Source organism: Homo sapiens, chromosome 3 (genome assembly GCF_000001405.40).
Source record: "Homo sapiens chromosome 3, GRCh38.p14 Primary Assembly".
Classification (NCBI taxonomy): Eukaryota; Metazoa; Chordata; class Mammalia; order Primates; family Hominidae; genus Homo; species Homo sapiens.
In genome coordinates this window covers 178,149,248-178,403,675 of record NC_000003.12, presented here as the reverse complement: position 1 = coordinate 178,403,675, position 254,428 = coordinate 178,149,248, and the positions used below count along the sequence as shown (strand labels likewise).

At 36.0% G+C, this 254,428-nt stretch overlaps 1 long non-coding RNA gene across 3 annotated transcripts, besides 6 other annotated features; it reads left to right on the top strand.

Moving 5' to 3' along the window:
• Positions 1-18,382: 18,382 nt before the first annotated feature.
• LOC105374235 (uncharacterized) lies at positions 18,383-239,978 on the top strand. Of its 3 annotated transcripts, NR_188692.1 has the most exons (11): positions 18,383-18,469; positions 31,857-31,925; positions 177,488-177,581; positions 177,987-178,078; positions 179,375-179,441; positions 196,823-197,097; positions 201,432-201,620; positions 201,785-201,917; positions 203,718-203,863; positions 208,199-208,297; positions 239,561-239,978. It is a non-coding gene; the product is annotated as an uncharacterized LOC105374235 (long non-coding RNA). The 3 variants fall into 3 exon arrangements; NR_188690.1 differs by lacking the exons at positions 177,488-177,581; positions 177,987-178,078; positions 179,375-179,441; ... (4 more) ...; positions 208,199-208,297; positions 239,561-239,978 and adding exons at positions 57,498-57,550; positions 103,983-104,132; positions 110,710-111,637; NR_188691.1 differs by lacking the exons at positions 177,488-177,581; positions 177,987-178,078; positions 179,375-179,441; ... (4 more) ...; positions 208,199-208,297; positions 239,561-239,978 and adding an exon at positions 68,254-71,910.
• Positions 59,500-59,999: an enhancer, noted in NCBI's record as "H3K27ac hESC enhancer chr3:178061465-178061964 (GRCh37/hg19 assembly coordinates)". NCBI's record gives its function as "activates a minimal SCP1, AML or CMV promoter by ChIP-STARR-seq in primed H9 embryonic stem cells {active_cell/tissue: H9 hESC(primed)}" and the evidence as "EXISTENCE:reporter gene assay evidence [ECO:0000049][PMID:30033119]".
• Positions 83,509-83,709: a silencer, noted in NCBI's record as "peak4945 fragment used in MPRA reporter construct". NCBI's record gives its function as "represses an SCP1 promoter by STARR-seq MPRAs in K562 erythroleukemia cells {active_cell/tissue: K562}" and the evidence as "EXISTENCE:reporter gene assay evidence [ECO:0000049][PMID:32103011]".
• Positions 192,268-192,468: a silencer, noted in NCBI's record as "peak4943 fragment used in MPRA reporter construct". NCBI's record gives its function as "represses an SCP1 promoter by STARR-seq MPRAs in K562 erythroleukemia cells {active_cell/tissue: K562}" and the evidence as "EXISTENCE:reporter gene assay evidence [ECO:0000049][PMID:32103011]".
• Positions 195,812-196,468: an enhancer, noted in NCBI's record as "NANOG-H3K27ac hESC enhancer chr3:177924996-177925652 (GRCh37/hg19 assembly coordinates)". NCBI's record gives its function as "activates a minimal SCP1, AML or CMV promoter by ChIP-STARR-seq in naive H9 embryonic stem cells {active_cell/tissue: H9 hESC(naive)}" and the evidence as "EXISTENCE:reporter gene assay evidence [ECO:0000049][PMID:30033119]".
• Positions 201,161-201,455: a silencer, noted in NCBI's record as "tiled region #14541; HepG2 Repressive non-DNase unmatched - State 24:Quies". NCBI's record gives its function as "represses a minimal TATA promoter and a strong SV40 promoter by Sharpr-MPRA in HepG2 cells {active_cell/tissue: HepG2}" and the evidence as "EXISTENCE:reporter gene assay evidence [ECO:0000049][PMID:27701403]".
• Positions 221,120-221,621: an enhancer, noted in NCBI's record as "H3K4me1 hESC enhancer chr3:177899843-177900344 (GRCh37/hg19 assembly coordinates)". NCBI's record gives its function as "activates a minimal SCP1, AML or CMV promoter by ChIP-STARR-seq in naive H9 embryonic stem cells {active_cell/tissue: H9 hESC(naive)}" and the evidence as "EXISTENCE:reporter gene assay evidence [ECO:0000049][PMID:30033119]".
• Positions 239,979-254,428: the final 14,450 nt, after the last annotated feature.

Here is a 254,428-nt window from a genome sequence, read left to right as displayed (position 1 = left end):
GGTGAACATCCCAGTTACCCTAACTTGATTATATGAATGTATCCAATTAGCACATGTATCCCCAAAAATGCACATCTGATATGTATCAGTGAAAAAAATTCAAGTAGAGAGTGGCAAGGACTATTTGCCAGATTATTTAATTTTAAAGACATTTAGCCAATTTTGATACCAAAAATAACAATTTTTCAAGTGGTGAGATCCCAAAGATTACCTAGAATTCAAATGTATATGAGAAGCAAAGTGACATAAAATGACAGACTCACATGAAAGCACTAATAAAGATGAATATAAGAAGACTCTATAGAAGTAAAGGCTTCTTTTTTATCAGAGGATTTAGCACAAAAATCCAAGGTTGAAAGTTTTGGCTATAAGAATAGATATTAGAAGTTTGAAAAGTCATGAACTTATTGATGTTCTGAAAAATTTGTGTAATTATTATTTTTTATTTTAAAAAAGAAAAAAACCAAGAGATCTTTACAAAGTACATTAGCATATGTAATGTATAGAAGAAAGATTCCTGAACTGGAGGGCTGATATGACCAGGGTTACAGTCTGTTACTCACTAGTTGCTGTTTATCTTTGAGCAGGTGATATGATGCCCTATGAAATGAGAAGGAAAGGGGTATTACTGTATTACTGTCTTGCCTTCAAATTTGCTCCCTACCTCTGCCACCTCATCATTCCAGAGCAGATGTAGAATGTCAGTAAGGGTAATTTTCCCAAACATGAGTCAATGTGCATGCTTAAAACATTAGTACTATTTATAATACTAATATAACAATTAATACAATATTATATTAGTACAATTATGCTAACAACAATTATTCATAAGTTAACCACTCAAAAAATTTTTAAAGTAAATCATACATTGATTGAAAGGCTTATATTGTATAGATGAAATTCTTCCAAAATGTATCTGTAGATTTTAATCTCAATCAAGGTCCTAGCAAGTAAATTATTTTTCCACTTGGGATACCAAGAACTCAAAAGACTTTTACCCCTAGCCTAACAATGAGAAAAAGCCAGATAATCTACAAAATCACAGCTTTTATTATAGCCATCAGAGAGTCCTGAGGTCACAAGACAATGAAGGAAACTGAATTCTGAGTAGTAACAGATCCCTTGATATAGGGAGGGCTGACACAAACCTTTTCAACTTTTACAGAGGATGGGAAGAATAAACAGCTTTCATAGAAGCATGTCAGAAAAAAAGTTAGCTAAGAATGTAAATGCTTTTTAAAGGCCAAGAGTGGGATAAGATTTCAGTTTAGATAAACGGAGAGCCCCAAACACAAGGAGCATTTGCCCTAACTCACAAATTGTTCTCCATGGGCCTCTACTAGGTGCTCACAGAGAGACTGGGTGCAAGGCAAGAGGCTGGAAAGCCCCGACCCTTGGCCTATAGTGGGGTAGATGTGCAGGAGCTAACTAAATGCCACTGCGTGACAGGCAAAAACACTGTCCACTTCTGCAGATCCTTCTTCCATAGGGAACAAAGGGCTTCAGAGACTGGGAGAGGACAGAAAACACTTTTACCATAAGGAATGCTGAAGAAAGAGCAGAAAAACCTCTTGGGTCAAGAATCATGCACCAGTACAAAGCAGAGATATGTTATCACTTGTGGAGGACCAGAAGACCATCTCTTGCCTGACAATTGACACAGATTTTAAAAAGAGTTTGGGTGCTATGGGAAGGAGAAGGAGAAGGGGAAGGAATGCTAAAAAAATACCTCATTCACAAGACCCATATGAAGAAGTCTTGCCTTACTTAGCCTGAGGTTGAACCAGGGGAACAAGAATCCTCCTCACCCCCACCATGCAGCTAACACTAAGTAACCAGCAGAAGCAAACCGCTGATGGAAAAGGGTTTAAAGAGACTCCTTCTGTGATTCAGACATTCAGGAACTGCTGAAATGGAGGGATAGAAAAAGAATAATAGAGCCCCTCCAGCAGCCCCATCCTCTGTACAGAAGATGGCAGCCCAATGCTGAAGGTGTTTGACGACTGGGTCACTGAGGATAATGACAGCAACAAAAAAAGCCAAACCCAACTCAATTATTGACTAGATTGAGTCAAACTCTCCCTGTACTAACAACCTGAGAGAACTCATTTCTAGGAATAAATACTATTTGCCTCAGACTCTACCGCTATTTGATATGTTATGTTTAGCATCTGATCAAAAGTTATGTGACTCACAAAAAGAAAACGAAAAGACCCTTTGTAAAAAAGATAAAGTAATTTGCAGAACTAGACACAGAGAGAATCTAGCTATTAGAACAATTAGATAGGAGTTTAAGATTACCATAATTAACAGGTTAAAATATCTAATAAAAAGGGTGGACAATATATATGAGTGAATGGAGACTTTCAACAGAGAGATAAAAATTAGTTTAAATGGCAAAATATTAGAAGTTAAGAAAAATGGGCTATCAGAGGTGAAGATTTCCTTTAACAGGTTGATCAGAAGACTAGACACATTTGAGGAAAGAGTGAGCTTGGAAGTAGGCTAATATAAATTACCCAAAATAAAACACAAAGAGAAAAACAATGCTAAAACAAAACAAAACAAAAAAACAAAGAAGCCAACATAACACCCCAGGGATGTGGGTCAATATCAATTGGTCTAAAATATTAACTAATTGGAATCTCAGAAGGAGAAAAGATATAGAAATAAGCAGAATAAATATTTGTATAAATAATGGCTGAGGATTTTTCAAAATTAATGAAAAACAGATCTATGTTGTTCAAAACAGATCATTCAACAAATAACAGATCCATGAAGCTCAGAGTACCCCACAAAGAATGTTTACGGTGTAAACATATCTGTATACGTCATAGATAAACTGCTGAAAATCAAAGATAAGAAGAGATCAGTGTAGGCAGCTGAAGAAACGTGAACATTTTAAACATGCTGTCTCTACATATGAACACACAGTGTCTCAGTCCATTCAGGCTCCTATAATAAAATATTAGAACCTAGGTAGTTTAAAATCATAATAAATTTATATCTCACAGTAGTGGGTAGTGGAGTAGTGGAGACTGGGACATTCAAGATCAAGCCATCAGCAGATTCAGCATCTGGTGAAGGCCCACTCTCTGGTTTATAGATAGCACACTCTAGGTGTGTTCTCACATGGCAGAAGGTGCTAGCTAGCTCTCTGGGGTCTCTGTTATAAGACCCACAGTGTTAGTCTGTTTTTCACTGTTATAAAGGAATACCTGAGACTTGCTAATTTGTAAAGAAAAGAGGTTTATTTGGCTCACGATTCTGCAGATGGTACAAGCATGGTACTCGCATCTGCTTGGCTTCTGGTAAGGCCTCAGCAAGTTTTTACTCATGGAGGAAGGTGAAGGGGAGCAGGTGTGTCACATGGTGAGAGAGAGAGAGAAGAAGAGAGAGGGGCGGAGGTGCCAACTCCTTTGAACAACCATCTCTTGTGTGTGAATTAATAGAGCAAAAACTCACTCTTTACCAAGGGAAGGGCACCAAGCCATTCATGAGAGATCTACCCCCATGACCCATACACTTCCCACTAGCCCCACCTCTTACATTGGGGATCATGTTTCAGCATGAGATTTGGAGAGGACAAACATCCAAATGATATCAGGCACTAATTCTAATTATGTGGGTTCTACCCTTATGACTTGATCACCTCCCAAAGGCCCTTCTACTAATTCCATCAACTTGGAGATTAGGATTTCAATGTATGAATTTGGGAGGGAAAAGTATTAAGTCTATTGGAGCATAGGTCAGTAAGAAGTAAAAAGATAGATTATATTCTATCTTTATAGATTATAAAGTGTTCAACAGATCAACAGAGTGACTTAGTTAACGTTACTAAAATTCTTCAGTTAACTTACAGTTTTGTTTTTGTTTTTGTTTTTACTAAATCTCTTCTTATCTTTATAGATTAGAATATAGATTATATTCTAATCACTAATTACAAGAATACTGGAGTGGCTGTATTAATGGAAGACATAATAGACTTCAAAATTAAGGATATTACCACGGATAAAAAGGGATATTACATAATAAGTAAATTAATTCATCAAGAAGACATAACAATCTTAAATGTTTATGTACCCAATTACAAATCTTCATATATATATGTATATATCTATTCCAATGTACAATATGCATATATGTGTGAGTATATGTATATATAAATATATATGTATCCCAATGAAATGCTCAAAAGAGAAATTGGTAAATCTACAAAGATAGTTAAAGATCAACATTGCTCTGTCTAATTAATAGAAAAAGTAGACAAAAATCAGTAAGGCTGTATAATACCTGAACGACACGATTAACCACTTGACTAAAATGACATTCAGAGAACAATTATTTTAATAACAGCAAAATACACATCTTGAAGGTACACATAAAATATCTACTGAGATATTTTATATTCTTGGCTGTCAGATAAAGCACACCAAATTTCTTGAATGGACTTATGCTAGAAAAATATACAGTGAATCTTCATATATTTGGAAATTAAACCACATATTTCTAAACAACTATTGTATCAAAAAGGAATTTAAAAGGGTCATTAGAAAACAATTTTAATTTAATGAAAATCAGAATATATTATACTTTATGTTATGCAGCTAAAGCAGTGCTTGAAGGAAAATTTATAGCATAAAATGCTTACACTTGAAAAGAAGAAAGATTTAATGTGATTTATCTTAGTGTGCTAAGGTTCCACTTTAAGACAATAGCAAAATAAAGGCAAACTAAATCCAAAGCAAGCAAAAAAAGAGGATATAATGAAGTTAGGAGTTAAACTAAAAGTAATTTTAAAAATAGGGAAAATCAATAAAGTCAAATGCTCTTTCTTGGGAAAGATCAAATTGATAGACTTCTAGACACAGATGATAAATAGCAAAGAAATGTTATGACTAGATCATACAGACCTTGAAGATATTAATAAGGAAATATTATGAGTATCTTTATTGTAATAAATTTGATGGCATGGATTAAATGGATCAATTTATAGAAAGACACAATCTACCAAAGCTAATTCAAGAGAAGGCAGATAAATAGCCTTCTATCTGGCAAAGATAATCTTTGCACAAGAGCACTCCAAAGAAAGATGGCTTCTCTGATTAATTTTACTAGAAATTTACATGCTACAACAATTCTTCCAGATAATATAAGAAGGAGGAATAGAATACTTCCAATTCAATTTAGGAGGCAAATATTATCCAAATACCAAAATATAGACAAAGACATTACAAGAAAAGAAAACTATAGGTCAAGATTTCTTACAAACATAGATGCAAAAATCCTTAAAAATAACATGACAAAATGGAATCCAGGAATAAATAATGATAATGCATCATAACCAAGTAGGATTTATCTGAGAAATGCAAGGTTGGTTCAACATTGAAAAATCAATATATAAATTCATTCAAACAGACATAAAATCTACCAGGTTAGTCTTTAGAAATTGATAAACTGATTCTAAAATTTATTTTGAAATTGGAAATGTCAAGAATAGTCCAATCGTGAACCCAATTCTCAAAGAAAAAGAAAACCAAAGACTAACAATGCCAGATGGCAAAATTACAGTAAATAAGACAATGTAATATTGGCACCAGGACAAACCAATAGAACTGAAGTGCAGTTCCAGGAACAGGCCAAGACACATGTAGTCACTTAATTTATTACACATTTTGCAATGTAGCACTGTGGGAGGAAGGTTGGTCTTTTCAACAAGTACTTGGTTAACTGAATATACAGATGAGAAAAATAAGTCTTGATCTCTACCATAAAATATAAACAAAAATAAATTCAGATAGTAGTCTGAAATTTGAAAGTTAAAATAGTAAGTTTTTTTAAAAAACTGAAAATTACATGTGCTTAAAATGGGCATTTACTTTAAAATATACAAAACTTACTGACTTTAAAGAAGAAAAACCAAATTGAGCTAGTAGATTAAGAACTCCTGTTCGTGAGAATACTTCATTAAGAGAATAAAAATATATGTTACAGAGTGGGAGAAGATTTTTTGTAACACAGATGTCTAACAAAGGATTTTTACCCAGAATATATTAAGAACATCTTCCAATTAATAAAAGAGGTCATGGGCGGGGAGGTCAGCAACACAATTGGGAAATGATTTAAATGGGCACTTTATAACATAGGATACCAATTGGCCTGTAAACATATGAAGAGATCCTCAACTTCATTAAGAATCAGCAAAATTCAAATTCAAAACTGCAATATGATCTCACTACCCTCTGGGGAAAATGTAAAAGACAGAAAATACCAACTGTTAGTGAGGATGTGAAGCAACTGAAAATGTAAATTGGTATAACCACTCCGAAAAAATAGTTGGCAGTATCTAACAAATCTGAATATATATATTTATATTTATACATTATATGACCCAGCAATTGGACTCCTGCCATATTCCTAACAGAAGTGCATACATTTGCTCATCAAAAGACATATACAAAATAAGCTTTGTAGAAGTCTTATTCATAATAGTGAAAAGTACCCAAATATCCAACCATAATAGAAGGATAATTAAATATTGGTATGTAGCAATACAATAGAGCAGTGAGAATTTTAAAAACTCTAACTATATGCAATTACATCGATGGTTCTTAAAATATAATGCTGAACCAAAAAAGCAGAGATAGAAGAATACATAGTTTATGATTCCATTTATATAAATTTTAAAATGGGATAAAATATGTTTTGCAACACTAAGATTCTAGATGGTCACTGCTTTTGAGGGCAGATGGTAGGAGGTGGTCACAGATGAGCTTCTGGAGTGTTGGTGATTTTTAAATTTCTTGATCTGGAAGCTGGTCAAATGCGTATGTTTACTTCATGACAACACATTAAGCTGTATACCTGGAATTTTTGTACTTACTATATTTATGTTTTATTCCAATATTTTAAAAATTTACATACAATATGCGCTATTAAATTTGGAGACCACAGACAATATTCATGAAAAATGAGATTAAAAAGAAACACATCTCTATGTGGGCAGATAATAGTAAAACTTCTCAAACAAGGTGAAAAAAATATTCTGCCATCAGCCAAGATGAGGAAACTGTGACTGGATTTACCCTTCTGCCTAAAACAGCTAAAATCCCAGAAAAAATCTCTGAAACAGAAATTTTTTAGACATTGGACCTTAGGCCGCATGGGACAGTTATACCTGGGAGAGGAAAAGCAAATAAAGTGAACATTATGATTGCACCAGGTAACTGTCTAGAGAGTTTCCATGCTGCAGCATGAAGAGAAGATACCAGGCAAAGCCTGGAAGTCCCTGAGTTGAGGAGACAGAGTTGGGTGTCCTCAGAAACCACGATATAAAGTATATAAAGAATATCCAAAATAAATGTCCAAAGATAAAAATTACAATGTTTAATATAAAAAATACATTGGATGAGATTAATAGCATATTAGACAATGCAGAAGAAAGATTAATGATTCATGTGTAAATAGAAACTATAATAAACAGTATTAAAAGATTGAAAAAATATGAGTATTACATTAGTGAGATAGGGGACAACTTTAATTGGCCAAATATCCATCTAATTGGAGTTCCCAAAACAGAAGAGAGAAAAAATAGTGTAAAAATACTGATAGCCCAGTCCATGCTCTAGAATAATTGAATCAGAATACCTGTGGGTGGCATCTGGAGATCAAGAGTTGGACAGGAATGGTATATGCGTGCTGAGAACAGGATAAATCAATGGCCTAGCCTGGTGAAAGTGGCTTTCCAAACCAGGATATATGTTATTGACCAAAATGGAAGTGGAATCTGACATAGTGGGTTTTTGGAAGGAGCAGAACCTGTGACATGAAGGAGAAAGCCAAAGCTACGGGAATTTACATAAGGGCGGTCTTTTGTGAGACTTGGCAAGGAGACAGCAAAACATTGATCTGATTGGTGGTTAAGAAGGTGATTATTTCAGAGAACCTGTAATAAGATCATAGGATCCTATTATAAGATAATTTCTGCTCCTCACTGCTCTGAGTTGATAGATTTTCAGGACCCAGTCTTGCCATTTCCAAGTAATGTAATTATATTTTGTGAGCAAGAGATATGATCCTCAAAAGATATCTTGGTGGCTGGAGCAACATCCCAAATGGAATCAGCTGAAAATTTCCAAGATTCAAGATTGCACAAAATTAATATTAACCCACTCTTAAAAGAATGTGTATTTCAAGAGGGGAAGTGAGGGAGAAAAGACACACACAGTGAGGGAGAAAAGACATATACAGATTAGCTTTTAGTTTCAGACTCTGCTATTATTTTATCTCTAATCTTGTCTCCCAAAAATGGATTGTAAATATTTTGTAAATACCATGAAATTAGGAATATATCTTATCCTTAAGTTTTTACCACTAGCATAGCATTAGGTGTTTAATTAATATTTGTTTAGTAATTTGATAGGCAAAAATGTATTCGTTGTGTATGTCAAACCGATGAATTGAATGCTCCCTGAGATTTTGTTACAGCTCTTAATCTATGGGAGTTGTTATCTTGGGCTAGCTAATGGCAACTCTGCTTTATAAACACATACACGTTTTGATGTAAACTTTTAATTGAAATATATCTACAAAAAGCACAGAGATCAATAGTGTATGGCAGAATAAACTTTTACAAAGTGAACAAACTTATGTGATCAGCACCAGGATTAAAAACAGAACATCACCTGGATCCCAGAAGGTCTCTTCTGTCTCCTTACATTTGGTAACTTTCTAAGAGTAACCACTATCTTGAATTGTGACACCATAGATTAATTTTGCAATCTTTTGAGCCTGGCTTCTTTTGCTGTATATTTGTGACTTATATCTGTATTTTTGTGTATAGTTACAGTTCATTCTCACTGCTAAATAGTACTTATTGTCTAAATATGCCACTATTTATTTATTCAGTCTACTGTTGTTAGATATTTGAGTAGCTTCCTATATGGGGATATTATAAATAGTGCTGCTATGAAAATTCTTGGACATGTCTTTTGGGGAATATGCTTATGCATTTTGTTAAGTTTGTATCTAAAAGTAGAATAGCTGGGTCAAAGATATGCACAGCTTAGCTTTAGTAGATACTGCCAAGCATTTCTTCAATTTATACTCCCACCAGCAATATATAAGAGTTCCAGCTGCTCTACATTGTTACCAACATTTGGAATTGTTAATTTTTTTTAATTTAAGCTTTTTTTGGTGTGTAGTAGTACTGCTTTGTGATTTAAATTCTCATTTTTCTGATTCTTAATGAAACTGAGCTCCTTTCCTTATAACTATTGGAAAATGCAAATTGATACGTGCTTTTGTGAAACACTTGGTAATATCTTTTGCCCATTGGTTTTCTTTCAATTAAATATATCATGTGTTATTGATTTGTAGAAGTTCTTTGCATATTATAGCTATAAATCGTTGTCGGATATATGTGTTGCAAATCATTTCTCCAGCTTTGTGGGTTGCCTTTTTACTTGTTTAATGCTATCTCCATATGAGACTGTATAAGCTTTATTTAGTCTTTTAGAAGCTTTCTGTTTAGATTTTAATTTCCTGCCTGCTACTGTTCCAGAATTTGGTAACTGTCATGAGAGGAAAGCTAGCAATATGATTTAGACTCCCCATGTCTCTGCCAAAAGCTTAGTTCTGTTTTCTCTGTCCTTTTGTAGCATTCTTGTCTGAGTACATAATTCAGATTCTCATTGTATTAGTCAGGGCTCTCCAGAGAAACAGTATTCATGGTATAAATAAACAAGTTGTATGTATATATGCAATATATATGTATTACATATATAGATAATTCAGTTAAATATGTATATTTCAGTGTTGCAATTTAGTCTGAGTCTGAAGATTTGAGAACCAATGAAGCTGATTCCAAAGGCAGGAGAAGAGGGCTAGGAAAGCCTCTGGTATAAGTCCTGGAGTTTGAAAACCCGTGAACCAAAAGCTTCAGTGTTGTGGAGCAGAAGATGGATATACCAGCTCAAGAAGAAAGAGAAATAATTTACCCTTCTTTCATGTTTTTCTTCTATTCAGGCCATCAATGGATTGCATGATGCTGCCCACATTGGTGAGGATGGATATTCTTTGCTCAGTCTACTGATTCAAATGTGAATCTCTTCCAGAAACACCCTCACAGACACACCAAGAAATAATGTTTTACCAGGTATCTGGATATCATTTAATCTACACATATAACATTCATCCTTTGGCCCATGCACAAAATTGCCAAAAGCCACAAGGGTAAATATAACTACAGAATTCTGTGTATTTCTGCTATGCTCTTCCCTCTCTGGAGTTATGGTTTTTCCATTTCTCTTTTCTGTTGTAGCAGTGTGAAGACTTCAAACAGATGATTACCATATGTTATGTGGCTTTTTTTCTTTTTATTCTCAGGGGCAGCATTGGCCTGCCGAAATCTACTTCTTCCCATTTTTAAGCAAAAATCTACCACAGCATATTTTGGATTGATGTACACTGATATCAGCTATCATATATCAATCAATGAAGAAATACCAGTGGAGAAGTATTTTATGTAAAATAAACCACAAGTATTGCTAATCTGAGTACTGACACATTTTTTACTAACCCTGGGCATCAGCAGATCTGAAGAGTAGGATCTCTTGATAATTAAGGGACATCTCAGTTTTACTTGCTTTTGGGGATTGAACCCTGATTAGCAGTATTGGAAAATTAAAGTGGAGTTGATTATCCAAATAAAGTGAAAGAAGTGAAACAGAACGTATTTAAGGATGTTTAAACACATTAGTAATAATTGTCTTGTGCATGACTAGTTTTTTTTGCCAATTTGAGTAATGTTAACTGAATCATTGGTTTGATCTTTCTCAGAAAACCATGAAAAGAAACTGAAAAATTAGTTGGCAAATCACACACACACACACAACGTGATTTGTTTTGAAATGAATTCCTAACCTAGATTACCAGCCTAATTCCTGTTTTTGTGCCAAGGGTGGAACTTGAGCATATGACATCTTAGCTATGTATGGCTGGCTAAGGCAAAAACACTGACTTAGGTTGGCAAATCCCATGGCTGTTGCTACAGCAACAACATGAACAATCTGAGTTCCTTCATGTACATTGTCTCTCTTACTGGTATTTTAACTGAGGCCACTTAATTGAGCCTTAGCAGTGTTTGTATACACAGCAATTACTTTTTAAAAATCTAAATAGCTGTTTCAAAGTGAAGCAGAAACATTAATAATTCTTGGACCCCTCCAGGGGATACTTCTGGACTTTAAATTTAGAGCTTAGAGAGTTCCTGAGAATGATTCAAAATATGTTTGTTTCCTTTTAAAAAAAATTCCATATCCAAGCAACATTCAGTAAGGGTTGGCACAAATAATGTGACACTTGAATAACAGCAGTTAAATATCTAAGTCAAAGATGTTTGCTATAATTCTAATTTTAAAGATAACATTTATTGACTTTTTCTAGTTATAAAGATAACACTTTTCTGTACATAACTTAAAATTCTTATCATTTCATCCTAAAAAGAGTTAACAGTTTGTGTAAAACTTTATTTTTTATAGAAAATATATATGTTTAAGTTGGATTCATATAACATATGATCATATATTTGTTTATATATGTTTAAATTATATATGCTTAGACTTATGTGATATACAATTTTATAATCTGATTGTTAAATTTAACTGTATGACAAACTTATCTTGTCATCATATTTTCTGTAAAATGTTATTTTAACAGGTGCATAATGTAGCAAAATATGTATACACTGACATATTAATAGACATGTAAGTTCTTTGGAACTTTTCACTGTGTTATGTGGACATTGTTGTATATAAAATTTTAATACACATCTGATTATTTTATTAGAATAACTGTTTAAAATGAAAATATGGGCAAATATTTTACAACTTTAAAGCCCTTGTATCATAATATCAAATTACCCTTCAGAATGATGGTAAAGGTATGAGAGCATCCATTTCACTGAATATTTGCCAGTACTGAGAATTGTGCATTTAATTATCTTTCCCAGCTTTATAGGTGAAAGAAATGCTATTTTATGTTCTTTTTAGTATTACTTACCATTTTGCATTACTGGCAAGTTGGACATTAAAAAATGTTTATTGGTCATTCGTGTATGTTTTTCTTTAGTATATTTATTGCCACCTCATGTACTTTACTTTCCGTTATACTGGGTGGTTTACATTTTTCTAACTATTAGTGAGACCTCTTTCAACATAAAGGTTGTTAGCCCTTTGTCTGCCATACGTGTTTCAAAAATTTTCTATTTATAATTTGTCTATTAATTTTCTGACACAACAAAAATTTTACTATGTACATAGTCAAATCCATCATACTTTTTCTCCCTGGTTTTTAATTTTGATTTTATGCCTAAAAAGGTCTTACAGCTTCAAGTTCAGTTAGATGTTTACCTATATCTATCTATACATCTATGTCTTAAATTAGCATTTTTATTCATACACTGTGCAGACTGATGGAGTACATGTGATATTTTGATACAAGCATACAACATATAATGATCAAATCAGGGTAATTGAGATATCCATCACCTTAAACATTTATCATTTATTTGTGTTGGGAACATTCCAAATCTTCTAGCTATTTTGAAATGTATAATAAATTATTGTTAAGTGTAGTCATCCTACTGTGCTAATGAACACCAGAACTTATTTCTTCTATCTAACTGTATTTTTATACCCATTAACTAACCTGTCTACACTCCCTACCCCCGACACATACACACTTTCAAGCCTCTGGTAACCACCATTCTACTTTCTACCTCCAAGAGATCAGCTCTTTTTAGCTCCCGCATATGAGTAAGAACAAGTGATACTTGTCTTACTGTGCCTGGCTTATTTCACTTAACATAATGTCCTCCAGTTTCATGCATGTTGCTGCAAATGACAGGATTTCAGGCTTTTTTCAATAGCTGATATTCCATTGTGTATATGTACCATATTTTCTTCATCCACTCGTCCATTGATAGACACATCGATTCCATATCTTGGCTATTGTGAATAAGACTGCAATAAACATGGGGTATTTACTTTTGCTTCTTTTATGGTTTCATTTTCTTACACTTAACCCTTCAATTCATTTAGAATATATTTGGAATGTGATACTAATCTAATTTAACCTTTTCCAAATATCTCATTTACTATATAGATTTTATTATATACCAGATAGTTATATACATTAGGTCCTTTTGCTGTGCGTTCTGTTTGTGGTCTGTCATGTAGAAATATTGAAGTCTTTTACTATTTTAGAGTATACTTGGACATTTAGACAGTGGGATAGACAAACTTTCCCTTTATGATTATTCTCTTTATAAAAATGTCTTGAATATTTTCACCTGTTTGTTCTTCCATGTTAAATCTAAAAATAATTTTATAAGGTACAGAAGTTATATAGCTTGTCAAAAGGATGAGTAAGCTTTTGGTGCACTCTTACATATTTAACGGACTTTGAGAAATATTGATAAGTAAATAACAAATGTGAAAACTATGTATAGTAAACTACCTTTGGTGTTAAAAATGAATAAAATTGCTTGACTATGCAAAGGATTTCATTGGAAGGATACATAACAAACAGTGGTTTTGAGTTAGAGGATAGCAGTGGTGGAAGATTTACATGTAACCAAATATTCTTTGGCATTTTTGAATTTTGTAATGTTCATGTTAAATATGACAAATTAAACATTTTCAAAGATAAAATAAAAACCCTGAATGAAGATATAAAACTACCTCGATGTTTACAGATTGAAAGTCGTGAGGATAAAGCACTTGCTCCAAATCATACACGGCTAGTAAATGGTCAGCCAGGACCCCCTCAACTACCCAGGATTTCTTCTTCCAGGCTTCATTGAAGGAGGGAAGAAAACAAAGGATTCACAAGCAAATTTAGCCCAGGAAGCACATTCTTTACTGCTTGTTAGTGTTTGGCTTAAGTCACCTTGAGCATAAGATTTTTAGTCTGAATATCATTCAGTTTCTGAATGTAGCTTGTAACTTTCAAAAATAGTTGAGGATAGGAAACTAGTTTGGGGAGATAAGTTGTGAAAAGTCCAGTGTAAAGAAGGTAAATAGCTGAGAAACTAGAGAGACTCAATAAAACCTATATAATATTTGGTAAAAATAAAAAAGTATATATGTAATGACCAGAGCTATTGTTATGAGATAATGTTTATGTACTAGTTAATGCTGACACATAAGAATGTCACATTCCTGCACAAACAGGTGACCACATTCCAGCTGGGCACCATGTAGGTAGAGTGACAACAAAGGACTTTAAAACGTTTTCTGTATTAATTGCAGAGGAGAGAATGGAGTCCACTGTGCAGAACACTGAGAAGCCAAGTGTCTCACTCAGAGTAGAGACATAGGGCTAATAATTTACCAATAACATCTGGAAGGAAAGCAATGCTTTTCATGGCAATAGACTTCATTACTTTGAAATATATTTGTTGGTTTTTGAAGTTAGATAGAACTGAGTTATACCTCAGCCCAAAACTTACTAGCTGTGTGCAAAGGGACTTGTTCTTTGATAATGTAGAGGCAAAGCAACATTGATTAGCCTTAATTTTTTTCATCTGTCAAATATATATTGTAATACCACGAACATTCATTTATTAATTCAACGAGCTACACAGTAGACAGTGTTCCAGGCATGGGTGGTTCCATAGTGTATAAGAAAAAAATGTCCCTGCATTCATGAAACTTATCTTCTACTAGGGGATAACTAAGTGAAATAAACACAATGCTGTGTTTACTAGAACACTTAGTACGGTAAACCCTGAATGAATGATATTACTTATATTATAGTCATAAGAGTATATATATATATATATATATATATGCTAACATTATTTATTATTTTCATTATTTCAATGAGTAGCTAAACAAAGTTCTAGTCTGAGTTTTAAAGGTCTTGGCACAAACTCTAACGGAGCAATAGCAACATAGCACCCACCAAAGGGGAACCAGACAAAAGCGGAACTCAGTCCTTTAACTCCATTGGCAAAGGAGTTCCCTCAGTCCTTAGCAAAGAGGTATTCAGTCTCAGAAGCAACCTAACAGTCTTTCTTAGTTGTGTCCTATATGTTGTAAGCCACATCTGATTCTCATTATAGTGCAGGTTTCAGTTCTTTACAGTAAAACCTTCTACCATTTTTACAAAATATTGAGTCCCAGTCCCTTTTAATATGGTTCTGTATGGATACCTAGATCAGGAGAACACAAGTCTGTGTACTGAGTGGAAAATGAAAGGACCATTCTTTGTTAATGAGGGTACATATTTCCCCTGTAGTTAGAAAATTTCAATTTGATGGGCTTAAGAAAATGTGCCTCTTTCAAAAGAAATTATGACCTTCCTCTGACCTTTATTATTCATTTAACATTTATTGAGCAAGTCTTTCATATCGCTCAGAAAAGAATAAGGAAATGGTGAGGCAGTAGATGGAGTCTATTCTGAATCTCAAAAGCCTTTTGATTTCATCCCTCAAGGGTTTGTGAGGAGACATTGATAGTCCAGCGGTGAAGTACAAAGCACAGGACTTTATCACAGAAGATTAAATCACTGAAAACTATGCTGGGAATCTACTGAGTTCTCTTTTTGAATGAGAAAAATGGTATTTTTAAGGGCAAAGTAGAGAAGGGTAAATTTGCTTGTATTAATTATACAATTAGGACATCAATATTAAATAGTCCAAGTGCACTTAAGATAATAGTGGCGTTCACAGAAATGAAGTGACGAGATTTCAGAAGTTTGGATTACCAGGCCACAAAAGCAATAGCAACCCCCTTTCTTTTCTTTTTTAGCAAAAAGCTTTTGACCATTCATTTCCATTTAAGAGACTCAAACATATGGCATTACCCATTGCTCGGCAGGCATTTTCTTAATTGGAAAACACGTGTGCCTTTCTTTCGGATTCGTCAGGATACTCTGGAGAAAATGTTTTACCATCCGTGGATGTTCACTTCTCTTTCTCTTCATCTGCATCAGAAATTCTGTGTTAACAAACCCAGTTTCATTTGTGAAAGAGCAATTATGATTCTTAGCTTGGTTAAATATTTGTGCCAAAGGTGAGAAAGGGAAAACTTCCTAGAATTCAAAAAGAATGCTTTTCAAGTTTTCACCATATCCATTTCAAAGGAAAATTGTATGAAAAAGGTAATTGAGAGACTCTCATATTTATAAATGGTTCCTTGGAAATAAACAGGTCTTTTCAAAGAGGCGGAAATGGCCTTCCACTCCCTCTCTTGCCATCTAGAAATGGATTCAAAAGGAGATTCTTTATCGCAGCCAAGTGTTTAGGGGTTTAAGGGAGAGACACTACTCAGAAAGGTTTCTGGCTGTCCAACAGCCCTTTTCTTTAGTCTCCCAGCAGACTCTGGGGGAGGATGTGAGTAGGATGATCCAGCTGGGACATCTTGGATGGCAGTAACCTAGTATGTACTTGAACACTTCTCCCTAACCTCATTACCATTGCACTCCAGGAGGATTGCATACTAGGGAGCAGATGCTGTAACTCTTCTCTTCTAATGTGACCACAGGAAAGTTTGCTTTGAAGGGACTTTTTGAAGTACAAAGTATGAAGGTGAAAGATTAAAGGTCTTATAACACAAAGAAGATCTATCACATCTCCTGCCACCCCAGAACTGACAATATTTGCTCAAGTTCAGTGTTTTTGTGATCGATGTGTGGGTCATTTTTATTTCCAGTGGCTGTCAGCCTAAGACTACAGGACTTGCCAGTCCTAGTAATGCAAATTTGCATTGTATCTCCATTTTAAGGGGCCCAAAACACATTGCCGTATTTCTCTGCCTGTTTTCTTATCCTCTCATTAGATAATGCATGTCTATTTGTTGCAACACAATTCTAGGCAATGGTGGATAGAAAGTAATTACAGTAGTCTGAAGAGATTGCTTAAAGAGACTGGCCATAGTGAAACCAGTGTCTAAGGTTTCCATCTGCCTGTCTAGCCATCTCTGAAGGCTTTGGGCAGTGTGACAGAACATAGAATTTGGGGCCAGCCTACCTAGGTTTGAGTCTTAACTCTACCTGCTAGGGACTGTGTGGCTTTAAGCCAATATTTTTATGTCTCTGTGTTTCTGTTTCTTTTTCTGTGGAAACGGTGAAGAATAATAGCTACTTCTTAGAAGAGTTGGGAGGGTTAAATGAGCTCATACATGAACAGCACTTAAAACAGTACCTGACACGTAGTAAGTGGTATGACAGAGTTTGCTATCGGCCGGGCATAGTGGCTCACGCCTGTAATCTCAGCACTTTGGGAGGCCGAGGCAGGCGGGGATCACAAGGTCAAGAGATGGAGACCATCCTGGCAAACATGGGGAAACCCCGTCTCTACTAAAAATACAAAAATTAAACGGGCATGGTGGGGTCGCCTGTAGTCTCAGCTACTCCGGAGGCTGAGGCAGGAGAATCACTTGAACAAGGGAGGCGGAGCTTGCAGTGAGCCGAGATCGCGCCACTGCACTCCAGCCTGGGCAGCAGCGCGAGACTCCATCTCAAAAATAAATAAATAAATAAATAAATAAATAAATAAATAAATAAATAAATAAATAAATAAATAAAAGAGTTTCCAAGAGTTTCCTATCACTATTACTAGTTCAGGTTTTGTTTGTTTTTTACAGCCTGACCTTCAAATGTTTTATGCACTCCTTGAGGTTGTGTGCAAAATTTAGTGTGGCTGCTCAAATATAAAATTTCCTGGCCGAGTATTCATACTGTTTATCGAAGTCATCTATGAATTTTAAAAGTTTGGGAACTACTGTGCCAGGCTCTGCAGGTCTCCTAACACGAATAGATAGCTTCTATCATTAGTAAAACTCAGTGAACCATTATGAGTTTTGATTCCTACAAACACGAATTAGATCTTCAAGTAAAATAGTCCTTAAGAATTTATTTATAACATACATGAAAGCTATAGGTGAGATATGTTCATTTTGTTTTCTACAGCTTTCTTTGAATCATTTTTTAAAAATACACAATTATCAACAGCAGCTACCTAGTGAGATCAATGGGCCAAATTAATCAAAGAGAGCGTACCACACTGAGCATCACAAAGATTTGAGAATTTCCCCCAGCTTTTGAGCTGGCCTGCATTAATGCAGTGACCCACTAGATGTCAATGTTTCCATGAGAATGAATAAAGACATTCTGTTGTTATCCTTGAAACAGGATTAATTGATTGCTATAAAAAGTTAGATGAAATAAAATGTTCTCCTTGCTCTTCAAACTAAGATAAGCTAATAACTTTGGACACAATTTCACTCCTCTGCATTCACCAAATGTCCAATTACATATCCTCCCTGCCTGGACCTTCAGAACAATATAAAACTGAATGAAGGCTATGAAAGAAGTCACAGGAGGATTTTTGCAGAGCTTCCATCCAGTTCAGAAACAAAGCAATTCAATACATGTCTTCAAGATTTCTAAAGGCAATGACTTAGTAAGTAATGTTCTTCCCATATCATCCTCTATGTCCTTTTATTCTGCTTTATTTGATACATTTTTAAAAATGTCTGTGTGAAAACAATGTTTTAGCTATCTTTGTTCAAGTAGGCTTGCTTAATTGGGACAAAGAAGATCCTATTTGAATCATAAGTCAGCCAGGAATACTTTCGTGTTTTCAGATGTTCTGTTTTCACCATTTATCTGAGCACACATTTTAGATTATGTGCCTCAGCCGTCAGATACAGACAATCAGGAGAGCCACAAAGAGCCATCTAAAGAGGGAAGAAAACACAATAGATGGGATATGGGAAAAAATATATAACTAGAACATCTAAATGAGTGAGGAGGATGCTGAAAGCATTAATGCAGGGAAAATACCAGCACACGGGCTCCTTTATCTCCCTGCTCTTGTGGTTTCATTTAGTACATGTCCCTTTTCCTCCTGAGAGCAGAGAGCAAAGCAAATGAGACTTTATAGGATTCCATTGCATGTGCACTGAAACTTCTCCAACGTCAAATATTGCTTTCCTGGGGATATAAAGTCTACTGTGTGTAGTAAAGAACCAAACCTAGGATGTTCATCAAATATATGCTTGAGGTAAAACACAGAGATTGATTAGGGTGGAAATGTTTTTCTAATAAAACAGTAGGAAAAATGTGTTCCAAGAATTCAGTCATCTCTGGTTATTTTCAGCGCTGAAAGCAGATGGCCTCAGAGGCTGAGCTGGACACTGGTTCAGAAATGTAACACAAGGTTAACACTAACATATGCTGTCGTTCATGGGCTACCAGAGTTCCAAGAAATATACGAATTTATCCCAGTAAGACCCTTCTCTGAAATATTTTCTCCGTGCATTTTCTAAAAGTTAATGTAAGCAAGGCTTAAATGGGCTCAGGAAAAGGGGACATTTTATTTCCTTTGGACCCACTGGGAAACTTCCACAGTATCCAGTCTCTTTTCTCTGTCTTTTACAGTTTTCTCTGACATGTTGAAAGTAGAAGTGGTTATTTGTCAATGACAGTTTATTATTTTTATTCAGACAATATTTCAGTTTAATAGTCTAAGCATTTAAAATGTAATTCTTCATTTTAAAAGCAATATAGACAAATTATTAATCTAAATCTAGGATGCTAGACTTAAAAATATCCATCTAATTAATGTTATGGTGAGGTTTAGGGGTAGCAGTTTCTAGTAAGACTAACCATTTCCAAATATTTTCCCTTGCAGCCTGTCACTGATATCTGAAATGAACCAATAAGAGACTCATAAAAGAAATAGCTTTGCCATTAACAGAGAAGTCCATTTATCAAATTACTATCATTAATGTCTTAGTATGAACTCATTTATTTTCCTCTTTCTATGGAAAAGATGACCAAAACAGGGAAGTACATAGGGTTCTTCTTAGAGAAGGTGGTTTTGGTAGATTGCTCAGGATAGCGAAAGTCCTAAGAAACGCTGGATTTCTGGGGCTGTGAGAGAAATAGAAGCATCCAAAAATTAAGATGTATATCTAAAGATTTAGTAATAAAATACCAGGAGAATGTTTTTCTATACTTTTTCCAATTTTGCATTGGGAAGACCCTAAGAACAGGGTATTAGTTCCTGTAAACAATATAGCCAGTCCAGAGAAGTGCCATTTTTTTTCTAGTGCGAAATATAGAATAATAAGGAAGGAGTTATGGATTGAGTTATTGCTATGATAGTACATTGAGTTTAGGAAATTGCCTGACCTCCCGACTACTATGCTAGGGGCACTAGGGAAGATCAGCTGCCTCTCTCCCTCTTTCTCTCAATTGTGCATCCCACGCATAGGAACAGGATATCGTAATTTTAGAGGCAGATGAATGGTTTTCAAGAATCATTTTACCATTTGCATGCTCTGTTAACCTTGAGAATTTTCCTTAGCATTTCTAAACTTCAATTTTCTTCTTTCTAAAATGGAAAAAAAAAACCCACTATAATCTGTCCAAACAAATCATAGAGTGGTTTTAAGTTGACAACAACTATGTGCAAATGGGCTTTGTGAACTGTGAGGGGCTTTGCACAATCTCCTGAGTATATTATTTATATAAATAGTGTAATTATATTATTTCATGTTCTTTTAGGTCATGAAATCTGATGTAATTACAAGCAAAAAATACATCTGGTATTTACTAGGTTAGAAAGCATGAAAATGTGTGTAACAAGATTAGAAAAAGGTTACTTCTCCAAGAAAGGAAAAAACAAAAGAAAGAAATGCTGTGGGATTGTATTGGACTCCTGACAATGGCACCAACTTCACAATGTGATATTAATAGATTTTGAAGGATGGGGTGAGAGTGCCGAAGATATGACAGTATCCTTCTGGTGTTTTCTTTGGAGATGAAAGAGATAAGGCAATTTTTTAAATGTATATCCTAGATGCTTATTTAGCTCATGACCCTTTCAAAACATTTGCAATCACACATTTTGATGATTTTTCTGATGTGACTAAATCTTATGAGTTATTTTTATTAAGATCTTGCAAGGTTGCCAGACAACTAATTGTGGTGGAAAACAGCCAAGGAGCAGGGTCAAAGTGGTGCACAATGTGGACTGTTTCTCCAGCCTATTAGTTATCTGCATTCCTAATCATTCCAGAAACCTCTTTTAAATCTGAACAAATATTTGTCTGCATACTCTTCTCTTTTTTTTCAATTTTTGTGTCTGTGTCATGTGTGCATTTATAACTTACTTATCTCACTAGATTGCCATCTCCTCCCAGGCATAGTCTGTGTCTTGTCTTATCTTGAAGAGTACTGGTAGGATCTAATATAAGTTTAGGCACACAGGTCTTCCTCTAACATGGATCCTTTTGGTTGCAGGAAAAGGAGTTTGGGTTGTAGATAGGACTAACCTCCTCACTAGATGTACACATTTTACAATTATCTTTACAAAATTTGCTCCTTATCTTCTCATGATGACCTCAAAGAAGAAAAGAAACTTAGCTTATTCCTTCACATGGATTCGTGCATCAAACACTATTGAGTGCATATTGCATGCCAGGTTCTGTGTTAGCAACTGGAATGACCAAATAAATGTGACAAGAATTCTGTCTTAGAGGAACAGTTGAATAAGAATAAGGATTTCAGAGAAAGAGAAGCTCAGAGAAGGAGAATTCCAGCTGAATAAAGTCATGGGAAGGGACACCCCAGCTGCTGGGCTTTAAGATTAATATGTATTTGTGCCTCATTTGTTTTTTCTATCCTGGCTGTCTTTTATTTTTTTATTAATTAATTTCTTTTGTAATTTGCAAACATTGTATATATTTGTAATGTACAGCATAATGTTTTGATACATCTGGTGGTTGTGATTCAGAGTGGGCTCTGGTTAGCACACAAATTACATCATTAGTTCCATATTAGTCTATTTTAGATAGATAGAAATAAATCAAAGGGAAGAAGATGACTTGGAATTTGTGTGAAGCAAATGAGACACATACATATAGAGAAGGTCAAGACATGGGATGACTAATCTCACCAGATAGGAATCTCTCTTTGTGAATAAATACACTAATATATGTAGAAACACACACATTATAGTATCGTTTAAAAGAGGAAAATATGGAAAACCACATAAGTATCAGATATATTAGAAACCACAGAAATATCTTCTTATCATTTCTTCATTTCTTAGGGCTATTTTGGGGGGGATACTTTTTTCTCAGCTTCTATTCATTTTTAAGAGCTATTTTTTGTATTAATACATCATATATGTTGTAAATAGTTTCAGAGTTTATGTTTGCATTTAATTATTTCCTTTGCTGTTATATGTGATATCCTAATTTTTAATTAGTTGTACTTATGAGTCTCGTACTTTTGGTTTCTGCTTTTGGTATCATGCTTAGAAAGACTTTCTCCACCACGATGCCATATAAAGTGTTTATTTTCTCCTACTGTCAGTATGGTTTAATTTCTTTATATGTAATTATTTAATCTTGATAAAACTTATAACGATAAAAGGTAATAATTTAACATTCTACCCTCCCCAAGTAGTTAGGCAATTTTCCCTTTGCCACTTGTTGGAAGTATCTCTTTTATGACAAGCTTCTCTTTTAGACATGTCTGGTTTTGCACTAGTCCAACAATATTTAAATCTAGTTCTGTACTACATTAATTCTGATAGATATTATCCCCTCCTCATTACCCACTTTTATGTATTCCTGCTGTACTTTTTATTTATCCAATACCAGGAAGAAAATAAAATGTCAAAAAAAAAGACAATAAAAAGGCTTTAGTGATAAAGAACCAGAGCATCTCTTGTAAGAAAGAGAAGCAAGAGTATGAAAGACTTTGTTGGATGGTTTCAAAGAGGATGAAGGTTATCTAATAGAGGCATCCAATTCTGATTCAACTTTATTAGTCTCTAGACTCTGTTGACCCAGTTAATCCTGTAACAACTGCTACTTCAACAGATTTGGAAAGCAATTTAATAGCCTACAGATAGCTGCCGTATAATACCCAGAACTAAAATAACTACTGACTGACCAGACATTCCATTAAAATAGGTAACATTCATACAAGTAATTCATACTTGGGCAGAAAGTAGTCAAACCATGACTTTCATGACCAACCGGTGGTAATGAGATATTCCTGTCTAAAACAGCAATGTACTTCTAGTGACCACACTGTACCCAATATGTAAGTAGGCTCAGGCCTGCCCTTGGGGATGCACTATTCTTCTTCTTTTCTCAGAGTAAAACTTTGTGGCACAACTATTACAAACGGACTTAAAAAAAGAAATCAGAGATACAGCAGCATAAGGAACTGAAGAAATTTATTACCCCACCCTAATCCCCAAGGGTGGAAGTATTTGTTGCTTGTTATAGGTCTACTTTTTAATAATCTTATTACTAAAATTATTTTCAAGGCAAATAACATAGCATAATTTTAAAGTTATAAAATGCTAATCTTATTACTTTTTCATATAAAGGGAACCAGTGAGATTGAGTCTTCCAACACCACTGGTCTTACTATCTCAGATTAATAGATTTAAATTTAACTTCATTCAAGAGCCAAAAGCCCCATTAGGATATTCTAACGAGTTGATTATTCAACCTCTACTTGGATATATCCACGGTCTGAAAGCCTTTGTAAGCTGGCCCATTTTGCTCCTTAATTTTATTAGGTCAAAATGTCTCTCCCTATAACTTCTATGGTTTTGTCCCCTGGTGCCCCACGGAACACATCTACCCAGTCTTTGTTAAGTCAGCACTTTAAACATTTAAAGAGAGCAAGCTTCCAAAGATCTAAAAAGATCTCCAAGCTGACCATTCTCATTGATCTCTGGGAGCTTGCTGCCCCTCAAATGATGCTATTCTCTGGATTTTTTTGGTTCCTTTGGTTTCTGGGTTTATCAGAATCTGGAGCTCCAAACCCAATGAATCATTTTTTAAAATCTGCTGTATTTCTCTTTGCATTCCCAGTGTCAAATAGAGTTCAACATGTACATAGTAGGTTCTTATTAAATATTTGAGAACATAAACGAATTAATGAGATACTTTTGATTGCTTTCATGACGATTTTAACAATTATACAAACTCGGATCTGTGTTCTGACCAGAACGAAATTCTTCCACACATATAGCTGCATTCCTTGAAGTGTGTGAGAAAAAAAATCATACGTGGGCAGGTTAAATAAATTTTGGCTTACAATTTGCTTAAGGAACTTCAAGAGTTATACCAGTTGTATTTTATTGTTATTTTGTTGCAGTTCTAGGATCCAAAGCAGAAATTTGGTGTGTGGCAGCTCTACGTATCTCACAAAGGAAGATTTCATGTGGAAAGTTCCTGCAATGTCCCAGTGCACAGACACCGGTCTTTTCTAATGTGCTGGTTCAAAAGTAGTGTGCCCTTTTTTTTTTTTTTTTTTTTTTGAAACAGTCTCCCTCTGTTGCCCAGGCTGGAGTGCAGTGGCGCGATCTCGGCTCACTGCAAGCTCCGCCTCCCGGGTTCACGCCATTCTCCTGCCTCAGCCTCCAGAGTAGCTGGGACTACAGGCGCCCACCACCACGCCCGGCTAATTTTGTTTTTGTATTTTTAGTAGAGACGGGGTTTCACCGTGTTAGCCAGGATGGTCTCGAACTCTTGACCTCAGGTGATCCGCCCATCTCGGCCTCCCAAAGTGCTGGGATTACAGGCGTGAGCCACCGCGCCCGGCCGCGTGCCTCTTCGTTTAATGACCTGGCAGCTTGTTTCTCAGCTGCAGATTTCTTTTGTTAGTGTTTCTGCCATTGCCAGAGGCATTTCTGTTGAACCTGGCATCTGTTAGTAAACTTTCTCCAAAACAAAGCTAATTTAGGTTTTGTAGTATATGAAGCCCTTCTAGCTCTTTCCACTTTTGATTTTATTTCATCCCTAAATTGCCATCGTATTGAGGTCATTTTTAACTATTTTTTTCCCAATGATTTATTTTTCCTAGTGTATTTTTTTTTTCTCTTGGAATTTGACCTAGGGCATGTGTGCATGAGTTTTACTCGGGACACTTTCTATTAATACCCCATAACTTTTCCAATTGTGTTCTGCCCTCTTCCCATCCTCCCACTTCAACTTCTTGGTCTAAGTTGAATATGAACTTTCCTTTGCCTGTCTCTGAGATTTGGATCTCTACCTTACACTCTCTCATCACTACCATAGTAGTATATTGTGAGCTATTCTGAGTGGGATGGAAGCCCTTTCTAGGAAGTGAAAAAGAATTATCCTCAATACATAGGAACATCTCAGAAACAAGTGAGTGTCCTCAAAATTTCCATACAAAAAAATGTAGGTGTGATTATCTGGTTGAAAGAATGGAAGGAAGAGTGTGGGTATGAGGGGTTGTGTTGAAACTGTTCGTATATAAAGCAAACTTTCTACTAAGCATATATCTTTATTGAAGGGAGGAGGTGATAAAGATTATTGTGGCAATGAAAGCCACCTTCATTAACTCTTCGATCCGGCACTCCTGTGCTTTCGTTCCGGATATTAAGTGACCTGACAGAGATCCCTCCTGAGTGCTTGGCATCTCCTTTCCATTTCGATTTGTTCTGCAGAAACTCCCTTGTTTTATGACAAGATTGGGATGACACAGGTAGCTCAACAGTGGGAGTGAGAACTCGGCAAGGAACAAGAGTCATGCCTACTTCCCCAATTCCTGCAGTCCAGCTTCCTTCTTTCTTCTTCTTTCTGGGATACTCCTGACATGTAGCAGGGTAAAAAGGAAGTCACATTAATTTAAGAGTTATCGGATAATGGATAAAAAAAATTAGAAAGAATGAATAAAACCTAGTATTTGCTAGCACAAAAGGGGGACTGTAGTCAAAAATAATTTAAGTGTTCATTTTGAAATAACTAAGAGTATGATTGAATCATTTGTAACACAAAGGATAAATGCTTGAGGTGATGAATACCCTATTTACCCTGATGTGATTATTACACACTGCATGCTTGTATCAAAATATCTCTTGTATCCCATAAATATATACAACTACTATGTTTCTGCAAAAATTAGAAAAAAATTAAAAAGGAAAAAAAACGAATTGACACTTATGTTGGGATTCTGGGTATGGCATCTAGGAGTATGAGGTCTGAGACAAGTAACTGAACATCTTTGAGACTCAGATATTTTTATCTGGGAAACAGGAATAATAAAATTACCTTTTAATTTAATTGGTTAATGGGAGGGTTGAAACAGATACTGTATGTTGAAGTTATGTTTGTATTAGAAAATGTTGAACAAATGCTATTCATCCTCCATCCCTAAGGAAACAATGAAAATGATGTAACAATATAAGAAATATAAAGAGCGTTATCTTCTTTCTAGTTGAATTTAATTCATTTCCATTCAATATGTTCTTAAATTGGGTTGCCATAGCTAATGGAAACCTGGTGAATGGAGAGGGAAATCTAGGATTATTGATGGTAGTTCTTTTGCATTAACTTGGTGTACAGGTACATAGGACTGTACTTGTACTGTGGTCATAATTTAATACAAATATTTCATAACAATACAAATATCAGTTTGTAAGAAAACTGTTTTTAGAAAGTAAATCTGTGATATGATAGAGTTTTGTGTGATGTGTCTGTATTTAAGCACATGTACCCATTCAAGCAGCAATCATCTCTTCCTTTTTACCAAAATAGGGTGTGTGTTTCCTTGTTCTTCTCTATGTGAAAGACTTCTGACCGACTACTTCACAGGCATGCAGGCACGTAATGATACATGAGTACACACAGTGGTGCAAAAGGCTGTGTTTAGGCATGCAAATACTCTTAAAAAAGTGCAGAACATTAGCAACATGACCTTTCCTTACATCTGAATATCTAATTTTGAGACCTAGCTCCACTATTAATGTGCTGTATGCCCTGATAAATCACCACCCTGAGTTTGCTTTCTCAGCTGTAAAATAAGAGATTTTAATTCTTAAAATTTCCAACTTGTAGGGTTTGGGACAGATTTCACATAATATACATGAAAGAAATTTGTGGATTTGTAAATAAAAGTGCTATTCATATGCCAGTTATTATTAATTCAGATGGGAGCGTGAGTTCCTTGAGTGATGAGCCAGCCTTGCTCTCCCAGTGGCAGAGGCCATGTGGACATGAACAAGGACTCCTAGGTGGATGCACTATCGCTACTTGTTCTAGCAGCGGGAGTGGGAACAGCTTCTACCCATTGAGATTCCCCCTTCCATTTACTTTGAGATTTATATAGTAAAAGTAATGGGGAGAGAAGGAAGAATATCAGAAATGAGAAGCTTCCTTCCAAAGCTCACTAGGTCTCACATTAGTATTTTATCACACAGAGTGAAATAAGAAAAAAAAAAAAGTCAGTGTGTTAATTTTAACACATCTTAATTCAATCCTGATACACTTTTTTGTTGTCAGCTGAAATCTTTTAGGATTGCATTGTCCCCTAGAAAAGAGATAGTCACATACAAGTATATGAAAAGTGAGTCATCAGGTAAATGTGGAAAAACATCGTTCTAATGTCGTGTTATTTCTCTTTACGTGAACCTGATTACTCCATTCAATGGAAGAACCACCTCCAACCTTGTCAGATGAGACTTCGCTAATTTTTGTGCAAGAGTAAAAGTAAGCTTGAACTCAAAATGATGAGGATAATCTTAATCATAGATGATATTTACTAGAGTATGTGTGGGGGACAGAGTAATTTTACACACGCATTCAGTGACTTCAAAATGAACATGACTTTGGATGAATTTACTTTCTTCTCAAGTATAGTTTTATTTGATTGAGAAAGATATGCATTTATGAGATTTGAGGAGGATTTGCATTATTTTTATGTGTATGAATCTGGGTATGTTATTTTTGCTCAAATATATGAAAGAACACTGAGTTCTCATTATGACTATGTATGGGAAACCATGGCACTTGCACACAATCAGGGATGCCAGTTTGGCTCATTGATCTGTAAGATCCAGGTCCAGGTCAAAGATGTGATGAGGGCAACAGATGTTTGTGAGGAGTCTTCTTACATGAGGAGATGGACAAAGTCGTAGTTCTATTGGGAAAGGAGAAGTCATACACCAAGCGCTCCAGGGACAAGATACCAACCTTGTTGCTGAGAGCATTTTTGCCAGTCCTGCCAAGGGCCCCTAGTCTGTTGTTTTTACAGAACTGTCTGTGTATTGGTGATGTGTACTCAGGAGCATCATATAGTTCAGCTATATGATGGTCAGATCTAGAAGAGGGGCTATAATGTCGCCAGCATTAGGGCCCCTGTGGAGAATATATGTACCAAATGGGAAAGAATGGCACAAAAGGAGGATTTGTTCCTCCTTTCATGTCATTCTTTTTCATTTTGTATGCAGTTTCTGAGAGTCCACACTGTAACAATGAATCTCATGACGAAAGATGTTCTGGGGCTATACAGTGTAAGCACTGTGGGAAGATAGGTGCTGGCTCTCTGTAATATGCAGCACCAGGATTTGCACAACCTCACATTGTCATCACTATTGTACAGTAAACGGATAAATCCTCAAATTAGGATTTTATTAGAGTATAAATATGCCCTGGGAGGAAATCATAGCCTCGTGGAATGCTTGGGGTGAGTGCTGCTCATATCACACTGTCTATGGAATCAGAAAAGTTACCTTAACTGCCCCAAAGTGGCAATCTTTTGAATATACAAAATGAGGTGAATTTAAATTACCATACCACCCAATCCATCTAAATTAGAATCTGAAATTGGTAATGCGTCTCCCTTAAGCTTCTAATTAATTTCCATAATGTAGTTTACTCATAACACATTCTAAACAGCCAGGTATAATCTGTCTCATCCAATTTCCTTGGGGTTTTAAACATTCTATGTAAAAATATGAAATACTTATCGGTTTCCCTGGGCTTACCTTTCAATTTTCCTACTATTTATGTATTCAGAAAGTTTGATGAAGTCAGGTATAAGAGTGACACAAGACAGAGTTAAATCCAATTTCTCTCTATTCCACACAAACTGGTAGATATGGCAGCACCCAGCTAAGTGGATAGGAATTCTAGGTGATGTTCTTTTCATTAAGCAGTTATGGCTCGCTAGCATGTCTTGTCTTTTAAGGTGTATGTATTAGGCTATTCTTGCATTGCTATAAAGAAATAAAGGGATACCTGAGACTGGGTAAATTATAAAGAAAAGCATTTTAATTGGCTCAAGCCTCTGCAGGCTGTGAAAGCATGGAGCCAGCATCGGCTTGGCTTCTGAGGCAGGCCTCAGAGAGCTTTTACTCACTGTGGAAGGCAAGTAGGAACAGGCATGTCACATGGTGAGAGCAGGAGAAAGAGAGAGAACACAGGAAAGTATTACACTCTTTTAAACAACCAGATCCTGCAAGAACTCACTCATTATTGTGAGGACAACATCAAGCCATGAGAGATCTGCCTCCATGACCCCAAAACACCTCCCACGGGCCCCACCTCCAACACTGGGTACCACATTTCAACATGAAGTTTGGGGGGACAAATATCCAAACCATATCAGTGGGGTTAGAAACACATACTGATGTCTTTAAACTAGATCCTGAAGTAAGTGTTTCACCCAACCCACATGCTTGTTAGTGTGAACTCTAGTTCCATGGACTGTAGCCATAATTGTTTGGCACGTGATCATCTAGTAGAGCATGTGAATCAGAAGGATATGAAGAAAGCATGGACCATAACAGCCTCACCATCTTTGGCTGAATATTCACTGTGTGTAAGGCACTGTCCTAGCCATAGCATATCTTAGTACCATTCACAACAACTCCAAGAGGCAGGTAGTTCAGTTATTTTTATTTTATGTATGAGAACTATGAGGCTAGTTTGTTTAAATAATTTTCCCAAGGACAAGTTGCAAGATGGATAGAGAGCACAAATAATCTGATTGTATACCCATGTCCTTGGCCATCATCTGTTTTTCAGTTGTTTTTTAGTTTGTTTTAGCTTTTGTTTTTGTTTTTTGCCTCCAGCCTTTAGACATTTCATTGTTTGATCTGTTTGTCTAATAATCTGGCTACACCTCTGTCTGTCTCATCTAGACTCTTAGAGAAAAGAAACCTAGCTATTAGTAAACTGGTCATCCACGATTTCCTGGTGCAAAGAGTCTACTCAAGCATTAATCAAAAGCCGGGTAAAACAAAGCTAAACAGAACAAAAATATCAGACTGAAGTCTTATCCTTGAACCATTGATCAAAGAAGACACATTTTGTGCTTTCGTATATTTTCTTTTATCCTGAAGTTTCTTCTTCCAGGAGAAGCTTCCTGAAGAGATGTACAGATATGCAATTTAGAAAGAAGAGTAAAACATACAGTTTTCTAGGAAGAGAGCATATTTTTAGGAAAGGCTTCTCAGTTTGATATATGAAAGTCAGTTTGGATCTTGATGAATTATGCTCAACATAATTTGCAATTAAGATACTTGAAAATAATCAACTTAAATAAATCTTGTATATGAAGCAATATAATATAGTGATCAAAATCATGGAGTCTAGCAGCCCGAATTCAAATCCCAGATATGCCACTATTTGTGTGGCCTTGAGCAATTCATTTAAACTGTATAAGACCTTGTTTCCTCCTGTATAAAATGAAAATCATCATATTTCTACTTCAAAAGGCATTGAGGAATTAAACCACATGTTTAAAGTTCGTAGCAGAGTTCCCATGTAATAATGAACAATCAATAAATAATGGCCATTATTATATGGAACTTTAAGATATCTGGGGTAATGATAAATCATAGGGTCATAATTATATAGGTATTAATTATAGCCATGAGTTTGGGTTATTTCTTTAGGGCTTATCATATAGTAAAAGAAACAGAGTGGTAAGGGTAAACCAGTTGGGGTGGGAAGATGAGAAGTAAACAGCCCATGAGGAAGATAAGAGGTGACTGGAGAAAGGAAAACTAGAAGCTTAGGAAAGAGAGACTTTACAGAAAAAGGAGATTAACAGCACCAAAGGAAGTCCAGCAGTCTAGTAAGATGAGAAAAAAAAATAGTCCATTGATTTTTGGCAGTTATGTATGTTATGATAACTTGAAAACTGTGGGTAGAAATGATATTCTGAGTGTGGATGACAAGTGAAGTTATGACACTTGAGAAGGAGGAGGGTTGGCAGCTAAAGGGGCCAAAGGAAAGGTTTTGTTATTGTTGTTGTTGTTACTGTTAGTTTTGTTTTTCAGGTGGGAAAAATGCATGTGCTGAATGGCAAAGGGCCAGTACTAGTAAGAGACTGGTTTGAAGGAGAAAGTGGGTTGCAAGCCCTTGAGGAGATTGATGGGCTGCGATACAGAGCTCAGTTTCATTCACATACTTGTTTCTTGTTATTCTACAAGCGCAAGAATTTACTTCTTATCAGACACCAAAACCTGTGCTGGAGACATTGTGGCAAACCAGACATATGTTACTCTTATTGTCATGGAGCTTCTACTTTATATTCTGGATTTTATTCTAAGTCCAATGAGAAGAATTTACTGAAGAGTTTTAAGCAGGGAAATCGTATGGTTGTTATACAGCATTACTGCAGTAATAGCTAGTGCTACATAGAAATAAAGTAATATGTTAAAATGCAACATGGGAGCATTCAGAAACACATAAAAATGGACTGAGGTGGAACTCATGGTTTAGCAGGGAAAACCCGGCACCTTTGTCCTAGCTCTTTCCTCAGCCTGGGTCCCCCTTTCCCTCAATATTTGTAAGGCTAGATCCTTTTTGTAATTTATTTCAGGTTAAACTTCACTCCCTCAGAAAAGCCTTTCCTAACCTTGAGTCTAAAGTAGCTTGCAAGTTGCTCTCTACTACACGCTTTAATTCTTTAGATATAACTGATACAATCTTATGATTTTTATTTAAATATTTATTATGTATTTATTTTTATCATCTCTCTTTTTCTGTTAGATTCTAAGTTCCATGAAAGCAGGCATTGTGTGAATTTCTCCTGCATCTGGAACTGGCCTAGCACACCAAGTAAGTGCTTGATAAATGAATATTATGAATAAACACATAAAAGCATAATATGATGTAGCTGCAGAAACAGAGGCAAGCACCAAACTCTACGACAATACAGAGTAAGAAAAAGCACAGAGACTAAGTGTCATTTATGTATCAACAGAGAAGTATACCAGGGAACATTCTATCTCAGAGAAACTAGACTTGTGATCAATTAATAGCTTGTCAAACTGCCAGTAAATAATGAATAATGAAGGTGGGATTTGAGCTCAAATTGAAGTAGGTTCAGATTCCATACACTTTACACTCTTCCACATTGCCTTTCCTTTCCTTTCTCCCATGGACAGGGTAGTTTTTATTAGCTTCCTACAGACAAAAGATACAACCCCCCTAGCTTAAATCAGGAAGAATTAGATATCCTGAACAGACCAATAACAAGCAGCAAGATTGAAATAGTAATTTAAAAATTATCAACAAAAAAAAGTCCAGGACTAGACAGATTCACAGCAGAATTCTAACAGACATTCAAAGAAGAATTGGTACCAATCATATTGACACTATTTCACCAGATAGAGAAAGGGGGAACCCTCCCTAAATCATTCTATGAAACCAGTATTGCCCTAATACCAAAACCAGGAAAGGACATAACCAGAAAAGAAAACTACAGACCAATATCCCTGATGAACATAGATGCTAAAATCCTTAACAAAATACTAGCTAACTGAATCCAATAACACTTCAAAAAGATAATCCACCACGATCAAGTGGGTTTCATACCACAGATGCAGGTATGGTTTAAGATACGCAAGTCAATAAATGTGATACACCACATAAAAAGAATTAAAAACAAAAACTTACATGATCATCTCAATTGATGCAGAAAAAGCATTTGACAAAATCCAGCATTGCTTTATGATTAAAACTCATAGCAAAATTGGCATAAAAGGGACATACCTCAATGTAATAAAGGCCATCTATGAAAAACCCATAGCCAACGTAATACTGAAGGGGGAAAAGTTGAAAGCATTCCCTCAGACAACTGGAGCAAGACAACGATGCCCACTCTCACCACTCCTCTTCAGCATAGTACTGGGAGTCCTAGCCAGAGCAATTGGACAAGAGAAAGAAATAAAGGGGGTCTAGATCCGTAAAGAGGAAGTCAAACTGTTGCTGTTTGCTGATGATACGACTGTTTACTTAGAAAACCCTAAACTCCTCCAGAAAGCTCCTAGAACTGATAAAAGGATTCAGCGAAGTTTCTGGATAAAAAATTAAGGTACACAAATTAGTAGCTCTTTTATACACCAACAGTGACCAGCTGAGAATCAAATCAAGAACTCAACCTCTTTTACAACAGCTGCAAAAAAATAAAATAAAATAAAATACTTAGGAATATACCTAACCAAGGAGGTGAAAGACATCTACAAGGAAAACTACAAAACACTGCTGAAAGAAATCATAGACGACACAAACAAATGGAAACACATCCTATGTTCATGGATGAGTAGAATCAATATTGTGAAAATGACCATACTGCCAAAAGCAATCTACAAATTCAACACAATTCCCATTAAAATACCAATGTCATTCTTCACAGAATTAGAGAAAAACATTCTAAAATTCACATGGGACCAAAAAAGAGCCCACATAGCCAAAGCAAGACTAAGCAAAAAGAACACATCTGGAGGCATCACATTACCTGATTTCAAAATGCACTATAAAGCCATAGTCACCAAAGCAGCATGGTATGGGTATAAAAATAGCTACATAGACAAGGGAACAGAATAAAGAACCCAGAGGTAAACTCAAATACTTACAGCCAACTAATCTTTGACAAAACGAACAAAAACATAAAAAGTATATGTTGGAACTTAATCCTCAATGCAACAGTGTTGGGAGATGGACCCGAATAAGAAGTGATTAGTTCATAAGGGCTCTGCCCTCATAAAAGGATTAGTGCTTCTATTGCAGGAGTGGGTTTGTTATCATGGGAGAGGGCTTATCTATAAAAGGATGAGTTTGGCCCTCTTTTTGCTTGTGTGCTCTCTCTCTCTCCCTCTTTCTCTCTCTCTCACACACACACCCCTTCTGTTTGCCCTTCTACCGTGGGATAAAAGAGAAAAAAAGCCCTCTCCAGACACCAGTGCCTTGATCTTGGAGTTCCCAACTTCCAGAAATGTGAGCTAATAAATTTCTGTTTATTATAAATTACTCACTATGTGGTATTCCACTGTAGCAAGACAAAACACAAAAATGCTAAATGTTACACTTTCCACCTTCCAAGCCTCCTTTTGTTATTCCCAACCCCTCATCAATGGATTTTATATTTTGAAAGATTTCGTTCAAGTTGCATTTATTTAGTATAATTTCCTCACTTTTTTAAAAAAAGTGTGTGTACATGCCAATAAGAGCCCATCCTCAGTCTGAGATAAACAGTGGTATGTGTGACTTGAACTATAGCAGAGCATTGGCCTCTGAAGGTTTAAACACTCATGGAGGTACATGACACAGTGACAGTCATTTCACCCAGATTTGTATTTGCTTTGAATGTAATGGAGTTGATGAATGAGCTGGTAGGGAGCCTGGGTGTCTGCCCAGTTCTCATCTCCAGGCAGCAATGTTGAACTATACTCTTCACTAACCATTTGATGACTCTTATAAAGGGATTAAAAACTTTATTTTTTCACACATTCATTGTATTTGAGGTTAGCATTATTATCCTGAGTATGCTGTGGCAATATGATTTATAGGTTTTTGGGTGCGTGTGTACGTATGAGAACTTATGTTAATAGCTATAGTCTGGAGCTAAAAAAATAAGGATATGTAGGGGTGCCGTTCATTTTTAGATATAATATATATCACTTCAGGAGATATTATATACTATGATGTATCCATGAAGTGAAGTTTCTGGGATCACCTTGGGATTATCAAAGGTGTGATATAACTTTAGCCAAAGCAAAGAAAGTTGCCATTTTAGTTAGCCTATACAGTCTCATTATGTGCAAATACAAATTATAGCTAATTAAATTTCTGAAATATTTAAAGTAACTTCAGATTTCTATTAATATCTTTGGGAACCCTTAGGTAGCAAAGAATTTCAGGTTGGAAACAACTGCCCTCATAGGGATCTAATTAATGTTTTTTGAGTTAATGAAATGATAACGTTTTGTCTCTGAAAAGTTCAACCACTTCCTCATTTAGTACAAATTTGAGAGTTCAGTAGAAACACAGTAAACGAGAAAAATATAAATTTTGGCATGATAAAATGAAATATGGGCACATGAAGATGTACTATTTATATGAGAGAAACGAAGAAAGAAAAAAGAAAGAAAGAAAGAAAGAAGGAAGGAAAGAGAAAGAAAGAAAGAAAGAAAGAAGGAAAGGGAGGAAGGGAGGAAAAAGGAAGGAAGGGAGGGAGGGAGGAAGGGAGGGAGGGAGGAAGGGAGGGAGGGAGGAAGGGAGGGAGGGAGGAAGGGAGTTATCTGGAGGTTGAAAATCTGTTAGTACAATAAGGTCTGTCTTCAGGGAAAATTTTGAAATTGCCATAGTGTAACTACAAAGGAAGACTAAGAAAGCTAAGACCATAATTTCTTATGAAAATTCCAACCTGAATAAAGGAAACCATTGCTAATTCATATCTGCAAGTCACCTTATCTAATTCCCATTTTTGGTAGGTACTTGCAACGCATAAGATGCCTGCCAAAAATGCTGGCTGAGAGGAAACAATATTCATGCCAGTGTTGAAATACCTTGCCAGATTTCAGAGGTAATTTTAGGTCACCAGTCCCATGCCAAATACCTTCCCATTTTAGAAAGACTACTAATATATTAGGATGGGGAACATCAGAGAAGGGATTTACTAAGACTCCATCTCTATTAAAGCTCTTCCAATAGACATTACTTCAAAGTTAGATTTCTTTCTGTGTTTCTCCAAAAGGCTGCAATAAAAATCTGACTGCTAATGACAACTCATTTAGCAGGATGACAGTTGCTTGATGCTCACAGGGAATGAAGCAAGCATTGCCAGATGTGTGCCATACCCTCTTTTAACAGCCTCATTGCAGAGTATCTTCACTATAATGACCATTAGAATAAACCATATTCTATTAATGAAGAAAAATCTTACACTATCAATTAATAGCCTTTAAAAAATGTGAGAGAGCAGAAGGAAACTCTGAGAAATAGTAGAATGCTTTATTCTTTGTACTAGATGAATTGATTGCTACAGCATTTAAATCTATGGGGTAACAACGCAGTAGGGTTTTTGGACCACAGATATATCAACATAAATCCTTATTTACATTCATTTAAGAATTCATAGCACCATTTGTTATGAGGAATATGGCTTTTTTAGGCTGCCCCTCTGTGTGCAAGCACACTCTCACACACAATAGCATTTGTATGATTTAAAATGTAGATAGCAGTAAGTCTGGATTCTGAATAGTTTTATGTAAAATTTAATAAAAATGCAAGAAAGGATTCTTTTTTATTATACTTTAAGTTCTAGGATACATGTGCAGAACGTGCAGGTTTGTTACATAGGCATACATGTTGCCATGGTGGTTTGCTGCACTCATCAACCCGACATCTACATTAGGTATTTCTTCTAACGCTATCCCTTCACTAGTCCCCAGCCCCCGACAGACCTGGGTTTGTGATGTTTCCCTCCCTGTACCCATATGTTGTCATTGTTCAACTCCCACTTATGAATGAGAACATGTGATGTTTGGTTTTCTGATCCTGTGTTATTTTGCTGAGAATGAGGGTTTCCAGGTTCATCCATGTCCCTGCAAAGGACATGGACTCATTCTTTTTTATGGCTGTGTAGTATTCCGTGGTGTGTATGTGCCACATTTTCTTTATCCAGTCTAACGTTAATGGGCATTTGGGTTGGTTCCAAGTCTTTGTTATTATGAATGGTGCTGCAGTAAACATATGTGTGCATGTGTCTTTACAGTAGAATGATTTATAATCCTTTGGGTATATACCCAATAATAGGTTTGCTGGGTCAAATGGTATTTCTAGTTCTAGATCCTTGAGGAATTGCCACACTGTCTTCCACAATGGTTGAACTAATTTATACTCTGACCAACAGTGTAAAAGTGTTAATATTTCTCCACATCCTCCCCAGCATCTGTTGTTTCCTGACTTTTTAATGATCACCATTCTAACCGGGGTAAGATGGTATCTCATTGTGGTTTTGATTTGCATTTCTCTAATGACTAGTGATGATTAGCTTTTTTTTTTCATGTTTGTTGGCCGCATAAATCTCTTCCTTTAAAAAGTGTCTGTTCATATCCTTTGCCCAGTTTTTGATGGAGTTTTTTTTTTCTTGTAAATTCGTTTAAGCTCCTTGTAGATTCTGGATATTAGCCCTTTGTCAGATGGATAGATTGCAAAAATTTTCTCCCATTCTGTAAGTTGCCTGTTCACTCTGATGACGGTTTCTTTTGCTGTGCAGAAGCTCTTTAGATTAATTAGTTCCCATTTGTCAATTTTGGCTTTTGTTGTAATTGCTTTTGGCATTTTAGTCATGAAGTCTTTGCCCATAACTATGTCCTGAATGGTATTGCCTATGTTTCCTTCTAGGGTTTTTTTATGGTTTTAGATCTTATGTTTAAATCTTTACTTGATAATGAGTTGATTTTTGTATAAGGTGTAAGTAAGGAGTCTAGTTTCAGTTTTCTGCATATGGCTAGCCAGTTTTCCCAACACCATTTATTAAATTGGGAATCCTTTCCCCATTTCTTGTTTTGTCAGGTTTTTCAAAGATCAGATGGTTGTAGACGTGTGGTGTTATTTCTGAGAACTCTGTTTTGTTCCATTGGTCTACTATGTGTCTGTTTTAGTACCAGTATCATGCTGTTTTGATTACTGTAGCCTTGTAGCATAGTTTGAAGTCAGGTAGTGTGATGCCTCCAGCTTTGTTCTTTTTGCGTAGGATTGTCTTTTTTGGTTCCATATGAAGTTTAAAGTAGTTTTTTTCTATTTCTGTAAAGAAAGTCAATGGTAGCTTGATGGGAATAGCATTGAATCTATAAATTACTTTGGGTAGTATGGCCATTTTCACAATATTGATTCTTCCTATCCATAAGCATGGATAGGAAGAAATGAGTTTTCCATTTGTTTGTGTCCTCTCTTATTTCCTTGAGCAGTGTTTTGTAGTTCTCCCTGAAGAGGTCCTTCACATCCCTTGAAAGTTGTGTTCCTAGGTATTTTATTTTCTTTGTAGCAATTGTGAATTGGAATTTGCTCATGATTTGGTTTTCTGTTTGTCTATTATTGGTGTATAGGAAAGCTTGTGAATTTTGCACATTGATTTTGGATCCTGAGACGTTGCTGAAATTGCTTATCAGTTTAAGGAGTTTTTGAGCTGAGACGATGGGGTTCTCTAAATATACAATCATGTCATCTGCAAACAGAGATAATTCGACTTCCTCTCTTCCTATCTGAATACCCTTTATTTCTTTCTCTTGCCTGATTGCCCTGGCCAGAACTTCCAATACTATGTTAAATAGGAGTGGTGAAAGAGGGCATCCCTGTCTTGTGCTGGTTTTCAAAGGGAATGCTTCCAGGTTTTGTCTATTCAGTATGATATTGGCTGTAGGTTTGTCATAAATAGCTCTTATTATTTTGAGATAATACCATCAATACCTACTTTATTGAGTGTTTTTAGCATGAAGGGATGTTGAATTCTATGGAAGGCCTTTTCTGCATCTATTGAGGTAATCATGTGTTTTTTGTCCTTGGTTCTGTTTATGTGGTGGATTACATTTGTTAATTTGTGTATGTTGAAACAGACTTGCATCCCAGAGATGAAGCCGACTGAATCGTGGTGGATAAGCTTTTTGATGTGCTGCTGGATTTGGGTTGCCAGTATTTTATGGAGGATTTTCTCATCGATGTTCATCAGGGATATTGGCCTGAAATTTTCTTTTTTTGTTGTGTCTTTGCCAGGTTTTGGTATCAGGATGATACTAGCCTCTTAAAATGAATTAGGGAGGAGTCCCGTTTTTCTATTGTTTGGAATAATTTCAGAAGGAATGGAACCAACTCCTCTTTGTAACTCTGGTAGAATTCGGCTGTGAATCTGCCTGGTCTTGGGCTTTTTTCAGTTGGTAAGCTATTAATTTCTGCCACAATTTCAGAACTGGCTATTGATCTATTTGGGGATTTGACCTCTTCCTGGTTTAGTCTTATGAGGGTGTATGTGTCCAGGAATTTATCCATTTCTTCTAGATTTTCTAGTTTTTTTGCTTAGAGGTGTTTATAGCATTCTCTAATGGTAGTCTGTATTTCTCTGGGATCAGTGTTTATATCCCCTTTATCATTTTTTATTGTGTCTATTAGATTCTTCTCTCTTTTCTTCTTTATTAGTCTGGCTAGTGGTCTATCTATTTTGTTAATCTTTTCAAAAAACCAGCTCCTGAATGCATTGATTCTTTGAAGTGTTTTTCATGTCTCTATCTCCTTCAGTTCTGCTCTGATATTAGTTATTTCTGGCCTTCTGCTAGCTTTTGAATTTATTTGCTCTTGGCTTCTCTATCTCTTTCTATTGTGATGTTATGGTGTTGATTTTAGATCTTTCCTGCTTTCTGATGTGGGCATTTAGTGCTATAAATTTTCCACTAAACTCTGCTTTAGCTGTGCCCCATAGATTCTGGTATGTTGTGTCTTTGTTCTCACTCGTTTCAAAAAATTTATTTATTTCTGCCTTAATTTTGTTATTTATGCAGTAGTCATTCAGGAGCAGGTTGTTCAGTTTCCACGTAGTTGTGCAGTTTTGAGTGAGTTTCTCAATCCTGAGTTCTAATTTGATTGCACTGTGGTCTGACAGACTCTTTGTTATGACTTCCATTCTTCTGCATTTGCTGAGGATTGTTTTACATCCAATAATGATGTTGATTTTAGAATGAATGCTATGTGGTTCTGAGAAGAATGTATATTATGTTGATTTAGTGTGGAGAGGTCTGTAGATGTCTATGAGGTCTGCTTGGTCCAGAGCTGAGTTCAAGTCCTGAATATCCTTGTTAATTTTCTGTCTCATTGATCTGACTAATATTGACTGTGGGGTGTTAAAGTCTCCCAGTATTAATATGTGGGAGTTTAAGTCTCTTAATAGGTCTCTAAAAAACTGCTTTATGAATCTGGTTGCTCCTGTATTGAGTGTGTATATATTTAGGATAGTTAGCTCTTCTTGTTGCATTGATCCCTTTACCATTATTTAATGTCCTTCTTCGTCTTTTTTTCTTTGTTGGTTTAAAGTCTGTTTTATCAGAGACTAAGATTGCAACCCTTGCTCTTTTTTTTTTTTTTTTTTTTTTTTTTGCTTTTGATTTGCTTGGTAAATCTTCCTCCACCCCTTTATTTGGAGCCTATATGTGTCTTTGCATGTGAGATGGGTCTCCTGAATATAGCACACCGATGGGTCTTGACTCTTTATCCAATTTGCCAGTCTGTGCCTTTTAATTGGGGAATTTAGTCCATTTACACTTAAGGTTAATATTGTTATGTGTGAATTTGATCCTTTCATTATGATTCTAGCTAGTTACTTTGTCCATTAGTTGATGCAGTTTCTTCATAGTGTTGATGGCCTTTACATTTTGGTTTGTTTTTGCAGTGGCTGGTACCGGTTTTTCCTTTCCATATTTAGTGCTTCCTTCAGGAGCTCTTGTAAGGCAGGTCTGGTGGTGACAAAATCCCTCAACATTTGCTTGTCTGTAAAGGATTTTATTTCTCCTTCACTTATGAAGCTTAGTTTGGCTGCATATGAAATTCTGGGTTGAAGATTCTTTTCTTAAGAATGTTGAATATTGGCCCCCACTCTCTTCTGGCTTGTAGGGTTTCTGCAGAGAGATCTGCTGTTAGTCTGATGGGTTTCCCTTTGTCAGTAACACAACCTTTCTCTCTGGCTTCCCTTAATATTTTTTCCCTCATTTCAATCTTGGTGAATCTGACCATTGTGTGCCTTGGGGTTGCTCTTCTCATGGAGTATCTTTGTGATGTTCTCTGTATTTCCTGAATTTGAATGTTGGTCTGTCTTGCTAGGTTGGGGAAGTTCTCCTGGATTATATCCTGAATAGTGTTTTCCAACTTGATTCCATTCTCTCTGTCACTTTCAGGTACACCAATCAAATGTAGGTTTGGTCTTTTCACATAGTCCCATATTTCTTGGAGGCTTTGTTCATTCCTTTTCATTCTTTTTTTCTCTAATCTTGTCTTCATGCTTTATTTCATTAAGTTGATCTTCAACCTCTGATATCCTTTCTTCTGCTTGATCAGTTCAGCTACTGATACTTGTGTATGCTTCATAAAATTCTCATGTTGTGTTTTTCAGCTCCATCGTGTAATTTATGTTCTTTTCTAAACTGGTTATTCTAGTTAGCAATTTCTCTAACCTTTTTTCAATATTCTTGGCTTCCTTGCATTGGGTTACAACATGCTCCTTTAGCTCAGAGAAGTTTCTTATTACCCACCTTCTGAAGCCTACTTCTGTCAATTCATCAAACTCATTCTCTGTCCACTTTTGTTTCCTTGCTGGTGAGAAGTTGTGATCCTTTGGAGGAGAAGAGTCATGCTGGTTTTTGGAATTTTCACCCTTTTTGAGCTGGTTTTTCCTCATCTTCATGGATTTATCTACCTTTTGTCTTTGCTGTTGGCGACCTTCAGATGGAGTTTTTGCATGGTCGTCCTTTTTGTTGATGTTGATGCTAATGCTTTCTCCTTTTTAGTTTTCCTTTTAACAGTCAGGCCTCTCTTCTGCAGGTCTGCTGAAATTTGCTGGAGGTACACTCCAGACCCTGTTTGCCTGAGTATCACCAGCAGAGGCTGCTGAACAGCAAAGATTGCTGCCTGCTCCTTCCTCTGGAAGCTTTGTCCCAGAGGGGCACCCACCAGATGCCAGCTGGAGCTCTCCTGTATGAGGTGTCTGTCGATCCCTGCTGGGAGGTGTCTCACAGTCAGGAGGCACGGGGGTCAGAGACCCACTTGAGGAGGCAGTCTGTCCCTTAGCAGAGCTCGAACACTATGCTGGGAGATCTGCTGCTCTGTTCAGAGCCAGCAGGCAGGAACATTTAAGTCTGCTGAAGCTGCACCCACAGCTGCCCCTTTCCTCAGGTGCTCTGTCTGAGGGAGATGGGAGTTTTATCTATAAATAACCTGGCTGGGGCTGCTGCCTTTCTTTCAGAGATGGCCTTCCCAGAGAGGAGGACTCTAGAGAGGCAGTCTAGCTACAGAGGCTTTGTGGTGCTGCAGTGGGCTCTGCCCAATCCAAACTTCCTGGCAGCTTTCTTTGCACCCTGAGGGGAAACAACCTACTCAAGCCTCAGTAATGGCAGACACCCATCCCCCCACCAAGGTCGAGCATCCCACATCGACTTCAGACTGATGTGCTGGCAGCGAGAATTTCAAGCCTGTGGATCTTAGCTTGCTGGGCTCCATGGGGGTGGGATCCACTGAGCAAGACCTCTTGGCTCCCTGACTTCAGTCCCCTTTCCAGGGAGTGAAGGGTTCTGTCTTGCTGGCATTCCAGGTGCCACTGGGGTCCAAAAAAACTCCTGCACTAGCTTAGTGTCTGCCCAAATGGCCACCCAGTTTTGTGCTTGAAACCCAGGGCCCATGTGGTGTAGGCACCCAACGGAATCGTCTGGTCTGTGGGTTGCAAAGACCATGGGAAAAGCATAGTATCTGGGCCAGATAGCCATGTCCCTTATGGCAGGGTCCCTCAAGGCTTCCCTTGACTAGGGGAGGGAGTTCCCTGATCCCTTGTGCTTCCCAGGTGAGGCAATGCCCCACCATGCTTCTGCTTGCCCTCCATGGGCTGAACCCACTGTCTAACCAGTCCCAGTGAGATGAACCAGGTACTTTAGTTGGAAATGCAGAAATCACCCACCTTCTGCATTGATCTTACTGAGAGCTGCAGACTGCAGCTGTTCCTATTCGGCCATCTTGCCCAGGAATCCAAAAATGGATTCTATAATATCATTTTGGCTACCACATTTGATTTTTTTTATGAGACTTTGGATACTAGTTTGATTTGCTATTTTTTTTTTAAACTCATCAAAACAGGACTGGAGATGAAAGGATAGCGATTTCTGACATTTCTGCTGCTCAGCTTGTTACAGTGATTGTGCTCTGTAAACAGAGCTCCATTTTGTTTAGCTGCTTGTGTGATAACTATTACAAGCCTTTTACAAAATCTTAAAAGAAATATTTTCATTCAAATTTTATATTTTAGGGAATAGTAAATTGTTTAGGAATTTACATTTTGGAGGAACAAAATTGCTTCTTTTTTTTCTAAGACCTAGGATTCCTTTTTGTAGCAATGCACAGTTGGCTACATGAGCATAAACAAATGTGAAACCACGTACTGAGAGACCCTACATTAAGAAAGCAAAATAAATTCAATACATAGACAGGAAATATCATTCTATGTCATTCTCTGAATGAAAGGATAATATGTTTCCTTGTGCCAGAATTGACGTTTGTTTTTTTTTTAAAGAAAAGCCTAGACAGCTTCTTTCAGTTCTTAATAACTTCTCTTGCTCTGAGCCCTTATTTATAAGCCTGAGAAAGTTATGTGTTTTTCTGCCTTACACTGCCTCATTCTTATTTACTCTAGGCCAAGATGCTTTTAGAAAATGTTTAAAACCAATGATTTGATATGACCCCTTACTAACACTATAACATCCTCCAAAAAAACCTCTTCCTGCTTTTTATGTCCTGGTGGGAGATATTTTCTGGGCTTATTTTGAGGACAGATTCATTCCTTGATTAAGAATGAAAACCTGGAGGGAACAAAGTCAATAAAGTGTGGCTACAGTATCTTTTAAATAAAGATAACTTTCCCTGAGTCTGCTGGCAGGAAGTAATCTGACTCCTTCTTTGAGCTTAAGCCTGTTCATCATTTTATCTCTTGTTTTCATAACACTTCTTTTTTTTTTTTTTTTTGAGACGGAGTTTCGCTCTTGTTGCCCAGGCTGGAGTGCAATGGCGTGATCTCGGCTCGCTGCAACCTCCGCCTCCCAGGTTCAAGCACTTCTCCTGCCTCAGCCTCCTGAGTAGCTGGGTTTACAGGCATGCACCACCACGCCCAGCTAATTTTGTATTTTTAGTAGAGACAGGGTTTCTCCATGTTGAGGCTGGTCTCTAACTCCTGACCTCAGGTGATCCACCCACCTTGGCCTCCCAAAATGCTGGGATTACAGGCGTGAGCCACTGCGCCCGGTCAACACTTCTTTTAAGAAAAAGTTTTATTTTGTTTTCTATTGACATATAATAATTGTATATATTTAGGGGATACAATGTGATGTTTTAATACAAGTATATATACATTGTGGAATAATCAAATCAGGATAATTAACATATTCATTACCACAAATATTGATCATTGCTTTGTGGTGAGAACATTTAAAATTCTTTTAGCTATTTTGAAATATACAATACATTACTATTAACTGCACTTACCATGCTGTCCAATAGGTCACCAGAACTTATTCCTCCCTGCCTAGCTGAAACTTTGTACCCTTTGATTATTAACATCTATTTTCCTACTCAACATCCACTCCCCTGACCCTAGCATGAAAACAGTTATGCGGTGATATATTATTGTGATTTCAATTTGCATTTCTCTGATTAGACTTGTTGAGCATTTTGTTATATATCTGTTGGACATTTTCATGTCTTCTTTTGAGAAATGTCTTTTCAAGTACTTTGCACATTTTTTAATATGGTTATTATTTTCTTGTTGCTGAGTACTCTGAGTTCTTTGTACATTTTGGATATCAGCCCTTAATCCAATGTATGACTTACAAATATTTCTCTCAGTCTGTGGATTATCCCTTTACTCTGTTAATTGTTTGCTTTGGTACGCAGAAGTTTTTAAATTTGATGCAATCCTACTAGTTTATTTTTGCTTTTGTTGCCTGTGTTTTGGGGAACATCACCAAGAAATTGCAGCCCAGACCAATGTCATAGAGCTTTTCCCCTATGTTTTCTCCTAGTAGTTTAACTATTTCAGTGCTTATGTTTAAGTGATTTTGAGTCTATTTTTTTTTTAAGCAGTGAGATAAGGGTCTGTATTTATTCTTCTGTTATGTGGATATTCAGTGGAATTTTTTTTCTGGGCTCTCTGTTGCATTCCATTGATCCATGTGTCTGTTTTTATGCCAGTGCCATGCTTTTTGGTTACTACAGCTTTGTAATATATTTTGAAATCCAGTAGTCTGATGACTCCAACTTTCTTCTTTTAGCTTAAGATGGCTTTGCTATTCAGGAATTTTTTGGTTCCATATGAGTTTTAGGATTGTTTTTTCTATTTCTGTGAAGAATGACATTAAAATTTTGACAGGGATTGCATTGGATGTATACACTGCTTATGGCAGTATGACTATTTTAACAATATTAATTCTTTCAATCTATGAACATAGAATATCTTTCCATTTATTTGTATCTTTTTCAATTTCTTTTATCAATGTTTTATAGTTTTCTGTATATGAATTTTCCACCTCTTTAAAATACTTACTCCTAAGTATTTTATTCTTGATGCTATTGTAAATGTATTGTAAATGAGATTGTTTTCTTAATTTCTTTTTCAGACAGTCTGTTTGTATAGAAAAGCTACTTATTTTTATAGGTTGATTTCATATCCTGCAACTTTACCAAATTCCTTTATCAGTTCTCTCAGTTTTTTTGTAGAATCATTAGAATTTTCTCTATATAAGATCATGTCATCAACAAACAGAGACAATTTCATTTCTTCCTATGTAGACGTAATTTATTTTCTTGGCCAATTGCTCTGATTAGGACTTCTAATACTATATTGAATAGAAGCGGTGGAAGTGGGTGTTTGTTTCTTATTCATGATCTCAGAGAAGAAATCTTCAACTTTTCAACATTGAGTGTGATGTTAGATGTGGATTTGTCATATATAGCCTTTATTGTGTTGAGAGGAATTTTTCTATACCTAATTTATTGAGAGTTTTTATAATAAAATGTTGAATTTTGTCAAATTATTCTTTCTGCATCTATTGAGATGATCTTGTGGTTTTTTGCATCTATCTTCATCAAGGATATCGGCTTGTAGTTTTTATTTTTATTTTTTGTATTCTTTTCTGAGTTAAGTGTCAGGGTAATAATGATTTGCAAAATAAGTTTGGAAGTACTTTCTCTTCTGCAATGTTTTGGAAGAGGTTAAGAAGGATTAGTACTTGTTCTTTAAATATTTGTTACAATTCAGTCATGAAGCCATCTGGTCTTGGGCTTTTCTTTGATGAAAGAGTTTTTATTACAGATTCAATATTCTTACTGCTATTGATCTGTTCAGATTTTGGATTTCTTCATAAATAAGTCTTAATAGGTTATATATTTCTAGGAGTTTGTCCACTTATAGATTGTCTGATTTTTGGCATATAGTTGTTCATAGTAGTTGCTTATTACCCTTTGTATTTTTTTATCAGTTGTAATGTCTTCTTTTTCATTTGTGATTTTATCTACTTGAGTCTTGCTTCTTTTTTTGTCTAGCTGTTTGTCAAGTTTGTTTAGCTTTTCAAGAAACAACTTTTGATTTCATTGATGTTATATATTGTTTTTCTAGTCTCTTACTTCAGTTCTTTCTGCTCCCAACGTCGTTATTTCCTTTCTTCTGATATCTTTGGGTTTAGTTTTTTCTTCTTTATCTGGTTTCTTAAGGTGTAACATGAAGTTGTTTATTTGATTTTTTTTTGGATGTAGGTGTTATTGCTGTAAACTTTCCCCTTAAGTCTGCTTTTGCTATATACCATAAGTTTTAATATGCTGTATGTTCATATTTGTTTGTCTCAACCTGTTTTTAAATTTTCCTTTTAATTTATTCTTTTATCCCATAATTGTTCAGAAGCATATTATTTAATTTCTAATATTTGATAATCTTCCATGATTCTTTCTGTTATTGATTTCTAGTTTCATACTATTATGGTTGGCAAAGATAGTTGATATGATTTTGACCTTCTTAAATTTATGGCCTAACATGTAATCTATCCTATGAAAGGTTCTAAGTACACTTGAGAAGAATGTGTATTCTGTTGCTGTTGAGAGCAATGTTTTGTATATATCTCTCTGATCCATTTGGTCTAAAATGTAGTTCAAGTTCAATATTTTCTTCTGACTAATGTGGGGTATTAAATGTGGGGTATTAAAATTCCATATAATTATTGTGTTGTATCCTGCCTCTCTTCAGATCTTTTAGTGTTGGCATTGTATATTTAGGTGCTCTGATGTTGGGTGCATATATATTTACAATTCTCATATTCTCTTGATGAAATGATCCATTTATCACTATATAATGACATTCTTTGTGTTATTTTTACGTTTTTGGCCTAAAGTCTATTTTGTCTGAAATAAATATAGTTACCTCTCCTCTCTTTTGGTCTGCATTTGCATGAAATATCTTTTTTCATCTATTCACTTTCAGTCTATGAGTGTCATTTAAGGTAATGTGAGTTTCTTGTTGGCAGCATACAGTTGAGTCTTCTATGGTGGTGTTTGCTTTTTCTCAGGAATCCTTCACAAAGCTCCAGACTAGATTAAGTTTTTTGTTATTATTGTTACACTCTTATAGGATCACATTTTTCTTTTCTGTAGAACACTTATATTTTTCTTACCTCTGTATCTATTTGTGTTATTATTTAACTCTGAGCTCTATGAGACTAGGAATTGCTTGTTTTCCTTCACCACAATCTTGGGCACATAGCATGGTTCCTGGTACTTAAGTACATAATAAAATGTTGTTGAAGGAATGTATAAATAAATTGGCAAAAGACTTTGCACACAAAAAAATTTCAGTCAGTAATTTCAGATATAGTCACAGAAAATAAAACAACTTTACTTTTAGTATGTTAGAATTAAAAGCATTGATTTTGCTCACAGAAGAAGGCTCTTTGGTGCTTCATTATATATTTAAAAAGAAAGTGTAAAGGACACCACTTCTTCAAATAATTATAATAAGGCCATTTCTTAATTGTGAAATGAAAAAGACTCATAATTATGTTGGTTGACTCTACTTATTATATAAGTACTTAACCAGGTTTTCAATTTACATTGGATGGTAAACACTGACAAGGAAACGTCTGCATAATGGAAAGTACTTTGACACCTGACCAGCTTTGCCAGGATTCAATTTCATTAAATTATTGTCAATGTACACATCAAGTGTGTGAGGTGGAGTTGAAGGGGTTCCCTTGTGAAGAAATGTGGGAATTATATCTCAAGGCATATAAGGTGACTTAGCTCTCAAAGGTGTTCTTTTTTAGGGCAAGTAACAAAAGTGATTTTCACTGTTATCCTAGAATCATTCTTAATGAAGTTATCATTTGTTTCTTCCCTGAATACATCATGTTCTGACACTCGCTTATGCTCCTACCACACTGAATTTCTTATCATACTCTGAATTCAGGCCCTGTTATACTTCTCCCTTTGTCTTTGCACATATTCATCCCCCATCATACTTTTCCCTGTTTTCCTAGCTGAAACAAGATGTGAATTTGGTCCTTGAACAGTCAATGCACTTGCATTTCATTAGTGCTACATGACAGATTTTTTACATTCTTTTTGGTGGGTACGCTTCTTTATCCCTCAATTCTATCTTTGTCGTTATTGACATTGGACAACTCTCTGGCCTTTTTGTTTTGTTTTGTTTTGTTTTTGAAAGCATAGTCTTTTTCTAAGCCCCGTTATACGTCCTTGTTTTTATGTCTCAATGGCCCTTTCCCTCTGAAGCTAACCATTCTTGTCATAATCTTCGTACTGATCCCATATTCCCCTCTGAAGGACATTATGCTCATACTTATCTTCCTCTGTTTAGAAGCACCAATTTTTATTTTGCTTTTTCTTGCTCTCAATGTTTATATATTAAAAATCTAATTCTTTTCATCTAAATAAATACAGACTTTTCACAGATTTTATTGTACTTTGTAGCGTTGATATACTTTGTATCATTCTTTTTTAGCAACACAAATCCATTTTGACCACCCATTCCTCTTGCTTCTGCCTCTACCATTGAATTAAGCCCAGTATTTACAATGTTGTTATGATGTTCTTACAGTCAGATTTAAAAGCTTCTCCTTAGTCCTCTTACTTTTTGACATCTCAGTGCTATTCTGATTCTGTTGGCAATTTCAACTGCTTTCCAAACTTTTCCTTCCTCTTACTCTCACTGATATAGATGATTCCAATTTCTCTTTTTGGTTCATCTCTTTGTGGTTTATCTTCCCTCCATCACCAGGTCTCCTTTCTTCTTCCGTCTCTCAACCGTGAGAAATATCCAAACTTTATTTCTTGACCCTCTATTCTCAAACTTTATTTTGTAGAAGCTGCTATCCTCTATTTCTGTCTTAAATCTTCATCTATAAATCAATTGTTCCCAAATCCTAATCCTTTGCCAAATCTTTCCATCAGGCTACAGCCTTTTAGTTCAAACTACCTACAAGAAAACTTTTCTTGAAATTTCCTAAAAAGTACAAATTTAGTGTGACTATAGCCAAACTTCTCATTTTTATCCTTAAAAATGTCCCTTTTGTCCTCATCCTCCTTTTAAGTTGGGCCACTAGTACTCCTCAAAGTTCAAATGCTTGTAATTCATGACAAAGCCCAGTATATTTTCTTATAGGTTTCCCTGTCTGTTTTTATTGCCTTCTTCAATTTTCCTTCCCACAGGAAGACTTCACAACTCTTGTGTGAATATAGTTGCCTCCTAGCTATATTTTTTCTTTTATATCTTCCAGTTTTCCAAAACTATATCTTACCTTTCTCTCATTTTTTAAAAAATATTACCTTTCTCTAACTGTGCTTGCATTTAGTAACCCTATTATACAATTGGGCCCTTCTATTATAAATAGGCTATTCAGAAATCAGTTTACTAAATCAAAATAACAGTATCAGTAATCATACTCTACTGCCTCCTACAACTGACAGTATTTTTACTGCCTTTTAAAACTTGCTATATGTAAGAAAGTTAATAATGTTTATTACACATCTCAGAAAAATAAGCACAAACATAGCTAGCAGGCAGGCCATTATGTAAACAGAGGGATGAAAATGTTAATATACAACTGAATAGATGTCTGTTGGTGATGGACACAATCTCCCTGGCACTTAGCTTTGTTCCTCTCTATGGAAGTTTATGGGGAGAGGGTTTGTGAAAAAAGCTTTGATACTGTCTTATTCTCTTATGGTATTGTATGGTTTAGCATTCATGTGGTTTCCTAGTATTTTATAAATTGTATTCTTTTAATTGCCTCCATATGAATAGAAGCTATGATGCCTGTCATCTTGGCTAGCATATCTAGTTTCACTGTAAGAGTAAAGCCAAAAAAAAAAAAAAGAGTAAAGCCAAAACCAAAACAAAACAACTATAATTTATTGACTAAATTTTATTAGAGGCATTTTATATACTAATTTTATATTAAAATTTAGACTAATATAGGCAATTTGAAGGTAGAAATTTAAGGCAAGTAAAGTGATAATTTGGTAAGGGTATTCTACATCATTAGATAATTAGAAACATGTACTTAGTTTTTTTTTCTCTTTTAAATTTGAAGCCTTTGGCAAGAATTCAAGTTATACAGTTTTTTTTATGAAGCCCAAGTAGTCTTCAGTCTAAATGATCTTAGATCTAAATGTGTTTACACGTGATTTTTAAAACTTAATGACTATATAATCAACTAAAAATTTAGCAAATTCTGAAAAAATTTTATACAACCCATCTGTTAATATTTAAATATTCTCTTTTAATCTTTTTAAAAATGTGTATGTGTTTTGCATGCCAGTAATCATAGTGTTTATGCTTTTTTCCTGTGGAATTTAAAAGACAACACTTTATCACAACTATTTCCCCTGCATATGCTGCATAGCTTCCATGCTTCTGTGATTTTTTTTTTAACAACAGGGTCTAAGGAGGGAGCAGGGTAAAGTCTAATGACGCACAGCCAAAGAATTTCCTTGCCTTGATAATAGGCCAGCTGCCCATTAACTTAACCAGCTTCTAGCTCACTGTCACACACTATCGTACGACATTTGTTCTAAAATTGTCAATCTACAGGGAATAATTAAGGCTTATTGCCTTGAGATTTAAAAAAATAAAATTGGCTTTATATGAGAGATTCTTCCTAATGTAATGCAGACAGAATAAAACAGGAGTAATGTTTCAATCTGTGAAATAAATTCTCAATTTGAACATCCTCATGCTGAGAAGGAAACATCCAACTATTTCAGTGTATAGAGATGCAAGAAATTTGATATTTTTCCCTTGACATTTCTGTCATATTCAGCCATCATCCTGGGCTGTCAGCACCTGCCCCATGACTTAAAAATCCTGTTTGATCTGTGTTCATCAATTACTGCATCAGCAGCTGTACCTCTCAGTTAGTTTGAATGAACTTAAGAAGAAATGGGCCAGGGTTAACTAAACACTTGGTTCTCTTTTTAGTGTGTGATACCCTATACTTTCCCCTTGTATTGAAAAAAATATTATTTGTTTTTCTCTATTTATTTGCTTCCCTTCTCAATGTCCTGTACTTTCCATGTGTTTCAAATTATATTTTGGTTGTTATTTGAGGGTTATTTTTATAGAACGTTAGTTTTGTTTTTATTATTCCTTATTATTTCACATTTTTAAAAAATATTTTTAGTGACTGCATCTGTATTTAATGTTAATTGAAATATGTTTACCCTCATCCATTCGTTCATCAATTTACCACTTATTTATTCATTAATTGTAGCCCTCTTTTATGGCAGGAAAAAAGTTTGATTACTTTTATTGAGTTGATTCACTTACTTTGGTTTTAAGAAAGGACCAATTTAGTCAAATTACGATTTGTGATTGGCTGATTTTTCCGAAGCGTTCATGTATGAAATCAGAATCTGTTTATTTCGTTGAAATGGAGTTCTGTAGCATATCTTGTTGATAATATAAAATGCATTTTCTAATAATTACTTTTTATTTTTAATATCTTCATTTTAAGAGCTCACAATTTTTGTTTTCTAAACTGTGTATTAAGATTAAATTGACATTGTTTCTACTTAGAAAAAAGTATTTTTTACAGGTTAGTTGTCATAATGTTTTACTGTACTTACTGGTGCTAATAATTTGTGTATAAATGTGTTTTAAAATTTGGGCTTATTTGTCTTTTGCTTATGCAAGGGTACAAAATCTCATTTTCTTCTTCCTTTTTTTTTCAGGCCTTGCTTTCATTAATCTTTTTTTCTGACCTGTATGTAAAGACAAACAATTATTTCATTTTCTCATCCTCTTCAATCCTTTTTGCAAAATTCTTCCTTTTTAAAATATTATTCTCTAGATAGTCTTTAAATATAAACTTACACAATTATTTTGGTCTAATAATGACTGACCCATTCCCTAGCTCTTTACAGCCATTTTATTACATTTTAAATCCAGAGTATACTGTATTGAGGCCAAGTAAACATTGTTGTGATAGCACAATTTTCTCTTCTCTGGCTCACTGTGGCTGTACTCCTGATAACGTTTTCATGTTGTGTTTTGCAGGGGAAAATGTATTTCTTCACAAGAAAATTTTAAGTTTAGTGCCAGCCATTCTTTGCCACTCTTATTAGAGACATTTGCCGTTTGCCTAGTAAACATTTGTTGAAAATGCTTCCATGAATAATTATCTCTTCCTACACTATTTAAACTCAAAGTTATTCATGTACATCTAATCAACTGAGAATAAAATCCCATTTCTTAGAATTTGTTTGGATTTCTTCACAGCAATGAGTAATCATTGCTAAAGGAAGATTTACTGGGGCAAAAAGCATGATCAGTCCAGTTTCATCAGATTTATATTTTATGTCTGAGGCATTCCATTCCTTGGGATAACGGTTTCCCAGCCTACCCACTCAAAATGCATTTATAATTTAACTTATATATGCCTAATACTTGCACACATTTTCTTTAAATTACATTAATTTTGGTATTGTATGAATTGACTTCCACTTTTGTTTCTATAATAATCGAGTTTGATTTATCATAGCTTGCCATGCAGCCACTGACCAGAAAACATTTACATTATAAATCAGAGATCAATAGTCATGACAAATTTCCTTCTATTATATTAATTTACACTTTCACAGTTTATAGAAACACCTATTTTCCCATTTTCTTGCCAGTACAGAGCTTCTTATCTGTTCTTGTTGCAGCAGCCTGAAGTTAGTTAGGGATCTGTCCACGTTTTCTCCCTTGGTCTCTCTGTATCTCTATTATATAGTTAATATTTAAATACTTTCTTGCCTTCAAAAAATTCAAACAATATACATGTATGTTAGTAAAATTCAAATTTCTCCTTCACTCTTTTTCAAGGGCTACTACTCTCAACAGTTTATAGTGAGTGTTTTGTAAATTTATTTTAAAACATGTTTTGTTGATATGTACCTGTGTATTTTTTTACATTCACATATTAAATTATATGCATTGTACTGTCTTTTTTCTTTGCTTAAAAATATTGTAATGACATGTCTATTTTTAATAATTGCATACATGTTATTATGTTCCCTTTTAGCCAACCTTTAGTTTGTTTCCATTTTTTCTGTATTATAACATTTAAATGAATGCTCATAATTGGTAATTCTGGGGCAGAAAAATAAAAATGTATCTAACTTTATTGGATATTGTAAAATTTATAAACACTTTCTTACTAATAGTGTAGGTCACTTTTTCTATGTCCTTAATTATTTTTAGCTGATTTATCTACAAATTTCAGAAAGAGAATCTGAAAATCTAATTTATTTTTTACTTGTGGACTTGTCTATTTCTCCATAATGTTAATTTTGCTTCATACATTTCAAGAATATATCTTCAATGGTACACATCTATGATTACTATATATTCCTTGTGGGCTTTTTATTATAATTTTATGCTATTCTGTATTTTTAATAATTTTTCTTAAATCTATTTTGTCTAATATTAGTATTATTTTACCAGTCTTTTGTTTTCCTTTGGTTAGTTTTCAGTTAGAGTACTTTACTGTATTAGCTAGTGTTCTCCAGAAAGACAGAACCAATAGGATGTATATAGATATTTAAGAGGAGATTTATTATGATAATTGGCTCATGTGATTATTGAGGCCAAGAAATCTCACAGCATGCCACCTGCAAGCTGGAGATGAAAAAAGGCCAGTGGTATAATTCAGTCTCAGTCCCAGTGAGAGGTGAGGCCAGCTGGGCTTCTGGGTCCAGTGGGGACTTGGATAACTTTTCTGTCTAGCTAGAGGATTGTAAATGCACCAATCAGCACTCTGTAAAAATGCACCAATCAGCACTCTGTGTCTAGCTAAAGGATTTTAAATGCACCAATCAGCACTCGGTAAAAACGCACCAATCAGCACTCTGTGTCTAGCTAAAGGTTTGTAAATGCATCAATCAACACTCTGTAAAATGGACCAATCAGCACCCTGTAAAATGGACCAATCGGCAGGATGTGGGTGGGGCCAAATAAGGGAATAAAAACTGGCCACCCAAGCTAGTAGCAGCAACCCGCTTGGGTCCCCTTCCACTCTGTGGAAGCTTTGTTCCTTCACTCTTCACAATAAATCTTGCTGCTGCTCAGTCTTTGGGTACACACTACCTTTATGAGCTGTAACACTCACCACGAGGGTCTGCGGCTTCATTCCTGAAGTCAGCGAGACAACGAACCCACTGAGAGGAACAAACAACTCCGGATGTGACACCTTTAAGAGCTGTAACACTCACTGTAAAGGCCTGTGGCTTCACTCCTGAAGTCAGCAAGACCACGAACCCACCAGAAGGAAGAAACTCTGATCATCTGAAGGAACAGACTCCAGACACACCATCTTTAAGAACTGTAACACTCACCACGAGGGTCCGCGGCTTCATTCTTGAAGTCAGCGAGACCAAGAACCCACTGGAAGGAACCAATTCTGGACACACCAAGGCCAGAGAAGCAGTAGAACTGATGGTATAAATTCTAAAGTCTGAAGGGTGGAGATCCAGGAACTATGATGTCTAAGGCTGAGAGAAGACGGCTTGAGAAGAGCTCCCAGCTCAAAAAGAGAGTGAAAGAATTTCCTCTGCCTCTGCATTGTTGTTCTACTTGGGCCCTCAATGGATTGGATGATACCCACTTACATTGGTGAGGGTGCATCTTTTTTACTCAGTTTACTGACTCAAATGCAAATCTCTTCCAAAAATACTCTCACAGACACACTCAGAAATAACATTATACCAGATATCTGGGTGTCCTCAGCCCTGTCAAGTTGACACATAAATTTCACCCTCACATCTTTCTTCTTTATCAATCTCATGTGTGTATAACTAGATTAATAATAACTTTAGTTTCTAGTGGAGTCATAATTGACAGTACTTTTCATTTTATTTACATAATTTTATTTTTTAATAATTATTTATGTATATATGTGTTACTGTCTTAAGTGTGTACAAGTTACACTGTACACTTTTTAGGGTTAGATTGATCATTTATTATCAAATCATCTTTTTGATAATTTTCAACACTTTTGACTGGCTTCTTGTTATCGCTGATGAGTTCATCACTGATTCTTACCTAAGAATGTGACCGACAAAGAGCTCACTTCAGGAGTAGAAGTGCTGGTTTTGCCATTTTATTTTTATTTTCTTGTGCTCTATTATTTGTAGCCCCTTGTTTTCTTGCATAAATATTTGAAAATCATGTGACCACTTTTGTGAGGATTAGCAGAAATGCATAATTTTGGCAATCCACTTGACATGATAAATCAAAATATGAAAGAACAAATGAGTAATCTGTCAACATTTTGGGGTTGAGGAAATCTTATTCTTCCCCTGGGATATTTTATCTATTATATATGATTAATAGGCATTTGACATGCAAAAATGATGATGCCAGTGTCCATTTGTATATTACATATTAGTAAAGCATAATTTAAAATTTTGTTTTAAATACAAATTACTTTTCTTTGGTTTATTTTATTCTCCCTGTTACAATGAATTAGCTAATGTAGTGATTCTCAAAGTATGACCTATGGACATCTGGAGGCCTCTGAGAACCTTTTTGGAGGTCTATGAAATCAAAATTATTTTCATAATAATACTAAAAATTATTTATATTTTTTGCTGTGTTGACATTTGCACAGATAATGCATATACCATCATAGGGAAAACTGCTAGATATATAGCATGAATCAAGGCAATGTGGAAAAAAAAAACGATACTGGTAGACATTGTATTCTTTGTTGCCAAGCACATACAGAAAAAAAAAAAGCAAGTTTTACTTACAAATGTATTGGAAGAAGCATTAAAATTATGAATTTTTATTAAATCTTGATCTTTGGTTACATGTCTTTTTAATATTATGTGTAAGTAGGAAGTATGCATAAAGCATTTCTGCTACATTGAAAGGGTAGTTGTATGGCTGTGGCATTGTTGAGAGCTGAACTGGCCCCTTTTTTTCATGAAATGTTATTTTTTTTCTTGAAGGAAACTGGTTATTCAGACTAGGGAATTTGGCAGACATTTTCTCAAAAAAGGGTGAAGTGAGCTTGTCACTTCAAGGAACAAAACTGACAGTATTTGTGGCCAATGATAAAATTTGAGCTTTTCAGTTAAAATCAGAAGTTTGAAAATGTGTATCCACCACTATAAACTTGACAGCTTCTCAATACTTAAAGACAGGGCCAGCTACATCATTTGCAGGGCTCGGTGCAAAATGAAAATGTGGAGCTCCTTGTTCAAAAAGCAGGAAAAAGGTGCCACTAAAGTACTAAAATATAAAGCTTTTTTTTCCATTCCATGGTCTGTCTCTTGACTTGCCGTGGTGTTTCACGTTTGCTATTTAATGTTGCTCTAAGCAAAAAAAAAAAAAAAAATTAAATTTTTATATTATTAGCATGAACTTTACTGTTTAAATTGCAAAATGACAGTTTTATATGCAAATATAAAAACATTTTGTTTATATGCAGAATCACAAATTTGAACAGTCTGTATTTCATAGTTCATACATGAACTTTTTTTATTCTCACCCAAAGAGTGGAAATCATGCACAACCTTAATTAGCTGTTTTTATTTCATTTCTTGACACTTGCACATTCTGTCAACACTATCTTTAGCTTACTTATGAGTAAGGAAGGACTGAAAAAAAAAGGAACTATAAGTTGCCCTGTTTTTCCTTTTCTTACTCTCATCATTGTTGGCTATTATAGGAAAGGAACACCAGTAAGAAAGAATATGACAGAGTTACCTGTCGATCCATCTTTCTCAGAATGTACTGCATTCTTTCTACATTGGAAACAAGTTCTGGTTTGATTGAAAAGTGTGGCCTCTGAAGATTGTTGGTACCCTCATTTAGTTAGAAGCTTAATAAGGTAACTGTGATAGTTTGAATGTTTGTCCCCTCCAAAACCCACATTGAAATTTAATTGTCATTGTAACCGTATGAAGAGGTAGGACCTATAAGAGGTGATTAGATCATGAATAGACCATGCCATTATCACAGGATTGTGTTCCTTATCATGAAAGTGGATTTACTCCCTATTGCTCTCTCTCTTGCCCCCTTTTGCTCTTCTGCCTTCCACCATGGGGTGGACTTACCAATAGGGCCTTCACTAGATACTGGCCTTTTGACTTTGGACTTTCCAGCCTACAGACTGGTAAGCTAATAAATTTCTGTTCTTTATTGATTACCCAGTGCGTGGTGTTCTGTTACAGCAACACAAAACAGATTAATACACTTACCTTGTACTTACTGTGAATCTCGCTAAATTCCCAAAAATCGTGGGTTCACTAGAACTTTGTGATTGTGGGGTGTTATGAACACCAAATGCAATAATACACTGTAAATTTATATAATGCATTTGGAAAGCAAGCTGTCGATACTATAAAAAGACATTTAAAAATCTGCTCTTAATTCAGGAGTCTTAATTTCTTGGAAATGTAGCATAAAGAAATATTGAAACAAAAGTAGAAAGCTATATGTACAAAATTGTTTTTTACTGTATTAATTATCCAATATTAGTGGAAACTAGAATGAATCACTGTCCAATGAAGTAATTAAATATTATACAATCATGAAAATAGCAAAAAGCATATGTAAAATCATGGTAGCATGTTAAGTAAGTCAAAATCTTAATAAAAATTAACACACACTGGGATTAGAGCTGTGTAAAATTATGAATGCTTTTGGATAAATATCATTGGGGAACACATGAAAAATAGAAAAGTTATTCCAGGTAATAGGATCATATTAAATTTGTTTCCATTTTGCTGAACATTCTCTAATATTGACTTTTTGTGGTAAAACAAACACATAAACCAAAAATTCAAGAGGCTTTCTGAAATAATTATAGTCAAATGTATGGCATTTGGAATTGAGACTCAGGTTGGAGACCTGGCTCTCTTATTTATATTTTTATTTTTATGTGATTTATATTTATATTTATCATTTATATTTATGTGATTGTAGATCAGTAACTTAATTTTGTGAACCTTAAATTCATCATCAGTTAAATAAAGATTTCCACTAGCTTTTTAGAGTCATGAGATTAAGATGATGTATGTGAAAGTGTGTCTTTATTTAACTTTTAAGTTAAGGGGTATGTGTGTGTTTGTTATACAGGTAAACTTGTGTCATGGGAGTTTGTTATACAGGTTATTTCATCACCCAGGTATTAAGTCTAGTATCCATTAGTTATTTTTTTCTGATCCTCTCCTTCCTCCTCTCAATGGTAGTTTAATAGGAACAGCATTGAATCTATAAATTGCTTTGGGCAGTAGGACCATTTTAATGATACTGATTCTTCCTACCCATGAACATGAAATTTCTTTGTAGGTGAGCTGACCTTTCTCTCTAGCTGCCTTTAACATTTGACTAACCTTAGAGAAGCGGTAGGGGCAGAAGCCAGCTGATGTTTCTTTCATTTTAACTCTGATAATTATGTGTCTTGGGATGATCTTCTTGTGAAGTAACTTACTGGAGTTCTCTGTATTTCCTGAAGTTGAATATTGGCCTCTCTAGCTAGGCTGGGGAAGTTCTCATGGATGATATCCTGAAATATGTTTTCCAAGTTGGCATTCTCCCCCATCTCTTTCAGGGACACCAATGAGTTGAAGATTTGGTCTCTTTACATAATCTCATATTTCTTGGAGGTTTTGTTGGTTCCTTTTCATCCTTTTTTATTTATTTTTGTCAGGCTGTCTTATTTCAGAAAGCCAGTATTCAAGCTCTGGGATTCTTTTCTCTGCTTGTTCTATTCTGCTATTAATACTTGTGATTACATTATGAAACTTTTGTACTGTTTTTCAGCTCTGCTGGGTCTGTTATATTCTTTTCTATACTGGTTATTTTGTCTGTCAGTTCCTGCATTGTTTTATCGTAATTTTTACTTTCCTTGCATTAGGTTTCAACATACTCCTGTAGCTCAATGACCTTTTTTCTTATTCATATTCTGATTTCTATTACTGTCATTTCAGCCATCTCAGCTCAGTTCAAAACCCTTGCTGGAGAGGTGATGCAGTCATTTGGAGGAAAGAAGGCACTCCAGCATTTTGAGTTTTCAGAGTTATCTTGCTGATTCTTTTTTATCTTTGAGAGCTTATCTACCTTCAATCTTGGAGGTTGTTGACCTTCAAATGGGTTTTATTTCTTTTATCCTGTTTGGTGACCTTGAGGGTTTGATTGTAGTAGAAGGTGGATTCAGCCATCTGGCTTTCTTTCTGAGAGACTTTAGGTGGTCATTCCTTAGCTCCCAACTCCTGGACTGTGTGCTCTAAATCTGGGGGACTTGGGCCTTGAGTTTGTTCTTTGGATCTGGATCCTTGAGGTTTGGAATTCATTGCACTGAGGGAGCTGAGGTGCAGCAGCTATGGTAGAGTGCTAGTGGGTGCCAGAGTGCCTGCCTCCCTGCAGGCATGTACCACAGTGGTGGAGGCAATGCAGCTGGGTTGGCAGGGGCCCATGCTGGAGACTGCACATGGTTGTGCTGTAGGTGGTGTTGGCTTCGGGGTGAGGTGCTGGCAAGTTCAGGTCTGGGTGCTTTCTCTGTACCCCACAAGCAGGAGTGATTGCTCAGGGTGGAGGAGGATCTGCTGTTCTCTGTGCAATGTTATTACAAGGAAGGTGGTGAGCCTTGCTGGCTCTGTGCCCACCAAGGCTTTGTCTACAATGGCAGGGCAGTAAGGGAAGGGCGGGCAGACTGAACTCCTTTGCCTGGGTGGGGTAAGGAAAGCAAACCTGCCTATGCAGACAGGTGCCAGCAAAGCAATGTAGGGAGTTACCACGGTCACAGGGGAAACTGCAGTACGGGGAGGGAGCAGGTTGGCTGATGTACCACCATAGGGGCCGCCTCTCTGGAGTTCTCCACTGGTCATGGTCAACCAGCACAGAAGCTATTGTTCAGGCCCCAAGGGTACCCAAGACTGCCCTGCAAGCAGCCATGGCCAGGCTGGGGTCTCAGGAGAGGACAGCAGACCAAAGGATGTTTAGATTTGACCAGCCCCATCTGATGGGCAAGACCACCCTGCAGAGATCAGGTCCAACAGCTCCCCGAGGGCTGAAGTCTCAGTGGGAGCAACTTGGGCCTAAGAAGATGACTGTCCCTGGACATGCTCTGCTGCAGATGTTCTCACACCAAACCCTCTGATTTCCCCATCAGCTGGCTTCTGCCCCTACCGCTTCTCTAAGGTTTCTTAATTTTTCAAATTCTCTAAGCAGGTCTCTCTGCCAACTCATGTGTCAGTGGTAGTCAAGGGGTCTCCTCATGCTGGGGTTCCAGAGGCCTGTGGCAAGAGTGGGTTGCTCCTTACCAATTCAACTCACCCATTCCCCTAGTGCTGTTATGGTCCAAAAATGAGTTCTGGTGCACAGTAGCCTTGTGCAGAGTTTCCAGCTTTCTCCCCCTTCAGTCTAGCTTCTGGGTCTTCCCTCTGTCCATTCTCAATACCGTCCCTCTGAAGATCTGTTAAAAGCACGCCAACTGTCTCAGGCCCTGTGTGGGAGCTGTTCCACGTGGCTGTGTCCTCCCCCTTTGAAAGTGTTTCTTAAAGTTCCTGAAGCATTGGTATTCAGTATATTTTAGTTTATTCTAAAAGTAGGGAGACTTTATTTTTCATTTTAGTGTTTTTAAAATGCTAATAAACTTTGCCAAAAGGCTTAACATGCTGGATGAGAGAAGGTTATACACTTTGGGAATTTTACTTGATAACTGCACTTACTGCTTTCCACAGTTCTGACTGCATATGCTTGAATGATTTTAAGTAGTAAATCCATTTTTACCTTCAAAGGCCATTTATTGTCTGGTAGGACAATGAAATAGATTCAAATGCAGGTGTATATCTAGTTTAGGCAAAATATTTTGCTTTATCAAAAAGTAACAATCTTCAATAAACTTCTGTAAGAGGTCTTTCGATTTCAAATTCTTGAAATATTTTGCATTGTACAAATAGTTGCAAATGAATTCTTTAGTGCTGTTTGCAAGATTCTGTGGAAATGTCTGCAGTCAACATTTTGGTGTAGTGGAAATAACATGAGAAAGGAATCTGAGACAATTGTGTTCTTGCAAATTCAGCATCGTATCTTTCCTTTCATCTGTAAAATTAGGGGTTGCATTACCAATTATTTAAGCTTTCTTAACTTTTCAAATTCTGTGATCTCATGACTCCATTTCTTTCTATCCATCTATCATCTATCATCATCATCTATCTTTCTATCTAATGGCTATCATACATTTCTTCACATAGATCAGGAACTTAATAAGAGGTGTTTTTTGTTGTTGTTATTCGTTTTTTTGTTTTTGGATGGAGTTTCACTCTTTTCCTCCAGGCTGGAGTGCAATGGCGTGATCTCAGCTCACTGCAACCTCTCCCCCTGGGTTCACGTGATTCTCCTGCTTCAGCCTTCTGAGTAGCTGGGATTACAGGCAGGAACCACCACGCCTGGCTAATTTTTTGTGTTTTTAGTAGAGATGGCGTTTCACCTTGTTGGCCAGGCTGGTCTTGAACTACTGACCTCAAGTGACCCACCTGCCTTGGCCTCCCAAAGGGCTAGGATTACATGTGTGAGCAACCGCACCGGGCCTAAGAGGTAGTTTTTACATCCCTTATCAGTCAACAGTGTGTTCACATATACTGCTGTGGACCTGAAGTAAACCCTGTTAAAAAGGCCACATAGTTCCCTTAATATGCTTGTCTTGTGGGCTAAATTTCTTCATTCTATATCCAATAAAAGAAAAAGTTATCTATCTCATTATTGTAGAAAAACCTATGATATGATAGCATAACCAAAACCAGCCTTTCCTGGGAGAGGTAGGGCTGATAATTTCTGAGCATTTATTATATTCCAAGCTCTTTTTAAAAACACTTTACATACATCATTATATCTAAAACCCAAAGTAATATTCTAGGCAAATACCATTTAATATATAAGGAACCTGATACCTGGAGAACATACAGAACTCTCCCCATGGTCACACAGTTAAATAGCAAAACTAGAACGTAAGCCCATATCCACCTGTGTCCAAAGCCTGAGCCCTTATGCAATATGTTGCACTGCTTTATAAGAGGAGTCTGCTAAGGAATGTCTCCCCAAATGCCTCTCTTGTTTATAATCATACATTTATAGTTATTCATAGGTGGTCTTTTTACAAGTAGAAGTAAAAATATCTGTTTTAGGTTTCAGGACTTCCAGTTAGCCAAGGTCAGAGAATAAAAACAGAGAGACAGGAAGCTTTATGACAATTTTTCAAAAGGCACCAGAAATTGGAACAGCTATACTAAAATGAAAAATTGGAGCAAAGGAGGATGAGGGGGAACAAGACAACAAAGATGTGATTGAGAAAGTATGTATATTGAATTATTAGTATGGGGCAGAAAAAAGATGTTTTCACTAATGATGACTGATAGTTGGCAAAGATTTTTGAAACAAGATAACCCATTCTCCACAAGTCAAGTGACAGGACCAAGTCCAAATTTTAACAAAAATGTTGTTATGATAGAGTGCACTAGTATGAACGTCACAGGCATAGTTCTGTCTATTGATGTTTCCTGTGACAAAAGCAAGATATTACTGAAGTTGCACGTTCATCACTTTCTAAACCAGATGTCAGAGATCTTAAAACACCCCAAAAGGAAAAGTCCCATCTTTTGTATTGTGAAAGAGATAAAACACACAGCAGGAAATGTAATTCTCTTGAAGATTCTTCCCAAAGGATTTGACAGAGCATAGCATTTCTTATTTGGCTTTAAATAAATATCTGTCACAGAAATTTTAGCTTTTAGGTTCAATTTAAACCATAATTCCTCGTGTTAAATACATGTAAGGACAAAAGAGATTGGAATACAGTGCACTGCCATGAACCTGAAGCTTGACGGCAGAGCAGATTTCAATCAGCAGTCTGCAAGTAAGCCAACGACACTTCTGTGATACAACTCAATAAGGTATAAGGTGGTGAAGGTTGGGCCGTGGCCATGAACTTGGTTCAGGTGAACTGCATTTGGGAAGTCATAAACTATTCATTTAACTCCATTCATCTTCTTTGGTTCTCAACATTGGATTTTTATTTCCTGACCCCATGGACAGATATCCAGGTTTCTTATCATCATATCTGGAGAGATTAGTACTTTCTATTTCCTTACTTATACACAATTGAGACTTGACCGTAATTTTGTTTTAAACATCTTGGTTTAGCCATACCCTCTTTTTCCTATGTGTTACCTTGTCACTTGAAATTTTATTAATTATTTAATATTGGTAGAAAAGAAATGAGATGTATACTAGTTATCTCTTTCTTGTGTAACACATTACTCCAAAACTTAGTGGCTTGAAGCAACAAACATTTGTTTTTCTCACAGACTATAACCACCTGGGGTGGTTTAGCTGAATGGTTCTGTCTCAGGGTCACTGACAAGGTTGTAATCGAGGTACTGGCCAGGTCTGGAGTCATCTCAAGCTCAGCTGCAGGGGAATCTGCTTCCAAGCCCTCTCATTTTACTGTTGGTAGGTTGCAAATCCACACAACATGGCAACCGCTTTCTTTGGAGTGAGCAATACAATAGAGCAAAATAAAATAGGGTTTAAGGGTGAAAAGGTTAAATTAAACATTTACTATCAAATCAAAATGACACATTTTTGTTATATAATATAATTTTAAATCTCATGCCCATTGTCTGTGGTCATAGGTCAGGAGTGTCAGAATTATAAACTTTTTTGAGTCGTGTGAAAAATTAGTCATTGTAAAGTACCCTCAGGTAAAAGAGTAAAATAATGATAGTTGTAAAATATATAGAAATTTAACAACAAAACATAATAAACAGGATATAACATAATGAATTATATTAGAAATGAACAACATAACAGTGTAACCATGACATAGCTGTGGCCTTAAACACATTTTTTTAAAATGAAAGCCAGTAGAAATATGTGACCTGAGCATTTAAGATAGAAAGTCAGAAAAAAAGGTCAAACTTATGGAAAAACAGAATAATAATATTTATAAAAGAAATTAGTAAAATAGAACTAAGCAATGAATATTTGCTGGTTATATTAAATAAATACAACAGCCATTTTTCTAAATGAAAGGAAAAACTAATAACCCAAACTGCTAGCAAATATAATGATTTGTGCAGAATGATATTTATTGTGAAAGAGGGATACAGTAGGGTAAGTCATGATATGTCTAAATAAAGAATACTCTGTAGTGTGTATAAATAATGCTTTGAAAAAAATCCTTTCTTATAAAAACAGTAAATTATGCTAATTTAAAAATTTTGATAAAGTGCATAGATTTGATTATTTTGACTATCGCAGGTGGTATTTGATTATTTCCCTAACTTGCTGTAATTACCCCATCAAATAATATTATTATAGTTAAATAATAGTTGTCTTCTTATAGTATAAATTTTTAAAAAAATGTTTAACTTTACATTTCTGCTTCCTATAATGGCAGATTGGGTAACTTGGTCCAACTATCCCCTAGAAGTCAATTGAAAATCTTGTCGATATATAAAAAATTTTGCTTGAAAGTAATAGGGAGATAGCATAATAGTGAGGAATTATCAGTCTGGGATGTGTGGAAAGGTTGAAAATCAGAGGAATTTGAGTTATATTTCACCTGGGAGTAAGTAAAAAAATCTATGAGGGAGCTGAAAGAATAAAAGGATGGATGGCTCATTTGATAGCCTCAAGGCTAGAGTAAAAACCTCTGGGTACAAGGCACACCAGTAAAAGTCCTGATGCATCTTCCTTACACTGAGATGGAACTCTAAAAAGCCTCACTAGAGAGTAACTGTGATACAGAAGAAGATGGCTTCTGCAGGGACTGCAGTTCAGCTTTGTGGGCATCTCAGCTTTGAGTAATCCCAGATGGCTAGGTACTCTGAATATAAAAATTTAAATACTTTCGGGAAAAACAAAATGTTTCTATTACTCAAACTATCTACAAAGTTTTGAAAATACTAGCACACATGACATAAGTATGGAAACAATAAACATTACAGACTACTAGAGGATGGAGGGAGAGGGGCTGGGTTACAAAAAATACCCATTGAGTACTATACTTAGTACCAGGATGACAGGATCCATACTCCAAATCTCAGCATCAGGCAATATTCCCATGTAACAAATATGTACATGTACCCCTGTATCTAAAATTAAGGCTGACATTTTAAAAATGAAAATACAATATTTAAAACATGAAATCAAAATGCTAGTTATATAAGTTGTAAAAATAACATGACTGGAAAGTAATATCAATAATGATAATAACAGAAACAGAACCACTGGGGGAAGTTGTCAATTCCAGGTTTTAAAATAAGTATGCTCACTAAATTAAGAAGTTAAGGGCAGGAATAAAATAATTTAAGCTTGAAACTGGGAAGAACCACATTGAAATTCTGTAATTGAGAAACTTAAACACCAAAGTGAAAAACTCAAATAGTGGAATTAACGGCAGACAAGAGAGAATTTGTGAACTAGATTACAGATTAGAAATAAATTTCGAATACCAAAACAAATTATATATAAGTCTAGAAAATATAAAGAGAAAAAAAGAGAGACAGTGTATAGGTCTGCTTATATATAATCTAATCCCAAAATAAAAAGGAAGAGAGGATAGGACAGAAATGATATTAGAGAATGTAATGATAAATAATTTGTTTTTAATTGAGGAAAAGCATCAAGCTTAGAAGCCTACAAATCCTACAAATCCCAAGTAGAAACATTTAAAAGAAAGTCACATGCAGGCTTATGATCATAGCAGTATTGAAGCTAAATTTGAAGAAAAAATATTAATATAGATTATATGAATAAATTATTTTCAGGGAACAACAATTAGAATGAAAGCCAAATTTTCAACAGAAATAATAAAGACAGGAAGGAAAATAAATGGTATTGTCAAAATGGGGAAATGAAATAATTGCAAACCTGTAACTATAATTTATTGAAAATATTCTTGAAGAGTGAGAGTAAAATAAAGACACTTTCTGACAAACAAAATGAGAAAATTTTTCAGTGTACCATCACTGAAGAAAATGCTAATAATTTTTTTTCAGGCAGAAGAAAATAAGCTAAGATAGAGCTCAGAAATATAGAAAGAAGTGTAGTGAATCAAGAAAAGTACATAGAAAAGTAAAGGTGAACTAATATTGAAAGTATAAAACAATAAGAAAGATGTATTGTGGAGCTGAATTAATATTGAAAGCATAACACAATAAGAATGATGTAATGTGGAGTTTAAAACATCAAGATAATTAAAATGTAAGACTTAGCAGCGTATGCTTTTGGAAGTGGATAACTGGAGTTAAATGATTCTCAGGCCCTTCCTTCAAGAGGAAGGGAAACAAAGAAATTAATGAGAATTTGGCCTTCTGGCTTGGAAGAGTGGGTGCCTAAAAGGCCAATTTCTTCTATAAATAACAGCTATAAAATTTGAAAAACAAATCTGCAACAATAGAATCTAACAGAGGACTCTAGGGGTTGAACAGTGGTGGTAGATTTGGGATTGGAGTAGAAACTTGTAGCAAGTGACTGGCATAAAATGAGTTCCCTGGATTTTGTGACTTTTCTCTGACAGTGGCCATAGGCATTGCCTTGAAAGCAAAAACAAATGCAAATCTGTGATAGAGAACCCGGTCCTTCTGGCCATCAAGGGAGATCAAACAGCCAAGGCTACCAGAGAATAAAGGAAGGTACTCAGAAAGCTGAGGCACAGAGAAGGTGAACCCCAAGTCTCCTGGTTTAACTCAGCCTGTCACTGGCTGACTCTTGAACCTGTTGTTTATGACACAAACTGAAAATTGTGTACATCTAAAAATTTAAGAATTGATCTGATATCTGAGCTACCACCCACCACAGGCATGAGAATTGACAATATGATTCTAAGTGAATTGCCTGCTGAAACAAAACAATACTCCTTAAAACAATATAATACAATAGAGTCTATACAACATAACATTCACAACTTCCGGGAGACAATCTAAAATTACTCATATGTGTGTGTGAGAAAAATGTGGCTTTATTGCAAAGAAAAAGGCAAACAACAGATGACAAATTAGAGATAACCCAGATGTTAAAATTACATAAAGCATAGTGGAGAGTGTGTGGATAAATGAACTCACTATTTTGCAAGGTTTCTAAATATTAATACTCTAAGTAGACTGAGAAAAATAGGGTGCACATAGAAATCCCTAGAGCAACCGCTTAAAAAGAAAAAATGCAAATAGACATAGTTAAAAAGCTAAATTCTAAAACACTACAAATAAAAGAAGACAAGAATGGGGAAAGAGGGAGAAATGTTATACACAGTGAACAAATAATAAAATGGTAGACCTAAATTTAACCTAATCAATAATGCCATTAAATATTGATTAAAAACACTCTGATTAAAAGGCAGAGATTATTAGAAATAAAGGAAGATGAAACTATTCTATCACAAAGAGAAGCACATTAATATAAAGAAACAAGTTAAAAGTAATTGATAGAAAAAGATATATCATGCAATAAGAAAATGTGAGTATAAGAAGACTAGTGAAACTATATTAATATCAGATAAAATAGACTTGAAGACAAAGTATTACTAACATAAGCATTAATAATATAAAGAACATTATTTTATAATGTTAATAGGCTAATCGATTTGGAACATATGATAATCATGAATATGTATACACCTAATAACAAACCTTAAAACATATAAAGCAAAAACAGGATTAAAGGAAGAAATAAATAATTGGACAATCATTTTAAAATCTCTCCCTTAGAAACTAATATACATATATATATATATATATATACGTATATATATATATATATATATATATATATATATATATATATATAGTTGTTGTTGTTTGTTTGTTTTGTCAGTAGAACCATGGAGAATTGCCAAGATTGCTGACTAGATGTGGCCAGGAGAAATATCTCCCACTGAGAGACTGGGACATTGGAAAGACTATAACACACCTCTGAGTAGATCTTCTGATGGAAGACATTAAGAGTGGATGCAGAGAGGATGCAGATGCTGGGCTGAAGAGAGAGGAAGCTGGAAACCCTGCATAGTGTGGCTGAGCCTCAGGACTTGTACCTGGCCCTCAGAGACTCCTGGGGGAAGGGTGAGTTTACAGGTGAGGAGTGGCCTGCTCTCACCATGGACCCATTCTGGTAGGTCCCTCAACCTCTATGGGCATCTGAGATGGTAGGAAAAGCTGCTCAGAGAGGTCATATGGGCAGGACTCCAGCCTATGCAGAGCCCAGAGTGGTGGGAGAACAGCTGCAGTGAAGCACATCCAGGGACGGCCATCCTCCAAGGCTCACTGTGCTTCTCCAGGATACTTTAGCCTCAATATGACTGTTAGAGCTAGACAAAGCAGGGCAGTCTTGCTCGTGGGATGCGGCCTGATGCCTGATCTGATGCTCTGTTACCTGCTGGCCTCTCTTGGGGAGCCAGTCTGGTCGTGCTTGCTTGAAGTGCAGCCTTGGATACCCAACAGGGGTGCTTCTAGGAACCCTCATCATAGCTCCTTCAATGGCAGACTTAGCTCCTTCAATGGCAGACTGTGCCTGATTATCAGAGAACTCCAGCAGACCAGGCCCCACTTACATGAACCAGCCCACGCACAGCTTCACCCTATCACAGCCCTCCCGTAATGCTTTACTGACATGCATTTGCTCATGGCCATTCTCCATCGCTGTGCTTGTATGAGTCCACCTTGTTGCTTCCCCCTGCCATTAACATGCAGGTTCACTCCTGTGCCAGCACTAATGTGTGCACAGATGCTGGCAACACTGTTCTCCCCCCAACCCCTGCTACCACCGCCACCAATGCTGCCGGTGTGAATGCATACATGGACACCAGCAACTCCATCTCTGCTAGTGTACTGCCCTTGCTGTGCTGTCATCACTGGCATAAACATGTGCAGGAACACCACCTCCCTGCTCCCACAGTTGCTCTGTGCAAGCCAACATGTGTGCACCTTGCCACATTGCTGTGGCTGCTGGTATGCATGAGCCAGCATGGATCCCACTGCCACTACTCCAGTGACATGCTTTGACCAGCACCCCTCCCCATCAGAGTGTGGTGGCCAGTGGACAAGAACACCTCAGTCTCTCCAGTGCAGCAGCTTCCTAACCTTGAGGGGCCAGAGAACAAGGCTGGGGGCCCAGTACCAGCCTCCCAGAGTTAAAACATGCAGCCCAGCAGTGTAGAGCTGAGCCTTGGCTTTCTAAAATCTTCCAGAAATAAATGAAGCCAGTTGACTGAACCCATCATATGCCACAATCTAACTCCCAGGGCATCAAAGAAGATAAAAGCCAAAATCCCCATCCAAAGGACAGTAATATCAAAGATGAGAAAGAACCAGTGCAAAAAACTCTGGCAATTCAAAAAGCCAGAGTGTCTTTTTACCTCCAAACGATCACTCCATTTCCTCAGTGGTGGTTCTTAACTAGGCTGAAAAGACAGAAATGACAGATATAGACTTCAGAATATGGATAGGAAAGATGATCAAGATTTGGGAGAAGATTGAAACCCAATCCTAGGAAGCTAAGGAATACAATAATGCAATACAGGAGCTGAAAGATGAAATGGCCATTTTAAGAAAGAACCAAACTGATGTGATAGAGTGACAGAGCTGAAAAACTCACTTTGAGAATTTCACAATACAATTGCAAGTATTAACAGCAGAGTAGACCATGCTGACGAAGGACTCTCAGATCTTGAAGACCAGTTCTCCAAAGTTAACTTGGTCAGACAAAAATAAAGAAAAAAGGATATAAAAAGAATAAACAAAACCTCCAAGAAACATGAGATTATGTAAAGAGATCAAATTTCTGATGCATTGGCATCCTTGAAAATGAGGGAGAGAAAGCACGCAACTTAGAAAACATATTTCAAGATATTGTCAATGAAAAATTCCCCAACCTCGCTAGAGAGTCCAATATTCAAATCCAGGAAATGAAGAGAACGCCTGCAAGATATTATACAAGATGATCATTCCTAAGACACAGAGTCACCTGATTCTCTGAGGTTGAAATGAAAGAAAAAATGTTAAAGGCAGCTAAAGAGAAGGGACAGGTTGCTTACAAAGGCAACCCCATCAAGCTAACAGCAGACCTTTCAGCAGAAATCCTACAAGCCAGAAGAGACTGGGGGCTTAGATTCAGTATTTTTAAAGAAAATAAAATCCAAATAAGAATTTTGTATTCAGCCAAACTAAGCTTCATAAGCAAAGGAGAAATAAGATCCTTTTCAGATAAGCAAATACTGAAAGAATTACCATCAGATATGCCTTACATGAGGTTGTGAAGGGAGTACAAAACATGGAAAGGAAAGATCATTATCAGCAACCACAAAAACACACTTAAGTACATAGACCATTGATACTATAAAGCAACTACACATCAAGTATGTATAATACCAGCTAAAAACATGATGACAGGATTAAATCTGCACTATCAATATTAACCTTAAATGGCAATGGGCTAAATGCATCAATTAAAAGGCACAACATCGCAAGCTGGATAAAGAAGCAAAATTCATTTGTGTGCTGTCTTCAAGAGATCCATCTCACATGAAACAACATGGATAGGCTCAAAATAAAGAGATAGAGAAAATCAACCAAGCAAACGAGAAACACACAACCATAAAAAAGAATGTATTCATGTCCTTTGTGGTGACATGGTTGGTGCTGGAGGTCATAATCCTGAGCAAACTAATCAGGACAGAAAACCAAATACTGCATGTTGTCACTTATAAGTGGAAGCTAAACACTGAATACACATGGACACAAAGAAGAAAATAACAGACCCTGAGGCCTACTTGAGAATGGGAGGAGAGTGAGGATTGAAAAACTATCTATTGAGCACTATGCTTATTACCTTGGTGAAAAAATAATCTGTGCAGCAAATCCCTGTAACATGCAATTTACCTATAATAAGCCTGTGCATGTACCTCTGAACCTAAAATGAAAGTTACAAAAAGAAAAAAAAAGAAACTATACAAAATATATTTGTAGGAAAAATGAGTAAAGTGAATTCAGTGTTAAACTCTTTGATGATTATTATTAAAATTATGTAAATCTATGTAATTTAAGTAGACATTTTGCCAAATGTGGTTTCAGTGAAGACTTTTAATATCATGGTATTTTTGTTTTCATCTTACGGGATCTTTTTGAGTAATAAAAATAATATTTTCAAACAACTACAAAAATATATTAGTAAACATTATAGGATCTAAACAACACTATTTGCCATCTTGATCTAGTTGGCATTTGTAGAACAAGAATCCAACAACTCCAGAATATACTTTTCCACCCTAAATACACATAGTACATTCACCAAAATAGACCAGGAACTTCAGTCAGGAATGAGATAGATGTCATGACTTGATGTTTAAGAAGAATCTATCACCACCAAAGCAATCACTTTGCAAATTGATAAAACCTATATTTACATTTTGAAATATTTCCTAATTTATTAAATTGTTGTAAGAAAAGTGAATTAAATATACTTAAAGTGCCACAGCAAGACCTGTAATCATAGCTGTCTTTTTTTTTTAATTTTCACATACAACCTCATTGTTTAATTAGCAAAAATATCAAATTCTAAATTTGGAAAATAATATAGAATCCATTTTAGGAGCATTTTGAAATGGCACTGTGTCTGTGATCATATGGAAGCTTATGTACTTGACATCTGAGAAACACATAATTCTATTTCAAACTTTCTCCTGTTCTCAGCACTTTTAGCCTTGAATGATATGCTCTTGGCAATTTTTATTTTGTGATCACAAAACTTACTGCTTTCACTTCATGTTTCAAAGTATGATTTGGAGGGAAAATTAACCCTGTTCAAAACTAATCCTTTCCACAGTCACTGCCACTATCCCTTTAACATTTCCTAAAGGTCATTGTTGAGATTTCATTATCATGTTGCTGATTTTTCTGCCCTTTTTTTTTCTTTTTTTCCACTATCAGGGGAAGAGAACATTCTGCAAAAGGTTTGCTGGTCTCCCTGTTCCCTTACAGTCCCAAAAGAAGAAAACTGATTCCTTAAGCTTCAGAATCTCTAGGCTAGCTCCAGATTCTTATTTAGATACAAACACTCATGGCTTTCAGAGACCCAAAGAATCTTAGAAGGAAAGCACTGAGGGATTACAAAATATTTTTGAAGGCTACAGTCTCTATTTTGAAAATAAGAATGAAAAAGGTATCATCACCACCTCTGAAAACTGTACCCGCCCCCCAGTCAATGTGCAGTGTTTTAGTACATCCAGTTTCTGATGGGGACAAAACCCATATGCATATTAAAACAGAGGCTCAAATTCAGTGTCAAAAGCCTTAAATGATTAGCCCAAGTATTAAGAAATGCATAAAAGAAGGCCCTGACATTTATTAGGCACAAAAAATGCTTTCCCTTACACTTATAGTTCGGCAAGATGATATTAGAAACTTTGTTTTAAATATATATTCAATAGCCTTCTTTTTAAGAAGGATAAACTAGGTCCAAAGATGTGAAGCAGCTTGCCCAAATATACACAAAAAATCAATCTGACCAGTTTTTGTTACACCCATAGTCATCAGTTGCAGACTTCTCAAATATTTTTGGACCAATTTTGTTTGGGTTTACTTTCCTAAAAATCTTCACCTTGTTGTTGATCTTTAAAGGTTTGCAGTTGTTGTTCTTATTAAAATCATTTAAACCTTAGCCTAGGGATCTGTATTCTCCCGGAGAACTATGACAACAGAGGCAGGATTTGACTTAAAGCAATTAAAGCAGGCCAGAGCTGCATCCCTTCAGTAGGTAAATGTTGATAACTTCAATGTAAGGCAGCAATGTGGACACTGCTTGTTTCAGGCACTCAGAGGCTTTCAGCTTAATCCACAGCAGTGAGCAAAAGGATTGCTCCATTTAATTGGTTCTGTAGACTGCATTATTTAAGGAATAGCAAATATTGTTTGGAGTCTGTTTGAAGGGAAACAGAAAAACAACTGCTGCAAAATGGGAATACAACAATTTCTTATCGACTTCTCTGAAATATTGAGAGATTAATGAGTCTGGGCCCATAACATAGTTATATTCCTAAGAAAAGTTGATATATATGCCAAAACCTTTTCCAGTTTAGTTTACTGCTGTTACTACTGGAAACAGCATAAGACTTAAAGCCAAAGCTCTAACCCTGAGTCCTGGTTTTGCCTGTAATTACTTATGAGACTTTGGGAAAGTTATTTCACCTCTGTGGGTTTTTCTTTCTACATCTTTGAAGTGAATATTGTTATACTGACCTCACAGGGTAATTTGGAGAGTTAAATGCATAAAAACACATAATATTGCATTGTAAGCCATAAAAATGTGTACAAGTGGTTGTCTTATACTCATATATCATTAAACATTTAACGTCATAGCCATGCAGCAATATGCCAGTAGTTCCCAAAGTATGCTCTACAGATAACTTGTGCCATATATATTCTCTGAAAAATGAGTTTTGGATCTTTTTGGCTCCAAGGTACTCTTTGCTACAGTCCTAATGTGTTGTCCAAAATTCATGTGTTGGAAACTTAATTTCCAAAGCAACAATGTTGGAAGGTGGGGTCCTTCAGAAAGTGTTTAGGTCATGAGGATTCTTCTCTTATGAACTGATTAATGCCTTTATTAAAAGGGGTTGTGCGAGTGGCATCTCTCTCCTCTGCCCTTCTGCCATGTGAGGACACAGTGTTTATCCTCTCTTGCTTTTCCACCACCTGCCACACAAGGACTCAGCAAGAGGGCTCTCACCAGATACAGACTCTGTGGTCTTGAACTTTCCAGCCTCCAGAACTGTGAGAATTTCTATTGTTTATAAATTACCCAGTCTGTGGTGCTTTATTATAGCATCACAAATGAAAGAAGATAGTCATTGAGCCCTGCTAGACGCTCTTCTCAATTAATAATAAAATATGGCTCATAATTTTCTGTTTTAAGAGGCTCGTAATAATACAAAAGGCATTATTTAATCCTTTGTATTCGGGTTCAATTTCAACAGTATAAGTGTAGTCTTTTTCAAGACAGGTCATTCCCATCCCCCTTTATTTTTTTGCATTTTTCTCTTGAGCCTCAGCCTGTACCATGGCACCTCTTTTCAAGGTATATAGATACAGTACAAGGAATAATAATAAAGATGAAATAATTTGGTATTTCCTAGTCTCAGAAGAAGAAGTAAAAAGAGCAACTAAAGCTGCAGTCTATTTTTTCTCCAAAGTTGTTCATGAGACTTTTCTAACTTCCCTTATTTTCTCAAGTCACTTCATCTAAGGTCTTTACATCATAAGTCTGAAAGTTATTTATTTTTGTGGTAAAGATCTTTTTTCTCTTTTTAGAAATGTATGCCTGCTTCTGAAACTAACCTGGCAACATTTCAGAGGTGAAGGACAGAGCTCAAAAGCCGGGAAAGATAGTTTTCATTTTTATATTGAAAACTCAGTACTCCAACCTGAACTTACTGTGGACAACCATATGTTTACTGGTTCTAAATTTGAACTACATGTCTCTGCTTCTTTGTTCAATGTCATATCCAACATGCCACAAACTTGGACAACTCCAACTGGGACATACTCCAATCCTAGAGTCATAGGCTCTTAGAGATAGAAGTCCTTTTGTCTTATTACATTATCTACCAAGAAAGATGCTGCATATTTTCAATGCCTTTTAATGTCTTTCCTCTGAGATCCCCTGAAGTTTTAAAGAAAGCACCTATTTTGAGCGATGACTAAAAAGCTGAGAAAGTGGACTCAAAATTTGACATTAAATTCAGCTAATATATAGACCCACACTGGGTAGGCCTTAAGTTGATTCCTTAATTCACATATTTATTTACTTCATTAAACATTCATTCATTTTTTAAAGCACCATTTTGTGCAAGGCCCATAGGCGAGTTGGCTTTCACCTAGGTCCAGAATAGCCTATTTGCTGCACACTTGGTTCCCTTAGGCCCATCCTGCTCTTAGGGACAAATCAGGCACAGTACTCTCTCTACAGAGGTCTTCTCTGAATTCTTCTCAGCACAATGTTCCCGAAATGCTCAATCAGAGCTGACATGCAAGAAGCAAAAATGACCACCTCTGACCTAGTCAGTAATGGCAATAATATCTGAACAGCTATTGAGCCGCTGTGCTAGGCATTTCATGTAGTTTAGTTCAATTAATCTTCACAATAATCCTAACAATGTAGGTACTATTATCATATCTTTCTGGCAAATAAGGAAATTGAGCTCAGCAGAGTTAAATAGCTGGACTACAGTCACACTGCTAGTTAATGGTATAGCTGAGATTGAGCCCACGCAGTTTGAATCTAGAGACAGTACACTGGGAGGTAGTGCTGAGAAAGTTTTTTAGATCCAAGAGTATCAACAGAAATACCTACTAGTTCATATACAGGTGGCGCTGGTGAAAATGCAGTTGGCTTAAAAATCTTGAGTTCCACTTTCAACTCTGACATTCAAAACTGCGTGTTTCTTAAAAATTACAGTGGTAATGAATTACCTCTATCATGAGTTTTAAGAAACTCTTGAGTGATATGAAATAAATCAGATAGTACATAAAAGAGAGTTATTATAGTGAATAATATGTAATGGAAACTCAATACACATGAAGTTGCTCTCTTTTTTTCCTAAAGTCATAGGGGATGAATGGAGGTTTCTTATCTTTCTCTTCCTTCTAACTCTTAGTTTAGTAAACAAACTTTTTCTCCTTCTGGACATTTTTTTGGGAATAGAGTTTTTGCTCCTTGTTGGGATAATGGGAAAGAGGCTACATTGTAGAAGATGGCAATAAGATTTGTCATCTTTGTAGGAAAATCCACAATCACTACGATGGATTTTTTCCTATTTTGTGTAAAAGACTTGATACTTGTAAAATATATATTCTTCTGGAGTGAGTAGAAGCTGATGTTTTTGTCTGCCATTTACATTTTACTGTAAATTGAAACTTCTGTGAGATTATCTTTTGGAGGTCAAGATTAGAATGCATTGTTTATTATTAAGAACTTAGGTGGTATTAATATGAAAGAAAAGGATAGAAAGTATAAATGGAGAGTCAAAATAAACACATCACCCACTTCTGGTCATGCCTGATATGGTCCTGCATCCATAGCTGCCTAATCTGAAGATGCAAATAAATGATTCCAAAATATACATGTATGTATGATAGACAACAACCTCGGTGCATGGATATGAATGGCATGGCATTTTATGGTTGGAGAGACAGAAAGAGGACGCTCAGTCTAGGGTTCTATTTAAGTGAAATATACTTCAAAATTACGCCTCATTTTGAGTCTGACATCATTTTCAAAGGTTAGCTGCCTACTGCCAAGCTTCTGGAACAGCCTTGGGGTATACCTATGGGAAATGACTTAATACTGGTAATCATTCCTTTATCTCATCAAGACCAATTTATAACCCAGTGGTTTAGGAGTTCTTCTAAAGGCTAGTTTCAAACCCAGTAAATATGAAAGTTGTTTATGAAAGAAAAACTTCCTACCATACAAACCATCATTAATCATAAGCCTTGCCCAAGTAGTGAAGAGGTGAAGTCAATGAGGAATACTCAGTGCTGAAGGAAGGGTGGGAAATAGGGCTTAAAATGAGACAACATGAGTTCAGATGCCAGTTTTGCTATTTCACATCAGTGTGAAGCCTATATTATTTAACTCCCCTGAACATTTATTTGTTTAAAAAAAAGGGATATCTATGCTTTTTTTCCTGGATGGTTGAGAAACCTAAATTAGAAGAGTATGTGAACGTGCTTGGTATACTAAGATGACATGTTCTGACCCTGTCAGCTAAATATACTTGGAATTTTCTGCTCTATTCCAGAGGCATCTGGTATAGAAGTACTCTATCAGACACTTCTATAATCTCTTTATGACCTGGTGGCTTTCTAGGAAAGGGGTCTTTATCTGGCAGCTGAATTCAGAAAGCTTGTGACTGGTGCTAGTACCTTAAAGTGATGTTTTCACAGAGCACCATGAAGCTCAAGTTCCATGTCTGGTGTCCCTTTTCCTTGTGATTAGGACCACCACTCATGGTCAGTGAGAAACTTGGTGGTTCTTCTATCACTTATCTTCCTAGTAGGAGAAGCTATATTATGCAATGAAGATGCTGAACTGGAATTCAGGAAATTCAAGTTGCAAATTATAGACAGCCTTCTGGATCTTTAATTGTTTACTAATAAGCTGTGGAATAGGGAGGAATGGTGGCAAAAAAATGTTCTCCTATCTAATTTGTCACTCCCTGACTCTCTTTCTTATTCAATCTTGATGCCTTTTGACCTTCATAACTCCCCACCTTTCTACCTTTCTTGATATGTCTAAAAAAAAATTGGACAATTTTTCTTCTGTGTTTTATTTAAGACCTTGACTTCCTTTAGAGAAAGATCATGATGTAAATGTGAAATAGAATGTTATGCCTTCTCAGCCCATCTTGTTCCAAAAATATTATACTGTGGCTAAGACTATATAGTCTCTTCACATTTTTTCCCGTGATGCCGTATATGAAAATACAATTATTTATTTTAATTATGTATTCAAGTAAAAGAATGCTCCTCTAAATGAGTACTCCCCTAATGAGAATGAATGGAGTTTTAAAAACAAATCTTTTCCATGCCAGTTATCATGCTGTTTTCCTTTGTTGGTGATATTCAACATTTTCTACTCTAGAGGCCAGTATAACGTTAAAAATGAAAATCTTTTTTCTTCCATGATAAGATCTTAAAAACAAAGTCCTTAAAACAAATCTCACATAAAACAGAAAAAAAGAAATCTCTAACCACAGAAAAGTACTTGTAAAATGAAGATAATCCAAAACAGAAAGTCCAGGGAGAATTAAACAATGATTGAGGTTGGTAGATGAATTAGGGGCACAAAATATTTCTTCAAAGTTATCTAATCTGGGGAACAACAATATATAACCAGTAGAATGTTGGAAATAATACAAGAAAAATGCAAAACAAAAGAAAGCCATCATGAAGTATCAGATAGAGTGGGAACAAATATTTATATGCAGATTCTAGAAGTGCTTCTATCATGCTTAAATGACAGTGATAGGAAAATAAAGAAAGGAAATACCTGTCTCTACATTTGGGGTATCTACACTTTATAAAAAATCACTGGTCTATTAAAATCCATATTCAACCCCTACCTTTTCATGCTTAGCTAATTACCTTGCCTCTTTCATCTAGAAAACCAAGGTCATAGCTATAATATCCTCCAAATCTTTCTTACATGTAACTCCACAAGCTAGTTTATATCTGCCATCAAATTCATTGCCTTCCTCTCAGTACCAGAAGAAAGGATGCCTCACTTTTTGTTTAAATCCAAACCCTGACCATGTCTGAGGCCACATCTCCTCTCACTCCTGCCAAGATTTGCTCCATTAGATATTCTGCTTCTTCAACTAATATCTTTCATTTTCCCCCACTCTCACCTCCCCACCCCTGTTCATTCTCCTCAGCCAATCCACCCTCACCTCCCCACCCGTTCATTCTCCTCAGCCAATAAACATGTTTGAACATTTCTTACCCCAAAAAGGGAAAAGAAACAAACAAACAAACAAATACTGTGTTTGCGTCTTGATTAAGCAACTGTTCGATCTCTCTGCTCTGTTCCTCCAAATCTCTGACAAGAACAGTCTATAATTTCTTCTAATTCACTCTTCAGTTTATTTCAGTCTAATGTTTGGCCTTACCACTCCTCTGAACCTTGCCTTGCTGAGTCACCGATAACCTTCTAAATGACCAATCCATGGATATTTTTAAATCCTTGATTTATAGGACTTTTCGTTGCACTTGCCACGGCAATTAAATCATTTATCTTGAACTTCCTAATCCCCTTTCTTTGGTGTCATTTTATTCTCCTTCTGTCTATACACTGGTAGTCTTCTTGGACTACTGTTCATCACCTGACACTTTATTTATGATAACCCACATATTGATCTTATATTTGAAAGTCTTCAGTAGCTCCCCATCACCATCAGATAAAACCAAACTCCTTAGCATGGGACAGCAGGCATTCCATAAACTGGCACCTTGCCTAAAGCAATACTTGAGCATAAAATTATAAATGTTTGTAAAACTAATATATTTTATATATATATAGCAGTAAATAAAAAGAGTTCTAAGATTTTAATGTTTGCAACTAATCTGAGTCTTTATGTTTCCGTGTGCTTATTCAAGTTTGGACCAGGCATCACAGTTTTTTTCTTGGAGAAATTAAGACTCTGAATGTTTGATTGGTATAATGTCATAAAATATAGCTATAGTGAATCAGTCTAGTCTACTCTCTTAATATAAGAAATGCTGTATTTTTGGCAGGGCGTGGTGGCTCACACCTGTAATCCCAGCACTTTGGGAAGCCAAGGCAGGCAGATCACGAGATCAGGGGTTCGAGACCAGCCTGACCAACATAATGAAACCCCATCTCTACTAAAAGTACAAAAATTAGCCGGGCGTGGTGGTGGGTGCCTGTAATCGCAGCTACTCAGGAGGCTGAGGCAGGACAATCGCTTGAACCTGGGAGTGGAGGTTGCAGTGAGCAGAGATCACCCACTGCACTCCAGCTTGGGTGACAGAGCGAGACTCCGTCTCAAAAAAAAAAAAAAAAAAAGCTATATTTTTGTCTATGGGTCTTTTGGGAGGTACTTACCTCCTATAACAACATATGACTAAGTTTTGGGTGTGGAATCTCTTTTTTGTCATTATCATGATAGTCCAAGTATTTTCTTGAAAAATAAAAGACTAACAATGTTGCATTTATTGAGCCTTACATTTGGTTGAGCCTTGAAATGGTTATTTACATTGTTTCTTTTGTGTATTGTTTGTTATCTGTCACAACTACTCAACTCTGCCCTTGTGCAAAAGCAGGTATTGACAATATATAAAAAATGAGAGTAGCTGTGTTCTAAAAAACTTTATTTATGAACACCGAAATTTGAATTTTATATAATTTCAATATGTTGCAAAATTTATTCCTCTTTTGAATTCTTTAACTGTATAGAAAAAGAATTCATAATTCATAGGCTTGCAGGTTGTACACAAGTAGGCAGTAACCAGGTGGATATTGAGTCAGTGGCCTGGAATCAAATCTGGACTCTAACATATGCTAGGACTTTGATAAAACAATTCACCTTTCTGAGTTTTTCCTGGACTTTAAAATGGAACTGATAATATCCACTACACAGTGTTTGGTGAGGATTTAAAGATAATACGTGAGGATATGCCAACACAATATATTTCCAATAATAGAAAAATCCATATCTGAGTTATTTTTGTCTTACCTAAAATTATGGTAATATCTAGTGGAGAGAATAAATATTCACGCTCCTCTAGTGTATATAGCAATAGAATAGGCCTTTTAAATATAATTAAACCCATTATGTTTTCTTTAACATCCACTGGGTTTTGCTCTTCTGAGTGTCCCTCAACATTCACACATAGTTATTTCACATTTCTAAGGTTTTTTATTCTGTAATATTCTCCTGTTTCTTCAGAAAATAGTTTACTGGGTGATGTGTGGGATGTGAAACACAGGTTACTGAGAAGCTTTATAACTTCATTTTTGGTTTAGAGCAGTGGAATGGTCAACCGTAATATTTTCTCTACTTTGAAAGGTTTTTTCTTATATTTAAAAAAGTAATTGTAATTTTTACCACTTTTTGAAATGTTTTCTGATAGTGTTAAGCCTTAAAAATAAATTTCTAGAAGTACCTTGAGCAAACACTTCATTTAAAAACAATGGAACAGCAACACCTGACCCCTGAGTCTCTTCTGAGCTTCTGTGAAACTTGTTGGGCACTACTTATTAGGAACAAACGATTACATTCACTTCTGCATTTCTGTAAAACTTATTGAGCACTCACTAGGTGGGCTTTGCTCCACCTTAACTTTGTTTCCCTTGTTTCTTACTCTCTTCCCTATCCTCCTTCCTCTAGATCATAATTGTCTAACTTATACTTATGTCCTTAAAGCAATAATTGCAGATAGACAAACTCCTAGCTCAAAGATACAACATTTCACAAAGCTTTCTTTCTTCAAACTGCAGACACCCTAGTGACTCTGTCTAGAAATGGTTGTCATTTGCACTGCTGTGTTTTCAGTCACTTCAGAGAAACTAAAATATTCGAAATGGAGAGAGAAAAATGCAATAAAAAATTGAGGCTCAATGGCTTTTGTATTTACACCTCATCCTCAACCCTGAGCGTCAGACTCTCATATCCAGCTGCCAATAAACTTTTCCACCTGGATGTTCAAATATTCGATTGTTGTGTATCTTGCTATGTGAAAGGCCCAGTATTTATGACAAGCATTCTAAACTCCAGTCACTCACACACTATTTGTTTGTAGAACCTCCCTAGCACTTTCTTCACTGTCTGCCCCCTGCTCCACTATCCTTTTCTGCCTGGGTAGCACATACACATTTCTGCAAAGCCTCCCCTGACTTCAGCCCTCTAAAGCTCCAAGTATAAATTTGATGTCCTATTCAGTGTTTTACCACATTGTATGGCAGGCAAGCATTGGTTAACTAGGCCAGTGCCCCTACTGCACTGTGAACCTGGAGGGCCAGACTGTGTGTTTTATTTCCAAACCCCTAAATCCAAGCATAGATAAGACCCAAAGCTAGATACTTATTATTCCTAACCTCGATATTTTTTCTGAGTCCATATAAATGACACATCCAGATAGGCAATTGCATTACTGTGTAAATGATCCCTTCATCATTGATAAGACAGAGACCCAGTTCAAATGTACTTTCTAATTGCTTGATTTGGGCAAACCACTCATTTTCTCTGTGTTTCTGTTGATTCTTCTAAATGAAAATAATAGCACTTACTTTGGCTTAAAGGTGGATATATTTATCTAAACAATAGATTACATGCAAATGCAAGATGTTTTCATTATCATCTGCTAATGTTTTTTCTTTTTTTTTCTTTTTCTTCTAAGAAAAAAGAATGGGAGAGGGAGTTGTGTCGTGAAAGACACACACAGGTTCTTTTAGAGCTGGAAGAGAAATTGAAGTTAAATCTGCCAATCTCTAAAGTTTACAGATGGGAAAAGTGAGATCCAGCACAACACAGGCTTGCTGGAGTCATGTGGACCATGGGTAGCAAAGCCAGAAGTGCTTTCTGGCCAGTTCCCAGCCAACTGTGATAGCTGGTTGCTTCTCCTAGCAAGATTAGCAATGAATCCTAGGCAAATAAATGTTTAAAAAGTACCATTGATTCTATACCTGCCAACCAATTTCCAGGGCTGGCAATCTGGCCTCTAGGGGAAGGGACAGTCCTGTGGGGGAATATTACAACTGGGAAGCTTCCTGACATGGAGGCACCATTAACATTCAGATTGTTTTCACAGAGGGTAGGCTGTGTTTGGTCTGCCAAGGGGAGAAGGAGGAAGCAACAAAATTCTGATTTCTCCTATTTCCTACTATTCTTTGTGTCATGTTTACAGTGCAGGGGGTGGATAGGACAGACTGGCATCTCTCCTGATGCCACCTCCCTCCATGGAGCCCCCCGCCAAGGCTCACTAGCAGTCCTGTGAGATGAAGATTTTATGCTGGTATCCTGGCCGGCTTCCATCTGGCCAAAGGTATTTTATCTAAATATTTCCAAGGCGCCTATCTCTGCAGTATTGAAGTGCTCAATTAGATATGGCCTAAGTCTCTGAAGCATATCAGTGTGCACTGCTGAACAGCTGCTGCATTCCAACAGAGGGTGAAGTCATCTCTATATATAGAGCATGGCAAGCTGTTTGGAACTGAGGCAGATTTAAGCAGGCAAATGCACACCTGAGTTATAAGTCAGTCACCTGCCCAGAGTGACAGAAGGGTCTGGAAAAATCTCTACTTCCTTAAGTGGTGACTAGCAAGAAGACCACAGGGTTACTTTTTCAGCTATATTTTTTTTTCTGTAGTTTACAGACTCTCTTTTTTTTTTCTATCAACTCCACAATAGAGAAAATCATGATCTACAAAACTGGCTTTATTTTCTGCCATGATTTTCTCTTAACAATCTGTGATTTGTTTATTGATAAGAAGTTTGACATATATTAGCTGGTATCCAGGGGAGTATTGTCATCCTTTAAATAGCACTGTAGGAATTAAGGCATTGTGTACTTCTTCATTTAATATCTATCTTCCCTATTGGATTGTAAGCTGCTAGCTCTTGGCACAACAGAGTGAAATAAATATATAAGTTATGACCATTTATAATCTTCTTGGAGTGTGATTCTCTGGTTCCAACTAAAAGACTATAATTATTGCTCCTTCCAAAGTAATCTGGAAATCTACTAAATCCTTGGGCTAGTTCTGAGAGATATATTGCTATTAATATGGTGACTGATACGTGTCATTGGAAGGGTCCTGGAAGGTCATCTAGATCTCTACCTCATTTGAATAAACATAAGTTGCTTTGGTTTGGGGACAGGGAGACAGGGACAGGACAAATAGCTAATTGTGCAAAAATGCTTGGAAATGACTCAACCACTTAATACCTGTGTTAATCTGGGAAAATCGCAGAAGCACAATGGGCTTAAGTTCTGTCATCTAAAAATAAAATAAAATAAATAAATGGAAAAGAAAAACCTCATCCGAATTCCAATTCCCACCCAGGGCTACAGGGAGGATCTCCTTCAGAAATGTGTCTGAAAATGCTATGCAAATTATATCGCACTCAGACATGAGAAGCATATTCTTATTTTTATTACTGTGTCTTATCTGTCAGAAAAGGTCAGATGGTCACATGAGCATTCCAATTCTGGTCAGCTAGAGGCAACAGCTCCATTTCAGCCATTTCTTCTTGAGCAACTGTAATGGAGCAGCTGTAATGGTGTATCAAGCAAACAGGCAGGTGAGAGAGAGATTCCTGGGAAAGTTCAGTTTCTGGCTTCTGGTATTGCAAATCACCTGAGCAGAGAATCACTGAGACTTCCTCTCATCCCTCTTCACTCTGTCCCTTAGCAGGTAGCGACTGTATCTCATTTCATGATGTCAGAAGCCACCAAAGGTCAAAAAGCACCTAAATGAGGAACACCAGACTAGAACATTCCATTTATGACCAATGCCTTGCTTATCCCACAGCTCTGTTATCAGTTATTGAAGCTACAGCATCTCTGTGGGGATGGGGAGATAAATTACTTCCTGGGGTTATACTCTGTCTTGGCTGTCAGGACTCAGATTCCTATATGATGAATTTATAAACTGAACTTTGACTTCTGTGAAGCAGGCAAGATGCAAATCCTTGCTAGTGCTGATCTGTGGGACATGCCTAGTTTTTCATTGATTGGTTATTAAATCGAGCCAGGATGATGTAAGCACATGCTACAAGAAATGTGAATCAAGGAGCCCAAAGCAAAGAAGACCTCTTGGGATGAACAACTTCCTTAAATCGGTTATAAAATTCTGCCATGGGTCATGAAACTCTATTCTGTGTAGAGAATAACCCAAATAGGTGAATGCATTGCTAGGGCTAATACTTCTTTTTTAAGTTCCCTGAAGGCATAGATGACAGCATGTAAGTCTTCGTTGTCCCTTAATTTTTCTCGTTCCCACCTCTGTCAGTATTCAGCTTGTGTAGGTTTTTCCAAGTCACCTAAATTGCCAGTCTGACAGCTAGCTACTCACAGGCAAGAGGGGGAGGAATTGAGCTGATTACCTATTAACTTCAGCCTGAATTAAATATTTCCATATTGCTTTAAAATTCAGAGTTCTTTCTTATGCATCCCCCCTGGGTTTCCGTGCTCTATATATAAAAAGGCAATGTGACAAATTCCTTTGCCAAGGCTTGGATGTTGGGAACTCAGAGTTTTTATTTAATCATGGTGCTGAGTTCCTGTCTGGCCTTGTATATGCTATTTTACATTTCAAATATTCCATCTGTAAAGACTGAATGATAATTCTTACCGATCTCGCAGGGAGTTTGGAGATGATGGATTATTTAGTGTTGTAAAGAGCTTTTGGACACACTGAGTGCTAAATAACTTGTATTATTAGACCCTCTCTACATTGAAGCTGAAACATTGGCCACCTGACCTGTTTTGGCATCAGATCTCCTGAGGTTCTCTTTCCACAGCACTCACAGAGTGATGATTCTCTGTATGTGTAGTAATAAAAGGAGTCTGGGCCATTAACTTGGGTTGTTGAAATACTGCAGTTCTTTATTTCTTGTCCTATTTTATTTTATGAGAACACAATTCTAAACCATCATATTTGTAGAGATTCCATTATATAATAAACATGCCTCAAAAGAACTATTTTATTATGAAATGTGCTAGGTTTTTTCTATGACAACTGGTGGTTGGGGTAGAGGATTGCTGGTCAATGCTAAGTTTTGAAAGCAAACTAATTATCTTTGAGGTTTACTACTTCTGTGATGCCGACTGAATCTCTGACATTTGGGGAATTCTTCCTCTATTTGCATATATTTTGTATAGATTATTTTGTTTGTTGGCCAAACATATGTTGAATTTCTATAATGATTCACGTCCTAGGTTAGGACATAAATATAAAATCTATATCACTCATGTTGTCTCTATCACAAAGGACTTTATAATATTAGGATAAACATTTAGTGATAAGTGAAATACAAGATGAGATATAAGCAGGGTATTGTATGAATGTAAATAAGGTAATTATTGCCTTGAGGAGTCAGAAAAGATTTCTTAGACATTGGAGGCATTTAAATTGAGACTTTAAAGAGGCCATTTGCCAAGTAAAGAAAAAAGGATGAGAAATGGAACATTTTCTTTGCATAGCGTGTAGCACGTGTACTGAACGTTTTGGCTTTACTACACTATTTACTGACAGGAAATGAAAGTGGCGCATAGATTTACCTATTGAGACCCACTTAGACATTCTATAAGAGGCCCTTTTAGCTTTATTGATCACAAATTAATATCTCTTGCAGGAAGGGCTTCTCTTTTGGAAGTACTCTGCAACACAAGTCTACTCGGCTTTTCAAATGAGTGGAGAAAAAAGATAGTGGCTCTTGAGGGCCCATTCCCCTTAATAATCTAGAATTGCTCTGGATCAATCATGCTTGCCCCCTGTACTTCCAAATGCTGGCTGGAATCATGAGAAACCTCTTCATGTTGAATTGCTGCTCCTCAGCAGGGCCACATTTCCTTCAACAGAAAGGAGAAAATGTGAGCTTGCTGAGGAGCTGCCATTCACTATGAGGGTATTCAATTTTGTGTATTACTGCAAGTTGTATGGAGCCATAGAGGGCTTGGAGAGTATCTATGATCAGCTTTTTGGGATGAAAGACATGAGACAGCTATCAAGATACCATTACATTATGTAATTCTCTTTGGGATTCATTAGTCTCCAAGGCCTAGATATTGGAGAGGCTGTTTGGGTAGCCTTCTGGTACTTGCAGAGGGTTGTAACATTATAAATATAAATTAGAGCTTCATTTCATTCAGCTTATTTTGATTCTACATACTATGTCAGTTACTATGCTAGGGATTTTCACATATTATCTCATTTCTGTGTATTTATAATAGCTCAGTATGGTTAGGTATTATACTGATCTTATAATCTTATAAATTTTTAAAGACCACATATTATATATCTTTTTCTCCTTATTGTTGGTATTGAGGATGGAGACTTTTCAAAGTGGTGTTATCCGTCTACTTGGAAATTGGAGTTGGTGTTCTGCTCTGTAAAATCCTCGAATCCTTTCCTTTTCTGGCATTCTAGATGACTTTAACATGTACCATAGAATCAATTTTCTTTTGTTGCTGTTTTTGGATACTTCTTCACTTTATGACTGTAAGCTAAATATATATCAGTACGTTCACTTCATCTTCTATTCCCTGTAATATCTAATGAGGCACATAGGAAGTATGCTGTTTCAAAGTTATCAGTATGATTTTGACAGAACATTTTGGGAATTATGTATTAGGTTGTCAGATAGGCTCAAATGAGTGTGAGGCTGAGTTGTGCAAAACCAATTAAATGTACTAGTTTCTATCTTGCATAGCAAATTACCACCAACTTAAAGACTTAAAACAACATAGATATATTATCTCTCAGTTTCCATGGGCCAGGAATCACACATGGCTTAATTGGGTCTTCTGTTTGGGGTCTCACAAGGCTATAGGCAATGTGTCAGCCAGGCTTTGCTCCTTTCAGAAGTTTGGGGTCCTCTTCCTAGCTCATGTGGTTGTTGGCAGGATTCAGTTCCTTGTGGGTGTAGTACTGAAGTTCGCCTTTCCTAGCTGGTGGTCAGCTGGAAGCCACTCTCAACTTCTAAGTCTGCCCACAGTTTCCCACCACATGAGCCTCTCACAGGCTCTTCCACAACACCTCAGCTTACTTCTTCCAAGCCAGGAAGAGGATCCCTCCAGTCTACTAAGATGGAGTTGTATATATTGTAACACAACTATGGGAGTGACTGTCCTTTCACCTTTGTCGTATTTCATCAAGTAGATGAGAGTCACAGATTTTTCCTGCACTTTGGGGAGGGATTATATAACAGCATGCATATTGGGGGTTATTTAGGTTATATCTGCCACTTTTTTTTTTTTTTGAGATGGAGTCTCGCTCTGTCGCCCAGGCTGGAGGGCAGTGGTGCGATCTTGGCTCACTGCAAGCTCTGCCTCCTGGGTTCACGCCACTTTCCTGCCTCAGCCCCCCGAGTAGCTGGGACTCAGCCACCCGCCACCATGCCTGGCTAATTTTTTTTGTATTTTTAGTAGAGACGGGGTTTCACCGTGTTAGCCAGGATGGTCTTGATCTCCTGACCTCGTGATCCACCAGCCTCGGCCTCCCAAATTGCTGGGATTACAGGCATGAGCCACTGCACCCAGTCATGTCTGCCACTTTAAGAGTTAGATCTAGAAGAATGCTTATATCCACCTAATGAGCAAATGCCCCTAACTCCCATTCACCTGGGCTTGATATAACCTAATAAAACAAAGTAACAGTTGCACTAATGGTTATACACATATAGGTGTCAGAAGAGATAAGAAGAATAAGAAGAATAGTCATGTTTAAGTAGATTATTCAAAAGGAGTTTGTGGGGCCTGGACCTAAGATTCAGAGTCATCAAGTGAGGGTAGGAAAATTCCTTATTAATAAAGATATAGAAGCATCATTTTAATCTGAAAATAATATACATTGTAGCTTTTCATAGAAATGAAAAGCCCTGAAGGGTAAGCTATGAATGAAGGAGCTTGGATCTATTAGAAAAAAAATAAAAGAGAATGACAAATAGAGATTCAGAAGAACATTTTAGATTAGGAGAAAATATAGTCCTGGGTCACAGACAAAGATGGATTAAGTGGAAGAAAATCTTTGAAGTCAAGTCATCTGGAGAAACCTGTTCAGAGAGCAGACACTTACCCAGACAGGGCAAAGCCAAGTAGAGGGCGGTTTCACAAGCGGAACCCAAAATGCTACCAGTGACATTCGGATCAGTTGGCTTTAAGAGAAGCATCTCTAACCAACAAATAAAGAATAAATTTTGCTTTGCTAGAGACTACAATTGCTGAAAATAATAGCCCTTGAATAAGCAATAGTGGAAAATAAAAAGGGAAGTTAACATGATTGTAAAACCTAGACCTCTGGGTACATAGAACAGATAATTTGCATACAGCTTATTTTCCAAGTTTTCCTGAATTGTTATAAGATGACCTGTACACATTAAAGAACTAATTGGCCACATTTTTCATGAAGGACCACTGAGGAGTGAGCAACAGGATCCTGTCCAAAGATTTTTGAAGGGGTGGTCTCTTGTCACCTTTCTAGTGGGAAAGGGAGAAAGCCAGCTAGAGAACCCATTTGATGACTTCTCTTGGAAGGTTTTCCCATGACTTTCTAGAACCACAGAAAAGCAGCTAACTTTATGTGTCATGTCAGAAGGGACAATATCTTCCCATGATTTATTTATTTAGTTTGGCTTATGTGTCCTCTCCGTTTGTTACGATAGCACCTGTGCTTGCATGCATGATGGCTTTGATCACACTGGATTTTTGCCTTGTCTGACTCTTTCTCTCCCCTGAGAGCTTCCTGGGGGCAAAAAACACATTATTTTGTCTCTAGCTCTAGCATTTACCACATATTTGATTCACAACAAATGTTTTCTAAATAGTTTAATGGTGTTAGCACATCAGAATTCTATAAATCCAGATCTTTTAAGTTGTGTTGTTTCTATCAGAATACTCAATACAAAGAACCTACTGCTCTGACCAGAAAGAGCATTATAAACATGATTACAGACATAGAATCCCAGAACTCACATAAATTCACATCTATAGTTAGACATGAGGTTAACAAAAATTGCAAAAACATTGCCAGAAAATTCTAAACAATTCATGGAGAACTCATTAGTCTATTCAACAGACTACTGAGTTCAACAGACACCCTACTGAATGCCAGAGATTTCTGATGCATAAAACAAGACTTCTGTCCAGGATATGCTGTCAATCTAGAAGGAGAGACAAATATGCTTAACAGATAATTTCAGAACAGTGAATAAAATGTTCATAGAGATTTGCACAAAAGGTTTTTTTGAACATAGAGGGAAGAACAACCAACTCAGTCTGGAGTCGGAAGGGGTGGTAGGTAAGGCTTCACAGCGTTGGTGATAAACACCATTACTTAACAAAGAAAAGTGTTTCACGTGAAAATGAGAATGTGCAAGAGAAAATGCATGTGAAAATGAGAACATGCAAGAAGCATAAAGGATTATAGAGTGGCAACAGGCATTAGGAGACTAGAGGGTCCATATGGAAAGAAGGGTAGGACAGGAAAGTGGCAAGGAATAGGTGGTGAGGTTGTTTTGTGCCATTCTAAGGAGTTTGGGCTGGGTAAAGAAGAAAAAGTCTTTATGACAGACAGTCTGAGAAAGAACAAAACCTTTTAAACAGAAGTACAGTACAGCTGCTGCTCCCTGACTGCTTTAAAAGTCCGAATTTATACTCCTTAGATAACAAAGCAAAGCTTTTTCTACTCTTTGTCTAGAACCTGTTGTTGCTAATATGAATAATAGAGCTAGAGGTTGGATTCGCTCTCTGAATAATTATGAAAATAATCATTTTTCTGTCTCCCTCTGGTCTTGTACCCCGAGAAAGGAGGAACAAATGTAGAAAAGCCCCCAACTTCTCTACCACTCTTTTGCCATACATTTAGAACCCAGAAGTTCTTTCCCTTTACTGTTCTGTCTATTGATAAATACTGAGTTTCAATACTCATATGCTAGACCCCTTACTTGGATTATCTCACTTAATTCTCGTATCTCTCAGTAAAATGGATTCTATAATTTGGGTCTCATTTAAAACTTCAGGGCATGTGAAATCCAAGGAAGTCAAATAAGTCACAGGAGGACAGCCCAAGGCACAGGGGCCAAAAGCCAAAACATGAGAGACAAAGGAGCTTCAGGTATAGAAAGCAATGTTTCAGGATTCAGGGCTTGTGGAAAGGAGGCACACTCCAGGATCCAGTGGAGAGCAAAGGGAAAGGGCTCTGGAGGAGTGCCTGGAATATTCACAGTTGCATCTGACTTGTTTTGCTTTTATTTTATTTATTTATTTTTGAGATAAGTTCTCACTCTGTTGTCCAGGCTGGAGGCCAGTGTTGCCATCTCGGCTGGCTCACTACAACCTCTGCTACTTGGGGCCAGGTGATCCTCCCACCTCAGACTACCGAATATCTAGGACCACAGGGATGCACCATCACACCTGGCTAATTTTTTGGTAGTTTTTGTAGAGATGGGGTTTTATCACATTGCACGGGCTGTTCTCAAACTCCTGGACTCAAGCAATCTATCTGCCTTGGCCTCCCAAAGTGCTGGGATTACAGGCGTGGACTTGTTTGGCTTTTATGCCTCACCTGATGCACAGGACAGGGACAGAATGAGGAATAAAAAGAATAGAATGGATACATTTAAATAACCGGCAAACATTAGTGTATTAGTCAGGATTCTCTAGTGGGACAGAAATAATAGGAAATATGTATATATGAAAGGGAGTTTATTAGGGAGAATTGACTCACACAATCGCAAGGTAAAGTCCTACAGTAAGCCGTCTACAAGTCGAGGAGCAAGGAAGCCAGTGGTGGATCAGTCTGAGTCCCAAAACCTCAAAAGTAGGGAAGTTGACAGTGCAGCCTTCAGTCTGTGGCCAAAGGCCTGAGAGGCCCTGGCAAACCACTGGTGTAAGCCCAAGAGTCCAAAAGCTGAAGAACTTGGAGTCTGATGTTCAAGGGCAGGAAGCATCCAACATGGGAGAAAGACAAAGGCCGGAAGACTCAGCAAGTCTGCCCATTCTACTTACTTCTGCCTGCTTTATTCTAGCCTTACTGGCAGCTGATTAGATGGCACCCACCTAGACTGAGGGTGAGTCTGCCTCTCCCAGTCCGCTGACTCAAATGTTAATCTCCTTTGACAACACCCTCACAGACCCACCCAGGAACAATACTTTGCATCCTTCAATCCAATCAAGTTGACACTCAATATTAACCATCACAATTAGGTTTTAATTTTTTCACTGGTATGTAATGTTCATTTTTAGAAAGGGAAATTTAAGCCAGAGGTATAAAGGCCTAATTATTAAATTATATGGAACTATGAGCAAAACTTTCCGAAAGTTTGAAGAGGCTGGAGTAAGGTAGAGCATATTCTGAGAGTCACTGACATGACCGACATAGACAAATGTCTTTGTATATAACAGGGGTCCACAAGCTAAGCCAGTGGACCAAATTCAACCCATGACATGATTTTTAGGGCCCCCTCATTAAAAATAATTTTTAGATTTTTAAAGGGTTGTAAAACACACACACACATACACACACACACACACACACACACACACAACCCCCCCATAATATGAGACAGAGGCTGTATGTCACCTACAAAGCTGAAAATACCTATGAGTTGGCACTTTATAGAAAAAGTGTTCCACCCCCCTGGTCTGTATAATAGTCTCTTGTAGAGGTCACATGGCTGACCCCCACTCATCCAGCCTGACTTGATATAAGCCTTCCCATTCCAGGGCTTCTTTCTGCTCTCACTTGCTCTACAGTATTGTTCCACAGCCCATAAAGCAAATCAGCAGACTCCATTTCAACTCTTAATGGATTGTGACATGAAAACCACTAGTGCAAATGAGGCCCTTTCTGGGAGTCCCTGCAGAATTAAACAGCCTGTGGAGACCAAACCACCATCCTTTTGTGTTGTGAGGTGGCACTTCACCAAGACCTTTAGAAGTTTTAATTGCTGATGCCTTTTCCTAGAGATAAACAGTAACTGGTGCTGTCAATCTGTCACTTTCAAGAGTACTAAAATCATGAAGAATTCATAGGAAGCTGCTGTAAATGTCATCCATTTTCAAAGAAAGCTTTTAAATCAATTTTTCAAAATAATGTATATACATCAAAACTCATGGGATTTACATAATATTCTTTTTCATTGATCAAGAAACTATTATCGATGCTTACATTACTTCTGTTTTGAAATGCTAGTTAATAATGATACATATCAATAGTTTAGAAATCAAAAGTGATTTAGAAACTCAAGTCTCTCATTTTATGCTTACAATGATAATAATAACAACAGTATTTCCACCTTATATTTCTATGAAAATTTATAGTTTTTTCAAGCATTTCAAAAATATATTTCATTGAATTCACATAATGATAATCAACATAATGACCCTATCAGCTGTGAATGGCAGCAGCTGGTCCTAAATCTTTTTCTTCAGTAGAGCAAATTGTACTTACATTAAGTAAAAAATCCAAGGTCATCAAGCCAGAATATGGCAGAAGGAAAATATAAAATTTTTGTACTTCTGACCTGTGGTATTTCTACCATACCAACATAATACTTGCCTAATATGAAAAAACTTCATGTTTAAAAATCATCATTTATAATTATGATTATGAATGCATAAGAACTATAATACAATTTCAAAAATGTTTTAAGTGATAGCCATTACTACTCCACAAATTTGAGCAAATTCCATAGGCCTGAAAGATTAAAAGTAGATTCTCAATATGTTCCAGGTAGATCTATCCCAATTATTTGTCTCTGGTAAATATTTTTCATTCTTCCACTACAGTCTTTCAAAAGATAGAAAAACAACCCTTTCATTACTTCCCTGGCTGGGCTCCTTCTGGGCTAGTCATCTTCCTCACAATCACCTAAGGCTGTGATCCTAGCTTAAGAGATTCCTTTCCAATAAACTTCAAAAATCGTTTTTATATCCTGTCAAATTCCTTTGGAATTTGTTTTTGAGTTGACTGCTCTGTTCTGTGTTTAATGGAAAAAGCAAATGTAGCATAAATTATCAATTCGAAAGTTAAAATGGAAATTATTCTGTTACTATTTTAAAGGCTACCCACAGTTGATTAAAAATAAAATTATTTTCAACAAAATATTTTAGTAATCAATTGATATTAACAAAATATACACTTGAAAGATGAAAAAAAGCTGTGCCTTAATGTATCTAAACTTAGTAGGGAAAATGTTAAAGGAAAGGTTAACATACTGGTTGCAAAATAAAACATCCCATTTTCAACTGTACATTAAAAACGAAAGGAAAAAGAGCAGCGTGGGAACATATGAAAAGAAAGAAAAACGTGTAGGTGAGGCATTTTATGTAGTACCAATTTTTAGACAGAAGAATATTCATAGCACTGGTCTCCACATCCTTGGGATATGATCAATAGGTGAGTTTAAGGAAAATAAGATAAAAAACTCAATTCTTCTTCAAGTAAATTATCTTTGCTGTGTTTCATGAACCATTTTTTTAAGTAAATGTTACTTTTCTGAACACAAAACAATTCTTAATGTATAAAACTTGGAAAACAGAAAAACATAAGAAAAAATAATTACTATCATATTAATTACCTTAATATTTTGTTATTTTTTTCTTGTCTTTTGGTTAAAAAATTATATATATATGTTTATATATATTTTACTCAGAATACATACTAGATTGACAGAACTACTTATAAACTTTTTCTAGCCAAATGGCAAACACTTGATCCAAACTAAAGTGAGACTAGACTCAGTAGGTGGGACTAGACTCCGGACCAGACTATAGACTCCCCAGAACTGGGAAGAGACCCTGAAAGCATGGCTCCATAAGACATGTCTACCAGCACCATGATAGTTTACCATTGCCATTGCAATGCCCAAAAGTTACCGCCCATTTTCTAGCTAATCCTGAAAAGCCTGCTCCTTAAGCAGGAGCAGTCACAGTGCTCTAACCCTGCCATTGCCTCAATAAAGCTGTTTTCTTTTACCACCAGCCAGTTCTTGAATTCCTTCCAGGATGAAGTCAAGAACTTGCCTGTATCAAAAGCAATCCAATTTTCTCTTGACACTTCGAAAAAAAAAAAAAGAATAAGTCATGTGATGGTAAACAGATGAAGCTGACAGTTAGCTCCTACTTGTTGGATCCTCAAAACTGTCTTTTGAGTCTGATTCATCAGCTGCCCTTCTATGTTTCCTCCTTCTCCTCCCTAGGCATGATATCTTTTGGTTTAATCTAGGCAACATTTTTTTTCTGTTGCTTATATAAAATATTCAAAATGTAATATGAGGCCGGGCACGATGGCTCACGCCAGTAATCCTAGCACTTTGGGAGACCAAGGGGGGTGGATCACTTGAGGTCAGGAATTCAAAACTAGCCTGGCCAACATAGTGAAACCCCACCTCTACTAAAAATACAAAAAAAAAAAAAAAAAAAGAGCTGAGTGTGGTGGCAGGTGCCTGCAATCCCAGCTACTCGGGAGGCTGAGGCAGGAAAATCACTTGAACCCGGGAGGCAGAGGTTGCAGTGAGCCGAGATTGCACCACTGCACTCCAGCCTGGGTGACAGAGTGAGATTCCATCTATTAAAAAAAAAAAAAAAAAAGGTAATATGAATACTACATTTTTGGTTGATTTAGACTCATGCATTCATCTAAATTTAGAATTCTTACTATATGAACACTTTGTGTGTTTCTTCTTTTTATTTACATAATGAAAATGTTTATAATCACTTTCTACATACCTCAAAAGGGGTTAGTTACATTCAGTGTAAAAAATGCTTTGAATCCTTTGGAGAAATGTCTTATTATGACTTTATCTGACCAATTGCTATAGGAATTGCTTCTTCAATTTAGTATTCTTGACCTAGCATACAAATTTAAAATATATTGTAGTCATATTAAGATATGACTCAGAAACTTGTTTTCCTATTTCCTGTGTTTTTGTTTCTGTCTCCAATGTTAAGAAAAGAATACTACAATTAAGTATCTACTCAAAGGCACATGTCATTGAGGTATTTGTCGAGATTGTGGTCAGTGGACATTATACAACATTCATCTTGAATTCAGCCATTTTATATATCAGCACAGTTACCATATTTAATTTGCCAAATAACTAGTAGAGGTAAAAAAAAAAAAACCCAATCACAAAGTAAATTACAGGATAAATTTTCAATGAATTTTCACATTGGTGTTTTTAGATAATGACTGTAATCTGATATGAAACAGAAAGGGAATCCATAAAAATCTAAAGAAAAACTTACAGAAATCAAGATTAAATGAAAGACAATCCCAAGTGAGAATATACATACAGACATGCATCCACATTACTTACTTGATAGAAAATGGAGATGGATTTAGGATGAGGCAGCATCATTTGGTGGTATGATTTAGACTCAAAGTTGTAAGACTACAGCAAGTTAAGTCCCTTGTATCTGAGTTTATATTTTGCTTTGGGCCCTGGGGCTTAGGCAGTTCTATTGCCAGGAACACTCCTGTTGGTTTAAATCTCAATTCACCTCCCCTTTCATTCTTATTCTTGTACTGCAGTTCTAGTAACTGGAGTTTTTGTCTCCTAGCTCATTATCTGAGGCCTTGTTCTATACCTTCCAGATGTTCATTCTACTAGATGTACATAAAGGCCTCTGTCCCAAATGTGAGCACTGCCCTTCCTCATCCAGATGGCTGAATTTCTGCTGCATGCTTATCACAATAGAAGCACTCTGCCCGCCCACCCAAATGGTCTTCTAAGAACAGTGTTGCCAGCCTAGTGTCCATTGATTCTTCACATATCAGGAATCTTGCAATTTTATCTTGAGTTCTTTGTTGTTTAATTTTGCATGTCAACTTTCAGGCTGAACTTTGTCTAATAACAATTATAAACAATTACAATTAAGTGCCACATAATGACGTTTTGGTCAATGACATACCACATGTACAACAGTGATACTGTAAGATCATAATACCGTGCTTTTAGTGTACCTTTTCTGTGCTTAAATATGGTTAGAAAAACAAATATCATGTTAAAATTACTTATGGTATTCAGCATAGTAACATACTGTACATGTTTATAGCCTAGGAGCATTTGTGTCATATAACATAGGTGTGTCATAGGCTATACCATCTGAGTTTGTGTAAATACACTTTGTGATATTTGTGCAATGACAAAATTGCCTAATGATACATTTCTCAAAGCACACTTTTGTTGTTACATGACACATGACTATATATATATACATATATATATATACACACAAGTCAATATTTAGGACAGATTCAGTGTCTTCTTCCTAGTTTGATTTGGAGTTGCCTCCACCCCCTCTATCCAGCAGTTATGAATAAGTTACATAGCTCATTGAAATGTGATATGGCTAAAAGAAGGGGAGAGAAGGGGGTAGAGGGAGGAGGAGAGTTTTTATCCTCTGGTTTTAATTATGACCATGAAAAGAAATGACTTAACTACTCAGTATAGAATATTATGACTGCCTCTTCATTCATGGCAATACAGTAATTTCAGCTTCTTTGCAGATAGCAACGTAGATAGACAGCAGATAGGTAGACAGATAGATGCATACATACATATAAACATATGTCTTATATAAATACATAGAAAAATGGGTTGTTTTTTTAGATAGATGGATGGCTAGATAGATGATATGTAGATGATAACTAGCTATACAGAAAGGTATAATCAAAGATGTTGATATCTCTGACTTCCTATCAGTTCTGTTAATTTCCTGTTCTTCACTGTTGTGTCAGAAGATATCTTTGCAACGATTCTTAAACTATTTAGTAATCATCCTAGTATCCACAAAGGTCAAAAGCAACGAACGACATGATTAGATTTTTCTTGAGTTATAGGTTCAATTCTGTTTTTATGTACGTACTATACACAGATATGCATTCGAAATGGTTAAAGAATCATTTGAAAGTGAAACGTTTGAAAATATTTTGAACTTTCTATGAAATAGAAAGTTGGTAGCATGGTGAAGCCCATGGAGAACTAGACTTTGAGTGAAGATATTTGAATTTTTCCAGCATTACTACTAACTAGCATTATGACTACACTTGACTAAATGAATTTTCTCATTTATAAAAGAGTTGTCCTTAAAATGTTACCTCAGGGCCGGGCGTGGTGGCTCACGCCTGTAATCGCAGCACTTTGGGAGGCCAAGGCGGGCAGATCACCTGAGGTCGGGAGTTCAAGACCAGCCTGACCAACATGGAGAAAGCCCGTCTCTACTAAAAATACAAATTGGCTGGGCCTGGTGGCGCATGCCTGTAATCCCAGCTACTTGGGAGGCTGAGGCAGGTGAATCGCTTGAAGCCGGGAGGCAGAGGTTGTAGTGAGCCAAGATGACACCATTGCACTACAGCCTGGGCAATGAGAGCAAAACTTGGTCTCAAGAAAAAATAAAGTTACATCAATTTTGACATTCCGTGTTTTCTATAAATTGGTTAATATTCTAAAGTTCCATTATAAGACCTCATAAATGAAATAACCTGAATAATATCACTCTTTCATGGTATATTTTAAAATATATTTCATTTTATACACATTATTTGTATTTTGTGTTAATTGTACTCTACTTTCCCTGAACATAATCTTGGTGTGGAGCTGGGGTTGTCCATTATGCAAAAAAGAAATTTTAAATTTAGATTTGACTTTTTAAAATATGCTATCAATTAGAACCACACAATGCTACATAATGATATTTCCAACAGATGTTATGTAAAATATAGTACTATAACTACTGAATATTCAAGCACATATAGTGCAAATCTTGCAAAATTCTTAGTGACACTTTGAAAAAAATTAGAATGTTTATAAGAAGCAATACAAATTAACATGAATTCTTTGTTCCAACCACTACAGAAAGAAATATAAGACTCTGACTGTTTTTATAGTATGTGTATAAACTGTATAATAAGCTGATGTCTTTAAGGTAAACAGAAAAGTGTATGATGTCAGTAGCATCTGTACTTCAATTTTTTTTTCGAACACTAGTAATTAAATTTCACTACTCCATCCACATTCTCTTAGGCACTCTTTCTTATGACAGAGTTATGACCACAGATTGCATGCTTGGGACAAGGAAAAACATCATCATTTAGGAATGCAATCAAATTCATGACTTTCTAAGTGCATCATGTTCTAACCAACACAGTTAAGTAGGTAAAGGAAAACTCAGGATAGAATACACCCTTGACAGTCACCATGGTACACCCTGAGACTGTGGCAAATCCCTAAATTTGTAAACATTATTATTATTAAATATATTTTCTTGCACAAAAGGCAGTAAAGTAAAACAAAAAATAAAATAAATATTCTTTATTTTGTCCTCTCTTTAAACTGTGGAATTCCTATTTATTCTTCATATCTCACCTTTTCCATGGAGAAATTTCTGGCCAATGCTTAGTTTAGATATCAAAGTTTTATAAAAATCATCTAATCTTAGAATTATCGTCATAGCTTGTTACTAATTTCTTGCTTAATAGCTGTTCCATAGCTGCAGGCTTCTTGAATTCATGGATCAAGTCAGCACCATTTTAGCACTCCTCACAGAATTGATTATTAGGTATTTCTTTTGGATGAACAAATGAATAACTCACAATATGCATGTGATTTATGAAAATAGTGGTAAGTAATAAAAATAAAATTAAGTTGATATGCAGCTTCTGGGCAGTAGCTAGGTCCACTCACTAGTAACCAACTTACATCTGAGCATCAGTCTTAGTAGACACAGTATTTTTCATAGTTGTGACCAAAAATTGTATAAATTTGTACAAATCATGTTCCTTGTTGAGGGCCTGTGAATACTTAAAACTGTGACCGTCCTATGCCTATGTCCACAGCCTATTATACGAAAGCAAAATTTTGCCATTTACTAGTTTTGTGGTCATAAGCAAGTTGTTCTGCATCCAGAGACCACAGTTTCTTCATCTGCAAAATGAATATTATAATTCTTTCTATGTTTAAAAACCCATGTGTTATTCTCAAAAATTGAATAAATTAATTTGTATAAAAATGTCTTGAGGAGCACTCTACAACTGTATGGTGTTTGCATAAACTGTGATTAGAGCATGATGCCATAGTTATTTCAAAGAGAGTTGTAGCTGCGATGTTGTCTGCTTGAGGAAAGATAAACAAGCATCTGTTATTTCATAGCTATTTCATTCCAGTTTTCAGCAGACTACTAATGATTGCAATCAATGAATCTATAAAGAGGCTTGTGCCACAGAACACGTGATACAGGTTTACCTGGCTGAGAGCCATTCTAAGAAGCAGAATTCGTCACAGGCTTGCAGATCCAAAGGTTTTGAAGGAAGGAAAACCTCCTTAGAAATACAATACTATTGTTCATATTAAAGATTGAGATAGCTCCCATGGCAACAGTTTTTTACTACATACAATCCTTTTTAAAAAATATTTGAACGTTTATGCAATAAATTCAAATGCAAAAACCAATTAACTGTATATCCCATAATCAAATAATTTTTCAAGCGAGTGACCCAAATTTCAAGAGGCTTTGAAAGCACTACCAAAGTGAAATGGAACAAGTGAAGTATTTGATGTCAGCAGAGGAAACATTTTCATTGTTTTTTCAGGCACAAATAGAGTTGCATAATATTATGTAACTTACTAAATATATCCAGGTTATACTAATCATGCTTTTTAAGTCACCAGGATGACTATAGCTTAGTATGTATCAAGCATAGGAGATTTAGTTTGAGAAAGACATCAAGGAGCGTTGGTTCCCATAGGTATTAGAGGTAGAGGTCTCTTTAAATGCCTTTAAAAACTAGCTGTGGTTTCTTAGGTAAACTAATTAAACCCTTGGGGTTTTGTGTTGTTTTGAGAAAAAAATGCCAGGTATGGAGTCTGCACTGTGTTCATCCCACAGCAGAAGCTCTTGTTATTTGTGTGTCCTCTGGGTCAGGAATCATCTTTACATATACCACATGTCCTGTTCTCATGTATCCACTTGCTGGTTAGACAAAGGCATCTACCAATAAACCAAACACATGAGCAATGTAGCTTATTATTATCATAATAATCTATCACTAAAAGATTATGTCTTTAATTATAATATTGTTCCTATGGAGTATGACACAGTGATGGCTGAGGTGCTAATTCAACTGAATGCCAAGGCACAAGAGGCCAGGTAGTGCATATGACTTCAGGAACCCTGGAAATGTTCCTCATCCATGGACAATCCTGGATGCTTTTGCTTATCATTTTTGTTAGCATTTAAAACTAAACTGATATATCCAAGTATCTTTTCTTCCTCTTGAGAATGCAAATACCCTGGGAGGATGCCCCCTACAGAATGGTTTCAGTACAAATCAAGAATCTTAGAGCTGGGCACGGTGGCTTACACCTGTACTCCCAACACTTTTGGAGACCAAGGTGGGAGGATCGCTTGAGTACAGGAGTTTAAGACCAGCCTGGGTCTCATGTCTACACTGTGTGTGTGTGTGTGTGTGTGTGTGTGAATGTGTGTGTGTGTGTGTGTGTGTGTATGTATGTGTGTATATACATATTTTTTTTTAATTAGCCTGGTGTTATGGCACATACCTATAGCCCCAGCTACTCACATCACTGCACTCTAGCCGATAGAGGGAAACCTCATTTCAAAAAAATAAAATAAAATAAAATAAAATAAAACCTTATAGCAGGATTTGATAGGAATGTGAGAAGAAGGGCTGTGTGCTGTAGGTATATGGCCATATGGTAGTGCATGAATAAACAATTAGCCGGGCGTGGTGGCACGCACCTGTAATCCCAGCTACTCAGGAGGCTGAGGGAGGAGAATTGCTTGAACCCAGGAGGTGGAGGTTACACTGAGCCAAAACTGCGCCACCGCACTCCAGCCTGGGTGACAGAGCGAGACTCCATTTCAAAAAAAAAAAAGAAGATTAGAATTCTTTTGGAAAGTTTATTTTTGACAGCAGCTGTTAAGCCCTCTGTAAGAACTGTTTTCACGTCAAAATTACTAGGTAAATAAAGTTCTGTTTATCTTTAATCTTTGGTTTCCAAGGGTAATTTCTTTTGTAACTACTTTGAAGAAATGTTAGCTGATAATAGTAGACATCAGTTCATTAAAGTGAGTGATGTCATGGAGAGAAAACTTTTAATGAACATCATCTACTAATGTATTGATTTTTGTCAGGCATTATCTTGTTACCAGAATTTAGCGAGCCATACATACTTTTTGTTGTTGTTGAGATGGAGTATCGCTCTGTCGCCCAGGCTGGAGTGCAGTGGTGTGATCTTGGCTCACTGCAACCTCCACCTCCCAGCTTCAAGTGATTCTCCTGCCTCTGCCTCCTGAGTAGCTGGAACTACAGGCATGTGCCACCACGCCCAGCTAATTTTTATATTTTTAGTAGAGATGCGGTTTCACCTTGTTGACAAGGCTGGTCTTGAACTCCTGACCTCAGGTGATCTGCCTGCCTTGGCCTCCCAAAATGCTGGGATTACAGGCATGAGCTACTGCGCATGGCCCACATTTTTTTTAAGTGAATTTATTTTGGTATTTGATAGTAAGTCACTTACACTTAAGCAGCTGTCACCTTCCTATGTAAATATACTGAGACAGTTCCTTCCCGTTGTTGTTGGAAAATAGTTTGTAATTTATACTGATGAGAAGTCATTAACTAGGTTTTTTAAATGGTGTGATGTACGAAACATTTTCTTAAACGGAAAGATCAGTGTTCATTGTTATAAAAGCCTAAAAATAAAATTGTCAGAAAGCAAGATAGCAAAATTAGCCTATGGTTGATATTCATGACTTGGAAAGAGCAAGTCAATGATACAGCAGAAGCTGGTGCCGATTTCTTCCTTTATCTTACAGCTGCCTAACAAAACAAGAAAACGCACAACTAAAGTAGTTCAAACTTAGCAAATTATACCATTCAAATAGAATAGAAAGATACATATTGAGGCGTGAAGCAACCAGGTAAAAATTGCCAAAATTATATATACATATTGCAACTACTTTTAATATACCTTAGTTGACATATATATAAAATTCCATTTTGGGGGTCTTTAATAACTTTTGTTTCTTCTAAGTTTTTATTTATTCACTTATTCATTCATTCATTGATTCACCCATTCATAATGAAACATTCATTGAGCTACAAGCTGCATGGGGTAATGAACATAATAAAACATATGATCCATATCCTCAAGAAATCCATAGATTGTGAGAGGAAACAGACATACTAGGTAGATAAGAAAATACAAGGTGATTAGTGATAGCGAAAAAGTACAAACAAAAATTGGTTCATAGCAGAAGGAGTACTCTGCCTTGGGCTAGATAGTAGCTTTAAGGAAGGCTTTGTTGTGGAAATGACATCTGAGCTTCTGGAATGGCTTACACTGCGGTCTTCTGACCTCGAAGTGGGAGTTGGGCATTTCTACTTGCTCCTTGGTTCTTATTATTTGCCTCTAGTTTGAACTGGACAACTGTTACTACCACAGGGGGAAAAATCTGTAAGAACTTAATACCTCTCATACCCTCACTTCATATTGGGGAGGTGGAAGGTGAAGTTTCGATTGGTGAAGGTTTTGCCTGAGATTACACAGCCGTCAAGTAGTAGAATCAGGGCCACATTTGCTAAGATTTCTTGTCTGTCACTCCAAAGCTCTTTGCCCTTTTCCATGCCATTTTCAACTTTTCCCTTCGGTTTTCTGAAAAGCAGCTTTGGTAAACAATCTGGAAATAAGAAATAGCTCTTTGATAGTTTTTTGTTTGTTGTTTGTTTGTTTTTAACCATTGAACAATTTCAAATCTTGCAGAACAATTGGGTTTTTTTCCCTTACCTTCACTGCTTCTAAATTAGGAAAGTGTACATTCACTCGTTTTTTTTTAACTGTATGAATTTTTATGCAAAGAAGGTAAGGCTAAGAGAGCAGATGTAATTTGTTCAATGCCACACAGTAGTCAATGAAATGTGTGTCCAAGCTGGGAAGGTCTTTCTCTAAGATCTGCACCTTTCAACTTTACACTCCTGCCTATTCAGATAGAGATGAATTACATGGTTTCTGCTATTAAGATTTTATAATGTAGTAGAAAGACACAAATAAGCAAATGTAATACAACAAAAAGAGATAAAATCTCCCATCATAATCCATTGAGAGAGAGAGAGGAAGAATTTCTCTAAGATTTCAGAGAAGGAATGTAAATTTGGAATGGATTTGAGGAGAACATGTTATTTGCACTGACATTTTAGGAATTTATGTGATTAATATGTGTAGATGGCATGAGAATGGTAAAGGAGATTCTAAAATACTCTAAACACAGTGATTGCATCCACAGAGGTCTTCGATTATGACATGTGTGAAATGAGAAGCTCATTTTGAATGACACATTGGTATATATAAATGATGTGTGGAAAATGTAGTAGAAGAAACAATGGAACAAAGTTATGGACAGTAGAAACAATGGGACAATTTATTGAATGTGCAGGTAAGAATTTGGGCATTTTGTCACATGCTGTGGAGAGGCCGATAGCTATTTAGCCTAAGGAGTGGAGTGATCCAAATTGAGCTTGATTTTTTTTTTGTCTCTGAAATAAAAGTAGTCATTTTACCTAAAATCCCCTTTTTTAAAGATAGAAATGCCAAAAACTATTTTCTAGGATCTACTTTTTTAATATTTTGATTCATCCAATCAATATGCATTTTAAAACATTTTTCCTGTTTAATTTTACTTTTCTTTTGAGACAGGGTCTCACTCTGTCACCCAGGCTGGAGTGCAGTGGCCCAATCACAACCAACTGCGGCCTCGACCTCCCTGGCTCAAGTGATCCTCACAGCTTAGCCTCCTGAGTAAATGTGGCCACAAATGTGTGTCACCACACCCAGCTAATATTTCATTTTTGTGTAAAGATGAAATCTTGCTATGTTGCCCAGGCTGCCCTGTCTAATTTTAAATTTAAGTTTCAAGCTATTATTCTCAGAAGGACTCAGGTTGTGTTTATAGCACAGAAGGAGTCAGTGAGTCAGCAACTATGTTACCAAGTGAACTAAGAATTGTAATTTGGTCAACATTATTTCACCTGAAGTTAACTTATTTTTTTAATGATCAAGAAAATAAGAATCACGTTATTCATTTAATAAATTGTAATCTTATTATCTAATTTTATGAGGCAGGCAGAATGAAAAAAAGTATGTGGTTCTTTGTGGATGAAAATAAATAAGAAGAAGCATTTATTGAGTGCCTTCTATAATATGGTCTTGTGAGATAAACCTCACCTATGCTGAAACTGGTGTTCTTGATAATCCTATAAAGTGGTATTATTGTTGTTGTTGCAAACAAGGAAATGGAGATCCAGGAGGTTAACTGATTCACCCAATTCTCATTGTCAGTGAGTGGCAGAACTGGGACTAACATCCCCATGAATCTGGTTTCAAAGGTAATGCTCTAGTCACTTCTTCACCTGACCTCATAGTTATTATTTGAAGTACTATCACCTTGTATCTTCCGTGTAATACATAAAGCCATCTTCATAAACACAGGCTATTTTATAAAAGACTGAATTCTGTCTAACAACCAAATTTTTACCACTTTTTACATGTTTAAATTCCATGTAAAAGAATCATCTTAGTGTATAGCCATAGTCAGATTTTATTTTGACTGTTGTCACTGTGAATTTCTAATAAAACAGAAGGCAGAAGTAACTACAAGTTTATAATCTTTGAGAGATGTCAGTATATATTTTAAAACCACTTAACTTGATGTTACAAGAAACTTCAGATTGAGTTTGAAAATATATATATTGTTATGCCCTGTGGCATTTTCTGACCTGTCATAATGCCACTCAGTTTCAAAATCGCTATTCATAGATGTTGAGAATATTCTTGCTGAATAAAGAGGCCATTTTGGAAATGTGTGGAGGTTAATATTATGCACATGAAACTGCTCAGCTTTCTCACACCCTGTCAGATCCGAGCAATTATTCTACCATCTCGCTGCCTGTCCCCGCCCCCACACCATTTCCTTAAATTGCTATGGAAATTAAATCGTGAAAGACACTCTTCTTGCAAAGATGCCTCCTTCAGAATCCTCTCCGCTTTGCCCTAGCTAATTTGGAATAGAAAATCATCCCACATTTCCGTGGAACTTAGAAAGGCCAGGGGCCAGACCTAAAAGGCATAATTTGCCTGACATCTGTGTTCCAGAATCATGTTGCATCAAAACAATTCGTGATGCTCAAGTGAAAGTAAGCATCCTGTCTATTCACTAAAGCATTTAACAAGCGAATGTCAGTCACTTTCTATTCTCTCATCCATAGAATCACATCCCATAAGGACGATCATACTTGTAAAGTGCCCAATTCACATTACATTATTTCATGATCACATTGATATAGTGAATATATTTTCTATCATTTTGCTCATTTTTTTCCTCCAGTGGGTGTTATGTGTAGCACAACTGAGGATACCAGAGATTATTCTTAAAGTCTTGATTTATAGAGACTAGATGTCTAATTAACAGAGGCAACAAGCTTACTGAGAACTTGCAGGATCTACCCCTTTGCCAGTCCTACTCAGCTTCAGAATCCAGGTTGCTAGTCAGGCCTGTTCTGTGGCTATTGTAGGCAGCCAACAATGACTTAATCCAAAGTGTTGAAATGGCCATTGGAAGCCAAACATCTGGGTAGACTACTTTTCATCACTAATTTTATAGAGAAGACATTGTTTCTAAAGTTTTGGAAACTCTCAAATCTGCTCCTTTTACAGTAACTGGCAGTACATTCGAGTTTCTAAATACTAAAATGATCTTGAAGCTTCAGATACAGCCTCCATATAACATACCTCTGTCTCAAACAACCAGCTCCCATATGTAAGGCAAAGCAAAGCAACTGTAATCTGAATATTAGAAAGATGTCTCTGAATGTAGAGAAATTGGGGCCATCAGACTCTACAGCTATGTAGGATAAAGAGCTGTATCAGTGAGATATTCAGTGTTCCTTCCATAGCAGAGGAATTTAGTAGTAGTGTAGCAGAAGGACCCACTTAGGAAAGGAACTAAATTTGGGCAATGAAAAATGAGAGTATAGGATGAGGCAAATTTTCCCAATTGTCTCTCAAAACCAGTAACTGTTGAACATTTAGCAGGTGCAACACTTTCCTTTTTTTTTTTTTTTTTTTTTTTTAGTTGGAGTCTCACTCTTGTCACCCAAGCTGGAGTGCAAAAGTGGCATGATCTCGACTCACTGAAACCTCCACCTCCCAGATTCACGCGATTCTCCTGCCTCAGCCTCCCAAATAGCTGGGATTACTGGCACATGCCACCACGCCTGGCTAATTTTTTTGTAGTTTTAGTAGAGACAGGGTTTCACCAGGTTGGCCAGGCTGGTCTCGAACTCCTGACCTCAGGTCATCTGCCCGCCTCGGCCTCCCAAAGTGGGAGGGATTACAGGCATGAGCCACAGTGCCCGGCCTTGCAGGTGCAACACTTCTATCCAAAATCTTTGTTCCTTTGGGAAGGTGGTGGAGTTAGATGCTCTCTGAGGCCCAAGGTAAAAGTTTCTAGTTTCAGTTGTGACTAAAAAATAATGCTGGCTTCCATAAATACAGTGTAAAGAAAAGTAAGGTTAGATAATGGTCCTTTACCTCTTGCAGCTTAGATCGCCAGTAACCATTTGATCCTGGTAGTTTGGAAATGACCCCCATCAAATTATTAAATTTTGGCCTTGGAAAATTAGAGCTTAGTTTAATTAAGGGTTCTTTTTATTCCAGTTCAGCTGGATTCTCCATAGTCTTAATTATATTCATTATTATTTATTTTTGTATTTACTTTCTCTGTGTTCTTAGGCAAAACACACCAAACTTCAGTGCCTTTCAACATTTGCACTTAAGTCCACCGAATGCAATGATCTAATAAGAAAGATAAGCCAGGCCGGGTGCAGTGGGTCACGCTTATAATCCCAGCATTTTGGGAGGCCGAGGCAGGTGGATCATGAGGTCAGGAGTTTGAGACCAGCCTGGCCAACATAGTGAAATACCATCTCTACTAAAAATACAAAAAATTAGCTGGATGTGATGGCAGGGACCTGTAATGCCAGCTACTCGGAGGCTGAGGCAGGAGAATCACTTGAACCTGGGAAGCGGAGGTTGCAGTGAGCTGAGATGGTGCCATTGCACTCCAGTCTGGGAGACAGTGAGAGACTCCTCAAAAAAGAAAAAAAAAAAAAAAAAGGAAAAATAAGCCAAATTGTGATAATTTATAGTTCACTCTCCTTTAAGTCTCTGTCCTATAGCAGTCTCCTATCCCTATTCAGAGAACTTTCATAATTGCATCTGTCAGGCGTTCAATAATAGTATGAAAATAAATGCTCATTTTCTTTCTGGAAGACTAACACATGCTTTTATTCTATAGTTGGCAAATGTTCAGTAGTGGAGTTTTCAGAAACCCCTGCAAAGACTTTTCCCATCAAACACCCACTGTTGGGTAACTGATGTGAGTCCTGAGCAGCCAAAACTTTGGGCTAATGAGCACTCCAGGGTTTGTCATGCTGGTGTTCATCCAGCAAGATGGTTACAGAGACTCATGATTTATGATTTCATAGCCTGGTCCCTTAAACTGAAATTGGAAACAAATGTGCATAGATTTTACCACTGTTTTTGATAATTGCACAATGAGCAAGAGACTTGTGGGAGGTTTTGTTCTCTCTGACATAGTGTTTTTTGATGATACTTCATGGGAATTGTGTTAGAAAAAAACCAGATAACAAGGTTTATATATACTTTCTTATAACTAGAACAAAGCCTTCTTTTAGTAGACCTGAAAAGACTATAACTACACTAGAATCATGGACATAATAAAGATAGTTGTTATGTGGAATCTTAGTAATGGAACCAGTGTTACACTACACATTTATTAGTAGATATTAATGTCAATTTTACAAGTATTGTCTCATAATCTCTTTGATTACCATGACTTTTTCTTACTATGATGAATATCCAAATTGAGATGTATTACCCTATTATTTTTCTTAATTTCTATGATTTTTTGATTTTGATTTGGGTATATTTGTTACCAAAAAATTCTAAAATTAGTATTTTATTTCATATTTGAGGGTGTAAGGTAGGAAAAAAGGCTGATATCTGCAGTCCATTTCAGCTTTATGAATAATTCGTTTTGTATATTTAGGAAAATTATTTCAACTCTCTGAGCCTCAGTTTCCTTAGCTGTAAAATAAGAAGTTTATAACATAAGAGCTCTAAAAGTTTTCTGAATGGCTACAATTCATGATTCTATGTTGAAGGATAGTTGTTTCACTCTACGGTATTTTATGCATGACATGATGAAAACTCAGTAGCTTTAAAGTAATTATAAGCCTTCTTCCAGTGGGTAAAACGCTTACAAATACATAAAACAGAAGACACATGATAAACAAGAAGAGAAAGTGACATGCAAAGCTATTTCTGTCCTTTCTGAGTAAACATATTTTTGTAATAAAGTCAGGGATAAATTCTAAATATAATGAAAATTACTTCCTTGCATTAATTCATATATATTATAAATGGAGCCTTTTTATAATTATAAAAATTATTATAATTTTTACAATTATATAAAAAGTATTATAATTATATAAATTATAAAAATTTATATATTTTAAATGTAAATATAAAAATTATTATAATTATATAAATTATAAAAAATATTAAAAAATTATATTTATTAATTTTTAAACAAATATTTCTCATTTCAATATTATGATGTAGTAAAAGCATATTGGATCTGCTTTTCCCAAATTTGTTGCCTGTGATAGGGAGTGCTGGGAAGGGAAGAGCGTGGTCCCTTTAAATGATATGGAAGTGGGGAAGGGAAGTGCTAGGTAGAGGAGGGTGTGGTCCCTGGCTAGGACTCTACTCCTAGGGACCTAGGTTAGGACAAGCACTTCTGCCATGGCGCCCAAATGTAGGCATTTTCCAAGACCACCCTGGCCTGCCATGCCCCAGTGCTGGGCCTATAAGAACCCCCGAGACCCTAGCAGGCAGGCAGAAACTGTTGGATGGCAGAGGAACACATCAACGGAAGAAGACCAAGTGGCTGGACATCAGGAGGACGTTGAGGGGTTCACACCGGCAGAAGAGCACACTGACAGGCACCGGAACGCCGGCAGGCCATTGACTAGCAGAAGGACGTGGAGTGTGGCTGGGACAGTGGGAGGACAGCCTGGGCCACCTATCGACCCAACTCCAGGGGTAAACCACTTCCCTTCTGGCTCCCCCATCTGCTGAGAGCTACTTCTACTCAATAAGACCTTGCACTCCTTCTTCAAGCCCAGATGTGATCCGGCTCTTCCAGTACACCAAGGCAAGAACCCGGGATACAGAAAGCCCTCTGTCCTTGCAACAAGGTAGAGGGTCTAATTGAGCCGGTTAATACAAGCCGCCTATAGACGGCAAACTAAAAGAGCAAAACTACAGAGCACCCTGTAACACATGTCCACTGGGGCTTCAGGAGCTGTAAACATTCACCCCTAGACACTGCTGTGGAGTCGGAGCCCTACAGCCTGCCGGTCTGTATGCCCCCCTAGACGTTTGAGTAGCAGGGCACTGAAGAAGTGAGTCACACCCCCATTGCACGCCCTGCGAGGTGGACAAGGGAACTTTTCTTTTTTCACTTGGAGACCTGTGTGAACTCCACTAAATCACGTAAACACAGTTTTCTTTTATAAAATCAGCAACTTTGCACTTAATTATCTCTAAGGTTTCCTATACTTCTGGAAAGTTTATATTATGACTTACGATGATGAATGGAGTAAATTTGTAGTCTGGATTTTGAAGCCGGGCAGACCTGGGTTAAAATCCTAGTTTTGTTGTTTTGTTGTTGTTCTAAGCTGTGCAAACTTGGTTAGAATATTGAAGTAACAAAGGTCACCATTGGCCCTTTGTTTTATAGTTAGTAAAGCATCAGTAGTTTAACAAAATAAAAGTCATCACTCAACAGTCGAGTGCAGGTATTCCTGGTAAGAAGGCTGCATATTGTCTGTGTATGAGTAGAGGACTTTACTTCTTTTACCTTGTAGATTTACCGTCCAAGCACCGTGGAATCCTCTTCCTTCAAACCTAGGGAAAGACATACAGCAGAGAAGCCTTGTTTTCGTCATTAAAATTTTGCCCTGAAGGTAGTCTGCATCACTTTTGTTCACATTTTTCTCCCGAGAATCAATATATGGTTATTCTTCAATGCAAGGAGGGTTACAAAATATAGCCCGTGTCTCACCAATGGCCTAGAGCCATTCCAGAAAGAAAAACATTTTGTGGACAACTAGTAGAGCCTGCCATAGAAGGCATTCAATGTATTTTCATAATCCACTTTTCCCTTCTCCTGATTAGAGTACTCTCTTTCAAATCTTAGCAGAGGAATGAGAAGAAACGTGAAAAGAACTCTAACAGGTAGAATCGCTTCATTCTCAGATATCATATTCTGAATGGCATATATCAGATCTTGGTACCTGGTACCTGGTTATATATTAATATTTCATAAATGTTTGAAAAATACTGTGGACCAGAAGTACTTAGGGATAATGCAAATCATAACCTTTCTCTTTGAAAATGTTTCTAACATATCATCTATTTCCTTGTTACAACAAAAGAATTTCTTGATTTGTCATAATTTCACAAATCATTCCACATTTCTCATCCTTATACTTTTTTGTAAAGTTTGCTTCTCATCCATGTGCTCTTGGAAGTAAATTGACAAATAATGTTTCAATCTTGTATGAATAAACTCAGAGGCATTGTATATGACTATTTTCAGATGTTTCTAAGCCAAAGCTGTGTTGCTGCTTTGATTTTCTTTTTTTTTTTCTTTTGGTATGTCACAAGAACATAATACGCTTCAAAGATTTTATCACATTTCTTGTGGATTACTGCATACAAATAAAACAGCCTTTAGCCTTCAGCTTTGTGCTGTTTTCAAGGAAATAAAATACGCTTTGTTATTCCCTGGAAGTTGTGCTTTACTTTCTGATTATTATCCACATTGTAGTTGTCTGTGGTATCTATTAGCAAAAATCCAGATGGCTGAAATATAATTGATAAAAACCCACCTGAAATTTTTACCTCCGAGTCGTTTTACTCTGAAATATGTATCTAAATATTAGGAAGAGTCAACTCCCAGCTTATATCTGCTTTCAGTTGGAACATACCATGCTGTTTTTCCTACTGTGGGACTGTCATTCTTTTCTGTATTCATACTGCCACTGGCAAACTGATCCTCTAAAAACAGACGAGAAGGGGGAGGGAGATGCTTCCATGCTGACTTCTCCACTGCTAGAACTGCCAGCAGGAACATGTTTGATTCAATTAAATTAAACAAGCATTTATTGAACACAGTCACCGGGCTAAATACTAGCAAAAAAATAAAGAATAATACAACACGGCCTTGTCTGTAAGGAGTTCATTCTAGGTGAGGTGACAAACAAGAACAATTACAATCTTCTGTTAGAAGAGCTATAATATGAGTGCTATGGAAGATTACCATCTAATACAAAAATGTGAAATAAAACCCCAACATTATTGGCACAGTGAGAATATTACTACACCCCCAGCAGCATGGCAAGGCCAAAAGTAATACATGTCAGAAGGATTTGGAGGAAGAAGACCTCTCATACATTTTTGATGGAAAGGTAAAATGGTACATGTATTTTGGAAAAAGGTATGTCTGTTTCTTTTCATATACAACTACTATCACTCCCGGTAATTCTGCTTCAAAGTATTTACTCAAGATACGTGAAAAAACATATTCCTAAAAAGACTTGTACAAGAGTGTTCAAAGCCGCTTTGGGTACACTAGAAGTCTCTCATTCGAGAATGGCTAAACAATGAATTACTACTCAGCAATAAAGAGCAATGTGCTATTGCTACACCCAGCAATATGAATGTCCCCTGAAAACATTTTGACGAGTGAAGAAAGCCTTGTACAAATGAATCCATACTGCACTAATCCATTTATATAAACTTCTAGAACAGGCAAATATGATCTACATGGAAAAACATCAGAATGCTGGGTGACTCTGGGTGTGTGGAGGTGGGATTGGCTGGGAATAGATATGAAGAAATTACCTGGAGTGGTGGGAAGGTTCTAATCTTGATAGGAATTTGGGTTATGTAAACATGCACATTTGTTGAAACTCAGTTAATGTACATGTGAAATTTGCATTTCATTGTATATAAATTTGACCTAAAAAATTCTTTTGAATGATACAACACAGCCTTGTCTGTAAGGAGTTCATTCTAGGTGAGGTGACAAACGTAAACTAATAATTGTAATCTGTCAAAAGGGCTGTAATACGGTGACATGGAAAATCACCTTCTAATACTAAAATGTAAAACAAAACCCAACACTATTAGCACAATGAGATATTACTACACACCCCACAGATATTGCTACACAGCCAAATAAATATTAAACTTCTATTAATGAAATTCATAACAAAGTTTTTAGTGGAAAGCAATTTACATCAGAATGCATCAAAAATAAGTGGATTAATGGAAGGGTTGAGTAGTAAATAGACATATGATAGATCAAATAGAGTTAAATCTTCATGGTAGAATATAGTGGTGCATATATAGGTGTTCACTGAAACATTTTTTCAACTTCACTATATGTTTAAGCATTTTCATAATAAAATAGTTGTCATAAAAAGAGTAGAGCAGAAATAATTCCATTTTCCACCTATGCCAGTGAGTCTCTCATAAGAACTAGTTCCATCCTTTTTATTTTTTCCCTCTTCAATCCTTTTCTCTATTGTTTTTGTTTCCCTCAATATACAAACTTGTTTATCTTTCCAGCATCTAAAAAAATTATCCCTAAATCTGGTATCTATTCAAACTACTTTTTGTTTCTTCTTAGCAAAATTTTTGTTGGAGTGAAAAAGTATCTAAATTTGCCCTTGTGCTAGCTTCCCTTTCTCACCCCCAGGCAGTTTGGAGTTCATTTTTATTATTCATTTAAGCTGCTCTCTCCGTGGTTTCTAATAACCACCTAATTGCCAAATCCAATGTTCCTTTCTCAGTCCTCATCTGTTGCGTTTGAGGTCACAGCAACAGGCCGAGGCAGCTGGTTTGGCTCAGAACATTATTATGGTTATAAAATGACATAACCCACGGTATTCTGCTTCCTGTGACAGACAAATAAATCGACAACTGAAAACTGTGCATGGAAGTTACATTTTAGTATCTCCTAAACACATTTTTTCCTGTGTCTCTTCTCCGAATATTTGCCACTGCTGACCATCTGCTGGTTGAAAACCACTCTTCTTCCAGTTTCTATGATTTAGATTTCAGTTGCTATTCTTCCTTCTCTGTTTCTCCATTTGCTGAGCACTATCAAGCTTTTATTAGATAGCCCTGTCCTTCTTTGTTTAATTTCCACTTTTAAGTGAGTATGTTTCATTATTTTAATGGCATCTACAAGTATTTTTAAAATACTGTAAGATGTTAAGAATTGAGGCTCCAGACAAAGCAGGTGTGGGTGGTGGGGGTGAGTCTATCCACCAGCAGCCCTAGCCTACAGGTTGGGAAATATTTTAGGTTACTTTTGGACTAAAGATAATTCTGCTCACTACATTGAAGGATGATTTTTAAACATTCTGTAAGCAATAGGTTACATTTTTAAAGTTTGATATGGGACCTCAATATAAAAAAGATACAGACTAAAGCCAAACTGCTCTGGTGGTGAAGGGGTGGGAGACGGTGAGAGGATCCATGTTTGCCTTTGACTTTCCATAGATCTTCACTGTTGCCAAGATAGGCTCTGGGGGTTTTCTTCAGCACTCGGGCACAATGCTCCTTAAAATTTGTGTGCATATTAATAACCCAAGAATTGCATAAAGATTCTGATTCAGTAAGTCTGGGGCAAGGTCTGGGAGTCTGTACTTCTAGCAAGCTCCCAGCTGATGCCTGTGCTGTGGGCCCACAGACCACACCTAAAGAGCAAGGCCCCAGATTTTCTCTTTACCAAGTTTGAAGGTAAGTTTTAAACTTACTACATTCTAGAGAACATTGCAATTGTTTCATCCTTTAGGAGATCATTATTTGTTTCTTCAGAGATTAAGAAAGATGTTTTATTCTTTGTAATGCATACTTATTCCTCTACAGTGTTTTCAATTTTGAATATTCCACTTGGAATTATACATTGGCCAGGTAGAATGATCAAGAAGATTGGATCTTAAATATTCTTTCAGGAATCAAAGTTAGTAGACTTGGAGATGACAGGCATAAGAACAAAAATGAAATCAAAATTCTTCAAGACAACTCAAACTGTATTTGGAACTGGTCACCTACAGTCTCAGTCACATCAAGGCACCATGAATAGACAGTTAGTGCCTCCACCTAGTTGCAGATATTTCTTCCCTGTGTTACCATAGAAACCAAGAAAATCTGTTTAGTAGAGAGCAACTCTTGCAAGTAGACTCCACAAGCCAGGGGTAGGGCAAGTGTCACCAGAGTAGTGAAATCAGTAGAGCTGATAGATTTTGTATATGTGTTACAGAGTGATATGGTTTGGCTCTGTGTTCCTACCCAAATCTCATCTTGAATTGTACTCCTATAATTCCCATGTGTTGTAGGAAGGACCAAGTGGGAGATAATTAAATCATGGGGATGGTTTCCGCCATCCTGTTTTCGTGGTAGTGAATAAGTTTCACGAGATCTGTTGGTTTGATAAGGGGAAACCCATTTCACTTGGCTGTCATTCTCTCTCTCGTTGGCTGCTGCCATCCATGTAAGATGTGACTGGCTCCTCCTTGCCTTCTACTGTGATTGTGAGGCCTCCCAGCCACGTGGAACTGTAAGTCCAAGAAAACTTTCTTTTGTAAATTGCCCAGTCTTGGGTGTGTCTTTATTAGCAGTGTGAAAATGGACTAATACACAGAACAAGGGCTTTTTCACTTCCTAATCCTAATAGGATTGTTCTCCAACTTGAAAACATCCTTTCTCTTCTTTTTATATGAACTTTTCTCTTTTATCTGCATCTCCATTTAAAATTCTACATATAATAGATGACTCCCATATCTGTATCTTCCACTTTGGTCTTTCTGAAGTCTTTGTTTCTGTTCCAAAAGTTATTTATTTATTTCTCTTATTTATTCATGAAATATAAATACATAGACTTAAGGAGAGAGAAAATATAAACCAATTCTTAGAGTTTCTTTGGGGAAATGGAAAACCCAGTAATTATAAATCGGTGTATAATTGCCAGTCCTTAGTTTTCTAGCCTCTTGAAGTCTCCCACTTTCTTTCAATCTCTAGATAAAATGGCTTTGGCCCTTATTCCACACACTGTAGGATGTTCAGTGATGTTCCTGCCTCCCATTTTTGAGCAATTCCATGGCTGTTTCTTACGCCTGAATAGCACTTACTCCAAATTCTTTCTTAGTGTTAAATTCTCTATCCTATAACATCATCTTCCCTCCTGCAGCTGCTGTGTTGTCTCCACACATCTTTGTCCTAAGGATGGTTACTGCCCCTTTTATTTCATATCCTGAAGCCCTACAAACACAAGATCTAGCTAGTAATAGACATTTTTACACAAGAGTTAGGGATAATGGAGGGTAACTAGAGAGCCAGAAGTGGACACAGTGAGACACTGGTGCTTTGCAGACATTTCTCATTGATGTCTTTCTCCATAGGTCATAGTCTGCTAGCCCACGGTCAGGGACCTCCTCTGGCCCATGGTACTTTCTTTCCCTTTCTAGCAGTCAGCCCACAACCACCACTTCTCTCATCATAGTACAAGAAGAGAAATGGAGCTCCTTTTCCTGTTTTCCCTTTCCTGACCTTGCACCAGGGATCTGAATGACTAAAACTGCAAACTTTTTTCTCTGCTATCACACATCAACAATCAACATAAAAGACTTCTGTGACTGGATGTATGAGGATTTTCCCCTGCTAACAAGCAAGCAATTAATTCTGCAGTAGATACCAGTTGGGTGTCCTCCAATTCAATTCTGACACTATCTACTTTGAGACAACATTGGATCCCGCAGGTTGAGGGCTCAGTCCCACCAGACTGCCCATCACAAGCTGCAGGTTGTTTTACCTGTGCTTCTTACCAATGGGCCATAAATATGGGATCTCACAACCCTCTTCATACGTTTCATTAATTTGACAGAGCAGCTCACAAAACTCAAAGAAACACTTACTTACATTTGCCAGTTCGTTGTAAAAGATGTCACAAAGAATACAGTTAAAGAGATGCATATGGTGAGGTATGGGAAGGGACGTGGAGGTTCAATGCCCTCCAGGGGTGCACCACCCTCCAGGAACCTCCACATGTTCAGCTGTATGGAACCTCTCTAAACTCTGTCCTCTTGGGCCTTTTATGGGGATTTCTCTGGACAGGCATGATTGAGAATTGTGATTGGACAAAGGGCATATGATCTAACGTAACAGTCTGAGTGGGGAAACCAAGCAAGGCCTGTCTATTCAGGTTCTTCTTGGCCTTTCCGTGCAGCATTCCTTCCTTCAGGGTACGGAATGGGACGCCTCCTGAAATGAGGCTCTTACGATGCCACAGTCAGACAAGGTAGGTCACAGCCAGCTCCAAGATGGAAAGGCAGAGAAGATTAATGTTCTGCCTTTGGGAGAAAAGTAGCAGGTGAAAGGAAGGCATAAGAAGGTCAGAGAGAGAGATTGTCTTTTCTGAGGCCTACGTCTGAGGCTAAAGGGACCCAATATTATAACAGAAGAGTGTGACAAGGGCCATGGGAGTTATGAGCCAGGAATTGTGGACAAAAACCAATATTTACATTATAATATCACAGGGGCATCTCTTTCACAATCAATAAAGTTCTATCAAGGTGTCTGCATTAAAAAAAAAAAGAGAGGACATTTTTCCCTAATAAGAATTTCTTTTTAAGGCAATCACCTCAAACTTAATATAATTTTTTTCCAACCCCACAAAATGTGTGAAAAACATTTTGAAAACAACAGTAAAAATGAAAGTTCAATAGCTACCCATGGCGGAAGTAAATCTCAGAAACATTATATTCAGTATTAAAGGAAAGTTAGAGAAAAAGATGATTTCTTTTTCTGAAAACTAAAAATTAATTTAAAAGCATATTTTATAGTCAGACATACAGATGTGCTCAAATTATTTTAACGTTTATTTTGAAAAAAATACCTTTGAGTTGCAAAACAGGACAGTGTCCTCTCTAGGGGTGGGGAGAGGTAGTAGGACGAATTGGGGCTGGAGGCTGCAGGTTAACTTCAATGCTAATGGTGATCTTCCAGTTCAGTACTTGGGTAGGAGTAATAACGTTTTATTTGTATGCTTCATAAATGCTATATGTAGTATATAGATTCTTTGCAAAGTGATATGTTGAGGTTTTCACAGGGTTCTCTGATCCCACCGATATTAAATTCAGATTTTTAACAGAGAATTAGAGGAAGCTCCAAGAGAGGATGATTTCTGAGATACTAGTAAAAGGCAAAAGCCAATTCTATCCACCTGGAACTCAAACTCATATTTCATTCTACTTCAATCCAATCAAACTTCTCCTATCTCTCAAAAGCTGTCTCCCCAAAGTATCAATAAAGTAACCATTCTAATAAGACAAAGCTGTTAACTGCTTGCTGTGGTAAGAGAGAGCATTACTCCAACAATCTTAGTGACATCTTAGAGAGTGGAAGAATGACTTTGGGATATTTATTGAGATTTTGAAGTTTCCTGCAAGACTGGTCTTTCAATGTGGAATTGGGGTATGGGGAAGGCATGATTGCATAAAGATCATGATTAGTAGTGTAGAACTGGTAAACACAGAAAGAGGAAGATTTTGATATAAGGATTCACAGAATCTCAGAGTGTAAACTGTTGTTTGATACTTTTGATTGAAGATTTTAAGTTCCTGCAAAAAGCAATAAAGTAATTTATAACATTTATTTTCCTGGAAAGGGCTTCCTGAAATATTAAGGTTTTGTTGGTGAGGACAGTGGAATACCAAAGTCATGTCAGTATAGATAGTAGGATGTGTAGATGCTTTCAATTCTATTGTTTCTTCTATGTTATTCAAAGACCTCATTAGTTATCCAGTGAGGAGAAAGAGATTAAACTTAGAATCAGAAATTTTACATCTGCTTCCTCCTTCTACCTTTGGCAACTTGGATGATTCACTGAACCTCCTTAAATTTCTATTTTGATACTTTCCTAACGAGGGTGGGGGATGGATTATGTTTCCCCTTTAAGGATTAGCTCTGGAATTACAAGGGGGAAGAGAATTAGCATTACATTGTAGGTTCACCCTAGATCCCATCCACCCACCACCTCTAAACCACTCAGAAATTTAGCTCTGAATGCAGACACCACTTCCAACATGGTGTAACATAGGTAAGTTTCACATTACAATGTTCAAAACTTTTAAAAGAATGACAAAAATTATGAAAGAAAAAAATTCAGTCTACTTGAAACAAATTTTGGAGCAAAATTAATCCAGAAATTGATCTTAGATTTAAATTTCACCTGGAATTTGGCATTTCTGCCAATAAACTCTGCTTATTCAATATTATAATTGACTGAAATTCTGTGTATCTCTCTTCTTGATTGTGTGTGTGTGTGTGTGTGTGTGTGTGTGTGTGTAGATGGCTTCAGCATTCAGAATGAGCTAATTCTGCTTCAGTCACGCTTGATGGGAACTGGTGATTCAACTGTTGCAAAACTTTGAAAGCATTCATTAATTCAGGCTTAATTAATGCAGAATGACAATTAAAACTTTTATGGAGTATATGTCATTAACATGAATACCATGCATTTATTATACTACAGAATATTGAGATGAATACAAATGAATTCCAGTGACCAAAAAGCTTAGAAAGTTACCCCGGTTGGATAGCTGTAGATATGTGCAATGTACCTCATGTTGCTGAATGAGATTTGAAACTACATTTTATAATCTATGATGAAAATGCAGAGAAAACATTTTTATTAATGGAATGATAGATTTTGTTACAAAATCAGCCTCTGGAAAAAAGACATAGATAATTTCTTTAACTTCTTGCTCAATAATTTATATGCCCTAAAAATGTTAGAATTCTAGATTCCTGATATTAAAAATTGTCTGTAATTTCAAGGATATTTAGTGTTTCTTGAACTCAAATATATCCTCTTTTGAGAACTCAAACCTACATTAGGTGAATGACTGAAATATGCCTGTTCATTTCAAAATTACATAGCTTCATCAAATCCTAGGCTTATATACCAGGTTCTAGCATTCAGCAGAGCCAGAAGTTTGCCATGGCAACTGCTGCATCCTTTTTTAATATATAAAGCAGCAGACTAACAAGAAAGAGCCATTCTCAGATGCTCTTCCAATTCATATAGAGCTAGGTTTCTGTTGTCGTTTATTTCTAATGTATAATTTCAATAGTGTCCAAAAACTTTGTTTTTGTTTGAAATTTGTAATCATTATACTGATATTATGAACTTGATTAAGAATGTTGTACACAATTTTCACAATTTTTTATTGTGGCAAAATACATAACATAAATTTATCAATTTAACCATTTTTTAATGTCAGTTCGGTGGCATTAAATACACTCATATTGTTGTGCAGCCATCACCATCACCATCGTCTATCTCCACAACACTTTTTTTTTTTTTTTTTTTGAGACAGAGTCTCACACTATTGCCTGGGCTGGAGTGCAATGGCATAATCTTAGCTCACTGAAACCTCCGCCTCCCAGTTTCAGGCGATTCTCCTGCCTCAGCCTCCTGAGTAGCTGGGATTACAGGCGCCCGCCACCACGCCTGGCTTATTTTTTGTATTTTTTAGTAGAGACGGGGTTTCACTATGTTGGCCGGGCTGGTCTTGAATTCCTGACCCTGTGATCCACCCACCTCAGCCTCTCAAAGTGCTGGGATTATAGGCGTGAGCCACAGCGCCCAGCCCACAACACTTTTCATCTGGTAAAACTGAAACTCTATACCCAGTAAACAATAACTCTCCATTCTTCCCTCTCCCTAGCCCTTGACAACAATCCTTCTACTTCTGTCTGTACGATTTTGATTACTCTAAGTACTTCATATAACTTCATATAAGTAGAATCATACAGTATTTGCCTCTTTGTAGCTGACTTATTTCACTTAGCACATTGTTGTCAAGGTTCATCCATGTTGTAACGTGTCAATATTTTCTTCCTTTTTAAAGCTTAGTAATATTCCATCGTGAGTATATACCACATTTGGTTTATCCATTCACATGTTTATGGACACTTGTGTTGCTTCCACATTTTAGTTATTGTGAATAATGCTGCTAGGAACATAGATGTACATATATCTCTTGGAGACTGAATTCAATTATTTTGGGCATATACCCAGAAGTGGAATTGCTGCATCACATGGTAATTCTATTTTTAATTGTTTGAGGAATAACCATATTGTTTTCCACAGCAGTGTTACCATTTTGTATTTCTACCAACAGTGCACAAGAGTTTCAATTTATTTGCACTGTCACCAACACTTGTTACTTTCTGCTCTTTTGATAGTAGTCATTCCAATGGGTGTGTGGGGTGGTATCTCATTGTAGTTTTGATTTCCATTTCCCTAGTGATTAGGAATGATGAGCATCTTCTCACGTGCTTCTTGCCCATTTGTATATCTTCTTTGGAGAAATGTCTGTTCTGAAATATCTGAACAAGTCCTTTCTTCATTTTTTAATCTGGATGTTCATTTTTCTGTGGTGAGTTTAAAAGTTATTTAGCTATTCTGGATATTAATCCCATATTAAATATATGATTTACAATTTTTCCCCATTTTCTAGTTTACCTTTCTACTCTGATACTTCCCTTTCATGCCCAAAATTTTAAAGGTTTTCTCAAAGTCTAATTTTTTATTATGTTGAGGTTCTTCCTTCTATACCTAACTTATGGATAGTTTTTATTATAAAAGAATTTTAAGTTTTGTTAAATGCTTTCTCTGCATCTATTGAAATAATCATATAATTTTATGCTACATTTGGTTAATGTAATGCATTAAAATAATTAACATTCTGTTGATGTATGCCACATTTATCCATTTGTGTATGTCTAGACATATTTGTAATTCAAGCATAAATCTCACTGGATTATGATGTAAGAGAATTTTGGTGTGCTGTTGAGTTTGTTTTGCCTCAAAATTTTGTTGAGGATTTTTGCCTATGTATACATCAGTAATACTGGCCTTTAATTTTCTTTTCTTATAGCATCCTCTTCTGGCCTTGGTGTCAGGATAATGCTGGCAATGCAACATATGTTTAGAAGTGCCCTCTCCTCTTCAGTTTCTTAGAACAGTTTGAAAAGCGTTGATATTAATTCTTCTTTAAATATTTGCTAGAATTGGGAAACTCATAAATATGTGCAAATACAACACATATGTGCAGGGATGTATTGTTTAATTTGTACATATTTATGAGTTTTCCAATTTTTATCCATTATTGATTTCTTCTTTTACACTATTGTAGTCAGAAAACATACTTGATATGATTTCAATTGTCTTAAATTTATTAAGATGCATTTTGTGTCCTAACATATTATCTATCCCAGAGAATGTTCCACATGCACATAAAAATAATATGTGTTCTGCTGCAGTTGGATGGAATGTTCTTTACACATCTGTTAGGTCCAGTTAATCTATCATATTGTTCAAGTCTTCTGTTTTCTAATAATTTTCTTTCTAAATGATCTATTCATTGTTTGAAGTGGGGTATTGAAATCCTCTACTATTAGGGTATTGCTGTCTATTTCTCCTTTAATTTCTGTTAATGTTTGCTTTATTTATTTAGATGCATTGATGATGAATGCATACATATGTATATATTTATATCCTCTTGAAGTATTGACCTCTTTTATTATATAATGATTTATTTTCTCTTATGACAGTTTTTTACTTAATTTCTATTTTGTCTGTTATAAATATAAGCACTTCGATTCTCTTTTGGTTATCATTTATATAGAATGTCTTTTCATCTTTTCACTTGTGTCCTCAAAACTAAAGTGTATCTCCTATAGGGAGTATATAGCTGGACATCAGTTGCTGTTGCTATTTTTTAATCCATTCAGTTACTCTGCCTTTTGATTGGATAATTTGATCCATTTATGTTTAAAGTAATTATTATAGATTAGGATTTATTATTGCCATTTCATCCTTTTGCTATTGTTTTATAAAGACTTTGTGTCTTCCTTTGCTCTGTGTGTGTGTGTGTGTGTGTGTGTGTGTGTGTGTGTGTGTGATTTGAGGATTTTGTTTGTAGTGGTATGTTTTGATTCTTTATCTTTTACATATTGACTACAGGTTTTTTTCTTTGTGGTTACTATGAGGCTTACATAAATATCTTACAGTTATAGCAGTCAATTTTAAGCTAATAACAACTTAACTTTGACCAAATACAAGAACTCTACATCTTAACTTCTCTCCTCGATTTCAGGTCATTGACGTCACAATTTACATCTCTTTATATTTCATATCTGTTAAAAAGTATCATAGATATGATTTTTTAATACTTTTATATTTTAACTTTTATATTAAATTGATTTATATACCACCACTATAATATTAGAATTTGGAATATTCTAATTTTAGAATTTGGAATATTTGACTATATTTCAAATTTGACTATATTCTTATTTTTACTGGTAATTTTTTACTTTCATATGTTTTCATGTGGTTAGTAAGCATCATTTTATTTTAACTTTAATTTCCTTTAACATTTCTTGTAAGTCAGGCCTAGTGATGTTGAACTCCCTCAACCTTTGTTTGCCTGTGAAGGTCTTTCTCTTTCCTTCATTTCTGAAGAATAACTTCATTAAGTATAATATTCTTGGTTGACACTGTTTTCTTTAGTACTTTAAATGTAGTATCCTAGTTTTTACTGGCTTGCAAGGTTTCTGCTTAGAAATCCACTGATAGTATTGTTAAGTTTCCCTTTTAAGTGATAAGGCACTCTTTTCTTGCTGCTTCTAATATTCTCTCTGTCTTTTTAGAATTTGATTACATGTCTCAGTTAAAATCTCTTTATTTTTAGTCTATCCTGGGTTCATCAGGTTTCTCTCCAGATGTTCATTTTCGTCTCCTGATCTGTAATGGTTTCTGTCATTATTTCTTTAAGTAAGCTTTTAGCCCCCTCCTTAGCACCCTCTCAGAAGAATCTGAAATATCCGCTGAAATATCAGCTTCTTCTGAGATTTCCATGATGTGAATATTGGTTTGCTTGATGGTGTCCCATTACAGGTTTTCTCTATTTTTTTTCATTTGTGTTTCTTCTTGTTCCTCTGATTGGGTAATCCCAAACGACCTGTCTTAGAGCTCACTGATTCTTTCTTCTGCTTTCTCAAGTCTGCTGATGAAACTCTGTTTATAATTTTTTAGCTCAGTCATTGTGTTCTTCAGCTCCATAATTTTTGTTAGGGTCTTTCATGTGGTTTCTATCTCTTTGTTGAACTTCTAATTTTGTGCATGTATTGTTTTCCTGTTTCCATTTAGTTGTGTATCTTTGTTCATTTTTAGCTCACTGAGCTTCTTTAAGATAATATTGTTAATTCCTTGTCAGGAAGTTTGTAGAACTCCACTTTCTTGAGGTTGATTACTGGTGTTTTATTTTGTTTCTTTGGTGGTATTATGTTTCCCTGATTATTCCTAGTATTTATGGTCTTGCATTGGTGACTACGTATTTGAAAAAATAGGTACCTCTTCCAGTCTTTACAGACTGGCTTGGGCAGGGAAAGCCCTACTCCAGTAAGCTCATTCAGAGATTCTGGGCAGACTAACTTGCAGAGTCTATAGGTGGTTTTGTTGCTACATTCCTTGGGAAGACTGGCCTGGTACCTGGATCAGCAGACAACTGGGCCTGGTACCTGTGTCCACAGGGGCTGGCATAATTCCTGGGATCCAGAGGGTATGTCTGGAGCCTGGGCCCACTAGGGTAGACCTGACATCTAATTGACATGAGTTAACCTAGCACCAGGGTCCATGAAGGATATCATGTCATTGAGGTGGGCCATGGGCCTGAGTCTACAGGGCTGGATCTGGAACCAGGTGCTGTGAGGGCTGTCCTGGTGTCTGAGTGGGCTTGAAGTCTGTGTCCACAGAAGCACGCATAGATACTGGAGCCAGACTTCAGCTTCGTGCTGGATTTACTGGAACAGTTCTGGTGCTGGGGTCTGCAGCAAAGTTAAGTGCTCATTTCTCCTTTCCCCATGCAAGGGTGTCTCTCATTATACTGCAGTGTGTGGGCTTGGGGAAGGAATAATACAGATGATATAAAACTATTCTTTCTACCCCCTTCAATGTGTCTTTTCGTAGTTCTGTGCTCCACCTAGGTGCCATAATTTCTCATTTGGGTACCTTAGCTCTTGTAAAGACACTTTGGAGCATAGCTGGTTGTTCAAATTGATGTTTCTGTGAGGAATAAAATACTGAAAGCTCTTATTATTCCATCTTATGATGTCACTTATTTAATCTGTAAACTTTTTGAAGATAGCCCTGAGTTTTATATTTTTATATCCCATATAAACGGCAATAGATCTCACATATAGTGCTTCTGTAGTGATGTCTGTAGAAAGAGCTAATAAAAAACCTTACTCCTCATGCATGATATTAGATGGAAAGACTTGAAATTTATTAATCTTTTTTTCTTTTACATTCAGTTAAATTCTATAAAAGTTTGTGTTGGCAACATACTATGTTAGGGAGAGCCAAGACAAATGGGATGGTAATATTTGAGAAGATTGACATTTAAAAAATAAAACAAAATACACCAGAGGAAAATACACATGTGGAGGCAAGTAGAGTAAAACAGTTAGCAAATTGGTAGGATTCTAAAACTAAATGCATTAAAAGAACTAGAGATCTATAAATTGGGTATGTGAGCAAGTGTGGGTAAAGTATAGAGTTGTATCACTGTTTTTGCGGGTATAGGCTAGGAATGTCCTTTTTTGCTTGCTTGTTTGTTATTTTGTTTAGATGGAGTCTCACTCTGTCTCCCACGCTGGAGTGCCTCTGAATGCTGTTTTAGCCATGGTTCTGGAGAGGGTAGCGACAGGAGCTGTCTAGGTGGGATCCAGAGGAAAGTACGAATGAGCAGAAGGTAAGGGAACATTATATTTCCTTCCAGGTTGTTGAGACTAGGCCTCCAGAGAAGCACAGTCTAATAATAAATCATTTGTAATTCTCCTGAGTATTACTTTACTGAGTCATTCATTAACCTCAGATTTAACAGTATGGAGATAAGGAGTCATACTGTATCACAGAAGTTGGCAAACTATGACCTGCCTGCCAAACATTGCCTGTAGTAAATACATAAGTAAAATTTTGTTAAAATACAGTCACACCTATTAGTTCACATCTTGTCCCTGCTGCTTTTTTAATACTACAACAGTGGAGTTGAGTGGGAGTGAGCAAGATTGTGTGGCCTGTGAAGCCTGTAATAGCTATCTGGTGTTTTACAGAAAAAGGTTGCTGGCCCCTATTCTAGTCTTACATATTTCTCTTTTTTTCAACAATGTAGATAAAATTCTGCAATCCCATAAAAGTGATGAAATAATACTCAATTTCTAGTTCATATACTGTCTGATGTGCTACTGTCTGCCAGATTGTTGACAAATAGTAAATAGTTCATGAAAACTCTGTATTACATAAAAGCAGCCACCAAAAACACATCCTGTGCTATTTCATGTTGCCATTACAAGGTGTTTAGATAAAATGAAGATCATCCAGGTGCTGTGGCTCATACCTGTAATACCAGCACTTTGGGAGGCTGAGGCGGGCAGATCACCTGAGGTCAGGAGTTTCAGAACAGTCTGGCCAACATGGTGAAACTCCATCTCTACTAAAAGTACAAAAATTAGCTGGGTGTGGTGGCACATGCCTGTAATCCCAGCTGCTGGGGAGGCTGAGGTGGGAGAACTGCTTGAACCTGGGAGGCAGAGGTTGCAGTGAGCCAAGATGATGCCACTGCTCTCCAGCCTAGGTGACAGAGCGAGACTACATCTCAAAAAAAAAAAAAAAAAAAAAAGAAGAAGAACATCACAGGGGATTTTTACATACCAAAGTAAGAATTCACAGCTCAGGCATTTTTAGAGGGTAATTACCAATAGATAATTGATAATTATCTATTATTAAGTTTATTAGTATTATTTTATGTATTAAAGCAAGGTGTTCAAGTATAATTTACACATCCCAAATGTTGTGATGTTTTTAGTCACAATGTTCTTTTTATATTTTGTTTCATAGGAGCTTCTGTATTTCATATAATATTTATTTCAAGTATAAATTTAAAGGGCCTTCATAAAAGTTCAGCGAATTTTCATGAAATAGCATTATATTCCTACTGCTTCAACTTGTGAACCTTCATTGTCATCTATATCATAAAGTTATTGTGAAGATTCAGTTAATGTGTACAAGATGCCAAAGACATTGCTTGGCAAACTATGTCATTCAGTGTACAGTAGCTATTTTTTTGCATCTTATTTTTGAGCAAACATGTTATATGGAAGAATAAATACACATAAGAAATGATATGTTGACTAGGAAAACAACTTTAGGATATTTAGTTGGCTTCTAGGGAACAATTTCTAGGTGGCGATTTCAAATCTAAAACTTAGCTTACTGTCTTTACCTGTTTCTATTTCTTTCTGAGGTAAATATAGAAAGTCACCTGTCCCTTGCAATAGGGTAGAAGATTAAAATACGAAGCAAGACATGATTCTAAGTAGCATAGAAATATTCGTTCTTGAGAGAATGTAATTTACCTATGCTTTTGAAGGTTCGTGTTTTCAAACATCTGCAGTATAATTCCTGCAGGGTACTGTCACAGTCTCTGTTTATTGCAGGGGCAAACTTGTTTACCAAATTCTCAAATGAAAAACAAAATATTCTTGTGCGGAATTTCAGAGAATTGCAGTTCCTGTTTCAGCCTGAACCTCAGATTTTTCCACCCACATGGAGTTTGGAGAGTCTTACAACATGAAGTTCAAAACAGAAACATTAATCGCCTCCACACTTTAATGCCTTGTTTTTCTCCACCACAAAAATGTTTACCCAGGCTGAAGTACTTTTTCTCCTGAGCCCAGACTTGATAATCACTTTCTCAATCTCTGCTTGTTAAATGGCTTCTAAAAATTCTTGGGTAAATATGGGTATGGTTGCATAAAAGAAAAATCCCTTAAAGGATAAGCCAAAATTTTTCAGTGATAGTGCATAAAAGCCTTGTTATCTTTAAGGCTTGTCTTTTGGTGCATAGAGCCAAATAAATTGCCAAGGCAAAAACAAAAAGAAAGAAAATCTAGTCTCTGATTTAGTGCCCAAAAGTTTTTAATGCTTTGGGTCCTCCAGTTGCTCTAAGAATTTTTTGTGGCTTTGAAGCTTTTTATCAGGTTTTAATTTTATCCTTATATTTTGACTGATATTTCCATTAAATGAATTAGGGGATGTACAATATGCCAACCATATACTACATAAAAGTATTGTCACTCAGGCCTACAAAGTGCCTAACAACCAAACAGAATATTCACTGCAAATGACTCATGGAATGTTACCTGAGAGAGTAATAAATATTCTTTCAACATTCATCCAAGTAAATAAGCTCTGTCAGGAAAGAATGTTCAGAAGCAAAGGGCCCTTCACTGGAAAAGAGGTAACAATAAATATATAAGAAAGGAAGAGAAGATATGAAGATTTTAGATTGTCTAAGGGGAAGTGTTTATATGTAAAAGGAAAATGTAAAATATGATGACTATCTCTTATTGTATAATATTCCTTACATAAAAATAAATCTACTTGCCATTAATTTATTTTTCTAATGTAGAAATTAGACATGTGATTCATTATTTTCTAGTAGCCATTAATCAAGTATGATCATGTTCTGCCGACTTATCCTCTGGAAGAAGGCTGTTCTCCAATAGGTCAACTTTCTCCAAGTCCCAGCTAATATATCACCCATGTTATGATGCCTTGTTTCTGAAACTCTTCAGCTGAATTATGTTGTCCCTCCAATGACTTTTCCTACAGCACTATTAAAGCATTAATTACTCTATGTTGGGTTTCGTTTGTTCATCTATCTTTCCATCAAGAAAGGAAGCACATCAATGGTAGGAAATGTGTCACATTTACTTTAGTTTATCTTTTGCCCTACCTCAGGGCCCAGGACACGTCAGAACATTTCTTGAATGAATGAACAAATGAATGAATATTATGCTGAACTCATTTTGATAACATCACATGCACGTAGGAGAATATAAACAAATAAATGCAACTTGCCACAAATCGTAGTTGTTTATTCACTCACTCTGTTAAAAAAAAAAGCATTAGAGTTTCCAGTATTGAGAAAGATGGACAATAAACAAGTAAATAAATAAATAAACATGCATTATATACATAATGATACATATATAAAGGTAAAGTGTAGGATGTTAAGAAACAGAAAAGCTTCGTGGATCTACTTGGATTGCATGAACAAAGAAAGCCTCTCCATGACTATACTTAAGCTCAGACTTGAAGGAAGAGATGCAGCAGGTACATAAAATCGGGGTAGGGAATGTTGGGCAGGGAATGAGCAGCTGGTGAAGAATGGTGACAAGATGTGAATTTCAGTCACAATGTAGGGGATGATGGATGATAGTTGGTATTCAGTTCAGGGAGTTCAGTTTGGGACATGTTAAGTCTGGGGTTCTGGTAGCAATGCCAAGTAAGTAGGTGGCATGGGAATTCAAAGGTAATGTCTGGGCTGGATATAGCAATTTTGAATTCATTGGGATATAGAAGGCTCAGGACTAAGCCATCATTATAAAGTAAACTTCGGTTTAGACGTGGATAAAAGCTCACATGCTGAGTGCCTTCTTTGTGCTGCACACTGCTAGATGCCTAACACACATTAAATATCCTTACTCAATCCAGCTTTACCAAGGAGAGCTCATCGGTACCATTTTGCAAATTGGAAATTGGGGACTCAGAATGCTAAAGTAACTAATCCAAGGTTACATTGTTAGTAAGTCCAGAACTGGAAATTGAACACAAGTACATTAGTCCCAAGACACATATGTCCATGTGCACAAGGTTCTGTCTCTGAATCTTGTATTTAATATTCTTTATGTGCCAGGTATTCTCATCTATATAACCTTGCTTAATCCTTACAACAACTTTATAGGAATGTATTATTATCCAAGTTTTGCTGCTTAAGAAATCACTGTTACATAGGTCCAGTGATTTATTTTAGGTGAGTTGGCTAGGTCTGGGTGAACAGGATTCACACCTATGGTCCCTCACCTCCTGTGTGTCACATTGCCTCTCTGGCAATGTGGCATTGAGAGGAGAATATTAAGATCTTGCAGGTGCATGTTTGCAATAGTGGGTGTCTATGCTGGAGATTGATGCAAAAGCTTCCTTGAGGTCCAAGGATTCAAAATAATCCCAAGGATTTGTGGATTAGAACAATAGGGGAAAGCTTTCTTGATTCCTTCTCTAAGAAGCAGTAGATTTGTCAGGACGCTTATTATTTGAGTGACACTAAAAATAGAATCTTTCCAGGAATCAATAGACAAATGAATACAGTATCTGGGCCTCAGTACTCTGTAAAATGAGAAGTTTTGATTTAAAAGGTCCTAATGTTTTTCCCCACCCTGCCTTAACATATATGCAATTCAGATATCTCTTATATACTCTCTTAATTTACTGGAGACAGCATTCTGTTCCAATTGTGCAGAGCCTGCAGTTGAGCACCAGACCAATTGCAAAACCATCACATGAATCAGGATTAGCACACCTTACTTGAAAACTACCCTAATTTCCAGGTAACTCTATTCTCTTTGCCTGCTCAGAACATAATGTACTGATGAGATGCACACAGCATTATGCAACTAATTTTGACTGTAATTACGGTTAATTTCACCCTCTTATTACTGCAAAAGCAATGCTGAAGTTCAAAAGACATGACTTTAAACTATGTCTATGCCACAGTTCTGTAAATTTCCAGCCCTGTAATATGATGAGAGATTTTGCTTAAAGAGAGGTTTAATTACCTTAAAAGACCTGGAGGAACTGTCAGATGGCGGACGCTGGTTCCCTGTTTCACTCAAAACAGCACAGAGGGATTTAAAAAGAGAGAAAGCAGAATATTATAGACAGTTGCTGCCTAGCAGGATAGATAGATAATAAACTTTGCTCCTTTTCCAGCTGAACTGTAAAAATCATATAATCTCTCCCTTGACAGAGATTCACCAACTCAGTCTGGCAGTCTTTGGATAGCCTTGAACTTAGGGTTACTGGCAAGGATAAATAAAAATTGCATGTGGCGTGGATTGATCATTTGGCCCTCATTCCAAAGCCTTGCTCAGGGGAAGGAGGAGATATTTTTATTAACAAAAAATAATGCAACTTTTCAAGGACCATTTTCATGCAGAGAGATCTTGATGTTGATCAAGTCAGAGGCTTCTGCAGACATATGCAGAGGAGATATTTGTAATAATACATTTTAAAGTATATTTGAGATTGAAACTTAAAATGACTGAGATAAATATTAATACGTTGTTTGGGTACATAACCTACTAAATTACTTTTTCTCTTCTTTTGAGGATATCACATCTAAGTAGCACAATTTTCACTGTGATATTGGACTTAGAGTTGGGAATAGATATGAGGACTCCCTTCCCTTTGAATGCTTAACCTAAGCTTACAGATAACTAACATGCAGACTGCTAAGAAACAGATTTTTAAGATTGTGCAAAAATGTACATACAGTGGTTTCTGAATGTAATCACTATTTAATATGCATATGCACTCTTGAACTGTTTTAGGCACCAGCTCCTTCTGTCAATCTTTCGTGACTTCTGCTTTCTTAAGAGTTCCATTCTGGATCACCTTTGGCTTGATATTATATATCCACAGGCATACACACTACTGCATTAGTTTCATCATGTATACAAATAGTTGTCACTTAAATAGTAATGAATGCACACAAAAGAAAAAACTTAAACAGTACATAGACTGCTGTTTATAGCTAATGTTTGTGGGAGTAGTGTAGCAACATCACTATGCGGGGGACAGAGTTTAAGGACATCTGACTATTATTTCATGGTCAGCAAGTGGAGGAGCCTTTACCAGGTGGAGCCTGGAAGTGGGTCTTTCTGGATCTCATGGCTTTAACCACTATGATGCAATATTTCTCGTACAACATGTAATCAGAGTTCTACATCAAGATAAACACTCTTGTTGATTTTCCTCCTGCTTTAATTTCAGTAACATGTATTTAATGCATACTTCACCAGACATAAATGTAGAGGGACTTCTCTTAAAACCCTCCAATGAGGATTTCTTTCTCGCCCTATCAAAAGTGTTCTCAATAATGACATTGATTACCTACATGTTGCTAAAGACCAAGATCATTTCTTAATTCTCACGTTACTTAAATTTGAAATCAGCATTTAACATAGTTTATTTGTCCATTCTCCTTAATATACTTTCTTCACTTGGCTTTGTGGACAGCACACGCTCCTGTTTCTCCTCTTACCTCACTGGTCACCCCTCAGTCTTCTGTACTGATGACTCCTTTTCTTCCAACAGTTTCATGTTGGAGTGCTCAGAACTCAGCTCTCTTCTCTTCCATATCTGCCCTCACTCCTAAGTGTGTGTACATACCATTTATTTGTGAAATAGGTTCAAACATATACTTCCAACCCAAGCCTGTTTCCTGAATTCCAGACTTGATTATTCACCCATCTGCTTGACATCCCCACTTAGATGTAGAGTGTACAACTCAGACCTAAGTCCAAAACTGACTCTCGTCACCCCAAACTTGTAGCCTTCATCATCTCAACCAATGGCAACACCTCCCTCCAGTCACTCAGGCCTTAAAGTAATCCTTTTGTATTCTCATCTTCTGCATATGATCCATCAGGAAATCATATTGGCTCTACCTTTAAATATACCCAGAATTCAAGCACGCATTATCGTGTTGTCGCCCTGGCCTACGAAGTCATCATCTCTCACCTTCTTAGTCATCTTATAAAACTTAAGTCAGATCATGTTACACATCTGCTCAAAATTTTGCAAGAGTGTTCATTTCTCTTAGAGTAAAAGCAAGACCATTATAAAGATTGGCACAGACCTATGTTATCTGCCTTCCTCCTTCCCAACCCTGAGCCAGTTTTGCCCTCCTCTCCTACTACTCTCCTTGTTCATATGTTACTTGCCCTAGCTAGACTAGTCTTCAAGCTATCTTCCAACATGTTGGGCATGTCTCTATCCTAGGGCTTTTGATCTTCTTCTGCTTGGCATCCTCTTACCCCAGACACTGTCTCGGTTTCTTTCCTCACCTTTTTTAACTTTCTTATCAAACTTCACCTTCTTATCCCAATCTTCCTTACCCTGCTCTAAGATGACATTTTATTCTACAGCATTATCACCTCTACTATAGTACATATTATAGTTGTACATAAATAAGTTTATATTTTATTGCCTAAGATTCACAAAAACAAGGACCTTTGATTATTGCTATTGCTTATTGATGTAGTCAGGTACCCAGAACAGACGAAATAAATGACTGTTCATTTATAAAATAATTCATTTTAAATACTGGCACTAGGTATTTGATGAAAGATATTTATGATTTCTTAGCTTTTATAAATGCGAATGTTTTGGAGGGATCTTACCCCTTGAGAAGCCTATGAGACTTAGCTTGTAAATAACAATATTTTTCTAAAAAGTGAACCTTAAAATCAATAGTATTACATTATTGTTTGTTTACAAGAATAACGGCCACTGTTAGGGTTTCGAGATAAGAGAAATTTGTCAAAACCCCATATATCTACCTCTACCTGTTTTCCTCTCTTCAGAGTATCCCCATCTCATCTCATCATGCTGGGAATTTGATAAGATTGTATGCTCTTCATTCTCTTGTCAGCAAGAGTAGTTCTCATAAAATGGTGTAATATACTAATTTTTAAAGAAAGTATAAAATGCGGGTGAGGGTTAATTTTGTCTCCATTTCTGGGGCCATTCACTTTTAAAGGGGAATTGAGTCGGGACTATGGAGGAAGTACAAAGAGACTGTGGAGAAGGAAGGAGTCTTCCCTTCTAGGCAGAGTTTAATCTACTTAGCTAGATTATCAAATCACCTTCTCCCAATACCGATCCAGAAAAGCAGCATTTAAGAGAGCAAATAGACAAGTATTTGGGGCATTGTTGTTTACAACTTCATCTGGAATTCATGCAATATTTTTCTTTTCTGCTATGTCTGCTTGAGAAAATCATCTTGATGAAAGAAAATGAGTGGCCACTCATTCTAAGTAAGAGGGAAATGATGCTAGTTGGCAGTAGAAAGTTATCTAATGACAGAGAAAAATGGCCATGTCTCCTGAGAGATGCTTCATAACTTCCTTAAATCTATCACACTTTTGCAAGTGAACTCATAGTGCTGTTAACTGCCTGTCACCCGGGAACAACTGAAACACCAATTGAGATTAAAATTTTAGAAGCTGTTCATATTCTAAGGAACACAAAAGCAGTTGCCACCTGTTCAGTAATGCAAAAGGAACCTAACCCAAAGATAATAAATGCAAATGCATCTTAGCTCATGTCCTAGCCAAGTGATAACTTTTTTTTCATGTGAATCTATCACCATGGTAACTACCGTATAGGAAGATTGTCCCATGTTCTCATTAGTGCAGAGATTTAAGAGCAAAACCAAAGTCCTATTATTTATGTAGCAGTAATGAACATCAACAACTCAGGAAAGTATTGTTTATAGTTATGGGTAAGTTGTATTCTACTAAATATTGAAATATTTTACCTTTCTTCTAAGCTTCATTCATAAATTCTAAGGAAGCATCCCTTAAAATAAGGCACAGAGTTGGGACGTGTTTTATACAAATATATTTATTTGAATTCAATGCACACTTGTGAGTTTCTGTCAGGTTGCAGGAACCTTATCAAGTGCTGGGGATGCAGTGATAAATGGCGTGGTCCTTAACCTCAAGAAACTAAAAACATAGTGAGAGACTGACATAAATTTAATAATTATATTCCAGTGTAATATTTTCACCAATAAAAACATGTCCATGATCTAGCAGTGGTACATGGGGAAAAGAAATGAACCAAAACATTAGAGATGGCTTCACAGAGGAGGACAAATATGATTATATTTTGAAGAACCTGTGGAGTTTTATTTTGTTTTGGGTGGGTTGCCTTTTAGTTTTGAAAAAGAGAAAAAGAAGAAAGAAAGAAAAGAAAGAAAGAAAGAAAGAAAGAGAAAGAAAGAAAGAAGGAAAGAAAGAGAGAGAGAGAAAGAAAGAAATGAAGGAAGGAAGGAAGGAGAGAGAAAGAAACAAAGAGAAAATGAAGGAAGGAAAAGAAAGAGGAAAAGGAAAGGAATGAAGGAAGAAAGAAAGTATGAGATAGGAGAGGCACAGAAGTCAAAACTAAAAGTTATGGTAATGAAATAGGTATAGAGGTGCATAACATTTACTGCATACCAATTATATGAAACAAAGTGTGTCAAGTACCTTGATATATCCAAAGATGAATGAGATCTATACCTTTTTTTCACTCTTGCTTTTTACTGCAAGAGGTGTGGAAATAATTACTTTAAAAGGTTCAGGCAATAGCATAGGGCGATAATAGTCAGAAATATAAATTGCAGTGGGACTACACCATTGTGAGCTGGAGAACAATCATGGACAACAAGGATAGATATGGCTGGTATACTAGAGGTAGAATGATAGTATCTGCTTAAGTCTAAGCTCTTGATCCCTTGGATTCCAAAGAGCCTTTCTGCCTGCCTTAGACACGCACACACACACGCACACACATTCGTTGTATTCATGAACTCTTCCAAGCCCAGGAATTCCTTCTTAGCATCCACATTGCTGCTTTCTCATTAAACATCTGACATTTCTGGACCTTCTTGCTCTTACATTTTAGTTCCCATTATTTTCTTGTAGTATATGGATTTGTAGTTGACCTATTTCATGACAAAGCTCAGTGATCTCCAAGACTACTGATAGCTACGATCCACATTTTATGTGCCATGACTAGCTCTAGGAGATACACTCTGGAAGGGAATTCTGGAACCCCTGCTAGAGCCCAGCAGTCATTCTGGGGACAAAGAATAACATGATATAGGAAGGAAACATTATTTGGTACTCTCTTACAAAGATTGTTTGATATAGTCTTCTTCTTTCCTTTCATATTTCCTTTCTTTTCAATGAACTTTTATTAATAACTTTTTCAAAAATAAAACATTTGCTCTCTCACAAAACTTAATGAATCAAAAACTCTGGAAGTATTTCCAGGCATGCATCTGAATATACTAAATGCTATGCAGATGATTCTGGTGCCATAGAACACAAGAGCCCAACCTTAACAGCCACAATACATCACCCATTACAATAACAATCACCAAGACTGAAACCTAAACCAATATAAGTGTGATCACATAGACTCAGCAATTTACAATTTATCTCAACCTTCGTTTCACATTTGAATCACTGAGAGTTTAAAATAAAACATACCAATGTTTTATTGTGATTATTTGGTTTATGTTAAATCAAATTATGCAGGATGACTTCTGGGTTTCACAATTTAAAGAGCTCTAATATGCAGCCAGGGTTGAGAACCATGTATCACTGGAATCTCTTGTTTTTTGAGCAGTCTAGTGATTAGCTGGGGACCTAATTTGAACTGACTTTTCAGGTGAGTCAGATACAGCTATGGGAAGTTTGTAGGGCCAGAATAGATGCTTTCAAGATAAAATGATTAAGAAACACATCTATCACAAAAGTTATTGGATAATTGGATGGGAATTTGTTAAAGTAGCCCAAATGGACTAAGAGAGACAACAATACTTTTATGTGCCAGGCAGTGTTATTACATGAGTGATGCCCATCTTTTTAAATATATGAGGCATATAAGAGACTATATAGAATAATGGAAATAACTTATATTGAGAATACAGAAAACTCTTTATAAACCTAATACTCTCTCTTCCTGTGACTTTGGGAAGTTATTTAATTGTTACGTTTCCATTTTTAAAGAGGAAAGTGCTGAACCATGATAGCTAAATTTTTTCATCTCTAAAATACTAATTAAGCACAATCATCAAAAATAAATATTTATCTGTAAACTACTAGTATTGGAAATGGTCCCTAAATTCTTGAACTCTGAAGAGTTCCCCATTGTCAAGTCATTCTGCATACTAGTCTATCATAATTTCAGTTTTCCTGTTTCATTAGCCAGATTGTAATTTAAATTTGGTTGCTCAAACAGGAACTTAAATTCAATAAGAAATTTATTACATAATATGCTATCCGAATGTCATCTAGTTATTTAAAACATATTTAATGAAGTTTGTCATCCAAGTAATAACTGTAATATATTGCTTAAACTAGAAAATATGTACATGTAAATCATCTTTTAACAGAATTATAGCAATTAGACTCATCTCTTTACATTTACTTAAAAAGAATTTTATTCATCTAGATATTAATTGATCCAAACATATCAGTTTTTGCCATTTAAAACTGGTATGTATATAACTTTGTTACCAAAATTCTGGTAGTACTATCAACATGCTCTGTGGAGAGAAAATATGACACAGGACAGAGACAATGGTTTTCAAGTAAAGTCGGAACAACCTGAATTCAAAGCCCAGATCTGATATTTACTAGGCAAGTAAACTTAAATAAGATTCTTAAATCACCAAGTCTCTTTTTTCTTATCAATAGAGATATTACCTCCAACCTTACAGAGTTGACAGTTGTGTATTAAATAAAATACATGTAACATACCCAGCATACATAGTAGACCAAAAAAGGGGTGTAACTATTATTATTATCATTATTATTGTACAAAATCTACACTAAACAAAAGCAGTGCTAAACTTAAAGAAAATAGCTCCCAGTCTTGCCAGCATCTATTGCTTCCTGACTTTTTAATAATCACCATTCTGATTGGCATGACATGGTATCTCATTGTCATTCTGATTTGCATTTCTATGATAAGTGATGTTGAGATATTTTTCATATTTGTTGTCCACATCAATGTCTTCTTTTGAGAAGTGTCTGTTCATATCCTTTGCCCACTTTTTGATGGGGTTGTTTGTTTTTTTCTTGTAAATATGTTTAAGTTCCTTGTAAATTCTAGATATTAGGCCTTTGTCAGATTGGTAGATTGCAAAAATTTTCTCCCATTCTGTAGGCTGCCTGTTCACTCTGATGCTATTTTCTTTTGCTGAGCAGAAGTTCTTTAGTTTGATTAGATCCCATTTGCCAATTTTGGCTTTTGTTGCGATTGCTTTTGGTGTTTATGTCATGAAGTTTTTGCCAATGCCTATGTCCTGAATGGTATTGCCTAGGTTTTCTTCTAGGGTTTTTATGGTTTTGGGTTTTACATTTAAGTCTTTGATCCATCTTGAGTTAATGTAAATTAGTTCAGCCATTGTAGAAGACAGTGTGGCGATTCCTCAAGGATCTAGAACCAGAAATAAGATTTGATCCAGCAATCCCATTACTGAGTATATGCCCAAAGGAATATAAATCATTCTACTATAAAGACACATGCACATGTATGTTTATTGCAGCACTGTTTACAACAGCAAAGACATGGAACCAACCAAAATGCCCATCAATGATAGACTGGATAAAGAAAATGTGGTACATACATACCATGGAATACTGCATGGTACATATATACCATGCAATCATAAAAAGGAATGAGATCATGTCCTTTGCAGGGACATGAATGAAGCTGGAAGCCATCATCTTCAGCAAACTAACACAGGAACAGAAAACCAAACACCCCATGTTCTCAATCATAAGTGAGAGTTTAACATTGAGAACACATGGACACAGAGAGGGGAACAGCACACACCAGGGCCTGTTGGGGGGCAGGGGTGAGGGGAGGGAACTAGAGGACGGGTCAATAGGTACAGCAAGCCACCATGGCACGTGTATACCTATGTAACAAACCTGCACATTCTGCACATGTATCCCATTTTTGTTTTAGAATAAAAATAAAATTTAAAAAGCATATTAATAAAGCTTATTAACTATTAAAAATAAAAAAGAAAACAGCTGATTTGTGATGCTTAAAATATAATTTTTGGTGTGGTGCACTTGTGCACGTGCTTCCTGCAGTTCATTTATTAATTACTTACAGTAAATGCTCAAGAAATATTTGTTGATTGATTATTCAATCTGACTTATAAAAATATTTGAGCTCAGTACCCCATAGTGAATTTATTTTATTTTATTTATTTATTTATTTATTTATTTATTGAGACAGAGTCTCACTTTGTTGCCCAGGCTGGAGTGCAGTGGCATGATCTCGGCTCACTGCAAACTCCGCCTCCCAGGTTCAAGTGATTCTCCTACCTCAGCCTCCCAAATAGCTGGGATTACAGGTGTGTGCCACCACACCCGGCTAATTTTTCTACTTTTAGTAGAGATGGGGTTTCACTGTGTTGGCCAGGCTCGTCTCGAACCCTTGACCTTAGGTGATCCGCCCACCTCTGCCTCCCAAAGTGCTGGCATTACAGGCATGAGCCACCACGCCTGGCTGTGATATTTATAAAGTAATATTTCTCAATGCAAATAAAATCTCTACATTGTTTTGCAGTTTGGATTTTCATATAATAGTATTGCACAAAGTAAAACACAACTAGTATTCTTTTCTTTTTTTCCCTTTAAAGTACTAATGAACTATTTTTACTTACAATTTTAATTTCAAATTTCTAATTGATGTTCATGGAAAATGCCTCACTACAATTACTTTACATCTGAATACCTTTCCTGAATTATTGAATTAGTTTATCATTCTCAGTGTACGGATGAGAGGCAGAAATTTCCTGAATTACTTTCTCATTCTCAGTGCATGGATGAGAGGCAGAAATGCTTTTTACCAGGTAGCCCCCTTTTCTCTGAAATCAAAACTTCCTTTTTGGGGAATAAGAATTACATTGCTCTCTCCTCCCACCACTATGAGACAGCATAGAGAAGACAAACAGAAAAGAAATAATTTGACTTCTGGAATCTCATCACTATAAACAAAGGCAGATTAAAACTGAATGAAAACTCAAACATCTAATCAATTTCCTGCTTCGTATGAAACATGATGTCAATTACCATGTCCTGACACATTCTGTTTCACAGTTATCAAAAATTAACTAATAACAGGTTTTATTAATTTCTGGTCAAATGAATATAGTTCATGCTAATTGTTTATTCATATATCACAAATGTATGGAGCTTTTACTAAACTATTAAGCTGTTACTATAATGTAAAACAACTAGTCTAAGCTGCAGAGAGATGGTTAGGTTTTGGAGGGAAGGAGCTGAAAATAAAAGATCCAAGATTTGCCCTTCTAGAATCTTGTGGTGGAAAAAAAAAAACATATAACTTCAGATACACATATCAAGGGAAATGATACATACAACAAAAACAATAGAACTTGACAACCATGTGATGACAGACTAATGGTTTGTATTTGGTCTAGTTGGAGCTCAGTGTTCATTTGTAGAATAGAGGAAGATGAAGCTTGTAAGGCAATTTGAAACCAGGCTGTGTAATCCCTTAAATAACTCACAGTTAAAAGGCCCAGCCTTCAAGAATAGGCTTTAATAATCAGAAGAAACTACCCTAAGTATAGTTAAGTGCAGAAAGAACCATATCCTTCTTCCTGTAGATAAGACAACTGACTGACCTTCAGCATTTTGCAATACTTAATACGGAAGTTACACACTAACTCAGGCGAACATCTAAACTTCATGCCTATGTATAGCTTGAAATAATCCTGAGCTTTTTATTATTTCTAGAATTCAGTTCATTCATGTGTCTGTAATGCCAATAATTGTACGTGTAGAATTCAGTGTTTACTTTTTAAAAATGAAATAGCTCTCCATATTATTCTGATGTACATAGGCCATAGACTGTGGTATTTGGGAAATGCCAGTTTTTTATATACATATATATATATATATTTCACACACACTACAGTGTAAACACATACATAAGACTTGAATAGATAATTGCTAAAAGTATAAAGCTGTATCTGGAATTCCTGTAAGTAAATAATTTTTCTAGAAATGATTTAATAATAATGCCTACAAGAGCTGTATCTCCTAAGAATGTTATGTATCAGACTTCAAATACCATATTATCCACTAATTCTTAGGTGTTTGACAATATTCTGATTAAATCTTTCTCTTTCTCTCCTTTTGGTGGGATCTAAATCAAAATATTGACAGAAACAATTTCAGAAGGGAAAATGGAAAAATACATAGGATAGTCAAAGTTGCATGCATGTCTGTGCATTTGCATGATTTACATTCTATTTAACTTGTGTGGTACAAAATACATAAGAATTTCAAGCACCTTTTTACTCCAAACTATGATTTTGGCAAGGCAGAGAGAGAAGATTTTACCACATAAAGTAGTAATGTTTTATTTGGTAATATTTTATGTTATCATGTAACCATTCACAATATAATTGCATAGACTCCTGTAACAACCTCTTCAGGACAAAAAAGGTAATTACTGAGTCAGATTAAAAGCAACTGATCCTTAAGCAGCCTTAAGAATAAACACATAAGCTACTAGTTTTATATCTATATTAATTCATCCATTTGTTCTTTCAACAAACATGTAACCAGGGACTCTTGTGTGCAGGAATTATTACATAGACCAAGCTTGTAATGACGGGAGACACGGGCCGTAAAGTTCAGCAACTGATAAATAGAAAATACTAGATTAAGAAAACCAAGGAAGAGTCTATGGGACAACAGGATGGCTTGGCTGTAACTACAAAGATTTTAGGTCTCCACTGCAGGCATGCCACTCTCAATTAAAAACAAGAAAGCAAGCAGAGCACACAAAAAAATAAGTATGTGAGGTGACGGGTATATTAATGAACTTGATTCAATCAGTGTATAATGTATACTTATGTCTAACCTCACGTCATGCTCCATACATATATACAATTATGATTTGTCAATTAAAATAAAAAATAAAAACAAAAAAAAGCCCCAAACAAGGAAACAAACAGAAGACAGTGAACTAGATATTATGTGATCTTGGACAAATGGTTCAATGCTTCTACTCCCTCAGTTTCCTTGTCTGCTAAATTAGAAAATATCCCTTAATTCACAGTTGTAAGAAGGATGAAATTGGATACTGCACATGAAAGCAGTTTGTAAATGATGAAATATTCCTCAAATGTAGACTGTCATTTCCGTTCCTGTTTCATCGTTAAAATTGGTTTTTAGGAGCACAAGGGACCAAGCCTGAGGAGGCATCAGGTATGTAAAAAAGTTACCCTTTGTAGGACAAACTGAAACAAAGTTCTGTTTTGGTGAGAGTAGAAAGGTGTGCAGCATTGTGAGGAAGGACATATAGATGACAATAATTCTTATCATGGTAGAAAATAAGTATTCATAAGGCAGCATAGAAGCAGAAGGCAGAGAATCCATTTATCAAACTTTTTTTGTTTCTTTATCAACAGTGACTTGGAAGACCTATCAGTTTGTCAGTGCATTCATTGAGCTAAATGCATAAAATCCTCCCTTCAGACATAACAAAAGCATGAACAAAATCAGTATTCTGGCAGTATTAGTAGCATTTGACTTGACAAGCTGTGTGGGAAGCTACTTGTCAAGGCCCCGTGATAATGAAAATGGCTTTCTTCACATTACAAAGATATTACTTATCTCCTATAGTTTGAAAAGCTATAAAAATTTTTGCACTTTTCCTATTTACATTCTAATCTTCAACATATGTTTAAGTGCATGACATTTTGTTTCTGCTATTCTTGCCAGAATATAGGAAAGGACGTGTGGGTTGCTGTTACTTTTTGTTTTAGGAACAAGTCAAAACGTGGTTGCCTGTAACTTTAAAAAACTTTGTAAAACTTTAAACTTCTTAGTTGTGACTGTTGAGCATGTTTTCCTCAGCCTGGAGACAGTGATAATAAATTTCAGATGTTTACTATGTATGACACTGATAAGGAGGCTTCCAGATACCAGACTTCTGTGAAAGCAGAGTCTCGCCAGGAACAGGGGTGGAAAAGGGCACCTGCTAGTTTATTTGAAAGTAAGCAGCCTAAGAAACAAAGTGTAGTTAATGTTTTTTAAAAGCAAGATCAAAGGAATGGACCCATGAAAGAGGCTTTACACTAAGTGTTTTTTGGAGTATTTTCCTTTTTTAGAGGAAGGCTTTTTGTTTCACATGGCTACCATTTCTTTTTTTTTTTTAAATGATCATGTGGTTTTTTGTTCTTTATTCTATTAATATGGTATTACATTAATTAGTTTTTGGATGTTAAACTGACATTAAATGCCTGGTATAAATCCCACTTGGTCCTAGTGTATAATTCTTTTTTTTTTTCACTTTTGAAAAAGAACAATTTTATTGAGGTATAATTTGCACATTAAAATGCACCCATTTTATGTGCACATTTGATGACTTTTGGCGTATTTATACACCTTAAATCTTCAGCAATATAATTGTGAATTAATCAATATATAGAACATTTCTATCATCCTAAAAAGTTCCTTGTGCCCTTATTTAATTTTCCATGCACTTCTGGTCCTAAGTATCCATTGATGTGCTTTCTGTCATAATAGATTTTTCTTTTTTATACATTCATATCAATGAAGTAATATATTATGTACTCTTTTGTGTCTAGTTCCTTTCAGAACAACATAAGAATATTGAGATTCGTTCATATCATTATACATGGCTACCATTTCTATGTGGGTGAGAAGTGCATTTTAAGAAAGAGTATCATTTAGTTCAGTGCATCCCAGATGATCTTTCTACAAATTGCTACTGTTTCTTAATGTTCCAAGCTGTGAAAATCATTGACAGAAATGAATATATAAGTAAATAAATTTTCAAAATGATCATTTAATAAGTCTTATTTAACTCTACCCATTTTCTGCAAGAAAAGTAAACTTAGTCATGAATGCACTAAGGTTTTACTAAAGTAACTACATCTTATTAGATGCTCAGTAAGTGCCAGCTAACTCAATACATTATTTGTCTTTTATTTATTGCTGCATTGAATCCTAAAAACATATATATGGGTTAGCACAAGATAAGGACATAGGAATTCAGGACAGAATTTGAGCAAGTTGTCTAGAGTCATGCAACTTCCTAGTAGTGGACTAGTAATTTGAACCTAGGTTACACTGACAACAAAGACAAAACCACAACACATTAAGCATTTGTATGGACTTATAAGAAGACTATAGCAAATTCTGTTAACATTATTCTGCATAGCATCCAATTTTTTAAGCACTAAATCATATAGATAGATGTAAGTCCTTTCAAGTTGTTAATATTAGTTAGAATTTTAAAATTTACATGGTATCTAGACATACATACATACATATCATTTAAACAAATACAGATACATCTTATATTCTTTTGCAATATCCATTGTTCTTCCTTTCACGGAGACCATGATTATTAGTATAGTATATTGTGTTCCAGTCCATTGTTATATTTTTAATCCATAACCAATTAAAACATATTTTTGTACATGCGTTTAGTAATATTTACATAAATATCCTGTTTTCCTGTTTTTGTTTTGCAACTTTGTTTTAAAATTTTTATTTCACCTTATATTTCTGTGATTTATCCATACCATAATTATTTTAACTATTATATAGTTAATGCTGCATGGTGTAAACACTCCACTAAAATTTTTCATTTCCTTATGGATAGCCCTTTCTGTTTTTCCTGTTATATTTATACTATTGATTTCTAGTTTGCTTTTATTGTGGTTGGAGAGAATACTCTCTTGAGATTTGTTTTATGACCCAGCACATGACCTATCTTTGTATATGTTTGGTGTGAATATTAAAGTAATGTGTATTCTGCTGTTGGTAAAGTGTTTTATAAGTGTCACTTAGATCCTGTTGTTTGATGGTGTTTAATTACTTTATATCTTTGCTGATTATATATTTGTTATATAAATTATTGAATGGAAAAATTTGAAGTCTCCAACTGTAAGTGTAAATTTTTAAAATCTCTCCTTTCAGTTCTATTAATTTTTGTTTCATGTATTTGGTAGCTCTAGTATCTGTACATACACATTTAGGATTACAATGTCCTCTAGGTGAATTGACACTTTTATTATTATGTTCTATCCCTCCTCTGTCTTTGGTAACTTTCTTTGCTCTGGAGTCAACTTTATCCATTATTAATATAATTTCTAATTTCCTTTGATCAAGTTTAAGTGGCATATTTTTTCCAATCCTTTAATTTTAACCTGCCTACGTTGCTATATTTTAAGTGAATTTCCTCAAGACCACATACAGTTGGGTGATGTTTTTTCAATTTACTTTGTAAATATCTGTCTTTCAATTGGTGTAATTAAGTGATTTACATTTAACGTAATTATTGGTATGTTAGGGCTTACTCTGACATATTTTTTTCTTTCTGTTTTTCTCTTCTGTTTTCTTCTTGCTGCTTTACGTTACTTCAATATTTTTATAATTTTATTTTTCATTTATTTATATTGCTTTCAAGTATATCTCTTTTTGTAACTTTTTTAGGTTTCCTACTTGGCTTCCACTGACACCTAAGGAAGGGTGGGGTGGAAGTTCCAGGTCCCTATGTTCCAGGTCTCCACTGACACTGTGGTTAGGGTGGCTTCCTTATCACCACCTTGACTTTCTACTAGGTCACCTGTGACACCATCGAGTGCAAGAGTCACATCATACTGAGGTGGTGATGGAATTCCAGTCTCCCTACATGGTCTTGGTCTTCACTAACACTGGAGAAAGTGGATGTTGCTTTGTTGTTGGCTTGCAGAGGCATACATTTTGGCTTTCTACTTGACCTTCTCTTACACCAACTTGATAGGGTCTCATTACAACTTCCTAAAGGTGGAAGTCTAGACTCCCCACTTGGCCTTTGACAGTTAGAATATAGATGAGGCCACAGCTTTTTCAGTGGTGTTTAGATAAAGTAGGATGGTTATTATCTAGAAGTTTTCTGGCTTGCTAGGCTGCCCTATTCCTAGTTCTCTATCTAAAAATAAGTAGGCTTTTGTTGGGATATATATTTTTTTTTTTTGGTCTGTGCCTGTTGGTATGTCCAGATTGCTGGCTTCTTCAGCTCAAAGTCTGGAATATATGAGGCAAAAGAGAAAACCTCGATAATTTATCACCATTTCTATCTTTGTCAGCTCAGGCTGCTGTAACAGAATATTATAAACGGGGTGGCTTAAACAACAAACATTTATTTCCCATGGTTCTGAAGACTGAACGCCTGAGATCAAGATGTCAGCACAGTTGGGTTCTTGCTGAATGCCTGCTTCCTGGTTGACAGGTGGCTGCTTTCTCCCTGCATCTTCACATGGCTGAGAGCAGAGAGAAAAAGCAAGCTCTTTTATGTCTCTTCTTAGAAGGGCACTAATCCTATCATGACAGTTCCACCTTCATGATCTCATAACCACTCAAAGTTCTCATCTCCAAATACTATCAAGTTGGGGATTAGTTAATAATATATGAAATTGGGACGTGAGGGGCACAAACATTCAGTCCATAGCAATTTCTGTCCTCTGGTCCTGAGGTGCCTAGATAAGCTGTCTTCTTCCTTCTACCTTTCAGATTCCTTTTAAGTTTCTTTCATATGTAACACCCAGGGTACTTAATTGTACTTAGCAGGATAAAAATGGAAAAGTCTATCTATTCTATCTTCCCAGAGTTGAAAGTTCCAATTTATGTGTGTGTATTTGCCATTTGTATGGCAAATGTTTGGTGAAATGTTCAAATCTTTTGTCCAATTTTTAATTTATTAATGTTCCATTGTTTGTTGTTTGAGAATTCATTATATAGTCTGAATACAAGTTCTTTGTCTTATATATGCTAGAAAATTTTCTCTCACTTTTTTCATTCTCTTAAGAGTACTTTTTGAATAGCAGAAGTTTTATGTGTTGATGAAATTCAATTTTCAATTTGTTTTTTATGTATCATACTTTTGGTGTTGTATTAAATAAATCGTTGCCTAATTTAAGTTCAGGCTAATTTTGTCTTTTTCACAGAAGCTTTATAGTTTTAGGTTTTGCACATAGATCTATTATCTATTTTGAGTTTACTTTTTGATATGGTGTGAGTTACAAGTTGAGTTTCATTATTTCATATTGATACCCAAGTAGTCCAGCACTATATCTATTTCCATTTTGTCAAGTCAGTTGCCCAGAAATGTCAGTCTACTTCTGAACTCTCAATTCTGTTTCATTAATCTCTTTTTCTATCTTGTTGCCAATACTACACTATTTTTTATTACCATACTTTATAATAAATTTTGAAATCAGTTGTTACACAGTCAACATTGTTCTGTTTTTCAAAATTGCCTTGACTATTCTCTGTCGTTCATATTTTCATATGAAATTTAGAATTAAATTGTCTATAATTTTAGTTACCACTTGTGTTTATATACATAAACAGACACACATGCATATACAAAAAATATACAATCACAAAAAAAGAGACATTTAGTTTATATTTACCATTAATCTAAAATTGTTTCTTTGTTTACTATTGCAACTTGAATTCGACTCTTCTTTTCTGGGTTTATTTTCCTTTTTACAGATATAAGTCTTTTAGCAGTTTTTCTGTGACAGTCTATTTTTTATAAAATATCCTAGTACTTAAATAACAGAATATGTTTTTATTCATTCTCAAAATATATATTTGCTTTTCATAGAATTTGATGTTGATGGCTAATTTTAATTAGCATTTTGAAGATATTTTTCACTTTTTTTTTGGAGATGTTTGTTACAGGCAGGAAGTCTACTTAATCCTGTATCATCAGAGTCTAGAACCCACACAGCAATTTGAATAGGAAATATTTAATATATAGAATCCTTAACTACCACAGAAAATGGAAATATCAAATAATTGAATGGTGAGAAGGAAAGCAGAATATAAAAAGTATGGGAATCACAAAAATAAGACAGATTCATGAATGCTGGGGCTGAGATAAGCACTCAACAAAGAGACATCCCTTTACCCCCAGGGTTGAGATCCAGACTTTGTTGAAATGGGCACACTAATGACTCACTGTATGACAGATGTTTTGGTGGTGCCATGCTGATAGAACTTGCCAGAAATTCACCCTCTAAGATGCAGAAGAAAGCTGCCTATGGGGAGTTACAGCATCAGAGACACTCTGCTACGAACCATCTGTATAGTAAAGATTTAATTTTACCAAAGAGAAGTCTAGCCTTTGCCCTTGGCTTATGGGACGCATTCTCTAAAATTTGGAATGTCCTGCCTGAAGAAAGTATCTTACCACATTCGATAGTCTTACAATGTGATTTATAGTAGAAACTTTGGGCCATGTGGTATCAGCTTGACTTCTGGAGGAGCTAAAAATGAAGGTGGTTAACTATGTCTCTGTTACTGAGCTCCAATAAAATATGTGGACACAAAGGCTTGGGTGAACTTTCCTGGTTGGCAATTTTCCCAGCATATTTGTACGTATCATTGCTGGAAGGAGTTAACATGGACATAACTTCACTGGGAAATGACAACTGGAAACTCTGATTCATGTATCGCTTCCCTTGGCTGATTTTAATCTATATTATTTTGCTGTTGTACACCATGTATTAGTCCACTCAGGCTTCTGTAAGAGAAAGCCATAAACTGTGTGGCTTAGAGACAATAAAAATTTATTTCTCACAGTTTTGGTGGCTGGGAAGTTCAAGATCAAAGGACTGTCATATTCAGTGACTGGTGAGGGCTCAATCACTGGGTCATAGATGGAGGACTATCTTCTCACCATGTCCTCACAAGCTGGAAGGGGTGAGGGATCTCTCTAGGGTCTCTTTTATAATGGCACTAATCCACTCAGGAGGGCTCTATCTACTTCATAACCTAATCACATTCCAAATTCTGTACCTCCTAATACCATCACATTTAGAGATCAGGATTTCTACATATGAATTATAGGGGGACAAACAAACATTTAGTTGATAGCAAATCATAATTAGTGTAACAACTTTCAGTGAGTTTTATGAGTCCTTGTAGTGAATTATAAAACTAATGGTAGTATTGGAGACTTCCAAACTTGCAATTGGTGTAAAAAATAAAGGTGGTCTTGTAAATTGTTCCCTGATTTTGCACCACCCAAGAGGGATGCCAAAAGAAGCTGCTGGCTGCTGGGTGCTGCTGACAACTGGATACTGCAGGAGCTGGGTGCTGGTGAAGCCATCTGTAACACAGAAACCCAGTAGTGGAGAAGCTGCCTTCATTGCATTGCAAAACCTAGGATCCAGGCAGTGAAGCTGTAGTTGTTGCAGGAGTCATGTTCTGGTGAAGTAACCTGTGTTTGTAGCAGTAGCTGGGCATGTACTGCCTGATGGGAGAGTACACGGAACTCAGAATGAAAACCTCTACTTTTTGCTGTCTCTCCAGTATCCCTTACTGACAAATTTTAGCATCATTCCAGTGGACAAAGGAAAAAATGTAAAGGGTCAATCTATGTTTTTGCATAGCAGATAATACAGGGTAAATTTGAAGCTGAGCAACTATGAACAGATAGCTATCATTGTAAGATTTTAATTTCTGTCTAGGGTATGCATCTGTTTTCTTTGATGAGTTTTAAGTTTTTTAAAAAACAGTCTACTGTTTTACTATAAAGTTTACTGTTTTACTATAATGTTTCTAGGCTCCTTCTCATTCCTACCTTCTTTCCTTCTTTCCTTCTTTTCTTTCTTGTTGACGCTTGGTTGGCACATGACAGGAAGTTCAATCTAAGGATACATGCTTTCATTTAACTCAAAAAATACATAGGCATTATCCTTTTACTTCAATCTTATTCTTTCTATTTATTTCTTCTAGGACTGCTATTAGAAGGATTTAAAGTTTCTCTATCTTCAATGTCTCTTAAGTTTGCATTTATTTTTTCTAATTTCTTAATCTCTCTGTGATACATTTTGAAAATTTTTCTCAGTTCTTGATTCCAAGTACATTTTTTTCTTCCTATGAGCTAGTCTACTATATGTAGTCGAGTGATACTTTTATGACTATTCTTAATTGAACTTTGAATTGGTTCATTTTTAAACCACCTACTCATATTTATACATCTAATTTTGTTGTCTTGAATGTCAGTCCTTATTCGCCCATTAGAGATTTTAAAAATACAGTACATTCACTTTTTGGTTTAAGCTTGTCAGATTATTGCTGTGGAATGTTTGTAGAGCATTTTTCTTTCTTATATGCTCCATTATTTTTGTTTTAGTATTGAGTTTAAAATACAATTTTTTAAATGTTGAAACTTCCTTCAAGATAATTACTGATGTGCTTCAATCTTGACTCATGGAAGCTGATGTTGTGAACAAGCTCTTATTATTGTTTAAAATTTAGTTTGAACCTCCAATTGCAAGTGTAGAGCAGTATTTTTCAATCTTCTTTTTTCCCCCATAGACAAATCAACTTATTTGAATTCATGTGGGAAACTCCACTAATCAAATATCTAAACTGTCTTTATGAAGAAGATAATGCAGTTAAGATTATTTTCCACTTTACTTTTTCATCTTATCTCTAGCAAATTCTAAATTCACATCCTCCCATGCATCACAGTTCTAAGGAAGAAAGCTTGTGAACTATCATCTAAAGATTCTTGCATATTTCGTAAAAAAAAGTTTACTAAATATGTATATATGTTTAGTATATTGACATAACTGAAACATTCTGAAATCCCTGGATGACAGGCATCACATTGAAATATGTGCAGAGAATTATTCCTAGAGAATCATTTCAAGACAGGCAATTTTTCAGATGTAAAGTGTGCAATTTAAAATTAAGTGTTGAGGGGCTAGATGTGCACAGATATTTACAGAAGATTTTACATATGATATTATAGAAGAGTTTCTAGGAGATGTTAATGAAGCCTCATTTCTCAGTGTTACATATTAGACAAGGAAGAATTGCAGAAAAAAATTATTAGTTGCCAAAATGGTGTGACCAAAATATTTAACTAAAAAATTAAGCTTTATTGAATCTATTACATTGATATGTTTTCCCATTGCTGCTTTGTGTGAACATTGTATAAATAATTCTGCAGTCTGTTTAGTTAGAAAAGCTGATGGTAAACATGTACTATTATATAACCTCAGGACAAGATAAAGAGACAGGTGCTTCTTTTGTCTGACAAAGAGAGAAGCTTAGTCTCAGTTTGAGAACTCTCACATAATAAAAAGAGACACATTTGGTCATTAAGTATGAGACTCCTAACTAGAAGATTACTTTCAACTGGTAAATTTTTTAAAAAACTGAATTTAGATATCAGCTTCATAATTTTCTAGTCTAAGTGATAATCCCTTGATAGGACCAGGGTAATAGCTTCCTGACTGTTCTCCCTGTTATGATATGTATTCTTTCATCATTGTATCATCCCTCTTCCAAGAAAAATACTATATAGAATTGGGTGTTTATTATCACAATTTTATGCATTTCTTGATAATTTGCTATACCTATATGTACACCTATATTAAATGTAGTTTTGCTAGATATGTTTTAATATTTGATATGTGAAGCTTGTTTTTTCTTAATATTATGCTTGTGAGGTGCATTTATGGTGACCCATAAAAGTTTACCTTTAAAATTTTCATTTTTCTCCCATAGAATATTATTTTTATGAGTATAACATAATTTGTTCCCATCCATAATGTTTCTCTACTATCAACAATGCTGCAATAATTATTCTTATTCATATGCTTCTTTGTACTTATGCAAGAGTTTCTGTTCATACATACTTAGAAATAAAATTGCTGAGGGGCAGCATGTGTATATCTTAAATTTATCTGATATTGCAAAATTGCTCTCTAAAATGGTTTTACCAATTTACTTCTGACAGTAATGTATGAGTTCCATTACTCTACATCCTAACTAAAATGTGTTATTGTCAGATATTTTAAGTTTTGCTAACCTGATAGGGACAAAAATGTAATCTCACTGTGGTTTAACTGAATCTCCTTGAATATTAATGGATAATATCTAATACAAATCGATAATCTGTTTATGGCCATTTTGTTTTTCTCTTCTTTGAACATCATCTGTTTAAGAGTTTTTGAGCTATTTTTCTTCTACTAACTTATTTTTAGAATTTTAAAAATATTTTTCTCCTAGTTTGGGACTTGTCTTAATGCATTTTATAGTATCTCTTGATGCAAAAATGTTCTAATTTAAATATTAATTTATCCACTTCTTAATTCATTTTATTTTAATGCTTTCTGTGTGTTTTCTAAGGTACTGTGAGGATAGATAAGTATTTTCATGTGTTGTCATTTGAAGGAAAAAAGTTTTCATCTCTTCTTTTATTCCTTTTAATCCCACTGGTATTGATATGCATGTGTTTGTGAGTATGTGTGTGGAGTTCAAATACATATATTTTCTATTATAGCATTCAGTGAGTATTTGCTGAAAGAGTGAAATGAATCCTAACATTTCATTTTTACTTAATTATTGATTCACCTTTGTAAATATGTCATCCTTGCCCAAAAGGTGGAAGTTGCTCTTGAATTACTACAATTTTAGTATATCCCAAGTAAAATGTAGAAATGGAGTAAAACACACGCCTATTAAATGTGGGTAAGCATTTCTAACATCATCTTAAAAAATGGATGAATAATATTTTATTCAGAAAAATCATGTTTATTCAAAATATTTTATCTAATCAGAATTATGGTAACAACATAAAATGTAGAAACATTACAACTTAGACCATTTCCCTCCACCTTCCGGATGTCCATTAAAAATTGTTTCAGTTGTGTATTTTTTTTAAATTAAGAAAAAGAAATATCCTGTAATTCACTAAGATATTTAAGATTTCTGATGTTCTCTGTCTCTGAATATCTGATTTTATCTCCATTTTCATATTTTTTTGGCCAAAATAACTTCTTAAAATTTCTTCCAGTGTAGGTATATTTTGATGGTTAATTCTCCTAGTTTTCCTTTATATAAAATCTGTTTATTTCTCCTTTATTCTTGATAAATATTTTTGCTGGATATAGAATTCTTGGTTTCCTTATTTTTTAATTTAATAAATTAAAGATTGTCTTTTTAAAGGCTTTGTTCTCCACAGTTTCTGATTAAAAATCTATGATAATTTAAATCATTACTCCTTGTATGCATACATGTTTTCTAACTCTCAAGATTTTTGTCTTATTTCTGGTCGGCCACTAGTCTGACTATGATATGGCTTGGGGCATTCTTTGGTACTTATTTGGTTAAGATTTGCTGAGTTTCTTGAACCTACCTTTCACTAAATTTGTAAAACTTTTAGCCATTATTTCCTTAAATATTTTTTCTGTCCCCTTACTCTCCTTTTCTTCTGGGACAATAATTATGCTTGACCTTTAAAACACATGGATTTGAACAATGAAGGTCCATTTTAAGCAAGTTGATTTCACTAGAAGTTACACAAAATGTGCCTGCCTCTCCTGGCTCCCCATTACATCTTCTCCACCTCTTCTAACCTCTGCCACTCCCTAGACAATAAGATCAATCCCTGATCTTCCTCGGCCTACTCGATGTAAAGATGATAAAGATGAGGACCTTTATGATGATTTATTTCCATTTAATGCATAGCAAGTACATTTTATTTTCTTATAATTTTCTTAATAACATTTTCTTTTCTCTAGCTTATTTTATTGTAATAATTTAGTATATAATACATATAACATACAAATACAGGTTAACAGACAGTTTATGTTATCAGTAAGCCTTTTGGTCAACAATTGGCTGGTAGTAGTTAAGTTTTGGGAAGTCAAAAGCTATATTCACATTTTTGTCTGTGTGGGGGTTGATACCCCTAGCTCCCATGTTGTTCAAGAGTCAGCTGTACACATATTTTAGAACTTTTGATCTACTTCAGGTTTTTGTGTGTTTGCTCATTTTTACAGGCATACATCATTTTATTGTGCTTTGCTTTATTGTACTTCACAGATATTGCACATTTTACAAATTGAAGGCTTACGGCAATTCTGTGTTGAGCAACTTTATCAGCGCATGTACCAACATTGTGTCTCTGTGTCACATTTTGGAAATTCTTGCAATTTTTCAAATTTTTCATTATCATTTTATCTGTTATGGTGATCTATGCTCAGTGATCTTTGATATTACTCTTATAGTTGTTTGGAGGCACCACAGACTGCATCCACGTGAGAGGGCAAACTTAATCAATAAATGTGTGTGCTAACTGCTTCACCAGCTGACCATGTCCCCATCTCTCTTTCTCTCTTTGGGCCTCCCTACTTCCTGACACACGACAATATTGAAATTAAGCCAATTAATAATCCTACAGGGGCCTCTAAGTGGTTAAACTAAAAGTAGAGTAGTATGTCTCTTACTTTAAATCAAAAGCTAAAAATGATTACGCTTAGTGAGGAAGGCACATTGAAAGCCAAGATATGCCAAAAGCTAGGTCTCTTGTGCCAAACAGTTAGCCAAATTGTGCATGCAAAGGAAAAGTTCTTGAAGGAAATTAAAAGTGCTACCCCAGTGCACACATAAATGACAGGAAAGCAAAAGGGCCTTTTGCTGATATGGAGAAAATTGTAGTGGTCTGAATAGAAGATCAAACCCACCACAGTATTTCCTTAAGCCAAAACCTAACCCAGGGAAAGGCCCGAACTCTCTTCAATTCCATAGATCCTGAGAGAGGTGAGGAAGCTGCAGAAGAAAAGTTGGAAGCTAGCAAAGATTGGTTTATGAAGTTTAAGGAAAGAAGCCATCTCCAAAACATAAAAGTGCAACATGAAGTGGCAAGTGATGATGTAGAAACTGTAGCAACTTATCCAGAAGATCTAGCTAGGATCATTGGTGAAGGTGGCTACACTAAACATCAGATTTTTATTGTAGACAACATGGCCTTATATTGGAAGGAGATGCTGTCTAGAACTTTCATAACCTGGATTTAAAGCTTCAAAGGACAAGCTGACTCTTGTTAGGGGCTAAGCAGCTGATGACTTTATGTTGAAACCAATGTTGATTTGCTATTCCAAATATCCTAGGGCCCTTAAGAATTATGCCAAATCTGCTCTGCTTGGCTACAAATAGAACAACAGAGCCTGGATGGTAGTACATCTGTTTACAGCATGGTTTACTGAATATTTTAAGCCCACTGTTGAGACTTGCTGTTCAGAAAAAAATGATTTCTTTCAAAATATTCATTGCTCAATGACGATACATCTGAGAGCTCTTGTATATCTCACCCAAGAGCTCTTGTGCCGAAGCACAAGGAGATCAATGTTGTTTACATGCCTACTAACATAACATCCATTCTGCAGCTCATATATCAAGGAGTAAGTTTGACTTTCCTTTCTTATTATTTAAGAAACATATTTCATAAGGCTATAACTGCCATAGGCTGTGATTTCTTAGATAAATCTGGACAAAGTCAATTCAAAACCTTTTGAAAAGGATTCACCATTCTAGACGCTATTAAGAACATTTGTGTTTCATGGCAAGATTATCATCAACATTAATAGGAGGTTGGAAGAAGTTTATTCCAATTCTTATGGATGACTTTGAGAGGTTCAAAAATTTAGTGGAGGAAATAACTACAGATATGGTAGAAACAGCAAGACAACTACAAGTGGAGGCTGAAGACGTGACCAAAATCCTTCAATCTCATAAAATTTTAACGGAAGAGGAGTTGCTTCTTATGGACGAGAAAAGAAAGTGGTTTCTTAAGATGAAATCTATTCCTGGCGAAGATGCTGTGAACATTGTTGACATGACAACAAAAAAATTTGAATGTTACATAAAATTAGTTAATAAAGCAATATCGAGACTTAAGAGGATTGGTTCCAATTTTGAAAGAACTTTTACTGTAGGTTAAATGCTATTTAACAGCATTGCATACTACAAAGAAATCTTCTGTTCAGGAAGGGTCAATCAATGTGGAAAAATTCCTTGTTTTATTTTTAAAAATTTTCACTGCCACTGCAATCTTTAGCAACCACCACTTTGATTAGTCAGCATCCATGAACACTGTTGACGCAAGACCCTCCACCAGCAAAATAGTAAGACTCGCTGAAGGCTCAGACAGCATTTTGTCTAGCAACAAAGTATTTTTAGTTATGATATCTACATTGTACATGCTATTACATACTTAATAGACTACAGTATGCTGTAAATATAATTTTTGCATGTACTGGGAAAGCAAAAAATTTGTGTAACTCACTTTATTGCTATATTCACTTTATTGAGGTGGTCTGGAACTGAACCCACAATATCTTCAAGGTATAACTGTATTTTAAATCTTTTTTCTCCCTTATTCCAGATTAGGTAATTTCTATTGACCAAGTTCAATAACTTCTAGTTCACTGATTTTTTTTCTATGTAAGTCCAGCTAGTGAAATGCGAATTTCTAATATTGTATTTTTTCTTTCTAAAATTTCTATTTGGTTGGTTTTTTTAATACATAGTCTATTTTTTTGATGATATTTTCTATATTTTTCACTCATTACAAGTATATTTTCCTTTACCTTATTGGACATTTATTTACCTTACTGGACATTTAAAGCACCTGCTTTAAAGTCATTGTCTGATAATTCTCACTTCTGATCATCTCAGATTTGAATTTGTTATTTTTTCCTCTGAAAAGGACTCATGTTTTCTTGTACGTAACTTGGATTTAATATTAAACATTATAAATGTTATACTGCATAGACTCTAGATGTATGCCTCAGAGGAACATTAATGGTTTTTTGTTTTTGTGGGCAATTAGCTTGGTCAGATTCAGACTGCAAATTCTGGTTCACCAGCACTGGGTGGATTTCAAATCTTGGTTCAGTTATTTTATACTTGGATGGTCACTGGTAGTGTTCCTCACACACGCACATTTCAGGAATCAGTCAGAGGCTCGGGCAGAGTTTATACACACAATTTGGGGATCACCTTTTCTAAATCTCTCCTTTCTGTGATTCCCTCCCATTCTCTATCATCTCTGGTTATCAGGTTCGTTCCCTGATTCCTTGGCAGAGAAAGATGGTAGGTTTTCTATTAGAACATCAGAATTTCTGATACTGAACCAAGGCCATCAGAACAAAAAACATGTACCATTTTATTCCCTGTTTCCTAATGGCAACTTCCTTTCAGAATCTGCCTCGTTTCTCCTCCAGAGCCTTCAAGACGGTTTTAGTATTTTGTTCAGAGCCCAAAGTTGTTATTAGCAGAAAGACTGTTTGAAGCTCTTTGAATCTTATTTGGCTGTCACAGAAGGGCATCAACATTTTTTATAAACAATGATGAAGGATTGGTATAATGTGGATTTTTTTTAGTCAAATTGAAATTGTTAATTCTTATTCTTTCTCAATAGGAATATAGTCATCTTAGTAAGCTATTTATTTATTCTGGAAAATCCTACATTTTTCAAAACATGTCTGAAACTCCTTGTTTTGGAATTGTCTTGAGAGCCTGTGATATATTTTTTAATCTACTAAGAATTATCATTTATCTAAATATTAAGTGTCATTTACCTCAAGAGGAAATATTCAAAAATAGTTGGCATTAAATAAATAAAATTATGGTTATTGACTGAATTGTGTCCCCCCATATTCATATGTTGAAGCCTTAACCCCCAATATGACTGTATTTGAAGACAGGGCCTTTAAAAGGTTAATTAACTTTAAATGGGATCATAAGGGTGAAGTCCCCAATCCTCTGATAGGATCTGCATCCTTGTAAGAAGAGGAGGAGACACTAGGGTTTCTCTCCTCATGCACACACGTAGAGAAAAGACAATGTGAGTACACAGACAGAAGGCACCATCTGCAAGCCCGGAAGTGAAGCCTCACCAGAAACCAATCCTGCCAGCACTGTGCCCTTGGATTTCCGGCCTCCATAACTATGAGAAAATACATTTCTGTTTAGGCTACCACAGTCTGTGATAATTGGTTAGGGCCTCTGGAGTAGACTATGATACAATTACCTAACTTATGTTTCAAGAGTCAAAACCACTGTAAGTATACAAGACAGCAACAAAAAATAAATTTAGGGAAGGGAAGGTGATAAAGAAATACAAAAACATGTTGTATTACGGCAACATAGTTAAGTCAGTAGAGCATCCTAATGCAGCAACATTTAACAGGCACAATAATCTCCATGACTGATGTGGGCATTGGAGGAAAGAAGAAGCTTCATGATTTTATAATTATATCTTCTACATTATGTATCCTTTTGGTATCACTTTGTTAGACTACTCCAAAATGATAATTTCAGTTTTGTTTTAGACCGTAGAATACTTGTAAAAAAAAAAAAAAAAGGCAGAGTAGTTTGTAGCTTTGCCCATTTCAGCTCCCTGCAAGCCTTCAACATGTGTGAGTTTCTATTTTAAGCAGATATTTATTACCATGTTTAGAAACCCTTTGACCCTAGGGTGAAAAGATATTATTTATTTGGTTTAAATTGGCAGGACTGTCATGAATCCACAAGAGAAGTTACTTATAGAGCTTAGAAGAGATAAGAAAATAATCACTCATTACTCTGCCATCTAGCAGCTGTGACCTCAGTGGTGGGTGTTTGTATGTGTGCGTGTGTGTTTAAATTTGCTAAAGGAGTGGAACAGTAAATCACCAACAATAACAGAAGGATCAATACTCTCCCTCACCTCTTTTGTGAGATCTGGAGCACGGCCTGAATCTGTCAGATGGAATTAAAGGACTCTGGGTATCAGAGAGGATGCCAACAAATAGACCTGCCATACCGTCCATTAACAAAAGCCTCAGATCACTGCCATGGCCATTGTTACCACTTTAAAAGGGGGACGTTTGGGACCTGCCACCTTTTAAATGAAAGGTGGTCTGGTTATTTACAGCAGAGATTAGTCGCATTTCTAACCAATAAAGTGCACACTAATTCAGTGATAATATTGAATAAACTCTGTGGAAAGGAGGAATCGTGTTTTACCATGAAGGGGGAAATAACGTTTGATCAAAAGACAGATAAAGGAGGTTACTGCGAAACATAGGAACATGGCCCATGGCTTGCTTGGAAGTTTCCATCACGTGCGCAATCTTTCTTTTGGCAAAGGCTGATGCCTAAGGCTTTCTGGGTTCTTTTGTCTTTGTACAACAACAACAGCACATCATGCATCTGGCCAATTGAACAGTGGGATACCACAGGGAGAGTTTCCATCCCAGCACCAGCTGGTGATGATTTTATGGCTACCAGCATGAGGATTGATAGCGTCCATAAATTCACATCCAGCTAGTGTATCCACAGATGCCATTCTTATTCCTATCTTGAAACTTTGCTAAATTTTAGCTTGAGAAATATCCCTCAGCAGTGAATTCTGAAAGCTGATTATGCACCACATAAAAAAGTCTTTTTATCCATTTTCAATCTGCTGCCTTTTGAATTTCATCCAGTTTCTGCTCTTTCTCAAATTAAGGTGAATGGGAGTATGGTATATAATTAGACCATGTTATACTATTCATTACTTCATTCACCTTAATCTTATTATCTCTGCAGACATACTAGGTCAATTCCAGCAACGTGTGAAAAGAAAATGTGATTAATATTAAATGAGCTGAATATAACTAATAATATGGTTGATTGAAATAAACTCTAAATTGAAAAAAAAAACTGTCATAGGAACTTTATTCTGTTATTAAAACTGGCAGGCATTTTACAGGCACAGGGCCGGTGGCAGGGTAACTCTTTGTATTTGTGAAAAGCTATGCAGACATGCGAACATATCTATAGATCCTCCATTCACTTTGCATTAATTATAGGTGATTAATAGGTTGTAAATTTTTAATTGTACACTTGAAGCCTTCCAAAGAATGAATCTGTAGCAGACATTTGTAATACATCAAATGTATGTTGTCCTCAAGTTCTAATCCTTGCCATTTCTAGAATGAAATGTTAGCAGGGAAATAAATTGAAATACTTTAAAGAACTGTAGTATAAAGCATACAATAAATGCCTATACAGTCCCATAATGAAAACAGAATATAGATTGTTCTTCCCCTGAATAAATGAAAGCAATATTTTGTATGTAATACACATTGTGTTTATTATATACATCAAATGCATATAATCTAGGGTTTAACATAATTCTTCTTTCATCTATAACATTTTAGGTCATATGCTTTTGAATAAGCTACATTGCAGATTATCTGTGGAGTGCCAGTGCTTTAGCTTTTGGGCTGGTTTGTTCTTTATTCAGCAATTTTCAGCGACATTAATCTCATTTCTCTCTCTCTCTCTCTCTCTCTCTCTCTCTCTCTCTCTCGTGTGTGTGTGTGTGTGTGTGACTCTGCCTCTCTTCTACTTTCCCTACATTTTTCCCTCCCTCCCATATACTATGTGTGTAGTATAACAAAATACTATACACTGGTTAGCTTATATACAATGGAAATGTATTTTTTGAGGTTCTGAAGGCCAAAAGGTCCAGATCAAGGTACCTGCAGATTCAGTGTCTGATGAAGGCCCACTTCCTGTTTCTCATTGTAATCGCACCTGGAGGAACGATCGGGGGATCTCTCTGGGGTCTTTTTGATAAGGGCACTACTCCCATTCATGAGGAACCCTCATGAATGGAAGATTAAGGTTACTTAATTATTCATTTATTTCTACCATTAATATTGTTTTTTAAAAAATATATATAAATAAAAATCTGATAAATATCTTGTATTTCTCTATACTTCATATACTTTTCTTAGACTAAATTAATCCAATGGAAACTATTTTGTTAAAGCATAAGTGTTAGAGGCTTTTGAAATATACAGCTATATTATATTATATTAATTATACAAATGGAGGAGAACTAGTGTCGTGAACTATCCCCATTATATAGATAAAAGTGCTTCTCTGGTTGGGGAAGAGGAATAGATGAAGAACGTGACATTTTCATATTATGCCATAGTATGGGAAAAACACATCTCGTACAAGTTCAAATGCAGACTTGACCCCGTGATCATCGGTGTTCTATACCCTATTGTTCTAGGCTCATGTGGAATTGCCCTCTTATATCCCATTATTGTCTAATGTTTAGATACATTATGCAACCTTGGGTATCCAATATTTTCTCCATCTTCAACTCTATGGCTCTGATAAATTATTTAACTTCCACTTTCCTCTCCAGTTTTTGTTCTGATATTTTCCTTCTGCATGTCAATTCCTGTACCATTTTCTGCACATGGTCAACTGCCTTTGGGTGTCAATTGTTTCTGAGCAGAAGTCAGTGTTCAGCTGAATTTTTGTTTCCCTTTATGCAATGTGTCATTTTTTCTTTGGCTGCTTTCAAGATTTCCTCTTTATATTTGACTTTTAGTAGTTTGAATGGTGCACCTAGAGCTATTTGTTTGTACTTATTCTGCTTGTAGCTTTCTGAAATCTTTGTAAATTTAGGTCATTCACCAAATTGGGGAAATTTTTGGCTTTATTCTGAACTCTCCTTAGGACTCTAATAACATGTATTTCATATATTTTGGTATTGTCCCACAGACTCTTGAGGTACTATTTTTTAAATCTTTTCTTTCTCATTTGCACTTTTCCAGATTTAATTTATATTGGTGTATCTTTGTTATTTTTTAAAAAATTACCCATCTCAGGTATTTCTTTATTCTTAAAATTTTATTTTATTTCAATCGTTTTTAGGGAACAGGTGGTGTTTGGTTACATGAATAAGTTCTTTAGCAGTGATTTCCGAGATTTTGGTGTACCCATCACCCAAGCAGTGTACACTATACCTGATATTTTGTCTTTTAGCCTTCACCTGCTCCCACCCTTTCCTCCAAGTCCCCAAAGTCCATTATATCATTCTTATGCCTTTGCATCCTCACAGCTTTGCTCCCACTTGTGAGAATATATGATATTTAGTTTTCCATTCCTGAGTCACTTCACTTGGAATAATGGTCTCTAACTCCATCCAGGTTGCTATGAATGTCATTGTTTCATTCCTTTTCATTGCTGAGTAGTATTCTATGATGTATATGTACCACATTTTCTTTACCCACTAGTTGGTTGATGGGCATTTAGGCTGGTTCCATGTTTTTGCAATTGTGAATTGTGCTGCTATAAATATGCATGTGCAAATGTCTTTTTCATATAGACTTAGTTTCCTTTGGGTAGATACCCAGCAGTGGGGTTGCTGGATCCAATGGTAGTTCTACTTTTAGTTCTTTAAGGAAACTCCATAGTATTTTCCATAGTGGTTGTGTTAGTTTACACTCCCAACAGCAGTGTCAAAGTGTTCCCTTTTCACCACATCCACATCAACATCTATTACTTTAAAATTATGGCCATTCTTGCAGGAGTAAGGTGGTATTTCATTGTGGTTTTTTTGATTTGTAATTTCCTGAGAATTAGTGATGTTGAGCATTTTTAAAAATTATACTTTTAGTTCTGGGATACATGTGCAGAATGTGCAGGTTTGTTACATAGTTATACACGTGCCATGGTGGTTTGCTGCACCCATCAACCCATCATCTACATTAGGTATTTCTCCTCATGCTATCCTTCACCTAGCCCCCACCCCTTAACAGGCCCCAGTGAGTGATGTTCCCCTCCTTGTGTCCATGTGTTCTCATTGTTCAGCTCCCACTTATGAGCGAGAACATGCAGTGTTTGGTTTTCTGTTCCTGTGTTAGTTTGCTGAGAATGATGGTTTCCAGCGTCATCCGTGTCCCTGCAAAGGACATGAACTCATCCTTTTTTATGGCTACATAGTATTCCATGGTTTATATGTGCCACGTTTTCTTTATCCAGTCTGTCACTGATGGGCATTTGAGCATTTTAAAATATGTTTGTTGGACATTTGTATATCTTCTTTTGAGAAATACCTGTTCATGCCATTGGCCCACTTTTTTATGGAAGTTTTTTTCTTGCTGATTTAAGTTGCTTGTAGATTCTGTATATTAGTCCTTTGTCAGATGCATATATTGTAACTATTTTCTCCCACTCCGGGGTCATCTGTTCACTCTGCTGATTATTTCTTTTGCTGTGCAGAAGATTTCTAGTTTAATTAGGTCCTATCTGTTAATTTTTGTTTCTATTGCATTTGCTTTCAGGTTCTTGGTTACGAACTCTTTGCCTAAGCCAATGTCTAGAAGGGTTTTTCTAACGTTATCTTCTAGAAATTTTGTGGTCTCAAGTCTTAGATTTAAGTATTTGATCCATCTTGAGCTGATTTTTTTATAAGGTGAGAGATGAGGATTCCAGTTTCATTCTTCTATATATGGCTTGCCAATTATCCCAGCATCATTTGTTGAATAGGGTGTCCTTTTCCCACTTAACATTTTTGTTTGCCTGGTCGGCGATCAGTTGACTGTAAATATTTGGCTTTATTTCTGGGTTCTCTGTTCTGTTCCATTGGTCTACATACCTACTTTTATTCCAGTACCATGATGTTTGGGTAACTATAGCCTTGTAGTATAGTTTGAAGTCGGGTAATGTGATGCCTCCAGATTTGCTCTTTTTGCTTAGTCTTGCTTTGGCTATGCAGGCTCTTTTTTTGTTCCATATGAATTTTAGAATTTGGTTTTTCTAGTTCTGTGAAGACTGATCATGGTATTTTGATGGGAATTGCATTGAATCTGTAGATTGTTTTTGGCAGTATGGTCGTTTTCACAATATTGACTCCACCCATCCATGAACATAGGATGTGTTTCCATTTGTTTGTGTCATCTATGATCTCTTTCAGCAGTGTTTTGTAGTATTCCTTGTAAAGATCTTTCATCTCCTTGGGTAGGTATAGTCCTAAGTATTTTATTTTATTTTTTGCAGCTGTTGTAAAAGGGATTGCATTCTTGATTTGATCCTCAGTTTGATAGCTGTTGATATATAGCTGTGCTACTGATACGTGTATGTTGATTTTGTATCCTGAAACTTTACTGAATTCATTTATCAGATCTAAGAGCTCTGTGGATGAGTCTTTAGGGTTTTTTAGATATGCAATCATATCATCAGTGAACAGTGACAGTTTGACTTCCTCTTTACCAATTCGGATACTCTGTTTCTTTGTCTTGTTGAATTGCTCTGGCTACGATTCCCAGTGCTGTGTTGACTAGAACTAGTGTAAGTGGGCATCCTTATCTTCTTCCAGTTCTTAGGTGAAATGTTTTCATCTTTTCCTCACTCAGTATAAAATTGGCTCTGGGTTTGTCATAGGTGGCTTTTATTACGTTGAGGTATGTCTCTTTTATGGCAATTCTGCTGAGGGTTTTAATCGTAAAGGGATGCTGGATTTTGTCAAATGCTTTTTCTGCACCTATGGAAATAATCATATAATAATACAATTTTTGTTTTTAATTCTATCAGTATATCTTTAAATTCTCTGATTGATTATTTGGAAATTTCCATTCTGCTATGAAGTATATCCATTTAATTTTTATGTTAGATACTGCATTTTTGTTTTCACTTCTGGAAATTTCATGTTGTTCTTTTTATATTTCTATTTATTTGCTATTTCCTGTTTTTGTGCATATTACATGCATACTTTATCTCATTTAAGATAGATGCTTTAAAACCCGTATCTGGTAATTACAACATCTGCATTATTTGAAGCTGAATTCTGTTTATTTTTTTTCCTTTGAAAATGGGTCATATTTTTCTGGTTTTAATATACCACATAATTTTTTACTGCATGCTGGATATTATGAATTATGTGTCTGAAAGAATTTAGATTCTGATATTTTTCTATAAAGAAAACTCAAACTCCAAGTAATGATTTCATAGTTGAATTTTTTCCTTATTTGTTGTTTTACCTTAACTAGGCTTCTTGGAAGCTGTCTCTTGAATGTGTAGTTTAGGAGTGAGCCAGAGATTTGAGCAGAGTTTGCAGAATTTAGTGCTCTATCTGTTGCTCTCATCTTTCCAGGATTTTCATTTCACTTTCCGGTTACTATAGGTGCCTCTTTATTCTGTGTTCTTGGTCCTCAATAATCTGGGTTTTTTTTTTCTGGTTTTAGCAACTTTGCATGTCAGCTGTGGCCTGTCTTTAGGCTAAAAGCTATAAAAAATGAGAAACATACTTTGTACTATTTCTTTCTTCTACATGTTGATCGCCCTCCAGTGTTTGGGCATTTTGTTTTCTTTCCAGTGCCTTTGGAAATTGTTTTCCATATTCTAACCATAGTTTATGGTTGTTATTTACAGGAGTTTGATCTGATAGCCATTACCAAAATTAGAAATTTAGCCAGTTTTCTGAAACAAATTCATTATGCAGGCTGAATCTTCTATATTCTACAGGTGGAATAACTGCTCTGAGGAGCCAGATTTATGAATTGTCACAGAAGAATGCTGTTAGGGTATCTGGGCTTTCCTTCTTGCAGCTGAATCAAACTACTGGAGAATAGACTGCTTATTCTCACCCATAGTCTGCCAGAGACATTAAAAAGGAGTCTAAACTTTGCTGTTAGAATTCTAAAATTATTTCACACCCCTTGTTTGAATAGGGGAGAATTAAAATATCATCCTTTGATTTCCAGAAGATAGAATTTTTGATTGACTATCCTGATGCAGGCAGGGGGTGGGTTTAGCCTATGTCTGTGTATCTCAAAGGGTGCTCATTGAGGACTCATATCAGAAGCATCTGGAGTATTCATTTAAAAAGGAGTTTTCTAGCCCACCTTTGACCTGCTGAATAATAACCTCTGTGGGTGTCTGCATTCATATGCAGGTGATGCCTACATTCATTAAAGTTTGAGAACAACTGCTCTGTATTGGTGAGTGGGGCAGGTTCTTAAGCCTGGCTATACATTAGAATCACCTGGGAAGCTTTTAAATCTTACACATTCCTGACTCATTCTTAGAGGTTCTCTTTTAATTGCCATGCTTTGGGACACAGGGATTGGTATTATTAAAAGCTACCTGGGTGATTTTAAAGAGCTTGAAGTGTTGAAAAATCACTGCGTTTTTTGAATAGTAGTTGCTTTGTAGAGGGCCAATAGAGTGACTTTTTTTAGGACATTGAGGACAATGAGAGGAAAAATAACACTAACTAGTAAGTCTCCTGAGACATTTACACAGAAAATACATTCATGAATATGGCACTAACTTCAGGATACTTTTCTGACACATTTGGGGGATAAGAAGAAGCTATGAGTTCATTCTCCAACGGCATTACTGACTTGGAAACACAGAGTGAAGACTGAACACGTTTGTTTAGTGTAGGGGTTTTCAGAACCCAATTTTGATGTACCCGAGACAGAGACAGAGAGAGAGAGAGAGAGAGAGAGAGATGGAGATGGTATGCCATGTTTCTCAAACTTACTTAATCATGTAATCCTTTCACTTGTGCAACACATATTAATACCTTGCACAAAAATATCTGGGAGATATTTGTTCCAGGAAGCATTCATACAGAACAAACACACTAGCCAAGCACAAACCTTGAAACATTCCTATTTTTAAATAATAAATTTTTAATATCTGTATTTTTTTATCTTGAAGATATCTGGATAAGAAATAGGCAATTATTTACTTATGTAGCAATCTCAGCTCTGGTATTCTTTTTATCCCTTTGGGGTGACACAATGAGAACAGATGTCATCTGCATGTGCAAAAGGGGGTTTTGTGCTACAAGTGAGAAACTCCAAAACTATACAATATAGTTTATGTAGGAACTTTTCTCCCAGATAGATGGGGAGAAAATGTTGCTCTCTCATGGAAACAATTTTTTTTGGGAAGAGATAGGGAAGATCCTTGATGCTTCCAATAACATTTTAGAATGTAAACAAATAGCTCTAGGTTTTTTTTTTTTTTAATTGAAACGTAAACACGAATCTTCAGGGAAATAAAGCTCTGTATTTTTTAGAGGCATACATCTTAACCTTACTATTCAGTCATTTGACTCATGTTGCTACCAATCTTTGCTCAAAGAGCCCTGACCAGGCAAAAACATGTACACATATTTTTTTAACAATGTCATATACTATCAACTTGGAACATCCTCACTCATTCCAAATATGTTCCTGATTCAACAATATTTTCTGGCATCAATCTTAGAAAAGCTCATGAGATGACTACCCGGAATAACTCCAGGACATGCAGACAGACTTGCAAAATACCTTCGGGCATAAAAAAAGAAAGTAAACCAGATTGCTAACCATCGTGCAAAATATTTATAGATCTCAAATATACTTACCAACCTGCCTATTTCAACTGCTTCCTCTCACCTCAAGTAATTATAATTGCTTCAAAGTCTTTATGTAATTAACTATGTTAATTAATGGTTAATTATTTAAAGGCTATGAAATCTATCCTATAACCTTGTTCTCTTACTTAAGTTCAATGCGTCATTCTGTTGGCACTTCCCTCATCAGTGAAATACCAGTTTTCACTCTATGTAGCATAATAACTCCATCTACTCTCTTTATATAGACAAGGATCCCTAATGTACATCGGAGTTATCTTATAGTCATATGACATCTGTATACCTGCTTTGCTTTGAAGCTTCCAAAAGAAGTGGATATACCTGAAGGATATACCTAAAAAAAAATAGACAACAACTTCAATTTCATCAAAACTTTGGAAGCTTTTTCAGATTCTACCTGTAGTTAGAGATTCTCTTTCTATTTAATCTGAACATGGGTAACTATGGGCTCATTAGTCTGAATTTCTCAGCCTCTCTGGAATCTAATTTCTTGATAAGCTCACAGAAAGGTGTTCATAATTCATTGATGTTCCTGAAAAATTATAATTTGTAATGGTAATTTACATATAATCCTAATTGCATTGTTTTGTCTTTTAATGTTTTTTAATTCTCAAGTAGATATCATACAGCATAATGGAAAATAGGGTGAACTCTGACTCTAAACTACCTGTGTTCAAATCCTAGCTCTGCCATGAGCTAGCAGTATAGGTGTATTAGAAGTTTTATTATTTAACCTGTCATTCAGTTTTCTTATTCTTAAAATTAGGTAATTGTTACTTATAATACACAGTTTTTGTATGATTAAATGAATTAAAGTATGAAAAGTGTTTAAAACAGAACTTATCCCTTAGTACTTAATGAATATTAACCGTTGTAGCACAGATTGTCTAAGTCTGGTTTATTAATTTCATCTGAGCATACCGTGTTTTTACCACTGCTGGATCTTTACAGCCTTTCTTCCACATATTATGAAATGAAATGTAACAGAGGCATAGTTTAAGAGCTTGAGATAGACATGGAAACCAGAAATGTGAATGGAAAATTGGGTACCAGGCCTAATTCATTGTGCGAGAGTTGAGTGGGGGTGACGGTAGCAAAAAATAGGAGATAGGGTGGGGTTTAAACAAGCCAGGTAGCAAATTAGCAGTAAGTCTTGTCTTTAAAGGCAATCAATAAAATGTAAACAATTTGAACCCTAAATCTCAAGTGGGGGCAAAGAGTTAAGCTGGGACAAAAGTGACACAGATATGGCAGTGGCTGTCAAACAAGAGACTGTTGATAAATTTTGACAACTAAGAGTATTATTATTTCTGCTGGTTCTTTTTTTTTTTCATGTGGTAATTTTACTTTTAATTTTTTGATGAACCACAACAGTGTTTTTTATAGCAGCTGCCCCATTTTACATTCTGACCAGCCGTACACAAAAGGTTAAATTTTGATATATCTTCGTTAACATTTTCTGTTTTTTTTTTTTTAAATTCTTAAAGATGTTAGTTTTTAGAGCAATTTTTTTGAGTTTTTTTTTATTTTTTTATTTTTATTTTTTAATGCTTTTAGTTCTAGGGTACATGTGCACAACGTGCAGGTTTGTTACATATGTATACCTGTGCCATGTTGGTGTGCTGCACCCATTAACTCGTCATTTACATAAGGTATATCTCCTAAGGCTATCCCTCTTCCCTTCCCCCACCCCACAACAGGCCCCAGTGTGTGATGTTCCCCTTCCTGTGTCCAAGTGTTCTCATTGTTCAATTCCCACCTATGAGTGAGAACACGCGGTGTTTGTTTTTTTGTCCTTGCGATAGTTTGCTGAGAATGATGGTTTCCTCTGCTGGTTCTTATTGTCACAGAAGACTGTTTGCCCCTAAATTTTCTCACAGGCATTTCAAGGACTTAGAAACAGTTGTAAAGATAATTTGGAAGAAATTTTCTCTTATAAGGAGAAAAGTATTCATATTGCCTGTGCCTGTCTGCTTCTGCCTCACTAGCCCCCAAGAAGGTATGTTGTATGCTCTGCCCATGAATATTCTCCACACCTATTCTGTGCCCTCCTTTGGTTTTATTTAAAATGCTTTTAACCACACCTGAGGTTATCATGAAAAAATTCTCAACTTAATTGTAAAACTGTATTTATTTATTTATTCATTTACTTCTGTTTTAATTGCTGTTTCAATTTCTTGTTTGCCTTTGATCTTGACCAATTTGGGGAACTTCCTTTTTGGTTAAGTGCTCTTTCTGTGTTTTAAAGGCTTTTTTTTCTGCACCACAGTCTCACTTACTTTTACTAATAAGCCATGCAAAGCTGTTCTAGTCATTAATTTAGGTCTATTTCAGTATGTCATTTTTATTTGTATGTTAGTGTTTCCAATTCATGTGCCATATTATGCTGAACCTCTAATACAGATGCTTGAAAATAATCTCTCAGTTTTCTGTGTATTTTTTACTTTTTAACTCACCTCCTTTTAGGTAATGTAGTATACCAATATAAATTTATGTTTGGTTGAATAATTTAATTAGTTCATTTTTCTTAAGAAGCTCACTGTAAACATAATAAGAATGTATCGACTTTATAAAAGGGTTTATGTTGCACTAGTATTCTATTAAATAGCTGTTGTAAGCTATCTTTAATCTATGTATGTAAATAGTTAATGATATAAATAAGAATTAAGGAAGTACTTAAAAATTGTATTCTTGGCAATGGCAAGCAGAGTGTTAATTAACTAGATTTAATTCTGATAAAGATTGATCCATAGCTTCTATGGAAATGGCTAAAAGTGTGACCAAAATGCCTGATATCACTGTGTTGCAGAAAACACAGATTACTGTATATTGGCATAAGCTATACAAGACTGCAGCTGCTACCTTAAAGATAAAATTGAGAGGACCTCTTCTAGTGTAGATCACCAACACATACTGTGCATATTTCCACAGACCAGCTACAGGTGACCCAGCTGGTTCCTAAGCGGTATTAAATTTAAATTGCAGACCGATTAGCAAATGTATGTATGGAAATACATGTGGTGTGTGTGTGCTTATGTAGTATGCCTGTGGCTATGTGCACGTCACGGGAAAGGGGCATGGAAGAGATTATAAGACAGCTGGCCAAAGAGGTTATATTTTCCATGAATGCTTTCATCTGAGGGATGGTGTTTTATAACCACACCCTCTAATGGATCTTGCCTGTCAATTTGTTGGATACAAATTTTCCATATCAGTTTAAACTCTGTATTCCAAAATATTTGTGCTTGCATCCTCTGGCTCTAAATAAATCTTCTATTTTCATACCTCCACCACAGCAGTTGGCCAACTGATGCTTCAGAATAGCATTAGATGGCCAAATAAGTAGCACCATCTGCTACAATTTAGAGGAATCCTCCGTGGTACTGTGACAGCTGTCTGGTTCTGAGTCCTGAACACCAGAATCCATTTGTCAGAAAGGACACATATTCAGTGTTAGAATGGCCATTTTCTATAAAAGGGATAATTTTTTCTAGCAATGCAATGCCCTATTTTTATGGAGGTCAGATTTCTGGAAACCATTGTCTAATGCTTTAAAATATAGCCCCAAAATGTGGATGTTGAGAAAACAGTCTAAGCAATCAGATTTGAAGCAAAACTTTCAAGCCATGATTTAATGTATGAAAAGTCATTACACCCTCCCTAAAAGCCTAATTACATTTACTTAATACATATTCCTTAATAAGCTTGATTATCTGGTTTGTCAGCATAGTAGAGTATCATGGAAGCTGCAAGCTAGAATTAGTTATGGTAGGGTTATAAGTGATTCGAGCTCAATAATTAGGAGTAAGTAGAGTGGTGAATTATTAGGTAGAAAATATTAAAACATGGACTATAATTTTATAAACATTATAATGACACAGTCAAATATTCACTTAATACATATGTTTACTACGATCAGGCACTTTTTTACATACCATAGTACATACAAGAGTTAGTAAGACAAGGTCCTTGTACTTAAAGAGTTTGAAATCTGGTTATATGGGATACTTCATTAATATTACCAGGCAGGCAGATTATATAAATACCATTAGAGGAACAGATCATTTAACATGAAAGCTCAGACTAACATAAGATTACTTTTAATATAGACAGATTTATTGAGGCTGTAACATTTAAAATTGTATTTAAAAATTGTAACATTTAAAAATATGTATATGATTTGAGCATACAAACACAGGGACCATGGCATTCTGGGTAAATAAAAGAGTGTGAACAACTTTGAAAGCCCAAAGAACTTCAGGAATTAGAAAGGTCCACCAAGGAACTGGAAGCTCTGTCAGTATGGAAGCTGTGTCTGTCCTGTTTTAGTGCTAGATCCCCAGTAAAAGGACTGGCACATGTTAAGCTTTCAATATTTTGTAATGTATGAAGGAGTAGCTTAGTTTTATTTCATACAAAATATCTAACATTAGATGAATAACTAAAGAGTATGTAACAGTATGAGACCAAAAGAAAAACTTGACATTATGTAACTACTACCACTATCAAAGTACAGAAAATTTTCTTCTCCCCAAAATATTTACCTATGCCTCTTTATTGTTAATTCCTTCCCCTGCTCACAGCCACAGTCAACCACTGATCTATTGTCACTATAAATTAGATTCCTTTTTTTGTGGTAATTTTTATATACATATATAAGAAACAGACATGTAGGCACACTATTTTTTTGGAGTGAACAAGCACAGACTTTGAAAAAACCTTAATATGTTCAAGAAAATATTTGACAGGATAAAGAATTTTACCAGAGAACTAGAATTTATTTTCTAAAGAAACAATATAAAAATCTTAAAAATAGAAATGTTTAAACAATAATTTTAATTATTTTTAAAATTAAGAGTTCAGTATGGATTTTAATGGAAGATTAACGGAAGAAAGCATTAGTAAGTATAAGTATAGGCTTGTAGAAAACATCCATGGTGAAATGAAAAGAGAATGGAAAATACAAAATAAAAAAATAATATGCGATACAAAGCAAACACTTTTGGGTTTTTGTTTTAGACTTAAGACATGAGTGTTTGTGTGCTCATTCCTTTGCTCCACATCATTTCCCTTGGAAGATGTCTGCTGGTAAGAGGCATGCTTCTAGGCATGCAGAAGGTAGTATTCCTCTCCAGTACAAAATAAATTTGGGCCAGATGTTGAAGGTAAAGCTAAAGATAAAGTAGAAATAAATCCTTTTTAGAAGATGAGACCAGTAATCAAAAGCATATATTTTTCTAGTAAGACCAAACGAGTAATTTTTATGTTTACATTAATTAATATTTAATCAACTTAATAAACATGTATTTTACATATTATAAAATGCACTTGGGCTGGGCGCAGTGGCTCACACCTGTAATACCAGCACTTTGGAAAGCCAAGGTGGGCGGATCACCTGAGGTTGGGAGTTTTGAGACCAGCCTGACCAACATGGAGAAACCCCGTCCCTACTAAAATTACAAAAATTAGCCAGGCATGGTGGCACATGCCTGTAATCCCAGCTACTCGGGAGGCTGAGGCAGGAGAATCACTTGAACCTGGGAGGTGGAGGTTGCGGTGAGCTGAGATCGTGCCATTGCACTGTAGCCTGGGCAACAAGAGCAAAACTTGTCTCAAAAAAAAAAAAAATGCACTCACTTAAAATATAATTTAATGTGTCCAAAAAATGCATAGAACATTCACATCATTCCTAAAAGCTCTTATATGCTACCTTACAGTTAAACCTTACCCACTCTTGGCCACAGTCAACCAGTAATGTGTATTCTGTCATGTATATTAGATTCCCTATTTTTTTTTAATGTGTCTAACTTCTTTTCCTCAGCAGAAGGTCTTTGAGGTATATCTGTGCAGTTGCATTTATCAATATTTACTTCCTTTTTTCTGAGTAATATTTTATTGTATAGATATACCAAAATTTATCTATTTGCCAGGAGATAGACATTTGATTGGGTTCCAGATTTCGAATACTACGAATAGAGCTGATATACAAGTTAATGAACACATTTTTGTGTAAATATTTGTGTTCATTTGTTTGAAGTAAATTCTTTACAGGATAATTGTTGGGTCATACGGCAAGTGTATGTTAAATTTTATAACAACTGTTTTCCAACTGTTTAACATCATGTTATACTCCCATGAACAAGAAAATGTTCATTCTTCCACACAACTGCTAACACGTGAAATTTTCAATTTTTATTATTTTAGCCATTATGATGGGGTGAAGTAGTATCTCACTGTGGATTTACTCTATATTTTCCTGATGACGGATAATCTTGAGCATTTTTTTATGTGCTTATTGGTCAATTTTGTGTTTGTTTGGCATGATGTGATTGGTAGAAAGCCACCCAATTCCCAGTTCCATCCCTCAAAACAGAAGAAAAAGGGTAGAACATGTTTGCAATTTTCTAGCCTGTCTGTGAACTAGTTCCGTTATTGCCTTATCCAGAGCACAGATAAGGTCCACAGCATAGTTTGAATCTCAGGTTAGAAGCCACAGAGGTGGTAGTGAGCATCATGACTTGGGACAACTTCAGGGCAACTGCAGATCTGTGGGCACCTTTGTGAAAGAATTAAGGGCAGAGGTATACATGAAGGGCTCCACAAAGCAACTGGGAGAAATTTTTAGGAAAATTAACACATTTAAAAACAGTCATATATTTAGAATAATTGGAACAAAAGTATACACACAGACTCGGGGAAGATGAATGCACAAAAAAAGCCTGAGAGAACCCTACCTAACTGATTAGGGACCATCTTCTCCCTCACATAGCCAGTTTGCAAAGGCTAGTGGATATGACTGTTTCTTTCAAATACCCAATTTTAATAGATCACAAGGTATACAAAAACAAAAAAGAAAAATCAGATAAACATAGCCTATTCAAAGGAACAAAATACGTCTCCAGACACTGACCCTAAATAAACACAGATTTCAGACTTACTAGACAAAAACTTTAAGACTCTCTTAAATATGCTGAAAGAGCTAAAGGAAAATGCAAAAAAAAATACTAAAGGAAACTGGAAAAATATATAATATATGAACAAAATAATAACATCACCAAAGAGATAGGAATTATATTAAAAAATAATCAAACAAATTGGAGAGCTAAAAAGTGCAACAAACACATTTAAAAATTCACTAGAGAAGTCCAACAGCAGTTTTGAATAGGCAGGAGAATAAATTAGTGAACTTGAAGGCAGATCATTTGAAATTATTGTGTCTGAAGAGCAAAAAAAAAGAGAATGAAGAAAAGTGAACAGAGCCTAAGGAACTTATGAGCCTCCATTAAGTAGACCAATATATGTATTGTAGAAACTTCAGAAGAATAAAAAGAGAAAAATACACAGTTAATGGGGAGGAATAATGTCCAAAAACTTCACAGATTTGAGGAAAGATGGGGATAACAAACAGAAGCAGCTCAACAAACTCTAAGTAAGAGAAACCTGCAGAGCCCCATACCAAGACACACTATAAACCAACTGTAAAAAGACAAAGACAAAGAGAGAATCTTAGAAGTAGCAAGAGAAAAGCAACTTATCACAAAATAAGGGATCCTCAATTAAATTGCTAGTGAATTTTGCAGCAGGAACTGTGCAGGCCAGAAGGCAATGGGCTGACATATTTAAAATACTGAAAGAAGGGGTGGGGGTAAAACCTGTCAACTGATAATCCTACATCCAAAAAACTGTCCTTCAAAAATGAGGGAGAAATTGAGACACTCCAAGAAAAAAATTCTGCATTTTCAATAATGGGTAAAACAACCAGACAGAAGATCAATAAGGAAATAGAGGACATGAACAACACCATAGACCAATTGGATCTAAGAGACATACACAGAACATATCATTCAGCAATAGATATTTTTCTCAAGTGCACGTGTGACATTCCCCAGGATAGACTGTATGTTTTCCACAAAACAAGCTTCACTAAATTTAAGAAGAATGAAATCATACAAAGTATGTTTTCTGTTCTCAATAGAAGAAAATTAGCAATAGAACAAGAACTAGAAAATTCACAAAAATGTGAAGATGAAACAACACACACTTAAACAACCAATGAATTAAAGAAGAAGTCACAAGAGAAATTTGAAGTCTTGAAATAAATGAAAATAAAAACACAACATACCAAAACTTATGGGATGCAGTGAAAACAGTACTAAGAGGAAAATTTATAGCTATAAGTGCTTGCTTTAAAAAAGAAAAATCCCATATGAACAACTTAATCTTATACCTTAAAGAAATAGAAAAAAAAAAAGTAATCTAAACCCAAGGCCACTAGGATGGCTATTACAAAAAAAAAAGCAGAAAACAACATGTTGACAAGGATTTTTTTTTTAATTGCAACTCTTGTACATTTATAGTAGGAATGTAAAATGGTACAGCTGCTATGGAAACAGTATGATGATTCCTCAAAATATTAAAAATAAAATTAACACATAATCCAGCAATTCCTCCTCTAGCTAGGTACCTAAAAGAATGTTAGTCAAGACCTTGAACAGGTATTTGTACATCCCTGTTTATGGCAGCATTATTTACAATAGCTGAAGGTGGAAGCAAATTAGGAGTCCATCAATAGGTGAATGAATAAACACAATATGATCTACACTTACAAAGGAATATTAGTTAGCTTTATAAAGAAAGTAGGTTCTGACACACATTACAACGTGGATAAAGCTCGAAGACATTGTGCTAAGTGAAACAGACACACAAGGACATATACTGCCTGATTCTACTTATATCAGGTAAGTAAAGTAATCAAGTTTATTTAAAAAAAAAAAAAAGAAAGTAGAAAGATGGTTTCCAGGGGCTAGGGAGAAGGGGAAAGAAGAGTTATTTAACATGTCCAAAGTTTCAATTTTACAAGGTGTAATGAATTATGGAGGTGAATGGTGTTAACAGTTGTTGCACAGCAATGTGAATCTTCTTAAATGCCACTGAAACAACACTCAAAATGGTTAAAATTATTTTAAAAGCCTCACTCAGTATTTTTTGAAAACAGCTATTTTTTCATATAAATTCAATTTATGTCAACATATAATGGGTTTATCATTGTAATTTTAAAATAAATTAATAAGTAAAGATTTTTAAAGTTTCCAAAAAATTGTTGTGGCTACTCCCAGTCACTGTGTCACCTTATAAATTGTGTAATCTGGTTTTTAATTTCTACTAAGAAAATTGCCTGATGGAATTTTTATTGTGATTATGGCTAGACAATTTTCCACCCATCACTCGTGTTTCTGCACATTTTGTTGCACTGATTGCCTTTCCTCTGGATTATTTTTTCACAGATGTTTCTATAGTGACCATCCTCAAAAGATGATAAAGATAATATCTTTCTTTAGAGCAAAGGGCATATTTTCTTACAGGCTTAGATGGTAACTATAATGTCTTCCCTGGAGCATAGAAGCATATTTGTTGCATATGCTTAATACTCCTTAGAAATGCTTCAGATTTTCTAGGCTCAGGGTTCTTCTCCTGTAAAAAAAAAAAATGCAGCATAGGTTAATGTGTCAATTGGTTGTCTTTGTATCACCTGCAGAAATTAGGGTTGAGAGAGCTGACCAAAAAGATACACTGATACCCTAGCTACTGCTATCGCTGTGAAGAATAAATTTCTTCATCTCTGATCAAAAGTTTTATGTCTTCATATTAAAAATATATTGAGATCTATTTTATTATTCATCATATTATGTAACTTAATAACATTTTGTGTGCACTTGAAAAGAATATGCATTCTACTATTATTGAGTGACGTGTTCTATAAATGTTCACTAAGTCACTGGATGCATAGTGAAGGTCAAATGCTCTGTATTCTTACTGATTTACGTCTACCGGTTCTATCAATTTCCCAGAAAGGAGGGTTAAAGTTCTATACTATAATTGTATGTCTATTTCTCCTTTGAGCGCTATCAGTATTTGCTTTCTACATTTTGGGGCATTTCTGTTATGTGCATAATCATTTAGGGTTGTTACTTCTCTTAATAAATTGACCCTTTTATCATTATTGAATGTCTATCTTTATGAATGGTCAAATTCTTTGAACTAAAGACTGTTCTAATATTCAGTAGCCACTCACACTTTCTTATAATTACTCCGTTGTATTGTATATCATTTTTCATTCTTTTCCTTTTTAAAATATGTGTGCTACATATTTTAAATGCAATTATTGTAAATATAGTACAAAGATGCATGCTGCCTTTTTTATCAGTCTGACAACCACTGCCTTTTATTTGAAGTATATGAACTATTTATATTTAACTTTTTTATCTGGAGGTGTTTAAGTCTACCATCATTCTATTTGTTTTATATTTGTTGCAACTGATCTTCATTCATTTTTTTATCATTTTCCTGTCTTTTCATTCAGACTTTTTAATACTTAGTTTTACATTCATTGTTGACTTATAAGTTATATCTCTGTTTTTCTTTGTAATGGTTGCTTCAGACTTACGATGTAAAATTTTAATATATTATGAGCTATCTTCAATCTATATTAAAATATTATTATAGCACTTCACGTATGTATGATGTATGCATCTTACTGCAATGTGCTTTCATTTCCTTCCCCCATACTTGTACTATTCTTGTCATAGATTTTACTTTCCTATATCTTGCAATTCATTGTTATAGTTATTATGCAATAGGCTCTCTCTATTTTAACAATTTTTTAAATGAGAAAAAAAATTTTCTATTTTTTTCACACTTTAACCATCCTTTATTGCTTTTCTAAGGTACATGTTCCCACCTGAAGAACTTCCTTGAAGATGTCTTATAGTGCAGGTCTGCTGTTTATCTTGCTTAGGGTTCATTAAACTTCTTGGATTTGTAAGTTTATCATTTTCATCAGTTTCAAAACTAATTTTGACTATATTTCTTTACATATTTTTGGACCACTCTTTTTTTAAATTTGCAATAAAAATACATGTTTGGTTGACCACTTGATATTGTTCTACAAATCATTAAGGCTTTGTTTATTTCACTTTTTTAGTTTTATTTCTCTGTGCTTCAGTTTGGATTGTTTATATTGTTATGACTTCAAATTCACTGATCTGTACTTCACAACAAGTATGCTAATAAGTGCACCCAGTTACTGTTTTCATATTAGATACATTATTTTGAAGTAATTGTCTACTAGTTCCTTTATATCTATCATTTATATGTTTTTATGTATAGATGTTTCTCCTGGTTATGAAAGTCATTTTTCTGTGTATCTATATTTGTTAATTTTAGATCAGATGCTGGCCATTTTTATATTATATGGATGAGTGTCCAGATTCAGTTATATTCTTTTAACAACTGTTGAAATTTATTCTGGCAGATAGGTAAGTTACTTGCCAATCAACTTGATTTTGGGGGGTTAGTTTTAATCTTTGTTAGGAAAGTTATATGATATGCTTTTCTCCAGGACTATAATAGTTTGAGATTACTATTAAGGATGGACCTTTCTGAGGTCTCTAATGAATCTTTGAGCTTTTGATGAGGATTCTAACCTCTGGCTGGTTGTAAGATGAATGTCTCTTACTCCTGTGTAAGCTTAGGAATTATTTAGATTACCACTTTCTGATAGGGTGTGTGTGTGTGTGTGTGTGTGTGTGTGTGTGTGTGTGTGTGTGTGTGTGTTTGGCTTGTTATCACAGAGTTTTACTGTATGCATCTATGGCTTGATATTTAGCAACAGATCCAAGCAAGCCCCTATACAGAGTTTTGGAGAACTTTCTCTGCATAACTCTCTCCTTCCAGTTCCCTAGCCTAAAACTTCTTCCTGCCTTAGCTTTCTCATACTCTAATCTCTATTTCCTCAACTCAAAAATACGGCCATGCTTGTTTCAGTCCTTCTTCGTGGCACTGAATTCTTGGAAGTAACTGCTGAATTAAAGCCAGAGAAAGTATAGAATATTCGTTCTCTGAAAGATCAAAGTCTCCTGGGTCCTCTTTTCCAGTACCTAATAAATTTTCATTAAAGTTTTATTAAATTTTTAATTCTTTGGTGGACAAGTTAAATATTTTTGAAATCTGAAGTGTAATATATACATATGGCATTAATAAGAAGAGATATTGAAATTTGCATATTTGGTTCAGAATAAAAATTTTAATTTGGTTTTAGGGAATGACAAATATAATATTTTAATATAATAAAATAATCAATGAAATATACCAAAATTATGGGCAAAAATAAATTACAAATTTTATGCAATTTGATTTTTAAAATTCTCTTCTTTGAACATCGAATAGTGTCAGAACAGAATCTCTAAATTATTGGCTCTTACTTTCTATAGTGTACAAGAATTGGGTAAAATATTTGCCAATGAGCAGATTCCTGAGTTCAAACTCAAGATCTTATAATTAATGAAGTTTTGGTTGGCCCAAAAGTATCATCATTTTTAGTATTACTCCTGTTGATTCTGATGTAGAAGGTCCAAGAGAAAATTCAGATGAAATGTCCTTGTGTTGTTATTTTCCTTCTGAGTGACTGTTTAATGATAAGTGGCCATATTGATTCTGCAAGATGAAAGCATAATTTAAGTGTCAGAGTATCTGGAAGCTATGTGCATCTTATGTTTGACCACTCCAAATTAGTAAACATGGAAACTAAACATTTTGTTTTCTTTCTATGATAGTTAATTTTATGTGTCAACTTGACTGGGCCACAGGATGCTGAGATACCTGGTTCAACATTATTTATGGGTGAGTCTGTGAGACTGTTTCAGGAAGAGATTAGCATTGGAATCATAGGCTGAGTACAGTACATTACCCTTCCCAATCTGGGTTGACATCATCTAATCCATGCAGGACATGAATAAAACAAAATTGTGCAACAAGGCAGGATTCATCCTCTCTCTACCTGACTGATTGGGCTGGAACAGCAGTCTTCTGTCCTGAGTATTCCTGGTTCTCAGGCTTTCAGAGTCAGGCTGGAATCCACACCACTGGCTCCTTGGCTCTCAGGCCTTCCTGCTATACCACAGACATTCCTTGGTCTCCAGCTTGCAGATAGCAGATTGTGAGAGTTCTCAGCCTCCATAATTTTGTGAGCCAATACCTTATATAAGTCTCTTTCTAGATGTATGCATATATCTAGAATATATCTGTTCCAGAGAAACAGAACCAATAGGATATATATTTACACACACACACATATATATATGCACACAGGTGTACATATATACAGTTCAAGAAATTAAAGGAGATGATATTTAAATTTGGCATAAATTAAATCTTACCATGCAGGTAGCTTGGACAATGTAGCTTGAACACACAAGTATATGTATACATATATACACACACATACTTGTAGCATATATATACAATGTAGCTTGAACACAGAAATATATATATACACACGTGTGTACATATATACATATATACACATATATACATATACATATGTATATACATATATACTATATATATAATGTAGCTTGACCACACAAATATATATATATATGCACATGTGTGTACATATATACAGTTCTATATACAGTTCAAGAAATTAAAGGAGATATTTAAGTTTGGCATAAAGTAAATCTTACCATGCAGGTAGCTTGGATGATGTTTTAGGTGCCTTATAAGAAAGACATATTTGAAATGTTTAATGCAGTTCAGTTGGAAGCTCAAACCATCCTAAATCTAGAAATACATTAAAAAATAAAATGCCACTTGTGACAAGGTCTCATAGCACTTAAGTTTAGGTTTTAATTTTCTCCAAAAGGCATTTAGTAGCAGGCAATATGCCATTTACTAGTATTTTTTACTCTCTGATTAATTACTTGGTTGACAAAATAAAAAATATTTTCTCTGATGTGTCTCTGAAGCCCACTGTGGGCAGGAAGATGTGGAAGGCTAAAGGGTGCTCTCTCCATACTGTTTTCCTCTGTCTTCTGCCCAAATTGATCCTCTTGCTGTTGGGGAGGGTTCACCATGCCCATAGAAAACACTGATGTATAAAAGCTGCAGTTAGGTGAATCCACCAATACATTGAATACTGAGACATGCTAGTGTTGTTTTGACAGATTAATGTCAGATTAAAACAATAACAGGCCTAGGAGAACTATTTTGACAAGTAACCTTCTAAGGATGGATGACCATTTCATGCTTGGCTCCTTTCTTGGCTTCAGGAAAAATATAAGAAAGATCAGGCGCTGATTCTGAAAATGTTATTTTGGGAAAAACATTCTTCCTTGCACTTCTAGAGCTCATCTATTTTTCCTCAAACTGGAAACTTGCCAGTCTGCCCAACAGTGGAGAAACCACTAAGCTTCCACTCAAACCCATGGAATGGTTTCTGATTGCTGGAGGCTCTCAATCTGTCCCGGAAACTGCCTTTACTAAAAGTTGCAAAGTACAACAGTATTGACTCTTGTCAAAACTAGAAAGAAAATGTAAAAATTGTCTTGGTGGTCCTAGATGTATATTTTTGAAAAATCTAGGTGTATTTTAGCAAGTATTAATGTAGGAAAGTCTAAATTCACATCCCTACTTGTTTTTATCTTCCTACTTAATAAAACCTATTCTTTCTTGAGCAGTTACTATACAGACAGACATGAAGCACTTTGCATAGCTTTCTCATTAGATCTTCATAGCCATCTTATGAGGTAGATGCTATTATTATACCTATTTTGGAGGCAAGACAACTGAGGATAAATATTAAATAACCTGTTTAAGAGCAAAAATGACTATTAGATAGGGCCAATAAATGGCAGAGTTCAGGTCTCAATCCAGGGTTATCTGGCTCTAAAAATCCGTGGTCTTAGTGATTACACTGTATTTTAACATCTTAACCTGTACCTTCTACAGCTATTGGCTACATCTATAGGATGCCTCTGCCTGTAATCTCCATTTTTCCCTGACATGAAAATATATCATCAACCTTACTGAGTTTTGGAATTAAAAATTTCTTCTAGGCTTAAAAGTCAATTCTTCAGTCACACTTGATAGATGACTTTCCTTGGATCCTCTTTAGTTAGTTCCCTTTTCTTATCAACAAGATTCAGAATCTAGCACTGTAGAAATAAGATGCCCATATTTTCTTAAGACACATTAATTCCTGTGACCCCTTCTCTTCCAGTGTTGACCGGCTCTGGAATTCTACCTGGGTTTGTACTTCTCATTTTATCTATTTCTTGAATGAGCCCCATTTTGAAGACTGAAATACAATTTTTCACCCCAGGATGTTCCCAAAGTTCTTCTTGTCTTTTGTGTTCTTATTTTCTAGACTCTGTTATGATACCATATTTTGTACTAGGCATCTTCTACTTATGGACAGACTGTTTAATGATGACTACCACCTGAATTCTCTGTTGTTATGGGTGGATCAGATTTCTTGTTGCTACTTGATGGATATCCTTGGACAAACATTTATTAAGTATTTTCTGAGTGCAGGCTCTGTGCTGGGGGCTTCAAATACACAAATTGTCTGTCATATATTCATAGTCTATTGACTCTGCCTTATATTAAGATGCAGTCAATATTTCCTTTGGTTGGTTAGAATTATTTACTGTTTTTGGCCAGGTGCGGCGGCTTACACCTGTAATTCCAGCACTTTAAGAGGCCGAGGCAGGTGGATCATGAGGTCAAGAGTTCCAGATCAGTCTGGCCAACATGATGAAACCCCGTCTCTACTAAAAAGCCAAAAATTAGCCAGGCGTGGTGGTACGCACCTGTAGTCCCAGCTACTCAGGAGGCTGAGGCAGGGGAATTGCTTGAACCTGGGAGGCAGAGGGTGAAGCAAGCTGAGATCATGCCACTGCACTCCAGCCTGGGTGACAGAGTGAGACTCTGTCTCCAAAAAAAAAAAAAAAAAATTATTCACTGTTTTTGTCTTGAAGTTGTTTTCTTCCCATCTCCCCTTGGTAGGAATATCTCTGCTTGATTTGTTGTAGTTCTATTTTCTGGCCCAGATTTGCTGAAGACCTACTTCTCCACATGTATGAGAGTTTCAGAGTGACACCTCTTATTTCAGCTCTTACCTCTCTTTTATACCACTTCTGAGATATGACTTGAACCTGATCATGATAATTACTTGCCTTTGTCCTTTAGATACATCCTCTGATGGTGTGGACTTTCTCACTCTATCAGCAATTAGAGAATAAGCAATAGAGACCTCAGAAATAACACCACACATCTACAACTATCTGATCTTTGAAAAACCTGACAAAAACAAGCAATGGGGAAAGGATTCCCTATTTAATAAATGGTGTTGTGAAAACTGGCTAGCCATATGCAGAAAACTGAGACTGGACCCTTTCCTTATGCCTTATACAAAAATTAACTCAAGATAGATTAAAGACTTAAACATAAGACCTAAAGCCATAAAAACCCTAGAAGAAAATCCAGGCAATACCATTCAGGTCATGGGCATAGGCAAAGACTTCATGAATAAAACACCAAAAGCAATTGCAACAAAAGCCATAATTGACAAATGAGATCTAATCAAACTAAAGAGCTTCTGCACAGCAAAAGAAACTATTATCAGAGTAAACAGGCAACCTACAGAATGGGAGAAAATTTTTATAAACTATCCATCTGACAAAGGGCTAATATCCAGAATCTACAAAGAACTTAAACAAATTTACAAGAAAAACACAAACAACCCCATCAAAAAGTGAGCAGAGGATATGAACAGACTCTTCTCAAAAGAAGATATTTATGTGGCCAACAAACATATGAAAAAAAGCTGATCATCACTGGTCATTAGAGAAACGCAAATCAAAACCACAATGAGATATCATCTCATGCCAGTTAGAATGGTGATCATTAGAAAGTCTGGAAACAACAGATGCTGGAGAGGATGTGGAGAAACAGGAACACTTTTACACTGTTGGAGGGAGAGTAAATTAGTTCAACCATTGTAGAAGACAGTGTGGTGATTCCTCAAGCATCTAGAACCAGAAATACCATTTTACCCAGGAATATCATGACTGGGTATATACCCAAAGGGTTATAAATCATTCTACTATAAAGACACATGCACACGTGTTTATTGCAGCACTATTCACAATAGCAAAGGCTTAGAGCCAACCCAAATGCCCATCAGTGATAGACTGGATAAAGAAAACGTGGCACATATACACCATGGAATACTATGCAGCCATAAAAAAGGATGAGTTCATGTCCTTTGCAGGGACACGGATGAAGCTGGAAACGATCATCCTCAACAAACTAACACAGGAACAGAAAACCAAACACCACATGTTCTCACTCATAAGTGGGAGTTGAACAGTGAGAACACATGGACACAGGGAGGGGAACATCACACACTGGGGCCTGTCAGGGTTGGGGGCAAGGGGAGGGAGAGCATTAGGACAAATACCTAATGTGGGGCTTAAAACCTAGATGACAAGTTGATAGGTACAGCAAACCACCATGGTACATGTATACCTATGTAACAAACCTGCACGTTCTGCACATGTATCCCAGAACTTAAAGTAAAATTAAAAAAAAAACTGTAAATATATAAATCAATAAAAAATAAATTACAGTGTGTTTATTTGGTAAGCCTTAGCAGGATCACATAGAAAGAGTCAAAAATATATTTTTAAAAATTATTGGATCACAGGCACACATTCATTTTTGTGCTGTTATTGGCTGTTTTTATACCACAATTGTATGAAAAGTTGAGTCACTGTAACAGAGCACCTACTGCCTACAAAACCTAAAGTACTTACTATCTATCTGATCTTTTACAGAAAAGTTCACCCCCACTTATTCTATGACATTCTTAAACTCCCTGGGAAGCACATTAAATAATAATACATGGCTACCTTAAGTACTCTAATGATTAGAAGAATAAATTAAAATGAATGAACAGCATAATGAAAAGGATATACTCTTAGACGCCTCATTTCTTTGGCCACTTAGGTCTCATAGCCTGAGTAATAATAAAGGAGGCATTATGCTTGAGTCATATTTATATTTTCCAAGTCTCTGGCTATATTGGTTACCCATGATCCCACATTGCTCTCATCTTTCTTCCAGAAAGGATGCCCAACAGTCTCTTCATAAGTTTGCATGAAGCAGTTCAAAGGGTTTAGAGTCACGGGGCCTTTGTTTGCCATGTTGCCAAACTGAAGCAAGCACTGCTTGCTTCAGTTTTGTCCCATCTTCTCCAATTCCATGTTCCACCACTGACTTTGGTTCTCAAGCAGAAGCAATCTTCATTCTACACTTACCACTTTTATATTTCATCTGGCTTTGTTTGTCTTCTAAATATAAACAGCCTATGCATCTTTGAAAATGTAGATTTGGTCTTTAGGTTTGTATCTCTCTCTGCTTAAAGACTTCTACCAAGTTTTCTAGGGACTAAACCAACTTTCTAATAATAACAACAACAGCTTTGCATACTTATTATATAAGAATCCTAATGATAATAAGCATTATAGTGTAATAATAAGCTGTGATAGTTTTGAATGCTTATTATATGTTATATGTGGGAAATGGTTCCAAGTTCTGCACATAAATTAACTCATTTAAGCCTCACAACATTTCAGTCAGTCTGGCACAAGAACATATGCACTTAATCAATATGCAAAAGACATATTACTAGGCAGTTTTTGTTGTTTTCAGCATGGGAAGAGCATAAGAAAGTGGTATTACTAGTTAAATGTCTTTAAGGGAATTCCCTAAAAATATAGTGCATATACAGCTACACAGACAAATATGTACATATATATGTATATACCTAATACATGTACATATATACATACAATGTAGTAAGTATACAATAAATTTTGGTAGCTAGATGCATAGAAAATTTGTTTTATTCACCAAAAATATTGTCAAATGTCTACTATATGGCAGGCATTGTAGTTTGAAAGGAATGTTTTAACTGTTTATCTGATGTATACATACTCAAGAATTATATTACTGAGAGTAATAAACTCACATAAATTGGATAAAAACACAAAAATAAATAACTTTTCCTAGCATATAAGGGTAACTTATGGAAGATAAGTTCAAGAAATACAAGAAGCAAGCAGTTTGGGATCACATTAGTCTCCATCTGTCTTTCCCAATCTCTGTCATTCTTTCTCAGTCTCCCTTTCTCACTCCTGCTGATCATATCTACCAGAGTCAGTCCTTTCCTGGTAGTTCTGAGCATCTACCTCCTTTAATCTGCCTTTCTGTAGACAGCCTCCCTCTGTCTCTGAGTAAACATGGAAGGCCATACACTATAAGTCCCTATGACACTAACTAGAACTTCTGGGTCCAAACCACAGATTTCCCGGAGAGGAAATCGCTGAGTCAACTGGAATGAGATGTCCTCTTCTGTCCAATCAATAATGCCTGACAGCAGGGTTGGTGTACATTCATATGATCTCCTAAGGGAACAGAATCTCTAAGACTGCCTTAAATAGGGCATGAAAACTGGGTAACAGTTTTGCTGTATACAAATATATTTCACTGTATACAAAATATATCACTGTACAAAAATATAAGTTTGCTCTGTACAAAATATACTGACCTTTTTTTCTCCCTCTGAGTGCCTAGCAGCTATGGTAATTTCCCTAAAACCAATTAACAATACTTTTAACTGCCCTCAAAGATTATGAGAAAATCTCTTATAATGTATTCTTATAAAGAACACCTTAAATATGATAAAGGCACATCATGTTCCTAGACCTTCCTTCCTTGGATGGTGTAAGTCCCTGGTATCTCTATATCCCTAAGTTTGCTTGTAATGCCAATGAAAGTTAAGGTGGTGGCTATAAATGCCATACTTTCTGATACTACTTGTAGTCTCTTCAACTTCATACTTCATCCTTCTCCCCAGAATGCCAGTTGGTATACTTCATCCTTCTCCCCAGATTGCCAGTTGGTATACTTCATCCTTCTCCCCAGATTGCCAGTTGGTAATCTACAAAGACTAGCCAGAGGATACAGAAAAGGTAAAATGGGAACATTTCAAGTGGTATCCTCTAGACCTGCAGGAATCATAAAACTGGGCTACCCAAGTGAACTGGTTAGCACTGCTAAGTGGGTAATAAAAAAAATTTGCCACTTCTATGGCAGAATTCCGCTACTGATTTCCTTTTCTCAATACTCTCCATAGGTCAAATGCTGAATCTGAAATCACATAGCTATTACTGAAGAGACGCTACCAAAGAGATGCATTGAGAGATGTTCAAACAGCCTATTGCGTAGCTAGAGTCATTTCGGTATCAGTTTTACTGAAGTAACAAGTCTTTTTTTATTTTTAATTCAAAGTAAAAATGTTTACCTTATTTGAGTAAATAGTTGGGGTTATTATTTGCTTTTAGCATATTTACAATTAAGAAAGATTTATGTACATAATGTAGACATGGAAGAAATGAAACAAATATGAAAAAGAGCCTCAATTCCTTAAACAACTAACAAGAATTAGAAAAGAAAACAAACTTTTGGGTAGAGATCTGTGTAGACATACCACAAAGGCATATCACACATGAGCATACAACTTACCAGACACAGAGCATTCTCATATAATCATCCCAATTGCCTAAATTCTGTTTGTCATAAAATTCTCCCAAGTTCTCTCCTATGGAAGTTTTAAAGATGGTGTAAAAGCATAGATACAATACATGTGGACCTCTGGATATACTCTAGAATGTAATTTTTAAAAGCCATTTATGAATTTATTCTATCTCTACTTCCCTTTTTAAGTTCCTGCTACTAACATTTTGCAGATTTGATTAACCCACACTGAAAGAGATGCTTTCTCTAGAAATACAAAAAGTGGCAAATTGTTTTAGTATTAACTACCATGCTGACCAAGTGAAAGTGAGATTTAACAGGAAAGTTATTATTTTAATTATATCTAGATCAGTGGTAGATCTAGTTGGACTGCTCCTGACAATCCCTCAGAGTTCTAAAACAAATGCCTAGGTCTCACCCCAGAGACTCTGATTTGTCTGTGGTAATCTCCGGGCACTAGTATTCTTAAAATAAGCTTAAGTTTTTTAACATTTTCAAATTTAGAGGAAAGTTGCACAGATAGATCCCATATGACTTTCTCCATTTCCCTTCTTATTAACATCTTACATTGCCCTGGTACATTTGTCGCAACTAAGAAACCGGCACTGGCACATTACGATTAACTCCAGTCTTCATTCAATTTCTGTAACTTTCCCACTAGTGTCTTTTTTATTTTTATTTTTTATTTTTGCTCCAGAATACCATTCATGATATAATATTACATTTTGTCATGTCTCCTTCATCTTCTCAAGACCATGATAGTTTCTCATCCATTCCTGGATTTTTATTTTTATTTTTAAAATGTCTTAATTTTTAATTGTCGTGGGTACATGGTCGGTATATTTGTGGGGCACATGTGATGTTTTGATACAGACATGCAATGTGAAATGATCACATGATGAAGGATTGGGTATCCATCCCTCCAAGCATTCATCCTTTGTGTTATAGTCCAATTACATTCTTTTAGTTATTTGAAATCTACAATTATTATTGACCATAGTAACCCTGTTGTGCAATCAAATAGTATGTATTATACATTCTTTCTATTTTTTTGTACCCATTAACCATCTCCACCACCCCCTAACCCACCACCCCAACCCTTCCCAGCCTCTGGGAGTCATCCTTCCATTCCTTATTTTTAATGATCTTGACTCCTTTGAAGAATATTGGCCAGGTATTTTGAAGAAGATTCCTCAATTGGGCTTTTATTTTTTTATCATGGTTAGACTGGGGCTATTGGTTTTTGGAAAGAATACCACAGAGGTGAAGTGCCTTTGTCATTCATATTAGGGAGTAAAGTCTGTGAATGTAATTCATCATAGTGTATGTTAATCTTGATCACCTACCCAACGTAGTATTTTCCTGTTTCTTCACTGTGAAGTTATTTCTTCCTCCCTTCACATACCCATAATTTATTTTGTTTTAATCAAGTCATTAAGAGGAGTGGGGAGGGGGAAGGAAGGAGGTAAGTTTCACCTGCTTCAGGGGAGAATACAAAAATGGTTTGTGATTCTTTCATAAAGAAGATTTCTCTCTTTTCCTACATTTATTTACTTAATATTATATTTATACAAATATGGACTTGTGGGTATTTGTCTTATACTTTGGACTGTAACTCAAAACTATGTTATTCATTTTGTTACTCAAATTTTTCCATCTTTGGCCATTGGGGCCTCTTTCTGGTTGGCTGTGTTAATATTTTAAGAGGCCACCAGATGGTTCTCAAGTACAGCCAGGATCTGGAATTCTGATTTATATACAATAGATCCATGTTCTCAAAGTGTTGTCCCTAGACAAGCAGCATCACCATTTTCACTCGTGTCCGTGTGAAGAGACCACCAAACAGGCTTTGTGTGAGCAACAAAGCTGTTTATTTCACCTGGGTACAGGTGGGCCGAATCCGAAAAGAGAGTCAGTGAAGGGAGATAGGGTTGGGGCCGTTATATAAGATTTGGGTAGGTAAAGGAAAATTACAGTCAAAGGGGGGTTGTTCTCTGGTGGGCAGGAGTGGGGGTCACAAAGTGCTCAGTAGGGGAGCTTTTGAGCCAGGATGAGCCAGGAGAAGGAATTTCACAAGATAATGTCATCAGTTAAGGCAGGAACAGGCCATTTTCACTTCTTTTGTGGTGGAATGTCATCAGTTAAGGCAGGAACCGGCCATCTGGATGTGTACGTGCAGGTCACAGGGGATGTGATGGCTTAGCTTGGGCTCAGAGGCCTGACATTCCTGTCTTCTTATATTAATAAGAAAAATAAAATGAAATAGTGGTAAAGTGTTGGGATGGTGAAAATTTTGGGGGGTGCCATGGAGAGATAATGGGCGATGTTTCTCAGGGCTGCTTCGAGTGGGATTAGGGGTGGCGTGAGAATTTAGAGTGGGAGAGATTAAGCTGAAGGAAGATTTTGTGGTAAGGGGTGATATTGTGGGGTTGTTAGAAGAAACATTTGTCGTATAGAATTATTGGTGATGGCCTGGATATGGTTTTGTAGGAATTGAAAAACTAAATGGAATAAGAGAAGGAGAAAAACAGGTATTAAAGGACTAAGAATTGGAAGGACCTAGGGCATCTAATTAGAGAGTGTCCTAGGTGGTTCAGCGTAATTACTTACTTGGTTGGCAAGTTTTTGGGCTTTATCCTTGAGTTTTTTATGTCGTCATACACCAGGCCAGATTGATTTAGGTAAAAACAACACTCTTCATTTAAGAATATACAGAGTTCTCCTTTTTCAGCTGTGAGTAAGTCAAGGCCTCGGCGGTTTTTGGAGGACAACTGCAGCTAAAGAGTCAACTTGGGCATGGAGGACTGATAAAGTTTGTGATATGTCTGTGATGCTAGCAGAGAAGTCATTAGACAGGCTATGGAAGGTCGTGACAGAGGTCGAAGTGCCTGCTATTCCCGTACCGAGAGCGCTAGTGGAGGCAGAAAGTCTTAAACCGACAAGAAAGAGAATTAGTGGAATAACTCTTTTTTGTTGTGTCGGTGTCATGAGAGGAACAGGGAGCTCTTCGGTCCTATTTGCAAATTGAATTTTGGGAGTAGGAAAACTAGTGTGCATGTGCCTGTCCAATTAGCAGGTAGACACATGTAGGTAGAGGATCCACAGAGGAAGAAGAGACCTTGTGCGAGGCAAAACTGGAGATGCAAAGTAAAAAGATGAGAAGGAGTGCTGAAAGGGGTGTCTTGTACCTAGACTCCTAGGGATGCAGCTAGGGCAGCAGCAGTCAGAGGTTGTAATAGGGTCTGATGGGGTAACTGCATAGAGGGGGAAGTTCAATTTTCATGGTGTATGAGAAAATGCCGAGTGTCTACGAGCAACCTTTCACTGTTATTTTTGAGGCCGGGTATAAGTAAACAAGAAGAAGGCTTTGGAGATGAAGAGTAAAGGAACATCGAGCAAGTGAAAGGTTACCTAGGGGAATTCCAGTGGGTCTTTGCCAAGAGATACATAAAGAAGCAGCCATAGGAATAGTAGTTTGTGTTGTGGGAGGTCTAAATATGGGAGGAGTAGAGTTGATATAAGGAGAAAGGTTTTTTAAGTAAGTGCAGAGGAGGGCAGCAGCTTGCTGATGTGAAATGTCTGGGGAGGTCTTGCTGGACCTGTCTAGAAAGTAAATGAGTTCTTCAGGAGGGTAAAGGTGAGGGCTGTTAAAGGAAGTTTGGAGGTGTACGGAGACAGAAGGTGTTGCCTAGTCTGCATGTAAGGTGGGGACAGCTGTGTAGGCGCTGGAAGAAAGAGAAATGCAAAGCCAGCAGTTGTTCACTAAGGAGGGATTAGAAACGTCTAGGAGAGAATGAGTAAGGTTGATAGTGTGGTAGAGATAGCTGGGGAGAGGTAGAGGGTGGCATAAAAATGGGAATGAGAATAAGAGTGAGTATAAAAGTAAAGAGTAGAACTTCATCAGGGTGAAAGAATTGGAGGGTCCCCTGCCAGCAAAGATCATCTATGCACTCTAAGAGGGAGTTAAGAGTTGCCAGTCCTGTGTGGGGGCAAATCCTCGAGCTTGATGTGTAGGGAAGGGAGAGGGGTTGAATAATCCCTGAGGAGTAGTAGAATAGCAGATGGAACACTAAGAAGTGATTTCCTTGAGGATAGATTTCCGTGATGGAAAGGAAATTAGAGGTTTTAAGAGACAGGCTAGTGGCTTGTAACCTACATGGAAGAGGTTATGAAATGACAACAGAGTAGAATGGGACTGTGAGGCTGAAAGGAGATATTTTCCTTGGTCTAAGAACCATTTGCCTTGTGTGAGAAGAGATTGATAGGTGGAAGTTTTAGCAAGGGATTAGGTGGGAGTGGCCAGATGAGAAGGAGAAAAACTGAAAGTGAGGGATAGAAGTTGGAACCCTAGCTGTTTTTTGCTATCTTATCAGCATAAGCATTGTCCTGAGGGATGGGATCTGATGCCCTTTGATGGCCTTTGCAGTGAATGACTCTAGCTTCCTTTGGAAGTAAAGGAGCTTTGAGAAGCGTTTTTATTAAAGAAGCATTAATGATAGAGGACCCTTGTGCAGTGAGGAAACCTCTTGCATGGTGGTGCAGGATATGGAAGGCATATTTAGAGTCTGTATAAATATTGACATTTAGTCCTTTTGCAAGAGTGAGGGTTTGACTTAAGACAATGAGTTCGGCTTGCTGAGAGGTAATGGAGGGGGGCAGAGTGGTAGCCTCAATGATAGATGTGGAAGATACTATAGCATAGCCTGCCTTTGCTGGTGAGTGGCGATTAGGCTTGGTGGAACTGCCATCAATAAACCAAGTGTGTTCAGGGTGAGGAACACGAAAGAATATGGGGAAATGGAGTGAATTTGAGGTGGATCAGAGATACAGTCATGGGGGTCAGGTGTGGTATCAGGAATAATGTGGGAGGCCAAATTGAAGTCCAGGCCAGGAACAATGGTAACTGTGGGAGACTCAACAAAGAGTGAGTACAGCTGAAGGAGCCAGGGAGCAGAAAGTATATGTATCAGGTGTGAGGAAGAAAATAGATTTTGGAAGTTATGAGAACTGTAGAGAGTGAGTTGAGCATAGTTTGTGATTTTAAGGGCCTCTAAAAGTATTAGGGTGGTGGTGGCCGCCACATGCAGACTTGAGGGCTAGGCAAAACAGTAAGGTCAAGTTGTTTGGATAAAAAGGCTACAGGGTGTGGTCCTGGTCCTGTGTAAGAATTCTGACTGCACAGCTCTGCACTTCAGCTGTGAGTAATGAAAAGGGTTGGGATGAGTCAGGGAGAGCTAGTGTGGCAGCAGTCTCTAAAGCTGTCTTCAAGGAATGGAAAGAGGAGTGGGGAAAGGATTTAGGATCTATGGGGTCAGCTAGGTTTCCTTTTGTGAGTTTAAATAATGGTTTTGTTAGTATGGCAAAACCAGGTATCTAAAGTCAAAAGTACCTAACCATGCCTAGGAAGGAAGGGTGTTGTTTTGTGGAAAGTGCTGGGGTTTGAGAGATCAGTCAGACACGATGGGCAGGGAGAGCATGTGTGTTTTCATGAAAATTATGCCAAGATAGGTAACAGATGAGGAAGAAATTTGGACTTGACTGAAGTAATGGGGGCTGTCTGTGAAGCCTTGTGGCAGTACAGCCCAGGTAATTTGCTGAGCCTGATGGGTGTCAGGGTCAGTCCAAGTGAAAGCGAAGAGAGGCTGGGACGAAGGGTGCAAACGAATAGTAAAGAAAGCATGTTTGAGATCCAGAACAGAATAATGGGTTGTGGAGGGAGGTATTGAGGATAGGAAACTATACGGGTTTGGCACCATGGGGCGGATAGGCAAAATAATTTGGTTGATAGGGCGCAGACCCTGAACTAACCTGTAAGCCTTGTCTGGTTTTAGGACAGGTAAAATGGGGGAATTGTAAGGGGAGTTTATAGGCTTTAAAAGGCCATGCTGTAGCAGGCGAGTGATAACAGACTTTAATCCTTTTAAAGCATGCTGTGGGATGGGATATTGGCATTAAGCAGGGTAAGAGTGATTAGGTTTTAATGGGATGGTAAGGGGTGCATGATCAGTCGCTAAGGAGGGAGTAGAGGTGTCCTATACTTGTGGGTTAAGGTGGGGAGATACAAGGGGAGGATGTGAAGGAGGCTTTGAACTGGGGAAAAAGGCAGCTATGAGGTGTGGCTGTAGCCCAGGAATAGTCAGGGAAGCAGATAATTTAGTTAAAGTGTCTCAGCCTAATAAGGGAGCTGGGCAGGTGGGGATAACTAAAAAGGAGTGCTTAAAAGAGTATTGTCTAAGTTGGCACCAGAATTGGGGAGTTTTAAGAGGTTTAGAAGTCTGGCCATCGGTACCCACAAGAGTTATGGAGGCAAGGGAAACAGGCCCTTGAAAAGAAGGTAATGTGGAGTGGGTAGCCTCTGTATTGATTAAGAAGGGGACAGAATTACCTTCCACTGTGAGAGTTACCCAGAAGCTTGGCATCTGTGATGGTCTAGGGGGCTTCTGAGGTGATCAGGCAGTGTCAGTCTTCAGCTGCTAAGCAGAGAAGATCTGGGAAGGAGTCAGTCAGAAAGACTTGGGCCAGAGTTCCAGGGGCTCTAGGAGTGGCTGCCGGGCGAGTTGGACAGTCCAATTTCCAGTGGGGTCCCACAGAGATGGGACAAGGCTTAGGAGGAATCCCAGGCTGCAGGCATTCCTTGGCCCAATGGCCAGATTTCTGGCACTTGTAGGAAGCTCCTGGGGGAGGCAGGCCTGGAGGAATGCCTGGCCACTGAGGTTTAGGTGTTTGGAAGTTCTTGTGTGTTGGAGATGTGGCTGGGGTTTGTCTCACAGTGGAGGCAAGGAATTGCAACTCAGAAATATGTTGCTACTTGGCTGCCTCTACTTTATTATTGTACACCTTGAAGGTGAGGTTAATTAAGTCCTGTTGTGGGGTTTGAGGGCTGGAATTTAATTTTTGGAGTTTTATTTAATGTCGGGAGCAGATTGGGTAATAAAATGTATATTGAGAATAAGATGGCCTTTAGACCTTTTAGGGTCTAGGGCTGTAAAACATCTCAGGGTTGCTGCCAAATGAGCCATGAACTGGGCTGGTTTTTTATATTTGATGAAAAAGAGCCTAAATACTATCTGATTTGGGATAAAGAAAAAGGAGCATTAACCTTGACTATGCCTTTAGCTCCAGGCACCTTTTTAAGAGGAAATTCCTGGGCAAGTGGGGGAGGGCTAGTCACTGAATGAAACTGTAAGCCAGACCAGGTGTGAGGAGGGGAGGTGATAAAAGGATTATAGGGTGGAGGATTGGAGGCTGAGGAAGAATTGGGACCTAGCTTGGCCTGGCAAGGAGGGGAGAGGTCAGATGGGTCTGTAGAAAAGGAAGATTAGAAAGAGTCAGCGATGCTTGGTGTTGGGACTGAGGGGACAGGCAGGAGGGAAAGAAGGAAGATTTGGGACGAGTTGCGTAGGGAACAGAGACTAGGGAGGGACCGATGTGTAAAAGAATACCTGGAGGTCAGGCACCTCAGACCTTGTGCCCCTTTTACAACAAGATTTAGATCTTGTAGGATGGAAAAATTGAAAGTGCCATTTTCTGGCTATTTGGAACCACTGTTGAGTTTGTATTGGGGTCAAGCGGCATTGCAGAAGAAAACAAGGCATTTAGGTTTTAGGTCAGGTGTGAGTTGAAGAGGTTTTAGGTTTTTAAGAACACAGGCTAAGGGCAAACAGGGGGAATGGAGGGTGGAAGCTTGCCCATAGTGAAGGAGGCAAGCCCAGAGAAAAGAGAGTAGAGACACAGAGAGAAGGGGTGGGGGGTTCTTGCTCCCCAGAAAAGCAGAGAAGGGTTAGAGACATGAAGATAAGGGGTCAGGGGGTTCTTGCCCCCTAGAAAAGTGGTACTTGCTGCTATGGGTGAAGGAGAAGGGGTTGGGGGGTTCTTGCCCCCCAGAAAAGCAAAGAAGAGGTAGAGACACAGAGAAGGGGCTGGGGGGGTTCTTGCCCCCCAGAAAAGCAGTGCTTGCCTATAAGGGTGAAGGAGAAGGGGTTGGGGGGTTCTTGCCCCCCAGAAAAGTGGAGAAGAGGTAGAGACATGGAGAGAAGGGGTTGGGGGGTTTTTGCCCCCCAGAAAAGTGGTACTTGCCACTAAGGGTGAAGGGGAAGGGGTTGGGGGGTTCTTGCCCCCAAGAAAAGCAGAGAAGGGGCAGGGACACAGAGGGTTGGGGAGTTCTTACCCCCCAGAAAAGTGGTACTTGCTGCTAAGGGTGAAGGAGAAGGGGTTGGGGGGGTTCTTGCCCCCCAGAAAAGCAAAGAAGGGATAGAGACACGGAGAGAAGGGGTTGGGGGATTCTTGCCCCCCAGAAAAGCAGTACTTGCCTCTAAGGGTGAAGGAGAAGGGGTTGGGGGGTTCTTGCCCCCCAGAAAAGCAAAGAAGGGGTAGAGACATGGAGAGAAGGGGTTGGGGGGTTCTTGCCCCCCAAAAAAGCAGTACTTGCCACTAAGGGTGAAGGACTAAGGCAGGTATCCCTGCGTGGTCAGACACCTCTGAAACGTGGGTGAATAATCAGGCAGGCGTGACTCAGATCAGAGGACCTCCCGTGGGAGATCAATCCCCTGTCCTGCTCTTTGTTCTGTGAGAAAGATCCACCTACGACCTCTGGTCCTCAGACCAACCAGCCCAAAGAACATCTCACCAATTTTAAATCCGAGTCACAGCACCAAATTTCAGTCGTGTCCGTGTGAAGAGACCACCAAACAGGCTTTGTGTGAGCAACAAGGCTGTTTATTTCACCTGGGTCCAGGTGGGCTGAGTCCGAAAAGAGAGGCAGCAAAGGGAGATAGGGGTGGGGCAATTTATAAGATTTGGGTAGGTAAAGGAAAATTACAGTCAAAGTGGGGTGGTTCTCTGGCAGGCAGGTGTGGGGGTCATAAGGTGCTCAGTAGGGGAGCTTTTGAGCCAGGATGAGCCAGGAGAAGGAATTTCACAAGATAATGTCATTAGTTAAGGCAGGAACAGGCCATTTTCACTTCTTTTGTGGTGGAATGTCATCAGTTAAGGCAGGAACTGGCCATCTGGATGTGTACGTGCAGGTCACAGGGGATGTGATGGCTTATCTTGGGCTCAGAAGCCTGACATTCATCACCTGGGGATTTGTTAGAAATGTGAATTTGGGGCCTCATCCCAGACCTACCAAAATCAGTTAGTACTGGAGTAGAACCCAGGTGAATCTGATGTGAACTAATGTTTGAGAACCACTGAAGTAGATAATACCTCTATTCTTTAGAAATATACTAATAAGGTCACCACAAGCCTTACTTTGTGAAATGCACGTGCAGTTTAAGGTGAGCACCACATTTTAGGCATAGGGTTGCAAGGCTAGCATTTTAGAAGCAGCCTAATTTCTCCCAGGCCATGTGCATTGATTTAGAAAGCCTTGACTGAAAAAAATGTCCCTGCTCTGACACAGGGTTCTCTCTAGTCATGGACAACTGTGAAGAGAATATGCATATGATTGAACATTTCCCCTCAAAATATGCCTCTTTATTGTGATATCATAAATATTTATGCACTTCTAATTATTAAAGTGTGCAAAATTACTGTGAAGAAAGGGACTTCATCTAACCCCAGGCTTTTCTTATTATTCTCAAAGCAGAGCCATTAACTTTCTCTAACTTTTGCTTCAGGTGTTGAAAAGCTAATTCACAGCTCCCCAGCTGCCTACTTGTGGGGACAGCTTTCTTCGGCTGCAGGCAGTAATTGCTTTACTGCTATCCTAAATTGCCCTGGAGAAGAAAGCAAAGCTTTGCTTGCTTTATCCTGTGGATTTAAAGCAGTGCCTATACTTGCTCTGCATAGAAGAGAACTTCTCCTACAGATATTTTTATTCTAATCCACGCAACACATTCCAGTTGAAACAAGATTTTGAAGACACGCCCTAGTGTACATTTTATCTGCACTGGTAATGTATTGAAGACAAATCAAGGTTTCAGGGGAAGGGTTGGGAGGGGGCAGGAACTACCTTCATTGGTTCAGGTTAGTGGAGATTAGCTTAATAGGTGTGTGGATAAAAATTCAAATTGAATTGGATGGATCAATCAAAAATATCTAAATGGATAAGAAGTATTTGATTTGGTCAAACAGGCCAGATGTAAAACCAGAAAATTTAAGTGTAACCTCTTTCCAGAACAAATCATTCTGTAGGTAAAACTAGGCACATAGAAAGATTAATAAATAGTATTTCACTAGTTCTTCTCCACTACACAGGAATGGTGTCAAATCAGACTCACAAATCTTACCAAATAGCAAGCTTTACTATTAATTTCAAGGATACAGGCAATCAAGAGGCATCTGCTTTCTCCGAAAGCAGAGAAAGCCTGAGGTATTGAGAGTAGCTACCCAGGTCCTTTACACATCAAACTTCTACCTCTGCTTTAGAATATTAAGTGATGCCTCTAAGTGAGATTTACAGGGTAAACTCTTGCAGCAGGGTGTATTTCAATGATGAAAACTCTCAAATTGTATAACCCAGTGTGGCAGAGCTTATGTAAAGTTCCCTAGGAAGCCATGCCTTACAATCCAGAGATTCCGGGTTTATTTATCAGAGGTAAAACTTTGGCCAGAAAAATCCTTTTAAGGACATTCTGAAGCTAATATCTCTTCCTTGTAGCATGGATTATTATAGTCTGTATACTTGCAGATTCAGTGGGGAAGGTGATTAGATTGGGTGACATGACTTCTTTTCTGAGAGCATACCTGATATGGTTTGGCTGTGTTCCCACCCAAATCTCATCTTGAATTCCCATGTGTTGTGGGAGGGACCCAGTGGGAGGTAATTGAATCATGGGGGCAGGTCTTTCCCATGCTGTTCTCGTGATAGTGAATAAGTCTTACGAGAGCTGATGGTTTTAAAAAGGGGAGTTTCCCTGCACAAACTCTCTTCTCTTGTCTGCCATCTTGTGAGACATGCCTTTCACCTTCCGCCATGATTGTGAGGCCTCCCCAGCCACATGGAACTAAGTCCAATAAACCTCTTTCTTTTGTAAATTGCCCCGTCTCGGGTATGTCTTTATCAGCAGCGTGAAAACAGACTAATACAGGGAGTAAGTGAATATAAGGCTAGCTGCCATAATCCTCTTCTCCCCACACCACATCCATACACACACTTGACACACACCACATCCATATACACCTTTACCAGTTCTTCCAGATAGACTTAGACATCCACAGTAGTTTTTGTTCCTCTGTGGGATTTACAACTTTTTTTCTACTCTGGTTTTCAGCAGTGATATCTGCGGCTGACCCTTGACAAGGCCAGGGCACTCATATCTATATCCACAGCAGAGGTTTTGCTTAGTGGTATCTGAGGCTTAACGGTGTTGGTGCCCATATGAAGGTGCCCCTGCCACTGCCACTGCCATTCTAAGGCAGTGACAAATTAGTTCACCCTATTGGTTTTCTTGGCCTGGGTTATAGTCAGTTTATTTGCTGGCCTCCTTCTAGTCCAAGCCCCAAGTTCTATCCCCTGCAATCTATCAACCACATTGCATTCCAAATCTTCTTCCTAAATTGCAAATGTGATTGTTCCTTTCCCAGGATTAGAAACTTATACAGGATCCCCAGTGCTGTCAGTATAAAAACTCAGACATCTTAGTCTGCATGCCGTATTTCAGAATCTGATTATGACATCCTTGTCCTGCATCACATTTTTCCACTCCACAGCAACTCCTCAGCTTTAGATCAACTGTCCCTTGTTTTCATAACTCTGTGCCATTGTAATTGCTGCTCACCCTACTGGGGATGATCTTATCTCCCTTTTTCATCCAGCCTATTCCTTTCTTATCCTACATGGTTTGGCTCAGGTATCATCTTCTCTGGAATGATTTTTTAGCCCCAGCACTCTAGAGTAGATATTCGTGTAGCAAAAAAAAGCAAAATGACATATGCTGTGTGAGATGCGTCTGTTCTCTTGTCTCTCTTACTACCCTTTGAGCAGGCATTCTATATTTTTTTTGTCTAAAATGTTGGTGTCTGGCATAGAGAAGGAATGCAAGAATGGGCGCAATGAGGAGCATAGATGGAGCTTTCCTGTGAAAGAGGAGTGTGCCATCTTTTCCTCAGAGACTGTAGGAGAAGTGTAGCTATGGATTTGTTTGGCAATTGGAAAGGAAATTTGAGGTAGCTCATGCCTGGTATTGATACTGAGGTAGTGGGCTATTTTTTGAGAGTGAATATTGGGATAAGGACTTGAAGATAACATTTTGAGTATGCAATAAGGATGGAATAAGTTGCTGATCAAAGATAAATAAAAGCATTTATGAGAAGCAAGATTCTCCAAGGTAGATTGCAGATGGTAACTTTGGGAAGCAACAGAGGTGATAAGAAAATTTCTCTTGTGATATTTAGTTGAACTTGTATAGAAGCAGCTGACTGATCTGGGACTGGAGCAGGGTACGGCTTTGTGGAGTTTGTATAGTGGGAGCACAAAGGACTGAGGGAATTATGGAGATGGGTAGGAGAATGGTTGAAATCCTAGCACAGGGAGCTTAGCCTGGAGTAGGAAGGATCAGAGGCCAACAGAAGGCTTATAAATTGTGAGAAAAGTGTGGAGTCACTTTACATCCTTGGCTTTTACTGTGGTTAAACAACATAAACTCTCATTGCCAAGAAAAGTCATAAGATTTCCCCAATATGGAAACTGTGTCATCCACATCGATGTCAGAGATCTACTTTGAATATTATGAAATCTTTAATGTAAAAGAAGAATAACAAGACTTTCATTCCATGGGTAGGAGTATAGGGGGAGCTGGAACTAAAATTAGTTCTCACTAAAAAGATTGTTAACATCCTTTAAATCTAGTTGTTCTTTTAGCTATCTGGGCGTTATCAGGAACAGAGAGCTACAAAAATGATAAATCTTTCTCCCATTCAATATTATTTTCTTTGATTTCTGGTATTCCAGTTCTCTTGTCTCTTGTGCTCATTCTCATTGTAGACCAAGGGCTCTGGCTGCTAAATTGCTTGCCCAACACACTGTGTAGCAAAAGATTAAAAGGTAATTGGATCAAAAATTTCACAGGAAAAACACCAAAATGAAACATCTCTCTGTTAGGCCTACCCCCAGGAGGAAGACTGGGATTAAGTGAGCCACAAATAGTACATGACGACCTCACCAAATGCTGCATTACTGATCCTGACTAAGACGGTTATATAATAAGGAGAAGCTGCTTTACTTGTGATGAAAGGAAAAAAAGGAACTGTTCACACTCTCCCATCTCATATGCCAGACTTAATCAGAGAGTTGTTTTGATCCTCATAAACAGGGTTGATTTTTAATCTGGTACTTGGGGACTTTTTAGGATCTTTATAGGCCCAAAATATTCTTATTTTTGAAAACCTCCCATTCATATTATATCAACTAAAATGCATGAAAGTCCCAGATTATGTCAAATTTGCATATTTATTTATATAATAATTATTGCAGTTGTTTAATATGTTATATATATATTTTTTTCTTGAGACAGAGTCTTGCTCTGTCACCCAGGATGGTGAGATCTTGGCTCACTGCAACCTCCGCCTCCCAGGTTCAAGCGATTCTCCTGCCTCAGCCTCCTGAGTAGCTGGGACAACAGGCACATGCCACTGTGCCTAGCTAATTTTTGTATTTTTAGTAGAAATGGGGTTTTATCATGTTGGCCAGGCTGGTCTGAAACTCCTGACTTCAAGTGATCTGCCCGCCTCAGCCTCCCAAACTGCTGTGATTATAGGTGTGAGCCACCGCTCCCAGCCATATTTTATCATTATTTAATTAAAATACTTATTACCTTTAGTTTTGCAACATTTTACTATTTGTAACTAGTAATATATTTTCAGGTCTTAAATTTTTTTTGACTCTTAAAAAGTTCATAGATCATGGGCATTGTGCCTGATGAAAACAATAGATGAAGGGGCCTGATCACACAGTGAAAATTTGACTCTTGGAGAAGATACCATAAGAGGAAGTCATAGCCTCCCAGAATTAGTTCAGGTCCAAACTTTGCACCTAACCCCTGTGACCCAGGCAGGACTCTGTATCTCTCTCAGTCTCACTCATCAGTGCCTCCACCAAGCTGCTTTTCTCCGCATTTGCATTTGGTAGAACAGATAATCAGGCAAATACAATAAAGCGATAACACTTATGAAAGGCATAATAGGTTGCTATGGAAACAAATAGACGGGGCAGGAAGTTCAAGGAAGTCATTCTTTTCCCTTTGCAAAAAAAGATAATATTCAGTCTTCCTTTTTTTTTTTCCACAGGCCTCATGAGGAAAATCAAATAAGATTATCTTACATTACAAAATTTTCTTGCATACTTTATGCAACAGTGGAAACAACACAGGATTGGAATTAGAAGACCTGGTTTTAAATACCAAATTGTTCCCCAGAATGATCTGATCCTACTGCTTAGCCTATCTGGATGTCAGTTTCTACATCTCTAAAAGGAAGGTGTGCTGGGTTGAATAGTGTACAAATTCATATCTGTCTACAATCTGTGGGTGTGACCTTATTGGGAAATGGGATCTTTTCAGAAGTAATCAAATTAAGATGAGATCATACTGGCTTAGAGTATGCCCTCATCTAATAACTGGTGTCATTACATTTGGATACAGACACACAGAGGAGAATGCTATCTGAAGATGGAGGCAGAGATTGAAGTGATGCATCTACAGGGATTGCTGGCCGCCACCACAAGCTAGAAGAAGCAAGGGAGGATTATTCCCTAGAGCCTTTGGATGGAGCAAGGCTAGTCTACACCTTGATTTTAGACTTCTAGCCACTAAAACAATGGGAAGATAAATTTCTGTTGTTTGAGGCTACCCAGTTTCTGGCAATATGTTATGGCAGCTCCAGGAAACTAACATAGGGTGTTAACAATAGAACTTACCTGACAGTGGTTTGACATCAAGTCTAGTGAGGCCTGGCCTGGTAAGGTGGGAATTAGCAGAAGTGCATTGTTCCAGAATCCTGAGATTCTGGGACATTCATTGTGAACCAGCCATATATATTATATACCTCTGTCTGCCTTATTCATCATATCCTCTCACTTCCAATGTTTCTCTATCAGCTTCCAATCACCATGTTATTCATTGATTTGTCATTTATAGCTTCCATTCTTAAGAATCAGTGATTTGATTTTTTTTTTTTTGGATTGGCCATCAGAGTCTTTGTCACAGTGCATTGTCCCAGTTGGCCAGGATAGGCATCCTAGCGTTTAAAAAAAAAAAAAAAAAAGTACTTTGGATATTGTAAATCTCCAGGTAAATGTTAGTTATTTGGATTAAAAAGTTACTTATATACAAAGTAGAAAATGGAAGTAATATGTGCATCCAAGCAGAGACACAGTGGAAAATGTATTGGCTTTTGGTCCCAACACTGCAACTGGCTAACACAACCACGTCATGTGACCAGTTGGTGCTTGCCCTTCCTGGTGTATAGAATGAAGGAAAAGAGGTGGGATACATCGAGGTCACCTCTAGCTCCAATATCACCTGAACTCTGTTAATCTGAATTTTGGGAGGTATGGTTTTTATGAGTATTCACAGAACTCTATTTTAAATGTTGCCTTTTCTAATACAAAATTCACTTTTAAGGTAATTTAGAAAAGTGATTAAAAACCAGAACTTTGAAGTTATAAAGTCCAAGTCTTGAGTCCAAGATTCTTTACTTCAAGATGCATGATGCTACAAAGTGTGGCCAATTCTAAATCATGGCCTCTAAGTGTTTTTACGCTTCTCTCATCATGTGGTGGGGTCTTTGTCTCCTATTGAATCTGGGCTCTGTGACTAATAGAATGCTATGCAAATGACACTATGCCGGTTACAAGACCCAGGCTTTAAAAAACTGGTATCACTCACTTCTTGTCTCTTCGAATGCTCACTCTTGGTATCCAGCTGCCATGATCTGAGAAAACCAAGCAACCCATTGAGAAGTTGCATATAGTCATTTGATCCAAGAGCCCCACTTGAGGATCACATGCCAGTATCAGCCATCGGGCATGTGAGTGTGTGAGCATTCAGATGATTCTAGCTTCCAGCCATCACGTTCCCCCGATCTTTGAGTCATCCATCCTAGTTGACACTGCTTGGAGCATATGTGGGCTGTCCCTACCAAACACTGCCCAAATGGTACATTTTTGAGCAAACTAATTGTTCTTTTTTACACTAAGTTCAGGGTGGTTTGTTACACAGCAATATATAACTGGAATTGTAAATTATTTCTTTAAGCTCCAGAGTCTTCATCTGTAAAATAAAAAAAAAGATCTTTATCATGGAGTTATGCAGATTAAATGAAATGATGCACTCAAAGCACAGAATATCTAACATTTTTAGATCCAATTGATGTTAGCCACTTAATGGCTTACATCTTATACTTGATGTTTTAATTTTTTTTGACTGATATCATGGGCTTTCAAAAGCCTGATAACGCTGGCTGACTAAAATAGAACCCAGACAAGAAAAGTAGATGTGATAGCAATGAGGAGTAGAAAATTGATAGCTAAGCCAGTCATTCTATCCTTCTCTCCCTTTTTTCTGTTTTCAGTAGAATCCAAGAAGACTCTAAAACCTCCAGTACTCATGAAGAGATGAGTTTGCTCATTATCAATCTCATTGATCCTTAGCATCGGAGCTGAGAGGGAGCCAGGATGTTCATCACACTGTGTAAATGGCCTCTGTGAAGAACTTCCTGGGGTATGGTCCAGCTTCCTGGAATGGTACTTTCCTCAAAAATGTGTCTGATTCTGTTTTCTGGGGCATACAGCTGGAAAGCAGGCCTTGATGGGAGATGAACCTGGGTGGTCAGTTTGGCTGGAGAATCAGTACTCTTAACCTAGGGTTAGAGAACCTAGTAAGCTAGAGCTGTGAAAGTGAAATATCCCTTAGATACAGTTTCACATACCATGTGTGTTAAGAAAATATATCCTGTTAAGGAACTAAAATAGTGAACCACAGAGGAGGTTATTTCAAAATGGAAGGAAGAACCCCTGAAGCAGTATTGCCACTTAGTCTAAAAGTGTAAATTGTCATCTTGAAGCAAGTGGTTCCTGAATTATTATTTCTATAAACCTACAGAATGAAATGGGTATATCCATTGTCAGAGGAGTGAGGGAAAGGACCCCCATGTCAGAAAGGGCTCATCTGGACTGGGCACGGTGGCTCACGCCTGTAATCCCAGCACTTTGGGAGGCCAAGGCGGGCAGATCACAAGGTCACGAGGTCAGGAGATTGAGACCATCCTGGCTAACACGGTGAAACCCCGTCTCTACTAAAAATACAAAAAAAAAAAAAAAAAAAGCCAGGCGTGGTGGCAGGCGCTTGTACTGCCAGCTACTCGGGAGGCTGAGGCAGAGAATTGCTTGAACCTGGGAGGCGGAGGTTGCAGTTGAGCTGAGATCATGCCACTGCACTCCAGCCTGGGCAACAGAGTGAGACTCCATCTCAAAAAAAAAAAAAAAAACAAAGGGCTCATCTGGACCTAAATCAAGACTGTAACCTAAATTCTCTGCAACTTGAAGGGAGCAGATATATGACAGGGATAACAGTTTAAATTTTGAAAGGAAGTCTCAATAGTTACAAGTTCCTTACTTGCTGCCCTCTATTTTCCCATAGGAAAATTCTTCAAATCAAAGGCAGAGGGTAAGGAAGAAAATGAGAACTGAAACTGCTCCAATCCCAGCTAGGAGAGAGGAAGAACTGTAAAGAAACCCCCCAAATTACATTGTAGAATTATTTTTCCCTATGGTATTAGGTTGATCCCCCTTTCCTGGCCACCAGCAGCCCCTTTCCACACTTCTAGGAGCACCAGGATCAATTACCATTCATTGTTATTTCATGTGCATAGACAACAGAACTTGCTGCTGTCATAAAAGTAAAGGAACAGATTTCTTAAATTGCTACTTGAAGGAGCTCTTCTATATCAGTGCCATTAAATTAAATTTCTGCTCTGTATAATGCATAAAAATGGCTTGTGAATTTTTTTTCCTTGGGTGACTCATTTTGTTTGAACTCCAAAGCAATTCCTCAGAAACGGAAAGAGGCTATTTAAAAATGAGCTGTGAGATTGTCATTAAAAATCATTTTTTTTAAAGCAAAGGAGGTCTCTCCTAGCACCAAATGATAAAATACAAATTTGAGAATCCTGAACTCAGTTCTCAAAGGTATCACCTTTGAAAAGGAAGTTTAAAAAATATTAAGTAACCTTTTAAAAAGTAATTTTAAGGAAGTGAAGAAATAAGAATAAAATCTTAATTTTTAAGTGAAAAACTTTACTTTTTCTTAAGAGAAGAGTTTCTTGGTACCTCTTTCTGTCTTTTGTTTTTGTTTTTGTTTTTGAGACGGAGTCTCGCTCTGTCGCCCAGGCTGGAGTGCAGTGGCGCCATCTCCACTCACTGCAAGCTCCGCCTCCTAGGTTCAGGCCATTCTCCTGCCTCAGCCTCCCGAGTAGCTGGGACTACAGGCGCCCACCACCACGCCCAGCTAAATTTTTCTATTTTTAGTAGAGAGGGGGTTTCACTGTGTTAGCCAGGATGGTCTCCATCTCCTGACCTCGTGATCCACCCGCCTCGGCCTCCCAAAGTGCTGGGATTACAGGCCTGTGAGCCACCACACCCGGTACCTCTTTCTTATATTCCATTTAAGAAATTATTAGCATTGCACAGCAAAATGTAATGCCTCTTATTTTAAAGAAAAAAACCTCAGTGTAAACTATGCTTTTTCTGTCTTTGTGGTCGGTATTTAAATATTTTAATCTTTTTATTAGGCTTTAAGGTCTTTGAGATATTCTGATGGCAGAGTACAAAGTTAAAGGTTACCAATAGAATTCAAATTGTGTAGTTTTTCTCAATAAAAATCTATTCTCTCTTTCTTCAAAATATCATTAGAAAATGTCACCTGGAGGGAAGGTCTTGGACTATTAGAGAGAACTTCAAATTCTAGGCTTTATACTATGAATTCCTTCCCTAGTTTACTATCTTCAGGCACCAACCCATTCCCGCTTCTTCAACTTCCTCCAACTCTCTAGAAAGACTTTCTCATGAAATTATTCCATAAGGCCTCAATCATTTTATTCACTTTTTATTTTAAATAGAAATACCTCTGTAAAGAGTGAGACTTTAGGTGAATGACTTTCCAGCATAATTTTTTTCTCAGCTGCATTAAAAGGTAAAAGGAAATCTTTTCTGGAATTGTAACTAGGAGAAGCAGATCAGATGAGAACTGTTTGGGGAGATGCAGGAGGGAGGAGGGAGATGTCAGGTCACTTGCTGTCTACCTCACATCACACAGCCCCAGGGAAGGGCCTGCTAGCCCAGATTAAATCCTAGAGTCTGCAGAGATGAAAATAACATTGACTCAAATCCTTTTGTTTGTAATAGAAATCCTTCTTTCCAATCATTCTGGAAATGCTCGAGGAGGTGAGGTATATTCATGTGTTTCTTAGTCACTTCTAGTTTAAAAGTCTGTTTCCTTTGGATCAATTCAATTCATGGATCATCTCACCTTTGCCCACCAGCTATTTGTGTTCTGCCTACTGTAGGTTTGCCTAGCCATTTTCTTCATTTCCACACACGATAAAAACATAAAAAGCCTTGGTGTGCTGGTTTTATAACACAATAATGTGAACAGCTTAAGAATGAATATTAGCTGTCTCAGTTTTTTAAAAGTATCTGTTTTTTCTGCCAACTTGGATACTGGCTTTTCTCCAGTCTGTTTTCCTCTTCTCCTGCCTCCTGAATTTCTCCGTCACCTCAGCACCTCATTTTTTTTGAAGAATAGTTTAGTTGTATCCTTCCTATTCTTTCTGGCCTCACATTTCTTTCTCAAACACTGAGCCATATGTATTCTTTTCTCAGAATAAACTCTGGTGCCAGCTTATAAAATAATACCCTTTTCAATTTATGAAATTATTTCTGTCTCAGCACAAATCATCCGAGGAAAGGTTTTAAGCTTAGGGTGGCAAGGAGAAAGATATAACGTCCATATTAGAATGACGTGTGTGGCAAGTAGAGGGTAAACAGAGTAGGAAGGGGTTTCAGTGTCCCTAGAATATGCATGTTACACAGCACAACACAGCTTAGACTTGTCCCTGCTCTCTGCAACCATTCTCTATTTTCCATGTCTCCATGAACACAAGTTCTTGATTCCAAGTGTTTTTTTTTTTAAACCAAAATTTTGGCCTTGCACATTCTATTTTATTGCTGTTTCCAGATTCCCAAATTATGCCTTTCAGAATTACTTTTGTCACCACTTCTCTACCAGCTAATAATATTTTCTCTATATAAATTATTGAATTAATGACTCAGGATTATAATCGCCTGTGAATTGTATGGTATTTAATTTCTTTTCCAGCAGGTAAGAGTAGAATAAAGAGAATGTAATAAGTTACATGCAGTCACAAAATGAGTCATTAGAATCAGAGACAGAATTTGGACACTGAAGACACAAGTCCTGCTTCTCAGTAGTCCTGTTGGCTGCATAATAATTTAACCTTCATGCAAAACAGCTGAATCATACTGTTCTCTTCTGTGTCATGCGTCCCATTTAGACAGGCTTCCCTGCCTTGCCTTCTTCTTTGTAATTCTTTTATCTTTCTGTCTCTTTGTCTGTCTGGTTTATGTATTTATCTAAATAATTTTTTTAAGTTTACAAATATTTCAGGAACTCTCTTACATGGTGGTTGAATGCTGATCGTTTCAAAGGAGTTGAAATGATCCCACCCTAAATAGCAAAGTACTACAATATTATTCTTGCCTAGAAGCTGCCCATGTGTATTAATTTAACTTAAGGTCATTGTGGGTGCTTTTTAACTTTAGGTTACTTGAGCTAAAGAGACTTTTCTTGAAAGAAAGTTTGGCAAGAGGAATTGGAGTAATACTTATTGGAACCTTCAGTAATTGGGGAAAGGTAGGGAAGGAAGAACTGAATTAGAAAAAAACCCACACTCAAAATGTGCCAAACCAAGATTTGATTAATTCAAAAGTTTACTTGGAGGTATATTTATTTCTGAATCTCAATTTCTATTTGTTATAGTTCCATGAAAAGTATTATCTATCAATATATGCCCTTATTACTCAGGAAGCAAATGGAATGACTGGCTTTCAGAAGGTGAGATCAGAGAGAACATTCAAGGTAAGAGTCAATAAATAAAATGCATTAGCATACAGCTAACGAAATGATGTGAAATAGGACATCTAGGAAGAGAGGTGGTCAGCTGTGAAGAGGGTGGATTGGAAGTCAGAGGGCCTCATTGTTCTCATGATAATGAACACATGGTGGTCATGGATACCAGGTCAGGTCAGGCTTCATTGTGAAGCTCTAATTAGATGACGGATGGGAAAGAATCATAAGCCCTATGTGTATATGGCATTTCTTCCCCCTCAAATATTACCTTGTACTGGTGTATTACCAATCAATGTCTTGTAAGTTAGGCAAGTTGGCCACTGCCATAGGTTCTCACCAGGTTGAGTTACCAGGCAGAATATAGGAAGCCCAGTTAAGTTTGAATTTTAGACAAGTAACGAATACTTTTTTAGTCTAACTATGCTCTAAATTATTCATTGTTTATCTGGAATTCAAATGTAACCAGACATTCTAAATTTTATTTGCTGTCTGGCGTTCTTACCACCAGAGAAAATATATTTGGTTAAGAGCTAACTGTCAGCATTGCATCTCGGAAACCTGATGTGGGCAGAGACAGTTAGCCAAGTCATTCATTATTTGTTAGAAATAGAGCTGTCAAGAGAGCCAGATATCCATATCATGTTATCTGTTAAATATGAAGCCATTTTAAACACCCAGTGGTTTCTTGACAAGCAACTTCTTCCCTACTATAGGCATGCCAAGCCAAGGAATTGGCAGTGTTTAGCTGCCTGGGACAGGCACTGCCAACATTTGCTTCTATAATTCTTCTTTTTCTCAGTCTTCGTGGATGATTAACCCACCAACCGTCTTCTGACTTATACATCATATTTTAGATTTAAAATTGCCATGTAATTCAGTACAATACATTTTTGCCCACCTTAAAACAACCCTGTCTCTTAAATTTGATCCTACATATCCCTGTTATATCCTAACTTTAAAGTTTAACCTTTTATTTTAATCTTATTTTGTATTATTTAATTTCCATGAAAGCAATCTTCCCATGGTGCATATACTAGAAACAGGTGCCAGTTATATGAAGAAAAGACACACCAAAACAGAAGGAAACTTTTTCAGAGGTTCAAGTAAAATATAAGTAAAAAAAAAAAGGCATTTTGAGAATTTAAGATCAATTTTTTTCTGCCCTACTTACTTCAAAGGAGTAAAGGAAGACACAATTCTACTCCTTTAATAAATAGTCTGCATCAGAAACCCTACAACCTGATCTGAAACTCAGGAAACAGGTAAAGCCATAAGCAGGAAGATGATTAAGAGTTTCTTTAGAAGTCCTGCCAAGACAAATCTCTGCAGTCAAAGTGGAATCATTAGTGGCCTCCTCGACCTCAAAGTCTTCAGAGAAAGTAGGAACAGTGGGTTTATTAGGTAATTCTCTCTATAGAAGGGAAGGTGTTTTTTTTTTTCTCTATATTCTTGACAGGCAATTGTACTTAATGGACAAATTTATCCAATAGACAAAACCTATCTCATTGTAAACTCTGAGTGTGCCTCATGGGCTAGTTCAGCCAAGTTTAGGAGATTACCAAAAGCTTAGCCATCCACATAGCACAGCAGATTTTCACAATTGAGACTGGGATTTTTAATCAAAGTAAGATCCTTTTCATTGAAAACTCCTATATAACTTTTGGAAATCTACACAAATAGTGCAATAATTAGAAAATAATAATGTTATGACAGAAATTATAATCATATATGGCTGTGTTTCTACTTTTACATTATTTCTGCATCCCCAATTCTTTGTTTTTAAAAAATGTTTCTAAATTGTTCTCAAATGATAGCACAAATTCACAAAATGTTGTGAGAAAATGAAAAATAAGAACTACTTAGAAAAGATTTTAATTCAAAAGAAATAATAGTTGAAAATAAATCCATTTTAAATTATAAGGCTTCTTAAAATGTATTCTCAGTGGACTAAAGCAATAGATATCAGCTATATAAAGGCCACACTTTCCTCTTAACGGTTTAGACAACTCAGAAGTTCACATAAAAACCATTTCTTAGTGTCACTAATATTTTATTTAATTTCCTATAGCAGAAAAAAAAAGCAGAGGAAATTATTCTGATGAAAACCAAAGACTTCCGACACTTTTATAGCATTAAAATTTATGGACACTAGAAATCTTTAATTTTACATGATTTCTTTTTTCTTTCCTCCCTCGTTTCCTTCTTCTCCACCCCTCCACTTTCTCTCAATCTCTTTTTTTCTTTTTTTTATGGTTAGAATTTTATGTCTTTGACAAAAATTTTATGACTTTTAAGAAGTCTTTGATACCCTAAAGAAATGAAGACATTCTCCTATATTTTCTAAACACTTTATGGTTTTACCTCTCACATTTTGGTCTTTAATTCAGCTGGAATTGATTTGCATGTGTGGTGGGAGGTAGAAGCCCAATTTTATTTCTTCTACATGGACACCCAATTTTCAGAAATGTTTCTTTTGATCTGCGGTGCCACCTTAGTGTTTTCATATATGATATACATTTCATATATTAAGTGTCCATGCTTATGTGGGTCTGTTTTATCACTGTTATGCTCCTCAGGTCTATCTGATTATCTTTATCTTAGTTACAGTGGTTTTAAGATCATTTTTCATATCCAAAAAGCCTGTTTTCCCAATTTGTTATTTAACAGTAGTTTAGCTGTTTTCATCTCTGTCTTTCTGCCTCTCTCTCTCTCTCTCCATCTCTGTGTGTGTATTTATTTACTTATATCTTAGTTGGTCAAACTTAAAAAATCAAACTTAGGGATTTTATTGGGATTGGAATAAATCTATATATACATTTGTGTAAAATTGACATATTTACACGTATCTTCCAATTCATGAATATGGTATATCTCTTCATTTATTTAGGTCATTTAAAATGTCACTCTATAAAATATATAATTTTTTTCATAAGGGTTAGATGTTTTCTGGTGCATTATGTTTTAAAAATGTCTTCCTAACTGAAATATTTTTGTTTGAGTTTTTATTTTTTAAATCTTGTACCTATGTATAAACAATTTGCTTTTGTATATTATTTGTGAAGCAACATTTTTATCTTCCCTTCTTCTAATTTATCTATCTACTTAATTTATATCTGCAAACTATTGCCTTCAAATAATTAAAATTTTGTTGCTTTCTCTCCCCACCCCAACCACTATAGCTTATAGTTCTTTTTATTTCTCTACTACACTGTTTAGGTTCTCCAATAAAATGATGAGTAGCATTAGTCATAGTAGAAACCCTTTTATATTTTTGATCTAAAAAAGAAAGCTATTATTATCTCTCTAAGTACATTGTTGCTATAGGTTTTTAAGATATTCTTTATCAAATTGAGGACATTTTTTCTCTTCTATTTGCTAAGATATTTTAAATCCATGAATACATATTAAATTTTTAAAGTTTTTTTCTTCATTTTGTAATTAATAATATAATTGTGGCATTATATATTCTTATATATAACTATATATTTCTAAATAAACAATTATAGTGTATAATTATTTTCCTTAATATTTTAATATAGCAAATAACATTAATTGCTATTCATGTGTTAAGTCTACCTTGTAGTCCTGAGATACAAAACTTGATGATTTTGTGTTATCCTCTCTACATGTTGCTGAATTTTTCTTGCTAAGTTTTTGCTCAGAATTTTAACATCTATGTATATGAGTGACTAAACCATGATTTTCTTATCATGACTTTGTAAAGGTTGAGATTAAACTATTGCTCATCTCATAACAAAAATAGGGAGTTGTTTTTGTGTATTTCTCCCAGAAGCGGTCTCTGAGACTTGAATTCAAATGCAAAAATGTGATTTGAGAGGAGCAGAGGAAATACTGGCAGGGAAATGGGCAAGAAATATAGGTAAGACGAAACAGTCCGTAAAGGGCAATGTTATTAAGGCAGCTTTCACAATGGGCAACTAAAATTTAATTCTGCACCAAAAATCTAGGAAACAGTTTTATATACAAATCAGAATTATACAACTCCAGGTCCAGGGAGTTGTATAAATATAAATATTACTTGTTTAAATATTCCCATCAGTCATTGCTTGAGGGCTGCCGGGGAAATGGGGTGTGGTGGAGGTGGAGGATGTTAATTCCCTGACATTTCTGGATGATCAGACACCTGGGGAAAATCTTCTAGAAGAGGCCCCAAGCACAGAGATAAATGTACTCAGTTGGAAGTGGTTCAGGGCACTCTGACCTGATAAAGTTTTTGGAATATTGGTGAGACTCTAACTGCTTCTCCTAGGAGATTGCTTTTTATTGTTGTTTTTGTTTGTTTGTTTGTTTTTTCCAACATTACAGAAGAGTTTTAGAGGTTTTTAAGAGAATTTTGGGTAGAACTTTCCAGGAAAGTCATCTAGGTATAGAGTTTTCTTTGTGAATTCTTTACAGTTATGAATTCAACTCTTTAATAGTTATAAGATTAAGTAAATTTTTTCTTAACTCTTAAGTCAATTTTGGTAAATTATATTTTTCTAGACCAGTTCATCCACATTTTAGATTCTACTAGCATAAATTTATTATTAATATGCCTTTATTATTTTTATGTCTACAATATCTATAGTGATGTCATATTTACATTTCTGATATTGGTTACTTTTGCCTTTCTTTTCTTCCTTTTCCTTCTTCTCTTCATAATTCTTTTTAGATATTTGTTAATGAGTCCTTTCAAAGAATTAACACTTAGCTTTATTAATTTTTTATACTGTATGCTTGTTTTCTTCCTTATAAATTTCTGCTATTTTATTATTTACTGCCTTCTCTTCACTGCATTTATTGTCATTTTTTCTAACTCCTTGATATATGTGTTAGTAATTTCAGACTACATTCTTCATCAATGTACACAATCTTACTACAGTTTTTTAAAATACTTTGGCTATACACTCCATGTTTTAAAAAAGATTTTTTATTATCATTAAGTTGAAAATATGGCCTAAAGGTATTTTAAAATTCCCAAACATGTGAATTCTAGCAAATCTTTTAACTATTGAGTTCTGGCTTAATTGTATTGCACACCATGTGGTGGGGTGTGCTCTGCATGCCAGCAATTAGAGTCATTTTTTTCTTAGCTCCAAACTTATCTTTGTATATTCTGCTTTGTAATGTTGTATTTCTTCTTTGTTTTCTCTTGGGTTAAGGTTGTATTTCTTCTCTTGTTTTCTGTTAGGTTTCTTTGTTTCTGGTAAGTCCCACCAATAGGAGGCATAGAAGGGAGACTGCTTGAGAATGAGGTCAAGGATTTATTCTTCCTTGTTGGCTGGCTGTTTCTGTCCTTTTCCCTCAACCACACCCAATCACCACAATCCAATAGCTGGTTCCAGTCCCCGGCTTTTTTTTTTTTGTACTCTCAAAGCCACTCTTACCATGACTTTCACGAGGCACCAGTCCGGCAACACTTCTTTAGAAATCTGAGACCTAGCTCCAGGTCTCTCCCTTTCTTCCCCAGACTAGGTGGTATTTTTGCTTTCTTATTTCTCTAACACCCATTTAACCAACAGCTCTCTGTTGGTTACCTAGTATGATTTCTACTTTCCTGACTAGATCTTGCTGGCTACACTCTGTATTATTTCAGACCCCTTTAGAATTTGTCAAGAAATGCTTTATGGCTCAATTATGGTTTATTCTTATAGATGTTTAACAGGTTCTTAAATTACATTTGTTCAATTTAGTTAATTGTGTTATTAAAATATTTTCTATCCTTACTAACATTTTTGGTTCCTTGTGCTGTCCGTTATAGAGATGAGTTTTGTAACTATTTCTTGCTGTTTGTACATTTGATTTTTTTTCTATAATCTTATTCATTCTTGCTTTATATGTACTTAGACTATGTTATTAGGTACATACAAATTAAATATTTTTATAACTTCTAAGTTGAAATGAAACTTTCGTTATTACAAAGTTATTCTCTTTATCTCAGGTAATTTTTTTTTGCCTAACTCTATTTTTCATAATAGATTAAATAATGATGATAGCACATTTAAAATCAGATAGCCTGAATTTGTAAGCAGTAAATTTATGATCGCCTCAAAAAATGTTAAGAGGCCCAAGAGAGGGAATGGAAAAAAGCAAAAGTCAAGGGTGACTTGATAAATGATATAAATTTATGCTGCCTGTTTTAAATACCTCTTATGAAATCATCCTCTGACTATTCCTATGTATCTTAGTTTAGTTCAAAACTACGCTAAATGTAGTTGAGGCTTATTTACTTTTATTACTGTATAATATTTCACTGGTTACAACTTAGTAGTGCAATCTATGATGGCAGTTTCTGACAGTTCTTTTTTTGTGCTACTACTAACAAAACCATAGTTGAATACGTATTTTGGCTTAATGTGCAGGAATATTTTGAGGGCAAGTATGTAGGAGTAGAATTTTAGGGTCTTAGAATATGCACGAAGACATCACTAGACAATACCAAACCATACTGTACCAATTTATACTCCCATCACAAGTATATGATAGCTCTCACTGTTTCATACACTCACCGATATTTTTTCAGTCATTTTCTGTCCATTATTTAAAATCCTAGTGAATACCTTACCATATTTATTTATCTGCTTAATCCCTGAAATCTTCCTTAGGGATTTTAGCATGCATGTTAATATTTTTCTCTATATATTATTATTTCAGAGGTTCTTGGCTTCCTCATATTTAGTGATTTTTCTCTCTGTCACAAGACAGCCATTTATTGGCCACACCCTGAATATTATCACTGCTCCCAATTTCTTCAGCTCAAAGTTCTCAAACACTCAAAAGCTTTGTTCCCCATTGCTGTTGGGATTTGGGGAGATAATAGTTATTATCTGTAATTATATTCTGTGTCTATCCAACTTCAGGATCTTTTGAAAAATACATAAAGGTATCAGACAGATAAAGCTTTATTATTTTTGGTGCTAGTTTGAAGAGTGTAGCTTGGGCTTAGGTATAATGGGATTCCTACTGCTTTTCCTTGTGTATGAAAATCCACTTACAGAAATGAAGGCCTCCCACATTAGAGAAAAGAAGGATGTCTGCTTCCTGTTGACAGACTGAAGTAGATCCCCCTAGAAGGGGCTGAGCCACAGAAGTTTCTTTCCTGATATTGCCTCTAAGTAAGCTGCAAGGCACCTTCAAGAGAGGAAAGCAAATTGTACCTTCTACAATTTTCTCTTCTGTGAAGTGAATTTCCTTTGTTGCTGGGAAACCTGAGGTATAAGCATGCCTTTACAATGATAACTTTTTTACCTTTTAGTTCATCACTCTGTCACCATTGTAGAACCTGCTCTTTATCTTCCTATAATCACAATCCTTTGCCCACTCCATTTTTCCCCCCAAGTTATCACATCTCTTCTCGCTTCATTTGTTCTTCAGGCTGTACCTCATAACTACTCACCTCCACCATCACCTGATACTCCCCAAGAAATTTTGTTCCTTAAATTACTTCCATTCCTGCTTTGCCAATCCCCACCCTAAATCACCCTTAACTTTTGCTTTTCACATTCTCACTCCTGAGTTTCTGAATATTTTTGAGATAGTCATAAGTTTACTGATTATAAATTCAGGCTATTTGATTTTAAAGGTGCTCTCATAATTTTTAACAACATTTAATCCAAATTACTCTCCTACAGATCTATCATATTGTTTAAAAGCTGTTGTCTTCATATTCCGTTTCAATCCACCACTACCACCCAACAGATGGCCTCTCTGTCACATAAATATCTACAGCATTGAAATTACTCTCTTTTGTGATTTTTGCCTTCTATCATAGTTATTTGTAGTCTTGTCTCTTCTATTAGGTTATAAATCCCTTATGTATACAAACTTTGCTGTCTCCATTCTTGTGTTCCCTATGCCTAACATGGAACTTGGCCTATAAATTGATGTTTAATTTTTGAATAACAGATTGAGTTATGGAAGCAGTATCTGAACCACTGAGGTCTACAGATACTGTGTTAGATCAGAATCTAACTACTCCTGATGTATATATGAAGCAGATCCCAAAATAAGTTTCACCACATGTATTTTAGCTACAGTTTTCTATATTTTTACAAGCAGTATATAACCAGCTTAATAAAAATATTAGTTTCTTTGTCCCAATTTCAATCCTCATTCCCTCAACATGTGTAGAGTAGAAAGTCTTGCTTGATGTCTATGGAGCTTACTGATGCTATATTCTGTTTATTGTTTTGTTGTGAAAAATAATTTACTGAACTTTAAATGATTTCCTTTTCTTTGCTGGGGGAATATATGAAGGTATAATTCAGATACCTGGTCACCTACTAGGAAACTTTGAATGATTGATACAATTCACATATAATTAGGAAACCACTTTTTCTTAACAGGAAACAATAACTTTATTAAACCAAGAAAGACCTCAATTTAAGTCAACAAATGATTACAACTGAAATTAGAAAATATAAGTCAAATCAGCTTACTAAGAGTAACTTCTTATCTGTAAACAAATGAAAACATTTGTATCTTGATTGAAGTTTAAAATTGGTACCTAGCTATTACGCAACATTATGTAGACATTTTCTTTTTGTTTTGTTTTGGGTTTTTATTGTTTTTTGTTTGTTTTTTTGTTTGCGTGGTTTCAAGGTACTTTAATTTTTTTTATTTTATTTTAAGTTCCAGGATACATGTCCAGGACGTGCAGGTTTGTTACATAGGTAAATGTGTGCCATGATGGTTTGCTGCACCCATCAACGCATCACCTAGGTATTAAGCCCAGCATGCATTAGCTATTTATTCTGATGTTCTCCTCCCCACCACAACAGAGGCTCCAGTGCGTGTTGTTCCCGTCCCTGTGTCCATATGTTCTCATTGTTCCACTCCCACTTATAAGGGAGAACATGTGGTGTTTGCTTTTCTGTTCCTGTTAGTTTGCTGACGATAATGGCTTCCGGCTCCATCCATGTCCTTGTAAAGGAAATTATCTCATTCCTTTTTATGGCTGCATAGTATTCCATGGTATAAATTTATCACCTTTTCTTTATTCAGTTTATCACTGATGGGCATTTGGGTTGATTCCATGTCTTTGCTATTGTGAATAGTGCTGCAATGAACATATGTGTGCACATATCTTTATAATAAAATGATTTATACTCCTTTGAGTATATACCCAGTAACAGGATTGCTGGGTAAAATGGTATTTCTGGTTCTAGGTCTTTGAGGAATCGCTGTACTGTCTTCCACAGTGGTTGAACTAATTTACATTCCTACCAACAATGTAAAAGTGTTTCTATTTCTCCACAGCCTTGTCAGCATCTGTTGTTTCTTGAGTTTTTAGTAAGCGCCATTCTGACTGGCATGTGATGGTATCTCATCATGGTTTTTAATTGCATTTCTCTAATGATCAGTGATGTTGAGCTTTTTTTTCATGTTTATTGGCCTCATGAATATCTTGATAAGTGTCTGTACATGTCCTTTGTCCACATTTTAATGGTTTTTTTTTCTTGTAAATTTGTTTAAGTTCCTTGTAGATTCTGGATATTAGACCTCTGTCAGATGGATGGATTGCAAAAATTTTCTCTCATTCTGTAGGTTGTTCACACTGATGAGGTTCTTCTGCTGTGCAGAATCTCTTTAGTTTAATTAGATCCCATTTGTCAATTTTTGCTTTTGTTGCAATTGCTTTTGATGTTTTCATCATGAAAATTTTGCCCTTGCCTATACAAGATACAGATTACTATTACTATTCAGGAATAGTATTCCCTAGATTTTCTTCTAGGGTTTTTATAGTTTTGGTGCTGGGAAAACTGGCTAGCCATATGCAGAAAATTGAAACTGGACCCCTTCCTTATACCTTATACAAAAATTAACTCAAGATGGATTAAAGACTTAAATGTAGACATTTTCTATGATCATTGCCTCCTCAATCATTCTTGCTTCCATTATTTTGTATAAAGTGAGTTGTGTTGCCAATCATTTCTGAATGTTAATCTTACCTCTGCTATAAACTGGTTTTATTGTTTAATGTTATATATTTTACCTTCTCTGTTCTTTTGACTCCTTAAAAAAGGCATAAACAATTAAAAAATTTATTACCATATCCTCACTGAAAATGATACAGAGAAAGGTAGAAGACTGAAAATTATATTGTGCTATTTTGTTTCTTGGCAATAGGGGCTACATAGATGCAAGATAGTATATTTGCAATTGGAAGAAATAGAAATCTGTGTTTCCAAGACTTTATCTAGAGTTTTAGATAAATTACAAATCTCCTCACACCCTTTCTAAAGGGTTAGTGCTTTTTTCACAGCAACATTTGACAAATTGGGATCAACAAGATGGACCTGCAGCTACTATTCAGAGGGCTATTTACTCTGGGATGTTAAATCTGACAAGTGATGGAGAGCACTACAGAGGCTCAGCTGCTCAGTGCAAAGAGCATTACCATTCCAAAGGAGAAGTTGTTCTCACTGTACATAAATATTAGTCTTGTATTATGTTCATATAAAATACAGTCTTAATTTCAAATCTACCTCCTATTAGTATCCCGTAAACATTAAAAGAACTGTGGGTGATTCGTCCTTTGAGAAGCTTCCTTAAATACAATACTTAGCCAATTCAGCATTAAAAAAGATATTTATTGCCAAATATCAAATTCAACTCAAATGTCATAAAAAAAAGGATTTCATAGGAAACTCACTAAATAGGTCATTTTAGTTGCAAATTCTTACTTTTATACTAGCGAGAAAGTGTACATTCTCTGTAGTTTATTTTCTTCTCTTCTCTGTGCCTTCTTTATCTCTTATTCACCAAAAATAAGTTGTAGATTTTCTGTCTTGGGAAACTCAGCCATTATACACCAAAAAATTCAACTCAAGCAGGCTACGTTTCAGCTAGTTTCTGTCTCTGTTCCAGAGGAAGAGAATACAAAATGTAGGGAAGGAAATCTAACGTTTCTGCCATTTTCCTATAGGTTTCATGCAAAAATTAGCCATGTGACATTAGAAAACATTTTATCACTGTAAACCTCTGTTTTCCTGTCTATAGAGTTAAGCTAAAATACCTACCTTGCAGTGTGATTGTGATGATTAATTAGGTACTATAGGTAAAGGTTTTAGCAGAGTCTAAGTGTTCAAAATAATTGAAAATATGCTGTTATTGCTGGAATAGCATGCTGTGACTCAAATGGCTGGGAAGCAAGAAGGCAGGAGTGAATAATGAATGTTCAGGATTAGGAGGGAAGAGGGATAAGGCTGTTATGACGGCTCTGAGGGTAGGGGTGTGAAAGAGGAGAAAGGGCACATAATTTTCAGGACTCAGTGAAAAGCGAAAATATGCACTCCTTCTTCAAAAGGTGGGGAAAAAGTACCATTAAAGTTATGAAGATACTTTATATAAAAAACTTTGGGCTGGGTGTGGTGGCTTACGCCTCTAATCCCAGCACTTTGGGAGGCCAAGGCGGGTGGATCTCTTGAAGTTGGGAGTTTGAGACCAGCCTGGACAACACGGTGAAACCCCATCTCTACTAAAAATACAAAATAGCCAGGCATGGTGGCGCATACCTGTAATCCCAGCTACTAGGGAGGCTGAGGCAGGAGAATCACTTGAATCCAGGAGGCGGAGGTTGCAGTGAGCTGAGATTGAGCCACTGCACTCTAGCCTGGGCAACAGAGTGAGACTATATCTCAAAAAAAAAAAAAAAAGAAAGAAAGAAAGAAAGAAAAAGAAAAAGAAAACTTTGTAAAGTATTTCTTTTAAAAATATTTTATTGTTTATGTAACATCAGGGGGTAATAGTGATGCATGCATAACAACATAAACATACAATAAAAAAGTATTTTCGTTTCATAATTTTATATAATACAATAAATCATAAGATTTAAACTATCGTAACTTCATTTATTATAAGGATTTTCTGGCCTGCTTTTCTGCAAATTCTTTTAATAAGCTACCAAAATATTACCAACTTCCTTTTCAAATAATGTAATTGAAAACTACATCAATGCTCTTGGCAAATGCATAATCACAAAACAAATTGGTAATTTTTAATTTTGAGAGAATTACTTTGGCTGATGCAGCCATTATTGGTGCTGTTAAGACTATATAGGTTGTGACAACTTTGGGATAAATCTTTGATAAATTATCTTGAAATGTGAATTTTACCAGATAAAGAGCTAATGATTCTTTTGGGACAATTGTTCTAAAAAGAACTCTTCATACGATCACTTTGTGTAAATCTGAATTTAATTTGATATGTAAATCTATATAATGGCATTGTAACATTTTCTCTGACATTTCTTGTAACTCAGTATATAAGAAACCAAAAGCAGCTTTACTATTTCCAGGTAATTTAAAACATCTATCTATTATTCTATTGTAGCATTCAAAAAAAAAAAAAAAGGAAAGTATTCTTTTCTTTCAAATGTAACAGTCTTCACACTGAATCTTTCTTCCTAAGACTGTGCATATTTCCTTTGCAGTGTTGCTGCTGTTTTGAAAACCAGAGATTCTAAACTCTTTGATGAATTCTAATAACTCCCTGAGTTATTTACTTCCTGAGTAATTGAGATATGCAACACCAATGCATATGCTTTTATTTTGTAACAAAGTTTATTGTTTAAACATTAGCAGTTCTTCTGACTGCATTTAGACTGGAAAGTTAATATTTTTACAGATGCTACAGGGACAGACTCCAGGGCCAACCTCCCACTGTAAGTCCCAGTGCTGTCCCGAAGCAGAATCCCTTCTCTTTCCCAAGGCCGTGGCTGCTGTAACACTTCTACTGCTGCTGCCGTTTTTGCTTCTGTGGCCACTGCCAGTGCCATCAATCTGGCCTCCCCAGTTTCCCCAGACTGCCCCAGATATGTGCATATGTGCTGGGCAACATGCCAGTTGCTTGGTGCCTGACACTGCCTGCTGTGCCCCCAGGTCTGAGCCCGCATGTGTTCACACTGCTGCCTGCTCATGTTGATGCTCCACTGCCCTATCAGACTTCACTTATGAAACACAAGTTCAAAGATACAATGATTAAAATTTCAGTACGCTGGTAGCAGAGTGTTAAACCAAATGTGGGGCCCTGTGGGACTGCACTAGGTCATAGCCCATGAAGCTGGTATTGTCCAAAGGGAGATGGAAACCTACATCCATAACAAAGGGATGCAAGTCTGCAAAAGAGACACACACTAAATACAGAATGCAGATTTTGAAAATTGTATGAAGGAAAGAAAAGGGTACAATGAAAGAAGGCATTTCTGGGTTGCCGTCCTATCTATCAGTTAAATTTGGCAATGATCTCATTTTCCTGAACCAGGTATGTATTCACGGGGCCAGGCTTCTGCAACCTAGTTGAGTTGCAGCCCCCTTCCCCAGGCAGCACTAATCTTCATACAGAAAGGCAACTTGTACTTCTCCCATTTAGGCATTGGCAGCATCAGGGTTACTAGAACATCTGCCAGATTTTAAGCAGTCTCAGCAAGCGGATCCAAGCTCTGGAGAGGAGGCATAAAGGTAAGAGAAGCTGTTAGAACTCCATCCAGTTAGGTGCACGTCAGGACAAGCTTTGAGCCTTGGAGGAACAGAAATACAAATCAGGCATTTGAACAGAAGCACAGACAAGAGAGCTGGGGACATACTGTGGAGATCTTTAACTCTTGAAAATTTTTCTAAGTCAGATTATTGAGGCCTTTGTCACAATACCTCAAAGTATTTCTCATAGATCTATTTTTATTGTATAAGCAGTGATTTTAAAAAATTATCTACCTAAACTAAGAAAATTTTATTATTTTATTTGAAAATGCATTTGTGAAGGTTGGGACTTACACGTATTCAAAAACATTGACATACTTCTATGGCATCATTCCAAGAAGACTGTTTGGTCCTACACAATTTCTTGGCTTCTCATTCTCTTTATATAACTCAAGCTTTATGAAAATCTCTTCAGTCATCTTTGTGAACCCTCAAAACTTTTAAATAGGGTCACTATAGTATAATATATGTATGCAAATTATATACGAATGGTGATCCTAGATTATTTTCTCCAAGTATATGAAACACAAATATCTTTTTAGGTTACTAAAGGAAACTATTTTAGCAGAGGTTAAAAAAAATTGATATACTTTTGAATTATTGACATGTTTTACCAACTCAGCACATTTTATGAAAATATGTTACTCAAAAATGCCTTTAGATGTTATTGAATTCAAACCTTAATTTAAAATGGCAGTTTCTGGTAGGTTGGAAAAAAGTGGTTTAAATGGAACTGTGCAGTAATTTCATTGCTGTGTATATAAATGATCCATCAATGCTTACTTGAAAAAAATGTTCCCTTTGAAATGTCACATGCAAAAAGAATTGCTATAATGCTATTATTAGCATTTAAAATATACCGCTCTTCAAAACATTACATCTGAAAAAGAGTCTGAGTCAGGTTTTCTGTAGAAAGCATAACCAAATCATTCCATATTTAAATTGCTGTTTGAACGTAATAAAAAGTGGATTTGCACCCTGGTGTCATATATTGAGAGATGCTGTCAGCAATTCCTATTGGTTTGGGGGAGTGAGAAAAACATACGCATAATGGATACTCTTCCTTGCCTACTCAATATTCACTCCTGGTTTCTCAACAAAAGAACCCCAGTTTTGTTTAGAATGCATTGAGCTCAACAAAGTAACACCTTTCTTCACCGCCTTACAGTTAAGGAGTGGGGCAGGAGACACAAGCAGAAGATGGTGAATCTCTAAGAAAATGTTTGCTTTCCTAATTTATGGCTTCTGCTATACTTCTTCATTCTTTATCTTTCCTCCTGCCAAGAGCATGAATGTGAGACTGGATACTGAGGATTCAAGCATGAGGATAAAGAATGCTAAGGATGGTACAGTAGAAAGCTAGAAAGAAAATAGGACAATTATAATTTCAGGTGAAGCTTCTGACACAGCCCTTGATAGTCTAGCTTGGTCTGGACTTCTTGTTATGTGAGAAAAATAATAACCTATTTACTTCAGGCACTGTGGGTAGGTTTCTTTAACATGAAGTTAAAAATCATCCTATCTGATTTAGATTTTGCATACAGCTGAACTTATTCCTAACATATATGTTGGGAAAACAAACTCTATAAACACTTAATATTTAGTAAATTTTTTTACCAATTCAAGCTGTATTAAAACTGTATGTTTCAATATATATTAATATAAATGTAAATCTGAAGTTCTAAGCTAGTCTGGCTAGTCTGCCCTACCTTGATGCAAATGGAAACATTTACCAAGAAGAGTATGGACTTCAACTTCCAATTCTTAAAATAAACCAAAATTTTCAATGTGTATGTTAATTAGAGCTCCAATTCATAATGGACTAGTTCCATGAATAGGCAGAATAAACAGTTCTATTTTAACACGAAGTCACATGGGAACATTCCCTGATTCTTCCACTTTTAATAAGCATTTTTTTGTTAATGTATGAGGGGTGTTGTGTGTGAGTCTACAAATCAACTGTACACAGCTTGATGCATTTTTTTCAGGGTAAATCTACCTATATAACCTTCACCCTGATCAAGAATGACAAAACTAACAGTAAAGCAAGTTCCCTTGTGTCCTCCCTACTGTCATGAAAAGACACCTGGTATCTTGACTTCCAACTCTATCGTTTACCTGTTTTTCAACCTTGTATAAATATAATTATTATAACAGTGTATACTATTTGTGTCTGGCTTCTTCTGTCCAACTGTTTTTTAATTCATCTATTATAATTGCATAGAGCAGTAGCTTATGTATTTTCACTGGTGTATATTATTCCATTGTTTGAATATATCACAAAAATAAAATTTTTCTATTCTACTATTGATTTACATGTGGGTTGCTTACTACATGAGGCAGTTACGATCAGTGCTTCTATGCACAGTTTTGTTCATGTGTTTTAGGAGAAATGTACAAATTTCTTGTGGCTGTATACCTAGTAATGGAATTACAAAGTGATAAATTATGTATGTGTTCAGCTTTCACAGATACAGCCAAACAGTTTTCCAAAGTGGCTTAACCAATTTACAATCTTCACTGCACTGGATAAGAGTTCCAATTATGCCACATCCATTTTCATTAACACACTTTTCCTTTAAAAAATTTATGGTTTTGGCTAGGGTTTGTGGTGGTATTTTCTTTAGCTTTAATTGACATGCCCCTGATGATAAATGGTATTGAGTACTTTTCATAGGTCTACTGACCAATTGGATATCTTTATTCATAAAGTGGATGTCCAGAACTTCTGCTGTTACTTCTATTTGGCCATTGTTTTCTTATTAGTTTTTATGGATCTTATGTATTTTGAGTATGAGTGTTTTGTTATATGAACAAATTGCAAATATCTTCTCCACTCTGTGGTTGCCTATTTATTCTCTAAATTTTTATTTTAATAAATAGATTTTAATTTTAATATATTCAATTTATAAACATTTTCTCTTTTTTTTCAGCTTTTATTTTAGGTTCGGGGGTACACGTGCAGGTTTGTTACATGGGTAAATTGTGAGTAGCGGAGGTTTGGTATACAAATGATCCTGTCACTCAGGTTGTGAGCACACTACCTAATAGGTAGTTTTTCAATCCTTGCTCTCCTCCCACCCTTCTCCATCTAATAGTCCTCAATATCTATTGTTCCCATATTTATGTCCATGTATACTCAATGTTTAGCTCCCACTTACAAGTGAGATCATGCAGTATTTATTTTTCTGTTATGTGTTAATTTGCTTAGGTTAATGGTGTCCAGCTGCATCCATGTTGCTGCCAAGAACATGATCTTATTCTTTATTATTGCTATGTAGTATTCCATGGTATATATGTACCACATTTTCTTTATCTAGTCTACCATTGATGGGCATCTAGGTTGATTCCATGTCGTTGCTATTGTGAATAGTGCTGTGATGTACATAGGAGTGCATGTGTCTTTTTGGTAGAAAAATTTATATCATCTTCTTTCATGGTTAGTGCTTTGATGTCCTATTTAATAAATCTCTGTCTACCCCAGGGACATTCTTTTATGATATCCATCATTCTTCTATGATAGCTATTATGTTTGTATGTATCAGCTGGGCACTTTATTTTTCACCTTTATTATTTAGATCACCAAGCCTTCTAATATTTATTTTGGGATTTAGTGTGAGGCACAGATAATTTTTATATGGATATTCCATTGATCCAGGGTTATTTATTGATAAAAATACACAAAGTTATAATCTGCATTGTTAACGAGGTCACCACTGTCATAAATCATGTATTCACATCTGTGTGGGTAATTTTTTGGACTCTATTCTTTGTTATTGTTCTTCATTACTTATGCCAGGTTATTGTTTACTACTGTGACTTTATATGTCTTGAAACCTGGCAATGTACATTCTACATTATTCTTTCATATTTTACTGACTGTTCTAAACCTTTTATGTCTTCAAATAAATTTTAGAATTTATTCAAAATTTGAATTTGAAGCTTGATGAATTTCACTAATCAAGCCTGATTAAGGTTTTGATTTGAAGCTGAATTTGAAGTTGATTCCATCAAATTTTGACGGAATTTGAGAAGTTGTTGTTCAGATTCTATTCAGATTTTCATTCAGATTATATCGCATCAATTGATCAGTTTATGGAGATTTGGAACATAGCAGACGTTCTAATTCTATTTATTTAGGCTTTCTTTAATGTCTCTTAGGAATGTTTTAAGTATATTATTAGGGTAAGGGTTGTTCAAATATTTTGTTAAGGTTGTTCTTAGGTATTTAATTATTTGATACTATTATACATTTTTTTCAAATTTCATTTTTTTGTTCCTGGTATTCAAAAATACAATTTATTTCTGTATATTGATTTTATATACAACAAAATTTACTTAATTTTAATTTTAATTGTTTATAGCTCTATAGATGCTTTTGTGTTTTCCTTGCACAAAATCATATCGTCTGTGAATGTCATTTGTGAATCAGTTTCATTTCTTCCTATCCAAGACTTATAATTTTTGTTTCTTCTTCTTGTCTAATTGAACTAGTTACAAATTCTAGTGCAATGTGGAATGTAAGTGGAGACAGTGGACATCTTCACTCCTCTGATCTTTCTCTGGATAGAACATTCAGTATTTCATGGTTAAATATGATATTTAACCTTTTTTTGTATATATACTTAACTATGTTAGGGACATTTATTTATATTCTTTCTTTCCTAAGAATTTTATCTTAAATGGGTATTGATTATGTCAAATGATTTTTTGTAAGTATTCAGATGATCACATGATTACCCTCCATTATTTAGTTGATGTTGGGGAATTATAGTAATGATACATGCATTCTTTCATTGCTCCACCAAATTTTTATTTCTACAATAAATCTCAGTGATTGTGATTTCATATATATAAATATATATATGTGAACAGTGTACATATATGTGTATAGATATATAAAACAGTTATAGATATATAAAAAACTGGGGATGATGTATGTATGTATAGATCCCATATATATTATATATTAAGTTTGATATTTGTATAGGCACACACATACATACTACAGACACATTTATATAGGTATGTATGTGCATATCATATATATGTAATATATCACATATGTAATATATCATGTATTATGGATATATTATGTGTATGCATCATAGATATGTATTTATTATGTATAATGGATTACACATATATATATTGAATGTAATTATTTGATTAGCAAAATGTAAAATTATTTTTGCACTTCTTTAGGAGAGAGATGTGTGTGCTATAAATTTTCTAAATTTTATAATTCTCTATATTTATAATAATCTTTATTGTATTTTTACTATCTATAGAACCTATAGGGATAATTCTTTTTTCATGTTGATATTGGTAAATTTGTGCTCTTTTTTAAATCAGTGTTGATAAGAGTTTATCACTTTTATTAGATTTGTCTTTAAAAACTGACTTTAGACTTTACTGAATTCCTCCAAAATTCCATTATATTCCCTAACATGAACTTCATCTTTTGTCTTTCTTATTTTTTCCTTCAATTTTTGGGGGATTTAACTACTTTTTTTTTTTTTTAACTTCTGAAGAATGTAGAATATCAAAACCAACTATATATAAAGCAAGTCAACAAATTTTAAGAAAAAGTCTAATAATCAGTGATCTAAGTATCCATGTGAAAAAGTTAAAAAAAAGCAAAGCAAATTTTACTGTCTTATTTTTATTATAATTCAGCTGAAAATATTTTGAACGTTTATGATTTTTTTCTCTTTTCATGAGATTTTTATAAATGAACTACTTAAATTTCCAACACTTCGTGACTTTCTTTTCTTTTTTTCATTTCGAGATTATGGGTTTGTCTCTTTCAACTTTATTTCTGGCAATTACTATCATATTTTGAAGCAATGCTATTAGATATATACATATTTAGAAATTTAGTATCTTCTTCAATGGTGTTTAAAATTATGAGTCTCCCTCTTTATCTCTAGTAATACTTCTTGTTTACAGTGTGCTCCATATATCCGTACAAGCTTTTTGTTGCTTAGTTTTTGCAAGGTATAACTTTTCCCACTCTTTTCCAACTTTTTATATCCTTATATTTAAGTTGATTCTCTTATATGCAGAATTCAGAATTTGAAAAATCTAAACTGATAATTTGTATTGTTAAGTGAAATAGTTCAATTATATTTATTTATCTATATTTTTAATTATCATATTTTATTTTTATACTTATTTTTAATAAAATGGTTAGGAATGCACAGGATAATAATTAATTTCAACTGAAGTTGGAGAATTCTCTTCAAAGATGGAGGACTACCAGTTTAAACTACCTTTTCAATAGTCAATAAGGCTAACTATTTGGCTGGAGATCAACTGAAGCTGCTTGGCATTGTGGGAAAAGTCTGGACTTTAAATTCAGACTTGAGTTCCAAGCTTGCGTCTGACAGTTTTTAGTCATTAAACGTTAAGCAAGTTACTAGTTTCTTGATCCGTTAGTTTGGTGCAAACAAGAATGCGGTTTTTGCCGTTACTTTCAATGGCAAAAACTGCAATTACGTTTGCATCGACCTAATATAATTTCCTCATCTATCAAATGATGAAAATATACAATAACTCAACTACAGAGATGATGTATAATTAAATACAGTTTATGCAAAACAACTAACAGGTTCTGCCAATATAACAGAGCCTGAACAAGGGTAACTGTCTTTGGAATTACAAGTAAAATCCCCTTGGAGTTATTTCTCATTCTCGCAATTAACATAGTTTGTGATGAGAAATTAGTTTTAACAAATAATGTTCTTTGTGTTTCATGAAAGTCATTTTATGTTGTCTACATAGCAGTCTGGTGACTAGACAAAGTAGAGTGTTTTGTTATTTTACAGAAGAAGAAACTTTGATCCAGAAACAACGTTGAGTGAAGGTTAGTCATTACAATTGTCAGGATAATTGTGAGTAGAATTCCTTGAAATCATTGTTCTTTGCCAAAGGACAGAGGGAGCTAGTAGATTAGAACACACTATCTCTGATATTATAACCTTTGCTTAGGGAACTACCTACAATTCAAACTTTATTTTTACTTTCAAGTTCCTTCTATAACTCCTAATATCCAAGAATTGTCTTTGTTTGTTTTGATTATTTCCTGTAACTGACTAATTACCCTCACCATTTGCTATTGCCTACTGGATATAAACACATAAGCCCATGGTTAGGATAAATCATTAAAAGTCACAGAAACTGCCTTTCTTTGGTCTGGGTTTATATTCACTTGTAGATAAAACGAGGAGGCTTAAGTACATTTTCAAGGTCCTTTCTAGATCTGCAAATTCATGATGATATGGAACCAATGCCTCTAATGCTAACAATAAATTCATGGAAGTGTTCTGTCATAAATTCCTTTTTAGTGCTATTGGATTTATTGTTAGGTAACTCATATTCAGCATGAATAAGGACACCCTGCCTTGAGACCTCTGTAAATAACTCATCCAACCACTGCAGGGTTCATCCAACTTTACAGGATGTTTTCTGCAGGAATGTTCAATAAATAGTTACTGATATATCCTTGAGTACATGAATGTTTTTGAAACCCCGATGCTTCTTTCTATTTCACAGTGGGAACAATCAGGATGGACTCTTGAAATTGCTTTTACAGTTTTATGACTTGTTTGGAACTCTTCATTCCACTCTCAAAGAAAAATGGGCATATTCAAGTTCACCTAAGATGAACTCCTGTAAAGCTTTCCACTCAAATGATTGAGTGATGTTAAGCAGTATCATGCACAAGAAATGGACTTTGGCAAGATATTTGTATTGATTGCCCTTGGAGTGTAGAAAAGGGTTAAGGCAATGAGAGAATAAAGAAGAGTTGGATTACTTGGTCACTGATAATTGCTCCAGCCCACAGAGCAAGGCTGATGCAGCAAATACAACAGACAGTATTAACCAGTTGTGAAACCAAGATAGGGATAATTTATATATTTTATTTAGTTTTGCACAGGACAGTAAAAGACTAATGTGCAGTAAAGCTGATCTGAATAATGGTACATATTAGATATTTTTTTAAAAGGTATTACTTTATTTCTTTAGGCTTAAACAGTAACTGAAATAATAAGAAGACATAATAATTTACAATTATACAAATGTTTCTAAAAACTAGTATGTCACAACAAGAGAGGATTTTGATAATTTTAGCTTAAATAAGAGCTAATGTCAGAGTACACTTCTGATAGAAAGATGTAAAGAATCAAAGATCCAAACAGTAATTGATGATCCCCTAAGATTAGTATAAAGATGCTGCAGTGGACATTACTAACAAGGAATTCTAGTTCTGAATAGGTTGCTAACTATGTGAACTTAGGAAATTCTTATAACTTCTGTGCATCTCAGTTCTTCTAAAAAGAGTAATAGAAATTGGACTAGACCAATGGATTTCAAACTGTAGTCCATAAATTCCTTGGAGATCCTGGAGCTATCATAAAGTGACTGTGAATTTACCAAAATACTGAGCATTGCACATTGTACTGAGCATTGTAAAGAAATAGAATATTTAAATGCCTATGAACTACAATGTATCAAACGCACCTACTTACTATTGTAATGAATAAAATATGTAACAATTCCTTATTAGCTAGATGACAGTGAAAAAAGTTAATCATTCTGTGTTTCAGTTTCCTCATCTGTAAAATGAAGATGTAATTAACAATACCTTCTTCATCACAGTGTTATGACTATTAAATAGTATAATTAAGGAAAGCTTTTGGAAGAGCACTTTGGACACAAACAACATTGAAAAAGATTAGACATTACAATTTTCATGATTACTATTATTAGAATTCTTTTTTTTTTAAAGACAGAGTCTCCCTCTGTCACCCAGTCTGGAGTGCGGTGGCATGATATCGGCTCACTGCTACCTCCGCCTCCCAGGTTCAAGCAATTCTCCTGCCTCAGCCTCCTCAGTAGCTGGGACTACAGGCACCCACCACCAGCCCCGGCTAATTTTTGTATTTTTAGTAGAGATGGGCTTTCACCATATTGGCCAGGCTGGTCTCAAACTCCTGACCTTGTGATCCGCCCACCTCAGCCTCCCAGTGCTGGGACTACAGGCGTGAGCCACCACACCCGGCCTAGAATTCTTAAAAGCACTGATGAATAATAGCATCTTACCACTATGCACTTTTTCAGTGAATGAATATTATAATGATTATGAGTGCCCATAAGGCATATTTGAACATAGAAAGATCATTGTTCTGGTTATTTACTGCTGAAAAACAAACTACTCCAAAATTTATCAGCTTAAAACAATTCTCTTATATTGCTCATGATTTTGTTGGATTGAGTATTCAGGAAGACCTCAGCTGGGTGGTATATCTGATCCATGGACCATCCACTGGAACAGCTAGGGCTGGAAGCTCAGCATCCAATTCATGGAAGGGGCTACACAAGGATGTGAATTCCAGGAGGCATGGTTTGTTGAAGCGGGAACATTTGTGGAAACTAGCTCTCACAGTCATTATTTGCGTGGAAGTTGAGGATGACTAGTGAGTTAATTCCTTATACCCCTTTCAGCTCTTGGATTCCATATATCTAATTGGTACTTGCTTAATGAGGAGGAGAATGCTTTTGTTAATACCACTGCCTCTACCACCAGGCATTTTCAATGCTATTTCTGTTGGCACATTTTTATTTCATTCCCAGGAGAGGAAAGCAGCATGCTCTGCCCACTGCAGACACATTTGCCATTTACAAGCCTGTAAGTGTTATTTCACCACTTATTTCTCTCTGTGTATTAGAGTGTGAGTTCTTTCCCTATTTAAAATCAAATACTGTCCTGGATTGCTCCTCCAATATGTCAAATTTTAAAGATGAAAGTCAACTAAGATTTTTGCTATTTGAGTATGTGGCAATAGACATCAGAAACAGATTATGTAGGGAGATGAATGTAATTTTTTTCTTTTTTTTTTTTTTTTTACAAAAAGCTTGAAGGGCTATACTGAAGTGCTCATTATCTAAACATATTGTTAGAGATCAAGTGGTTTCTGTCACAGGGCTTAAACTTCTTTAAATTGCAACCTAATCTGCATAGAAAAAGAAGGTGACTTTTTGTATGACATTGGACTTCAGACCTTGGTCTTTCTGTTTAAGTATACACAAAATTTAAGATTAATCACTTTTTTGCATGGCTTTTCAAATGTGAGAACTCAACTCCCAACTTTCAGACTAAGGAATTTTCAAATTTTGCTCCAGGTATAATAAGTTCTTCTAGCATCCTCCAGGTTCTCAGTTGACTGTTCCAGGTTCTTGATTGTAATATGACAGTGTTTCTCCTTTCGCTTAATGCTTGAGTTGTGTGCTTATGCAGTTTCATATATTTCAGGCATCATCTATTTGTGTTCTTGACCATTGATAATTATCTTATTAATTCTGGTTAGATGTCTTATTTTGGCTAGGGCTGGTGGACAGCCTGTCATATGGCCTCACGGAATATATTCACCACAGCTTCATAACCGTGAATATTCATCATAGCACACATATTTGTGACATTTGAAACTTTTAAGTAAGACACAGATGTTTGAGCAGATTTCTTGATTTATACTCAGCTCACAATTATTGAGTTTAAACATAGTAAATGGTTAACCTCATAGAGTGTCCCCTCCCTGCCCCTGGGAATTCTGAGTAATTCTAGCCAATGCATTTTTTTGAAATTTAATTCAATTCCCATGATAAGTTTAATATCTTGCCTGTGCTGCCACTGAAGATAAAAACTCTTGTCATGCATATATGCATCATATATACCATTTTGGCCTATTTATATTATTTTAGATTTAATTTTTACTACCTTACTGTGATTATGAAGGACAATTAAAGCACCAAATGCGCCCTGTTGGCCCACTTACTTGGTATAATGAAACAAGTATTTATATTTCCCTCCGAAGTGTTTGGATCTACTTTAGAACCACCAGAAATCTTGCTAATTCATGTAGTAGAAAGAGAGGTTGAATGAGTCATGTCAAGTGATCCATGAGATTAATATAGACAAATATGTCATATCCTCATGCATGCAGCTGTGAATGACATATCTACTTTGCCATCTGTAAACTTAATGGACAAAATGTCCCAGTGACTTCTTTAGAGTTCAGAGTAATTCAGTTATCAGCAGGCACATTTCCTGTTGCCTAATACCCAAATCTAATTCCATGGGGAAGCTTTAGTCTGGCTCTTGGAGTAGGTAGAAAAATCTGCTAACCACATTATGCTCTTTCATAACCACATTGAATTGTACTGTTAGCTAACACTGAGTAAATGCAAATGTCGTATACTTTGAGACAATATATGCTTTATATGAATCGATGTTCATTCTTGCTACATTTATATTTTAACTCAGTAGTGAAATTTAACAATGCACAGTAATATAAAAACTATCATTTATTTCTGTGCTTAATAAGATCTGAAATAAACCTTTCTGTAAAGTAACTATATAGCATCTTTAATTTACATTTTATTTATGTTATGTAACATTTGCTATTTTTATAATGAATGTCATATTATTTGCTCCACATTGAAAAATATGTAGCATTTCTTCCAGGAATATCTATTACCTTTCTTACTATCTGTCAAATCAAAATCTTAATTTTTCTGTTGCTTCTTATGTAATTATTTCAATTTACAGAATAAAATTTCTAATTTTTAATACACTTAATTTATATAAGAATTTCAGCTTTACAGAAAAATTGAGAAGATAATACAACAAATAATTTACCTAAACACACACACACAGATACACACTGTACATACACTTTTCTCCTATTATTAATATCTTACATTAGTGTGGGTCATTTGTTATAATTAGTGAACCAATACTGGTATATTATTGTGAATTAAAGTTCATATTTCACATTAAGTCTCCTCTTTGTGTTGTACAATTCTCTGGGTTTTGACTAATGTATAATCTAATTTATCAATAATTGCAGTTATCACCCTGGACTTGTAAGAGCTATTGATCTTGTTATTATCTCTGCAGTTTTAATTTTTCCAGATATTTATATGGTAGTAATCATACAGTGTATAGACTTTCAACAGTTCCTTCTCTTATTTAGCAATAAATATTTAAGGTTTTTCTATTTTTTTTGAGCTTTATACCTCAAAGCTTTTTATTGTTGGATAATATTACATCATATGATGTACCATAATTTGTTTATATTCATTCACATATTAAAATCAACTTGGTTTCTACGAAGTTTTGGCAATTATGAGTAAAGCTGTCATAAACATTCATGTACATATGTTTTCTATTAATTTTGGTATATACCAAGAATATGACTGCAGCCTCATATGATAAGCACATTTAGCTTTGTAAGAAGCTGCCAAACCATCTTCCAAAGTGCCTATGGGATTTTGCGATCCTATCAACAATGAAGAAAAGTTCATGTAGTTCCACATCCTTACTAGTATTACTAGTTAATGTAGCTCCATATTTTTACTAGTACTTGGTGTGCTCAGTGTTTTGGATTTTAGCCATTCTAATAGGTGAGCAGTAGTAACTTGTTTTAATTTACAATTCCCTAATGACATATAGTGTGGAACATCTTTTCATATGTTTATTTGACATGAGCATATATTTGGTGAGGTGTCTATTCAGATGTGTTACCCATTTTTTAATCACCTCATTTCTTTTCTTGCTGTGTTCTTTTTCAATTGTTAATTCTTATGGATACATAGTGGGTGAATGCATTTATGGGGTACATGAGATATTTTGACACAGGCATACAATGTGTAATAATCACCTCAGTGTAAATGAGGTATCCATCACCTCAAGCATTTATCATTCCTTTATGTTACAAACAATCCAGTTGTACTCTTTTCGTTATTTTTAAATGTAAAATAAATTGTTGTGGACTGTAGTCACCCTGTTGTGCTACCACATACTAGATCTTATTTATTTGATCTCATATACTTTTGTATTCATTAACCATCCCCATTTCCCATCCAACCACCCACTACCCTTCTAGCCTCTGGTAACCATCATTGTATTCCTTCCATGAATTCAATTGTTTCAATTTTTAGCTCCCACAAGTAATTGAGAACATGCAAAGTTTGTCTTTCTGTGCCTGGCTTATTTCACTTAACATAATATCCTCCAGTTGCTTCCATGTTGCTGCAAATGACAGGATCTCATTTTTTATGTAACGGAATAGTACTCCATTGTGTATATGTACCACATTTTCTTTATCTATTCATCTGTTGATAAACACTTAAGTTGCTTCCAAATCTTGTTTTTTGTGAGTAGCACTACAATAACCTGAGAGTATGGATTTCAGATTATCTCTTTGATATACTGACTTCGTTCTTTTGAGAATCCTAGCAGTAGGATTGCTGGGACATACAGTACTTCTATTTTTAATTTTTTGTGGAACCTCCATACTGTTATCCATAGTGGTTGTACTAATTTACATTCCCACCAACAGTGTATGAGGATTTTATTTTCTCCACATCCTCACCAGCATTTGTTATTGCCTGTCTTTTGGATAAAAGCCATATTAACTGGGGTGAGATGATATCTCATTGTGGTTTTGATTTGCATTTCTCTAATGATTAATAATGTTGAGCAACTTTTCATATACCTGTTTGCCATTTATATGTCTTCCTTTGAGAAATGTCTTTTCAGATCTTTTGTGCATTTTTAATGAGATTATTGGTTTTTTTTTCCTGTTGAGCAGTTTGAGCTCTTTATTTATTCTGGTTATTAATCCTTTGTCAGATGGATGTTTTACAAATGTATTCTCACATTCTATGGGTTGTCTGTTTATGTTGTTGATTGTTTCCTTTGCTTTGTGGAAGCATTTTAAGTTGATGTGATCCTACTTGTCCATTTTTGCTTTGGTTGTCCACACTTGTGGTGTATTACTGAAGAAATCTTTGCCCAGTCCAAAATCCTGGAGAGTTTCCCAGTGTTTTCTTTTAGTTTTAGTAGTTTCATAGTTTGAAGTCTCATATTTAAGTCTTTAATCTATTTTGATTTGATTTTTGTACAGGATGAAAGATGGGTCTAGCTTCATACTTCTGCATATGGACATCCAGTTTTCTAGCACCATTTATTGAAGAGACTGTCCTTTCTTCAGTGTATGTTCTTGGCACCTTTAGAAAAAATGAGTTCACTATCAAAGTATGGTTTTATTTTTGGGCTGTCTATTCTGTTTCACTGGTCTGTGTTTCTGTTTTTATGCTGGTACAATGCTGTTTATAGCTCTGTAGTATAATTTGAAGTCAGGCAATATGACTCTTCCAGTTTTGTTCTTTTTGTTCTTTTTGCTTGGGATAACTTTGGCTATTCTGGGTCTTTTGTGTTCCCATGTAAATTTTAGGATTTTTTTTTTCTATTTCTGTGAAGAATGTCATTGGTATTTTGATAGGGATTACATTGAATCTGTAGACTGCTTTGGGTAGTATATAGACATTTAAACAATACTGATTCTTCCAATCCATGAATATGAAATTTCTTTCCATTTTTTGTGTCATCTTCAATTTCTTACATCAGTGTTTTATAGTTTTTATTGTAGAGATCTTTCACTTCTTTGGTTGAGTTTATTCCTAAATATTTAGTTTTATTTTTAGCTATTGTAAATAGGATTACTTTCTTGATTTCTTTTTTAGATTGTTTGCTTTGACATATAGAAATGCCACTGATTTTTGCATCTTGATTTTGTATCCTGCAATTTTACTGAATTTATTTATCAGTTCTAATAGTTTCTTGTTGGAGTCTTTAGGTTTTACCAAATATAAGATTATATCATCTGCAAACAATAATAATTTTATTTCTTCTTTTCTAATTTGGATGCCTTTATTTGTTTCTCTTGTCTGATTGCTCTAGCTAGGATTTCCAGTACGATATTGAATAATAGTGGTGAAAGTGAGCATTCTTGTCTTGCTTCCAGTCTTAGAGGAAAGGCTTTTATTTTTTTCTTCATTCAGTATGATACTAGCTGTGGGCTTGTCATATATGGCCTCTATTATGTTGAGGTATTTTTCTCATATACACAGTTTTTTTAGGGCTTTTTATCCTGAAGGGTGTTGGATTTTATCAAATGCTTTTTCAGCATCAATTGAAATGATCATATGGTTTTTGTCCTTCATTCTGTTGGCATGATGTATCACATTGACTAATTTGCATGTGCTAAACCATCCTTGCATCCCTGAGATAAAACCCACTTGGACATAATGAACGATCATTTTAATGTGTTGTTAAATTTGGTTTGCTAGTTATTTTGTTGAGGATTTTTGCATAAATGTTCATTAGGAATATTGGCCTGTAGTTTTCTTTTTTGATGTGTCTTTGTCTGGTTTTGGCTTCAGAATAATACTGGCCTGTTTGAATGAGTTTGGAAGTATTTCTTCCTCCTCTTTTTTTTTGGAATAGTTTGAGTAGGATCAGTATTATTTCTTCTTTAAACATTTGGTAAATTCAGCAGTGAAGCCACTGGGTCCTGAAGTATTCTTTGCTGGGAAACTTTGTTATGGCTTCAATCTCATTACTTGTTATAGATCTATTCAGGTTTTAGATTTTGTTATGGTTCAATGTTGGTAGGTTTAGGAACTTATCTATTTCTTCTAGGTTTTCCAATTTATTGGCATATAGTTGCTCATAGTAGTCTCAAATGATTCTTTTAATTTCTGTGGTATTAGTTGTAATATTTCCTTTTTTGTCTCTGATTTTATTTATTTGAATCTTTCTTTTTTCTTCATCTTGCTAAAGGTTGGTTGATTTTATTCATCTTTTCAAAAACAACTTTTCATTTTATTTATCTTTGGTATCTTTCTAAATTTCAATTTCATTTATTTCTGCTCTGATCTTTATTATTTATTCTCTGATCTTTATTATTAATTTTAGGTTTGGTTTGCTCTTGCTTTTTTCATTCTTTAAGATGCATAATTAGGTTATTCATTTATGTTTTTCTACTTTTGCGATGTAGGTGCTTATTGCTATAAACTTTCCTTTTATTACTGCTTTTGCTGTATCCCATAGGTTTTAGTATGCTGTGTTATCATTTTCATTTGTATGAAGGCATATTTAAATTTTCTTCTTAATTTCTTCATTGGCCCACTGGACATTCAGGGGCATGTTTTTTGATTTCCATGTGTTTGTATAGCTTTCAAAGTTCCTTTTGTTATTAATTTTTAGTTTTATCCCACTGTGGTCAGAGAATATACTTGGTATGATTTTAATTTTTAAAAAAATTTTTTAAAGACTTATTTTGTGGCCTAACATATGGTCTGTCACATGGTGAATGATCCATGTGTGGAGGAGAAGAATGTATATTCTGCAGTTGTTGGATTAAATACTCTGTAAATATCTGTTAAGTACATTTGGTCTATAATGCAGAGTAAGTCTATTGTTTCTTTGTTGATTGTCTGCATTATCTGTTCAATGCTGCAAGTGGGGTAGTCAAGTCATCAGCTATTACTGTATTGGGATCTGTTTCTGTATTTAGCTCTAATAATATTTGCTTTATATATCTGAGGGTTTCAGTGTCGGGTACATATATATTTACAGTTGTTCTATCCTCTTGCTCGATTGACCTCTTTATCATTATGTAATGACCTCTTTTTTTGTCTCTTTGTAGTTTTCATCTTGAAATTTATTTTGTCTAAGTATAACTACTCCTGCTCTTTTTTTGCTTTCCATTGGCATGATATATCTTTTTCCATCCCTTTATTTTCAGTCTACGTGTATTTTTATATGATCTTTATATCTTTATATGATGAAATGTTCTTGTTGAATTTTAAGAGTTCTTTGTACAATTTTGGTAACAGCTCTTTCTCAAATATGTGATTTGCAAATATTTTCTCCCAATCTGTGACTTGCCTTTTAACTCTCATAACAGTGTCTTTTACAGAGAATATTTTACTTTTAATAAAGTCCAACTTGTCATTATTTTCTTTTATGGATCATGTTTTTGATGTTATATCTAATAACCCATCACCAAAATGTAGATCCCTATTATTTCTCCTTTGTTATTGTTCAAAATTTATAGTTTTTTTATTTTACATTTAGGTCTGTGATTCATTCCCCTTTTATTGTTCCAGCACCATTTTTTTTTTAAAAAAGATCATCCTTTCTCCATTAAATTGCTTTGTTTCTTTGTTAAAGATCAGTTCACTATGTTTGTGTTGGTCTATTTTAGAGCACTCTATTCTGTTCTATTAATCTATTTGACCATTCTTTCATCAATATCATGCTTTCTTGGTTACTATAGCATGATAATAAGTATTGAAATGAGGTATTCTTCCTATTTTATTCTCCTTCTACAGTGTATTGCATATTCTAGGTCTTCTACGTTTCCACATTAAATTTAGAATTAGTTTGTCTGTATCCACAAAGTAACTTACTTAGATTGTGTTGAATCTATAGATAAAATTTGGAAGAATTGATATCTTAATAGTATGTACAATATGAACACATTGGAGAATTCATATTTAATCCATGAACATGAAATCTCTCCATTTCTTTAGATCTTTTAAATTTCTTTCATCAGAGTTTTCAAATTTTTGTCTTATAAATTATGTACATGTTTTATCAGATTTAGACCTAGGTATATTATTTTTTGGTGCCAGTGTAAGTGATATATTTTTAATTCCCCAAATTTTATTGCTAGTATACCTGAAAGTAATGGATTTTTATATATTAATCATGCATTCTGCAACCTGGTATGATCACTCATTAGTTGGAGGAGTTTTTGTTGGTGGTGGTAATTCTTTTTTATTTTTTACAATTATGACCTCTGGAAACAACAGACCGTATATGTCTTCTTTCTCAATCTTTATACGTTTTATTCCTTTTCTTGTCTTATTTCCTCAGCTGGATCTTCTGTTACAAGATTGAATAAAAGTGGTAAGAGGGGCTATCCTTGCTTTGTGCCCCGTCATAGAAGAAATGCATCTATTTTCTCATCATTTAATGTGATGTAGCTGTGGACTTTTGGAAGGTTTTTTTTTTTTTTTTTTAAATCAAGTTGAAGTAGTTCTACCCTATTCCCAATTTGCTGAGAGTTTTTATCATGAATGAATGTTGCATTTTTGCAAATGCTTTTTCTGAATCTATTGACTTCTGATTGTATAATTTGTCTTTGTCATATGATCATTTGGTTTTTCTCCTTTATCCTGTTGATGTGATTGATTATATTAATGTATTTTTGTGATTGATTATATTAATGTATTTTTGAATGTTGAATCAATCTTGCATACCTGAATAAATTTCACTTGGTTGTGGCATATAATCCTTTTTATATGTTATTGAATCTGATTTGATAATATTTGTTGAGGAGGTTTTCGTAACATCTATGTTCATAAGAGATATTGGTCTGTAGTTTTCCTTTCTTATAATGAATGTCTTTATCTGTTTTGGTATTAGTGAAATATTGGCCTTATAAAGTGAGTAAAGAAGTGTTTTCTCTACTTCTAATTTCTGAAAGAAATTGTAGAGAATTGACAACATTTCTTCACTAAATGTTTAATAAAATTCAACTATGAAGCCATCTAAGCCTGTGCTTTCTTTTTACAAAGATTATTAATTATTGATTCAGTTTCTGTGCTTTCTTTTTACAAAGATTATTAATTATTGATTCAGTTTCTTTAATAGATACAGACTCATGGAGGTTATCTATTTGGTATTATGTATCTTTCAAGGATTTGGCCCACTTCATCTTGGTTACCAAATTTGTAAGCATAGAATTGTTCAAAATATTCTTTTATTACTCTTTTTAATGTCCATAAGAGAAGTAGTGATGTTCCTCTATCATTTCTAATATTATTAATTTATGTCTTTCTTCTTGGTTAGCCTGGTTAATGAACCAGCTTCTTATTTTGTTGATTTTCCCTTTTTTATGTATATTTTACTTATTTCTGATCTAATTATTATTATTTCTTTTTTTCTGTTTGTTTTAGGCCTACATTGCTATTCTTTCTTCAGTTTTCTATGGTGAGAGCTTAAGTAGTTGATTTTAGATCTTTTTATCTTTTCTATATACGTTCAACGCTATAAATCTCCCTGTAAGTACTGATCTTGCTGAATTCCACAAATACTGATAAATTGTATGAAATGCTTTATTTTCATATAGTTCAACATATTTTTCATTTATTTTGATACTTCTAATTTTATCCACGTGTTATCTGAAAGTGTGTTTAATCTCTAATATTTTTGGAGTTTCTAGCTATCTTTCTATTATTGATTTCTACTTTATTTTCATTGTGGTCTGACAGAATACTTTGTATAGTTTCTATTCCTTTAAGTTTGTTGAAACTTAAAAGAATGTTTTTATGGCCCAGAATGTCATCTCTCTTGGTGAATGTATCATGTGAGCTTGAAAAGAACATGCATTTTCTTGTGATTGGATGCAGCATTCTACATAAATGTTAGTTAAATCTAGTTTATTAATGATGCTGTTTAGTTCAACTGTGTCCTCACTGATTTTCTGCCTGCTGGATCAATCAATTAGTGATAGATTAGTGTTCAATTCTTCAACTAGAGGAGTTCATTTTTCTCTTTCTCTTTGCAGTTATATTATTTTGCCACATTTATTTTGATGCTCTATTTTTACGTGCATAAACATTAAAGATTATTGGGTCTTTTTGGAGAATTAACACTTTTATCATTATATAATGCTCCTATTTATCCCCAATAATTTTCTTCATTCCAAAGTCCACCCTACTAGAGATTAATATAGCTCCTCTAACTTTCTTTTGATTAGTGTTAATGTGGCATATCTTTCTTCATCCTTTTACTTTAAACCTACATGTGTCTTTATGTTCAGTGTGTTTTTGTTGATCACCTGTAGCTGGGTCTTGTTTCTTGATCCTCTTTGGCAATCTCTGTCTTTAAATTCTGTCTTTAAATTAAATTGTATTTATACTGTGCATATTTAAAGTGATTATTGATATGGTTAGTGTAATCTTGATCACGTTTTAACTGTTTTCTGTTCCCTACACTTGTTCTTTGTTTATACATTCTCTGATTTTAGTTGATAGTCTTATGATGCGATTCTCTCACTTATCTTAGTATATCAATTATACTTCATTTTTAATTTTTTCAGTGATTGCTCTATAGTTTTCAACATAAACCTACAATTAATATGTGCTCACTTTCCAATAACACTACGCTCCTTCATGGGTAGTGCAGGGGCCTTATGACCAAGTATGTACTCTCAATTCCTCCCTCCCATCCCTTATGTGATTGCTGTCATTCCTGTCACTTATCTATATAATTTCCTGGTACATTACTACTATTATTACAATGAACACATAGTTATCCATCAGTTTAATTAAAAATAAAAATTAAATATTATATTTTACTTTCATTTATTTCTTCTCTGATGCCTTTTCTTTCTTTGTGTACATCCGTATTTCTGACCTATATCATTTTCTTTCTCTCTGAAGAACTTCTTATAACATTTATTGCAAAACATATCAACTGGCAACAACTCAAACAGTTCTTGTTTGTTTGAGAAGATATTTATTTCTTCCTTACATTTGTTAGACACAGAATTCTAGGTTGGTGTTTTATTATTTCAACACTAAATATTTCACTTCACTTTATTCTTGCTTCCATAGTTTCTGGTGACAAGTGCAATGTATTTCTTATCCTTTTTCTTCTATAGTTTTGACTTCTTTTTCCCCTTCTGGCTTTCTGCAAGATTTTGTGTTTTTTTTTGTCCTTAGTTTTCTACAGTTTGAATATGGTATGCCTAGATATAGAAATTTTTGTATTTATCCTGCTGTGTGTTCTCTAAGCTCCCTAGATTTGTGGTTCAGTGTCTGCCATTAATTTGAAAAATTATCAGCCATTATTAATTCAAATATGACTTCTATTTTTCCTTTTTCTTTTCTACACAGTATTCCCATTACACGTATTTTACAACTTTTATAATTATTCCACAGTCCTTAGGTATTTTATTTATTTATTTATTTATTTATTTATTTGAGATGGAGTCTTGCTCTGTCACCAGGCTGGACTGCAGTGGCACGCTCTCGGCTGACTGCAACCTCCGCTTCCTGAGTTCAAGCAATTCTCCTGCCTCAGCATCCCGAGTAGCTGGGATTACAGGCAAAATGCCACCATGCCCAGCTATTTTTTGTATTTTTAGTAGAGACAAGGTTTCACCATGTTGGCCAGGATGGTCTCAATCTCCTGACCTTGTGATCTGTCCTCCTCAGCCTCCCAAAGTGCTGGGATTACAGGCACAAGCCACCATGCCCGGCCTATTTTATTTCTTTTTCCATTCCTTTTTCTTTTTGCATTTCAGTTTGGGAAGTTCTATTGGCATACCTTGAAGCTCACTGCATCTTTCTTTGACTGTGTCAGTCTACTGATGAGCCCATCAATGGTATGCTTCATTCAGTTACCGTGTTTTTTATTTCCAGCATTTCCTTTAGATCCTTTCTTAGATCTTCTCTCTGCTTACATCACCCAGTAGATTCTTGCATGTCATCTACTGTTCTACTAAGTCCCTTAACATATTAATATTAGTTATTTAAAATCCTTTATATGATAATTCGAAAATCTTTTTCATACTTGAGACTTTCTGATTCCTGTTATGCTTCCTCAGGCTATGTTCTCTCTTGCCTTTTATATTGCCTTTTAATTTTTTAATGAGTACTGGACATGATATATTGGGAAATAAGAACTAAGGTAATTAGGTAAGGTGTGTGGTTTATGCTAATCTAGCTAGGAGCTGAGCTATTTTTAATAAGTGTTGTAGCCGTGGGTGCTAGAGGCTTTAGTTTCCTCCAGTGTTCTTGCAGATTTTTTTCTTCCCTGTTGTCTTTGGCTTTTCCTAAGAACTCCTTCTTAAACTGTCTCTCTGTGTCTTGCAGTTCTCTCAGTTGTAATCCACTGTTACTAAACTGAAGCCCCATTAGTGTGCTGGTAAGGTGTTGGGGAAGGGAAACATTCTATAATCTTATAATGAAATCTCTTTCTTAGTGGGCATGAATCCCTCAGCTGTGAACTTCTATAGCATTTCTTAGCCTTTTATTTTTCCTTCCTTTATATTAGACAGGAAATCTGTAGGGGGTGGGAGTTGACTAATTGCCCTTCCTCCAGGTCAGATAAGGCTCCGGTAGTTTCCTCTGGAGAGCTGGCCTTTGTTATGGAGAACACAAGAGACATATTTTAAATGGTTACTTTTCCCTACCACCTGCCAAAAAACAGGAGGGAATTTTTTATTGTACATTTCATTAGTGAGTAGATTTAACTGAATCCCAAAACATTTTGATAGGTCATTTTGATTATATTTTATCATTTATTATAATTTCTTCCTTCATCCATGGGTTATTAAAAAAGGTACTGCTTAATTTCCACATTTGGGGGTTTCAGCTGTCATTGCCAAAGACCACCAGGCATACATCTGTGGCTGAACAAGTTGGTTTTATTTTACAAAACAGCAAAGGGATAACTTACACTATGAGGAACTGTGAGGCATAGTGGGAAGGTGTTATAAATTGTGGAAATTTTGTTTGATTGAGTAATTTTGGGGATGATTAAAGGATGTAGAAGTTTACTCTAGATTAGGCATTATCAGAAAGCAGGGACCATTTTATGATTGGCTATCTTACTAAATCTCATCTCTAGGTAGGTGACACTAAAGAGGGCTTGCAGCTATAGCTGATCAAGAGGGAGCAATTACTCATATTTCCCAGAAGTGGAGGATGTTTGGTGTTTTGTTGTTTGCATAAACATTGATCTTGTTTTCAACAGTGTTTTAAACTGAATTATGAAGTGGTTTTAATTTTTCTCATTCTATCACGGTCTCAGAGTGACCTTGTCTAACGTTGCTGTTTTGTGGGATTGTTTATACCCACCTGGAGAAGAACATGGTGTAACTGTGAGCACCAGGCCTGCTCTCACACTAAAGCCTAGCTATGAGCATCAGATCAGTTCTTCGATGTCATGGGCTGCTTTTTGGCTTTCTCACAAGCTATCTTTCAGTTATTGATTTCTAGTTTATTTTCATTGTGGTCAGGGAATACACTCTGTATGATCTCAGCCATTCATATTTCTTGAGACTTACTTTAAGACACAGCATATGGTGGATTCTGGTAAACATTTCATTTATACCTGAGTAGAATTTTTATCCTGCACATGTTAGATAAAATGATCTGCATTCATATCAAGTTTGTTAATAGTTTTGTCTATATATTCTATATTCTTCTGATGATTATCTTTACCTCTTTATTCTATTAGTTACAGAAAAGTGTGTTAAAATCTTTCAATAGAATTATGGAAATGTGTATTCTTCCTTTTGGTTCTGTCAAGTATTGTCATATAATACCTATAAGAATGTTATATTTAAATTGGCTGGGTATGGTGGCACATGCTTGTAGTCCCAGCTAGTTGGGAAGCTGAGTCAGGAGGACTGCCTGAGCCCAAGAGATTGAGGCTGTAGTGAGCTGAGATTGTACCACTGCACTCCATCCTGGGTAACAGAATGAGATGCTGTCTTAAGAAAAAGAAAAAAAGTTATATCTTTCTATTCAGGGTACTTTATTACTATTGTGAAATGTACCTTTTTATCTCTAGTAATATTTTTGTATCAAAGACATTTGTCCGATATTAATATAGCCAGAGATCTACCTTTTGGTTAGTACTTGCAAGGTATATATTTTTTAATGATTGTACTTTCAACCTATCTGTGCTGTATTTCAAATGTGGCTCTTATAATAGCACATGGTTGTGTTTTGTTTTTATCTGTTGACAATCCTTGTTTATAAATTGGAATTTTATTCCATTACATTTGATGTAACTACCATTATGTTTGGATTTAAGCCTACTATGTTGCCAGTTGTATCCTACTGTGCTAGTATCTCCTTTGTTTATTAATCCTTTCTTAACCTTTGAATTAATCAGGGATTTTAAAAATTCTACTTTGTTTCTTTTGTTAGCATCATACTTACAGCTTCTTTTAACATTACCTGAGAAATTTTTCTGGGGCTTATAATATTCTCCCTTCACATGTTAGAGTTTGCTTTAAATTAGTACATTTATTACTGCCTAAACAATACAAGAACTTTCTCACAGTTTAACTCCTAATTTCTCCTGCTTTTTGAGCTATTATTTTTGTTATCTATTTTACATCTAATTAACTTTTTAAAAATCAGTGTCATTTTATTAGTGCTTTTAAACAATTCATGTAAACATATATTTACCCACATATTTTTCCATTTTTGTTACCCCTCATTCCTTCCTGCAGTTACATGCCTTCATGTGAGGTAACCTTTATTCTTCCCAAATAACTCCCTTTAATATTTATTTATTTAATATTTATCATAGTGCAGGTATATTAGCAACAAATTCTCTATAAAGATGTCTTTATTTTGCCTTCATTTTTAATATTCTTTGATCTTTGAATAACTAGATTGACAGTTTTTTTATTTTTTGGTTTTTTACCACTTGAAAGATATTCTTGTATTGTGTTCTGGCTTCCATAGTCCTTGTTGAAAAGTTAGCTTTCAGTTTTATTATTGATCCTCTGAGGTAATAAGTGCTGTTCTCTTTCTTTGCTTGTTTTTTTTATTTAGTAGTTTGACTAGGATGTTCCTGTTTGGTTTTATTTGCATTTATTTGCTTTAATAAGGGTTCTTGAATCTGTAGTTTAATGTGTTTGTTTAAAGCTGAATATTTCTACCCAGTATTTTTTTTAATATTGCTTATTTTTCATTATCTTTCTCTTCTCTTTCTGAGCTCAGAAAGCGCTTTTGCTTCAGCCTAGAGGGGCTGCTGCTTTCTGCCTGGGTCCCATTCCTTAATGATACTATTTGGAGTAGAATATGCCCAGAGGGCAAAAGGCAGGGTGAATGCATATTATTTATGCTTTTCAATCCAATACAGTCAACTGCATCATGACCAGAACTGGAAGTCAACGATTTTATATTAAAATGATAATATTTGTAAAAAACAGTGACTGTATTCTTTGTAACTCTAAATTTATAAGGAAAATGATTAGATGTCATTCAAAATTATCTGAGAGGATGCCCTTGTTAGGGGAATTCTCTCAGGATTTGCATGAACAATAATATCTGAAGATCATTAGTATGAAGAGGGGATTGGTATCACTGGGCGGGGGGCTGACCTATCTACTGTGATAACTGCTTCTAATACAGCTGCTCAGGAGGAGAAAAATTTGCTTTTCTTTTGTCAAGAGAAGTAACAGCACCACATAACAGTTTGAAGAGGTGTTTTTACTGTCCAGAAAGTCAATCATGGCCTATGTGAAGGCTGTAAATCTAGAGAAGTTCAGCAACAGCACAGGAAGTGGTATGTGGAGGACACTGAAATTGATGGTCCAGGGTCATTTAATAAGGGTGGGTGTTTTATTACCTGAATGTCACAGCAATGGTGCCCAACAGAGCAAAGAGTTGGTTGGAAGAGAAGGGACTAGAGCACAAAGACCGGTGAGCAACAGGCAGCAGCTCTTATTATATATGCAATGGCCCTTCCCTACCACTTCACACGAAAAGAAACTAAAAACAGTATTATCTAGAATCAATCAAAAGGGGAACTGTATGGGCATTTGGCTAATGCGTATAAATAGCAATAGGAATTCATGGTTATATTTGGGGAAAGGGAATTTGGAGGAACAGACTGGATTTCCTACTAAGCGCTCTGTGGCTCTGGAACATAAAGATTTGTATGATTACTATAACATGACAAGGAAGGTGACATCTGGAATATGCTAGTTACACTATTATTTCTGTGCCTTATTCTGCCCTGTGTCATAATTATATGTGTAAATGTCTATGTTTCAAAGTTCTTTGAGTATAAGGACTAAATTTAATTTGCTTTTATAACCCTCTGTAGTGCTTGGTATAGGAAAACTATCAGATTGACTTTTTAAATGAACGAAAAAATTAATCAATCAATTAAAAATGGCAAAATATAGAATCTTAGCATCCTCTCTAGTTTTTTATTGCCCCCTCCCAGCTCTGATCCCTTCTCTGCATGTCTGTACCCTGTTCTCTGTTCTATATCTGCTGACCCTCCCCACAGCTTAACCATCAGGATCGCACTGACTGTTTTCCACTCTGGCTAAGGGAAGGACCTAGAGATAAGGGGAGAGAGAGATTGAGGTATTTCTTCCCCTCCGCTTTCTCCCTTCAGTGTCATTGCTGTGCTCCAGTGACTTCTACCTGAAAGCCAACCCTTCTTCCAAAGCTGGCACTCTCACTGGATTCCACTTGTACAGTTTTCTCCTCCTGCCTATTCAGGCCTAGAGATGGCAGTGGCTTCCCACCTTTGCTAGGCCAAGTGGGCCTTCACATTCCTCATTGGTTCCTCCAATCCTTCACAGGTTTCTATAAGTTCTCATTAAATTTTCTTTAAAAATCCCTTCTATGTGTGCCTTTGATTCTGTCAAGACCCTGACTGACCCACTTAGAAAGATCAAAATTAAAGTCAGGTGCAGTGGTCATGCCTGTAATCCCAGCATTTTGGGAGGCTGAGGCAGGTGGATCACCTGAGGTCAGGAGTTCGAGACCAGCTGGGCTAATATAGCAAAACTCCATCTCTACTAAATTACAAAAATTAGCCAGGCGTAGTGGTGGGCACCTCTAATCCCAGCTACTCGGGAGGCTAAGGCAGGAGAATCGCTTGAACCCGTGAGGTGGAGGTTGCAGTGAGGTGAGCTGAGATCGTGCCACTGCACTCCAGCCTGGGAGACAGAATGAGATTCCATCTCAAAAAAAAAAAAAAAGAAAAGAAAACAAGAAAAGAAAGATAAAAGTTAGTACTACTTGGTGGTAAGTGAGTTACTTTATTTTTCATACATTCATTTTGAAATATTACTGCTTTTGAACAATGTAATCCTATTTTAGGCAAACTATTTGTTCACAACATGACTGTGGAGTGATAGAATTGATTTTAGAATATTAGAATGTTTGGACCTTGATCTAAATAGTCACCTCAGGAGGTTTCTATGGGACTGTACTTATAAATCGTTTAGAAGATTGCTGTCCTCAGAACAATATTTATGTATTATATTTTATATTTTTTCTGAATATTCCTAGTGGTGGCAAAAGCTTCCTTTGTATTTGATTTTGGTACCAATCTTTAGTCTTTCAGACAAAAATTTGGAAATTGAACCAGATGACAAAAATGGATGGTAAGGATATGTCCCCTCCCCTAAAATGGATGAGTAGTACCCTAGCAGTACAAATACATTTGTACATGCTTATTTAGATGCATAAATTCTAGTATGTTTGTCAAAAACATTGTCTTTTTATATAAAAAACCACACCTTGTACATGACCATTGATTGTCTTCAAAGTACATGTGTCACTAAAATAAATAATACTATAATTTTATCTTGACCTTAAACTTACAGGTATTTCATAATTGGGCACTTAACAAATGTTTCTTATCAATAAATAGTATTTATTGAATGTCTGGGTGTTTGTAATATCATTGTTTATTACACAACTCAGCCTAGGAGTGATTATTCTTAACCTCTTAAAACAATATTTTTCCCTCTTAATCTGAAGAGTCAATATTTTCCCCTCTTTTAAAAACTGTATTTCTTCCTTGAAGTTTGTCAGTGATGGAGTAATTTTTCTCTTGAGATAATATTAGTGAGAAAATAGTGTGTGTGTGTGTGTGTGTGTCTGTGTGTGTATTCATCTTACATCCTCATTTATCTTTAAGTAAATAGCTATTTTCCAATGAAGATTTGTATTTAAAATTATTTATTACTCCCCTAAAATTCTTAGGGTAAGAACATAACCATTTGTATATTTATGTGAAACCATGAGAACACTATAGGTTCTTATGAAGAAATGCATAATGAATAAAAAACATGAACATCTATATAAGTACCTGAACCAAATAGAAATAGATATTTTTGATTGTTTTAAATTATAATGGCTTTAAGATTTATCTCATTTTAAAAAATAAGGGAATTTATTTTTCTCCCTTTTCCACCTTCAAGACTTCAGGATGATAAAGAGAAATGCCTGTCTCCCTTGGAATTACTAAGGAGAAATTATCTATTCTTCTTTCCCCTTCTCATTGGCTCCTTTCCACAGGAGGAAAACATTTTTATCTAATTGGCAATATGATGAGAACTTGATAGTCATTTATGCAGTTTTTTTTCTGTTTGGCACAGTTAAGATGCTAAACATTGTAATGACTTAATAACAACAGACCAAATCATAGATCTTTCTAGCTGAAAAGGGCTTTAAAAAATCATCCAGTTCCATCTTCAACTTTGAAATTGAAAGGAGCAGTGCCCAGAGAGATTCCTTTGTCTATGGTCAAACATAGATAAAATGTTTTTGTATTAGATTAAATAGTTGTTTGCATCTCTTATTTTTTCTTTTAAAACAAATGGCCATTATTTTATTTTTTTATGGGTAAGTAGTATTCCATCATGCATAGAAGTCACATGTTCTGTATCCAGTCATCCATGGATGGACACTTAGGTTGATTCTATACCTTTGCTATTGTGAAAGTGCTGAGATGAACATATGAGTGCAGGAATCTTTTCGGTGTAATGATTTCTTTAGCTTTGGTTAGATACCCAGTATTGGGATAGCTGGTTAGAATGGTAGTCCTGTTTTCAGTTCCTTGAGAAATCTCCACACTGTTTCCCATAGAGGTTGTACTAATTTACAGTCCCACCAACAGTGTACAAGCATTCCCTTGGGTGGAACTGGAGGCCATTATCTTAAGTTAAATAACTCAGAAACAGAAAGTCAAATACTGCAGATTCTCACTTTCAAGTGGGAGCTAAGTAATGTGTATACATGGACATGGAGTGTGGAATTGCAGACATTACAGGTTTAGAAGGGTGAGGGGGAGGGTGATGAGAAATTGCTTAATGGGTACAATGTACATTATTCAGGTGATGAATACACTAAAAGCCAAGAATTCACCAATATATAATATATCTATGTAACAACTGCACTTGTACCCCTTAATTGTATACAAATAAAAATTTAAAAGCAAATTTAAAAAAACCAATGACCATTTTCTGTGTCTTTCTTCTACAAATACAACTAGAAATAAGGTACAGAACAACTCTTGGCCAGGCGCGGTGGCTCTCAACTGTAATTCCAGCACTTTGGGAGGCTGAGGCAGGCGGATCACTTGAGGTCAGGAGTTCGAGGCCAGGCTGGCCTACATGTCAAAACCCCATCTCTACTATAAAAATCTATGGCAATCTATGGCATGGTGGCGCACCTGTAATCCCAGCTACTGGGGATGCTGAGGCAGGAGAATCTTTTCAGCCCAGGAGGCGGAGATTGCAGTGAGCCAAGATCACGCCCCTGAACTCCAGCTTGGGCAACAGAGCAGCCCTGTCTGAAGGAAAAAAAAAGGTGGGGGGAGGGGCAGACTTGCCTGCCAGTGCATCCATAACTGCCGTGATCACTAGTGGCGGTCACCCATATACCTCATAGAATTATTCCTTTGGATTTTTAAAGATTTCTGTAGGAGTTTTGTCTCCAAGAATATTTAAGCTCTTCTCTGTCTTGTGGAAAATGATTTTTTCCTGACATTTCAGTGATCACAAGGCAGCTGGTCTCATCTAAAAACAACAACAAAAAGCAAGTGACAGGATGACTGGGGGAAATGCTAGTCTATGTTTGAGAGGGCCGCAGATTGTCAGCATTTTTAAAAAGCTTGCAAAAGCTAAAGTGATGGACGTCAGTGACTGTAATGATTTCTTTTTTGTAGTTATTGCTATCAAAAGATGGCGCTGTACATATTTTAATGTGACTACCACCCAACTCAAAGGGTTGCCTAGGAAAAAAGTTGAAATTCTGACATTACTTAGATGAGCTGAAAATACTTATGTGATCCTCTTGTTATAATAAAATCTACCAGTGTTGAAAAAAATAGAAATAATCAATGCATGGCTTTAAAAATTCAGTCTCACACATTTAGGAAAAGATTCTACTGCACTCCTAAGGCAACTGCCTGACGGGTTCTGGGAAATAAGAAGGGAGTAAAAAAATATTATCTAGTTTTAGTAGATAGAAAAGCTCATTACAAATGGCATAGCTTAGCAGGAGAGATGAGAGTTGATTAGAGAAAAACACTGTTGGCTGGTCAAAATATCTGACAATGGAAAAATTAGTCAACTACACATTTTAGATAGTTCACAATTAACAAATGGCCCAATATTCTACACAGCATGACATCTGTTAGAAAATTTATTAAAATCACTGAAGCTACACCAAATATTTCAGTAGAAATATTTTGACTACAGAATCTAGTGGGATAGCCTCAATTGTGAGCCACAAAGTTGCAAAGTAACTAGTATCTGCCTCATCTCAGCCGTTCATAATAAGTATCCAACTAGCTTCAGGGTAGAGGTCTCTTTCTCTCTACTAGAAGCAAGGGAAAACAGGGAAATACATAATAACTGGTTCCCTGAAAACCAATGGGTGTTAGCCCTATGTCCAAGAACAGCAAAGCCAGGCTTTTTTGATCCATGAGATGCCCTTCTCCAATGCTCCCTTGAAGGCAGGCTATCTTTGAGTTTTCTTTCTGTCTAGTCTTTTTGGTACTTCTCAAGAAGTACCAAAAAAAAGACACAAATTCAAGACTTAGAAAGGCCTAATATTGATCAATGTATTGAGACCTATCCCCAGTTTATTTCTTAGAAACATCAGAATTCTGTACCTGACATCCTTGTTATCATTGTTCTGTACTGATAAGGTTCTCCATTCTCCATGAATCAGATTCAGATTCAGCCTTTCTCTCTACTTCTTTTTTTTTATTTTATTTTTTTTTTTAGACAAAGTTTCATTCTTGTTTCCCAGACTGGAGTGAAATGGTGTGATCTCGGCTCACTGCAACCTCGGCTTCCCAGGTCTCTACCTTTTTTAAAAAATGTAATCACCAAGTAAATTTAAGGTTCTAGCATTTACAAGGAATTCTTCTAGACACTACAGATTCTGACTAAAATGATTAAGGCCTACACATTTCTTGTTCTTGTGGAGTATACATTGTCCTTGAAAATTCTCCTTGAAAAGATAATAAACACAACTGGGTTAAGTTTATATTATAATAAATTTTACAAAAAGCAAGGTAATTTGATACCAAGCGACTAGAGGGAAAACATCTTTACAGGATGGTTGTTGTAGAGGACCTGATATTTCTGCTGATGAAAAAGAGTCAGCTAAGGAGAGATCAGGAGCTACAGCATATAGGAAAGGGGACCAGCAATGCAAAGAGCAGGAATAAACTTAACAAACTTTTGGAGCAAAAAGGATGGTGAAGCTAGATAAGACAGAGAACCCTGGTGTTGACAATTTAAGCTAAAAAGGTAGGTGGGAATCAGTTTGTAGGTTCTTGTACACCATAGCATGGAGATTGTATTTCATTCTAAAGGCAATGTGAAGCCATTAGAAAGTTTTAGACAGACTACTCGATTAATATTTTTAGATGATCACCCGGGCTTCTATGTGGGGAATGAATCACAGATGTGGTACTGGGGCAAATGTGGAATGAGATCTTTTAGATCATTCGCAGGAACCAGCTGATGTCAGCCTACAGATGATGGCAATACAAGCAAAGTTAGGAATATTCAGATGAAGAAAAATGGAAGATTTGTGATGTAGTCTGTAGATATAGTCCACAAGACTTTCTGATAAACAGATCACAGTGGTGAGAGAAAGAGAGGAATCAAGATAATTCATTTATTGGGCCAGGCATCGTGGCTTACGCCTGTAATCCCAGAACTTTGGAAGGCTGAGGTGGGCGGATCATCTGAGGTCAGGAGTTTGAGACTAGCCTGACCAACATGGTGAAACCCCGTCTCTACTAAAAATACAAAATTAGCTGGACATGGTGGCATGCTCCTATCTCAGCTACTCAGGAGGCTGAGTCAGGAGAATTGCTTGAACCCAGGAGGCAGAGGTTGCACTGAGCTGCGATCGCACCACTGTACTCCAGCCTGGGTGACAGAGTGAGACCCCATCTCAAAGAAAAAAAAAAAAAGATGATTCATGTATTGAAATGGAAACTCTGAGAAACAGGCTTTCTCTTTCTAATGTAGATTACCCTTATCCATGTTAGGATTTCATTTCTGATACTTGGCCTCATTTTGCTAATATGCAGCTAACTCCAGTATCCCATGGTACACTCCCTATATTTTTAATAGTGGGAGCCTCCTGGCAGCACATCCTAAACTGTCCAGGGACAGATTCTCTATGAAGTTTAATGAGGGCTAACATTCAGAGCCCCTCAAATGCACATGACCTTTCTAAAGTCCTAACAAGAGTCCTAGCACTGTGGTCATATAGTTTTGTAAAGTTTGCAAGAGTAAGGTAGCTCTACCATATTGATTAAGATTGTCTAATAACTTCTTTAAGCTTCCTTTAAGTGCACGGTCTTAGAAGGCCCATGGACAAAGCTACAGACAAGTTAAGTTGGGGATATATTTAACTTAGGTTTGGGGGACATAGTGGTGATTTCCATGAAAAGTTCTGGTGGAGGGATAACTTTGGTGACTATTGCTACTCACTGTACCACACTATAAAAGTGCAGGGTCAGTGGGTGCATTACACCATGAAAGATATTTACCAACTTCTGGCACCAGATGATGACACTGGAGGGGAATCAAAGTATGAAATACATGGAAACAGAGATAAGTCTGCGGAAAATTCTTCCAGTATTTAGATGAGTTAAAATGATTCCTATCAATGCTTAGAAAAAACAGAAGTTCCTTTTTAG